The sequence below is a fragment of the Panulirus ornatus genome, chromosome 69, assembly GCF_036320965.1.
Source record: "Panulirus ornatus isolate Po-2019 chromosome 69, ASM3632096v1, whole genome shotgun sequence".
Lineage (NCBI taxonomy): Eukaryota > Metazoa > Arthropoda > Malacostraca > Decapoda > Palinuridae > Panulirus > Panulirus ornatus.
In genome coordinates, this window is record NC_092292.1 from 22,030,842 (window position 1) to 22,319,199 (window position 288,358).

The 288,358-nt window shown below is 41.8% G+C and overlaps 2 protein-coding genes across 4 annotated transcripts in view; one reads left to right on the plus strand and one right to left on the minus strand.

Moving 5' to 3' along the window:
• LOC139747662 (neuromedin-U receptor 2-like) overlaps nt 1–8,641 on the minus strand; it is a 41,772-nt gene extending 33,131 nt beyond the window's left edge. Inside the window, exons 1-2 of the mRNA XM_071660228.1 lie at nt 8,490–8,641; nt 1,010–1,179 (exon numbers count right to left, since the gene is read on the minus strand). Of these exons, the coding sequence (XP_071516329.1) occupies nt 1,010–1,179; nt 8,490–8,641 (322 nt within the window). The remainder of the gene's footprint in view (nt 1–1,009; nt 1,180–8,489) is intronic.
• Nucleotides 8,642–95,292: 86,651 nt separating this feature from the next.
• LOC139747670 (uncharacterized) lies at nt 95,293–242,605 on the plus strand. Of its 3 annotated transcripts, none has more exons than XM_071660243.1 (6): nt 95,293–95,919; nt 178,600–183,360; nt 212,284–212,590; nt 235,438–236,108; nt 236,486–239,604; nt 241,149–242,605. In XM_071660243.1, the coding sequence occupies exons 2-6, from the start codon at nt 178,758–178,760 to the stop codon at nt 241,188–241,190; spliced, it is 8,742 nt and encodes a 2,913-aa protein (XP_071516344.1). In that variant the 5' UTR covers nt 95,293–95,919; nt 178,600–178,757; the 3' UTR covers nt 241,191–242,605. The 3 variants fall into 3 exon arrangements, with proteins under 3 accessions (XP_071516344.1, XP_071516343.1, XP_071516345.1); XM_071660242.1 differs by lacking the exon at nt 95,293–95,919 and adding an exon at nt 127,272–127,408; XM_071660244.1 differs by lacking the exon at nt 95,293–95,919 and adding an exon at nt 127,272–127,408 and having other exon boundaries at nt 212,287–212,590.
• Nucleotides 242,606–288,358: the final 45,753 nt, after the last annotated feature.

The window sequence follows — 288,358 nt, forward strand, 5'->3', positions numbered from 1 at the left end:
CTTTTTGCATCTCTTTTTGATCCGTTTCTGATCCCATCATTTTCCTTAATCTGGTTTCCTCAGTAAAACATTTGACTCTGTCGATATTTGATATCATGGTCACAGAGTTAAGTTTTACACCGTTCCTTCTCGTACCCCTCTTACGTTATCTTCGTCTAACACGGGCCGTTTGCTGCTTTGATTTTTCTGTTCGATAAATTCTATTTGATGTATCTTTCTGTCTTACTCTCAGTACTTTGTTTTGCTACTCTTATAATCTTTTTGGTTTATTTTGTCAACTACCTCAGCAAAATCAGGAAAATATAATGTTCAGTCTCTTTCTTGGCATTAAAGTTTCATATGTTATTTAAGAATGCTAATAACCGAACTTGCGCACTATGTCCTGCTGCAAATCGCCGTTGTCCTTCATCTATGAAGTTATTCTTGTTCAGTTGTTATAGTATGCGTCCGTTTATCACTCTTTAAAAGACTTCAGTTACATGTGAAGTCAGGCTAACTGGCCAATACTGCTTGGGTATTAGCTGAGATTCTCATTTGTACAAATATATTGCCATTTTGTGGATATTTGCTACTTTGCTTTTGTGCAGACTTTGCCTCACCAATAGCATCACCGACAGTTGTTGAGGAAGACGGATGGAAATCCATCCAGTCCAAGTGGGTCATCACATATTCTCTCTTCTTAGCTGGGAAAATTTTACACATACGCTGTCCAGCTTTTAGATCAACGGACACTCCATTGACGATCTGATGCACGACGTCACATGAATTAACCGGCTAAATAAGTAAATGGTCTTGTCCGACTCCATCTGCTGTCAAGCGTGTACCAAAGGTCAGATGTTGGTCAGTCGCTTTCTCGTGGCTTAAGATTTAGTGCTAGAGCAAGACGCTGCCTTGGGCTGGTGTATCGCGGACGTTCTTCTCACAGATGCTTCAGGCAAGGGGACTGTGTATCATGGGCTGAGGAGAGAAGAGAAAGATAGAGAGAGCTCCTTTTTTGTCTGTTACTTACCGAGACAGAAAGTGAGGAGGTCTGCGACTGCAAGGTTGACGAGATAGTAATTAGTGGATGTCCTCATGGAGTGGTTTCTGGCCACCACCAAACATGTGAGGGCATTGCCCAGGACGCCGCCCACCGCGATCACGCTGTACACTACTGTTAGGGGCAGCAGCGCGTTATACCTGCCGGAGACACGTATACAGAATACCACAAGGACAGAGATAGGCTAGGTACATACCAGACTTACACCTTACATATACTTAAAGGCTACATATACAAGAAATATGCATGTTACCTAACTAACGGATGCAGGACTACTGCGTGATATATGAGTAGTTAAATGATACCAAAATTGTAGTCCACCAACAGAGCCATATACAACAACAAATCCAAAGTGCACCAACAAAACCACTGTGCATCAATAAAGTCTTAATAGACCAACAAAACCACATACATCAACAAAGCCATAATGTACCAACAAAGCCGTAGTGTACCAACAAAACCACAAAAATACATGTTATCAACAAGACCAAAATCATAGTCAAAATGAAAACAAAAATTGATACGAAACTCCATCATGCTATACAGCAGATTAATAACCTGAAAACATAAAGTTGTTTATTTATCATCAGCAGGATGTTATGAAGCGGTTATCATATTTATCATCAATAGGATGTTATGAAGCGGTGTTCATTAGTCGGTCTATACTAGTAAAAAGTTTCACGAGGTTGCCACTAATAATTAAGTCACTTTGGTGATGTGACAACGAACGAAGCCCCATGGTGTTGGTAAAGCTAAAGTTACCCATGATAATGGCACTGTAGAACCAACTTAACTTTTATTTCACATTGTGGGTATATTGTATAATTTGGTGCTTGAGATTTCGTAACCACGTACAGGCGGGCTCCGGTAATATCATATATATATATATGTATAAATATATATATATATATATATATATATATATATATATATATATATATATATATATATATATTATATTATTTTTTTTATTTTGCTTTGTCGCTGTCTCCCGCGTTTGCGAGGTAGCGCAAGGAAACAGACGAAAGAAATGGCCCAACCCACCCCCATACACAATGTATATACATACACGTCCACACACCCAAATATACATCTCAATGTACACACACATATATATATATATATATACACACAGACACATACATATATACCCATGCACACAATTCACACTGTCTGCCTTTATTCATTCCAATCGCCACCTCGCCACACATGGAATACCATCCCCCTCCCCCCTCATGTGTGCGAGGTAACACTAGGAAAAGACAACAAAGGCCCCATTCGTTCACACTCAGTCTCTAGCTGTCATGCAATAATGCCCGAAACCACAGCTCCCTTTCCACATCCAGGCCCCACACAACTGAGGGTGAAGGCATGTACAGAGCATCAGATTGGGGAAGAGCAGTGTGGTTTCAGAAGTGGTAGAGGATGTGTGGATCAGGTGTTTGCTTTGAAGAATGTATGTGAAAAATACTTAGAAAAGCAAATGGATTTGTATGTAGCATTTATGGATCTGGAGAAGGCATATGATAGAGTTGATAGAGATGCTCTGTGGAAGGTATTAAGAATATATGGTGTGGGAGGCAAGTTGTTAGAAGCAGTGAAAAGTTTTTATCGAGGGTGTAAGGCATGTGTACGTGTAGGAAGAGAGGAAAGTGATTGGTTCTCAGTGAAAGTAGGTTTGCGGCAGGGGTGTGTGATGTCTCCATGGTTGTTTAATTTGTTTATGGATGGGGTTGTTAGGGAGGTGAATGCAAGAGTTTTGGAAAGAGGGGCAAGTATGAAGTCTGTTGTGAATGAGAGAGCCTGGGAAGTGAGTCAGTTGTTGTTCGCTGATGATACAGCGCTGGTGGCTGATTCATGTGAGAAACTGCACAAGCTGGTGACTGAGTTTGGTAAAGTGTGTGAAAGAAGAAAGTTAAGAGTAAGTGTGAATAAGAGCAAGGTTATTAGGTACAGTAGGGTTGAGGGTCAAGTCAATTGGGAGGTAAGTTTGAATGGAGAAAAACTGGAGGAAGTAAAGTGTTTTAGATATCTGGGAGTGGATCTGGCAGCGGATGGAACCATGGAAGCGGAAGTGAATCATAGGGTGGGGGAGGGGGCGAAAATCCAGGGAGCCTTGAAGAATGTGTGGAAGTCGAGAACATTATCTCGGAAAGCAAAAATGGGTATGTTTGAAGGAATAGTGGTTCCAACAATATTGTATGGTTGCGAGGCGTGGGCTATGGATAGAGTTGTGCGCAGGAGGATGGATGTGCTGGAAATGAGATGTTTGAGGACAATGTGTGGTGTGAGATGGTTTGATCGTGTAAGTAACGTAAGGGTAAGAGAGACATATGTATATACATGTGTATGGGGGTGGGTTGGGCCATTTCTTTCGTCTGTTTCCTTGCGCTACCTCGCAAACGCGGGAGACAGCGACAAAGCAAAAAAAAAAGAAAAAAAAAAAAAAAAATATATATATATATATATATATATATATATATATATATATATATATATGTATATATATATATATATGTATATATATATATATATGTATATATATATGTATATATATATATATATATATATATATATATATATATATATATATATATATATATATATATATATATATATATATATATATATATATATATATATATATATTTTTTTTTTTTTTTTTTTTTTTTTTTCTTGCTTTGTCGCTGTCTACCGCGTTTGCGAGGTAGCGCAAGGAAACAGACGAAAGAAATGGCCCAACCCACCCAGATACACATGTATATACATACGTCCACACACGCAAATATACATACCTACACAGCTTTCCATGGTTTACCCCAGACGCTTCACATGCCCTGATTCAATCCACTGACAGCACGTCAACCCCGGTATACCACATCGATCCAATTCACTCTATTCCTTGCCCTCCTTTCACCCCCCTGCATGTTCAGGCCCCGATCACACAAAATCTTTTTCACTCCATCTTTCCACCTCCAATTTGGTCTCCCACTTTTCCTCGTTCCCTCCACCTCCGACACATATATCCTCTTGGTCAATCTTTCCTCACTCATTCTCTCCATGTGCCCAAACCATTTCAAAACACCCTCTTCTGCTCTCTCAACCACGCTCTTTTTATTCCCACACATCTCTCTTACCCTTACGTTACTTACTCGATCAAACCACCTCACACCACACATTGTCCTCAAACATCTCATTTCCAGCACATCCATCCTCCTGCGCACAACTCTATCCATAGCCCACGCCTCGCAACCATACAACATTGTTGGAACCACTATTCCTTCAAACATACCCATTTTTGCTTTCCGAGATAATGTTCTCGACTTCCACACATTCTTCAAGGCTCCCTGGATTTTCGCCCCCTCCCCCACCCTATGATCCACTTCCGCTTCCATGGTTCCATCTGCTGCCAGATCCACTCCCAGATATCTAAAACACTTTACTTCCTCCAGTTTTTCTCCATTCAAACTTACCTCCCAATTGACTTGACCCTCAACCCTACTGTACCTAATAACCTTGCTCTTATTCACATTTACTCTTAACTTTCTTCTTTCACACACTTTACCAAACTCAGTCACCAGCTTCTGCAGTTTCTCACATGAATCAGCCACCAGCGCTGTATCATCAGCGAACAACAACTGACTCACTTCCCAAGCTCTCTCATCCCCAACAGACTTCATACTTGCCCCTCTTTCCAAAACTCTTGCATTTACCTCCCTAACAACCCCATCCATAAACAAATTAAACAACCATGGAGACATCACACACCCCTGCCGCAAACCTACATTCACTGAGAACCAATCACTTTCCTCTCTTCCTACACGAACACATGCCTTACATCCTCGGTAAAAACTTTTCACTGCTTCTAACAACTTGCCTCCCACACCATATATTCTTAATACCTTCCACAGAGCATCTCTATCAATTCTATCATAAGCCTTCTCCAGATCCATAAATGCTACATACAAATCCATTTGCTTTTCTAAGTATTTCTCACATACATTCTTCAAAGCAAACACCTGATCCACACATCCTCTACCACTTCTGAAACCACACTGCTCTTCCCCAATCTGATGCTCTGTACATGCCTTCACCCTCTCAATCAATACCCTCCCATATAATTTACCAGGAATACTCGACAAACTTATACCTCTGTAATTTGAGCACTCACTCTTATCCCCTTTGCCTTTGTACAATGGCACTATGCACGCACTCCGCCAATCCTCAGGCACCTCACCATGAGTCATACATACATTAAATAACCTTACCAACCAGTCAACAATACAGTCACCCCCTTTTTTAATATATATATATATATATATATATATATATATATATATATATATATATATATATATATATATATATATATATTTCTTCTTTCTTTCATACTATTCGCCATTTATTTTGCTTTGTCGCTGTCTCCCGCGTTAGCGAGGTAGCGCAAGGAAATAGACACGAGGATGGCCCACCCCACCCACATACACATGTATATACAAACACGTCCACACACGCAAATATACATACCTATACATCTCAATGTATACATATATATACACACACAGACATATTCATATATACACACGTACATAATTCATACTGTCTGCCTTTATTTATTCCCATCGCCACCCCGCCACACATGGAATAACAACCCTCTTCCCCCTCATTTGTGAGAGGTAGCGCTAGGAAAAGACAACAAAGGCCCCATTCGTTCACACTCAGTCTCTAGCTGTCATGTAATAATGCACCGAAACCACAGCTCCCTTTCCACATCCAAGCCCCATAGAACTTTCCACGGTTTACCCCAGACGCTTCACATGCCCTGGTTCAATCCATTGACAGCACATCGACCCCGGTATACCACATCGTTCCAATTCACTCTATTCCTTGCACACCTTTTATCCTCCTATATGTTCAGGCCCCGATCACTCAAAATCTTTTTCACTCCATCTTTCCACCTCCAGTTTGGTCTCCCACCTCTCCTCGTTCCCTCCACCCCTCACACGTATATCCTCTTGGTCAATCTTTCCTCACTCATTCTCTCCATGTGACCAAACCATTTCAAAACACCCTCTTCTGCTCTCTCAACCACACTTTTTTTTTATTTCCACACATCTCTCTTACCCTTACATTACTTGTTCGATCAAACCACCTTACACCACATATTGTCATCAAATATCTCTTTTCCAGCACATCCACCCTCCTGCGCACAACTCTATCCATAGTCCACGCCTCGCAACCATACAACATTATTAGAACCACTATTCCTTCAAACATACCCATTTTTGCTTTCCGAGATAGTGTTTCCGACTTCCAAACATTCTTCAAGGCTCCCAGAACCTTCGCCCCCCTCCCCCACCCTATGATTCACTTCCGCTTCCATGGTTCCATCCGCTGCCAGATCCATTCCCAGATATCTAAAACACTTTACTTCCTCCAGTTTTTCTCCATTCAAACTTACCTCCCAATTGACGTGGCCCTCAACCCTACTGTACCTAATAACCTTGCTCTTATTCACATTTACTCTTTGCTTTCTTCTTTCACACACTTTACCAAACTCAGTCACCAGCTTCTGCAGTTTCTCACATGAATCAGCCACCAGTGCTGTATCATCAGCGAACAACAACTGACTCACTTCCCAAGCTCTCTCATCCACAACAGACTGCATACTTGCCCATCTTTCCAAAACTCTTGCATTCATCTCGCTAACAACCCCATCCATTAAGAAATTAAACAACCATGGAGACATTACACCCCATGCCGCAAACCTACTTTCACTGAGAACCAATCACTTTGCTCTCTTCCTACACGTACACATGCCTTACATCCTCGATAAAAACTTTTCACTGCTTCTAACAACTTGCCTCCCACACCATATATTCTTAATACCTTCCACAGAGCATCTCTATCAACTCTGTCATATCCCTTCTCCAGATCCATAAATGCTACATACAATTCCATTTGCTTTTCTAAGTATTTCTCACACATTCTTTAAAGCAAACACCTGATCCACACATCCTCTACCACTTCTGAAACCACACTGCTCTTCCCCAATCTGATGCTCTGTACATGCCTTCACCCTCTCAATCAATACCCTCCCGTATAATTTACCAGGAATACTCAACAAACTTATACCTCTGTAATTTGAGCACTCACTCTTATCTCCTTTGCCTTTGAACAATGGCACTATGCAAGCATTCCGCCAATCCTCAGGCACCTCACCTTGCTTGTGGCATGAGAATCGTGGGAGGTGGGCTGATTAGAAAGGGTAGTGAGTGGTGGGATGCAGCAGTAAGATTATTAGTGAAAGAGAAGAGAGAGGCATTTGGACGATTTTTGCAGGGAAAAAATGCAAATGAGTGGGAGATGTATAAAAGAAAGAGACAGGAGGTCAAGAGAAAGGTGCAAGAGGTGAAAAAGAGGGCAAATGAGAGTTGGGGTGAGAGAGTATCATTAAATTTTAGGGAGAATAAAAAGATGTTCTGGAAGGAGGTAAATAAAGTGTTTAAGACAAGGGATCAAATTTGAACTTCAGTGAAGGGGGCTAATGGGGAGGTGATAACAAATAGTGGTGATGTGAGAAGGAGATGGAGTGAATATTTTTTGAAGGTTTGTTGAATGTGTTTGATGATAGAGTGGCAGATATAGGGTGTTTTGGTCAAGGTGGTGTGCAAAGTGAGAGGGTTAGGGAAAATGATTTGGTAAACAGAGAAGAGGTAGTAAAAGCTTTGCGGAAGATGAAAGCCGGTAAGGCAGCAGGTTTGGATGGTATTGCAGTGGAATTTATTAAAAAAGGGTGTGACTGTATTGTTGACTGGTTGGTAAGGTTATTTGATGTATGTATGATATATATATATATATATATATATATATATATATATATATATATATATATATATATATATATATATATATATATATATATGGTGAAAACCACGAGGAAAATTGAACACGATAAGTTCCCAAGTGCACTTTCGCGCAATTATTCATATCGTCAAGGGAGATACAATAATTAAATAGAATATATATAAGTCAGTCAGTTGATATACAAGGAAGAGACGTAGCTAAGACGCCATTGGTAAACAAGCGTTACTGGATGGTGGTGTTCGGGTCTGGCATCATGCTTGTCATGGATATTTATTATTACATGGACAGGAAAGTGAACGACAAAGCTATCCAGTTTGTATAGACCGTCACCAATATTGATGTTACAATTTTTTGTGTATTTGATGATAGAAGATTCAGTGATATTTCATGTAGTAAAGGAGTTACAGTTGATAACCGACCTAGCTTTACTCCAGTCAATACAGTGGTCCTGATTTTTAACATGAATAACAAAGCGTTTGATTCTTGTCCTGTTCTTATACTATATTTATGTTAAACTTAAGCAACAACAACTGTAGACTATGTTATCTGCATCATTTATGACATGTACCATGATAAGACTAACCTCACCCTCTGTGGACCCAGTTCGCTGTTGATGTATTCGTGTACGTTGAAGTTGCTGGCTTTGGTGTCATTCGCGGAGTAGCTCAAAGCCACGACCTCCGGGACGTCCTCCGGTTGGTTCATGATTCCCTCTGGTAGAGCAGATGAGTTCATATTCGTGCTGTTGAGTTTAAGTACTGGTGCTGGCGAGTGATGATGATGGTGAATGCAGTTGCTTGTACCTGCTGGTGATCGTGCTGAACCGTTTTGGAGTTTGTTCTTCCAGCACACTAGCCGTTGAGATAAAAACTGTAAACAGCACCTTTCCTATTAGACCTTAGGTATCAAGACCCGCGGGCTTTTAGAGGGGCTGCGGTACTCATTGATTAGAGGAGTTGCCAAGACAACAGCTGGTTGAGGATTTTAGAGCTGTTGACTAAATCCTGAGAGGCAGGAACAGAGCTGAGCTCGGAAGTGGGCCACCTAGAATTGTTTAGAAGAGAGCATGAAAATGGCGTAGGCCATGTTCCTCTGATCCTCGGTCGGTTGGGGTAACTCCACGAAAGTTAACAACACTTCACTTCAGATGTTTCATTTTATCTAACTGTTCCCTTATGCATCTTATGTAAAACATGCATGTTTCCGCTCAAAACATCCCAGTTACTGACACTGTCTATAAAGCACACGTTTCATTTCCATTTTGATCATTTTAGTCGAACATTTTATTGTATTCAATTTATCTTTGGCTTCTGTCTTGATCACAGATTATGATAAAATCTTTCAAACTAATTCAACAAATGCATAGTTATTCATGGCACTATTTAGCAACACTATAAACGTAGTCTTTCTGAAAACAGATTTCTATACCTGTAATGTTTCAGTACAGACCACAACGTATCGCATCTAGTCTCCGCTGGCGCACCAACTACCTGGAACATAGGGGGTACAATGTATTACCTTGAGTATTCCACCACCTTCAAGTATAACCCAGCCTCAGGAGGTCTGAGTTTTGTCAACAATGAAGCTACAGGAAACAAAAAAATTTTGTTACAGTGTTGTTGTCATTGTAGTGGGTGGTTAGCCTGACGCCAGCATTACTTTCCTATGCTGCCGCTAGTATTTGCACTGTGGAAAAAATGCCAAAGCTAGCCGCACCCACGACTGTCGAGGTGAAAGGATCTTCACCACTACCATTGTTTAGCTTTCTGGCCACCATTGTTCAAATGGCTGGCTATCGCAAACACTAATGTTGATTTACTTATTCAGAACCACTTTTAATGGTCGACTGACTGGCCACCATTATCACCATTGTAATAGACTGACTCTTCCAATGACTGCCCTCCATCATGAAAATTCAAATGACCAGTCACCACCACCATCACTTACTGGCCACCGACAAAACCATCACCACTGTTCAAATGACTGGCCTCCATCACCCACGCAATGTCGCACCCGAAGCACCTTCCCGGCATCGCAGTCCCCATGGTGTGGCCCTTCCCTCGTCTGCCTTGGTATAAGAATCGTCTCTCTCTTTCCACCTATGCAGCACCCTAGACTTTGTCTCTTCTGCCACCTGTGCAGCACCCTAGGCGTAGTCTTCCTCCTCCCCATAAGCCTCCATTTTTGCCGGGGCAAACGTACCACCTAACACCAACCATCACCTTCCATGAATGCCGAGACAAGAGCACCACCCACGCCAACCATGAGCTTCAGACTCCACGGTTGACGGGGCAGGAGTAACGCCCATTCCAGCCATCAGCACCCATACGTATAAGTGTAGTGTAACGCTACCAATGAGTTCACGCACGGGCTTGCTTGAGTTCGAGTCATGGCGTGGCATCTCAGGAAAAAATACAAAAAAAGAGAGGAAAAAAGTCCATCGTCTCATGTGGGCGAGAACTCTACCCGAGAACGCACGCTGCAAAAACATTTCCTAACATTTTCTTCAATCTACAAGTGTTTGATAAGAATTGAAGCAGAAAATATATTTGCCTTTTGTTTGACAAAATATAAGCAATGTTTCACAGGATCACTTGGCTTCTTTCAGTATATGAGCTAGCTGGTAACCATTGCTGTCATCTTCCTTAGAAAATATCTCGGTTGTTCTTATGATTCACTTTTATTTGAAGAAAATTTAAGAACATTAAACATAATGTGAAAGACTCATAGCTGTTCCTTGGTGAGGTACAGGTTAAACCCAGGAAATCGTCTTGGCTGGTCCCCAATGAGTTAACTGTTAAACCCACATCCTGTCGTGGCTTTTCCCTCGTGAACTGCGGTTAAACCCAGGAACTCGTCTTAGCTGGACGCTGGTGAGGTCAGATTAAACCCAGGAACCCGCCTTGGCTGGATCCTGGTGAGGTACAGGCTAAACCCAGGAACTCGTCTTGGCTGGACCCTGGTGAGGTACAGGTTAAACCCAGGAACCTGTCTTGGCTGGTCCCTTGTGAAATACAGGTTAAACCCAGATTGAGATGGTAGGTATATTAGCCGGTGGAGATGGTGGATTTGTCAGCTGGTGGAGTTCGTAGATGTGTCGATTTGTAGAGATGGTGGGTGTGTCAACTGGTGATGATGGGTCTGTCAGCTGGTGGAGGTTGTAGGTGTGTCAAATGATGGAGCTCATGGGTATGTCAGCTGCTGGAGGTGGTAGTGTGTCAAGTGATGGAGATCATGGGTTTGTCAGCTGTTGGAAGTAATAGGTCTGTCAGCTACTGGAGGTAGGAGTGTAAGAGCCAGAGAAGGTGATGGGTGTCTCACGTTTTATAAAGTTACTACGTCCTATGAAATTGTTGCGTCTTCTGAAGTTCCTACATCTTATGAAGTTGTTAAATCTTATGAAGTTCTTACATTTTATGAAGTTGTTGCGTCTTATGAAGTTCATAATCTTATGAGGTTACATCTTATGAAATTCGTACTTCTTCTGAAGTTATTACGTCTTATAAAGTTCCTGCGTCTTATAAAGTTGTTACATCTTATGAAGTTCCTATGTTACGTCTCATGAAGTTCCTGCGTCTTATAAAGTTGTTACATCTTATGAAGTTCCTATGTTACGTCTTATGAAGTTCCTGCGTCTTATAAAGTTGTTACATCTTATGAAGTCCTACGTCTTATGAAGTTGTTTACGTCTTGTGAAGTTCATACATCTTATGAGGTTACGTCTTATGAAGTTCGAACTTCTTATGAAGCTGTTACGTCTTATGAAGTTCCTACGTCTTATGAAGTTGTTACGTCTTATGAAGTTCTTGCGTCTTATAAAGTAACATCTTATGAAGTTCCAACGTCTTATGAAGTTTACGTCTTATGAAGTTCCTTCGTCTTATGAATTGGTTACATCTTATGAAGTTCTTACGTATTGTAAAGTTCCAATGTCAAATGAATTTCATGCGTCTTATGAAGTTCTCACTTCTTATCTAGAAAAGATAAGGAAAATATACTTTTTCGGCTTCCTTTGTGATACTTTTCTTCGTCTCTTATACAGTTCCCCGCAAGGGTAACACAAGCCATTGACTCGTTATGGCTTGCTGAGAAATTATATAACCTCCTCGGTGATATTAATCCTTTGTCCGTTTTGCTCATACTAGTAATTACTTTCCTCTTTTTACTGCACTGAGACCATCTGAAAATGCGTTCTCTCGCCGCAGTCTGCTGCGCTACATGCTTCGGAATTTGTACATTAAGATAAAAGTTTTTCCAAAGTTCTCATACCCCTAACGCCGGAGGTGTCCGTTCAAGGCGCTGCCTTTAATGTGTCTGTCCGTCCGTTGCTATGTCAACACCATTAAGCAAGGCAACAGGATTCTTGCGCACTACGGTACGACCCTTGGGTATGATAGCATGGACTTTGACTTAACATGGTGCTCTAACAACTAAGGGTTGCGCTGTCATACTCAAGGATCGTGTCGCTGTACTATAGTAAAGTATGATGAAACATGGCCACAAGGACCACAACTCATAAGATCAGCTGATATAGATGGATGGTCATAGTCACAGTACCTGGATACTGACAGTCTGGAGGAGACAGAACCTAGACAGTGGCGGCGTAATGCCGTTGGGTACGGTCAATACCTAGACCATGGGAATGGGGGACAACGCATTGATAGCACCAGCAGAGTATAAGGGTCCAGACGCCACCCCTGGCCTGGATGAGGGGAATAAGGCAATATTTATGTCTCTGTCTATACAGGTCACCAATAGATTCAGGAAATCATTTGTACCGAAAAGCATTCTTTTGTTCAACCATCTAAATACCCTGTAACTCCCTTGTGTTAAAACTTTTGAGCGCAATAGATGGCTCTTTATGTGATATTTTATGTGGTACCTTTATGCGATATTTTATGTGGTACTTTTATGTGACATTTTATCATTTTTATTACATCATTCTTATACTTTTTAACTTTGAATTGAGCTCCTAGTCATAAAGAATTTCATTTTGTATCATGTATGCAATTTGACAATAAAGACATTTTGTCTTATCATCGTATCGTATTGTGGGTACTCAAGTATGGTCAGTAAAAAGTATTTGAGCGGACGTATTAGTATGGGGGTTATGTCCCACTGGCTAGCCCCGGCTTCTTATAACCTTGTCCAGGATGAGATCAAAGGACAACTTCCAGTGTCCGTCCTGAAAGCGTAAAACTTTGCTGAATGTTCTCCCGGCTAAAAGAAATCAAAGTATCCTGTCGGCCTACTTGAGGTTCACAAGACTTATCATATAATGGACTGCCGAAGATGGATCTGGACAACACAAGAACTACAACATCCAAAGAAGTTTAGCTTTTGGTGATGTTTATTGTTGCTGTCAGCGATTTAGGTTGTCCATGTAATTCAATAGTGGTCCAGACTCTAGGTTTCTGTTCAAGTAAATTTATGCCAAGATATATCATGTCCTGTTGTGTCCTGGTTAAGAAATTCATAGATGGAGAGCCAGGGTGCGAATTGGACGCCAAGATCTGAACTCAGGTCATTTGAGGTCCGTGAGATATCTTTTCCCTCTCTTGAAAATGATTGTTAATGAGGACCAAATGTGTCACGCACTTTCCATGAGCTCTTTCATCTCAGTCTGACACACTTTCCTCTTCCCAATACCGTCTCACTGACACCCTCACACTTCCTCGGTTTTCATCCCAAACAGGTTACGTTTTTTCGCTTCTCACACCCCATTTTGTCGCTGGACTCCACTTATTTGTGATTAAGCAGCTAGTGAAAAGTCACTTTATATTGACGAAGGGGAGTACTGTCTTATCGAGGAACCTTTCGCTGCAAAGGGGTCCATCCTTTCCCTGCTGCTAAAAACCGCATAGCCTTCAGGCTGCAGGAGCCCATTCACAGTTCGAGGGTACTATGTCCGCCTACCGTGCTCGGTGGACTGGGTCCGATTCTTGGGCGCACGTTAATGAAATTGTAGACTGATTTACAAGTGGACATTACATGTTGTGATTATATATATATATATATATATATATATATATATATATATATATATATATATATATATATATATATATATATATATATATATATATATATATATATTGTTTATATATTATTTATTTTGCTTTGTCGCTGTCTCCCGCGTTAGCGAGGTAGCGCAGGGAAACAGACGAAAGAATGGCCCAACCCACCCACATACGCATGTATATACATACACGTCCACACACGCAAATAAGCATACCTATACATCTCAATGTACACATATATATACACACACAGACATATACATATATGCACATGTACATAATTCATACTGTCTGCCTTTATTTATTCCCATCGCCACCTCGCCACACATGGAATAACAACCTCCTCCCTCCTCATGTGTGCGAGGTAGCGTTAGGAAAAGACAACAAAGGCCCCATTCGTTAACACTCAGCCTCTAGCTGTCATGTAATAATGCACCGAAACCAAAGCTCCCTTTCCACATCCAGGCGCCACAGAATTTTCCATGGTTTACACCAGACGCTTCACATGCCCTGGTTCAATCCATTAACAGCACGTCGACCCCGGTATACCACATCGTTCCAGTTCACTCTACTCCTTGCACGCCTTTCACCCTCCTGCATATATATATATATATATATATATATATATATATATATATATATATATATATATATATATATATATATATATATATATTCTTTTTCTTTCTTTCAAACTATTCGCCATTTCCCGCATTAGCGAGGTAGCGTTAAGAACAGAGGACTGGGCCTTTGAGGGAATACCCTTACCTGGCCCAATTCTCTGTTCCTTCTTTTGGAAAATTAAAAAAAAACCGAGAGGGGAGGATTTCCAGCCCCCCGCTCCCTCCCCTTTTAGTCGCCTTCTACGACACGCAGGGAATACGTGGGAAGTACTCTTAATCCCCTATCCCCAGGGATAATATATATATATATATATATATATATATATATATATATATATATATATATATATATATATATATATATATATATATATATATATATATACATATATATATATACATATATATATATTTTTTTTTTCTTTTTGCTTTGTCGCTGTCTCCCGCGTTTGCGAGGTAGCGCAAGGAAACAGACGAAAGAAATGGCCCAACCCACCCCCATACACATGTATATACATACGTCCACACACGCAAATATACATACCTACACAGCTTTCCATGGTTTACCCCACACGCTTCACATGCCTTGATTCAATCCACTGACAGCACGTCAACCCCGGTATACCACATCGCTCCAATTCACTCTATTCCTTGCCCTCCTTTCACCCTCCTGCATGTTCAGGCCCCGATCACACAAAATATTTTTCACTCCATCTTTCCACCTCCAATTTGGTCTCCCTCTTCTCCTCGTTCCCTCCACCTCCGACACATATATCCTCTTGGTCAATCTTTTCTCACTCATTCTCTCCATGTGCCCAAACCATTTCAAAACACCCTCTTCTGCTCTCTCAACCACGCTCTTTTTATTTCCACACATCTCTCTTACCCTTACGTTACTTACTCGATCAAATCACCTCACACCACACATTGTCCTCAAACATCTCATTTCCAGCACATCCATCCTCCTGCGCACAACTCTATCCATAGCCCACGCCTCGCAACCATACAACATTGTTGGAACCACTATTCCTTCAAACATACCCATTTTTGCTTTCCGAGATAATGTTCTCGACTTCCACACATTCTTCAAGGCTCCCAGAATTTTCGCCCCCTCCCCCACCCTATGATCCACTTCCGCTTCCATGGTTCCATCCGCTGCCAGATCCACTCCCAGATATCTAAAACACTTCACTTCCTCCAGTTTTTCTCCATTCAAACTTACCTCCCAATTGACTTGACCCTCAACCCAACTGTACCTAATAACCTTGCTCTTATTCACATTTACTCTTAACTTTCTTCTTTCACACACTTTACCAAACTCAGTCACCAGCTTCTGCAGTTTCTCACATGAAACAGCCACCAGCGCTGTATCATCAGCGAACAACAACTGACTCACTTCCCAAGCTCTCTCATCCCCAACAGACTTCATACTTGCCCCTCTTTCCAAAACTCTTGCATTCACCTCCCTAACAACCCCATCCATAAACAAATTAAACAACCATGGAGACATCACACACCCCTGCCGCAAACCTACATTCACTGAGAACCAATCACTTTCCTCTCTTCCTACGCGTACACATGCCTTACATCCTCGATAAAAACTTTTCACTGCTTCTAACAACTTGCCTCCCACACCATATATTCTTAATACCTTCCACAGAGCATCTCTATCAACTCTATCATATGCCTTCTTCAGATCCATAAATGCTACATACAAATCCATTTGCTTTTCTAAGTATTTCTCACATACATTCTTCAAAGCAAACACCTGATCCACACATCCTCTACCACTTCTGAAACCACACTGCTCTTCCCCAATCTGATGCTCTGTACATGCCTTCACCCTCTCAATCAATATCCTCCCATATAATTTACCAGGAATACTCAACAAACTTATACCTCTGTAATTTGAGCACTCACTCTTATCCCCTTTGTTTTTGTACAATGGCACTATGCACGCATTCGGCCAATCCTCAGGCACCTCACCATGAGTCATACATACATTAAATAACCTTACCAACCAGTCAACAATACAGTCACCCCCTTTTTTAATAAATTCCACTGCAATACCATCCAAACCTGCTGCCTTGCCGGCTTTCATCTTCCGCAAAGCTTTTACTACCTCTTCTCTGTTTACCAAATCATTTTCCCTAACCCTCTCACTTTGCACACCACCTCGACCAAAACACCCTATATCTGCCACTCTGTCATCAAACACATTCAATAAACCTTCAAAATACTCACTTCATCTCCTTCTCACATCACCACTACTTGTTATCACCTCCCCATTTGCGCCCTTCACTGAAGTTCCCATTTGCTCCCTTGTCTTACGCACTTTATTTACCTCCTTCCAGAACATATTTTTATTCTCCCTAAAATTTAATGATACTCTCTCACCCCAGCTCTCATTTGCCCTTTTTTTCACCTCTTGCACCTTTCTCTTGACCTCCTGTCTCTTTCTTTTATACATCTCCCACTCAATTGCATTTTTTCCCTGCAAAAATCGTCCAAATGCCTCTCTCTTCTCTTTCACTAATACTCTTACTTCTTCATCCCACCACTCACTACCCTTTCTAATCAACCCACCTCCCACTCTTCTCATGCCACAAGCATCTTTTGCGCAATCCATCACTGATTCCCTAAATACATCCCATTCCTCCCCCACTCCCCTTACTTCCATTGTTCTCACCTTTTTCCATTCTGTACTCAGTCTCTCCTGGTACTTCCTCACACAAGTCTCCTTCCCAAGCTCACTTACTCTCACCACCCTCTTCACCCCAACATTCACTCTTCTTTTCTGAAAACCCATACAAATCTTCACCTTAGCCTCCACAAGATGATGATCAGACATCCCTCCAGTTGCACCTCTCAGCACATTAAAATCCAAAAGTCTCTCTTTCGCGCGCCTGTCAATTAACACGTAATCCAATAACGCTCTCTGGCCATCTCTCCTACTTACATAAGTATACTTATGTATATCTCGCTTTTTAAACCAGGTATTCCCAATCATCAGTCCTTTTTCAGCACATAAATCTACAAGCTCTTCACCATTTCCATTTACAACACTGAACACCCCATGTATACCAATTATTCCCTCAACTGCCACATTACTTACCTTTGCATTCAAATCACCCATCACTATAACCCGGTCTCGTGCATCAAAACCACTAACACACTCATTCAGCTGCTCCCAAAACACTTGCCTCTCATGATCTTTCTTCTCATGCCCAGGTGCATATGCACCAATAATCACCCATCTCTCTCCATCAACTTGGTGTGGGAGGAAAGTTGTTAGAAGCAGTGAAAAGTTTTTATCGAGGATGTAAGGCATGTGTACGTGTAGGAAGAGAGGAAAGTGATTGGTTCTCAGTGAATGTAGCTTTGCGGCAGGGGTGTGTGATGTCTCCATGGTTGTTTAATTTGTTTATGGATGGGGTTGTTAGGGAGGTGAATGCAAGAGTTTTGGAAAGAGGGGCAAGTATGAAGTCTGTTGGGGATGAGAGAGCTTGGGAAGTGAGTCAGTTGTTGTTCGCTGATGATACAGCGCTGGTGGCTGATTCATGTGAGAAACTGCTGAAGCTGGTGACTGAGTTTAGTAAAGTGTGTTAAAGAAGAAAGTTAAGAGTAAATGTGAATAAGAGCAAGGTTATTAGGTACAGTAGGGTTGAGGGTCAAGTCAATTGGGAGGTGAGTTTGAATGGAGAAAAACTGGAGGAAGTGAAGTGTTTTAGATATCTGGGAGTGGATCTGGCAGCGGATGGAACCATGGAAGCGGAAGTGGATCATCGGGTGGGGGAGGGGGCGAAAATCCTGGGAGCCTTGAAGAATGTGTGGAAGTCGAGAACATTATCTCGGAAAGCAAAAATGGGTATGTTTGAAGGAATAGTGGTTCCAACAATGTTGTACGGTTGCGATGCGTGGGCTATGGATAGAGTTGTGCGCAGGAGGATGGATGTGCTGGAAATGAGATGTTTGAGGACAATGTGTGGTGTGAGGTGGTTTGATCGAGTAAGTAACGTAAGGGTAAGAGAGATGTGTGGAAATAAAAAGAGCGTGGTTGAGAGAGCAGAAGAGGGTGTTTTGAAATGGTTCGGACACATGGAGAGAATGAGTGAGGAAAGATTGACCAAGAGAATATATGTGTCGGAGGTGAAGGGAACGAGGAGAAGAGGGAGACCAAATTGGAGGTGGAAAGATGGAGTGAAAAAGATTTTGTGTGATCGGGGCCTGAACATGCAGGAGGGTGAAAGGAGGGCAAGGAATAGAGTGAATTGGAGCGATGTGGTATACCGGGGTTGACGTGCTGTCAGTGGATTGAATCAAGGCATGTGAAGCGTGTGGGGTAAACCATGGAAAGCTGAGTAGGTATGTATATTTGCGTGTGTGGACGTATGTATATACATGTGTATGGGGGTAGGTTGGGCCATTTCTTTCGTCTGTTTCCTTGCGCTACCTCGCAAACGCGGGAGACAGCGACAAAGCAAAAAAAAAAAAAAAAAAAAAAATATATATATATATATATATATATATATATATATATATATATATATATATTTGATAGAGATGCTCTGTGGAAGGTACTAAGAGTATATGGTGTGGGAGGCAAGTTGTTAGAAGCAGTGAAAAGTTTTTATCGAGGATTTAATGCATGTGTACGTGTAGGAAGAGAGGAAAGTGATTGGTTCTCAGTGAATATAGGTTTGCGGCAGGGGTGTGTGATGTCTCCATGGTTGTTTAATTTGTTTATGGATGGGGTTGTTGGGGAGGTGAATGCAAGAGTTTTGGAAAGAGGGGCAAGTATGCAATCTGTTGGGGATGAGAGAGCTTGGGAAGTGAGTCAGTTGTTGTTCGCTGATGATACAGCGCTGGTGGCTGATTCATGTGAGAAACTGCAGGAGCTGGTGACTGAGTTTGGTAAAGTGTGTGAAAGAAGAAAGTTAAGTGTAAATGTGAATAAGAGCAAGGTTATTAGGTACAGTAGGGTTGAGGGTCAAGTCAATTGGGAGGTAAGTTTGAATAGAGAAAAACTGGAGGAAGTAAAGTGTTTTAGATATCTGGGAGTGGATGTGGCAGCGGATAGAACCATGGAAGCGGAAGTGAATCATAGGGTGGGGGAGGGGGCGAAAGTCCTGAGAGCCTTGAAGAATGTGTGGAAGTCGAGAACATTATCTCGGAAAGCAGAAATGGGTATGTTTGAAGGAATAGTGGTTCCAACAATGTTGTATGGTTGCTAGGCGTGGGTTATGGATAGAGTTGTGCGCAGGAGGGTGGATGTGCTGGAAATGAGATGTTTGAGGACAATATGTGGTGTAAGGTGAGTTGATCGAGTAAGTAATAATAGGGTAAGAGAGATGTGTGGAAATAAAAAGAGCGTGGTTGAGAGAGCAGAAGAGGGTGTTTTGAAATGGTTTGGTCACATGGAGAGAATGAGTGAGGAAAGATTGACCAAGAGGATATATGTGTCGGAGGTGGAGGGAACGAGGAGAAGTGGGAGACCAAATTGGAGGTGGAAAGATGGAGTGAAAAAGATTTTGTGTGATCGGGGCCTGAACATGCAGGAGGGTTAAAGGAGGGCAAGGAATAGAGTGAATTGGATCGATGTGGTATACCGGGGTTGACGTGCTGTCAGTGGATTGAATCAGGGCATGTGAAGCGTCTGGGGTAAACCATGGAAAGCTCTGTAGGTATGTATATTTGCGTGTGTGGACGTATGTATATACATGTGTATGGGGGTGGGTTGGGCCATTTCTTTCGTCTGTTTTCTTGCGCTACCTTGCAAACGCGGGAGACAGCGACAAAGCAAAAAAAAAAAAGAAAATATATATATATATATATATATATATATATATATATATATATATATATATATATATATATATATATATATATATAGTGATCGGGGCCTGAACATGCAGGAGGGTGAAAGGCGGGCAAGGAATAGAGTGAATTGGATCGATGTGGTATACCGGGGTCGACGTGCTGTCGATGGATTGAATCAGGGCATGTGAAGCGTCTGGGGTAAACCATGGAAAGTTCTGTAGGGCCTGGATGTGGAAAGGGAGCTGTGGTTTCGGGCATTATTGCATGACAGCTAGAGACTGAGTGTGAACGAATGGGGCCTTTGTTGTCTTTTCCTAGCGCTACCTCGAACACATGAGGGGGGAGGGGGATGTTATTTCATGTGTGGCGAGGTGGCGATGGGAATGAATAAAGGCAGACAGTGGGAATTGTGTGAATGTGTATATATGTATATGTCTGTGTGTGTATATATATTTGTACATTGAGATGTATGGGTATGTATATTTGCGTGTGGGGACATGTATGTATATACATGTGTCTGGGGGTGGGTTGGGCCATTTCTTTCATCTGTTTCCTTGCGCTACCTCGCAAACGCGGGAGACAGCGACAAAGCAAAATAAATACATACATATATATATATATATATATATATATATATATATATATATATATATATATATATATATATATATATATATATATAATATTGCAAGAGGTCACAGTGGTGCACATGAGATACAAGAATGAGATAGAAGGCGTAGCTAAGATGCATTGGTAAACAAACGTTCGGGTCCGGCATTATGCCTGTCATAAAATTTAGATATGTAGACAAGAAAGGGAACTGTTTAGAATTTCGTCTACAATAAAGTTATCCAATTTGTATAGACTTTCGCTAACATTAATGCTACAAATCATTGTGTATTTGATAATTTGATAAAAGATTCAGTAATATTTCTCGTGGTAAAGGAGGTACAATTGATAACTGAATTTGCATTACTCCAGTCAATACAGTGGTCATAATTCTTAGGATGATCAAACAATGTATTTGATTCTTGTCTTGTTCTTATACTATATCTATGTTGCTTAAGTTTAAATCAAGATTGGCATTACTCCAGTCAATACAGTGGTCATAATTCTTAGCATTATCAAACAATGTATTTGATTCTTGTCCTGTTCTTATAATATATTCATGTTGCTTAAGTTTGAATCAAAATCCTTACTCGTCTGCCCAGCATAAAACTTATGATTTTTATGAGGTTTTCTATAAACAAATATCTTCCTTTACTTACAAACTTAGTGCATTCTATCAGCTTTAATGTAGAAGTGTGATACAATTGTATTACCATTTTTAGATTGTATGGTCCATGGGGTTAGAAACATGTTTAGCATACACAGGAAACCAACCAATGTTTGTTCTCATATATTCAGTATTACTCAGTTCAACATGACAATTAGATTATCATCATTCCAGTCGATCTCCCTTAAAGCATTACTTATGTGTAGTCCAGAATCTATTGATGATGAGTTTGAGAAGATATATTCCATTGGATCCAAGTTAAAGTACCGTAGATCTTTCATTGATAAATCCCTCATGTTCTCTCTCCTTTGGATAATGGTGCGACGCTACGTTCCAAATATCAGGGAGTCTACCTATCGTCCGGGACTGTTGAAATATTCCAAGCTGTGGAAACACTGTCTCTTGATTTACCTCTTACAATCCATAGGTTTATGGGTCGTCTAGGATGGTTGATCTGGTAGAGAATAATTCTTGTATATATTCTAGAACATGGTTCCTTCTGTCTTCTTTAGTTTTATTGGAGTCATTCCTTTTTTCATAAAAGATTTTAGAAGGAGTTTGATGGATTTGTGACATCCTTTAAGATGATGAGGGATGTTTTTAAACGTGTTATAAGATTTGGTAATGTGGCTGTCTTTCATCAGTTGAAAGAACATACATCATAGATTTTTTATTTTGTGTGTTTATGAAATAGTTAGGGTTGCCTTTTGCAAGGTGTATCTATTTATATTTCATTTTGATCTTGCTATTACGGTGTCTCTTTTATTTTCTTCAGCATTCGTACAGCCTCCTAGTCTCCTGACTGTTTCCAGGCTATGGATATCCATTTCCTCCTCTCGTTCATTAAGGTAATATTATCAAGAGAAATATGGTAGCAGCATCGTTAATGTAGCAACAGGAAAGAGAATCTCATTTTGCATTCAGTATTGGCATTGTATTACAACGTTAAATATATATAACTTGGCAGGATGTAAGTTGCGGCAACAACTGAGTGCAAAATTAATGTTAATTGGGAGCGCTAGGAGAGTCGCTGGGATATACATAGTGCTCAAAGGATATCCAACGGTGCGGTGCCTTGGCTGCTCGGATGTGGAGGTGTGGTGTATATACCCACTTACGACACCCCTGCATACTCTAATAGGACCTTAATCCATGTAAACAAACGAACTCTGACCTTCACATTCAGGGAGATGGTGTTCCCTGCTTCAGAGACCAAGTAGAATATTGCTCGTGTGCTAGGGTCGGTTGGTTCATTCTGGCACACCTCACATCCGATCATAATGGTTCCTCACCCATGGCTTAAGTCTCTCACATTATTTTTCCGCTTTACTTTCAATCCATCTCCAACCTTGCTCCGTCATCATAACAGTGGTTATGTTCGTACTTGATATGTGACGTTGCCAACATGTCATTCATAACAATGATAACATTACCTCTCGCTTGTTCTTGTTGTGTCTTCTAAGAACGTGTCTTCTAAGTATCCTTAGCGTGCCTTAAAGCCGTGAACCCACCAGCTCTGAAATAACTCGAGGCCATATTAGGTCGTTTAAAGCGTTTCCCCAGGGAGGGCGGCGGAATGTTCTCCGTGACCAACGGTTCCCTCATGAGCGACCAATCTCCCAGGAGAGTGTCTGTGTGAGGGAAGATGGTTGAAGAGTACTACGAGCTACAGTAAGAATGCCATCGCTTGTGTGCCTTGGACTTGAAAGGTACCTGACTTCTCTGTATGACTGGTTACTGCCTCACTTGTCAATATGACTGGTTACTGCCTCTTTTGTCATTATGACTGGTTACTGCCTCGCTTGTCTATATGACTGGTTACTGCCTCACTTGTCAATATGACTGGTTACTGCCTCACTTGTCAATATGACTGGTTACTGCCTCACTTGTCAATATGACTGATTACTGCCTCACTTGGCTATATGACTGGTTACTGCCTCACATGTCAATGTGACTGGTTACTGCCTCACTTGTCTATATGACTGGTTACTGCCTCACTTGTCTTTATGACTGGTTACTGCCTCACTTGTCCATATGAGTTGTTACTGCATCACTTGTCTTTATGAGTGATTACTGCCTCACTTGTCTTTATGAGTGGTTACTGCCTCACTTGTCTATATGACTGGTTACTGTCTCACTTTTCTTTATGAGTGGTTACTGCCTCACTTGTCTATATGAGTGGTTACTGCCTCACTTGTCTATATGAGTGGTTACTGCCTCACTTGTCTTTTTGAGTGGTTACTGCCTTACTTGTCTGTATGAGTAGTTACTGCCTCACTTGTCTTTATGAGTGGTTACTGCCTCATTTGTCTATATGAGCGGTTACTGCCTCACTTGTCTATATGACTGGTTACTGCCTCATTTGTCTTTATGACTGGTTACTGCCTCATTTGTCTATATGAGCGGTTACTGCCTCACTTGTCTATATGACTGGTTACTGCCTCACTTGTCAATATGACTGGTTACTGCCTCACTTGTCCACATGATTGGTTACTGCCTCACTTGTCAATATGACTGGTTACTGCCTCACTTGTCAATATGACTGGTTACTGCCTCACATGTCAAAATGAGCGGTTACTGCCTCACTTGTCTATATGAATGGTTACTGCCTCTTTTGTCATTATGACTGGTTACTGCCTCGCTTGTTTATATGACTGGTTACTGCCTCACTTGTCAATGTGACTGGTTACTGCCTCACTTGTCCATATGAGTGGTTACTGCCTCACTTGTCTATATGACTGGTTACTGCCTCACTTGTCTTTATGACTGGTTACTGCCTCACTTTTCTATATGACTGGTTATTCTTACTACCAGGTGCATAAGACTAACATAAGACTAACAATCACCCACCTCTCGTAATCACTTTTATTTTCACCCTCATCAATCAGAGCCTCGCTTCCTTACACTCTTTCACACATTTCCACATCATGATTTCGTCATATCGACATGAAAGGAAGTATATTTGAAAAACATGAATGACCTGTAGAAAAGTGTTTTAAGAAATATGCTATGAATGTGCTTCTTTAGAAAACAGGTGGCGGTAATACGCAATTTTTTGCAGGGCTGAAAACGTATGAAATAGAACCAAAGTTTATCAGAATTCTTTCAAATGTCAGATATTTGAACGGAATGTAACACTAATGATACAGAAAATTCTCTTGAAAAAAAATTAGGCGAAAAAGCTAAATTTTGCTTTGATATTGAGGAAAATACTAACTTGGAACCTGTGCAAACTAGACTGTTCGCAGTTGTTAACCTAGATCAATAATATTTTCTCTGTTTGACATTTAGCAAAATTAACCAACCTTTGCTATGATTCATTTTTTAGTGGACCTTCTTCAGGCTGGTGTTATAAGCGGAGCGTAACATGAAAACCATACTTTGAAGTGACCTGCACAGGTGTGGTAGCCTTGCTGACCGATCCGATGACATAATGAATGATCTATAACAGAGGGGAAATCATACTTCACTGAACTATTGAGGGACAACGAGCATATATTCTGACAGAATGATGAGATATACAACTGCTGCTCTGAGTTACAAAGTAATATTGTAATAGACAACTGTTAGAGATACTGGGTCAGTCGAGGGAGAATATTGTCTCAGAGTTCTATGTTAGAGTAAGTGTAACTGTACTTCGCTGCTAAAGTTATGAAAGAAAATGTAATCCAGAGAGAGAGAGAGAGAGAGAGAGAGAGAGAGAGAGAGAGAGAGAGAGAGAGAGAGAGAGAATTGTTAGAGGTATCCCTTATTCACTTTGTTCCTCAGTCATTAGCATCAAATGGTGAGGAAACAACTCTGATGACCTCGGTAGTGCAAGTATTTACGTCATTAACCTATTTTATAACACCTGCGTCGCGACCGTGGAACGTAATCCTTCCCTAAATGAGGTATTCAGAACTTTGTGAAGGTGCGTGAGTGGGAGTGGTATACTAAGTTGAGCAGCCGACATCCTTGGGACAGCTATTGACGTTAACGCTTCAGAAACACTGATATGAAACTGGAAAAACTGAAATGTTCTTTGACGATTTTCTTTAAAATCTGCTGATTACCAGAACACTCATATATACACCCATGCATGTACATACACCTACATAAACATATATGAATATGTACATATCCATACTTACTCTCCTTCATCTATTCTCGGCGCCATCCCCGCCCCACAGGAAATAGCACCGCCACCCCCTGCGTTAGAGAAGTAGTGCCAGGAAACCGCAGCTCCCTATACACATCTAGGCTCCACAGACCTTTCCATGGTTTACCCTGTACGTTTTACATTCCCTGGTTCAATCCATTGACGGCATGTAGCCCCCAGTATAGCACATCGTTCCACTGTATTCCTTGCACGCCTTTCACCCTCCTGCATGTTCAGGCCCCGATTGCTCAAACATTTTTTCACTCCATCCTTCCACCTCCAGTTTGGTCCCCCACTTCTTGTTCCCTCCACCTTTAACACATATATCCTCTTTGTCGACCGTTCCTCTGGGACTGACGTGCTGATTAAGCTGACATTTGTCTGCGGTTGACGTACTAGTGAGGCTGATGGCAAGGGTGATGCTACCCGCACAGTGACGGGTGCAAGGATGAGGCTACCCGCACATTGACGGGTGCAAGGGTGAGGCTACCCGCACATTGACGGGTGCAAGGATGAGGCTACCCGCACATTGACGGGTGCAAGGGTGAGGCTACCCGCACATTGACGGGTGCTAGGGTGAGGCTACCTGCACACTGACGGGTGCAAGGATGAGGCTACCCGCACATTGACGGGTGCTAGGGTGAGGCTACCCGCACACTGACGGGTGCAAGGATGAGGCTACCCGCACACTGACGGGTGCAAGGGTGAGGTTACCCGCACATTGACGGGTGCTAGGGTGAGGTTACCCGCACATTGACGGGTGCTAGGGTGAGGCTACCCGCACACTGACGGGTGCTAGGGTGAGGCTACCCGCACATTGACGGGTGCAAGGGTTAGGCTACCCGCACAGTGACGGGTGCAAGGATGAGGCTACCCGCACATTGACGGGTGCTAGGGTGAGGCTACCCGCACATTGACGGGTGCTAGGGTGAGGTTACCCGCACATTGACGGGTGCTAGGGTGAGGCTACCCGCACACTGACGGGTGCTAGGGTGAGGCTACCCGCACATTGACGGGTGCAAGGGTTAGGCTACCCGCACATTGACGGGTGCAAGGATGAGGCTACCCGCACACTGACGGGTGCTAGGGTGAGGCTACGCGCACATTGATGGATACCAGAGTGAGGCATCCTCACACAATAGGAGTAAGGGTCACATGCAGCGGCCTCCTGGTATGTTGGTCGTCCCTGGTAAATTTACAGCTTCCATCCAGAAAGGAAGTAACGGAGGGGAAGTATGCACCCACTGGCTATAACTAATGTCTGAGCTGGGACCAGCATCACTTGTAGTCTGAGCTGGGAATAGCGTCACCAGACGTTTGAGCTGGGACCAGCACCGACAGTGATCTCAGCTGGGACTAACATCACCAGTGGTTTGAGGTGGGACCAGCATTGCCAGTGGTCTGAGGTGAGACTAACACCTTTGGCATCTCTCATCTAGCTAGCCTGTCAACCGTTGTTACTATCCTCCACAGCTTCACATTTACGATGAACACTATTGCGATAATCACCCATTCAGATGAATCTAACCCTTGATATTCATGTATGTCCAATTTTAGTGGTTAAGAAAGACTTTTCCTAACTTAAGCATGAAAAACTGTTTTTATAATGGGATCATCGTAGACGTCATGTATCATAAAGCGTTATTTGCAGGGTGAAACGCACGCGGAACGCAACCTTCGTAAAGCAAGGCGCTGTGAAACTTTTCCTCAGTGTTAAACGAGGGAAGAAATGGTTAATGTTGCTATATACGAATTTTTTTTTAGATCCTCTTGAAAGTTAAGCATAATAAGACTGAGTGTCTTTCTAAGAATTATGTATATAATGAGGATAGATACTTCCTACCACAAGTGTCCCTTTTATCTCCTAGGGGTCTCCCGCAGAGCTCAGGAATCCAACCATCATGAAATGCAGTGTTGTTGTGAGTGAGTGGGTGATGTGCAGGGCATTTGACCAGAAATTGTTCAGTGTTTTAATTGCGGTATTTGTGTCATGGATATGAAATGTCTTGACATATGTGGAATCGGTGTTTGTTGTGTTGTAGGGATGGGTGATGCCAAAAGTTGACAGGAGAATATGTGACTTGTGTGTCTGGGAAATGTGGTTAAAACTGAGTGTATGTCTGGTGGGATGGCATTTAAGGCTGAACTGGAGGGGTGATTGTTTATTTAATGTCTGGTCATTTTGGTGTGTATACGTTTTGTCAGTGTTATGTTTGTTAGAGGTTGGTGGATCTGTGAGTATAGGTTGCTGAAGTGTAAAACAGATACAAACACACATGAGGTGTTCCCGGATTTAGCCTGCTTGTGGTTACGCCGCGAATGAAAATACATCTTCCGGGGGTTCTTTCATCGGAGTATAATCTCGTCGAGGAGCTTCCCATTCCAAAGGCGTCCATCCTCTCCCTACTACTAATTGTAGCGCATCTTTAAAGTTCCAGAACCCTGGGAGAACGAATCCTTGAGTTACGTAATAATGATTAATGATGATATTGATAAAAATGATAATGATGGTAATGATAATAGAGATAATAATAATGATAATGATAATAATAATGATAATAATAATAATAATAGGGGATAGGGGAGAAAGAATACTTCCCACGTATTCCCTGCGTGTCGTAGAAGGCGACTAAAAGGGAAGGGAGCGGGGGGCTGGAAATCTTCCCCTCTCATTTTTTTTTTAGTTTTCCAAAGGAAGAAACAGAGAAAGGGGCCGGGTGAGGATGTTTCCTCAGAGGCCCAGTCCTCTGTTCTTAACGCTACCTCGCTGAGGCGGGAAATGGCGAATAGTATGAAAGAAAAGAAAGAATAATAATAATAATAGTAATGATAATGATAATGATAATAATGATAATGATAATAAAATAATAATAATAGTAATACTAGTGATAATAATAATGATAGTGACATAGTAAAAGGTAGTTCATATGGCGTAGGGGAGAGCCCTAACTCAGGCCGGGCCTCTACTGCTGCTATATGAATATATCCCTCGTAGGGATATCTGGGAACGCCTTTAGCACTCATGATTCATGGACCCAGATATTAATGTTCACTTAACATGGGGGACAGTAATACTCCTGTAAGGAGTTTGTGTGTGTGTGTGTGTGTGTGTGTGTGTGTGTGTGTGTGTGTGTGTGTGTGTGTTTATGTGTGTGTGTGTGTGTGTGTGTGTGTGTGTGTGTGTGTAATCACCTATCTGTACTGTACAGGGATGAAGTCTTAAACTGGATGGGCCCCATATCTTGAACTATGAGTTATCTATACTATTACACGATTTTTCAAACTTCAGTATAGTGTCTGCGTTACTACATCATGCGGTGTATTCCAGTCATCCACCGTGTACACTTCTACTGTACAAGTAGATTTTTACATTTTTTTAACTAGATTTTTACTTAACATCATATTATGTTTTGTGGTTGTTCTATCCCTAAATCTTTCGAAGAACTGTTTACTGTCTACTGGATCAATTTGGTATAAAAATTAAAGGTTTGAGCACGCCACCTCTCACTCTTCTCTCTCCTTTGGGGGGAAAGTTTAAGGCCTTTAGCCCTTCCCTGTATCTCAGTTCTTTGTTTTCCGGAACCATCTTTATTGTTCACCTCTGGACCGTCTCTGTTAGCTGTATGTGCGTCTTCAGGTAGGGTGACTAAACTTTTGAAGCATATTGTAATGTTGGCCATAGAGTGTAAATAGCTTGTTTTTTCTTTTAACGTTGGATGCTCCAGTCACAGAAAAAAAAGTCCTCAACAAGGCCGGGCCTTTATGGATATATATAAAGTGGTTAATGAGAGGGAAAAAGAAGACACATGGAAAAGTATTTGCGAAATTTTGGGATATGAAAAACCTGTTTTTTGACAAATGCCATGTTATAGTTATTGGGAAAGACCTGAAACGGTATAAAGTTCCAGAGCTTCGAGGGGTAGGGGAAGAAGTAGTTATCAAAACGGCCTACACTTGAGTTGCCAACGGCCTCACAATAGTTATGTAACTAAGCAGCTTGCCAAGTTTTGCGTAGCCTAGAAAATGGTGGGGGGACACAAGCAGCCAGCTTTCTGGAGCAGAAACTAAAGTAATACCTATAGAGCTCTGACGGAAAGTGAACCGGCATTGTGGCGTAGGGCAAGTGAGTCGAGTTTTGAAGTTAGCTTGGGAGGGTTGATAAGTGGGACCGCTTTAAACTCAACTGTCAAATAACGATGCAGAAGAACCACCCCAGATGTGAGAGCAGCACTCCATATAAGGACGGATCAATCCTTTGTATAAACGGACCAACCGTTTGGAAGAATAGAAATTTCGACATGTAAACAGAACTCCCAGTTTCTTAGAGACAGACTTAGCTATTTCCGTAATGTGGGGCCTCCAGGATGGTGTTGATGTTATGGTAATACCAAGTATGTTCATAGATTCAAGAGCTGCAGTTACAGAATGGTCGAACTAGAGTTGAAAGTTGCAAGACATTTTTAATTGAGAGAGGGGCAGAATCTGGGTCTTTTAGGTATCAAACTTAACTAGATTTCGTCTGCCCCACTGAGATATCCTGTCCATGTCTGAGTTTAATGAGGAAGTTGTGTCGAGACGAGATGCAGATCGAGTGAGAGAAGAACAATCAGATATGAGTGATTTTGAGGAATGCAGTGTTGAGTCGTCAGCGTATGAGTGCAACTGGATATTTGTAAAATAAAGGAAAGTGTAGGAGACAGGGCAGAACCTTAGGGAATACTACCGTTGATGGAGACTAGGGGATAAGCTGATCTATTAACGACCACGGATATGGATCGACCAGAGAGGAAGTTAGATATGAGGGAACAAAATGAGGGAGGGGAGCCAAAAAAGGGGAGCTTAGAGATGAGACCCTGATATCACACCCTGTTAATAGCTATGGATATATCAGGGGCAACTACACAGGATTCCCCAAAATCTTTGTTGGATGATGACCAGACATTAGTGAAGTAGAAAAGAATATCATTAATGAATCTAGCCTTACAGAAGCCAATCTGGTGATCAGAGAGAAAGCTATGAGATTCAAGATGTCTGAGGTTATAAGAGTTGAGAAGGGATTCAAATAATTCAAATACTTCGAAAATAGTATATGTCAAACCAACAGGACGATAGTTGGAGGGGTGAGAAAAGTTACCCTTCACTGGGATGGAATGTACCAACGCAAGCTTCCAAGAAGGAAAGGTTATGGTTTTGAACAGAAACGGAACAGATGAGCAAGCACAGACACAAGTTCGGAAACACACTGTTTCAGTACACGGCAAGGCAATCTTATAACTGCCAGGACACAATGCAATATCTGCATGAGAGTGGATCCTTAAAGCGCTTATACCTTCCTTTCTTCGACTTCAGAAGAAAAAACTTCCTCCATGATAACGCTAAGGAAAGTTCAAGTTCAGCACCTCTGGATTACTTGCATCCTCTTCCAAAGATGTAAGGACTACATCTGCCTCTTGTAGCTAGCGACCACATTAACCTTACGTGATGAGAAAACTTCAGCCATTACCTCCTGAATAGACATTCACTTTGACTCAATAATACAGCTAGCTCAGCCGTCCCCTGCACGTACCTGACCTTGGACAGTTCCACGGAAGCCTATTTACCTCAGACTGAGGTAATAAACACCTTTGATACACCTTGCTTTGACCGCCACAAGGCCAGCAGTTAGCGGAATCAAGGTGTCCCGATGTACGTCCTCCCACAGACAGACACGCGAGTATCGAGCCTCCATACGAATGTCGAGCCCCCACACGAATGTCGAGCCCCCACACGAATGTCGAGCCCCCACACGAATGTCGAGTCTCCACACAAGTGTCGAGCCCCAACGAGTGTCGAGCTCTTTGGTGAGTGTAGTGTAGCCAGGGGTAAATGTGTGATGCTGATGATGCTAATGGTGATTATGCTAATGGTTATGACTTGGATGATTTTAGTAATGATTATATGTTAATGCTTATGTGATGATGATGGGGATCATAATGATAATTCTAATGGTATGATTGATAGAAATGACGTTAGTTATAGATATACCAGCGATGATAGTAATCATAATGACAGTGAAAATGGCTGAGTTGAGAATTACGGTCATGATACTGCTGGTGATATCGATATACTGGGTCCGAGCACGTTTTCAGCAGATACCTCACTATACATAACATATATACCATACTTCATATAGCATATAACATATATACCTTACAACACATAGCATATATCATATATACCATACATGAAGTATATAACATATATACCATACAACACAAATCATATATCATATATACTATATAAGACATAGAATATAACATATATGCCATATAACGCATATCATATAACATACAGACCATACATCACGTTGCATATACCATATATATGCAAATATATATATGTTTATGTTGGTAGCAGATCTATTGCAATAGGTCACACTGATGCGCGTGATTTAGCATTTTTGATAACCACGAGGAAATGAAAGACGATGAGACGGAATGTACTTTATTGTATAATGACGTTGTTCAGGCTGATGCAAGGTACACACGAATTATTGTATCTCCCCTGACGATGCCATTATGCACGAAAGTACACTCGCATTTATCGTGTTACATTTTTCCTCGTGGTTATCATATATATATATATATATATATATATATATATATATATATATATATATATATATATATATATATATGATTTATTATTTTGCTTTGTGGCTGTCTCCCGCGTTTGCGAGGTAGCGCAAGGAAACAGACGAAAGAAATGGCCCAACCCACCCCCATACACATGTATATACATACACGTCCACACACGCTAATATACATACCCATACATCTCAATGTACACATATATATACACACACAGACACATACATATATACACATGCACACAATTCGCACTGTCTGCCTTATTCATTTCCATCGCCACCTCGCCACACATGGAATAGCATCCCCCTCCCCCCTTATGTGCGCGAGGTAGCGCTAGGAAGACAACAAAGGCCCCATTCGTTCACACTCAGTCTCTAGCTGTCATGTAATAATGCACCGAAACTACAGCTCCCTTTCCACATCCAGGCCCCACAGAACTTTCCATGGTTTACCCCAGACGCTTCACATGCCCTGGTTCAATCCATTGACAGCACGCCGACCCCGGTATACCACATCGTTGCAATTCACTCTATTCCTTGCATGCCTTTCACCCTCCTGCATGTTCAGGCCCCGATCACTCAAAATCTTTTTCACTCCATCTTTCCACCTCCAATTTGGTCTCCCACTTCTCGTTCCCTCCACCTCTGACACATATATCCTTTTTGTCAATCTTTCCTCACTCATTCTCTCCATATGACCAAACCATTTCAAAACACCTTCTTCTGCTCTTTCAACCACACTCTTTTTACCACCACACATCTCTCTTACCCTTTCATTACTTACTCGATCAAACCACCTCACACCATATATTGTCCTCAAACATCTCATTTCCAGCACATCCACACTCCTCCGCACAACTCTAAAGCCCACGCCTCATAACCATATAACATTGTTGGAGCCACTATTCCTTCCAACATACCCATTTTTGCTTTCCAAGGTAACGTCCTCGACTTACACATATTTTTCAACACTCCCAGAACTTTTGCCCCCCTCCCTCACCCTATGATTCACTTCCGCTTCCATGGTTCCATCCGCTGCCAAATCCACACCCAGATATCCAAAACACTTCACTTCCTCCAGTTTTTCTCCATTCAAACACCTCCCAGTTGACTTGTCCCTCAACCCTTCTGTACCTAATAACCTTGCTCTTATTCACATCCACTCTCAGCTTTCTTGTTTCACACACTTTACCAATCTCATTCACCAGCTTCTGCAGTTTCTCACCCGAATCAGCCACCAGCGCCGTATCATCAGCGAACAACAACTGACTCACTTCCCAAGCTCTCTCATCCACAACACAGGAAGCTGTGGTTTCGGTGCATCATACATGAACATATATATATGTATACGTTTAGAGGTTTAGGTATGTATATGTGCGTGTGTGGACGTGTATGTTTATACATGTGTATGTGGGTGGGCTGGGCCATTCTTTCGTCTGTTTCCTTGCGCTACCTCGCAAACTCGGGAGACAGCGACAAAGTATAATAGATATATATATAACTATGTAGCAGATATTAGTTGCACTCTGTGAAATGTAGAAGAGCGATAATTTTTATAACAATGATGCTGTGAGAAGTTATTCAAGAGATGACCTCTAACGGCATAATGTTCAGTGTGTCATGATAAAATCCACAGTCGTCAAACACTGAGACATAAGTTGTTTCACTTGTACTTATCTGTCATCAAGCTGCAAGTCGATGGGAATCTTTCAAGTTAAAACCAGTTACGTTTTATAACTCGCTCGACAAGTTCCTTCGGCTACCTTTGCCGACCGAAATGTTATCGGTGATCTGTATTAGGTAAAGTTCTGTCGAGTACAATTGTTATCACAGGAGGCAGCCTAGGGTGGGCAGAACACTCAGTGTGCCAGAAGCTCATACCACCCGGGAGGAATGAGGACCTGGCCAGCGGCGGGGCTCGACAGAGACTGACTCTCACCTACCAACACTGCCGCTGACGACGTGTGGGTGGTCCGCATCCTTCACGCATGCGCACCCCCCCCTCTCTCTCTCTCTCTCTCTCTCTCTCTCTCTCTCTCTCTCTCTCTCTCTCTCTTGTCAGTGTTGCTGCTGGTCTTCCCCAGCCTATTGAATAAAGTAACCGAACGCATCCACTTATATAAGTGACCTATTATCCTTATCTTACTTACGTAAGCCATTTGTCTCCTCTCTCCTCTAATTTCCCCATTACCAACTTTATCATAACCTCCGCCATTAACTCCTCCCCAGCAGGGTATCTTTACCATCATTCCTTCTGAAATTGGCCTCCACCTATTACATTCTCCGTATCATTGCCCTTTTCCGTCATTGGCTCCCTTATCGCCATTACCTCCCCCTTATTTTGAACCTCTCACGCCGTCCTCTTAACGTCCACTATCTGCTCAAGATTTTGAAACCCAGAACTGACAGGTTGTGTTTATTCTGTATTTCACAGCACTGACTTGTGGGTGTTCTATAGTTGTAAACAATGACTGGCTGTGGCTGTTCTGTGGTTGTAAACAATGACTGGCTGTAGATGCTCTATGGTTCTAATTAATGACTGTCTATGGCTGTTCTATGGTTCTAAACGATGACTGGTTGTGGCTGTTCTATAGTTCTAATCAATGATTGGCTATGGCTCCTCTATGGTTCTCAACGATGACTGGTTGTGGCTGTTCTATGGTTCCAAATGGTCACTGGTTGTGGCTGATGTAAGGTTTCAAATGGCTGGTTCTGGCTGTTCTATGGTTCCACATGACTGGTTGTGGCTATTCTATGGTTCTAAACAATCACTGTTTGTGGCTTAGTTTTCAAATGACTGTTTGTGACTATTATAAGGTTTCAAATGACTGGTTGTGGCTGTTCTGTGGTTCTAAACAAATTTATGCTGATAAGAATTCATTTCAGGCAATTCAGTAAAACAGATAAAAAGGAGTAACGGTCCTAGAGAAGAACCCTGCGACGCTAGAGAAGAACCCTGCGACACTCCGAACGTGACTACCACCCATTTCGAGAAGGATCTTTTGTCTTACGTCCTTTGTTTCCATCCACAAAGATCATCAGTCTATTGAAGTTGTTTCCCTCATATTTTTCCTTGGTGATCTAGCTTCTCAATCAGCCTCCCATGCGGTATAGTGTCAAGTCCTTTCGAGCAATTAGGATGAAAACAGTGCACCCAGTCTTTTCTTTTGCCTGAAACAAAGCCACTCTCATGGAAGTCTAAGAGTCTTTCTACCAAGGTAGTCCTTTCCCTGAAACCGTATTGGCTCTCACTTAGATAATTTTTTCTATGCAATAATTCATCCCTATGCTCTCTGAATATTTTTTCCCCATACCTTACCGACTACACTCATCTCCCGGTCTTCTCTCTGATAGATATGTCTAAAGTTTGCTCTTTTTCACTCCACTGGAACTTTGCCTCTTTCTAGTGATATCTTCATCATTATTTCTATTGGTTAATCAAGTGTTTCTGCACATACCTTCAGAGCATATGGTGAAACTTCATGATCCCATTTGTTTTCTTGTCTTACGCACTTTATTTACCTCCCTCCAAAACATCTTTTTATTCTCCCTAAAATTTAATGATACTGTCTCACCCCAACTCTTATTTGCCCTCTTTTTCACCCCTTGGACCTTTCTCTTGACCTCTTGCCTCTTTCTTTTATACATCTCCCAGTCATTTGCACTATTTCCCTGTAATACTCGTCCAAATGCCTCTCTCTTCTCTTTCACTAATAATCTTACTTCATCCCACCACTCACTACCATTTCTAATATGCCCACCTCCCACGCTTCTCATGCCACAAGCATCTTTTGCGCAAGCCATCACTGCTCCCCTAAATGCATCACATTCTTCCCTCATCTCCCTTACGTCCTTTGCTCTCACCTTATATATATATATATATCCCTGGGGATGGGGGATGGGGGATGGGGGAGAAAGAATACTTCCCACGTATTCCCTGCGTGTCGTAGAAGTCGACTAAAAGGGGAGGGAGCGGGGGGCTGGAAATCCTCCCCTCTCGTTTTTTTCAATTTTCCAAAAGAAGGAACAGAGAAAGGGGCCAGGTGAGGATATTCCCTCAAAGGCCCAGTCCTCTGTTCTTAACGCTACCTCGCTAACGCGGGAAATGGCGAATAGTACAAAAGAAAAGAATATATATATATATATATATATATATATATATATATATATATATATATATATATATATATATATATATATATATATATATATGATAGAGTTGATAGAGATGCTCTGTGGAAGGTATTAAGAATATATGGTGTGGGAGGCAAGTTGTTAGAAGCAGTGAAAAGTTTTTATCGAGGATGTAAGGCATGTGTACGCGTAGGAAGAGAGGAAAGTGATTGGTTCTCAGTGAATGTAGGTTTGCGGCAGGGGTGTGTGATGTCTCCATGGTTGTTTAATTTGTTTATGGATGGGGTTGTTAGGGAGGTGAATGCAAGAGTTTTGGAAAGAGGGGCAAGTATGAAGTCTGTTGGGAATGAGAGAGCTTGGGAAGTGAGTCAGTTGTTGTTCGCTGATGATACAGCGCTGGTGGCTGATTCATGTGAGAAACTGCAGAAGCTGGTGACTGAGTTTGGTAAAGTGTGTGAAAGAAGAAAGTTAAGAGTAAATGTGAATAAGAGCAAGGCTATTAGGTACAGTAGGGTTGAGGGTCAAGTCAATTGGGAGGTGAGTTTGAATGGAGAAAAACTGGAGGAAGTGAAGTGTTTTAGATATCTGGGAGTGAATCTCGCAGCGGATGGAACCATGGAAGCGGAAGTGGATCATAGGGTGGGGGAGGGGGCGAAAATTCTGGGAGCCTTGAAGAATGTGTGGAAGTCGTGAACATTATCTCGGAAAGCAAAAATGGGTATGTTTGAAGGAATAGTGGTTCCAACAATGTTGTATGGCTGCGAGGCGTGGGCTATGGATAGAGTTGTGCGCAGGAGGATGGATGTGCTGGAAATGAGATGTTTGAGGACAATGTGTGGTGTGAGGTGGTTTGATCGAGTAAGTAACGTAAGGGTAAGAGAGATGTGTGGAAATAAAAAGAGCGTGGTTGAGAGAGCAGAAGAGGGTGTTTTGAAATGGTTCGGGCACATGGAGAGAATGAGTGAGGAAAGATTGACCAAGAGAATATATGTGTCGGAGGTGGAGGGAACGAGGAGAAGAGGGAGACCAAATTGGAGGTGGAAAGATGGAGTGAAAAAGATTTTGTGTGATCGGGGCCTGAACATGCAGGAGGGTGAAAGGAGGGCAAGGAATAGAGTGAATTGGAGCGATGTGGTATAACGGGGTTGACGTGCTGTCAGTGGATTGAATCAAGGCATGTGAAGCGTCTGGGGTAAACCATGGAAAGCTGTGTAGGTATGTATATTTGCGTGTGTGGACGTATGTCTATACATGTGTGTGGGGGTGGGTTGGGCCATTTCTTTCGTCTGTTTCCTTGTGCTACCTCGCAAACGCGGGAGACAGCGACAAAGCAAAAAAGAAGAAAAAAAAAAAAAAAAAATATATATATATATATATATATATATATATATATATATATATATATATATATATATATATATATCAAATTGGGGAAGAGCAGTTTGGATTCAGAGGTGCTAGAAGATGTGTGGATCAGGTGTTTGCTTTGAAGAATGTATGTAAGAAATACTTAGAAAAGCAAATGGATTTGTATGTAGCATTTATGGATCTAGAGAAGGCATATGATAGAGTTGATAGAGATGCTCTGTGGAAGGTATTAAGAATATATGGTGTGGGAGGCAAGTTGTTAGAAGCAGTGAAAAGTTTTTATCGAGGATGTAAGGCATGTGTGCGAGTGGGAAGAGAGGAAAGGGATTCGTTCTCAGTGATGTCAGTTTGCGGCAGGGGTGTGTGGTGTCTCCATGGTTGTTTGAGTTGTTTATGGATGGGGTTGTTAGAGAGGTGAATACAAGAGTTTTGGAGAGAGGGGCAAGTATGCAGTCTGTTGTGAATGAGAGAGCTTGGGAAGTGAGTCAGTTGTTGTTCGCTAACGATAGAGCGCTGGTGGCTGATTCGGGTGAGAAACTGCAGAAGCTGGTGACTGAGTTAGGTAAAGTGTGTGAAAGAAGAAAGCTGAGAGTAAATGTGAATAAGAGCAAGGTTATTTGGTACAGTAGGGTTGAGGGATAAGTGAACTGGGAGGTTACTAAGTTTGAATGGAGAAACACTGGAGGAAGTGAAGTGTTTTAGGTATCTGGGAGTGGATTTGGCAGCGGATGGAACCATGGAAGCGGAAGTGAGTCACAGTGTGAAAGAAGAAAGTTATGAGTACATGTGAATAAGAGCAAGGTTATTAGGTACAGTAGGGTTGAGGGTCAAGTCCATTGGGTAAGTTTGAATGGAGAAAAACTGGAGGAAGTAAAGTGTTTTAGATATCTGGGAGTGGATCTGGCAGCGGATGGAACCATGGAAGTAAAAGTGCATCATAGGGTGGGGGAGGGGACAAAAATTCTGGGAGCCTTGAAGAATGTGTGGAAGTCGAGAACATTATCTCGGAAAGCAAAAATGGGTATGTTTGAAGGAATAGTGGTTCCAACAATGTTATATGGTTGCGAGGCGTGGGATATAAATAGAGTTGTGCGGAGGAGGGTGGATGTGTTGGAAATGAGATGTTTGTGGACAATATGTGGTGTGAGGTGGTTTGATCGAGTAAGTAATGAAAGGGTAAGAGAGATGTGTGGTATTAAAAAGAATGTGGTTGAGAGAGCAGAAGAGGGTGTTTTGAAATGGTTGTAGGTATGTATAATTTGCGTGTGTGGACGTATGTCTATACATGTGTGTGGGGGTGGGTTGGGCCATTTCTTTCGTCTGTTTCCTTGTGCTACCTCGCAAACGCGGGAGACAGCGACAAAGCAAAAAAGAAGAAAAAAAAAAAAAAAAATATATATATATATATATATATATATATATATATATATATATATATATATATATATATATATATATATCAAATTGGGGGAAGAGCAGTTTGGATTCAGAGGTGCTAGAAGATGTGTGGATCAGGTGTTTGCTTTGAAGAATGTATGTAAGAAATACTTAGAAAAGCAAATGGATTTGTATGTAGCATTTATGGATCTAGAGAAGGCATATGATAGAGTTGATAGAGATGCTCTGTGGAAGGTATTAAGAATATATGGTGTGGGAGGCAAGTTGTTAGAAGCAGTGAAAAGTTTTTATCGAGGATGTAAGGCATGTGTGCGAGTGGGAAGAGAGGAAAGGGATTCGTTCTCAGTGATGTCAGTTTGCGGCAGGGGTGTGTGGTGTCTCCATGGTTGTTTGAGTTGTTTATGGATGGGGTTGTTAGAGAGGTGAATACAAGAGTTTTGGAGAGAGGGGCAAGTATGCAGTCTGTTGTGAATGAGAGAGCTTGGGAAGTGAGTCAGTTGTTGTTCGCTAACGATAGAGCGCTGGTGGCTGATTCGGGTGAGAAACTGCAGAAGCTGGTGACTGAGTTAGGTAAAGTGTGTGAAAGAAGAAAGCTGAGAGTAAATGTGAATAAGAGCAAGGTTATTTGGTACAGTAGGGTTGAGGGATAAGTGAACTGGGAGGTTACTAAGTTTGAATGGAGAAACACTGGAGGAAGTGAAGTGTTTTAGGTATCTGGGAGTGGATTTGGCAGCGGATGGAACCATGGAAGCGGAAGTGAGTCACAGTGTGAAAGAAGAAAGTTATGAGTACATGTGAATAAGAGCAAGGTTATTAGGTACAGTAGGGTTGAGGGTCAAGTCCATTGGGTAAGTTTGAATGGAGAAAAACTGGAGGAAGTAAAGTGTTTTAGATATCTGGGAGTGGATCTGGCAGCGGATGGAACCATGGAAGTAAAAGTGCATCATAGGGTGGGGGAGGGGACAAAAATTCTGGGAGCCTTGAAGAATGTGTGGAAGTCGAGAACATTATCTCGGAAAGCAAAAATGGGTATGTTTGAAGGAATAGTGGTTCCAACAATGTTATATGGTTGAGAGGCGTGGGATATAAATAGAGTTGTGCGGAGGAGGGTGGATGTGTTGGAAATGAGATGTTTGTGGACAATATGTGGTGTGAGGTGGTTTGATCGAGTAAGTAATGAAAGGGTAAGAGAGATGTGTGGTATTAAAAAGAATGTGGTTGAGAGAGCAGAAGAGGGTGTTTTGAAATGGTTTGGTCACATGGAGAGAATGAGTGAGGAAAGATTGACAAAGAGGATATATGTGTCAGAGGTGGAGGGAACGAGGAGAAGTGGGAGACCAAATTGGAGATGGAAAGATGGAGTGAAAAAGATTTTGAGCGATCGGGGCCTGAACATGCAGGAGGTTGAAAGGCGTGCAAAGAATAGAGTGAATTGGATCGATGTGGTATACCGGGGTCGACGTGCTGTCAATGGATTGGATCAGAGCATGTGAAGCGTCTGGGGTGAGCCATGGAAAGTTCTGTAGGGCCTGGATGTGGAAAGGGAGCTGTGGTTTCGGGCATTATTACATGACAGCTAGAGACTGAGTGTGAACGAATGAGGCCTTTGTTGTCTTTTCCTAGCGCTACCTCGCACACATGAGGGGGGAGGGGGATGTTATTCCATGTGTGGCGAGGTGGCGATGGGAATGAGTAAAGGCAGACAGTGGGAATTGTGTGCATGTGTATATATGTATATGTCTGTGTGTGTGTATATATATATATGTACATTGAGATGTATGGGTATGTATATTTGCGTGTCGGGACGTGTATGTATATACATGTGTATGGGGGTGGTTTGGGCCATTTCTTTCGTCTGTTTCCTTGCGCTACCTCGCAAACGCGGGAGACAGCGACAAAGGAGAATAAATATAAAATAAATATATATATATTTCTTTCATACTATTCGCCATCTCCCGCATTAGCGAGGTTGCGTTAAGAAAAAAGGACCGGACCTTTTAAGGAATATCCTCACCTCATATATATATATATATATATATATATATATATATATATATATATATATATATATATATATATATATATATATATATATATATATGTATATTTATCCCCGGTATACCACATCTTTCCAATTCACTCTATTCCTTGCACGCCTTTCACCCTCCTGTATGTTCAGGCCCCGATCACTCAAAATCTTTTTCACTCCATCTTTCCACCTCCAATTTGGTCTCCCACTTCTCCTCGTTCTCTCCACCTCTGACACATATATCCTCTTGGTCAATCTTTCCTCACTCCTTCTCTCCATGTGACCAAACCATTTCAAAACACCCTCTTTTGCTCTCTCAACCACACTCTTTTTATTTCCACACATCTCTCTTACCTTACATTACTTACTCGATCAAACCACCTCACACCACATATTGTCCTCAAACATCTCATTTCCAGCACATCCACCTTCCTACGCACAACTCTATCCATAGCCCACGCCTCGCAGCCATACAACATTGTTGGAACCACTATTCCTTCAAACATACCCATTTTTGCTTTCCGAGATAATGTTCTCGACTTCCACACATTCTTCAAGGCTCCCAGAATTTTCGTCCCCTCACCCACCCTATGATTCACTTCCGCTTCCGTTGTTCCATCCGCTGCCAGATCCACTCCCAGATATCTAAAACACTTTACTTCCTCCAGTTTTTCTCCATTCAAACTTACCTCCCAATTGACTTGACCCTCAACCCTACTGTACCTAATAACCTTGCTCTTATTCACATTTACTCTTAACTTTCTTCTTTCACACACTTTACTAAACTCAGTCTCTAGCTTCTGCAGTTTCTCACATGAATCAGCCACCAGCTCTGTATCATCAGCGAACAACAACTGACTCACTTCCCAAGCTCTCTCATCCACAACAGACTGCATACTTGCCCCTCTTTCCAAAACTCTTGCATTCACCTCCCTAACAACCTCATCCATAAACAAATTAAACAACCATGGAGACATCACACACCCCTGCCACAAACCTATATTCACTGAGAACCAATCACTTTCCTCTCTTCCTACACGTACACATGCCTTACATCCTCGATAAAAACTATTCACTGCTTCTAACAACTTGCCTCCCACACCATATATTCTGAATACCTTTCACAGAACATCTCTATCAACTCTATCATATGCCTTCTCCAGATCCATAAATGCTACATACAAATCCATTTGCTTTTCTAAGTATTTCTCATATAGATTCTTCAAAGCAAACTCCTGATCCACATATCCTCTACCACTTCTGAAACCACACTGCTCTTCCCCAATCTGATGCTCTGTACATGCCTTCACCCTCTCAATCAATACCCTCCCATATAATTTACCAGGAATACTCATCAAACTTATACCTCTGTAATTTGAGCATTCACTCTTATCCCCTTTGCCTTTGTACAATGGTACTATGCAAACATTCCGCCAATCCTCAGGCACCTCACCATGAATCATACATACATTAAATAACCTTACCAACCAGTCAACAATACAGTTGCCCCATTTTTTTGATAAATTCCACTGCAATATCATCCAAACCTGCTGCCTTGCCGGCTTTCATCTTCCGCAAAGCTTTTACTACCTCTTCTCTGTTTACCAAATCATTTCCCCTAATCCTCTGATTTTGCACACCACCTCGACCAAAACACCCTATATCTGCCACTCTATCATCAAACACATTCAACAAACCTTCAAAATACTCACTCCATCTCCTTCTCACATTACCACTACTTGTTATCACCTCCCCATTAGCCCCCTTCACTGAAGTTCCCATTTGCTCCCTTGTCTTACGCTCTTTATTTACCTCCTTCCAAAACGTCTTTTTATAATCCCTAAAATTTAATGATACTCTTTCACCCCAACTCTCAGTTGCCCTCTTTTTCACCTCTTGCACCTTTCTCTTGACCTCCTGCCTCTTTCTTTTATACATCTCCCAGTCATTTGCATTTTTTTCCCTGCAAAAATCGTCCAAATGCCTCTCTCTTCTCTTTCACTAATACTCTTACTTCTTCATCCCACCACTCACTACCCTTTCTAATCAACCCACCTCCCACGCTTCTCATGCCACAAGCATGTTTGCCATTCCTGCTTCTATGGGTCAATACTCTTTAGTATTCTGTTATGTCTTCCCTCGACGTGACATTGCTAAGACCTCCTCTCCATTCCATCTCAGTGGTTTCTTGGCTATAGTGTCTTCCACTGTACAGACATTTTTTAAATTGATTTCTTCACTTATTCTTACATCATTCTCTACAGCTCTTTCCTCCGAATCCCCCTGCCTGATCACCTGCTCTTTATTTGAAAACTGACTCCTGCAGATTTAATAGAAGAGTTTTGGATTTTTTCCTGCCTTGTCGACGATATTCTTTTCAAAGTTTCTTTGTTCCTTCTTTCTTATCCTTCTGTACTCATTCCTTTGCTCCGTTATACCTTATTAATGATGCATATGTGTGTTTCTGTGTTTGATTACTATTTATGTGCACGGTTAGGTTTACATTCATTTGTCCCCATCTCTTAACCCTGTATATGTACCATTTCTTTACTTTATGTGTCACACACACACACACACACACACACACACACACACACACACACACACACACACACACACACTCTTACACACACAGACACACAGACACACAGACACACAGACACACACACACACACACTAACACACACATTCACACACACACATTGGATCAAGTTAGGTATCTATTTATCTACTATGTGGAGGATGAACATTTAAGTTGGCTGCTGGTCGACTACCGGTCTCAGGATTTGACCCAGGCGGTCTCTTACGCGAATCATGGTTAACAGCTCTAACCACTACATCACGGAATCCCGTAATGTAGTGAAGGTTCAGATTTGTGATGCTGTAGCGGGGTGTGACATGGATGAGGAAAGATAGAATATTTATGACACTGGATTTAACTTATGAAGCAGTTCTGGACTGGTAAATGTGTTGGACAAGACCAAAAAAGTGGACTTGGCTAGCGGACTAGAGCTGACAGGATAATTTGAAATGTACAAATATTGATAGTTTCAAGAAATTTCAGCGAGCCGCCAAAGTTTAGATCACAAGTATGGAGATTGTCTGACCGCGGAAACTCGGGAGAAGATCAACGAGCATGTGGCAGAAAATGCTCAGCTCAGTGAAATTTGTTGAACAAGGTTTCCTGAGGTCGGCTTGTTGAGGGAAGAAAGACAGTAGAGGAGTCATGAGCAGTGAACTTTGAAAGGAAAGTAACTTGGAATGTAAATGATGGCGATGTTGGGATGACTCCTGGATATCAGTTGACGATACAGAAGAGCAATAAACTTCCCGAAATGTGGAGGGCTTCGGTTCAACAAAGTATGAGGATGTTACCCACAGCTGAAGCAGCAGGGCCTTTCTTGTCTGCCCACAGCTAGTCCTGAAGGTCTCCCCTATGTTGGCCACAACTGGTGCTGCAGGTCCTCCCTGTGCTTCCAGCATTCGGTTGTGTTGGTATTCTAATCTTCAGAATCTGTAGAATGTTACAGACTATAAGACTAATTTATGAACTCCATAGGAAAGAAATGATTCTATCGTCAGAAAAGCCACTGTTGTCCATTGCGATTGTCAAAATTTACATATAAAACCTTCGGTTGCGGTTTTTTCAGATTGACTTTCAAACAAGTGATGTTTGTTTCCATATGTGTGTGTGTGTGTGTGTGTGTGTGTGTGTGTGTGTGTGTGTGTGTGTGTGTGTGAGTGTGTGTGTGTGTGTGTGTGTGTCTGACCCCATCCCTCAACTACCTACCCTGCCCTGTCCCATCCTTCATCCACTTTACCTGCCTTGACCCGTCCTTCATCCACCCAACTTGCCCCAAACCATCCCTCATCCACCTAGCCTGACCTGATCCATCCCTCATCCACCTAGCCTGCCTGACCCATCCCTCATCCATATACCCCTGTTCTAAACCATCCCTCAACCACCTAGCTTACCCTGAACCATCCATCCTCAACCTAGCCTGCCTGACCCATCCCTCATCCACCTAGACTACCCTTAACCATCCCTCATCCACCTAGCCTGCCCTGACCTATCCCTCATCCACTTATCCTGCGTTGAACCATCCTCATCCACCTAGCCTGCCCTGACCCATCCCTCATCCACCTAGCCTGCTCTGAACCATTCCTCATCCACCTAGCCTGCCCTGAACCATCCCTCATCCACCTAGCTTGGCTTGGACCACCCCTCATCCACCTAGCCTGCCCTGACCTATCCCTTATCCACCTAGCCTGCCCTAAACCATCCCTCATCCACCTAGCCAGCTCTGAACCATTCCTCATCCACCTAGCCTGCCCTGTACCATCCCTCATCCGCCTACCCTGCCCTGACCCATCCCTCATCCACCTAGCCTGCCCTGAACTATCCCTCATCCACCTACCCTGCCCTGACCTATCCCTCATCCACCTACCCTGCCCTGAACCATCCCTCATCCGCCTACCCTGCCCTGACCCATCCTTCATCCACCTACCCTGCCTTGAACCATCTCTCATCCACCTACCCTGCCCTGAACCATCCCTCATCCACCTACCCTGCCCTGAACCATCCCTCATCCACCTACCCTGCCCTGAACCATCCCTCATCCACCTGCCCTGCCCTGAACCATCCCTCATCCACCTACCCTGCCCTGAATCATCCGTCAATCACAGTGTCGATCACGGTGGGTGTGGTCTGTGGACACGGTTGACGGTTGCCAGCCATTATTTAACGCAGTGGACGTTGATTGTGTACAGTTGTCATCAAATTATTGCAGACTTCTCTGCAGGGAAAATGAAAAGCTGTAGGTTGTATATCATCTTGTGACATCGGCCGCTAAAATTTGAAAATAAAGATTTAGTTAACATTAAGCATGTCATTGTTTCGAGTTCTAAAACTTTGAATATCTTTATTGATTCCTGTCTAAAGTAATAGATTTCATGAGTTTTAGAATTAAGAAGGGATTTTGTTGGAAGATTTTTCGGGATGTGGTGATCAAAAGAAGGTTGAAAAAAATACAAACAGGAACGTTGTAAAACCTCAGATTTTAGCGCGGTGTTCGTTTCGTGCATTCTTTACTTTCCTGATGGGATATATTTGATAAGAAATCATTATTTAACTAATTGTCGTCTTTGATGTTAATACTATAATAAATAGATAAAACTATCTGTAAGAAGCACGTTTTGATGTCAATATCTGTTTCTTAAAATTCAGTTTTTACTATCTGTAGTTTACCATCGACACCATTTTCTGTCGATAAATATCTTAGAAAACGACAATTTAAATGTTAACAGAGATTTTGTGGAGTTATTACTCGATTTGAAATATTGAATTCGTCCTCCGAGTCCCTATACAGTCAGATAAACCTGAAGTTCTAGGCTGTAAACAATGTATGGTGAAGTTTGCAGACGATATGATGATGTGGATAGAGAAACAGCGACAATCAGTTGAAGGTACTTTTAGGGTTCTCTTTTTTTTTTTCAAGATGTCTGTACACTGCCAGAGAAAAATGGAGAAATCATTTAATATCGTTAACCTAACGATGGCTGGATTAAGTGTTTAGGGAGCCCATGTCAAATATTTTCTGAGAGGCCCTTTTCTCAAGCTTAAAGCCGGAATAAAATGTCTCGCATAGATTACGCTGATTAGCTACATTTTCCTATACCATGATTCCCTTACTTAGGTTACACATGTATCACCTGCTGTGTGTTCCATAGGGCAAAGGCCCAGTGATTATGGTTTAAACATCACAAGGTAGATTGCTCTAAAGAAATGTATAGGTGGAATTCCAGCAAAGAAAGAGGGAAGAATACAAGATGTGAGCGCGAAATGATAAGCAAACATAGAAAAGCAAAGAAAGAGTAGGTATTGATTTTGGAAAAAAGAAAAGTGAAAAGTATAAGGAAAATAAAATTTGTTTACTGAAAGGTGAAAAAGAAATGAGCTGGATGTAAAAGTGGAAATGTAAAGTCCGAAAGGGGATTTGCTATGAAAAGGAGGAAGTAGAAGGAAGATGGGAAGAGGAATTTGAAGAATTGATTAATGTGGAAGATGATGCAGCAGTTGTTACATACATGGGTATGGAGGATGAAATGAACAGGATACAGTTACAGGGGTCTATTGAAAAAGGAGGTAAACATGCGCTAATCAGGTTGAAGGTAGGACAGGCACCTGAGTGGATGAGATTATGGCTGCAGTGTTGAAGTCTTGGGAAGGAAGTGTGATAGAATGGATGCGTTTGATATTGATTTAGCTTGGAAGCATAAGGTTGTGCCTGAGGACTGGATGATACCTATTACACTGTGTAACAATTTTTTTCTGGATAGTATGTATCATTTGCCAATTGCTTATGGGTAAAAGTTACCTATTTCAAATTGGACAACAGGAGAAACTGCACATTTTAATTCACATAAAGTCAGAAAAACACCATGTGAATGAAAATTAGCATGTATCTACATTAATGTTAAACAAAAGTGATCACAAATGATTTAGAAGGGTGTACTTTTCGAGATTTACGATTGTACTGTAAATCACTTTCACGAATCAGACCCCAAATATAATTAACCATCATATTCTCGTTATATTTTCCTTGGTAGCAGCGTTCAAAGTCCAGTATATCCTGGTGGAAACACTTGCCTTGCTCCTCCAAATACGCTCCCAAGTTCTTGAATTTATCAAGATAAACGTCAAAGATATGGACTTTGAAGAACATCGAGCAGCCCATTTTGCCGTAGTTCATCACCATAGTCTCCACCAGCTCCACATAGTTATCTGCCTTGTGACAGCCCAGGAAGCGCTGAACCACTGTGACAAAGCTGTACAAAGCTTATTTTTCCCCTCCAGGATCTTCTTTATACAACGAAGACACCGGCTTTGACCTTTGCCTCAGACAGCTTAGGGAAGAGGTCTAGAAGGTACTTGAAGGCTGCAGACTCCTTATCTAGAGCTGAGACAAATTGTTTCATTAGGCCTAATTTTATGTGCAGTGGTGGCGTCAACACCTTCCGGTGTTCCACCAGTGGCTCCCACTTGACGTTCTCCATCCCCACAGAGAATTCAATCTGCTTTGGCCAATCCCGCTTGTGGTAGTGTGCTGCAGTGTCCCTGCTTGTCCCGAAAGCAAAGATAGGAGGGGAACTTGGTAAAACAGCCTCGGAGACCCATCAGGAATGCCACCATTTCGATGTCTTCGATGACCTCCCAGCTGCTCTCATCATACTTTAAGGTGTCTAGCAAGGTTTTGACACTGTTGTATTCTCCTTTGAGGTGCAGCGAATAAGCCAGGGGAAGAGACGGGTACTTGCTACCATTATGGAGCAGTACGGCTTTGAGGCTCTGGATGAGCTGTCAATAAAGGGGCACCACTTGTTCGGGTTACAGGCAATGCTAATTGCCTCGAACAAACTGGTTACAACGTGGCAGAAGCAGAGTCCAACTTGACGAGTGAAGATGCTGGAAAAACCTATGCAACGCTTCCTCCGATCTGCGATTTGCACACTCATCCAACACGTTCCAATGCTTGAGCCTAGACGTCAAAAGCTTGGCATTGTACTTTGTGAGGTCAAAATCTCTGATCCAGTTGTTGAGGTCTTTTTGATTGAGGTATCATGGGTTTCTCTCCTCAGCTGGAACTCTGAAATTGTAATCTGTACCAACAATGTCTCTCCCTTTGACTTGCTGGTTTGTTCTGACGACGGCTGCTCCTTCTCCAGAGGAGTGATTATGGGGAACTCAGGGCCGTGTGGCACCGGGGTAATGGATGTGGAAGGTCCAGATTCATGATAGCAGGTGCAGTCTAGTCAGTCCGACGTTTGGAAGGTTCCACCATGCAGAAGTAGCAGCTGCTTGAGTGTTCAGTGGGTTCCCGCCAAATTCTTGGGATAGAGAACTTCATGGCTCTCTTTTCCCCCGTATACCATCATGCAAAAGAACAATGTAAAATGAGATTATGAAACAAATCATGTTTCTTTATAGATTTATTTCACCCATGACTAATATGTAAGAGATTCAACATGCTTCATGATTTTTTTCAATAACCGAAAATTTAAGAAATCAAAACAAATATTGATTTTTAAAAATTTAGAAAAATATAGAATTCCGCCATCCAAACAAGCAACAATTGTCTATCTTACCTTTCATTTTTTTTTTTTTTTTTTTTTTTGCAGTAATCGCAGGTCAAATGAGGTACCCAGAATTTTCTTGATCCCCTGCAAGCATGCCGAAATATGCCTTGTATGCCTTGCATATCTTAGCTGATGCTGCCACGTAGTACTTCTTCGCTCTTGTTTAAATTGGCCGCACACATAGCAAAATGCGTCTGCCGGATGCTTGCAGCCTGTAGATGCCATTTCAGAAAAATGTATGAATATTTATGCACTTAGGCAGCTAGCTCTAAACTGAACTGGTTGGCTCAAGGCCCACACATATATTTTACTATTTATATTACTGGTAAGTTTCTAGCTACTCAGCACTGAATCTGTCTTATTACCCAAGAAAAAAGGTAAAAACGTTTTACAGTGTTATTGCTCCTTTATTCATAGAAAAAGGTGCTTAGTATGTATGTAGCATTTATAAGGGAATAAGGTCCATTAGTAAACCAGGAAAAATGTATCAAAAGATCGCGTTGGTTGATAAAGTGATGGAAGTGACTGAATGAAGAATAAGTGAAGAGCTAAGGGGTTTTAGGAAAGGTAGGGGATGTGTGGATCAAGTTTTTCTGGTGAAAATGACTGGAAATTATCTAGTGAAAGGTAAGAAGCTGTATGCAACTTTCGTGGATTTGGAAAAAGCATATGACTGGGGTTGAGGGACAATTGTTTGATGTTATGAAAGTCTTCTGTGGAGGAACAAATGCATGTGTTAAAGTGGATGGAAAATTGAGCGAAAGTTTTGGTAGACATGTGGGTGTGAGACAGACTGTGTTATATCACCATGGCTTTTTAACATACATATGGATGGAGCGATAAGAGATATGAAAGCAAAACTAAGGAAGGGGTATGCAGAGATGGTATGGTGGTGAGGTATGGTGGGTAGTGACAAGCTTGCTTGCGGATGACACTGTGTTGTTTGCTGAGAGTGAAGAGTTGCAGAAGGTTGTAAGTGTGTAAGTGTATGCAATTGAAGGTAAATGTGAGCAAAAATAAAGTAATGGTGTTTAAAAGGAAACAGAGTGAAAGTATAGAATCTGCAAAGACCTTTAGTTTGAGAGAAGAAAGTGTACTAAACTGTCTTATAGATACGGGGGTAGAAAGACTGGAAGAGTTGACAGAATTCAAGTATTTGGGAGCTGTTTTGAGTAAGGTTAGTCATAGGGAAGGAAACATAATGGAGAGAGAAGTACAGGATAGAAGAGTCATTGCGTTCCTTAGCGGAATAATGGAGGGTAGATGTATAAGTATGGAGGTGAAGAAAGGATTAAGGGACAGCATAGTTCTTCCAACCCTGACCTTGGCAGTCAAAACATGGACGTACAGAGTCACAGAGGTCAAATCCAGGCCGAGGAATGTGTTATTTGAGAGGAGCATGTTGCATGACTAGATGTAATGAAGAAAAAAGTAAAGAAGCGTATGAGAGATTTGGTATAATCAATTTTTTCTATTAATATGCTTGATCGCTGTTTCCCGCGTCAGCGAGTTAGCACCAGGAAACAGGCGAAGAAAGACCCATCCACTCATACACACACATAAACCCACACATACACATACATATACGTACATGTACACAGACATATACATATAAGTACATGTACATATTCGTACTTGCTTGCCTTCATCCATTCTAGGCACTATCCCGACCCACAGGAAACAGCATCGCCTCCCCCTGCGTCAGTGAAGTAGCGCCTGAAAAACAGACAAAATAGTCCACATTCACTCACACTCAGTCTCTAGCTATCATGTGTAATGTACCGAAACCACAGCTCCCTATCCATATCCAGTTCCCACAGACCTTTCCATGGTTTACCCAGTACGTTTCACATGCCCTAGTTCAGTCCATTGACAGCTCATCGACCCCGGTATACCGCATCGTTCCAGTTCCCTCTGTTCCTTGCACGCCTCTAACCCTCCTGCATGTTCAGGCCGCAATCGCTCAAAATCTTTTCCAAGCCATCCAAATCCACTCCCAGATATCTAAAACACTTTCCTTCCTCCAGTTTTTCTCAATTTAAACTTACCTCCCAATTGACTTGTCCCTCAACCTTAATCAACTCTATCATATGCCTTCTCCAGATCCATAAATGCTACATACAAATCCATTTGCTTTTCTAAGTATTTCTCACATACATTCTTCAAAGCAAACACCTGATCCACACATCCTCTACCACTTCTGAAACCACACTGCTCTTCCCCAATCTGATGCTCTGTACATGCCTTCACCCTCTCAATCAATACCCTCCCATATAATTTACCAGGAATACTCAACAAACTTATACCTCTGTAATTTGAGCACTCACTTTTATCCCCTTTGCCTTTGTGCAATGGCACTATGTAAGCATTCCACCAATCCTCAGGCACCTCACCATGAGTGATACATACATTGAATAACCTTACCAACCAGTCAACAATACAGTCACCCCCTTTTTAAATAAATTCCACTGCAATACCATCCAAACCCGCCGCCTTGCCGGCTTTCATCTTCCGCAAAGCTTTTACTACCTCCTCTCTGTTTACCAAATCATTCTCCCTAACCCTCTCACTTTGCACACCACCTCGACCAAAACACCCTATATCTGCCACTCTATCATCAAACACATTCAACAAACCTTCAGAATATTATCTCCATCTTCTCACATCACCACTACTTGTTATCACCTCCCCATTAGCCCCCTTCACTGAAGTTCCCATTTGTTCCCTTGTCTTACGTACTTTATTTACCTCCTTCCAAAACATCTTTTTATTCTCCCTAAAATTCAATTATACTCTGTCACCCCAACTCTCACCTGCCCTCTTTTTCACCTCTTGCACCTTTCTCTTGACCTCCTGCCTCTTTCTTTTATACATCTCCCACTCATTTGCATTATTTCCCTGCAAAAATCGTCCAAATGCCTCTCTCTTCTCTTTCACCAATAATCTTACTTCTTCATCCCACCACTCACTACCCTTTCTAATCTGTCCACCTCCCACTCTTCTCATGCCACAAGCATCTTTTGCGCAAGCCATCACTGCTTCCCTAAACCCATCCCATATATATATATATATATATATATATATATATATATATATATATATATATATATATATATATATATATATATATATATATATATATATTGGAAAGGAACACAATTTTGCGCGTGATCAAGATATTCCTATGAGTCCACGGGGAAAATGAAACACGAAAAGTTCCCAAGTGCACTTTCGTGTAATAATCACATCATCAGGGGAGACACAAGAGAGAAATATAACAGTCAGTTGATGTACATCGAAGAGACGAAGCTAGGACGCCATTTGGTAAACATGTGATTGTCCAAAACATACAACGAGCGTTCATAAACTTATCATTTTACAAATCTTATCAACAATAAAGTTATCTAATTTGTACAGACCATCACTAATATCAAGATTATAATTCTTTGTGCATTTAATAATTGAAGGTTCAATGATATTTTGTGTCTCCCCTGATGATGTGATTATTACACGAAAGTGCACTTGGGAACTTTTCGTGTTTCATTTTCCCCGTGGACTCATAGGTTGAGGGTCAAGTCAATTGGGAAGTAAGTTTGAATGGAGGAAAACTGGAGGAAGTAAAGTGTTTTAGATATCTGGGAGTGGATCTGGCAGCGGATGGAACCATGGAAGCGGAAGTGGATCATAGGGTGGGGGAGGGGGCGAAAATCCTGGGAGCCTTGAAGAATGTGTGGAAGTCGAGAGCATTATCTCGGAAAGCAAAAATGGGTATGTTTGAAGGAATAGTGGTTCCAGCAATGTTGTATGGTTGCGAGGCGTGGGCTATGGATAGAGTTGTGCGCAGGAGGATGGATGTGCTGGAAATGAGATGTTTGAGGACAATGTGTGGTGTGAGGTGGTTTGATCGAGTAAGTAACGTAAGGGTAAGAGAGATGTGTGGAAATAAAAAGAGCGTGGTTGAGAGAGCAGAAGAGGGTGTTTTGAAATGGTTTGGGCACATGGAGAGAATGAGTGAGGAAAGATTGACCGAGAGGATATATGTGTCGGAGGTAGAGGGAACGAGGAGAAGTGGGAGACCAAATTGGAGGTGGAAAGATGGAGTGAAAAATATTTTGTGTGATCGGGGCCTGAACATGCAGGAGGGTGAAAGGAGGGCAAGGAATAGAGTGAATTGGATCGATGTGGTATACCGGGGTTGACGTGCTGTCAGTGGATGAATCAGGGCATGTGAAGCGTCTGGGGTAAACCATGGAAAGCTGTGTAGGTATGTATATTTGCGTGTGTGGACGTATGTATATACATGTGTATGGGGGTGGGTTGGGCCATTTCTTTCGTCTGTTTCCTTGCGCTACCTCGCAAACGCGGGAGACAGTGACAAAGCAAAAAATATATATATATATATATATATATATATATATATATATATATATATATATATATATATATATATATATATATATATATATATTATCCCTGGGGAAAGGGGAGAAAGAATACTTCCCAGGTATTCCCTGCGTTTCTTAGAAGGCGACTAAAAGGGGAGGGAGCGGGGGGCTGGAAATCCTCCCCTCTCGTTTCTTTTTTTTTTTTTCTTAATTTTCCAAATGAAGGAACAGAGAAAGGGGCCAGGTGAGGATATTCCCTCAAATGTCCTGTCCTCTGTTCTTAACGTTGCCTCGCTAACGCGATAAATGGCGAATAGTTTGAAAGAAAAGAAAGATATATATATATATATATATGCAGTCTGTTGTGGATGAGGGAGCTTGGGATGTGTCAGTTGTTGTTCGCTTATGATACAACGCTGGTGACTGATTCGGGTGAGAAACTGCAGAAGTTTGTGACTGAGTTTGGTAAAGTGTGTGAAAGAAGAAAGCTTAGAGTTAATGTGGATAAGAGCAAGGTTATTAGGTTCAGTAGGGCTGAGGGACAAGTTAATTTGGAGGTAAGTTTGAATGGAGAAAAACTGGAGGAAGTGAATTGTTTTAGGTACCTGGGAGTGGATTTAGCAGCGGATGGAACCATGGTAGCGGAAGTGAATCACACGGTGGGGGAGGGGGCGAAAGTTTTGGGAGCTTTGAAGAATGTGTGGAAGGCGAGAAAGTTATCTCGGAAAGCAAAAATGGGTATGTTTGAAGGGATAGTGGTTCCAACAATATTATGTGGTTGCGAGGCGGGGGCTATATATAGGATTGTGCGGATGAGGGTGTATGTGTTGGAAGTCAAATGTTTAAGGACAATATGTGGTGTGAAGTGGTTTGATCGAGTAAGTAATGAAAGGGTGAGAGAGATGTGTGGTAATAAAAAGAGTGTGGTTGAGAGAGTAGAAGAGGGTGTATTGAAATGGTTTGGTCACATGGAGAGAATGAGTGGAGAAAGATTGGCAAAGAGGATGTATGTGTCAGAGGTGGGGGGAACGAGAAGTGGGAGACCAAATTGGAGATGGAAAGATGGCGTGAAAAAGATTTTGAGTGATCGGGGTCTGAACAAGCAGGAGGGTGAAAGGCGTGCAAGAAATAGAGTGAATTGGAACGAAGTGGTATACTGGGGTCGTCGTGGTGTCTGGTGGAGTGAACCAGGGCATGTGAATTTGTCTGGGGTAGACCATGGAAAATTTAATGGGGCTGGATGTGGAAAGAGATCTGTGGTTTCGGTGCATTATGGATGACAGCTAGAGACTGAGTATGAACGAATGTGGACTTTGTTGTCTTTTCCTAGCGCTACCTCGCGCGCATGCGGGGGGGGGGAGGGGAGGGGGTTGTCATTTCATGTGTGGCGGGGTGGCGACGGAATGAATAAAGGCAGCAAGTATGAATTATGTGCATGTATATATAAGTATATGTCTGTGTATGTATATGTATGTATACGTTGAAATGTACAGGTTTGTATATGTGCGTGTGTGGACGTGTTTGTATATACATGTGTATGTGGGTGGGTTGGACCATTCTTTAGTCTGTTTCCTTGCGCTACCTCGCTAACGCGGGAGACAGCGACAAAGTATAATAATAAAAAAAAGAAAAAAAAGAAATATATATATATATATGTATATATATATATATATATATATATATATATATATATATATATATATATATATATATATATATATATATATATATATATATATATATATATATATATATATATATATATATGTATTCTTTTTTTTTTTATTATACTTTGTCGCTGTCTCCCGCGTTTGCGAGGTAGCGCAAGGAAACAGACGAAAGAAATGGCCCAACCCCCCCCCATACACATGTATATACATACGTCCACACACGCAAATATACATACCTACACAGCCTTCCATGGTTTACCCCAGACGCTTCACATGCCTTGATTCAATCCACTGACAACACGTCAACCTCGGTATACCACATCGCTCCAATTCACTCTATTCCTTGCCCTCCTTTCACCCTCCTGCATGTTCAGGCCCCGATCACACAAAATCTTTTTCACTCCATCTTTCCACCTCCAATTTGGTCTCCCTCTTCTCCTCGTTCCCTCCACCTCCGACACATATATCCTCTTGGTCAATCTTTCCTCACTCATTCTCTCCATGTGCCCAAACCACTTCAAAACACCCTCTTCTGCTCTCTCAACCAAGCTCTTTTTATTTCCACACATCTCTCTTACCCTTACGTTACTCACTCGATCAAACCACCTCACACCACACATTGTCCTCAAACATCTCATTTCCAGCACATCCATCCTCCTGCGCACAACTCTATCCATAGCCCACGCCTCGCAACCATACAACATTGTTGGAACCACTATTCCTTCAAACATACCCATTTTTGCTTTCCGAGATAATGTTCTCGACTTCCACACATTCTTCAAGGCCCCCAGAATTTTCGCCCCCTCCCCCACCCTATGATCCACTTCCGCTTCCATGGTTCCATCCGCTGCCAGATCCACTCCCAGATATCTAAAACACTTCACTTCCTCCAGTTTTTCTCCATTCAAACTCACCTCTCAACTGACTTGACCCTCAACCCTACTGTACCTAATAACCTTGCTCTTATTCACATTTACTCTTAACTTTCTTCTTCCACACACTTTACCAAACTCAGTCACCAGCTTCTGCAGTTTCTCACATGAATCAGCCACCAGCGCTGTATCGTCAGCGAACAACAACTGACTCACTTCCCAAGCTCTCTCATCCCCAACAGACTTCATACTTGCCCCTCTTTCCAAAACTCTTGCATTTACCTATATATATATATATATATATATATATATATATATATATATATATATATATATATATATATGTATATATATATATATATATATATATATATATATATATATATATATATATATATATATATATATATATATATATATATATATATATTGGAAAGGATCACAATTTTGCGCGTGATCAAGATATCCCTATGAGTCCACGGGGAAAATGAAACACGAAAAGTTCCCAAGTGCACTTTCGTGTAATAATCACATCATCAGGGGAGACGCAAGAGAGAAATATAACAGTCACATGATATACATCGAAGAGACGAAGCTAGGACGCCATTTGGTAAACACGTGATTGTCCAAAACATACAACGAGCGTTCATAAACTTATCATTTTACAAATCTTATCCATTTTACAAATCTTATCAACAATAAAGTTATCTAATTTGTTCAGACCATCACTGATATTAAGATTATAATTCTTTGTGTACTCAATAATACAAGATTCAATGATATTTCTCTTGGTAATGATATTTCTCTTGGAGAGAATGAGTGAGGAAAGATTGACCAAGAGGATATATGTGTCGGAGGTGAAGGGAACGAGAAGTGGGAGACCAAATTGGAAGTGGAAAGATGGAGTGAAAAAGATTTTGTGTGATCGGGGCCTGAACATGCAGGAGGGTGAAAGGAGGGCAAGGAATAGAGTGAATTGGATCGATGTGGTATACCGGGGTTGACGTGCTGTCAGTGGATTGAATCAGGGCATGTGAAGCGTCTGGGGTAAACCATGGAAAGCTGTGTAGGTATGTATATTTGCGTGTGTGGGCGTATGTATATACATGTGTATGGGGGGGGGTTGGGCCATTTCTTTCGTCTGTTTCCTTTGCGCTACCTCGCAAACGCGGGAGACAGCGACAAAGCAAAAAAAAAAAAAAAAAAAAAATATATATATATATATATATATATATATATATATATATATATATATATATATATATATATATATATATATATATATATGAACTAGTTTCATAGGATATGCATCATGCTCTTGAGATGTTTAAGGCAGACTTCTAAATGATGAATGCTTGCATATTCCCTGCGACTCGTGTGTGTGTGTTTGTGTGATGTTTCTTAGCACTGAATTAATTAGAAAGTATAGACTTTCAGGATTTTTGTATGTGATTTTCCTGAATTTTTGATGGTTGATATTTGGCTGATGGAAGCTGGAGTAAAAATACAGTAAAAACAATGTGAAAGTTTGGACACGTGATGGACGCAACCTTTGGTTCGTAATGACATCCTCTTAAGTTTTCATCATGTAAATTGCTGACTGGCCGCTGTTGAAGGATGCCGTCGTGTGGTGGTGGTGGTGATGATGATGATGATGATGATGGCGGGTTTGGTGGCATTAATGATGACAGCGATGTTGATGATAATGTTGATAATGATGATGCCTTACCCGAAGTTTATGCTACCCTGACAGAGTATGCTGTAGTAGTAGTGGTAGTAGTAGTAGTAGTAGTAGTAGTAGTAGTAGTAGTATTAGTGGTAGTAGTAGTAGCGTATGATGCCCTGACAGCGTATATGGTAGAAGTAGTGTACTTTAACCTGACGGAGTATGCTGTAATAATGGTGTATGCTAACCTGACAGAGTATTCTGTAGTAGTAGGCGATGCTGTCCTGACGGAGTATGCTGTTGTAGTGGGGTATGCTATCCTGACGGAGTATGCTATAGTAATAGTGTATACTACCCTGACGGAGTTTACGATGATAGTGGTGCATGCTACCATAAGAGTATTCTGTTGTAGTGGTGAATGCTTCCCTGGCGGAGTATGCTATAGTAGTTTTCCATGCTGCTGTGACGGAGTATTCGGTAGAAGTAGTTTATGCTGCCGTGACGGAGTATGGTGTAGTAGTGAATGCTACCATGAGGGAGTATGCTGTAGTAGAGATGCATGCTACACTGACTTGATATACATTGTTTGATTCTCTGTTGGGGTACTTTTTTAGTGTTGCATAATTCTTTAAGTATAATATTGTAGCGGTGAACGGTATTCAGTTGGACTATTCTGCCATAATCTGGCCAGTACAGCGTCCTCCGCTATCTTATCATCTGACCCCCATCATTCTGGAGCCTCACAATATCCCTCTTGTCGACCCTTATCTCCAAGCCCCAATTTGTTACCGTAAACAATATCTGCATCTTATCAGTTGATAGGAAGCCCTTGTCTGATAACCAATCGCTATTACAACTTGATAAGAAACGTTAGTGGACACTGATAACGAGACACAGGGAGACAATAATGGCAATGGGGCAAATATACTGTCATTCTCTGTTTAACATTTGTCGTCTGTTAGATGGTTGGTGTAGGTCGTTCTATGTACCCTACCCTATATATATTCATATATTATACTTTGTCGCTGTCTCCCGCGTTAGCGAGTTAGCGCAAGGAAACAGACGAAAGAATGGCACAACCCACCCCCATACACATGTATATACATACACGTCCACACACGCACATATACATATCTATACATCTCAGCGTATACATGTATATACACACACAAACATATACATATATACACATGTACATAATTCATACTGTCTGCCTTTATCCATTCCCGTCGCCACCCCGCCACACATGAAATGACAACCCCCCTCCCCCCGCATGTGCGCGAGGTAGCGCTAGGAAAAGACAACGAAGGCCACATTTGTTCACACTCAGTCTCTAGCTGTCATGTAGTAACGCACCGAAACCACAGCTCCCTTTCCACATCCAGGCCCCACAAAACTTTCCATGGTTTACCCCAGACGCTTCACATGCCCTGGTTCAATCCATTGACAGCACGTCGACCCCGGTATACCACATCGTTCCAATTCACTCTATTCCTTGCACGCCTTTCACCCTCCTGTATGTTCAGGCCCCGATCACTCAAAATCTTTTTCACTCCATCTTTCCACCTCCAATTTGGTCTCCCACTTCTCGTTCCCTCCAACTCTGACACATATATCCTCTTTGTCAAACTTTCCTCACTCATTCTCTCCATGTGACCAAACCATTTCAATACACCCTCTTCTGCTCTCTCAACCACACTCTTTTTATTACCACACATCTCTTTCACCCTTTCATTACTTACTCGATCAAACCACCTCACACCACATATTGTCCTCGCAACCATTTAACATTGTTGGAACCACTATTACTTCAAACATACCCATTTTTGCTCTCCGAGATAACATTCTCACCTTCCACACTAACTGCTTCTAAGGGATTTTTACTGAGTTTAGAATATGTGTCATGACGACACAACGTATTCTAAACTCAGTAAAAATATATTCTAAACTCAGTAAAAACATATTCTAAACTCAGTAATAATCCCTTAGAAGCAGTTAATTCCCATTTCAATAAAGATATGAAGTTGTTGTTGAAAGGTAATGGTTCTCTTATCAAAAGTTTGTCATCTTTGTCCCCTTCATTGCCATATATGTATGGACTTATCAAAACACATAAACAGAATTTTCCACCAAGACCTATAGTGAGTTCAGTAGGCTCCATCACATAGAAATTGTCAAAATGGTTAGTTTCTTTATTAAACCCTTTACTGGGTAAGGTAGCTAAACAATATCAATGTTATTTTTGATTTCAAACTAGTTAGCTTTGATGTTTCCTCACTTTTCACTAAAGTTCCAGTTGATGACCTTTTAGAGTATTTATTTGATGTCTTGGATGATATTCATTTACCTGTTTCAAAGTCTGCTTTCACTGAACTGATAAAATTGTATATAAAAGACTGTGTATTTCGATTCATTGGAGATTATTATGCTCAAAAATTTAGTATGGCAATGGGTAACCCTCTTTCACCTGTACTAAGTAATCTTTGTATGGAATTTTTTGAAACAAAATTACTAAAGGACATCTTACCTTCTAATGCAATTTGGTTTAGGTATGTAGATGATGTTCTTTGTGTTTGGCCAACAAATGAAAATTTACAAATATTTCTCCCTTTACTTAACAATTTAGTACCTTCCATCAAATTTACTGTAGAAAATGAAAATAATGGTATGTTATCATTTTTAGATTGCATGATCCATAGGCAAGGAAACAAGTTTAAGTTTAGCATATACAGAAAACCTACCAATGTATGCTCATATATCCATTATTACTCATCTCAACATGACAGAGTTAAATTATCATCATTTCAATCTATGTTCCTGAAGGCATTACGTATTTGCAATCCAGAGTTTATTGATGATGAGTTGGAGAAGATATATTCTATTGGATCTAAGTTAAAATACCCTAGATCTTTCATTGATAATCCCTTAAGTTAGCAAAGAAATCATTTTATAGAGTTGAGCCCAAACCTCCCACTGACACCAAGAATCTTTTAGTTCTCCCTTTTAATAATAATTTCACTTTATTTCCCATGTTGCTTAAATCCTTTACTGTAAATGCTGCCTTCAGCAACAATAATACTATAAAGAATATCTTAATCAGGAATTCACGAGAAAATTCTCTTGAATGCATCTATAAAGTGCCATGTGGAAATTGTAATAAATATCATGTTGGGCAGACTGGTAAGGATCTTTCTGTTAGACTTAAGCAACATAAATATAGTATAAGAACGGGACAAGAATCAAATGCCTTATTTAATCGCGTTAATCTCCGTTATTAACTCTAACTCTATTACCACGAGAAACATCATTGAATCTTCTATCATTAAATACACAAAGAATTATAATCTTAATATTAGTGATGGTCTATACAAATCAGATAACTTTATTGTTGATAAAATTTGTAAAATGATAAGTTTATGAACGCTCGTTGTATGTCTAGGACAATCGCATGTTTACCAGATGGCGTCCTAGCTTCGTCTCTTCGATGTATATCAACTGACTAATATTTATCTCTTGTGTCTCCCCTGATGATGTGATTATTACACGAAAGTGCACTTGGGAACTTATCGTGTTCCATTTTCCCTTGTGTGAGGAAGTACCAGGAGAGACTGAGTAGAGAATGGAAAAAGGTGAGAACAAAGGACGTAAAGGGGGTGGGGAGGAATGGGATGTATTTAGGGAAGCAGTGATGGCTTGTGCAAAAGATGCTTGTGGCATGAGAAGCGTGGGAGGTAAGCAGATTAGAAAGGGTAGTGAGTGGTGGGATGAAGAAGTAAGATTATTAGTGAAAGAGAAGAGAGAGGCATTTGGACGATTTTTGCAGGGAAATAATGCAAATGAGTGGGAGATGTATAAAAGAAAGAGGCAGGAGGTCAAGAGAAAGGTGCAAGAGGTGAAAAAGAGGGGCAAATGAGAGTTGGGGTGAGAGAGTATCATTGAATTTAAGGGAGAACAAAAGGATGTTTTGGAAGGAGGTAAATAAAGTGCGTAAGACAAGGGAACAAATGGGAACTTCAATGAAGGGGGATAATGGGGAGGTGATAACAAGTAGTGGTGATGTGAGAAGGAAATGGAGTGAGTATTTTGAAGGTTTCCTGAATGTGTTTGATGATAGAGTGGCAGATATAGGATGTTTTGGTCGAGTGGTGTTCAAAGTGAGAGGGTTAGGGAGAATGATTTGGTAAACAGCGAAGAGGTAGTAAAAGCTTTGCGGAAGGTTAAAGCCGGCAAGGCAGCGGGTTTGGATGGTATTGCAGTGGAATTTATAAAAAGAAGGGGGTGACTGTATTGTTGACTGGTTAATAAGATTATTTAATGTATGTATGACTCATGGTGAGGTGCCTGAGGATTGGCGGAATGCTTGCATAGTGCCACTGTACAAAGGCAAAGGGGATAAAAGTGAGTGCTGAAATTACAGAGGTATAAGTTTGTTGAGTATTCTTGGGAAATTATATGAGAGGGTATTGATTGAGAGGGTGAAGGCATGTACAGAGCATCAGATTGGGGAGGAGCAGCGTGGTTTCAGTAGTGGTAGAGGATTTGTGGATCAGGTGTTTGCTTTGAAGAATGTATGTGAGAAATACTTAGAAAAGCAAATGGATTTGTATGTAGCATTTATGGATCTGGAGAAGGCATATGATAGAGTTGATAGAGATGCTCTGTGGAAGGTTTTAAGAATATATGGTGTGGGAGGCAAGTTGTTAGAATCAGTGTAAAGTTTTTATCGAGGATGTAAGGCATGTGTACATGTAGGAAGAGAGGAAAGTGACTGGTCCTCAGTGAATGTTGGTTTGCGGCAGAGGTGCGTGATGTCTCCATGGTTGTTTAATTTGTTTAAGGATGGGGTTGTTAAGGAGGTGAATGCAAGAGTTTTAGAAAGAGGGACAAGTATGCAGTCTGTTGTGGATGATAGACCTTTTAAGTGAGTCAGTTGTTGTTCGCTGATGATACAGCAAGCTGGTGACTGAGTTTGGTAAGATGTGTGAAAGAAGAAAGCTGAGAGTAAATGTGAATAAGAGCAAGGTTATTAGGTACAGTGGGGTTGAGGGACAAGTGAAGTGGGAGGTAAGTTTAAATGGAAAAAACTGGAGGAAGTGAAGTGTTTTAGATATCTGAGAGTGGATTTGGCAGCGGATGGAACCATGGAAGCGGAAGTGAATCATAGGGAGGGGAAGGGGGCGAAAGTCCTGGGAGCATTAAAAAATGTGTGGAAGTCAAGAACGTTATCTTGGAAAGCAAAAATAGGTATGTTTGAAGGAATAGTGGTTCCAACAATGATATATGGTTGCGAGGCGTGGGCTATAGATAGTGTTGTGCGGAGAAGGGTGGATGTGCTGGAAATGAGATGTTTGAGGACACTATATGGTGTGAGGTGGTTTGATCGAGTAAGTAATGAAAGGGTAAGAGAGATGTGTGGTAATAAAAACAGTGTGGTTGAGAGAGCAGAAGAGGGTGTTTTGAAATGGGTTGGTCACATGGAGAGAATGAGTGAGGAAAGATTGACAAAGAGGTAGTATGTGTCAGAGGTGGAGGGAACGAGAAGTGGGAGACCAAATTGGAGGTGGAAAGATGGAGTGAAAAAGATTGTGAGTGATCGGGGCGTGAACATGCAGGAGGGCGAAAGGCGTGCAAGGAATAGAGTGAATTGGAACGATGTTGTATACCGGGGTCGACGTGCTGTCAATGGATTGAACCAGGGCATGTGAAGCGTCTGGGGTAAACCATGGAAAGTTTTGAGGGGTCTGGATGTGGAAAGGGAGCTGTGGTTTCGGTGCATTATTACATTACAGCTAGAGACTGAGTGTGAACGAATGTGGCCTTTGTTGTCTTTTCTTAGCGCTACCCCACGCACATGCGGGGGAAGGGGGTTGTTATTTCATGTGTGGCGGGGTGGCGACGGGAATGAATAAGGGCAGACAGAATGAAATATGTGCATGTGTATATATGTATATGTTTGTGTGTGTATATTCATATATACGTTGAGATGTTTAGGTATGTATATGTGCGTGTGTGGACATGTATGTATATACATGTGCATGTGGGTGGTTGGGCCATTTTTTCGTCTGTTTCCTTGCGCTACCTCGCTAACGCGGGAGACAGCGACAAAGTATAATATATATATATATATATATATATATATATATATATATATATATATTTTTTTTTTTTTTTTTTTTATTATACTTCGTCGCTGTCTCCCGCGTTTGCGAGGTAGCGCAAGGAAACAGACGAAAGAAATGGCCCAACCCCCCCCCATACACATGTATATACATACGTCCACACACGCAAATATACATGCCTACACAGCTTTCCATGGTTTGCCCCAGACGCTTCACATGCCTTGATTCAATCCACTGACAGCACGTCAACCCCGGTATACCACATCGTTCCAATTCACTCTATTCCTTGCCCTCCTTTCACCCTCCTGCATGTTCAGGCCCCGATCACACAAAATCTTTTTCACTCCATCTTTCCACCTCCAATTTGGTCTCCCTCTTCTCCTCGTTCCCTCCACCTCCGACACATATATCCTCTTGGTCAATCTTTCCTCACTCATTCTCTCCATGTGCCCAAACCACTTCAAAACAACCTCTTCTGCTCTCTCAACCACGCTCTTTTTATTTCCACACATCTCTCTTACCCTTACGTTACTCACTCGATCAAACCACCTCACACCACACATTGTCCTCAAACATCTCATTTCCAGCACATCCATCCTCCTGCGCACAACTCTATCCATAGCCCACGCCTCGCAACCATACAACATTGTTGGAACCACTATTCCTTCAAACATACCCATTTTTGCTTTCCGAGATAATGTTCTCGACTTCCACACATTCTTCAAGGCCCCCAGAATTTTCGCCCCCTCCCCCACCGTATGATCCACTTCCGCTTCCATGGTTCCATCCGCTGCCAGATCCACTCCCAGATATCTAAAACACTTCACTTCCTCCAGTTTTTCTCCATTCAAACTCACCTCCCAATTGACTTGACCCTCAACCCTACTGTACCTAATAACCTTGCTCTTATTCACATTTACTCTTAACTTTCTTCTTCCACACACTTTACCAAACTCAGTCACCAGCTTCTGCAGTTTCTCACATGAATTAGCCACCAGCGCTGTATCATCAGCGAACAACTGACTCACTTCCCAAGCTCTCTCATCCCCAACAGACTTCATACTTGCCCCTCTTTCCAAAACTCTTGCATTTACCTCCCTAACAACCCCATCCATAAACAAATTAAACAACCATGGAGACATCACACACCCCTGCCGCAAACCTACATTCACCGAGAACCAATCACTCTCCTCTCTTCCTACACGTACACATGCCTTACATCCTCGATAAAAACTTTTCACTGATTCTAACAACTTTCCTCCCACACCATATATTCTTAATACCTTCCACAGAGCATCTCTATCAACTCTATCATATGCCTTCTCCAGATCCATAAATGCTACATACAAATCCATTTGCTTTTCTAAGTATTTCTCACATACATTCTTCAAAGCAAACACCTGATCCACACATCCTCTACCACTTCTGAAACCACACTGCTCTTCCCCAATCTGATGCTCTGTACATGCCTTCACCCTCTCAATCAATACCCTCCCATATAATTTACCAGGAATACTCAACAAACTTATACCTCTGTAATTTGAGCACTCACTCTTATCCCCTTTGCCTTTGTACAATGGCACTATGCACGCATTCCGCCAATCCTCAGGCACCTCACCATGAGTCATACATACATTAAATAACCTTACCAACCAGTCAACAATACAGTCACCCCCTTTTTTAATAAATTCCACTGCAATACCATCCAATACCATATATATATATATATATATATATATATATATATATATATATATATATATATATATATATATATATATATATATACATATATATATATATATATATATATATATATATATATATATATATATATATATATATATATATATATATATATATATGTATGTGTGTGTGTATGTGTGTGTGTGTGTGTGTGTTTAAAATCACATGTTTGTACTCTACGGAAATGAAAATTCAATGTCGTTTACGCTTATATTTTGAACACTCTATACAGCCATACAACCTTTTAAATATATTCTCCCCTTTACAAGAAAAGAAAAAAATCTCATTCTGAGTTTCATCCTACCCCCATCTCCCACTAGTTCTCTTGTTCAGCTCTCGTACCACTTTCTTGACCTGCCATTTTCTGTTGTAGGCCTTCCATTCATAGTCACACATTCCCTGCAGATATCATCCATACACCTCCCTCTTCTTTTTTATTAGCGAATTAGCTTTCTTACCTCCCACTACCTTTTCTCATAAGTTAAAATCCCACCTTTCACATGACACTCTTGTAAGGGATATTTCCGCAGATACCTTCCAACCTTTTTCATCTCACATTGTTTTATTTTATGTGACCCATTGTTAATCTTCATTCAGTCTCTTTTGATATCTTTGCAAACATGCTGCTTTTCCAAGCTCACTCACTTTCACCATTTCTATCGCACGTATGTCATTTCCCTTTCTCTAAGCCCACCACAAACGTTTACCATCTCCTTTAACGAGAAATGATCAGACATTTCTCCCGCCCCAACTTTCAGTACTTTCACATCCAGATTCCTATTCTCTGTACGCATGGTAATCATCACAAATTCTAATAATGCCTGTTGACCGTCATACCAAACTCATAATTGTGTACTTTAACATTCGGGTGCACTCCCCCAATTTGCGTGTACTCACTAAAGCTTTAGGTAAATTGTTATTCTAACTTGTTAAGTAAATAATTGTCATCATGAACAAAATATGACATTTTTCTTGATTCGTAATATACAAAACATTTATAAGAGTACATTTTAATAGCACGTTTTTTTTCCAACACGCATGATTCCTATCCTTACTTGACCATCCAAATAAGACTTTGAATGATGTATATTTTCTTTGAACTATTACAAATTATGACTAGTGTGGTGTTCAGAGGGAAGATAGGTTGATAATGATCAGGTTTAAACTTTAGAAGGTGAATGTAAAATGAGATGCATAATGCATGTGGTGTGTGAAGATCTGTTGGTAGAGCTGGCCTCCCTACCTCTGAACCACCATTAATGATGGATGTGTAGACTTATGATTTGAAGTAATGGACGATCTGCTGGTGAAATTATAGGAATTACCGTTAGTAAATACTGAAGATAAGACTTATGCTGTTCCTGAACTCGAAACTTCTTATCTATCCCACGTCTTATACTCAATTGTGCTTTTAAAAATCATGAGGGATAAAGTATATTATCAAAGATGGCCATTCAAACACAAACAGCAGAAAATTTTGAATGCATCAAATATATATTATCTTGCTAATGTACCACATATACTAATTACTACACCAGACGGTGAAGTACTCCCATTCCAGGAAGGCGATGTCTTGAGGGAGCTGAGCTTGCGTGGACAGTTGTCAACACCATTATCGCTAATCTTATCGTTCTTATCGGTCACAGTAAAGATACCCGTAGGTCTCGCTCACAGTGAGATAGAAAAGTTGAGTCCTAGCTTACATGTGGCACTGCGGGAGTTTCCAGTTGTCTTGGTTGTCATAACAGCTCACGTTATCAGGCTTTCTGTTAGAAATAGACCCTTAATCCATGTGGATACAAAGCTAGAGCTTTGTGAATTGGTTGCTGTAGAAAATAGATTTGTAGTGTACGTAGTTGTGTTAAACCAATGAGTTTTGTGGTCAGTATGAGCCGTCCATATGAGTCTGTGTGGTCCGGGTGGATTGTGAGCACTGGTAGCACAGCTGCAGTTTAAAGAACTTTTTGATTCATTTGATAGTGAACATAGAACTGATCAAGCAAGTGTTGACAGATATTTTGAAGCAAGTTGTGATTATACAACTTCGTAAACTACCTGATTGTAAACATAGAGATCTGTGAGCCAGTGGCTGTAAACTTGGACGTAAATAGAAAACGCTATAGCAGAAGTACATCTCGTGTGTGTTGTATGTTCTTTTTGGCTATAAGTTATGCAATCCAGTGAGGTAAGACGCTTTTATTTTATTTTATTCTTTTATCTTTTTTTTTTTTACACTTCAAGGGAAGATGGGCATGGGATACTGTGTTACAACTTCAGTACATGATGATAAAGATAGCGGCAATAGCATTGCTCCAAGATCACAGTGGATTCGTATTACCTTGCTTGTGCAGTTCTGAGGTAGACTGTTAATGTTATGCAGCAAGGAACCGGGGCGAGAGTACAACCAGAGGAATTATGAAGGATACGTGTCAGTAGAGAGGAAGCTAAAGTCTGTGCACGATCACAGCTGTTACTATCATAAAACAAACAAAGAAGGAAAAGGATTATTAAAAGGAGAAAAGAATGTCGTACAGAAATACAAAAGTAGTATTGTTAACGTAAGGAGAGGTGCAAGGCTAGGAATTTGGAAGGCGCTTGTGACTTGCTTGTTATAAGAACATCAAGGACGGACCAAGTTCAGTTAGGGATTAGTGGAAGAATGTTCTGGTGCGGAACATAATTTTTACCTATATCTCTTTATAAAATTCTGCATTGTACAAATACTCAGTTTTAACACGCTACAATAAGTTCTCCAGTAACAAGAATAGGCTGGGTTCACAGCAGTATCAAGAGGGAGGGACAAGTGTGGGGGGATCACAGCAGTATCAAGAGGGGCGGGACCGTAAAAAAAAAATTATGTCAAGAAGTACGTTTATAGCACAAGAGCGATGGATGAATGAAACAGAGTGACTGAGGATATGGTTAAAGTAGACAGCATACATGAATTCAAGTTGACGTTAGCAGAGAATGTTCAAGATCTGATTGATTTGTGCCGGTAACACCGACATATTTATTGTGCAACCCATGCTCATCCTGTGAGCGGTACCGCAAAAGGGATACATAGGTCACAAAGAGTCTTAGCCAAACCCCAGGGGGTTGATATATACACAAATAGGAGTAAAGACATGGCACATATTCATATCGTTAAGAGACGGAGGAACACACTTGTAAAACCCCGTAACACGTGTATAGCAATCAAATAGTAATTGCACACACACACAAACATACGAGTTTCCGCATGTAATACTTGTAACCGTAGTGGTAAGATATAACGAAAATTCTGCCTTTGTAAAAATGAAACTCTGTATGAGTCGTTGCTGGAGTACACTCGTACGCACAGACTGAGCTTGGGGGCGGAATGTCAGCCCCAGGTGTAGACCTCGGGGATCGCTGAGGAACTGACCCCCTGACAGTGGGGTTTTTTAAAAGGTCGTTGATTCCTCTCAGCGAACTTGATAGTGAACGATCTTGGAAAAACGAACTCATCTTGTACGTCAAGATGTCATATGGTGGCAGGAGTTCTCAACACCCGTTCTGCTTTTAACATCAAGTTTAGTGATAAGTTAGCGTGGGAGCTCTGAGCTCATTGTCTGTGTAATAGATAGTGTATATCTTTCTTGGTGTTTGATACTCAGGGTATTCTCCACTGTTAGGCTTCGTCCTTCCTTGAGCGTAACACAAGTTAAAACTGCTGACTCTCGCAGTTTCCTTATCTGTCGCTAACATATTAGCCTAGAATGAACATTACACGTAGTTCAGCAGTTAGGGTTACTAACCATGAGTCAACATGGGCCAGCCCGGAGTCGGATCCGTATGGGTTTTAGTCCAGGGTTTGGCAGTGGGCCCACACCCAACCCAGGTGATCATCCTCACCTCGGGGCTGGTCGATAAATGGGTGTTAAGAGATTGCACATACAATTTAGCCATTATCCTTTGTTCTCACCCCTCAGGTTTGTGCGTAAATCACTGATAACTTATTAAGTTATACTATACTCTCTTTAATGGATGACTTGATTATAGATATTGTGTTTATGCCCCGTAAATGTGTGGAGAACGGTCTACAGACCAAGCGAGCGACCTACAGAGGTTCACTATCAAGAAAAAGTTAACCTGTTTTCTATATAGTAGTGATAGTCCGTAGCGTTCGGTGATGGACGATCTATAGCCATTAAAGAGAATGTTTGCTCTAGCGCCCAGTGATGGGTGTGCAGTCGTTGAAAGTATCAAAAGATTACCGTTAATGTTGTATGGCGGGCCAACGGTTCTTAGGACTTGCTGTGTCTTCCTTAGCCCAGAGGTTAGTGCATGTTATGTGAGATTTAGTTTAAATACTTTGCTAAATAAGACATTCCCTCACTGGTAGCAGTGGAAAAATAAAAGTTTGCTGGGAGGACCTACGACACATTTGTTAGCTGCGCTGCCTGCTTCCCAGGCGCCACAAATCACAGTAGCAACATGAAAATTGCAGGTTACGCCCGCATTCCTCTTCCTCTTGAACTCTGTAAAATATCAATGTAATGGAGGAAGCTTTTTCTTTAAGGAATAGTTTTAGTCTAATTCAGTAGTTGAAGGCTGTCCAGGATTATACGCTGGCCTATCATTTGGCATCCTTAGTCCGTCCCCTATCCCAACCCGTCTATCGTCCGTCTTTTCCCCCGCTTCGTCTGTCGTCCATCCTCCATCCCACTTCGTCTATCGTCCGTCCTCCACTCCATTTCGTCCGTCGTCCATCTTCCATCCCACTTCTTCTATTGTCCGTCCTCCGCCCCACTTCGTCTATCGTCCGTCTTTCGTCCCATTTCGTGAATCGTCCGTCTTCCATCCCACTTCGTCTATCGTCGTTCCTCCATCAACTTAGATATTCGTCCTTCCCTCGGGGCCGGTCGATATATGAGTATCAAGTTTAGGCTAGGATGTTTGTGTTTGTGTGTTTACACACAGAGTAAAGACTTGGGACATATATGGAGGGCTGAGAAGGAGCAACGCGGCTGTAAAACGCTTCTCCGTTAACACACAAATGTTTGAGTCCAAGAATAAAACTAGTGCCACAAGGTACACACCGGGCGGAAACGTAGCTTTGAGGCGGGAAGGCAGGTGATAACAACCTCCCGTCGACTAGTGCGCAACCTGCATCATTATATGTAATTTATTAGTAGTAAGGATTTTTTATTTCTTTTTGCTGTTGAAAAGTTGAAGGAAATTGAGTTTTGGTGTGTTTGTCCGGTGTGTGTATTTGATTGGGATTACGAGTTTTAAGAGAGAGAGAGAGAGAGAGAGAGAGAGAGAGAGAGAGAGAGAGAGAGAGAGAGAGAGAGAGAGAGAGAGAGAGAGAGATTCGTATTTATGAGTGATTTCGAGGTTTTGCCATTCGGCAGGGCGAACGCCATGGGCGTCTTTAAGATTTTTTACCGGGATAGGTTGGAGGGAGTTCCCCCAGATAGACGCTCATTGATAGGTGGCAACGCTCACCGCAGGGAAATACAGAGCTAAGAAGAACGAGTCGTGTGTTACTTGTTATCAAGTGTTGTCTGTATGTTTGTGGAATGAATGCCAGCAATCCACGTGTGGGTGAAGTACAATGAAATGACTAATCTGGGCTAGGGATTATAACTTGACAACCACTGCAGTGCTAGTTTACTGTGCTTCCGTCTTTAACTCTCCCGATGACCAGGTGATAGTGTTATCTCCATGGTTGTTGGCTACCTACTACCGAATATTACCACCTGCTAGAGGGGGAGGGTGAAATGTTATTGACAAGATGATGAATAATTAGTGATTAGTTATGGAGTGACGGGTGCCTGCATAGCAATTTGCGTAATAACTCTACGAACTTTTGTGGAGATAGAGTATTTGGAAGTGCAGGTTGACAGTGGCGACCAACTTTTATCCCTTGAATGTTTGATTCATCCTTAACTGTCACAGTCTTCGGGGGAATATCACCATCCTGGAATGTTTGAAAGGAAAGATCACTGCATGATTTACTGAAGCATGCTGTGATAGGCGTGCGCCTGTTGCAGGGGTCTCGGGGTAAGACATGCATGCACGTGTTGAGGTGCGGGGTAAGACAGGCATGCACGTGTTGTGGAAGTGCGGGATAAGGCAGGTGTGCACGTGTTGTGGAGGTGCGGGGTAAGACAGATGTGTACGTGTTTTGCGGGGTAAGACAGGCGTGCACGTGTTGTGGAGGTGCGGAGTATGACAGGTGTGCGCGTGTTGCAGTGGAGCCAGGATGTGGCAGGCATTATTAAGTTCGTGGTAGAATGTGAAAGACTGCATAACTTTATGCCGCAAACTTAATGGAACTTGCTTTGTAGACTTACTATTGAACTAAACACATAAATCGCAGGTGTAGAGATGAGCTTCTAAGGGCTATTTCGGGAAAGATTAAGGTATAACTTTACCCTTAAAGTTAGTAAGATCAGGATATAACTATTTCTATAGTTAATAAGAGCAGGGCATAACTTTATTCCTACAATTAACATATCAGGGCATAACTTTATTCGTACAATTCATGAGATCAGGGTATATCTTTTTCGTTACAATTAATAAGATCAGGGTATAACTTTATTCTTATTTCTATCAAACTTAGGGTATAACTTTATTCTTACAATTGATAAGAGCAGGGTATAACTTTATTCTTTTTGTTATTAAACTTAGGGTATAACTTTATTCTTACAAATAATAAGTTCAGGGTATAACTTTATTCTTATTGTTATTAAACTTAGGGTATAACTTTATTCTTACAATTAATGATACGAAAGAGTAACTTTATTCTTACGGTGAATAAGGTCAGGGTATGATCTGGTTCTTACAGTTGATAAGAACAGAGTAGAATATTAGGCTTTACAAGAAGTAAATTCACAATTTATGTGTCAGTACTGAGTAGAAGGTGCTGTCTTCCTTATATTCCCTCAAGAACTTTTAGGCATTAGAAGAAATATATTCATGTTAGGACAAATGAACGTTAAGACTCGTAAATTCAGGCCACAATTTTCATTGAGTTGATATGTGTAAGCATAAACAAGTTTAGGTTTGGGCCTGAACATTATACCATTGATCAGATCAGTATAGAATATAAAGAAAATTGAGTTGTAAAGTTAATGCAGCAGCCTTTAGACCATCATTATCATGAAGTTCAAACTAAAACCGTCAGTAGTTTATTCAAGATGCAGAGAGTGGAATGAAGAGGGACTTTAAGACGTTTATCATATTGACTTGTTAGATGGTGACGTATCAACTGTAGTTGGTATCAATCTAATGCAGGAAGTTACAAGCTCAGTTCATTACGTATTGAATGTGAGTAGCTCATGGCATGCTCGTCTTCATTATAAACTTTTCCACTCATGTCCATTCATGAATATAGTGAATAATGCGAAAAGGCTACCTGTTTTCTGTTTAGCGATGAGAAAGGACCATGGCTTGAAGTGTGTGTGTGTGTGTGTGTGTGTGTGTGTGTGTGTTATCACCTGAATGAAATTACCACTTTGTACTGACGGGTAGAGAGTTTTACTCTCTTAAGGTCATATCTTTTCAACATTTTCCACAATTGCTATTTCCTATTCTAATTTGTTCCATTCATCTACTCCTTTATATTATAAACGTACCTGTTTACTTTTTCTTAATTTCATGTTATGTCCTCTGGTTGTTCTATCCCCACATCTTTTGCAGAATTGTTCTCCATCTACTTCACTAACCTGGTTTAAATACTGTACTTAAGGTTGAAATTTCACCCTTCACTCTCTTCTCTTCCATGGTAGGCAAATCTAAAACTTTTTGCTTTTCCCTGTAGCACAACTTCCTTGATTCCATTACCATCTTCGTTGCCTTTCTATAGGCCATCTCTATTAGATTTTTGTACTTATAGTCTAGGTGCCATGACCAAGAAGCAAATTCTAGTTTTAGCTTTTTATAGGATGTAAACAGTTTATGAAATATATCTTATTCAATTAATTGAATGCATTTCTAATATATGCCAGCAGACAATTGGTCTCTTTTAACTGTTTTTCTAAAGTGGGACTCTGGCGACAGAATAGGGACGATGTCGATCCCCAAACCTCTCGTATACAGATTCGTGCACTTTATTTCCTGCTTGATGGCTTCTGTATCAAAGCCGTGTTTCGCTATGATCCATTCCCATTCTTTTATATTTACTTGGGTTGGATTTCATCGACTATCTTGGGAACTCTTTCCACTTCTTTAGTACTTTTCTCAGGTAATCTGACGTTGTCTAAATTTTCTTCCATTTCTTCAATTACCTCTACCATTTCACTATTATTTTCGTTTCCTTTCACATTTAACAGATTTTCACAGCAATATTCTTTCCACTGAGAGGATACTTTAGTTCTGCTGAAGATATTTTCTAGACTTTAATCCCTCATTGCATACACTGTCTCCAATGTATCTGTTTTTTTTATTTCCGTAATATTTGCTGTACTGTAAAACGATTTCTTAGTTCTAGTCAAATTATTCTGAAGATATTTATTCTTATCATCCCAGACTTCTTTAGCATTTTTTCTTCATCATTTCAAGTTGTGTTCGAGCTTCTGCATAGCTGACTTATCATATATTTCTCTAGTCTTCATCCGTTTTATGAATGTCTACATTTTCACTTTTACTGCTTTTACGCCTTCATTCCACCATACTGTAGTTTTATTTTTATTTCACATTTTTGCTTTAACGCTGATTTTTTCCTGAACTGTGTATTATAGATATTCTTTGAAATAGCTCCATTTATCCTATCATACCTTTCTCTTCGGTGTCTGTTGCTTAATGTATTAAAACTTATTTGGTTTAAAGTCTCTGTGTACATTCTTCATTTTTCAAAATATCCAGTGTCAATCTTCTTTGTTTCCGTTTTACTTTTATTCTTTGTTTATCTGACATTAGGAAAGCTAGCATATTCTGTGATCTAAACCACATGACTCTGATGGAAGAGGTTTCATATCTTTTGATTAATTTTTCTTTTTCTTTACAAATAAATCTGTCACTGATTTGTTAGTATATTGTTGTCTTCCATGGTTCCACCTACACCAAGACCACTTATGATTATGTATAGAAAGTATTCATTATTGACAGGGAATTAAAAACGAAAATTAGATGATTCTGTTACACACCGCCTTTTCTCTCCTGTCTTGCATGACCATTGTAATCTCCTAGTGTAACTATATCTTTTTTTATGTTTTATACTTTAACAAATTGCGAATTCCTAAGCCGACAATCTAGTCGGATTAAGCTGCTTTACCTCTTCAAGGTTACAGTGTCTCTTGTCTTGTTAGGTTAAATTTGCAGGACTGTGTCATCTGGTTAATCATCCTGCTCCAAGGCTCCGCTCTTCACTAACAATATAATTTTCTCAAAATGATTGTGATATGTTTGTGTCAGAAAACACGGCACAGATTTAGCAGGATTCACAGTGCATGTGCCACGATGAGAGTCAGTAGTGATTTGGCTCGACTTATTGGGAGCCATAAATATCCTTGGCAATTTCTTCCATTCTTCACGTTGAAAAAACAGACTTTATTACTAGCAGAATCACTCACCTTTTAAGCAATATGTATATACTCCTTCACAATCTCTGAATTTAGAGACAACTGCCTTACATTAGGTGTAAGTAGGACTTCCATTATGATTTTTTGCCCTAGATATTCATTCAAAATATAGATTGTTTTGTAATTGATTTACTGTGTGGTTCTTTTGGACATTTTGTCCCAGAATCCTCTTTTGCATCGTCGCTCGCTTGATGGATAGAACACATTAAAGTTGCCACTTCCTGCGATAGAAATAAGATATGATGGTGTGTAAGGTGGCCATGTCACTGGTGACGGTAAGGATGATGACGTATTGAGGGAGGTGTTGATGTTGAGAAAGGAAGGGTAGTCTTGATGGTGGTAAGAATGATAACGCCGGTGATGGTGTTGAGACAGGGTATGGTGTTGATGATGGTGTGAAGGGGGGTTTGGTGTTGGTGATGGTGTGAAGAATGGGTTTGGTGTTGGTGATGGTGAGGATGATAATTGCTGGTGATGGTTGTGGTTGTTACCATCATGTTTGTCCACGCTTGTGGCTGCTGTAGTTGGCACTTCACATTACATTATTTTCACCACTTGTTCAGATTACAGTAAAAACAAATGTTATTTTATCTCGTGTAGAGGAGGTGACAATATGCTCTGCGGCTCGCTACCTTATGAGCAGCCCACGGAGTGGCACTCCGTATGCCAGGACAGGGACAGCGTCACATTGGAGCCATGTGAGGCAACCGGGAACCACACATCCTTGGCTCGAATGGGTGATGATACGGATAGCCTAAGAGTGTCCGGGATGGGAACAGAGGTCCAGCTTTGTGTCACCATCCGCCGGAGAACTCACACGGGTCCACATGCTGGGAAGAGCTGACAACACTGACGCAGATGGCTGCCACTTTTTTTCTCTTTACGGTAGCCGACACAACACAGACAAAGAGCAGACAAAGACATACCCCAGTCTTAGCTATAACGAGTGAAAGGAAAATAGAGTATAAGAAATAGAAAAAAAGAAGGAAGAAAGTATGAATTCCAGCTCCTAATTTGACACTCATCATTTATTTGTAATTACGATTCTTAAAGGCAGAAGGTTATAGAAAGAGAGGAAGACTGGATGTAGAAGAGAATTCAACAGCTTCGCTGTTCTAGGAAACGGTCAGCCCTGGTTGGTTGATCTTCTCATAAAAATTATGGGCAGAAGCAACCAATCACATGCCGCGGGTCTAGTCCTTAGTGGCTGGAGCACACTAAAGCAGTAAGCGGAATGATACTGGTAGAACACGAGAGGTAAGCAACATCACGGCTGATGGATGGGAAGGGATGGTTGAAGAGGGGTAATAGTAGGAGAGGTCATAAGGCGGAAAGCTTTTCATTCACTCTGATAAAGAGGTGAAAGAAGAGCTGTCCTAGATATGTGAACAGTAATTCGTACTATTGGCGAATGAGATCCCTATAGACATGGAATATTTGTTGACAAGAAAATTTCAGTACTTATACAATACCCTCAGCGTTTTGGGAGCAGAGTCCATGATGTTCATCATATAAAGTTTCCAGGAGAGAGAGAGAAAGATATGGTCATGCCCGGTATATTTATATTGTTGCAATGTTTCGTACAGAAAGCAAATGCTACGTAACGGTAGTCAGTAGACGTCTGACTGTAAATGAGAGAAAGTAAACAGCTGACTACCTCTACACAGAATAAAACGATGAACTGAATGACGGATTTGCTAGCCTACTGGGCTGATTAGGGATACAAGTAACTAAGCGATTTTCTCTACAAGGAAAGTACCACTAATGTGGTGCTATGACATAAGAAAAAGCTTTGGTTTAACACTAAAGAGAAACAGCTAAATCAACACAATTAGGAGCAGACTGATTAATGGGACTAGGTTCTTATTCAGCATTCGGGAAAAGCACATGCTTAAATGTAAAGAACAGAATTGATGCAGCAGAAGGAGGACGAGAGAGCGCACATGAAACAAAAGTTCACGTAACCTGAAGGGAAAGAGGTATCGTCCCTGAGTGAAGCCAAACCTTTTAACATGAGTAGAAAGCGAATGACTCAGCATGAGGGAGAAGAATAACATATTTTAACATATGAAAGCTTTTGTTTACATGAAAAATCAGCCAATAGAATGCAATGAGGTAGCTTCTGGAATATGAGGGAAAACACCTGTTGAAAATGAGAAGAAAACAGCTGACTGAACTTGACGATAAAGAACTGGTTTAATCAGAAAGGGAGCAGCAGCTTTAAGACGTTATTCAAAAGTTAAAGGGATATTGTTGATTTAACACAAATAGAAATTCTGTTTTAATATGAGAAAAAATTTTCATTCAATAAGGGGGGGGTGGAGATTATAATATATCAAGGTACATTTGATACGATATTAAGGAAAAATTGATTAACCATGAGGGGAAGATTTGATTCAGCATGAGGGGAAGGTTTGATTCAGCATAAGGGGAAAAGATAACACAAGATAAAAGGATTTAACTCCAAAAGGAGACATAAAGTAGCCTCAACATGGAAGGAAGCAAACACCAGGTGAACACATCAACCCGCCTTCACTCACATGAGACCAAAACACACCTGACTCTACATAACTCAGACATGAGCTGTTAAGACCTGATTAACCCTCCTGGTGTTTTTATTATCTTTAATGGAGTCAGTTGTAGTCGGTTCATGAACTGGCCTTGTACATGTTCCATATATTTTCATACTCATGTATTTATTCAAGTACATCTGAGAAAGCATGTATATTTCTGTGTGTGTGTGTGTGTGTGTGTGTGTGTGTGTGTGTGTGTGTGTGTGTGTGTGTGTGTGTGTGTGTGTGTGTGTGTGTGTGTGTGTGTGTGTGTGTGTGTGTGTGTTTAAAAAGTTGTATGATATTAGAGGAAGTTCATGACATGAGGCCCCATGTGTATAAAACTCCCTTTCCCCACTGTACAAATATTTGATTATAACATATAGATGATTAATGATTTGTATGTATCTTTAGGTTACTTAGTGTGGTGGATCGAAAAGAGGTTTCTTCACGACATATATAGAATCTTGACTCTTCAGTCTGCTTACTAAGGTGAGACGGTAGTTAAGATATATCCTAATCATTCAAAATACCTCTTGTATATTCCCTGGCTATTCCTTGCCATCATCATCTAATGTAACCCCCAGCCACACGGTAGCCCACCCATGCACCTCTTCCACGGTCGTTTCTATGGATTTGTATGTAGCATTTATGTATGTAGCATTTATGGATCTGGAGAAGGCATATGATAGAGTTAATAGAGATGCTCTGTGGAGGGTATTAAGAATATATGGTGTGGGAAGTAAGTTGTTGGAAGCAATGAAAAGTTTTTATCGAGGATGTAAGGCATGTGTACGTGTAGAAAGAGAGGAAACTGATTGGTTCTCAGTGAATGTTGGTTTGCGGCAGGGGTGGGTTATGTCTCCATGGTTGTTTAATTTGTTTATGGATGAGGTTGTTAGGAAGTGAATGCAAGAGTTTTGGAAAGAGGGGCAAGTATGCAATCTGTTGTGGACGAGAGAGCTTGGGAAGTGAGTCAGCTCTTGTTCCCTGATGATACATCGCTGATGGCTGATTCGGGTGTGAAACTGCAGAAGATGGTGACTGAGTTTGGTACAGTGTGTGAAAGAAGAAAGCTGAGAGTAAATGTGAATAAGAGCAAGGTTATTAGGTACAGTAGGGGTGAGGGACAAGTCAACTGGGAGGTAAGTTTGAATGGAGAAAAACTGGAGGAAGTGAAGTGTTTTAGATATCTGGCAGTGGATCTGGCAGCGGATGGAACCATGGAAACGGAAGTGAATCATAGGGTGGGGAGGAGGCAAAAGTTCTGGAAGCGTTGAAAAATGTGTGGAAGTCAAAAACGTTATCTTGGAAAGCAAAAATGGGTATGTTTGAAGGAATAGTGGTTCCAACAATGTTATATGGTTGCGAGGGTGGGCTGTAGACAGAGTTGTGCGGAAGATGGTGGATGTGCTGGAGATGAGATGTGTGAGGACAATATGTGGTGTGAGGTGGTTTGATCGAGTAAGTAATGAAAGGGTAAGAGAGATGTGTGGTAGTAAAAAGAGTGTGGTTCAAAGAGCAGAAGAGGGTGCTTTGAAATGGTTTGGTCACATGAAGAGAATGAGCGAGGAAAGATTGACAAAGAGGATATATGTGTCAGAAGTGGAGGAAACGAGGAGAAGTGGGAGACCAAATTGGAGGTGGAAAGATGGAGTGAAGAAGATTTTGAGTGATCGGGGCCTGAGCATGCAGGAGGGTGAAAGGCGTGCAAGGAATAGAGTGAATTGGAACGATGTGGTATACCGGGGTCGACGTGCTGTTAATGGATTGAACCAGGGCATGTGAAGCGTCTGTGGTAAACCATGGAAAGTTTTGTGGGGTCTGGATGTGGAAAGGGAGCTGTGGTTTCGGTGCATTATAGATGACAGCTAGAGACTGAGTGTGAACGAATGGGGCCTTTGTTGTCTCTTCCTAGCGCTACCTCGCGCACATGCGAGGGGAGGGGGTTTCATTTCATGTGTGGCGGGGTGGCGACAGGAATGAATAAGGGCAGACAGTGTGAATCGTGTGCATGGGTATATATGTATGTGTCTGTGTGTATATATATATGTGCACATACCTATACATCTCAATGTGCACATATATATACACACACAGACACATACATATATACCCATGCACACGATTCACACTGTCTGCCTTTATTCATTTCCATCGCCAGCGCGCCACACATGGAATACCATCACCCTCCCCCCTCATGTGTGCGAGGTAGCACTAGGAAAAGACAACAAAGGCCACATTCGTTCTCACTCAGTCTCTAGCCGTCATGCAATAATGCCCGAAACCACAGCTCCCTTTCCACATCCAGGCCCCACACTAGTTTCCATGGTTTATCCCAGACGCTTCACATGCCCTGATTCAATCCACTGACAGCACGTCGACCCCGGTATACCACATCGATCCAATTCACTCTATTCCTTGCCCGCCTTTCACCCTCCTGCATGTTCAGGCCCCGATCACTCAAAATCTTTTTCACTCCATCTTTCCACCTCCAATTTGGTCTCTCACTTCTCGTTCCCTCCACCTCCGACACATATATCCTCTTGGTCAATCTTTCCTCACTCATTCTCTCCATGTGCCCAAACCATTTCAAAACACCCTCTTCTGCTCTCTCAACCACGCTCTTTTTATTTCCACACATCTCTCTTACCCTTACATTACTTACTCGATAGAGTTGTACGCAGGAGGGTGGATGAGCTGGAAATGAGATGTTTGAGGACAATGTGTGGTGTGAGGTGGTTTGATCGATTATATATATATATATATATATATATATATATATATATATATATATATATATATATATATATATATATATATATATATATATATATATATATATCACACACCCCTGCCGCAAACCTACATTCACTGAGAACCAATCACTTTCCTCTCTTCCTACACGTACACATGCCTTACATCCTCGATAAAAACTTTTCTCTGCTTCTAACAACTTGCCTCCCACACCATATATTCTTAATACCTTCCACAGAGCATCTCTATCAACTCTATCATATGCCTTCTCCAGATCCATAAATGCTACATACAAATCCATTTGCTTTTCTAAGTATTTCTCACATACATTCTTCAAAGCAAACTCCTGATCCACACATCCTCTACCACTTCTGAAACCACACTGCTCTTCCCCAATCTGATGCTCTGTACATGCCTTCACCCTCTCAATCAATACCCTCCCATATAATTTACCAGGAATACTCAACAAACTTATACCTCTGTAATTTGAGCACTCACTCTTATCCCCTTTGCCTTTGTACAATGGCACTATGCACGCATTCCGCCAATCCTCAGGCACCTCACCATGAGTCATACATACATTAAATAACCTTACCAACCAGTCAATAATACAGTCACCCCCTTTTTAATAAATTCCACTTCAATACCATCCAAACCTGCTGCCTTGCCGGCTTTCATCTTCCGCAAAGCTTTCACTACCTCTTCTCTGTTTACCAAATCATTTTCCCTAACTCTCTCACTTTGCACACCACCTCGACCAAAACACCCTATATCTGCCGGTCTATCATCAAACACATTCAACAAACCTTCAAAATACTCACTCCATCTCCTTCTCACATCACCACTACTTGTTATCACCTCCCCATTTTCGCCCTTCACTGAAGTTCCCATTTGCTCCCTTGTCTTACGCACTTTATTTACCTCCTTCCAGAACATCTTTTTATTCTCCCTAAAATTTAATGATACTCTCTCACCCCAACTCTCATGTGTGATGTCTCCATGGTTGTTTAATTTGTTTATGGATGGGGTTGTTAGGGAGGTGAATGCAAGAGTTTTGGAAAGAGGAGCAAGTATGAAGTCTGTTGGGGATGAGAGAGCTTGGGAAGTGAGTCAGTTGTTGTTCGCTGATGATACAGCGCTGGTGGCTGATTCATGTGAGAAACTGCAGAAGCTGGTGACTGAGTTTGGTAAAGTGTGTGAAAGAAGAAAGTTAAGAGTAAATGTGAATAAGAGCAAGGTAATTAGGTACAGTAGGGTTGAGGGTCAAGTCAATTGGGAGGTAAGTTTGAATGGAGAAAAACTGGAGGAAGTAAAGTGTTTTAGATATCTGGGAGTGGATCTGGCAGCGGATGGAACCATGGAAGCGGAAGTGGATCATACGGTGGGGGAGGGGGCGAAAATTCTGGGAGCCTTGAAGAATGTGTGGAAGTCGAGAACATTATCTCGGAAGGCAAAAATGGGTATGTTTGAAGGAATAGTGGTTCCAACAATGTTGTATGGTTGCGAGGCGTGGGCTATGGATAGAGTTGTGCGCAGGAGGATGGATGTGCTGGAAATGAGATGTCTGAGGACAATGTGTGGTGTGAGGTGGTTTGATCGAGTAAGTAACGTAAGGGTAAGAGAGATGTGTGGAAATAAAAAGAGCGTGGTTGAGAGAGCAGAAGAGGGTGTTTTGAAATGGTTTGGGCACATGGAGAGAATGAGTGAGGAAAGATTGACCAAGAGGATATGTGTCGGAGTTGGAGGGAACGAGGAGAAGTGAGAGACCAAATTGGAGGTGGAAAGATGGAGTGAAAAAGATTTTGTGTGATCGGGACCTGAACATGCAGGAGGGTGAAAGGAGGGCAAGGAATAGAGTGAATTGAAACGATGTGGTATACCGGGATGACGTGCTGTCAGTGGATTGAATCAGGGCATATGAAGCGTCTGGGGTAAACCATGGAAAGCTGTGTAGGTATGTATATTTGCGTGTGTGGACGTATGTATATACATGTGTATGGGGGTGGGTTGGGCCATTTCTTTCGTCTGTTTCCTTGCGCTACCTCGCAAACGCGGGAGACAGCGACAAATATATATGTATATATATATATATATATATATATATATATATATATATATATATATATATATATATATACATAGCAGAGGAGCTTTGTTGTTTGCCTGAAGGAGAAGCTCAATAAATTATCTATCAGGACGTTGAACAGCGTCAGACCGAGGATGCCTCCTTGTATGGTACCGTTCTCAAGGGGCTTATAGGTCGATGTACTCTTGCCTCTCTGTGTGTGTGAGGTAGTCCTGGATTCAATCGACCAGTCTTTTGGGCGCCTTTCCCAAGCAAGGTCGTTTAACAGTATGACGAGCGGAGTGGCCATCTTGAAGGCCTTATATAGGTTCAGGTTGACCACTTTTGCATGCTTATTGTCGCCTCATCCCTGACACACACACACACACACACCACACACACACACACACACACACACACACACACACACACACTAGATGAAGTGGTTTAAGTTGCTTCCACGATGTGACACCGTATATGAGGTTTGAGATATCTGAATGGCTTTAGATATGAGGCCACATACCTGAGACGGAAGAAGGCATTATAATGTGGGGAACACATGTGGTGTGGTATTGGCGCCCATCTATACCCGTGTACGAGTGAATTACAGTAAATTTGATAACGAAGATAAGTAAGCTTTAATCAAACGCAGTCTATCTGTTGAACATTTATTTTTTATCTTATAAACAATTTCAAAATGTTAGGTTGTTTGATAAACTGATAAGTTAATTTTTCAAATGTTTTCAAAGTTGAATGATACATCATATATTCCTATGGAATATTTAGCATTCAAGAAAACGTGACTAGTACGTGCCAAACTGACTACTTCAGCATGATGACAACATGTAACTAATGTTTTTGCCTTTCACTCTTATATTGAATATGCAAATTGTGGTATTTGATGTTATGCACTATACGACTAAAGACAAAGTTCCAACTGAGGTAAGATGGATGATGCTCGGAGTGTTCAATCAGGGCTAAAGGTTCAGCTGTGCTACGCGTAAGAAGTTTAGTATCCGGACATGGTATGTGACAGGTATACTCTACAGAGATTTATCAGAATCACCGAGTTTACCATTGAAACATGTAACATAATCAAACATGATATATTACACATGAATTGATAATTCATTGTATGTGTGAAATCGTGTACTTTGACATGCCCAGCTGGAAGGCATGGTCCGGTTTTTAAAGTGCGGGGTCACGATCTCCCTTTCATTCCGTTCCGCTGTCCTGCCAAGCAGAGCGATCCGTGTAAACACGAACGAAAACCGGCCACAGTTAAGATGTGAACGAAAGGATATCGAGCTTTGCTGAGTGTATGTGGCGTAAGCATATCCCTTGCATTATAAATCGCCCTGTTTAAACAAATTAAACAACCATATATATATATATATATATATATATATATATATATATATATATATATATATATATATATATATATATATATATATATATATATATATATATATATGGTTGTTTAATTTGTTTATGGATGGGGTTGTTAGGGAGGTAAATGCAAGAGTTTTGGAAAGAGGGGCAAGTATGAAGTCTGTTGGGGATGAGAGAGCTTGGGAAGTGAGTCAGTTGTTGTTCGCTGATGATACGGCGCTGGTGGCTGATTCATGTGAGAAACTGCAGAAGCTGGTGACTGAGTTTGGTAAAGTGTGTGGAAGAAGAAAGTTAAGAGTAAATGTGAATAAGAGCAAGGTTATTAGGTACAGTAGGGTTGAGGGTCAAGTCAATTGGGAGGTGAGTTTGAATGGAGAAAAACTGGAGGAAGTGAAGTGTTTTAGATATCTGGGAGTGGATCTGGCAGCGGATGGAACCATGGAAGCGGAAGTGGATAATAGGGTGGGGGAGGGGGCGAAAATTCTGGGGGCCTTGAAGAATGTGTGGAAGTCGAGAACATTATCTCGAAAAGCAAAAATGGGTATGTTTGAAGGAATAGTGGTTCCAACAATGTTGTATGGTTGCGAGGCGTGGGCTATGGATAGAGTTGTGCGCAGGAGGATGGATGTGCTGGAAATGAGATGTTTGAGGACAATGTGTGGTGTGAGGTGGTTTGATCGAGTGAGTAACGTAAGGGTAAGAGAGATGTGTGGAAATAAAAAGAGCGTGGTTGAGAGAGCAGAAGAGGGTGTTTTGAAGTGGTTTGGGCACATGGAGAGGATGAGTGAGGAAAGATTGACCAAGAGGATATATGTGTCGGAGGTGGAGGGAGCAAGGAGAAGAGGGAGACCAAATTGGAGGTGGAAAGATGGAGTGAAAAAGATTTTGTGTGATCGGGGCCTGAACATGCAGGAGGGTGAAAGGAGGGCAAGGAATAGAGTGAATTGGAGCGATGTGGTATACCGGGGTTGACGTGCTGTCAGTGGATTGAATCAAGGCATGTGAAGCGTCTGGGGTAAACCATGGAAAGCTGTGTAGGTATGTATATTTGCGTGTGTGGACGTATGTATATACATGTGTATGGGGGGGGTTGGGCCATTTCTTTCGTCTGTTTCCTTGCGCTACCTCGCAAACGCGGGAGACAGCGACAAAGTATAAAAAAAAATATATATATATATATATATATATATATATATATATATATATATATATATATATATATATATATATATATATATATATGTAAGGCATGTGTACGTGTAGGAAGAGAGGAAAGTGATTGGTTCTCAGTGAATGTAGGTTTGCGGCAGGGGTGTGTGATGTCTCCATGGTTGTTTAATTTGTTTATGGATGGGGTTGTAAAGGAGGTTGTAAAGCTGGTGACTGAGTTTGGTAAAGTGTGTGGAAGAAGAAAGTTGAGAGTAAATGTGAATAAGAGCAAGGTTATTAGGTACAGTAGGGGTGAGGGTCAAGTCAATTGGGAGGTGAGTTTGAATGGAGAAAAACTGGAGGAAGTGAAGTGTTTTAGATATCTGGGAGTGGATCTGTCAGCGGATGGAACCATGGAAGCGGAAGTGGATCATAGGGTGGGGGAGGGGGCGAAAATTTTGGGAGCCTTGAAAAATGTGTGGAAGTCGAGAACATTATCTCGGAAAGCAAAAATGGGTATGTTTGAGGGAATAGTGGTACCAACAATGCTGTATGGTTGCGAGGCGTGGGCTATGGATAGAGATGTGCGCAGGAGGATGGATGTGCTGGAAATGAGATGTTTGAGGACAATGTGTGGTGTGAGGTGGTTTGAGCGAGTAAGTAACGTAAGGGTAAGAGAGATGTGTGGAAATAAAAAGAGCGTGGTTGAGAGAGCAGAAGAGGGTGTTTTGAAATGGTTTGGGCACATGGAGAGAATGAGTGAGGAGAGATTGACCAAGAGGATATATGTGTCGGAGGTGGAGGGAACGAGGAGAAGAGGGAGACCAAATTGGAGGTGGAAAGATGGAGTGAAAAAGATTTTGTGTGATCGGGGCCTGAACATGCAGGAGGGTGAAAGGAGGGCAAGAAATAGAGTGAATTGGAGTCATGTGGTATACAGGGGTTGACGTGCTGTCAGTGGATTGAAGCAAGGCATGTGAAGCGTCTGGGGTAAACCATGGAAAGCTGTGTAGGTATGTATATTTGCGTGTGTGGACGTGTGTATGTACATGTGTATGGGGGGGGGGGGGGCCATTTCTTTCGTCTGTTTCCTTGCGCTACCTCGCAAACGCGGGAGACAGCGACAAAGTATAAAAAAAAAAAAAAAAAAAAAAAAAATATATATATATATATATATATATATATATATATATATATATATATATATATATATATATATATATATATATATATATATATATATATTATCCCTGGGGATAGGGGATTAAGAATACTTCCCACGTATTCCCTGCGTGTCGTAGAAGGCAACTGAAAGGGGAGGGAGCGGGGGGCTGGAAATCCTCCCCTCTCTTTTTTCTTAAATTTTCCAAAAGAAGGAACAGAGGGGGCCAGGTGAGGATATTCCAAAAAAGGCCCAGTCCTCTGTTCTTAACGCTACCTCGCTAACGCGGGAAATGGCGAATAGTTAAAAAAAAAGAAAAAATATATATATATATATATAAATATATATATATATATATATATATATATATATATATATATATATATATATATATATATATATATATATATATATATATATATATTTTTTTTTTTTTATTTTGCTTTGTCGCTGTCTCCTGCGTTAGCGAGGTAGCGCAAGGAAACAGACGAAAGAATGGCCCAACCCGCCCACATACACATGTTTATACATACACGTCCACACACGCAAATATACATACCTATACATCTCAATGTACACATATATATACACACACAGACATATACATATATACACATGTACATAATTCATACTGTCTGCCTTTATTTGTTCCCATCGCTACCTCGCCACACATGGAATAACAACCCCCTCCCCCCTCATGTGTGCGAGGTAGCGCTAGGAAAGACACCAAATGGCCCCATTCGTTCACACTCAGCCTCTAGCTGCCATGTAATAATGCACCGAAACCACAGCTCCCTTTTCACATCCAGGCCCCACACACTTTCCATGGTTTACCCCAGACGCTTCACATGCCCTGGTTCAATCCATTGACAGCACGTCGACCCCGGTATACCACATCGTTCCAATTCACTCCTTGCACGCTTTTCACCCTCCTGCATGTTCAGGCCCCGATCACACAAAATCTTTTTCACTCCATCTTTCCACCTCCAATTTGGTCTCCCACTTCTCCTCGTTCCCTCCACCTCTGACACATATATCCTCTTGGTCAATCTTTCCCCACTCATTCTCTCCATGTGACCAAACCATTTCAAAACACCCTCTTCTGCTCTCTCAACCACACTTTTTATTTCCACACATCTCTCTCACCCTTACATTACTTACTCGATCAAACCACCTCACACCACATATTGTCCTCAAACATCTCATTTCCAGCACATCCACCCTCCTGCGCACAACTCTATCCATAGCCCACGCTTCGCAACCATACAACATTGTTGGAACCACTATTCCTTCAAACATACCCATTTTTGCTTTCCGAGATAATGGGTAAAACTGAAAGTTGATGGAGAGAGATGGGTGATTATTGGTGCATATGCACCTGGGCATGAGAAGAAAGATCATGAGAGGCAAGTGTTTTGGGAGCAGCTGAATGAGTGTGTTAGTGGTTTTGATGCACAAGACCGGGTTATAGTGATGGGTGATTTGAATGCAAAGGTTAGTAATGTGGCAGTTGAGGGAATAATTGGTATACATGGAGTGTTTAGTGTTGTAAATGGAAATGGTGAAGAGCTTGTAGATTTATGTGCTGAAAAAGGACTGGTGATTGGGAATACCTGGTTTAAAAAGCGAGATGTACATAAGTATACGCATATAAGTAGGAGAGATGGCCAGAGAGCGTTATTGGATTACGTGTTAATTGATAGACGCACGAAAGAGAGACTTTTGGATGTTAATGTGCTGAGAGGTGCAACTGGTGGAATGTCTGATCATTATCTTGTGGAGGCGAAGGTGAAGATTTGTGGGGGTTTTCAGAAAAAAAGAGAGAATGTTGGGGTGAAGATAGTGGTGAGAGTAAGTGAGCTTGGGAAGGAGACTTGTGTGAGGAAGTACCAGGAGAGACTGAGTACAGAATGGAAAAAGGTGAGAACAAAGGAGGTAAGGGGAGTGGGGGAGGAATGGGATGTATTTAGGGAAGCAGTGATGGCTTACGCAAAAGTTGCTAGTGGCATGAGAAGCGTGGGAGGTGGGTTGATTAGAAAAGGTAGTGAGTGGTGGGATGAAGAAGTAAGATTATTAGTAAAAGAGAAGAGAGAGGCATTTGAACGATTTTTGCAGGGAAAAAATGCAAATGAGTGGGAGAGGTATAAAAGAAAGAGGCTGGAGGTCAAGAGAAAGGTGCAAGAGGTGAAAAAAAGGGCAAATGAGAGTTGGGGTGAGAGAGTATCATTAAATTTTAGGGAGAATAAAAAAATGTTCTGGAAGGAGGTAAATAAAGTGCGTAAGACAAGGGAGCAAATGGGAATTTCAGCGAAGGGGGCTAATATGGAGGTGATAACAAGTAGTGGTGATGTGAGAAGGAGATGGAGTGAGTATTTTGAAGGTTTGTTGAATGTGTTTGATGATAGAGTGGCAGATGTGGGGTGTTTTGATCGAGGTGGTGTGCAAAGTGAGAGGGTTAGGGAAAATGATTTGGTAAATAGAGAAGAGGTAGTAAAAGCTTTGCGGAAGATGAAAGCCGGCAAAGCAGCAGGTTTGGATGATTTTGCAGTGGGAAATTTATCAAAAAATGGGGGGAGGTATTGTTGACTGGTTGGTAAGTTATTTTAAAGATGTATATTCATGGGGGGTGCTAGGGGTTGGCGGAATCTTGCATATGCCATTGCACAAAGGCAAAGGGGGGTAAAGAGAGTCCAAAAAAACAAGGTTTAAGTTTGTTGATATTCCTGGAAATTATGTGGGAGGGTATTGATTTAGAGGGTGAAGGCTGTACAGAACCAATTGGGGAAGAGCATGTGGTTTCAGAATGGTAGAGGGGGTGGATCAGTGTTTGCTTTGAGAATGAAGGAGAAATACTTAAAAACAAATGATTTTTATGTAGCTTTTTGGGTCTGGAGAAGGCATATGATAGAGTTGATAGAGATCTCTGGAAGGTTTTAAAATAAGGGGTGGGAGGCAAGGTTAGAATCAGTGAAAAGTTTTTTATCGAGGATGTAAGCATGTGTACGTGTAGGAAGAGAGAAAAGTGATTGGTTCTCGGGGGGAATGTAAAGGTTTGCGGCAGGTGTGTATGTCTCCAAGGTTTTTATTTGTTTATGGTTGGGATTGTAGGGAGGTGAATGCAAGAGTTTTTTGGAAAAAGGGGCAAAATGCAGTCTGTTGTGGATAGAGAGCTTGGGGAAATGGGGGTCAGTTTTTGCCCGCTGTGATACATCGCTGGTGGCTGATTTATGTAAAAACTGCGAAGCTGGCGACAGTTTGGTAAAGTGGGGTTTAATAGAAAGTTAAAAGTAAAGGAAAAGAGCAAGGTTATTAGGTACAGTAGGATTGAGGGTCAAGTCAATTGGGAGGTAAGTTTGAAAGGAAAAAACTGGGGGAAGTAAAGTGTTTTAGATATCTGGGCGATGGATCTGGCAGCGGATGAACCATGAAGCGGAAGTGGTGATCATACGGTGGGGGAGGGGGCGAAATCTGGAGCCTTGAAGAATGTGTGTAATGTCGAAGAACATTATCTCGGAAGCAAAATGGGTATGTTTGAAGGAATAGTGGTTCCAACAATGTTGTATGGTTGCGAGGGCGTGGCTATGATAGAGTTTGGTGCGCAGAGAGGATGGATGTGCTGGAATGCGATGTCTGAGGACATGTGTGTGTGAGGTGTTTGATCGAGTAATTGTAACGTAAGGGTAAGAGAGATGTGTGGAAATAAAAAGAGCGTGGTTGAGAGAGCAGAAGAGGGTGTTTTGAAATGGCTGGGCACATGGAGAGAATGAGTGAGGAAAGATTGACCAAGAGATATTTGTCGGAGTGGAGGGAACTAGGAGAAGTGGGAGAAACCATAATGGAGGTGGAAAGATGGAGTGAAAAAGATTTTGTGTGATCGGGACCTGAACATGCAAGGAGGGTGAAAGGAGGGCAAGGAATAGAGTGGAAAAAAAAAAAAAAAAATTGAACGAAGTGTATCCGGGGATGACGTGCTGTCAGTGGGATGAATCAGGGCATAAATGAAGCGTCTGGGGTAAACCATGGAAAGCTGTGTAGGTATGTATATTTTTGCGTGTTTGGACGTATGTAAATACATGTGTATTGGGGGGGGTTGGGCATTTCTTTCGTCTGTTTTCCTTGCGCAACCTCGCAAACGCGGGATACAGCGACAAATATATATGTATATATAATAAATATAATATATATATATAAATATATATATATATATATATATATAAAATATACATAGCAAGGACTTTGTTGTTTGCCTGAAGGAGAAGCTCAATAAAATATCTATCAGGACGTTGAACGCGTCAGACCGAGGAAGCCACCTTGTATGGTACCGTTCATCAAGGGCTTATAGATTCGGATGTACTCTTGCCCTCTGTGTGTGTGGAGGTAGTCCCCTAGGATTCAATCGACCATCTTTGGCGCAGTCCCCTTTCCCAAGCAAGGTCTGTTTAACAGTAATGACGAGCGAGTGGCCATCTTGAAGCCTTATATAGGTTTCAGGTTACCTATTTTGCATGCATATTGTCGCCTCATCCCTGACACACACACACACACACACACACACACACACACCCCACAAAAAACACACACTAGATGAAGTGGTTAAGTGCTTCCACGATGTGACACCGGATAGAGGTTTTGAGATATCTGAATGGTCTTTAGATATGAGGTCCAACATACCTGAACGTGAAGAAGGCATTATAATGTGGGGAACACATGTGGTGTGGTATTGGCGCCTATCTATACCCGTGTACGAGTGATTACATAAATTGATAACGAAGATAAGTAAGCTTTAATCAAACGCAGTCTATCTGTTGAACATTAATTTTTTAATCTTATAACAATTTCAAAATTTAGTGTTTGATAAACTGATAAGATTAATTTTTTTCAAATGTTTTCCAAAGTTTAATGATACATCATATATTCCTATGGAATATTTAGCATTCAAGAAATCGTGGACTAGTACGTGCCAAACTGACTACTTCAGCATGATGACAACAAGGACTAAATGTTTTGGCTTTCACTCTTATATTGAATTATGCCAAATGTGGTATTTGATGTTATGCACTATACGACTAAAGGACTAAGTTCCAACTGAGGTAAGATTAGATAGCTCGGAGTGTTCAATCAGGGCTAAGAGGTTCAGCTGTGCTACGCGTAAAGAAGTTTTAGTATCCGGACATGGTATGTGACAGGGTATACTCTAACGAGATTATCAGAATCACCGAGTTTTACCATTGAAACATGTAACATAATCAAACCAAATATTACACAAGAATCGTAATTCCATTGTATGTGTGAAATCGTGTACTTTGACATGCCCACTGGAAGGCATGTCAGGTTTTTAAAGTGCGGGGTCACGATCTCCCCTTTCATTCCGTTCCGACTGTCACTGCCAAGCAATAGCCGATCCGGGTAAACAACAACGAAAACCGGCCACAGTTAAGAATGGAACGAACGGAATATCGAGCTTGCTGATGTATGGGCGTAAAGATATCCCTTGCAATATAAAATTTCGCCCTGTTTAAACAAATAAAACAAACCATATATATATATATATATTATATATAAATATATATATTATATATAATATATATATATATATATAAATATAAAATATAATATATAATATATAATATAGTAGTGGTTGTTTAATTGTTATGGTGGGGTTGTTAGGGAGGTAAATGCAAGAGTTTTGGAAAGAGGGGCAAGTATGAAGTCAGTTGGGATGAGAGAGCTTGGAAGTGAGTCAGAGTGTTGTTCGCTGAGATACGGCGCTGTGGCTGATATCATGTGAGAAACTGCAGAAGCTGGTGACAGAGTTTGGAAAAGTGTGGTGGAAGAAAAAGTTTAGAGTAAAATGTGAAAATAGCAGGTTAAATAGGTACAGTAGGGTTGAGGGTCAAGTTCCCATTGGAGGTGAGTTTGATGAGAAAAACAGGAGGAAGTGAAGTGATTATAGATAACTGGGAGTGGATCAGGCAGCGGATGAACCATGGAAGTCGGAAAGTGGTATATTAGGGTGGGGGAGGGGGCGAAATTCTGGGGCCTTGAAGAATGTGTGGAAGTCGAGAACATTTATCACGAAAAGCAAAATGGTTATGGTTTTGAAGGATAGTGGATCCACAACAATGTTGTATGGTGCGAGCGTGGCTATGGATAGAGTTATGTGCGCAGAGGACAGGATTGGCAGGAAATAGAAGATGTTTGAGGACAATGTGTGGTGTGAGGTGGTTTAGATCGAGTGAGTAAACGTAAGGGTAAGAGAGATGTGTGGAAATAAAAAGACGTGGTTTGAGAGAGCAAAGAGGGTTATGAAGTGGTTTGGGCACATGGAGAGGATGAGTGAGGAAAGATGACCAAGAAGATATATGTGTCGGAGGTGGAGGGAGCAAGGAGAAGAGGAGACCAAATTGGAGGTGGAAAGATGGAGTGAAAAAGATTTTGGTGTGATCGGGGCTGAACATGTCAGGAGGTGAAAGGAGGGCAAGAATAGAGTGAATTGGGCGATTTGGTATACCGGGTGACGTGCCTGTCAGTGGATTGAAATCAAGGCATGTGAAGCGTCTGGGGTAAACCATGGAAAGCTTGCGTAGGTAAGTAATAATTTGCGTGTGTGGACCGTATGTATATACATGTGTATGGGGGGAGGTGGCCATTCTTTCGGTCTGTTTTTCCTTGCGCTACCCGCGCAAACGCGGAGAACAGCGATAAAAAAAAAAGTAAAAAAAACTAAAGTATAATAAAAAATATATATATTATATATATATATATACATATATATATATATATATATATATAATATATATATTATATATAATATATAATGTAAGGCCATGTTACGTGTAGGAAGAGAGGAAAGTGATTGGTTCTCAGTGAATGTAGTTTGCGACAGGGGTGTGTGGATGTCTCCTCCATGGTTGTTTTAATTGTTTATGTATGGGGTTGTAAAGGAGGTTGTAAAGCTGTGACTGAGTTAGGTAAAAGTGTGTGAAGAAGAAAGTTTGAGAGTAAATGTGAATAAGAGCAAAACGGTATTAAAGGTACAGTAGGGGTGAGGTCAAGTCAATTGGGAGGTGAGTTTTGAAATGGAGAAAAACTGGAGGAAAATTTATTCAAAAATATATATAATATATAAAAATTTTATATATAATATATATATTATTATATTTATATATATATAATATTTTTTTTTTTTTCTTTGTCCTTCCCCCGCGTTGCGGGGTACGAAAGGGAAACAACGAAAAAAAACCCAAAAACCCCCCCCCATACACATGTAAATACAACGTCCCACACCAAATATACATACCTACACACTTCCAGGGTTTTACCCCAGACGCTTCAATGCCTTGATTCAATCCCTGACAGCACTCAACCCGGTATACCACATCGCCCAATTCACTCTATTCCTTGCCCCCTTTCCCCCTCCTGCATGTTCAGGCCCCGATCCCCCAAAAAATCTTTTTACTCCATTTTTTCACCTCCAATTTGGCTCCCTCTCTCCTTGCTCCCTCCACCTCCGACACATATATCCTCTTGGTCAATCTTTCCTCACTTATCCTCTCCATGTGCCCAAACCACTTCAAAACACCCTCTTCTGCTCTCTCAACCACGCTCTTTTTATTTCCACACATCTCTCTTACCCTTACGTTACTCACTCGATCAAACCACCTCACACCACACATTGTCCTCAAACATCTCATTTCCAGCACATCCATCCTCCTGCGCACAACTCTATCCATAGCCCACGCCTCGCAACCATACAACATTGTTGGAACCACTATTCCTTCAAACATACCCATTTTTGCTCTCCGAGATAATGTTCTCGACTTCCACACATTCTTCAAGGCCCCCAGAATTTTCGCCCCCTCCCCCACCCTATGATCCACTTCCGCTTCCATGGTTCCATCCGCTGCCAGATCCACTCCCAGATATCTAAAACACTTCACTTCCTCCAGTTTTTCTCCGTTCAAACTCACCTCCCAATTGACTTGACCCTCAACCCTACTGTACCTAATAACCTTGCTCTTATTCACATTTACTCTTAACTTTCTTCTTCCACACACTTTACCAAACTCAGTCACCAGCTTTTTTTTCTCTTTTTTTTTTCAAACTATTTTCCATTTCCCGCGTTAGCGAGGTAGCGTTAAGAACAGAGGACTGGGCCTTTGGGGGAATATCCTCACCTGGCCCCCTTCTCTGTTCCTTCTTTTGGAAAAAAAGAAAAGAAAAAAGAGAGGGGAGGATTTCCAGCCCCCCGCTCCCTCCCCCTTTTAGTCGCCTTCTACGACACGCAGGGAATACGTGGGAAGTATTCTTTTTCCCCTATCCCCAGGGATAATATATATATATATGTATATATATATATATATATATATATATATATATATATATATATATGTATGTATATATATATATATATATATATATATATATATATATATATATATATATATATATATATATATATATATATATATATATATATATATATACATATATATATATAATATATATATATATATATATATATATATATATATATATATATATATATATATATATATATATATATATATATATATATATATATATATGTATGTATGGTGTAAAGCAGAAGGATGCAGGTGGCAGGGGTGTGGAGCACGGTAGAATTAGGGTAGATGTAAGCTGGGATCATCTCATGTTTATATTATATCCCCGGCACTATTGCAACATTGGCTGCCTGGCCAAGCGGAAAGGTTCAGTAACGAGCGTGTATTGTCATTCATCTTCATCCCTGCCGGTATACTGTTTTACGTCATGTTCATTTCCTTCATGGTTTTAGTTAATGAACAGAGATGTAGAACTCTGCTATATCTGCTGTGGGGAACTTGTGTGTGTGTGTGTGTGTGTGTGTGTGTGTGTGTGTGTGTGTGTGTGTGTGTGTGTGTTGAAGTGGGTGGATCATAAGTAAAAGTTGATGTTATTGATGTCCTTGTTCATCCTGGCCGAAGCTTCCCACGACTCACGGTGACATCTCCATCTGCCTTAAACATTTTCCATATAATTACGTATTCTTTTGACCCCGGTAATTATTTGGTGTTTTGAGGTACACCCATTACTCTAAGGTCGCTTAGATAAGCAGCATTATGAACTTTCGTGAGTGCACCAAAAAACGGTTAGGGGACGTTGTCTAGTTGGCACCTGCGCTTGGGGGACAGCAAACAACAAGACCCACAGTCATCTCCACACGCCCGCGTAAAAAGGATATTTTTTGACATTTTGTGCTGGGATATTTGTTCTTGTTTACGGAGTGACTGAGTTGTATAGCCATGGGAGAAGCATTAGCAGGGAGGTTATACCCTCCCAGCTAGCGTGGGGCAGGTGAGTATTGTTGGCAACAGAACACCTGATCTAGTCAGGATCAACGCAGATTTGTCTAGTACCTTATGCTGCCGTCCAGGTATAGACTGTCCTCTGCTGTTCCAGGGCTCAGCTGAGTCCTTCACAACATTTTATTTGTCACGTGTTTCTTCAATTTGCCTGAGATGTACACAGCTTTACCTAATGTAAATAAAACGGTTACCTTAACGTGTGCCTTTTTACCATTGAATTTTATGATTTTAGCACCATGATGATATCCTTGAGTTGTACTTCTATATCAGTGTGAACGGTTTTTTTTTTTTTTATCTATGGGGTAATGATATGAAATATGCTTTACTGTACTATAAGATATAAATTAAAGGGTCAGTAGAATGAAGACTGAATATGGTGTGTAGTGGTAATTCAGATAGGAACATTGTTGTACTTACAACTGTCATGATATTATCTTGTGTAGGGTTAGGAGAAAACAAACTGTGCCGTAGAAAGACTAGTGCAGCTGCAGGTTACAGTACAGGGTGTACAGTGCAAGTGTACTCGGAAAATCTTGCCTGGTAGCTGCTGTTCCTTGAGTTGCCAACGCGGTGACTTGTTCCTCACCAATCTCTCTCTCTCTCTCTCTCTCTCTCTCTCTCTCTCTCTCTCTCTCTCTCTCTCTCTCTCTCTCTCTCTCTCTCTCTCTCTCTCTCAACACACACACACCCACCCACACACACACACACACACACACACGCACACACACACACGCACATACTGTACGTAGTCTGTCGCTGAAGCATCACCTTAGAGGATTCGGAAAGGAGACAAACTGTCATCTCGCAAATATTAGAATCGCAGTCAAATACATGGTTAAGGAAATATTCACGAAGCTGTTCTTCACATCCTATATTTAGCCAGCTCTAGAATAGGCCACTCCAATTTAGGTCTTTCTTTAAAAAAAAAGAAAAAAGTACAAAGAAGTAATAACAGGTCCCGCTGAGGGCACCAAAGATGGTACCAGAATTAGAGAGCTCATGACTTGCAGTAAAGGGTTAGATGACATAAATTGGTTCACCATGGATGAAAAAAAGAGAAATAGGTGACTTAATCATAACCTATAAGTTTAGTGTCTATAACCTGTCTCATGTTCTGTTGCACGTAACCTGTCTCATGTTCTGTTGCACGTAACCTGCCTCATGTTCTGTTGCACGTAACCTGCCTCATGTTCTGTTGCACGTAACCTGTCTCATGTTCTGTTGCACGTAGCCTGTCTCATGTTCTGTTGCACGTAACCTGTCTCATGTTCTGTTGCACGTAACCTGCCTCATGTTCTGTTGCACGTAACCTGCCTCGTGTTCTGTTGCACGTAACCTGTCTCATGTTCTGTTGCACGTAGCCTGTCTCATGTTCTGTTGCACGTAACCTGTCTCATGTTCTGTTGCACGTAACCTGTCTCATGTTCTGTTGCACGTAACCTGTCTCATGTTCTGTTGCACGTAACCTGTCTCATGTTCTGTTACACGTAACCTGTATCATGTTCCGTTGCACGTAACCTGTCTCATGTTCTGTTGCACGTAACTTGCCTCATGTTCTGTTGCACGTAACCTGCCTCATGTTCTGTTGCACGTAACCTGCCTCATGTTCTTTTACACGTAACCTGCTTCATGTTCTGTTGCACGTAACCTGCTTCATGTTCTTTTGCACGTAACCTGTCTCATGTTCTGTTGCACGTAGTCTGTCTCATGTTCTGTTGCACGTAACCTGCTTCATGTTCTGTTGCACGTACCCTGTCTCATGTTCTTTTGCACGTAACCTGCCTCATGTTCTTTTGCACGTAACCTGCCTCATGTTCTTTTGCACGTAGTCTGTCTCATGTTCTGTTGCACGTAGTCTGTCTCATGTTCTGTTACATTTAACCTGCCTCATGTTCTGTTGCACGTAACCTGGCTCATGTTCTGTTGCACGTAACCTGCCTCATGTTCTATTGCACGTAACCTGTCTCATGTTTTGTTGCACGTAACCTGCCTCATGTTCTGTTGCATGTAGCCTGCCTCATATTCTTTTGCACGTAACCTGTCTCATGTTCTGTTGCATGTAGTCTGTCTCATGTTCTGTTACATGTAACCTGCCTCGTGTTCTTTTGCACGTAACCTGCCTCATGTTCTGTTGCACGTAAACTGTCTCATGTTCTGTTGCACGTAACCTGCCTCATGTTCTGTTGCATGTAGCCTGCCTCATGTTCTTTTGCACGTAACCTGGCTCGTGTTCTTTTGCACGTAACCTGCCTCATGTTCTTTTGCACGCAATCTGTCTCATGTTCTGTTGCATGTAATCTGTCTCATGCTCTGTTACATGTAACCTGCCTCATGTTCTGTTGCACGTAACCTGTCTCATGTTCTTTTGCACGTGACCTGTCTCATATTATGTTGCACGTAACCTGCCTCATGTTCTGTTGCACGTAACCTGTCTCCTATTCTGTTGCACGTAACTTATCTCATGTTCTTTTGCACGTAACCTGTCTAGTGTTCTGTTGCACGTAATCTGTCTCATGTTCTGTTGCACGTAACCTGTCTCATGTTTTGTTCCACGCAATCTGTCTCATGTTCTTTTGCACCGTAACCTGCATCATGTTCTTTTGCACGTAACCTGTCTCATGTTCTGTTGCACGTAATCTGCCTCATGTTCTGTTGCACGTAACCTGCCTCATGTTCTTTGCACGTAACCTGCCTCATGTTCTGTTGCACGTAACCTGCCTCATGTTCTTTTGCAAGTAACCTGTCTCATGTTCTGTTGCACGTAATCTGTCTCATGTTCTGTTACATGTAACCTGTATCATGTTCCGTTGCACGTAACCTGTCTCATGTTCTGTTTCACGTAACCTGTCTCATGTTATTTTGCACGGAACCTGCCTCATGTTCTGTTGCACGTAACCTGTCTCATGTTCTTTTCCACGCAACTTGCCTCATGTTCTGTTGCACGTAACCTGTCTCATGTTCTGTTGCACGTAACCTGCCTCATGTTCTGTTGCACGTAACCTGTCTCATGTTCTGTTGCACGTAACCTGTCTCATGTTCTCTTGCACGTAACCTGCCACATGTTCTATTGCACGTAACCTGCCTCATGTTCTGTTGCACGTAACCTGCCTCATGTTCTGTTACATGTAACCTGCCTCATGTTCTGTTGCCCGTAACCTGCCTCATGTTCTGTTGCACGTAGCCTGCCTCATGTTCTGTTGCACGTAACCTGCCTCATGTTCTGTTACTTGTAACCTGCCTCATGTTCTGTTGTACGTAACCTGTCTCATGTTCTGTTGCACGTAACCTGCCTCATGTTCTGTTGCACGTAACCTGCCTCATGTTCTGTTGTACGTAACCTGTCTCATGTTCTGTTGCACGTAACCTGTCTCATGTTCGTTTGCACCTAACCTGCCTCATGTTCTGTTGCACGTAACCTGCCTCATGTTCTGTTGCACGTAACCTGCCTCATGTTCTTTTGCACGTAACCTGTGTCATGTTCTGTTGCACGTAATGTCTCATGTTCTGTTGAGCGTAACCTTTCTCATGTTTTGTTGCACGTAATCTGTCTCATGTTCTGTTGCACGTAACGTGTCTCATGTTCTTTTGCACGTAACCTGTCTCATGTTCTTCTGCACGTAACCTGCATCATGTTCTTTTGCACGTAACCTGTCTCTTGTTCTGTTGCACGTAATGTGTCTCATGTTCTGTTACATGTAACCTGCCTCATGTTTTGTTGTACGTAACCTGTCTCATGTTCTGTTACACGTAACCTGCCTCATGTTCTGTTGCACGTAATCTGTCTCATGTTCTGTTACATGTAACCTGTCTCATGTTCTGTTGCACGTAACCTGCCTCATGTTCTGTTGCACGTAATCTGTCTCATGTTCTGTTACATGTAACCTGTCTCATGTTCTGTTACACGTAACCTGCCTCATGTTCTGTTGCACGTAATCTGTCTCATGTTCTGTTACATGTAACCTGTCTCATGTTCTGTTGCACGTAGCCTGTCTTATGCTTTGTTGCATGAAACCTGCCTCATGTTCTGTTGCACGTAGCACACCTCATGTTTCTTTAGGTCTAGAGATTCTTACCGTGCCAGTGACCGTTGAATAATTCACATATCAGAGACAAGTAATAAGCTTCTGTTGGAGCAGCTGTTTATTGATTCTCTATAGATAATGGTGAGGGAATGGCGAACAAAGAGAGGCCGGCGGGGTAATGGATTGTACATAATGAATTTGTTTACCCTTTAAAGGTTTTCTTCACTCGTAACACTTGGCGGATCTTCCTCTTCCCCTCCTCTCACCATCCTTATCCCACTAACCCCCCCCCCCCTTCCTCTCCATCCAATCGCTCCCTCTCCCTCCAACCCCAGCCCACCTCTCCTCTATTCAGCCCCACCCAACCTTCTCTTCCCAACATCATTATCCCTCCCTCTACTTCCGATTCACTCCACCCCTCTCTCTCCATCCGAACTCACTCAACCCTTCCTCTTCTTCTAACCTCACCCCACCCCTTCCTCTCCATCTAACCCCACCCCACTCCACTTTTCCCTCTCTTTCCAATCCTACATCACTACTCCATCTCCTTCTAACCTACCCTTCCTCTCCTGCTCCGTCTAACCCCATCCCACCTTTACCTCTCTTTACAACCTTACCCCTCCCTCTCTGTCCAACCCCACCCTCTCCTCCTTCTCTTTCAAACAACACCACCTCTCCCTTTCCTTCCAATCCCAACCAACCCTCCCTCTCCTTTTAACTTCACCCATCCCTCCCTCTCCATTTAACCCCACCCCACTTTTCCCACTCCTTTCAATCCTTCGCCACCCCTTCCTCTCCGCCCAACCCCACCTCATCCTTCCCTCTCCTTCTGAGCAGCCGCTCCTTCCTTTCTTTCTAACCCTGTCCTACCTTTCCCTCTCCAAACCCATCTACCCCTCCCTCTCTATCCAACCCCCACCCTATCCTCCCTTTTCAACCCCACCCCATCCTCCCCATCCAACCCCTCTCTCTCCTTTCAACCCTATCCATCCTTCCCTCTCCTTCCAAAGTCATCTTACCCTTCCCCCTCCATTCACCCCCCCCCCCCCATGGTACCTTGAAAAGCATCATTGCAAGATTTACTCCTCTTTGTCTTGAAGGTTTGCAGAACTCGAGCTACCTTTTCTTTTTTTTTTTTTTTTTTTGAAAAGGTAACATCTGTTGCTATCTTGTGCAGACCTAAGGTGCTGTTATTAGGCATAATATTATTCTCAGGTCATAGTAAGCTTCATATCGTAGGTCAACTTCGCCCTAGGTAAATTTCATCTCCCAGCTACACTTTATGTGCAAATAGAATGATGAGCGGAGTTGACCATACGAAAGTCTGATGAGATTTAAATATATAATCCATTCTTGATTAATTGGTCTTAATTGACCTTTACGATGGAAAGGTCAACAGGTGAGCCCGACACTCTCCGGATAGTGCAGTTACTGCTATTCCTCTCACTCGGTACTCTCATTGAGGAACACTCAACAGTACTCTCACTGAGGAATACTCAGCAGTACTCTCACTGAGGAACACTCACCAGTGCTCTCACTGAGGAACACTAACCAGTACTTTCACTGAGGAATACTCAGCAGTACTCTCACTGAGGAACACTAACCAGTACTTTCACTGAGGAATACTCAGCAGTACTCTCACTGAGGAACAATCTCCAGCACCCTGACTGTGGAACTCTCACCAGTAAGCTCACTCGGTACGTTCACTGAGGAACACTTACTAGCACTCTCACTGAGTAACATTCACCAGTATTCCTCCCTGAGGAATACTCACCAGGACTCTCGCTGGAAAAACACTCATTATTACTTGCACTGAGGAATCCTTACCAGTACTCTCACTGGGGAACAACACTGCTGCTCCAGTGAGGGTGAGGGCAACACCTCGGGTCAGGGTGAGGGCATTACCTCGGGTCAGGTTGAAGGCAACACCTTGGGTCAGGGTCAGGGCAATACCTTGGGTCAGGGTGAAGGCCGCTGCTCGGGTCAGGGTGAGGGAATTGCATAATGATGGTATTGGTAGAGGAAGAAGGGCACATCTCTGGCGCGCTTCCTACACTTGTCATGATGGATGATGGATAAAGCGTTGTGTTGTGAAATAATAACCTGGCCGGCAAGGAATGTCAGAACATTGTATTTGCTCAAAGTTTTTATGGTGAGTTGCTGAATATTAGAGCCGGTTATGGTATCAAATGTGGCTGGGTCATGCACAGGATGTGGTGTTGCAGCATCAGCGGTCGGTTATCATGAGATTATGTTGCACTGTCATGATCTGTTATGATGTGTCTCAAAAAATCATGGTCGATCATGGATTCTCTAAGAATGTTGTGTATAGTTATAGGTTAACTCCTGTAAAGTATCCGAACACTGGGTTCCTTTGCAGTGTCATGGTACCTCATGCTGATTCGTCGTAATGCTTTGTTGCCATGTCATGGTCGGTTGTGGAGTTATGTTGTATCATAATCGTTCATGGGGTTTTATTATAGTAGTTTGCATATTCATTGAATTTACTTGCAACACCTCAGGTATTCATGGGAATCTGCTGCCGAGTCTGATCAATTCTTGAGGTGTTGTTTCAGTTTCATAGGTTGTCATGGTGTTCTTTTGCAGCCTTACGGTTTTCCATGAGATGCTTTTGTGATTTCATGGTCAATCATAACATTCTGTTGCAAGGATAATACTCAGGTATTGTCAATCATGGGAGGTCTGTAGGTTGTGAATCTCTGAGGTCATGAGGTTCTCGTACTTTATCTTGGATGGAAGATCATGAGGTTCTCTTACTTTATCACGAGTAATCTATGATAACTAACCTTACAAATCACCTATGATAACCATCCCCACAGAAGACAGCATCGCTACCCCCTGCTTCAGCGAGGTAGCCCCATAAAAACAAACAGAAAAGACCACATTCGTTCACACTCACTCTCTAACTGTCATGTGTAATGCACCGAAAACACAGCTCCCTATCCACATCCAGGCCCCACAGACCTTTGCATGGTTTACCCTAGATGTTTCACATTCCCTGGTTCAGTACATTGACAGCACGTCGACCCCGATATACCACATCGTTCCAATTCACTATTCCTTGCAGGCCTCTCACCCTCCTGTATGTTTAAGCCCCGATCACTCAAAATCTTTTTCACTCTATCCTTCCACCTCTAATTTGGTTTCCCGCCTCTCCTTATTGTCTCCACCTCTGACACATATATCCTCTTTGCCAATCTTTCCTCACTCATTCTCTCCATATGTTCAAACCATTTCAACTCACCCTCTTCTGCTCTTTCTACCACACTCTTTTTATTTCCACGCATCTCTCTTGCCCTTTCATTATTTGCTCGATCAAACCACCTCACACCACATATTGTCCTCAAACATTTAATTTCCAACACATCCACCCTCCTCCATACAGTCCTATCTTTAGTCCATGCCTCACAACCATATAACGTTGTTGGAACTAATATTCCTTCAAACATTCCCTCCTTCCACACATTCTTCATCGCTCCAGGACCTTCGCCCCCTCCCCCACCCTGTGGCTCACTTCCGCTTCCATGGTTCCATTCGCTGCTACGTCCACTCCCAGATATCTGGAACACTTCATTTCCTCCAATTTTTCTTCATTCAAACTTACATCTCAATCAGTTTGTCCCTCAACCCTACTGAACCTAATATCCTTGTTCATACTGACATTTTCTTTCAACTTCCTCCTTTCTCTCAGTTTTCCAAACTCAGCCACCAACTTCTGCTGTTTCTCACTCGAATCAGCCACCATAGCTGTATCATCAACGAATAACAACTGACTCACTTACCAGGCCCTCTTATCTAACAGACTGCATACTCGTCCCTCTCTCCAAATTCTTGCATTTACCTCCCCAGCCACCCGATCCATAAACAGCTAAACAACCATGGGGACATCACATACCCTTACAGCAGACCGACCTTTGCTGGGAACCAATCACTTTCCTCACTTCCTATTAGTACTCATGTTTTACATCCTTGGTAAAAAGTTTTCAGAACTTCTAGCAGCTTACCTCCCACACCATACACTCTTAAGACCTTCCACAAAGCATTCTATCGACCCTATCATACTTCTTCTCCAGATCCATGAATACTGTATGCAACTCCATTTGGTTTTTCTAAAGATCTCTCTCTCTCTCTCTCTCTCTCTCTCTCTCTCTCTCTCTCTCTCTCTCTCTCTCTCTCTCTCTCTCTCTCTCTCTCTCTCTCTCTCTCTCTCTCTCTCTCTCTCTCTCTCTTACGCATATTTATATATTGTATTTCAATTTCTGAAAGGGGAAACAGAGGGAGTCAAGCGGGGAGCGCTCATCCTCCTCGAAGGCTCAGACGGGGGTGTCTGAATGTGTGGGAATGTAACCAATATGAGAAGAAAGGAGAGATAGGTAGTATGTTTGAGGAAAGAAACCTGGATGTTCTGGCTCTGAGTGATACGAAGCTCAAGGGTAAAGGAGAAGAATGGTTTGGAAAGTCTTAGGAGTAAAGTCAGGGGTTGGGGATATTCAATGTATGTATGGATCATGGTGGAGTGCCTGAGGATTGGCGGAATGCATGCATAATGCCAATGTACAAAGGGATAAAGGCGAGTGTTCAAACTACAGAGGCATAAGTTTGTTGAGTATTCCTGGGAAATTATATGGGAGGGTACTGATTGACAGGGTGAAGGCATGTACAGAGCATGAACTTGGGGAAGAGCAGTGTGGTTTCGGAAGTAGTACGGGATGTGTGGATCAGGTGTTTGCTTTGAAGAATATGTGCGAGAAATACTTAGAAAAACAGATGGATATGTATGTAGCGTTTATGGATCTGGAGAAGGCATACGATAGGGTTGATAGATATGCTTCGTGGAAGTCTTAAGAGTGTATGGTGTCGGAGGTAAGCTGCTAGAAGTAGTGAGACCAAATTTGAGTATGAAGGATGGAGTGAAAAAGATTTTGAGCGATCGGGGCTTGAACTTACAGGAAGGTGAGAGGCATGCAAGGAATAGAGTGAATTGGAACGATGTGGTATACTGGGGTCGACGGACTGTCAATGGACTGAATTAGGGCATGTGAAACGTCTGGGGTAAGTCATGGAAACGTCTGTGAGATCTGGATGTGAATAGGGAGTTGTGTTTTCGGTGCATTACACATGACAGCTAGAGACTGAATGTGAACGAATGTGCCCTTTTTTGTCTGTTAGGCAAGCAAGTATGAATATGTACATGTGTATATATGCATATGTCTGTGTCTGTGTATGTATATGTATGTATATGTGCATGTGTGAGAAGATAAAAGCCGGAAAGGCGGCGGGTTTCGATAGTATTGCAGTGGAATTCATTAAAAAAGGGAGTGACTGTGTTGTTGACTGGTTGGTGAGGATATTCAATGTAAGTATGGCTCATGGTGAAGTGCCTGAGGATTGGCAGAATGCATGCATAGTGCCATTGTACAAAGCCAAAAAGGGATAAAGGTGAGTGTTTAAATTACAGAGGTATACGTATGTTGAGTATTCCTGGGAAATTATATGGGAGGGTATTGATTGAGAGGGTGAAGGCATGTACAGAGCATCAGATTGGGGAAGAGCAGTGTGGTTTCAGAAGTGGTAGAGGATATGTGGATCAGGTGTTTGCTTTGAAGAATGTATGTGAGAAATACTTGGAAAAACAAATGGATTTGTATGTAGCTTTTATGGATCTGGAGAAGGCACATGATAGAGTTGATAGAGATGCTCTGTGGAAGGTATTAAGAGTATATGGTGTGTGAGGCAAGTTGCTAGAAGCATGGAAAAGTTTTATTTTTATCGAGGATGTAAGGCATGTGTACGAGTAGGAAGAGAGGAAAGTCATTGATTTCCAGTGAATGTCAGTTTACGGCAGGGGTGCGTGATATCTCCATGGTTGTTTAATTTCTTTATGGATGGGGTTGTTAGGGAGGTGAATGCAAGAGTTTTGGAGAGAGGGGCAAGTATGCAGTTTGTTCTGGATGAGAGGGCTTGGGAAGTGAGTCAGTTGTTGTTCGCTGATGATACAGCACTGGTGGCTGATTCGGGTGAGAAACTGCAGAAGCTGGTGACTGGGTTTGGTAAAGTACGTGAAAGAAGAAAGCTGAGAGTAAATGTGAATAAGAGCAAGGTTATTAGGTACAGTAGGGTTGAGGGACAAGTCAATTAGGAGGTAAGTTTGAATGGAGAAAAACTGGAAAAGTGAAGTGTTTTAGATATCTGGGAGTGGATTTGGCAGCGGATGGAACCATGGAAGCGGAAGTGAATCATAGGGTGGGGGAGGGGGCGAAAGTTCTGGGAGCGTTGAAAAATGTGTGGAAGTTGAGAACGTTATCTTGGAAAGCAAACATGGGTATGTTTGAAGGAATAGTGGCTCCAACAATGTTATATGGTTGCGAGGCGTGGGCTATAGATAGTTGTGCGGTGGAGGGTGAATGTGCTGGAAATGAGATGTTTGAGGACAATATGTGGTGTGAGGTGGTTTGATCGAGTAAGTAATGAAAGGGTAAGAGAGATGTGTGGAATAAAAGAGTGTGGTTGAGAGAGCAGAAGAGGGTGTTTTGAAATGGTTTGGTCACATGGAGAGAATGAGTGAGGAAAGAATGACAAAGAGAATATATGTGGCAGAGGTGGAGGGAACGAGGAGAATTGGGAGACCAAATTGGAGGTGGAAAGATGGAGTGAAGAAGATTTTGAGTGATCGGGGCCTGAATATGCATGAGGGTGAAAGGCGTGCAAAGAATGGAATGAATTGGAACGATTTGGTATGCCGGGGTCGACGTGCTGTCAATGAATTGAACCAGGGCATGTGAAGCGTCTGGGGTAAACCATGGAAAGTTTTGTGGGACCTGGATGTGGAAAGGGAGCTGTGGTTTCGGTGCATTATACATGACAGCTAGAGACTGAGTGTGAATGAATGTGGCCTTTGTTGTCTTTTCCAAGGGCTACCTCGGGCACATGCGGGGGGTGGGGGCTGTCATTTCATGTGTGGCGGGGTGGGGACGGAAATGGATAAGGGCAAACAGTATGAATTATGTACATGTGTATATATGTATATGTCTTTGTTGTATATATATGTGTACGCTGAGATGTATAGGTATGTATATGTACGTGTGTGGACGTGTTTGTATATACATGTGTATGTGGGTGGGTTTGTCCATTCTTTCGTCTGTTTCCTTGCGCTACCTCGCTAATGCGGGAGGCAGCGACAAAGTATAATAATAAAAAAAAAGTATATATATATATATATATATATATATATATATATATATATATATATATATACATATATATATATATATATATATATATATATATATATATATATATATATATATATATATATATATATATATATATATATATATATATATATTTTTTTTTTTTTTTTTTTTTCTTTCTTTTTTTGCTTTGTCGCTGTCTCCCACATTTGCGAGGTAGCGCAAGGAAACAGACGAAAGAAATGGCCCAACCCACCCCCATACACATGTATATACATACGTCCACACACGCAAATATACATACCTACACAGCTTTCCATGGTGTACCCCAGACGCTTCACATGCCTTGATTCAATCCACTGACAGCACGTCAACCCCGGTATACCTCATCGCTCCAATTCACTCTATTCCTTGCCCTCCTTTCACCCTCCTGCATGTTCAGGCCCCGATCACACAAAATCTTTTTCACTCCATCTTTCCACCTCCAATTTGGTCTCCCTCTTCTCCTCGTTCCCTCCACCTCCGACACGTATATCCTCTTGGTCAATCTTTCCTCACTCATTCTCTCCATATATATATATATATATATATATATATATATATATATATATATATATATATATATATATATATATATATATATATATATATATACATATATATATTTCTATGAGTCTACGGGGAAAATGAAACACGATAAGTTCCCAAGTGCACTTTCGTGTAATAATCACATCATCAGGGGAGACACGAGAGAAACATAAGTCAGTTGATATATATCGAAGAGACGAAGCTAGGACGCCATTTGGTAATCATGCGATTGTCTAAGACATACAACTAGCGTTCATAAACTTATCATTTTACAAATTTTATCAACAATAAAGTTATCTAATTTGTATAGACCATAACTAATATTAAGGTTATAATTCTTTGTGTATTTAATGATAGAAGATTCAGTTATATTTCTCGTGTTAATAGAATTAGTTAATAACTGAGATGGCATTACTTCAGTCAGTTTTTAACGTGATTAAACAAGGCATTTGATTGTTGTCCCGTTCTTATACTATATTTATGTTGCTTACGTCTAACAATAAGATCCTTACCTGTCTGGCCAACATAGAATTTGTCACAATTTCCACATGACACTTTATAGATGCATCCGAGAGAATTTTCTCGTGAATTTCTGTTTAAGATGTTCTTTATAGTATTATTGTTGCTGAAGGCAACATTTACACTAAAGGATTTAAGCAACATGGGAAGTAAAGTGAAATCATTATTAAAAGGGAGAACTAAAAGATTCTTGGAGTCGATGGGAGATTTGGGCTCAACTCTATAAATGATTTCTTTGCTAACTTAAGGGATGTATCAATGAAAGATCTAGGGTACTTTAACTTAGATCCAATATAATATATTTTCTCAAACTCATCATCAATAAACTCTGGACTGCAAATACGTAATGCCCTAAGGAACATAGATTGAAATGATAATAATTTAACTCTGTCATGTTGAGATGAGTAATAATGGATATATGAGCATACATTGGTAGGTTTTCTGTATATGCTAAACTCAAACTTGTTTCCTTGCCTATGGATCATGCAATCTAAAAATGATAACATACCATTATTTTCATTTTCTACAGTAAATTTAATGGAAGGTACTAAATTGCTAAGTAAGGGTAGAAATATATGTAAATTTTCATTCACTGTATATATATATATATATATATATATATATTATTTTTTCTTTTTTTTTTTTTTTGCTTTGTCGCTGTCTCCCGCGTTTGCGAGGTAGCGCAAGGAAAAAGACGAAAGAAATGGCCCAACCCACTCCCATACACATGTATATACATACGTCCACACACGCAAATATACATACATACACAGCTTTCCATGGTTTACCCCAGACGCTTCACATGCCCTGATTCAATCCACTGACAGCACGTCAACCCCGGTATACCACATCGATCCAATTCACTCTATTCCTTGCCCTCTTTTCACCCTCCTGCATGTTCAGGCCCCGATCACTCAAAATCTTTTTCACTCCATCTTTCCACCTCCAATTTGGTCTCCCACTTCTCCTCGTTCCCTCCACCTCCGACACATATATCCTCTTGGTCAATCTTTCCTCACTCATTCTCTCCATGTGCCCAAACCATTTCAAAACACCCTCTTCTGCTCTCTCAACCACGCTCTTTTTATTTCCACACATCTCTCTTACCCTTACGTTACTTACTCGATCAAACCACCTCACACCACATATTGTCCTCAAATATCTCATTTCCAGCACATCCATCCTCCTGCGCACAACTCTATCCATAGCCCACGCCTCGCAACCATACAACATTGTTGGAACCACTATTCCTTCAAACATACCCATTTTTGTTTTCCGAGATAATGTTCTCGACTTCCACACATTCTTCAAGGCTCCCAGGATTTTCGCCCCCTCCCCCACCCTATGATCCACTTCCGCTTCCATGGTTCCATCCGCTGCCAGATCCACTCCCAGATATCTAAAACACTTTACTTCCTCCAGTTTTTCTTCATTCAAACTTACCTCCCAATTGACTTGACCCTCAACCCTACTGTACCTAATTACCTTGCTCTTATTCACATTTACTCTTAACTTTCTTCTTTCACACACTTTACCAAACTTAGTCACCAGCTTCTGCAGTTTCTCACATGAATCAGCCACCAGCGCTGTATCATCAGCGAACAACAACTGACTCACTTCCCAAGCTCTCTCATCCCCAACAGACTTCATACTTGCCCCTCTTTCCAAAACTCTTGCATTTACCTCCCTAACAACCTCATCCATAAACAAATTAAACAACCATGGAGACATCACACACCCCTGCCGCAAACCTACATTCACTGAGAACCAATCACTTTCCTCTCTTCCTACACGTACACATGCCTTACATCCTCGATAAAAACTTTTCACTGCTTCTAACAAAAGATGCTTGTGGCATGAGAAGAGTGGGAGGTGGGTTGATTAGAAAGGGTAGTGAGTGGTGGGATGAAGAAGTAAGAGTATTAGTGAAAGAGAAGAGAGAGGCATTTGGACGATTTTTGCAGGGAAAAAATGCAATTGAGTGGGAGATGTATAAAAGAAAGAGACAGGAGGTCAAGAGAAAGGTGCAAGAGGTGAAAAAAAGGGCAAATGAGAGTTGGGGTGAGAGAGTATCATTAAATTTTAGGGAGAATAAAAAGATGTTCTGGAAGGAGGTAAATAAAGTGCGTAAGACAAGGGAGCAAATGGGAACTTCAGTGAAGGGCGCAAATGGGGAGGTGATAACAAGTAGTGGTGATGTGAGAAGGAGATGGAGTGAGTATTTTGAAGGTTTGTTGAACGTGTTTGATGATAGAGTGGCAGATATAGGGTGTTTTGGTCGAGGTGGTGTGCAAAGTGAGAGGGTTAGGGAAAATGATTTGGTAAACAGAGAAGAGGTAGTGAAAGCTTTGCGGAAGATGAAAGCCGGCAAGGCAGCAGGTTTGGATGGTATTGCAGTGGAATTTATTAAAAAAGGGGGTGACTGTATTGTTGACTGGTTGGTAAGGTTATTTAATGTATGTATGACTCATGGTGAGGTGCCTGAGGATTGGCGGAATGCGTGCATATTGCCATTGTACAAAGGCAAAGGGGATAAGAGTGAGTGCTCAAATTACAGAGGTATAAGTTTGTTGAGTATTCCTGGTAAATTATATGGGAGGGTATTGATTGAGAGGGTGAAGGCATGTACAGAGCATCAGATTGGGGAAGAGCAGTGTGGTTTCAGAAGTGCTAGAGGATGTGTGGATCAGGTGTTTGCTTTGAAGAATGTATGTGAGAAATACTTAGAAAAGCAAATGGATTTGTATGTAGCATTTATGGATCTGGAGAAGGCATATGATAGAGTTGATAGAGATGCTCTGTGGAAGGTATTAAGAATATATGGTGTGGGAGGAAAGTTGTTAGATATATATATATATATATATATATATATATATATATATATATATATATATATATATATATATATATATATATATATATATATATATATATATTATTTATATATATATATTATTTATATATATATATATATATATATATATATATATATATATATATATATATATATATATATATATATATATATATCCTTGGGGATAGGGGAGAAAGAATACTTCCCACGTATTCCCTGCGCGTCGTAGAAGGCGGTAAAAAGGGGAGGGAGCGGGGGGGCTGCAAATCCTTCCCTCTCGTTTTTTTTTTTTTTTCAAAAGAAGGAACAGAGAAGAGGGCCAGGTGAGGATATTCTCTGAGAGACCCAGTCCTCTGTTCTTAACGCTACCTTGCTAACGCGGGAAATGGCGAATAGTTTAAGAAAAAAAAAAAAAAAAATATATATATATATATATATATATATATATATATATATATATATATATATATATATATATATATATATATATATATATATATATATACATATATATATGTACATATATTTTTTTATTTATTTATTTATTTTGCTTTGTCGTTGTCTCCCGCGTTAGCGAGGTAGCGCAAGGAAACAGACGAAAGAATGGCCCAACCCACCCACATACACATGTATATACATACACGTCCACACACGCAAATATACATACCTATACATCTCAATGTACACATATATATACACACACAGACATATACATATATACACATGTACATAATTCATACTGTCTGCCTTTATTCATTCCCATCGCCACCCCGCCACACATGGAATAACAACCCCCTGCCCCCTCATGTGTGCAAGGTAGCGCTAGGAAAAGACAACAAAGGCCCCATTCGTTCACACTCAGTCTCTAGCTGTCATGTAATAATGCACCACCAAAACCACAGCTCCCTTTCCACATCCAGGCCCCACAGAACTTTCCATGGTTTACCCCAGACGCTTCACATGCCCTGGTTCAATCCACTGACAGCACGTCGACCCCGGTATACCACTTTGACCCAATTCACTCTATTCCTTGCACGCCTCTCACCCTCCTGCATGTTCAGGCCCCGATCACTCAAAATCTTTTTCACTCCATCTTTCCACCTCCAATTTGGTCTCCCACTTCTCGTTCCCTCCACCTCAGACACATATATCCTCTTGGTCAATCTTTCCTCACTCATTCTCTCCATGTGACCAAACCACTTCAAAACACCCTCTTCTGCTCTCTCAACCACACTCTTTTTATTTCCACATATCTCTCTTACCCTTACATTACTTACTCGATCAAACCACCTCACACCACATATTGTCCTCAGACATCTCATTTCCAGCACATCCACCCTCCTGCGCACAACTCTATCCATAGCCCACGCCTCGCAACCATACAACATTGTTGGAACCACTATTCCTTCAAACATACCCATTTTTGCTTTCCAAGATAATGTTCTCGATTTCCAAACATTCTTCAAGGCTCCCAGGATTTTCGCCCCCTCCCCCAGCCTATGATTCACTTCCGCTTCCATGGTTCCATCCACTGCCAGATCCACTCCCAGATATCTAAAACACTTTACTTCCTCCAGTTTTTCTCCATTCAAACTTACCTCCCAATTGACTTGACCCTCAACCCTACTGTACCTAATAACCTTACTCTTATTCACATTTACTCTTAACTTTCTTCTCTCACACACTTTATATATATATATATATATATATATATATATATATATATATATATATATATATATATATATATATATATATATATATATATATATATATAATCATATTGACAACTATTGATAATTATTGGGTTAGGTTGGGACGCATTTAATCAATCTTTGTTTTTCAGATTCATTGTTTATCTTGGGAACAGAAAAATTTGTTTTTAAATAAGGCAAATCTGCTGTGACCTGGATTTGCTTTATGTTGCGTGTGGATGTGTGTTTTGGTGAGCAGCTGGTACTGTTACCATTGCATCTGTCGTCTGAGACGGAAGCTATTAATATAGTTCTCTTGTATACACAGAACATTTTCTCTCATGCATAAAGGGTTTTTTGATTTGAATACCCTTATGATTTAGTGACATATCAAAGAATGTAGGGGGAAGGAAGTCATTTATGACTTCACAGATATCAAAACTTGTATCGAATGTTTTTCATTTTAATAGACAACAGCTGACTAGTGGCGACTGAGTGACGTCACTGTGTGTATACTGAGGTGGGGTTCACTGATTGGTCGAGGCGAGTAAGAAATGTCACGAGGGGCGCAGCTCCAGAGGTAAATTGCGCGGGTTATTCTGTTCGACTTTTTTTCAGTGTACATCCGTTTGCCTTCAGAAGAGTGTTCTAATCAAAAATAAGTGTTTGAAATTGCAGTTTATTTTGATATAATGTGTGCATGAAAATGATATTTATGGGAAGATAAGGGAGAAAGTGTATACAAGAAAAATCCCCTCGTTTTGTTTGCATCTTGGGGAATTACATCCTTGCCGATCAACGGACTCTTCATTGATAAACGAAAAGAATGTGTTCTGAGATGCAGTGCAAGTTACAGTGAAGTTGATGCATTTTGATGACAAAGAGATATTTCGTAATGGGGAGTGAGCAGACGCAGCACCACAGCGGAAATCCTGGCGGGTGAGGGAGGCGAGGAGCGGTAGCGGCGACTCGGGCAAGTAGTATTGTTAGGTAGGCGACCGGCCGCCCGCCACACGTCTTGCAGTCATTATACATCACAGAATGACAGAAACATGTATATGAGAAGGGTGAAATATGTCGTAATTTATAATTTGATTAAGTGTAATGACTGACCAAATGAAAATGAGTGATCGAATACAAGCGAATATTAATAATCTACGTTTACAGTAAATAAGATATTGGTTATATACGAGCTGACTCAAGAGGGAAGTCACCTCATGCATAATTATGTATTTACGGTTTTGATAACTAGTGACTCCACAAAAATGTTGTCATCTATGCACATATCCAATATATTTATGTTCTATTTAAGTCACTGATAGTGGTAGACTTACATGTAAACTGCATGAATTTACCTCGAGTAGGTGTGTGGCCTTACTGCTGCTCTGATATTTTACCAAGCAGTTATCTGCCACGTACACCAGATGCATCCTGCCTCAACACGGGGTGTACTGCACGCCTGCACCTGGCTAACTTTACCTCCTCAACTGATCCATTATACCTACACACCTGGTCCATAGTATGCTCACAGCTGGTCCTTTGTATGCTCACATCTGGTCCGTTAAATCTCAGCGCCTGACCCATTGTACATGCGCACGTGATCCATTGTACCCCAACCTGGTCCACTGTACCCTCCACATCTGGTACATTTTATTCTCAAACCTGGTTTATTGTACCTCCACACCTGGTCCACTGTTCCTCCACACCTGGCCCGTTGTATGCCAAACTAGTCCAATGTATTCCCACACCTTGTCCATTTTACGTCCACACCTAATCCATTGTATGCTCACACCCAGTTCCTTGTACCTCCACACCTAGTCCATTGTACATCTACACCTGATCCATGTATCTACACAATTGGTCCATTGTGCGCCCAATTTGGTTTGATGTACCCTCACATCTGGTCGGTTGTATTGCTACACTTGGTTCATTGTATCCCCACACATGATCCATTATACACCCATATTTGGTACATTGTACCCCCAAACTGGTATGTTATATCCCCACACTTGGTCCATTGTATGTCGACACCTGTTTCATTGTATGCCTACACTTGATCCATTGTACTTCACCACTTAGTCCAGTGAATGCCACACCTCGTACATTGTACCTCCACACCGGGATCAGTATATGACCACACTTAGTCCACTGTACTTCCACACTTGGTCCATTGTATCCTCACTCTGCTCCACTATACCCCTACACCTAGTCTATTATATGGCAACGCTTGGTCCACTGTGCTCCCACATCTGGATCATTGTACCTTGTTAATGTTACTGAAGGTAGAGAAAAGTCATACAAATGATCACTAGCAAATTACTTTTGAGGTAACTTTCAGCGTATGTAGTGCTAATCAGCGTGGAAGTCACGAAGAAATACCAGATTTTAGACTTGCAAATTATATTGATCTTCGCAATGTTCTTGACAAGCAAATCTGAGATGATATCAATGATTACAATATAGACGAAGGGTGTTACTGGGCTTCGCCTGTAAGAGTTTTTCTAGCCTTGGTCATGTTATGATAATGTAACACATGAAAGAAGGTCTTCCAGTAATATTCTGTTCACCCTATCATAAACCTTCTGAATCTATCATTCCACTGCTTAGGCTTTTTTATGTAAAATTAGTTTTCTCTTATAAGAGCACTGTAAGGAAAATGTTGATTAAGAACAGCCCAAGCAATAATAGTACAGATTACAGAATTCCTTGCTAAGCATGTAGTTCGCTTTTCTTGGGACAGACAGGTATAGATTTAACGTCTTGTGTACATCAACATAAATACTCTGTTCGCATTCGTCAACATCGCCACCTCCTGCGTCAGCGAGGTAGCGCCCGGAAAGAGACGAAAAAAAATGGCTACATCCGCTGACACTCAGGCCCGCATTCGAGAACCATACGACGGGCGGTCGACTTTGCAAAGGCTAAGAAGCTTCGTATCGTTGTATTCAAGAGCGTGGTAATGCGACGCATGTCGACGCTGATTGGCTGGCTGGTATGACTATGCAATGAATAATTGGAACGTTGCAAAGGTGGCTTTCGCAAGGGGACCTTCTCGCGATGAGACTTTACGACGGAGAATAATCGCTAATAATTACATTTTTTGTCTCTTAAATGATTATTTTTGCTTTAAAAACGTTCAAAAGTATTATCATCTTATGCTAAAGAGATGGGAATTCGAATAAAAGTTACAGGAAAATATTTTTCGTGGCTGGTGCGAGTCTTACCGCTACTTGAGAATGTTTTTGGCAAAACATCAAAGACTATATAATAATTTCTAGAAATCAGTTCTTGTAATGTTCCTTTCCAGCACAATAAGACCATCATCAAGACCTTGATAAATAATAGGCCAAATCATGCAACAGTTAGGAGTGTTTACGCCGTCAAATGCAAGGCATGTAGATATATTTATGTAGGCCAGACTGGTAACACTGTAACAGAGACGTGTTATTGGCATCGACATTCAGTACGTAGGGATGACCACAAAAATGCGACCGCTTAACATTGTCATGAAAATGATCATCCCATACATCTTGAAAATCCCATTATTTTATAACTCTGTTGATTATGCAACACGCTACGTCATTGAATGTCTTAATTGCAAATACTAAGAGCTTTAATTTGTCCCCAGGCAATTTTAGAGCTCATCCTAGCGTTAACCAAATCATTATGAGAGAGTTGGCAAAACAGAAACATGAAAAAAGTCGTTCATAACACATCCAGCTACCCAGGTCGACCCCCGCCACTCTTTCTTTCAAGGGTTGCGACCAGACATAGCAGGCAGTGCTTGGCCAAGCGAGACTGGTGTTGGACGGCGGGAACCAAATGTAATGTTGGAATTTAGATAACTTTGTTGAGTACTGGAACCTGATGGGATGGATTGTCTCCACGAAACATGTCTTGCCACATGTATAGAAAAATTATATGAACTACTGAAGTGCCATTTCACCTTTATATATATATATATATATATATATATATATATATATATATATATATATATATATATATATATATATATATATATATATATATATATATATATATATATATGTATATATATATATATATATATATATATATATATATATATATATATATATATATATATATATATATATATATATATATATATATATATATATACATATATATATATATATATATATATATATATATATATATATATATATATATATATATATATATATATATATATATATATATATATAGAGGGTTAGGGAAAATGATTTGGTAAACAGAGAAGAGGTAGTAAAAGCTTTGCGGAAGATGAAAGCCGGCAAGGCAGCAGGTTTGGATGGTATTGCAGCGGAATTTATTAAAAAAGGGGGTGACTGTATTATTGACTGGTTGGTAAGGTTATTTAATGTATGTATGACTCATGATGAGGTGCCTGAGGATTGGCGGAATGCGTGCATAGTGCCATTGTACAAAGGCAAAGGGGATAAGAGTGAGTGCTCAAATTACAGAGGTATAAGTTTGTTGAGTATTCCTGGTAAATTATATGGGAGGGTATTGATTGAGAGGGTGAAGGCATGTACAGAACATCAGATTGGGGAAGTGCAGTGTGGTTTCAGAAGTGGTAGAGGATGTGTGGATCAGGTGTTTGCTTTGAAGAATGTATGTGAGAAATACTTAGAAAAGCAAATGGATTTGTATGTAGCATTTATGGATCTGGAGAAGGCATATGATAGAGTTGATAGAGATGCTCTGTGGAAGGTATTAAGAATATATGGTGTGGGAGAAAAGTTGTTAGAATCAGTGAAAAGTTTTTATCGAGGATGTAAGGCATGTGTACATGTAGGAAGAGAGGAAAGTGATTGGTTCTCAGTGAACGTAGGTTTGCGGCAGGGGTGTGTGGTGTCTCCATGGTTGTTTGATTTGTTTATGGATGGGGTTGTTAGGGAGGTGAATGCAAGAGTTTTGGAAAGAGAGGCAAGTATGAAGTCTGTTGTGGATGAGAGAGCTTGGGAAGTGAGTCAGTTGTTGTTCGCTGATGATACAGCTCTGGTGGCTGATTCATGTGAGAAACTGCAGAAGCTGGTGACTGAGTTTGGTAAAGTGTGTGAAAGAAGAAAGTTAAGAGTAAATGTGAATAAGAGCAAGGTTATTAGGTACAGTAGGGTTGAGGGTCAAGTCAATTGGGAGGTAAGTTTGAATGGAGAAAAACTGGAGGAAGTAAAGTGTTTTAGATAACTGGGAGTGGATCTGGCAGTGGATGGAACCATGGAAGCGGAAGTGGATCATAGGGTGGGGGAGGGGGCGAAAATCCTGGGAGCCTTAAAGAATGTGTGGAAGTCGAGAACATTATCTCGGAAAGCAAAAATGGGTATGTTTGAAGGAATAGTGGTTCCAACAATGTTGTATGGTTGCGAGGCGTGGGCTATGGATAGAGTTGTGCGCAGGAGGATGGATGTGCTGGAAATGAGATGTTTGAGGACAATGTGTGGTGTGAGGTGGTTTGATCGAGTAAGTAACGTAAGGGTAAGAGAGATGTGTGGAAATAAAAAGAGCGTGGTTGAGAGAGCAGAAGAGGGTGTTTTGAAATGGTTTGGGCACATGGAGAGAATGAGTGAGGAAAGATTGACCAAGAGGATATATGTGTCGGAGTTGGAGGGAACGAGGAGAAGTGGGAGACCAAATTGGAGGTGGAAAGGTGGAGTGAAAAAGATTTTGTGTGATCGGGGCCTGAACATGCAGGAGGGTGAAAGGAGGGCAAGGAATAGAGTGAATTGGATCGATGTGGTATACCGGGGTTGACGTGCTGTCAGTGGATTGAATCAGGGCATGTGAAGCGTCTGGGGTAAACCATGGAAAGCTGTGTATGTATGTATATTTGCGTGAGTGGACGTATGTATATACATGTGTATGGGGGTGGGTTGGGCCATTTCTTTCGTCTGTTTCCTTGCGCTACCTCGCAAACGCGGGAGACAGCGGCAAAAAAAAAAAAAATTATATATATATATATATATATATATATATATATATATATATATATATATATATATATATATATATAAAGATGAAATCGCACTTCAGTATGTCGGCTTTAGTGCACAGCGACACCTTCACTGAAGTTGGACACAATGAAGTTTGCATATAATTCGGTACGTATTTTTGAGAAATATGTCCAAAAACAAATTCATGAGAACGCTAATGTAAAAGTTCCTCTAGAATTTTACAACGTTCACGGAATGGAAATCAAGTTGTATCAGATTAAAGTAATAAACATATTGTCCTGAGTAATATTACTGAAGTAGCACATATAAAGGCTGTAGTTATTGTAACTTGATAGCTTATGTTTTTTCCTACAAAAATCTGTTGTAGATAAAAAGTGTTTGGTGTGGGTTCTCTAGTTTGATGTAAGCCTCCGTCTCACACTTGTGTATGTATGTTGACCGGCTGTTGGTTGTACACGTGTGTTGGGTGCACAGGTGTGAAAGGAGAGCGAGGCCATCACTCATCCAGGACGCAGTTGTACCATTAAGAAGGGGACTGCACTGGTGTGTTCTTTTTCATTGGCGAGCGACGGCTTCGGCAGGATCGAGAGTAGAGTTACCATCAAATTCACATATTTTTCATGATTGCAGGCAAATAGGATTTTATAAGGCCAGTGAGATGTTATAAGGCTAATAGGATGTTAGGGTTCATTAATAGGACTGTCAGCAATAATACTCTTAGAGTACTATTACAGTTTTTTCTAGCGTTGGTGAGACCACATTTGGATTATGCAGTACAGCTTTGGGCTCCACGCTATGCAGTTGACATAGATTGTGTAGAGAGTACAAAGACGAACCACAAAAATGATCCCTGGAATTAGAAACCTCACTTATGAAGAAAGGGTAGAAAGACTGAATTTACGCTCACTTAAGACGAGGAGGGGTAGAGGGGATATGATTGAGATTTTTAGATGGGTGATTAATAAAGGTAACACGAATAAAGTTCTTAGAATGGCGCCACCAGATAGGGCAAGAAATAATGGATTTACATTTGAAAATAATAGATTCAGGTCGAATGCGGGTAAGTATTGGTTCGGGAATAGGATAGGAGTTTTATGGAACAAGCTGCCAAGCACAATAGTGGAAGCGTGTAGGATTGCATTACCTTATCTGATACATGGTAGATAAAGTTCAGTACGAGTAAATGTAAAGTAATGAGGACCTATTAGGGCACAGTGAAAGAAGTTTTCGATATGATTATCATCCAGTAGGAAACAAGCTGCAGGAGTGTTTAGGTAAGAAAGACTAAAAAGTCGACGTTGTCCCTAACCTGTCGCCAGTCCCACCGTAGGAGAATGAATAGGAAAAATCGTCTGGAAGCAAATATTAGAATTGCATTCAAGTTCATGGATAAGGAAAAAATGGCAAGCTGTTCATATCTTACATCGGGCCAAAACTAGAATATTCTTCTCAGGTTTGGCTACCGCATCTAAAAAAAAAAAAAAAACACAAGGAGTTAATAGAAAAGAGGGAGACCAACAAGGATGGTACAAAAATTAAGAGAATAGCACAGATAGGGAATTACAATTATATAAGACACAAACACACACACGCTTAGCTCGGGATGTGGTGTGTATGTGTGTTTGTTTACACAGAAAAGTAAAGACAACGCACATTTATACAAAATTAAGAGACGAGGCAACACGATTGTAAAACTCTCCCCGCAACATGCACACACGCTTACACTGGTACAGACAACACTGATGATGAGGGCAATAAGAATAAAGAGATAGACTGGGGGAATTTGGATCCACATGGAGCTCAAGTCTTCTGTTTTATACAGAATTTTTTAACCAATATACATGTCTGTGAAAAGTAGGATGAGAGGGACCGACACACCATCTCAGTACTGTGAGTATTGAGAATATTACTGCATATACGATACAACAGTTAGAAAATGTGAGTATGGCCAGTAAATGGGCGTGTTAAAAAAGCAGAGTTGAGGCAAGACCTAATGGGAAGATATAATCGTGGAAATTATACAAACCTCCAGAATTTTTTGTTGTATAATAGGTTAGGAAATGGAGTTAACAGACAGGGACTAGGGCATTGTGGTGAGAGGTTCTGTGAAATTTACAGGAATAGGAACAAAGGAATCTAACCTAGCCCCAAATATAGACGGAAGTTTAAGAAATTATGTAAATAGAAAATGTCGAAAAGCGAAGGAGCCATGTGTTGTGCTGTGGAACAAATAGGCGGTACTCCAGTCAACCAGCAATTTTAAGGTGTAAGAGAACAAGGAACGAGTATAAGCAGGTGAAGAAAGGAGAAAGCAAGAAATTGGGAAAAAAAGTATTGAGGACAGAGCTGGAGAAAGTAAAAAAAATTCCATAAATTCATCATGAATAAAGTGTCATGAAAGATCTGCTTCTCAGGCTAAGGGATTCAGGGGGAAGAATTATGGAGGATGATGCAAGGATATGCGAGGAAGTGATTAACAAATTCACAGTGGAAGTCATTGGAGCCCTTAAATCAGTGAGATGGAATGGGGCGGAAGTTATATAAATCATAAATATATCTAGAAAAGACATAAACGAAGCAGATTTATGACAAAGAGTGAACCATTCTCTGGGAGATGTAGAAATAGAGTAACCAGAGGACATGACTTGAGATGAAACACGAAACTTGTTAAGAAAGATAGTAAAAGAGTGGAGGATGAATGGCATAAAATGTCTGACGACGTTGTTAATGTAGACAGCATACGGAAATATGAATCTTTTGGATTTCTTTTAGAGAGTTTGCAAATTTTAAAGAATAGGGATGGATAAATGGACTTCTGGAAAGACTATGATAGAGTAACTCTTTCACCATCATAGGAGGGGCAGGTTGAAGGTGCGGTTAACCCCGGGGTCAAGTGCTGTTAACAAAGCTGACAGCCAGCGGATTTGATCCGCGCAACCCAGCCGACTGACGTCCTCTACACACGATAGAGCAGGGGAGCAATTTTTTTTTTTTTCGTCCACAGAGCTAAACAGAGCTATCCAAGAGAGCGCTGATAGCCGCATGGTACCAGTAGAACAGAGCAAGAGCTGGTATTGATGACCTGTCCCACAGGAAAGTCGACAGAAAAGCAGGGACGTCTGCCCTGTGATGGCTGAGGGAACACTTTGAATTTGAAAGTGATAACCCTGTCTTTTGAAATGTGCCAAATCATAGTTATTGGGAAAGAACATGAGAGGGTAAAAAGTTCCAAAGCTTCGAGATGTAGGGAAGAAATAATTGTCAAAATGGCCCACCTTTGAGTTGCCAACGGCTAAACTAATCATGTGATGCAGTAGCTTGTCGAGTATTGCGTGACCTAGCTAGAGGTAGGGGCACAAGCAGCCAGCTTTCGGGTGCAAAAACCAGAGCAATACCTACAGAAGAGGGAAAGTGAACGAACATTGCTGCATAGTGTAAATGGGTCAAGTTTTGAACTCAGCCTGGGATAGTTGATAAGTCGGACCGCTTTCGACTCAACTCCGTCAAGTAAGGATGCAAAGCTGGAGCCACCCCACATGTGATAGCAGTACTCCATACAAGGGCAATCAATCCTTTGTATAACTGGAGCAGCTGTTCGGAGGAAAGGAAATCTCGACATCTAAACAGGACTCCCAATTTCTTAGAGGGAGACGTACCTAACTGCGTAATGTGAGGTTTCCAAGAAAATCTGGCCATTGCGGTAATACAAAGTATCTTCATTGAGTTAAGAGGTAGAATTACGAAACCGTCGAAAGAGAGTGAAATGTTGTGAGGAATTTTCGATAGAGAGTTGGGCAGAAAATGTGTTTTAGGAGCATTAAACTTAAACAGATTTCGTCCACCCCACTGTTATATCTTGCCCAAGTCTGAGTATATAACCTGCTGTGGTGTTAAATGTTGCGGGTATACTCAACATAAAAGGTATGATAGGATTTGCTGGACATGCAGTATAACTTACAGTGACTTAGATTTTGTTGTTCATGTAGTGTGTGGCATAGCGTACACTTGACATGTATTATGTGGTCTGGAGGTAGGTTTAACGATGCTTGACGTGAGCGTGTTGTGTTATATGGGGTATGCTTGACTTGTGGTTATGAATGTGCTTGCCGTGTTTTATGTGTTGCGTAAGGTATTATTGACGTGGAGTATGTGTAGTATGAATTATGTTAGACTTGGAGTATGTGTCGTGTGGATTATATTTGACGTGGAGTATGTGTTGTGTGAGGTATGTTTGACCCGGAGTATGTGTTGTGTGAGATATGCTTGACCTGGAGTATGTGTCATGTGTGGTATGCTTGACCTGGAGTATGCATTGTGTGAGGTATGTTTGACCTGGTGAGTATGTGTTGTGTGAGGTATGCTTGACCTGGAGTATGTGTCGTGTGTGGTATGTTTGACCTTGAGTATGTGTTGTGTGAGGTATGCTTGACCTGGAGTATTTGTCAAGTGTGGTATGCTTGACCTGGGGTATGTGTTATGTGAGGTATGCTTGACCTGGAGTATGTGTTGTGTGTGGTATGCTTGACCTGGAGTATGTGTTGTGTGAGGTATGCTTGACCTGGAGTATGTGTTGTGTGAGGTATGTTTGACCTGGAGTATGTGTTGTGGGAGGTATGCTTGACCCAGAGTATGTGTTGTGTGAGGTATGCTTGACCTGGCGTATGTGTTGTGTGTGGTATGTTTGACCTGGAGTATGTGTTATGTGAGGTATGCTTGACCTGGAGTATGTGTTGTGTGTGGTATGCCTGACCTGGAGTATGTGTTGTATGAGGTATGTTTGACCTAGAGTGTGTGTTGTATGAGGTATGTTTGACCTGGTATGTGTTGTGTGAGGTATGCTTGACCTGGAGTATGTGTCGTGTGTGGTATGTTTGACCTGGCGTATGTGTTGTGTGTGATATGTTTGACCTAGAGTATGTGTTGTGTGTAGTATGTTTGACCTGGAGTATGTGTTGTGTGTGGTATGTTTGACCTGGAGTATGTGTGTGTGAGGTGTGCTTGGCCTGGAATATGTGTTGTGTGTGGTATGTTTGGCCTGGAGTATGCGTTGTATGTGGTATGTTTGACCTGGAGTATGTGTTGTGTGGGGTATGTTTGACCTGAAGTGTGTGTTGTGTGTGGTATGCTTGACCTGGAGTATGTGTTGTGTTGAGTATGTTTGACGTGGAGTGTATGTTGTGTGTGGTATGTTTGACCTGGAGTATGTGTTGTGTGTGGTATGTTTGACCTGGAGTATGTGTTGTGTGGGGTAAGTTTGACGTGGAGTGTATGTTGTGTGGGGTATGTTTGACCTGGAGTGTGTGTTGTGTGGGGTATGTTTGACATGGAGTATGTGTTGAGTGGGGTTTGTTTGACGTGGAGTGTGTGTTGTGTGGGGTATGTTTGACCCGGAGTGTGTGTTGTATGTGGCACGTTTGACCTGGAGTGTGAGTTGTGTGGGGTATGTTTGACATGGAGTGTGTATTGTGTGGGGTATGTTTGACGTGGAGTATATGTTGTATGTGGTATGTTTGACGTGGAGTATGTGTTGTGTGTGGTATGTTTGACATGGAGTGTGTATTGTGTGGGGTATTTTTGACATGGAGTGTGTATTGTGTGGGGTATGTTTGACGTGGAGTATGTGTTGTGTGGGGTATATTTGACATGTAGTGTGCGTTATGTGGGTATGTTTGACGTGAAGTATGTGTTTTGTGGGGATTTAGTTTGCGTGCTCATGTTGGAACTCCTTCAAGTTTCTCTCTAAGACCGGTTGTAACGTTATGTAGCTTCCAGTTGTCAGGTTCTATCATTCTTGCAGTATTAAATATATTGGTTAAATGAAAAACCATTTGCTTGCTAGCATGTTTCAGTAATCTTGGGGAGATATCATAACTAATAGCATTGCTCGGATTTAGTTTGTTTTGATATTGTAAGTATTTCGTGACATTCACCATTTTTAATGTCCAATTTCATTGTTTCCTATTCCCAGAAATACAGTTTGTGCTGTATTTGATGGTGAATACCGAATCAAAATACCTGTTAAGAAGGGCAGCCATTTTTTTTATTGTCACTTGTGAATATGTCATTGTCATATGATAATGAGCCAAAATTATCCAAGATTTTTTCTCATGTTCCTATCATATAAAGAATTTTTATGGGTTCTTTTTCACGATTTGTAGCGTGTGCTCTATGACGTGGGCTGCGTAGTGTGTAGCATGCGTTGTGGTGTGTGTTGTGAAGCATGGGCTGCGTAGTGTGTAGTATGGGCTGCCTAGTGTGTAGCATGAGTTGTGTGTTATGTGTAGCATGGTCTGTGGTGTGTGTAACATGAGTTATGGTGTGTGTTGTTTGAAGCATGAGTTGTGTTGTGTAGCATAGGTTTTGTGTTGTGTAGCATGGGCTATGTTGTCTAGCATAGGTTTTGTGTTGTGTTGTATGGGCTGAGCGGTTTATAGCATTAATTGTGGGGTGTATTGTGTATCTGTGTAGTATGTTATGTGGGCGGTATGTTTTGTAATATGGGTTGTGATTGTGTAGCATGAACTTTGTGTGTTGCGAGGGTTGGGGTGTGGAACATAGGTTGTTTGGAATGTGGCAGATGCTGTGTATATGTTATGTCGTATGTAGCATGGGCTCTGTATGTGTTATGTCGTATGTAGCATGGGCTGTTTGTGTGTGTGTGTGTGTGTGTGTGTGTGTGTGTGTGTGTGTGTGTGTAGCATGGGTTGTGTGGTGTTTAACATGGTCTTTGTTTGTGTTGCGTGAGCTGTGTGGTATGTAACATGGGTGCGTAGCTTGCAGCATGGGTTCTGTGTGTGTTGTGAAGGCTGTAAGGTGTAAAGAATTGGTTATGGAATGTATAGCACGGTTGTGTGTGTTTCGCTTGGACTGTTTGATGTATAGCGCGGGTTGCAAGATGTGGTTTGTGTGTGTCTGTGTGTATGAGGGCTTTAAGGTGTTTAGCATGGGTTGTGTGGTGTGTATCTTGGGCTGCTTTTTTTTTTTCTTAGGGTTTGGTGTGTAGCACTCGTTTTATTATTTGTAACCGGCTTTGTGAGTGCTGTGCGAACCGTGTGATGTGTAGCATGGGTTGTATATTTGATGTAAGAGCTGTGTGGTGTATAGCATGGGTTGTGTAGTGTGTAACATGGGCTGTGTGTGTGTTATGCGGGTTGTGTGGTGTGGTAAGTGGCGTGTTGTTTTTTGAGAGCTTTGGGTATTGCAGCGTGGGATGTGTGGTGTGTTTTGAGGGCTGTATGGCGTGCAGTGTGGGCTGTGTGGTGTGTAATGCAGAGCCTGGAAAGAAGGCTGTATGTTATGTGGCGTGGCATGCGCTTCGCTTGTGGTGTGTGTCGGTGGTGCTAGTGTGCGATAACAGGACGTCGCTCACCGAAACATAAGACTGGTCTGTGGCCAAGGAGGGGTGAGTGAGGTAGGGATTTTGGGATGTCCTTCTATCCTCCCCCATCCTTTTACTGGAAAGATCCACTTTTGTCATCATAGTTCTAATATGATGTAATACAAATTAACATTCCATAATGAAGCACTTGCTTCTTTGAAATCTCCAAATATAACCATCCGAAGTATGTCCAACACTCTACAGCCATGCAGACTGCCTCCACCATTCACCCCCCTCCGGAGCGACCAGGTCGTGGGACAAAAAAAAAAAAAAATCCTCTTTAACACGCCCCTTCCCCTCACCCCGGAAGCCTTGGCTACGGATCTCTAGGAATAAATGACATACCCTGTCTCACAAGCATCATAGAAAATATAAATTAAGTAAGAAACAACAGTTTTACATGAAAGTGCCTACCTTTACCGTCCACATATCGAGAGCCTCTTCACTAGTCGACCGGTGCTTCTTTCATAATATTGGTAGTTATCGGTAAACTAGATCGTCCAACATAATACCACGAAGCAAATAAAAGGAATATCCAGGCAAGGCTAGAGTTACACCGGATACAGTGTATGATAAGAGTGACATCATGGTTTAGTACTAGCCCTGGAAATAACATGCTGCCACTCCTGATTACACTCACACCCTAGAGGACTAAATACATCAATTCTTACGACAAAGAGCATGTCATGAACCTTAAGTCTGGTGAAGTATGAGTATGGTAGTACACGAGCAGGGATATCGTATTGCGAACGTTTACACTGACAAATTGTGGAACATGCTAACCGGTGTGTGTGGCACGTATCGGGGTGAGTCGGGCACGTATAAAGCCTGGTGGGATACGACACGTTGGCATTAGTTGACAAGGTTTGTTGGTGCGTGGAGGTTAGAGGTGGGCCGCGCGGTTCATTGAACTGCTTTTGCTTCGTCTTTCGTGTGACGCATTACAGAAGTTTTATATATGTGATATTCTAATGAGAAGTGATGCATATGATCTAAGTGTTTATTGATATCTCTAGTGGTAAGTGTCGAGACATCGGTACGTCGTGTATGTGGAGTATAACATGCATTCCAAGACTGGCGGACGTGGAGTAACGTGTCCTTATGGCCAGTGTGTGGGCAGGGAGGCTGCCTGTTACACCCTTAACTCTGGACACGTACAGGAGGAGGAGACCAGGGACTGGCTATGGTAGCAGGGGACCGACCCAGCCAGCAACAACAGGACTTCCCCGCCACGGTATGATAACTGCTGCCTGCTTTTATGACGTACTCTGTAGCCCACGCTTGTCCTTGTCATCCTTGCCTTACCATACTTATGAATATATATATATATATATATATATATATATATATATATATATATATATATATATATATATATATATACATATATATATATATAATTTTTTCAATATACCGTTTATACTTATTTCATGATATATTTTGTTATTTTGTTAGAGTATAATGACGCAGCATATTAAGATTAAGATAAAACCTACAGCTGAGGATACCAGAGTCGTTTATCTCTAGAAATATTATTGGAACCTTTTATCATCCACATGGTGTGCACATGCACTATTTATTGTATGCCTGAAATGTTTAGTCCATTGTTCCATTATTCATTGTGAGATTATTTTACGCTGTTGAAATATATTTAGCTTATGCTGTCTATTTATGATGGATTGAAATGTTAAAAAGAAAAATAACTGAAAGCATTTACATCAACGTTGCGAATGTTTGAACACTTTACGATACTTCCTTTAGTTTTGATAGATATGTGTGTGTTTGTGTGTGTGTGTGTGTGTCCGGTCTTTTCTTCAGTACTGGGAATACTACAGTTTCTGTGTGAGTGTGAATGATGTGTGCAAGTATGTGTGTGGTGTGCATATGCTTGTCTTTGTTGTATGTGTGAGTGCATGTATATAACCCCAGATGCGGTGTGCTTGCGAGTACGATTTGTGTATTACAGTAAGAGAGTGTGATATGATGTGTATACACACATATTCCAGCCTAAGCCAGTTATATGCCTGTATTGCGTGTGTGGTGTTGTATGTTTGAGTGCCGTGATAACAGTTGTTGCATGAGCGGATGGGTTGTTGAGTTTATGGTGTGGGCTTGGGTAAATTAGGAGTCTACATTAAACTCAAGCATAAGCTTCCGTCGATTGTAAGTGTCAAGTCTTTCTCATCTGAACACTTAGATTGCATTAGCATTGTTATGGTCAGGACTCTTGGCTGTTCTAGGAGGATGTGGCATATCGCTTATTGACGTCATGAGGCCGTCACGAAAGTTTACAATTTACCTTGCTTGCACTTCCTTACTTGTGAGCTAATCAATTTATGCTAAAAAAGAAAACTTTTTGAAGTCATTTTCGTAACATATTAGGTTCCAGTGTTAAAAAAGAAGATATTAATTCTAATGGGAAAATTTGATGAATTTCTACTTTAGTGTCGCTACTCCATTACTAATGGTCTAATAGAAATTTGATGGGAATGATAGGAGTTGTTGCGCAGAACAGATTATGAATAGGGAAGTGTGATTACGATTATTATTATATGGTCTGCTATAGAATATAAGTTTGTTGTAGTGGGGCCTCTACATAGGAAAATTGTGGTGTCAATTGCTGAAACTGAGAAGAATAATTCTAGAAATCAACGGAATCCATGACTACCTGACCGAACAACCTCTGACAATCGATATTTACTCTATATTTTATTTTTTTTTGTGAAAACAATAATTAATTCTAATGGTTTTCACAGTAAAAGCAGTTGTTACCCAATGTTTGTTGTAAAAATCCGTTATAAGTTTAAGAACGCACTGGCGACTAGTTAAATCAGGGAAACTTCGGGGTCATTTAACATTAGAAGAAGTGAACCTTCTGGCAGTCAATGAATTACATGATAACTTTGCTAAACTTTCGTTAGTGATCCACCTTTACCATGAGTTTCAATATGTTATTTGGTTTGCTGCGAGATGATACATTAGGGTTGCACAAAATTCTTACTTCTGTATCAATTCTTCATTTTGAATGCAAGAGTTGCTGTTCATTGATTGCAATATCCTTAAACTGCGATATTTATAGAATGGATTTTATTGTTCGTTAAACCTAAACTTATACTGTGAAAATGACATATGCTAATCACTCTTAGAATGACATATATAAAAAAAATCTTTATATTGCGAAAATAAAAGTGAGAAGAGGCCTGAAGTATGGGCAAATTGTATACCAGCCAAGCTTAACTTAAACCTCTCTCCCAGCTTCCCCAACCCCCCTCAAACACACACACACTCACACACACACACACACACACACACACACACACACACACACACACACACACACACACCCGAACCAGGCTAACACACTTAAGGATAATACCTGAGTATATCCAAGTGAACCTCAGCAGAAATATTCGTAATATATATATATATATATATATATATATATATATATATATATATATATATATATATATATATATATATATATATGTGTGTGTGGAAGGTATTAAGAATATATGGTGTGGGAGGCAAGTTGTTAGAAGCAGTGAAAAGTTTTTATCGAGGATGTAAGGCATGTGTACGTGTAGGAAGAGATGAAAGTGATTGGTTCTCAGTGAATGTAGGTTTGCGGCAGGGGTGTGTGATGTCTCCATGGTTGTTTAATTTGTTTATGGATGGGGTTGTTAGGGAGGTGAATGCAAGAGTTTTGGAAAGAGGGGCAAGGATGAAGTCTGTTGGGGATGAGAGAGCTTGGGAAGTGAGTCAGTTGTTGTTCGCTGATGATACAGCGCTGGTGGCTGATTCATGTGAGAAACTGCAGAAGCTGGTGACTGAGTTTGGTAAAGTGTGTGAAAGAAGAAAGTTAAGAGTAAATGTGAATAAGAGCAAGGTTATTAGGTACAGTAGGGTTGAGGGTCAAGTCAATTGGGAGGTGAGTTTGAATGGAGAAAAACTGGAGGAAGTGAAGTGTTTTAGATATCTGGGAGTGGATGTGGCAGCGGATGGAAACATGAAAGCGGAAGTGGATCATAGGGTGGGGGAGGGGGCGAAAATTCTGGGAGCCTTGAAGAATGTGTGGAAGTCGAGAACATTATCTCGGAAAGCAAAAATGGGTATGTTTGAAGGAATAGTGGTTCCAACAATGTTGTATGGTTTCAAGGCGTGGACTATGGATAGAGTTGTGCGCAGGAGGATGGATGTGCTGGAAATGAGATGTTTGAGGACAATGTGTGGTGTGAGGTGGTTTGATCGAGTAAGTAACGTAAGGGTAAGAGAGATGTGTGGAAATAAAAAGAGCGTGGTTGAGAGAGCAGAAGAGGGTGTTTTGAAATGGTTTGGTCACATGGAGAGAATGAGTGAGGAAAGATTGACCAAGAGGATATATGTGTCGGAGGTGGAGGGAACGAGGAGAAGAGGGAGACCAAAATGGAGGTGGAAAGATGGAGTGAAAAAGATTTTGTGTGATCGGGGCCTGAACATGCAGGAGGGTGAAAGGAGGGCAAGGAATAGAGTGAATTGGAGCGATGTGGTATACCGGGGTTGACGTGCTGTCAGTGGATTGAATCAAGGCATGTGAACCGTCTGGGGTAAACCATGGAAAGCTGTGTAGGTATGTATATTTGCGTGTGTGGATATATATATATATATATATATATATATATATATATATATATATATATATATATATGTATTTATTATTTTGCTTTGTCGCTGTCTCCCGCGTTTGCGAGGTAGCGCAAGGAAACAGACGAAAGAAATCGCCCAACCCACCCCCATACACATGTATATACATACACGTCCACACACGCAAATATACATACCTATACATCTCAATGTACACATATATATACACACACAGACACATACATATATACACATGTACATAATTCATACTGTCTGCCTTTATTCATTCCCATCGCCACCTCGCCACACATGAAATAACATCTCCCTATTCCCTCATGTGTGCGAGGTAGCGCTAGGAAAAGACAAAAAAAGGCCCCATTCGTTCACACTCAGTCTCTAGCTGTCATGTAATAATGCCCGAAACCACAGCTCCCTTTTCACATCCAGGCCCCACAGAACTTTCCATGGTTTACCCCAGACGCTTCACATGCCCTGATTCAATCCATTGACAGCACGTCGACCCCGGTATACCACATCGATCCAATTCACTCTATTCCTTGCCCGCCTTTCACCCTCCTGCATGTTCAGGCCCCGATCACTCAAAATCTTTTTCACTCCATCTTTCCACCTCCAATTTGGTCTCCCACTTCTCCTCGTTCCCTCCACCTCCGACACGTATATCCTCTTGGTCAATCTTTCCTCACTCATTCTCTCCATGTGCCCAAACCATTTCAAAACACCCTCTTCTGCTCTCTCAACCACGCTCTTTTTATTTCCACACATCTCTCTTACCCTTACATTACTTACTCGATCAAACCACCTCATACCACATATTGTGAAGAGGGTGGTGAGAGTAAGTGAGCTTGGGAAGGAGACTTGTGTGAGGAAGTACCAGGAGAGACTTAGTACAGAATGGAAAAAGGTGAGAACAAAGGAGGTAAGAGGAGTGGGGGAGGAATGGGATGTATTTAGGGAAGCAGTGATGGCTTGCTCAAAAGATGCTTGTGGCATGAGAAGCGTGGGAGGTGGGTTGATTAGAAAAGGTAGTGAGTGGTGGGATGAAGAAGTAAGAGTATTAGTGAAAGAGAAGAGAGAGGCATTTGGACGATTTTTGCAGGAAAAAAATGCAAATGAGTGGGAGATGTATAAAAGAATGAGGCAGGAGGTCAAGAGAAAGGTGCAAGAGGTGAAAAAGAGGGCAAATGAGAGTTGGGGTGAGAGAGTATCATTAAATTTTAGGGAGAATAAAAAGATGTTTTGGAAGGAGGTAAATAAAGTGCGTAAGACAAGGGAGCAAATTTGAACTTCAGTGAAGGGGGCTAATGGGGAGGTGATAATGAGTAGAAGGAGATGGAGTGAGTATTTTGAAGGTTTGTTGAATGTGTTTGATGATAGAGTGGCAGATATAGGGTGTTTTGGTCGAGGTGGTGTGCAAAGTGAGAGGGTTAGGGAAAATGATTTGGTAAACAGAGAAGAGGTAGTAAAAGCTTTGCGGAAGATGAAAGCCGGCAAGGCAGCAGGTTTGGATGGTATTGCAGTGGAATTTATTAAAAAAGGGGGTGACTGTATTGTTGACTGGTCGGTAAGGTTATATAATGTATATGTGATTCATGGTGAGGTGCCTGATGATTGGCGGAATGCTTGCATATTGCCATTGTACAAAGGCAAAGGGGATAAGAGTGAGTGCTGAAATTACAGAAGTATAAGTTTGTGGAGTATTCCTGGTAAATTATATGGGAGGGTATTGATTGAGAGGGTGAAGGCATGTACAGAGCATAAGATTGGGGATGAGCGGTGTGGTTTCAGAAGTCGTAGAAGATGTGTGGATCAGGTGTTTGCTTTGAAGAATGTATGTGAGAAATACTTAGAAAAGCAAATGGATTTGTATGTAGCATTTATGTATCTAGAGAAGGCATATGATAGAGTTGATAGAGATGCTCTGTGGAAGGTACTAAGAATATATGGTGTGTGAGGCAAGTTGTTAGAAGCAGTGAAAAGTTTTTATCGAGGATGTAAGGCATGTGTACGTGTAGGAAAAGAGGAAAGTGAGTGGTTCTCAGTGGATGTAGGTTTGCGGCAGGGGTGTGTGGTGTCTCCATGGTTGTTTAATTTGTTTATGGATGGGGTTGTTAGGGAGGTGAATGCAAGAGTTTTGGAAAGAGGGGCAAGTATGCAGTCTGTTGGGGATGAGAGAGCTTAGGAAGTGAGTCAGTTGTTGTTCGCTGATGATACAGCGCTGGTGACTGATTCATGTGAGTAACTGCAGAAGCTGATGACTGAGTTTGGTAAAGTGTGTGAAAGAAGAAAGGTAAGAGTAAATGTGAATAAGAGCAAGGTTATTAGGTACAGTAGGGTTGAGGGTCAAGTCAATTGGGAGGTAAGTTTGAATGGAGAAAAACTGGAGGAAGTAAAGTGTTTTAGATATCTGGGAGTGGATGTGGCAGCGGATGGAACCATGGAAGCGGAAGTGAATCATAGGGTGGGGGAGGGGGCGAAAATCCTGGGAGCCTTGAAGAATGTGTGGAAGTCGAGAACATTATCTCGGAAAGCAAAAAATGGGTATGTTTGAAGGAATAGTGGTTCCAACAATGTTGTATGGTTTCAGGCGTGGACTATGGATAGAGTTGTGCGCAGGAGGATGGATGTGCTGGAAATGAGATGTTGAGGACAATGTGTGGTGTGAGTGGTTTGATCGAGTAAGTAACGTAAGGGTAAGAGAGATGTGTGGAAATAAAAAGAGCGTGGTTGAGAGAGCAGAAGAGGGTGTTTTGAAATGGTTTGGTCACATGGAGAGAATGAGTGAGAAAGATTGACCAAGAGGATATATGTGTCGGAGTGGAGGGAACGAGAGATAGGGAGACCAAATTGGAGGTGGAAAGATGGAGTGAAAAAGATTTTGTGTGATCGGGGCCTGAACATGCAGGAGGGTGAAAGAGGCAGGATAGGGAATGGAGATGTGGTATACGGTTGACGTAGTCATGGATTGATCAAGATGTGAACCGTCTGTGGTATATATATATATATATATATATATATATATATTTTTTTTTTTTTTTTTTTATACTTTGTCGCTGTCTCCCGCGTTTGCGAGGTAGCGCAAGGAAACAGACGAAAGAAATGGCCCAACCCCCCCCCCCATACACATGTACATACACACGTCCACACACGCAAATATACATACCTACACAGCTTTCCATGGTTTACCCCAGACGCTTCACATGCCTTGATTCAATCCATTGACAGCACGTCGACCCCGTATACCACATCGATCCAATTCACTCTATTCCTTGCCCCCTTTCACCCTCCTGCATGTTCAGGCCCCGATCACTCAAAATCTTTTTCACTCCATCTTTCCACCTCCAATTTGGTCTCCCCTTCTCCTCGTTCCCTCCACCTCCGACACTATATCCTCTTGGTCAATCTTTCCTCACTCATTCTCTCCATGTGCCCAAACCATTTCAAAACACCCTCTTCTGCTCTCTCAACCACGCTCTTTTTATTTCCACACATCTCTCTTACCCTTACATTACTTACTCGATCAAACCACCTCATACCACATATTGTGAAGAGGGTGGTGAGAGTAAGTGAGCTTGGGAAGGACACTTGTGTGAGGAAGTACCAGGAGAGACTTAGTACAGAATGGAAAAAGGTGAGAACAAAGGAGGTAAGAGGAGTGGGGGAGGAATGGGATGTATTTAGGGAAGCAGTGATGGCTTGCTCAAAAGATGCTTGTGGCATGAGAAGCGTGGGAGGTGGGTTGATTAGAAAAGGTAGTGAGTGGTGGATGAAGAAGTAAGAGTATTAGTGAAAGAGAAGAGAGAGGCATTTGGACGATTTTTGCAGGAAAAAAATGCAAATGAGTGGGAGATGTATAAAAGAATGAGGCAGGAGGTCAAGAGAAAGGTGCAAGAGGTGAAAAAGAGGGCAAATGAGAGTTGGGGTGAGAGAGTATCATTAAATTTTAGGGAGAATAAAAAGATGTTTGGAAGGAGGTAAATAAAGTGCGTAAGACAAGGAGCAAATTTGAACTTCAGTGAAGGGGGCTAATGGGGAGGTGATAATGAGTAGAAGGAGATGGAGTGAGTATTTTGAAGGTTTGTTGAATGTGTTTGATGATAGAGTGGCAGATATAGGGTGTTTTGGTCGAGGTGGTGTGCAAAGTGAGAGGGTTAGGGAAAATGATTTGGTAAACAGAGAAGAGGTAGTAAAAGCTTTGCGGAAGATGAAAGCCGGCAAGGCAGCAGGTTTGGATGGTATTGCAGTGGAATTTATTAAAAAAGGGGGTGACTGTATTGTTGACTGGTCGGTAAGGTTATATAATGTATATGTGATTCATGGTGAGGTGCCTGATGATTGGCGGAATGCTTGCATATTGCCATTGTACAAAGGCAAAGGGGATAAGAGTGAGTGCTGAAATTACAGAAGTATAAGTTTGTGGAGTATTCCTGGTAAATTATATGGGAGGGTATTGATTGAGAGGGTGAAGGCATGTACAGAGCATAAGATTGGGGATGAGCGGTGTGGTTTCAGAAGTCGTAGAAGATGTGTGGATCAGGTGTTTGCTTTGAAGAATGTATGTGAGAAATACTTAGAAAAGCAAATGGATTTGTATGTAGCATTTATGTATCTAGAGAAGGCATATGATAGAGTTGATAGAGATGCTCTGTGGAAGGTACTAAGAATATATGGTGTGTGAGGCAAGTTGTTAGAAGCAGTGAAAAGTTTTTATCGAGGATGTAAGGCATGTGTACGTGTAGGAAAAGAGGAAAGTGAGTGGTTCTCAGTGATGTAGGTTTGCGGCAGGGGTGTGTGGTGTCTCCATGGTTGTTTAATTTGTTTATGGATGGGGTTGTTAGGGAGGTGAATGCAAGAGTTTTGGAAAGAGGGGCAAGTATGCAGTCTGTTGGGGATGAGAGAGCTTAGGAAGTGAGTCAGTTGTTGTTCGCTGATGATACAGCGCTGGTGACTGATTCATGTGAGTAACTGCAGAAGCTGATGACTGAGTTTGGTAAAGTGTGTGAAAGAAGAAAGGTAAGAGTAAATGTGAATAAGAGCAAGGTTATTAGGTACAGTAGGGTTGAGGGTCAAGTCAATTGGGAGGTAAGTTTGAATGGAGAAAAACTGGAGGAAGTAAAGTGTTTTAGATATCTGGGAGTGGATGTGGCAGCGGATGGAACCATGGAAGCGGAAGTGAATCATAGGGTGGGGGAGGGGGCGAAAATCCTGGGAACCTTGAAGAATGTGTGGAAGTCGAGAACATTATCTCGGAAAGCAAAAAATGGGTATGTTTGAAGGAATAGTGGTTCCACCAATGTTGTATGGTTGCGAGGCGTGGGCTATGGATAGAGTTGTGCGCAGGAGGATGGATGTGCTGGAAATGAGATGCTTGAGGACAATGTGTGGTGTGATGTGGTTTGATCGAGTAAGTAACGTAAGGGTAAGAGAGATGTGTGGAAATAAAAAGAGCGTGGTTGAGAGAGCAGAAGAGGGTGTTTTGAAATGGTTTGGGCACATGGAGAGAATGAGTGAGAAAAGATTGACCAAGAGGATATATGTGTCGGAGTTGGAGGGAACGAGAATTGGGAGACCAAATTGGAGGTGGAAAGATGGAGTGAAAAAGATTTTGTGTGATCGGGGCCTGAACATGCAGGAGGGTGAAAGGCGGGCAAGGAATAGAGTGAATTGGATCGATGTGGTATATATATATATATATATATATATATATATATATATTTTTTTTTTTTTTTTTTTATACTTTGTCGCTGTCTCCCGCGTTTGCGAGGTAGCGCAAGGAAACAGACGAAAGAAATGGCCCAACCCCCCCCCCCATACACATGTACATACACACGTCCACACACGCAAATATACATACCTACACAGCTTTCCATGGTTTACCCCAGACGCTTCACATGCCTTGATTCAATCCACTGACAGCACGTCAACCCCTGTATACCACATGGCTCCAATTCACTCTATTCCTTGCCCTCCTTTCACCCTCCTGCATGTTCAGGCCCCGATCACACAAAATCTTTTTCACTCCATCTTTCCACCTCCAATTTGGTCTCCCTCTTCTCCTCGTTCCCTCCACCTCCGACACATATATCCTCTTGGTCAATCTTTCCTCACTCATTCTCTCCATGTGCCCAAACCATTTCAAAACACCCTCTTCTGCTCTCTCAACCACGCTCTTTTTATTTCCACACATCTCTCTTACCCTTACGTTACTTACTCGATCAAACCACCTCACACCACACATTGTCCTCAAACATCTCATTTCCAGCACATCCATCCTCCTGCGCACATCTCTATCCATAGCCCACGCCTCGCAACCATACAACATTGTTGGAACCACTATTCCTTCAAACATACCCATTTTTGCTTTCCGAGATAATGTTCTCGACTTCCACACATTTTTCAAGGCTCCCAAAATTTTCGCCCCCTCCCCCACCCTATGATCCACTTCCGCTTCCATGGTTCCATCCGCTGACAGATCCACTCCCAGATATCTAAAACACTTCACTTCCTCCAGTTTTTCTCCATCCAAACTCACCTCCCAATTGACTTGACCCTCACCCCTACTGTACCTAATAACCTTGCTCTTATTCCCATTTACTCTTGACTTTCTTCTTCCACACACTTTACCAAACTCAGTCACCAGCTTCTGCAGTTTCTCACATGAATCAGCCACCAGTGCTGTATCATCAGCGAACAACAACTGACTCACTTCCCAAGCTCTCTCATCCCCAACAGACTTCATACTTGCCCCTCTTTCCAGGACTCTTGCATTTACCTCCCTAACAACCCCATCCATAAACAAATTAAACAACCATGGAGACATCACACACCCCTGCCGCAAACCTACATTCACTGAGAACCAATCACTTTCCTCTCTTCCTACACGTACACATGCCTTACATCCTCGATAAAAACTTTTCACTGCTTCTAACAACTTGCCTCCCACACCATATATTCTTAATACCTTCCACAGAGCATCTCTATCAACTCTATCATATGCCTTCTCCAGATCCATAAATGCTACATACAAATCCATTTGCTTTTCTAAGTATTTCTCACATACATTCTTCAAAGCAAACACCTGATCCACACATCCTCTACCACTTCTGAAACCGCACTGCTCTTCCCCAATCTGATGCTCTGTACATGCCTTCACCCTCTCAATCAATACCCTCCCATATAATTTATATATAATATATATATATATATATATATATATATATATTTATATAGCTGGACAACGGCGCTTCCGCCGGTTCTTAGGCTTCACAAACTTTTGTGATTCAAAATATCGCCGCTGATATTTGATGATAAGAGCAGGGTGGACAATTGGCAGCCAATTTTCCTGCGAGCAGTTAAGTATGAACTTTCCTATAGTGTTGTGTATGGCCGCACCTGAGTGTGCTTTAACCAAGGGCAATATACTTGGTGAGTGTGTAGTGGTCTTACAGTTTTCATTAACATATGATGGTGTAAAGATATTTCGGTAGGCGGACTCAACGTTGACGGCCTTGATGATCCTGACAGTTGGTAAGCCTAATACCTAAACAACCAACCACCCATATTTCAACATGTATGAATATCATTTATCATTGGGATTGATATTGTCAAAAAATATACAGTGATTTTATTATGAATACTTTTACTAGAAATTTAGGGGAAATTCACTCCCGTGGTCTAGTGGTTAACGTTCCTGACCGTGACGCATTCACGGGCCGCCCAGGGTCGAGTGCATAGGTTCGAATCCTAGGTAAAGCAGTCTGCCCACAGTCAACCCAGCTGTTCATCCATCCCTAGGGGAGCCGTCTCATCTAACAAGAAAAAAAATCCACTCTCATACTTTGGCCAAAAAGTAGAAATATCGTCCAGAAATGTTTCTGGAACAAACCGTAGTCATGAAAAGTTACTATCCCTTTGTCAACTGCTAAGCCATCATATTTTCCTTTTTTTCAGATTACAAATCTGTAGAATCAGATGATACACCTTGTTTTTCTATAGGATAAGTCTGTTAATCCAGAGATGAAGTAAACAATTGCCACGGAAAATATACTGCCCACCGTGATATGGCTAAAAGCTTGAACTCAGTTTCTAAAGAATACACCTCTCGGCTTTGCATTAATGCTGTGGCAGCTGATACGTATCACATGTAAGGAAAGTGTTATGCTCGGCATGGTCAGTAACAAAATACTGTAGTGTAGTAATGTGCTGGATAGACGTAAAGCAAGTATTTGGAGCTGTGATAATAGACCGTGTAAGCATAAGTAGAGGACTATCACGTTTGTTTACACAAAAGTTAAGCGAGGTTTAGCCTTAAATCACTACTACCAAAAGTAGATTTTACATGAACAAGATGTTCGAGCGGAAGAGCTAAGACAAATCGAGTTTCCCGAAAACTACGATTTTGTTTATATGCTTTGGGGTGCTGTTATACGAGATTAATGTTTAGTGCCAAATTTTTACCATCTTTCGACTACTTATATGAGTCTTACACTTCCTGTTAGTCATGATGAAGGGTGTTGGGTGTTAACAAGAATTAGTATTGTGCGTTGTATCCATCTAATGTTGACATAGACGAAGTTTGCCAAAGTCAACTTCCTTCTGCACAACGAAAATGGGTATATTATAGGGCACCAAAAAGACAGACGTTTATTTGATTATAACATAGGCTGTTTGCCTTAAAGGGTTAATGAGGTAGTATACAGAATACAAGACTATTATGATATGTCCTATAACGGTATGAGGCTTCTTAATGGGTGGGCTTCAGTTCCAGTTGAAAGGATAAGGAATGAAACTAACAATCAAAGTATGAATTGACTTAAGGGTTAAAAAGTGAGATTTGAAATTTTGGGAAATAAATGAAAGGAAGGATCATTATAGGGGCTACTAATTTGACAAGGACAGTAACTCCTTTTTGCTTGATTAGAATTGACCGTAGAATGGCGTAAGCAAATGAAGGGCATTGCTATGGATGAATATTACCTGGGGTTAGCTTAGAGCGAAGTTGTAATGATCTTAGATTAACTGGGTATTTAAAAAGCTTAGTAAAACAAGTGATGGATTATATTTTCATTTTTTTCTTTCTCTTCCGGGCCAAGGACAGTAGAAAAGACAAATGCAGTTCGCTTAGTGAATGCCCCACTACCCATTATGCTCTACTGCGGTTATGTTTACATTAGGCTAATAAGCAAATTGTCTGATAAAATTTATAAACCTCTTTTGCCAAACAATCACAAAGTTAAAGAGAATGCGGAAAATTGAAATAATAAGTTGAGAGATCATGAAAGCCAATCTTAACCATGTGATAGTGAACACACGATGCCAGACATACCTACCAATAACATTAACATACCTAAGGGGATATGATAAATATGATAAAGTTCTAGTGAGATGTCTGCTCATGCCTGCTTTTCGATAAGCCTACTACTTGGAAGGGTTGTAATGGAGAGTACACACTTCTTATTATCGTATTCAACTCACAAATCGTTCACTGCCTTTGTCTTGAAAGGTCAGAGAGCTTGCAAGATAAGTTATCCAACTGTAGGACATAAGCCGCTAACTTGAGCCCAATAATCTTCCACAGAACGAAACTTGAACAGTTCGTTTGCTCCTGAGTAGTCTTTAGCTCGAGACACTCGTCCTGATGTGGGTCTGGAACCTAATTAGGTCCAAGGTCACAGAAGTACTAAGTAAACCGATTGTCTAAAGTATGTAGATGGTTGATAACCTCTGCAGCTTCACAAACTGTCTCGAAGAATGCAAAGTTACCAGAATTGGCTTTCATCCTCCATTTTGGAGTCTTGGCCATGAAAGCGCCTTGTTAAAGATACGAACCACTGACATCCCCTTCCGTAGCAGTATTTGGTCAATTTATTTTTTCTGTAGAAAATATCAACCAGGTACACCAGCCGTGCTTCCGACGGTGGTCTGTTGAAACACATCCGATTTCCCTTATACTTCAAGAAAAAAAAAATCAGCTCTATAAGGAATTGAAAGACACGACTGATGAACTCGTTTTTCGATAGCCAACGAACTCTGGCGTAGAACACGAGAGCTTGATGTTCTGAACCCATGTCATTGCAGCACTCATTAAAAAGACATAAGTTGATTCTTACTTGTAATACTCCATTGAAGACCCTTTGCAGCAACGTGGTTTGTGTTATAGATGCCTGTGCTTACTGAAGAATTATGCAGTGCATCATTGTATCCCTTGGGGCCACCCATCACCTTGGTATGTAATCCAGATCACAGGCCCGGCTTCGCAGATGCACGTGCCGTCACTGCACACTCCAAACACATTTTCTCATAAACTTTTCTCACTCAAGTAATTACATACCATTCCCATCAAATCTAAAGCTTGCTTGTTTTATGGAGAGGGAGACGAAAAGAAAGAGGAAGTTCTTTGAAATTTCTTGCATGAATATATCAAACAAACGCGTGGATTCATCTAACCCAAGTGAGAACGGCAGGCAAGGACCAGCTTTAATCTCATTGCTCACTTGTTTCTTGATAGACATAGGCATTTCCAGAGTGCGACCAGGGAAGTATCTAGGGGAAATAGCGCCTATGGCAAGCACTGAAATTGCTCCCCTAGCTTGATTAAAAATGTACATACAGTAGATGTATATAAAGATATATACAATGTAATTATAAACTGTTGAAGAGTTAGACCAAATTTGAATTTATATAAACTCTTAAAAACTTAAAAGTTCAAGACTTATTTGATGAAAATTGTAACGTTGAAGCGGTAATGCAACTGATAGTAGCAAAATATTACTGTAGTTGAGAAGTAGGCGAGTTTGTTTTATCTCACAAAACCAAACTATTAAAGATGTCAGTCGGGTAGTATATGTCAAAAACTGTTGAGTGACGGCTCCCCCCCCCCCTTTCAAGGGGCCCCCAGGGCACCTGCCCTACCCTAGATACGCCACTGCAACTATTACCTTCAATTTTTGTTATTTTTCTCAGAAAATAAGATTTCCTTTAAAAACTCATTAGAAGTATTTTTCATGTTGAATACGAATCTAGTGTTAAAATAACGTTCAGTCCCCGTAATGACACCTAATTAAGTTGTTAAATGAAGTCAGTTTTAGAATATTTCTGTTCCTTTGCATCGTATTTACTGTATGTTTATGGGTAACTGAGAACATTATGACATATTTTTCATAATTATTTCAAGTATAGAAATGTTTGAATATTTTATCTTTCAATTTTGAAACAAAATGTTTTTTGAGATAAAATATACCCTGTATTTTTGGCATTTTTATCAGAAAAATAGATTTCCTCTAAAAAGTTATTATAAGAAGTATTTTTCATGCTGAATACAAATCTTGTTTTAAGATATCGTTTAGTCGTCTTTATGACATTCAGTTAAGCTGTTAAGTGAAGTCAATTATAAAATATTTTCTGTTCCTTTGCATCGTATTTACTGGGTATGCATCGGTAACTGAGAGCATGATGATATATATTTCATGATTATTTCAAGTATAGAAATGTTTGAATATCTAGTTTTTGAATTATGAAACAAGAAGATTTTTGAGCTAAGAAAATCTCCTGAACTATATTACCTTCAATTTTTGGTATTGTTCTCAGAAAAGTAGATTTCCTTTAAATACAATATTAGAAGTATTTTTCCTACTGAATACAAATCTGGTGTTAGAATAACGTTTAATCGTCTTTATGACATTCAGTTAAGCTGTTAAATGAAGTCAATTTTAGAATATTTTCTGTTCGTATCGTATTTATTGGGTATGTATCGGCTATCGAGAGCATTATGATATATTTTCCATGATTATTTCAAGTGTAGAAGTGCTTGAATATTTCATCTTTCAATTTTGAAACAAAACGTTGTTAGAGCTAAAAAATGCCCTTCAATTTTTGGTACTTTTCTTAGTAAATAGATTTTCTTTAAAAATTCATAAGAAGTATTTTTCATTCTGAATACAAATAATCTGGTGTTAAAAGAACATTTAAGTCTCTTGATGACTCTCAGTTAAGCTGTTAAATGAAGTCAATTTTGAAATATTTATGTTCCTTTGCATCGTATTTAATGTGTATGTATCAGTAACTGAGAACATGATGATATATTTTCCATGATTATTTCAAGTACAGAAGTATGTGAATATTTTACCTTTCAATTTTGCAAAAAAGAAAAAAATAAAAGATTTGAGCTAAAATATACCCTGACCTGTTTGTTACCTTCAGTTTTTGGCATTTTTGTCAGAAAAATAGATTTCCTTTAAAAAGTCATTATAAGAAGTATTTTTCATGCCTAATACAAATATGGTGTTAAAATAACGTTTAATAGTCTTTATGACATTCAAATTAAGCTGTTAAATGATGTAAATTTTAAAATATTTTCTGTTCCTTTGCATCGTATTTACTGGGTATGTATCGGTAACTGAGAGCATTACGATATATTTTCCATGATTTCAAGTATAGAGGTATTTGAATATCTTTAAGTTTTGAAACAAAAAGTATTTTGAGCTAAAAGAAATACCCCAAAATATGTGGGGGGGTATCTAGGGGAAATAGTTCCTATGTCAAGCACTGAAATTGCGCCCCTGGCTTGATTAGAAATGTACATACAGTGGATGTATATAGAAATATATACAGTGTAATTATAAACTGTTGAAGAGTTAGGCCAACCTTAAATTTATATAAACTCTTAAAGACTTAAAGTAAAAGACTTATTTGATCAAAATTGCAACGTAGAAGCGGTAATGCAACTGATAGTAGCAAAATATTACTGCAGTTGGAAAGTTGGCGAGTTTCTTTTTTATCTCACAAAACCAAAAAATTTAAAATGTCAGTCGGGTCGCATATGTCAAAAAACAAACCTGTTGAATGGCGGTCTGGGCACCTACCCTACCTGCCATACCCGAGGTACGCCACTGAGTGCGACACTGCACATTGCCTTTATAGATGGATTTTTCTCTTGCTGTTCACCACGCGAACGAAGTTAGCCGTCTCCAGAGCGCAAGGTTTTAGTGTTTCGGAAGGGGCATGTGGCTTCAGTTGCTGTTTCAAAGGGCATTGTGTCAGATGCTTCAAGTGCATTTTTATTTGATCGCCGTTTCCCGCGTCAGCGTGGTAGCGCCATGAAACAGACGAAGAACGGCCCATCCTGTCATACACACACCAACACACACACGTTTATACATTATATCTTATTTATATATTATACTTTGTCGCTGTCTCCCGCGTTAGCGAGGTAGCGCAAGGAAACAGACGAAAGAATGGCTCAACCCACCCACATACACATGTATATACATACACGTCCACACACGCACATATACATACCTATACATTTCAACGTATACATATGTATACACACACAGACATATACATATATACACATGCACATAATTCATACTGTCTGCCTTTATTCATTCCCATCGCCACACTTCCATACATGAAATAAAAACCCTCTCCCCCGCATGTGCGCGAGGTAGCGCTAGGAAAAGACAACAAAGGCCACATTTGTTCACACTCAGTCTCTAGCTGTCATGTATAATGCACCGAAACCACAGCTCCCTTTCCACACCCAGGCCCCACAGAACTTTCCATGGTTTACCCCAGACGCTTCACATGCCCTGGCTCACTCCATTAACAGCACGTCCATCCCGGTATACCACATCGTTCCAGTTCACTCTATTCCTTGCACGCCTTTCACCCTCCTGCATGTTTAGGCCCCGATCACTCAAAATCTTTTTCACTCCATCTTTCCACCTCCAATTTGGTCTCCCAATTCTCGTTTCCTCTACCTCTGACACATATATCCTCTTTGTCAATCTTTCCTCACTCATTTTCTCCATGTGACCAAACCACTTCAAAACACCCTCTTCTGCTCTCTCAACCACACCCCTTCTATTACCACACATCTCTCTTACCCTATTATTACTTACTCGATCAAACCACCTCACACCACATATTATCCTCAAACATCTCATTTCCAGCACATCCACCCTCCTCCGCACAACTCTATCTATAGTCCACGCCTCGCAACTATATAACATTGTTGTGACCACTATTCCTTCAAACATACCCATTTTTGCTTTTCGAGATAATGTTCTCGACTTCTACATATTCTTCAACGCTTCAAGAACTTTCGCCCCCTCTCCCACCCAATGATTCACTTCCGCTTCCATGGTTCCATCCGCTGCCAAATCCACTCCCAGATATCTAAAACAATTGACTTCCTCCAGTTTTTCTCCATTCAAACTTACCTCCCAATTGACTTGTCCCTCAACCCTACTGTACCTAACAACCTTGCTCTTATTCACATTTACTCTCAGCTTTCTTCTTTCTCACACTTTACCAAACTCAGTCACCAGCTTCTGCAGTTTCTCACACGAATCAGCCACCAGCGCTGTATCATCAGCAAACAACAACTGACCTACTTCCCAAGGTCTGTCATCCACAACAGACTGCATACTTGCCCCTCTTTCCAAAACTCTTGCATTCACCTCCCTAACAACCCCATCCATAAACAAATTAGACAAACATGGAGTTATCACACACCCCTGCCGCAGACCAACATTCACTGAGAACCAATCACTCTCCTCTCTTCCTACACGTACACATGCCTTACATCCTTGATAAAATCTTTTCACTGCTTCTAACAACTTGCCTTCCACACCATATATTCTTAATACCTTCCACAGAGCATCTCTATCAACTCTATCATATGCCTTCTCCAGATCCATAAATGCTACATACAAATCCATTTGCTTTTTTAAGTATTTCTCACATACATTCTTCAAAGCAAACACCTGATCCACACATCCTCTACCACTTCTGAAACCACAATGCTCTTCCCCAATCTGATGCTCTGTACATGCCTTCACCCTCTCAATCAATACCCTCCCATATAACTTTCCAGGAATACTCAACAAACTTATACCTCTGAAATTTGAGCACTCACTTTTATCCCCTTTGCCTTTGTACAATGGCACTATGTAAGCATTCCGCCAATCCTCAGGTACCTCACCATGAGTCATACATACATTGAATAACCTTACCAACCAGTCAACAATACAGTCACCCCTTTTTTAATAAATTCCACTGCAATACCATCCAAACCTGCTACCTTGCCGGCTTTCATCTTCCGCAAAGCTTTTACTACCTCTTCTCTGTTTACCAAATCATTTTCCCTAATCCTCTCACTTTGCACACCACCTCGACCAAAACACCCTATATCTGCCACTCTATCATCAAACACATTCAACAAACCTTCAAAATACTCACTCCATCTCCTTCTCACATCACCACTACTTATTATCACCTCCCCATTAGCCCCCTTCACTGAAGTTCTCATTGATTCCCTTGTCTTACGCACTTTATTTGCCTCCTTCCAAAGCATCTTTTTATTCTCTCTAAAATCTAATGATACTCCTCACTCAAACTCTCATTTGCCCTCTTTTTCACCTCTTGCACCTTTCTCTTGACTTCCTGCCTCCTGCATTTTTTCCCTGCAAAAATCGTCCAAATGCCTCTCTCTTCTCTTTCACTAACAATCTTACTTCTTCATCCCACCACTCACTACCCTTTCTAATCTGCCCACCTCCCACGTTTCTCATGCCACAAGCATCTTTTGCGCAAGCCATCACTGATTCCCTAAATACATCCCATTCCTCTCCCACTCCCCTTACCTCCTTTGTTCTCACCTTTTTCCAATCTGTGCTCAGTCTCTCCTGGTACTTCCTCACACAAGTCTCCTTCCCAAGCTCACTTAATCTCACCACTCTCTTCACCCCAACATTCTCTCTTCTTTTCTGAAAACCTCTACAAATCTTCACCTTCGCCTCCACAAGATAATGATCAGACATCCCTCAAGTTGCACCTCTCAGTACATTAACATCCAAAAGTCTCTCTTTCACGCGCCTATCAATTAACACGCAATCTCTGGCCATCTCTCCTACTTACATACGTATACTTATGTATATCTCTCTTTTTAAACCAGATATTCCCAATCACCAGCCCTTTTTCAGCACGCATATCCACAAGCTATTCACCATTTGCCTTCACAACACTGAATACCCTATGTACACCAATTATACCCTCAACTGTCACATTACTTATCTTTGCATGTTAATCACCCATCACTATAACCCGGTCTTGTGCATCAAAGCTGTTGACACTCATTCAGCTGCTTCCCAAACGCTTGCCTCTCCTGATTTTCTCATGACCAGGTGCATAACCACCAACAATCACCCATCTCTCTCCATCCACTTTCAGTTTTACCCACATCAATCTAGAGTTTACTTTTTTACACTGTCACACGCTCCCACATCTCCTGCTTCAAGAGTAGTGCTACTCCTTCCTTAGCTCTTGTCATTTCACCAATTCCTGACTTTACTCCCAAGACTTTTCCAAACCATTCTTCCCCTTTACCCCTGAGTTTTGTTTCACTCAGAGCCAGAACATCCAGGTTTCTTTCCTCAAGCATGCCACCTATCTCTCCTTTCTTGGTTACATCCACACATATTCAGATACCCCAATCTGAGCCTTGGAGGAGGATGACCACTCCCCGCTTTGATTACATATCAATTGATTGGCATGTAAAAGAGAGATTAAGTGTAGAATGGTAAAAGATGAGTGTAAATGAAACTTGGGGAGTGGGCGAGGAATGTGAGATATTTAGGGAAGCGGTGCTGGCATGTGTAAGAAATGCATGTAGCATGCGAGAAGTTGGAGGCAAGCAGATTAGAATGGTATTGAGTGGAGGGATGTACAATTAAAGTTGGAAGTGAAAGAAAAAAGAGAGGCATTTGAATGGTACTTACAGGGAAGGAGTGCAAATAAAAAGATTAGATGTATAAGACAAAGAGACAGGAGGTCAAAAGGAAGGTGCAGCCGTTGAAAAAGAGGGTAAATGAGATTTGGGGTGAGCGAGTATCATTAAACTTTAGGGAGGATGAGATGTTTTGGAAGAAGGTAAATAATGTGCAAAAGACAAGAGAACAATTGGGAACATTCATAGATGAATGGGGTAAGAGAGGAAGTGATAACTGGTAGTGATCAGGTGAGGAGGAGATGGAGTTAGTACTTTAAGACTATTGAGTGTGTTTTATGATAGAGTAGCAGATGTAGGGTGTTTGGGTCGGGATGGTATGCAAAGTGAGAGTCGTGGAGAGAGGTATGGTGAAGAAAGAAGAGATGGTGAAGGCCTTACCTACGATGAAATGTGGCAAGGCGGCTAGAGTGGATGGTTTTGCAGTTGAATTTATCAAGAAAAGGGGTGACTGTGCTGGTAAGGATTTTCAACGTATGTATGGATCATGGTGAGGTACCCGAGGGTTGGCGAAATTCATTCATAGTGCCTTTGTTTACAAGCAAAGGGGGATAAAGGTGAGTGTTCAGTCTACAGAGGTATAAGTTTGTTGATTATACTTGGTAAGTTATATGGGAGGGTATTGATTGAAAGGGTGAAGGCATGTAGAGAACATAAGCCTGCGGAGGAGCAGTTTGGTTTCAGAAGTGGAAAAGGATATGTGGATTAAGTGTTTGCTTTAAAGAATGTGTATGAGAAATATTTAGATGGATTTGGACGTGGAATTTATTGGTCAGGAGAACGCATACGACAAAGATGCTGTGGGGAAGGTCTTAAGAATATTCGGTGTGGTGAGAAAATTGCAAAAAGTAGTGAGAATTTTTTTCAGGGGTGTAAAGTTGTGTATGAGTAGGAAGAGAGGAGAGTGAATTGTTCCAAGTGAAGGCTGGTCTGCGTTAGGGGTGTGTGATGTTACCATGGTTCTTCAATTTGTTTATGGATGGGGTGGTAGGAGAGTTAAATGTGAAAGTCTTGCAGAGAGGAGCAATTATATAGTCTGTGGAGGATGAGAGGGCCTGAGAAGTGAGTTAGTTGTTTGTTGGTGGCTGATTTGAAAGAGAAACTGCAGAAGTCGGTGACTGAGGTTGAAGGAGTGTTTGAAGGAAGAAAGTTAAGAGTAAATATGAATAAAAGGTAGGTTATTAAGTTCAGCAGGGTTAAGGGACAGGTTAGTTCGAGTGTGAGTTTGAATGGAGAAAAATTAGAGGAAATGAAGTGTTCTAGATACCTGGGAGTGGAACTGACAGCGAATGGAGCCACGGAAGCGGAATTGTCATTGGGTGGGGAAGGGGCGAAGTTTCTGGGAGCGCTTTAAATTGTGTAGAAAGAGAGAACGTTGTTTTGGAGGGCAAAAATGGGCATGTTTGAAGGAATGATTTTATGGATGCGAGGTGCTGTACGGAGGAGTATGGATGTGTTGGAAATCAAATGTTGAGGACAATATGTGGTGTGAGATGGTTTGATCGAGTAAGTTAAGAACATGCAGGAGGGTGAAAGGCATTCACAGAATAGAGTAAATTGGAAAGATGTGATATACTGGGTCGATGTGCTGTCAGTGGACTGAACCGGGCATGTGAAGCGTCCGGCGTTAACCATAGAAAGGTCTGTGTGTCTGTTCGTGGACAAGGGGATGTGGTTTCGGTTCATTACACGTGACAGCTAAAGAACGGATTTGAGCGGATGTGGCCCCTCTTCGACTGTTCCTGGTGCTACCTCGCTAACGCAGGTGACGGCGATCAAGTATGAAAAATAAATGACGATAATAGTGATGATAGATAAGATTCAGTGGGATACTAAATTAAGTTAGGTCAAAAACTATAATTTTAGTTGAGAAATACGTCCAACAGTAACACGGGAAAGGGGGATATAAAGAGGAAGGGATTGTTAGCTAGACAGTCTACGCGAATTATTAAGGTGGATGTTGATATACGGTCTGCTTCTCATTAATCACGTTGATAGTGGTGGCGGGAGTGACAAACAAACTTCATCTTGAACTGTTGGGTGAGATTTTTGGTGTGGTTGGAGAGAATCGGTAGTCAATGTGTGGAGCACTACTCATTAGATTATGAAAGAGGTACCAAGTATTGTCTTTCATGTTCCCTTTCCTGCATTTTTCTAGTAGCTCCTGTTGTGTTGTGGACAAAGAAAATCTGACTGGGGAAGCTCAGCTAAATCAACTAAGAATGAAGAGATGATAGGTGGGAGATCTGATGATTGTACAGATGTCTTTCATTCAGCTTAGATTATCGTCCAAAGCGACGCATAGGAGCTTGATAGATTGAACATCCAGGAGAGGGTACATGAGTATGGGATGAAGTAAGGTGCTCCATTGACGTTCAACCTACACGCTCTGTAGCCCGTTTATGTACGGTGACGGGCTTGGTCGTCGTGAGTATTGACGCCCGAGCGGCCAACGCCAGCCAACCAACCACGCACCTGGAGTACGTTTCACGCTCCTCTCCTCGGGGACGCTAAGGTGCACATGTCGTCAGTGAAGGTTTCGGCGGGGGGCCGGTAGCCACGGCTCAAGGGGGTGTGGGTGGTCCATGGCGACAGGAAGTGTACTATGAGCACGTCGTTAAAGAAAGTTGTCTGCCATACTCATACGTACGTACTTTCTAAGCTGTTATTTGTACAGGTGAGTGGCCGTGCATGCTGTTTTTACGAATCAGCCAAAACACCCATATGACCCAGTGAAAGTCGTGAGGGGTCTACTTTCAGATGGGCAGGTTGTCAAACGTATTCCAATGATGAGTGGGAGTCACTGAGTTAGATGGGGAGATGAACTGGAATGTGAGGGGGAGGGGCTGGAGTTGAAGTGAGGGAAGAGAGGCTAAGATTGGGGTTACACTTAAATGAGAGGGGATATGGTTGCAGGTATGGGAGAGGTTGGGTTGCAGGTAGAGGAGACAGGCTAGAGATGAAGGTATTGGAAGGTGCTGGAGTTTTACGTAAGAGAGACAGACTGGGGTTGCAGGTGGGAGTAAGGGGCTGGGGTTGCGGGTAGAATGGAGGGGATGGGGGTTTTCTCACACGCAATACTAGCTCCCGCCTGGCTCAGTGTTGTTCCTGGCACTCCCTTGCCACACTTACCTTAATTACTAATCGATGTTAAAAATGGAGTTGTGTTGTGGGTACTACACTAGTGCACGGAGAGGCATGTCCATTCCCTGTCTGCCTTGCATACATGTTAGTTCTTCTGTTGTCTTGCTGCCACTTTGGCGATGTAAGGTTGAATAGAGAAAAGCTGGAGGAAGTGAAGTGTTCTAGATATCTGGGAGTGGACTTAGCAGGGGATGGAGCCTTGGAAGTGGAAGTGAGTCACAGGATGGGGGAGGGGGCGAAGGTTTTGGGAGCTATGAAGAATGTGTGGAAGGAGAGGACGTTAACTCGGAGAGCAAAAATGAGTATGTTTCAAGAAAAAGTAATTCCAACAATATTATATGGTTGCAAGGCATAGACTATAGATAGGGTTGTACGGAGGAGGGTGGATGTGTTGGAAATGAAAATTTTGAGGATAATATGTGGTGTGAGGTGGTTTGATCGAATAAGTAATGAAAGGGTAAGAGAGATGTGTGGAAATAAAAATAGTGTGGTTGAGGGAGCAGAGGAGGCTGTGTTGAAATGGTTTGGACGTATGGAGAGAATATGTGAGGAAAACATGACAAAGAAGATATGTGTCAGAGGTTGAGGGAACAAGGAGAAGCGGGAGACCAAATTAGAGGTGGAAGGATGGAGTGAAAAAGATTTTGAGCGATTGGGTTGAGAGGCATGCAAGGAATAGAGTGAATTGGAAAGATGAAGTATACCAGGGTTGACGTGCTGTCAATGGGTTGAAACAGGGCATGTGAAACGTCTGGGGTAAACCATGGAAAGGTCTGTGGGGCCTAGATGTGGAAAGGGAGCTGTGGTTTCGGTGCATTACACATGACAGCTAGAGACTGAGTGTGAACGAATGTGACCTTATTTTGTCTGTTTTCCTGGCCCTACCTTGATGAAGCACGGAGTAGCGATGCTGTTTCCTTTGGGGCAGGAATGGATGAAGCGCCAAGAATGGATGAAGGCAAGCAAGTATATACATGTGTATATATGTATATGTCTGCGTATGTATGTGTATATGTTTATATGTATATGGATGTGCGTGTATGGGCGTTTATGTATATATAAATATATGTGTATATGACTGGATGGACCATTCTTCGTTTGTTTCCTGGCGCTATCTCGCCAGTATATATATATATATATATATATATATATATATATATATATATATATATATATATACGAGATATACATAAGTATACTTATGTAAGTAGGAGAGATGGCCAGAGAGCGTTATTGGATTACGTGTTAATTGACAGGCGTGCGAAAGAGAGACTTTTGGATGTTAATGTGCTGAGAGGTGCAACTGGAGGGATGTCTGATCATTATCTTGTGGAGGCTAAGGTGAAGATTTGTATGGGTTTTCAGAAAAGAAGAGTGAATGTTGGGGTGAAGAGGGTGGTGAGAGTAAGTGAGCTTGAGAAGGAGACCTGTGTGAGGAGACCTGTGAGAGACTGAGTACAGAATGGAAAAAGGTGAGATGTTACAATGGAAGTAAAGGGAGTGGGGGAGGAATGGGATGTATTTAGGGAATCAGTGATGGATTGCGCAAAAGATGCTTGTGGCATGAGAAGAGTGGGAGGTGGGTTGATTAGAAAGGGTAGTGAGTGGTGGGATGAAGAAGTAAGAGTATCAGTGAAAGAGAAGAGAGAGGCATTTGGACGATTTTTGCAGGGAAAAAATGCAATTGAGTGGGAGATGTATAAAAGAAAGAGACAGGAGGTCAAGAGAAAGGTGCAAGAGGTGAAAAAAGAGGGCAAATGAGAGTTGGGGTGAGAGAGTATCATTAAATTTTAGGGAGAATAAAAAGATGTTCTGGAAGGAGGTAAATAAAGTGCGTAAGACAAGGGAGCAAATGGGAACTTCAGTGAAGGGCGCAAATGGGGAGGTGATAACAAGTAGTGGTGATGTGAGAAGGAGATGGAGTGAGTATTTTGAAGGTTTGTTGAATGTGTTTGATGATAGAGTAGCAGATATAGGGTGTTTTGGTCGAGGTGGTGTGCAAAGTGAGAGGGTTAGGGAAATGATTTGGTAACAGAGAAGAGGTAGTGAAAGCTTTGCGGAAGATGAAAGCCGGCAAGGCAGCAGGTTTGGATGGTATTGCAGTGGAATTTATTAAAAAAGGGGGTGACTGTATTGTTGACTGGTTGGTAAGGTTATTTAATGTATGTATGACTCATGGTGAGGTGCCTGAGGATTGGCGGAATGCGTGCATAGTGCCACTGTACAAAGGCAAAGGGGATAAGAGTGAGTGCTCAAATTACAGAGGTATAAGTTTGTTGAGTATTCCTGGTAAATTATATGGGAGGGTATTGATTGAGAGGGTGAAGGCATGTACAGAGCATGAGATTGGGGAAGAGCAGTGTGGTTTCAGAAGTGGTAGAGGATGTGTGGATCAGGTGTTTGCTTTGAAGAATGTATGTGAGAAATACTTAGAAAAGCAAATGGATTTGTATGTAGCATTTATGGATCTGGAGAAGGTATATGATAGAGTTGATAGAGATGCTCTGTGGAAGGTATTAAGAATATATGGTGTGGGAGGAAAGTTGTTAGAAGCAGTGAAAAGTTTTTATCGAGGATGTAAGGCATGTGTACGTGTAGGAAGAGAGGAAAGTGATTGGTTCTCAGTGAATGTAGGTTTGCGGCAGGGGTGTGTGATGTCTCCATGGCTGTTTAATTTGTTTATGGATGGGGTTGTTAGGGAGGTAAATGCAAGAGTTTTGGAAAGAGGGGCAAGTATGAAGTCTGTTGGGGATGAGAGAGCTTGGGAAGTGAGTCAGTTGTTGTTCGCTGATGATACAGCGCTGGTGGCTGATTCATGTGAGAAACTGCAGAAGCTGGTGACTGAGTTTGGTAAAGTGTGTGGAAGAAGAAAGTTAAGAGTAAATGTGAATAAGAGCAAGGTTATTAGGTACAGCAGGGTTGAGGGTCAAGTCAATTGGGAGGTGAGTTTGAATGGAGAAAAACTGGAGGAAGTGAAGTGTTTTAGATATCTGGGAGCGCTTTAAATTGTGTAGAAAGAGAGAACGTTGTTTTGGAGGGCAAAAATGGGCATGTTTGAAGGAATGATTGTCCCAACAATATTTTATGGATGCGAGGTGCTGTACGGAGGAGTATGGATGTGTTGGAAATCAAATGTTGAGGACAATATGTGGTGTGAGATGGTTTGATCGAGTAAGTTAAGAACATGCAGGAGGGTGAAAGGCATTCACAGAATAGAGTAAATTGGAAAGATGTGATATACTGGGTCGATGTGCTGTCAGTGGACTGAACCGGGCATGTGAAGCGTCCGGCGTTAACCATAGAAAGGTCTGTGTGTCTGTTCGTGGACAAGGGGATGTGGTTTCGGTTCATTACACGTGACAGCTAAAGAACGGATTTGAGCGGATGTGGCCCCTCTTCGACTGTTCCTGGTGCTACCTCGCTAACGCAGGTGACGGCGATCAAGTATGAAAAATAAATGACGATAATAGTGATGATAGATAAGATTCAGTGGGATACTAAATTAAGTTAGGTCAAAAACTATAATTTTAGTTGAGAAATACGTCCAACAGTAACACGGGAAAGGGGATATAAAGAGGAAGGGATTGTTAGCTAGACAGTCTACGCGAATTATTAAGGTGGATGTTGATATACGGTCTGCTTCTCATTAATCACGTTGATAGTGGTGGCGGGAGTGACAAACAAACTTCATCTTGAACTGTTGGGTGAGATTTTTTGGTGTGGTTGGAGAGAATCGGTAGTCAATGTGTGGAGCACTACTCATTAGATATGAAAGAGGTACCAAGTATTGTCTTTCATGTTCCCTTTCCTGCATTTTTCTAGTAGCTCCTGTTGTGTTGTGGACAAAGAAAATCTGACTGGGGAAGCTCAGCTAAATCAACTAAGAATGAAGAGATGATAGGTGGGAGATCTGATGATTGTACAGATGTCTTTCATTCAGCTTAGATTATCGTCCAAAGCGACGCATAGGAGCTTGATAGATTGAACATCCAGGAGAGGGTACATGAGTATGGGATGAAGTAAGGTGCTCCATTGACGTTCAACCTACACGCTCTGTAGCCCGTTTATGTACGGTGACGGGCTTGGTCGTCGTGAGTATTGACGCCCGAGCGGCCAACGCCAGCCAACCAACCACGCACCTGGAGTACGTTTCACGCTCCTCTCCTCGGGGACGCTAAGGTGCACATGTCGTCAGTGAAGGTTTCGGCGGGGGGCCGGTAGCCACGGCTCAAGGGGGTGTGGGTGGTCCATGGCGACAGGAAGTGTACTATGAGCACGTCGTTAAAGAAAGTTGTCTGCCATACTCATACGTACGTACTTTCTAAGCTGTTATTTGTACAGGTGAGTGGCCGTGCATGCTGTTTTTACGAATCAGCCAAAACACCCATATGACCCAGTGAAAGTCGTGAGGGGTCTACTTTCAGATGGGCAGGTTGTCAAACGTATTCCAATGATGAGTGGAGTCACTGAGTTAGATGGGGAGATGAACTGGAATGTGAGGGGGAGGGGCTGGAGTTGAAGTGAGGGAAGAGAGGCTAAGATTGGGGTTACACTTAAATGAGAGGGGATATGGTTGCAGGTATGGGAGAGGTTGGGTTGCAGGTAGAGGAGACAGGCTAGAGATGAAGGTATTGGAAGGTGCTGGAGTTTTACGTAAGAGAGACAGACTGGGGTTGCAGGTGGGAGTAAGGGGCTGGGGTTGCGGGTAGAATGGAGGGGATGGGGGTTTTCTCACACGCAATACTAGCTCCCGCCTGGCTCAGTGTTGTTCCTGGCACTCCCTTGCCACACTTACCTTAATTACTAATCGATGTTAAAAATGGAGTTGTGTTGTGGGTACTACACTAGTGCACGGAGAGGCATGTCCATTCCCTGTCTGCCTTGCATACATGTTAGTTCTTCTGTTGTCTTGCTGCCACTTTGGCGATGTAAGGTTGAATAGAGAAAAGCTGGAGGAAGTGAAGTGTTCTAGATATCTGGGAGTGGACTTAGCAGGGGATGGAGCCTTGGAAGTGGAAGTGAGTCACAGGATGGGGGAGGGGGCGAAGGTTTTGGGAGCTATGAAGAATGTGTGGAAGGAGAGGACGTTAACTCGGAGAGCAAAAATGAGTATGTTTCAAGAAAAGTAATTCCAACAATATTATATGGTTGCAAGGCATAGACTATAGATAGGGTTGTACGGAGGAGGGTGGATGTGTTGGAAATGAAAATTTTGAGGATAATATGTGGTGTGAGGTGGTTTGATCGAATAAGTAATGAAAGGGTAAGAGAGATGTGTGGAAATAAAAATAGTGTGGTTGAGGGAGCAGAGGAGGCTGTTGTTGAAAATGGTTTGGACGTATGGAGAGAATATGTGAGGAAAACATGACAAAGAAGATATGTGTCAGAGGTTGAGGGAACAAGGAGAAGCGGGAGACCAAATTAGAGGTGGAAGGATGGAGTGAAAAAGATTTTGAGCGATTGGGTTGAGAGGCATGCAAGGAATAGAGTGAATTGGAAAGATGAAGTATACCAGGGTTGACGTGCTGTCAATGGGTTGAAACAGGGCATGTGAAACGTCTGGGGTAAACCATGGAAAGGTCTGTGGGGCCTAGATGTGGAAAGGGAGCTGTGGTTTCGGTGCATTACACATGACAGCTAGAGACTGAGTGTGAACGAATGTGACCTTATTTTGTCTGTTTTCCTGGCCCTACCTTGATGAAGCACGGAGTAGCGATGCTGTTTCCTTTGGGGCAGGAATGGATGAAGCGCCAAGAATGGATGAAGGCAAGCAAGTATATACATGTGTATATATGTATATGTCTGCGTATGTATGTGTATATGTTTATATGTATATGGATGTGCGTGTATGGGCGTTTATGTATATATAAATATATGTGTATATGACTGGATGGACCATTCTTCGTTTGTTTCCTGGCGCTATCTCGCCAGTATATATATATATATATATATATATATATATATATATATATATATATATACGAGATATACATAAGTATACTTATGTAAGTAGGAGAGATGGCCAGAGAGCGTTATTGGATTACGTGTTAATTGACAGGCGTGCGAAAGAGAGACTTTTGGATGTTAATGTGCTGAGAGGTGCAACTGGAGGGATGTCTGATCATTATCTTGTGGAGGCTAAGGTGAAGATTTGTATGGGTTTTCAGAAAAGAAGAGTGAATGTTGGGGTGAAGAGGGTGGTGAGAGTAAGTGAGCTTGAGAAGGAGACCTGTGTGAGGAGACCTGTGAGAGACTGAGTACAGAATGGAAAAAGGTGAGATGTTACAATGGAAGTAAAGGGAGTGGGGGAGGAATGGGATGTATTTAGGGAATCAGTGATGGATTGCGCAAAAGATGCTTGTGGCATGAGAAGAGTGGGAGGTGGGTTGATTAGAAAGGGTAGTGAGTGGTGGGATGAAGAAGTAAGAGTATCAGTGAAAGAGAAGAAAGAGGCATTTGGACGATTTTTGCAGGGAAAAAATGCAATTGAGTGGGAGATGTATAAAAGAAAGAGACAGGAGGTCAAGAGAAAGGTGCAAGAGGTGAAAAAAAGGGCAAATGAGAGTTGGGGTGAGAGAGTATCATTAAATTTTAGGGAGAATAAAAAGATGTTCTGGAAGAAGGTAAATAAAGTGCGTAAGACAAGGGAGCAAATGGGAACTTCAGTGAAGGGCGCAAATGGGGAGGAGATAACAAGTAGTGGTGATGTGAGAAGGAGATGGAGTGAGTATTTTGAAGGTTTGTTGAATGTGTTTGATGATAGAGTGGCAGATATAGGGTGTTTTGGTCGAGGTGGTGTGCAAAGTGAGAGGGTTAGGTAGTGAAAGCTTTGCGGAAGATGAAAGCCGGCAAGGCAGCAGGTTTGGATGGTATTGCAGTGGAATTTATTAAAAAAGGGGGTGACTGTATTGTTGACTGGTTGGTAAGGTTATTTAATGTATGTATGACTCATGGTGAGGTGCCTGAGGATTGGCGGAATGCGTGCATAGTGCCACTGTACAAAGGCAAAGGGGATAAGAGTGAGTGCTCAAATTACAGAGGTATAAGTTTGTTGAGTATTCCTGGTAAATTATATGGGAGGGTATTGATTGAGAGGGTGAAGGCATGTACAGAGCATGAGATTGGGGAAGAGCAGTGTGGTTTCAGAAGTGGTAGAGGATGTGTGGATCAGGTGTTTGCTTTGAAGAATGTATGTGAGAAATACTTAGAAAAGCAAATGGATTTGTATGTAGCATTTATGGATCTGGAGAAGGTATATGATAGAGTTGATAGAGATGCTCTGTGGAAGGTATTAAGAATATATGGTGTGGGAGGAAAGTTGTTAGAAGCAGTGAAAAGTTTTTATCGAGGATGTAAGGCATGTGTACGTGTAGGAAGAGAGGAAAGTGATTGGTTCTCAGTGAATGTAGGTTTGCGGCAGGGGTGTGTGATGTCTCCATGGTTGTTTAATTTGTTTATGGATGGGGTTGTTAGGGAGGTAAATGCAAGAGTTTTGGAAAGAGGGGCAAGTATGAAGTCTGTTGGGGATGAGAGAGCTTGGGAAGTGAGTCAGTTGTTGTTCGCTGATGATACAGCGCTGGTGGCTGATTCATGTGAGAAACTGCAGAAGCTGGTGACTGAGTTTGGTAAAGTGTGTGGAAGAAGAAAGTTAAGAGTAAATGTGAATAAGAGCAAGGTTATTAGGTACAGCAGGGTTGAGGGTCAAGTCAATTGGGAGGTGAGTTTGAATGGAGAAAAACTGGAGGAAGTGAAGTGTTTTAGATATCTGGGAGTGGATCTGGCAGCGGATGGAACCATGGAAGCGGAAGTGGATCATAGGGTGGGGGAGGGGGCGAAAATTCTGGGGGCCTTGAAGAATGTGTGGAAGTCGAGAACATTATCTCGGAAAGCAAAAATGGGTATGTATGAAGGAATAGTGGTTCCAACAATGTTGTATGGTTGCGAGGCGTGGGCCATGGATAGAGTTGTGCGCAGGAGGATGGATGTGCTGGAAATGAGATGTTTGAGGACAATGTGTGGTGTGAGGTGGTTTGATCGAGTGAGTAACGTAAGGGTAAGAGAGATGTGTGGAAATAAAAAGAGCGTGGTTGAGAGAGCAGAAGAGGGTGTTTTGAAGTGGTTTGGGCACATGGAGAGGATGAGTGAGGAAAGATTGACCAAGAGGATATATGTGTCGGAGGTGGAGGGAACAAGGAGAGGAGGGAGACCAAATTGGAGGTGGAAAGATGGAGTGAAAAAGATTTTGTGTGATCGGGACCTGAACATGCAGGAGGGTGAAAGGAGGGCAAGGAATAGAGTGAATTGGAGCGATGTGGTATACCGGGGTTGACGTGCTGTCAGTGGATTGAATCAAGGCATGTGAAGCGTCTGGGGTAAACCATGGAAAGCTGTGTAGGTATGTATATTTGCGTGTGTGGACGTATGTATATACATGTGTATGGGGGGGGGTTGGGCCATTTCTTTCGTCTGTTTCCTTGCGCTACCTCGCAAACGCGGGAGACAGCGACAAAGTATAATAAAATAAAAATATAAATAATAAATAAAATATATATATATATATATATATATATATATATATATATATATATATATATATTTTTTTTTTTTTATACTTTGTCGCTGTCTCCCGCGTTTGCGAGGTAGCGCAAGGAAACAGACGAAAGAAATGGCCCAACCCCCCCCCCCCATACACATGTACATACACACGTCCACACACGCAAATATACATACCTACACAGCTTTCCATGGTTTACCCCAGACGCTTCACATGCCTTGATTCAATCCACTGACAGCACGTCAAACCCTGTATACCACATCGCTCCAATTCACTCTATTCCTTGCCCTCCTTTCACCCTCCTGCATGTTCAGGCCCCGATCACACAAAATCTTTTTCACTCCATCTTTCCACCTCCAATTTGGTCTCCCTCTTCTCCTCGTTTCCTCCACCTCCGACACATATATCCTCTTGGTCAATCTCTCCTCACTCATTCTCTCCATGTGCCCAAACCATTTCAAAACACCCTCTTCTGCTCTCTCAACCACGCTCTTTTTATTTCCACACATCTCTCTTACCCTTACGTTACTTACTCGATCAAACCACCTCACACCACACATTGTCCTCAAACATCTCATTTCCAGCACATCCATCCTCCTGCGCACATCTCTATCCATAGCCCACGCCTCGCAACCATACAACATTGTTGGAACCACTATTCCCTCAAACATACCCATTTTTGCTTTCCGAGATAATGTTCTCGACTTCCACACATTTTTCAAGGCTCCCAAAATTTTCGCCCCCTCCCCCACCCTATGATCCACTTCCGCTTCCATGGTTCCATCCGCTGACAGATCCACTCCCAGATATCTAAAACACTTCACTTCCTCCAGTTTTTCTCCATTCAAACTCACCTCCCAATATATATATATATATATTGGAAAGGATCACAATTTTGCGCGTGATCAAGGTATTCCTATGAGTCCACGGGGAAAATGAAACACGAAAAGTTCCCAAGTGCACTTTCATGTAATAATCACATCATCAGGGAGGGAGACACAAGAAAGAAATATAACAGTCAGTTGACATACATCGAAGAGACGAAGCTAGGACGCCATTTGGTAAACATGTGATTGTCCAAAACATCAAAAACAATTATTATTATTATCATCATTATTGTTATTATACTTTGTCGCTGTCTTCCGCATTAGCGAGGTAGCGCAAGGAAACAGACGAAAGAATGGCCCAGCTCACCCACATACACATGTATATACATACACGTCCGCACACGCACATATACATACCTATACATTTCAACGTATATATATATATATATATATATATATATATATATATATATATATATATATATATATATATATACACACATGTACGTAATTCATACTTGCTGCCTTTATTTATTCCCGTCGCCACACCGCCAAACAAGAAATGACACCCCACCCCCTCCCCAGCACACGCGCGAGGTAGTGCTAGGAAAAGACAACAAAGCCTACATTCTTTCACACTCAAGTCTCTAGCTGTCATGTATAATGCACTGAAACCACAGCTCCCTTTCCACATCCAGGCCCCACAAAACTTTCCATGGTTTACCCCAGACGCTTCTCATGCCCTGGTTCAATCCATTGACAGCACGTCGACCCCGGTAAACCACATCGTTCCAATTCACTGTGTTCCTTGCACACCTTTCACCCTCCAGCATGTTTAGGACCCGTTCGCTCAAAATCATTTTTCGCTCCATCCTTCCACCTCCAATTTGGTCTCCCACTTCTCGTTCCCTCCACCTCTGACACATGTATCCTCTTTGTCAGTCTTTCCTCACTCATTCTCTCCATGTGACCAAACCATTTCATAACACCCTCTTCTGCTCTCTCAACCACACTCTTTTTACCATCACACATCTCTCTTAGCCTTTCATTACTTACTCGATCAAACCACCTCACACCACATATTGTCCTCAAACATCTCATTTCCAACACATCCACTTTCCTCCGCACAACCCTATCTATAGCGTACGCCTCGCAACCATAAAACATTGTTGGAACCACTATTCCTTCAAACATGCCCATTTTTGCTTTTCGAGATAATGTTCTCGCTTTCCACACATTCTTCAACGCTTCTAGAACTTTCGCCCCCTCCCCCACCCTGCGATTCACTTCCACTTCCATGGTCCCATCCGCTGCCAAATCCACACCCAGATATCTAAAACACTTCACATCCTCCAGTTTTTCTCCATTCAAACATACCTCCCAATTGACTTGTCCCTCAACCCTACTGTACCTAAAAACTTTGCTCATATTCACATTTACTCTCAGCTTTTTTCTTTCACATACTTTACCGAACTCAGTCACTAACTTCTGCAGTTTCTCACCCGTATCAGCCACCAGCGCTGTATCATCAGCGAACAACAACTTACTCACTTCCCAGGCCCTCTCATCCAGAAGAGACTGCCTCCTTGCCCCTCTTTCTAAAACTCTTGCATTCACCTCCCTAACAACCCCATCCATAAAGTAATTAAACAACCATGGAGACATCACGCACCCCTGCCGCAAACCGACATTCACTGAGATCCAATCACTTTCCTCTCTTCCCTGCTTGTACATATTCCTTACATCCTCGATAAAAACTTTTCACTGCTTCTAGCAACTTGCCTCCCACACCATATACTCTAATACCTATATATATATATATATATATATATATATATATATATATATATATATATATATATATATATATATTTTTTTTTTTTTTTTTTTTGCCGCTGTCTCCCGCGTTTGCGAGGTAGCGCAAGGAAACAGACGAAAGAAATGGCCCAACCCACCTCATACACATGTATATACATACGTCCACACACACGCAAATATACATACCTACACAGCTTTCCATGGTTTACCCCAGACGCTTCACGTGCCTTGATTCAATCCACTGACAGCACGTCAACCCCGGTATACCACATCGCTCCAATTCACTCTATTCCTTGCCCTCCTTTCACCCTCCTGCACGTTCAGGCCCCGATCACACAAAATCTTTTTCACTCCATCTTTCCACCTCCAATTTGGTCTCCCTCTTCTCCTCGTTCCCTCCACCTCCGACACATATGTCCTCTTGGTTAATCTTTCCTCACTCATTCTCTCCATGTGACCAAACCATTTCAAAACACCCTCTTCTGCTCTCTCAACCACGCTCTTTTTATTTCCACACATCTCTCTTACCCTTACGTTACTTACTCGATCAAACCACCTCACACCACACATTGTCCTCAAACATCTCATTTCCAGCACATCCATCCTCCTGCGCACAACTCTATCCATAGTCCACGCCTCGCAACCATACAACATTGTTGGAACCACTATTCCTTCAAACATACCCATTTTTGCTTTCCGAGATAATGTTCTCGACTTCCACACATTCTTCAAGGCTCCCAGAATTTTCGCCCCCTCCCCCACCCTATGATCCACTTCCGCTTCCATGTTTCCATCCGCTGCCAGATCCACTCCCAGATATCTTTTTCTTTCTTCAAACTATTCGCCATTTCCCGCATTAGCGAGGTAACGTTAAGAACAGAGGACTAGGCAGAGGACTAGGCAGAGGACTAGGCCTTTGAGGGAATATTCTCACCTGGCCCCCTTCTCTGTCCCTTCTTTTGGAAAATCAAAAAAAAGAAAAAAAAAACCGGGAGGGGAGGATTTCCAGCCCCCCCCCCCGCTCCCTCCCCTTTTATTCGCGTTCTACGACACGCAGGGAATACGTGGGAAGTATTCTTTCTCCCCTATCCCCAGGGATAATATATATGTATATATATATATATATATATATATATATATATATATATATATATATATATATATATATATAGATAGATAGATAGATAGATAGATAGATACATACATAGATAGATAGATAGATATATAAATAGATAGATAGATAGATAGATAGATAATTGTCGTAATACCTCTTTCCACCAAGGATCCTGGTGTTTCCTAAGACTTCCAGAAGCTCCTGCTGTCCAAAGCTGCGCTACTTTCAGTAGTAAAGAAATGGACTCCTTTAGGGTGATAAGTTTTTTGACGAGACTATTTCAAATGACAGCCTCGACAGAGGTAACTACACCTGCCTTTGGATACACCATGAATAAAAAGGCACCTTTGGTGAGGCTGTATTATCATGTGTTGACGAAGTAAAGTTTAATTTCATCAAAGAAGAAGCTTCAGAGAAGCCATGCCTGACTCTGTTACGTAGTGTAGTGTAGTTTAAAGCTGCAGGAGTCCCTGGATAAGGGATCCTGGTGTTACAGCCGTAAGAGTTCGTGGAATGGTCCTAGGGTTGAATAATGATTATATATAGCAAGATAGCGCCATTAACAGACGAGGAAATGGCATAATTTGTTCATATCCACGCTGTTGCTGCCGTGTATAATGCAGTGAAACCAGAGCGCTGTATCCACTACCAAATCTCACCATGGTTTTCCTTGAACGCTTCGCATGCCCTGGTTCAACCTATTGACAACAGGAGGCTCCCTGTATATCACATCGCTCTAGTTCGCTCTATCTCTTGCACACCTCCTGCATGTCCAGGCCCTGAACACTCATTTTCACTCCTCCTCCTCCTCCTCCTCTTTGGTTTCCTTCTTTTCCTTGTTCCATCATGTTCAGCCAGGCATACCCACTTCATTTACTAGTGTAGTCTTTCCAGGCGTCCAAACCATTTCAGCTCACCTTCTTCAACTTTTTCGTGCATACACCTCTCACTACCAGACCTCGCTTTTACCCTTTCATTTCTTTTTCGACCAATCCTCCTTACACCACATATTGTCCTTAATATTCAATTCCCATCACATTTAATCTCTTCCGTATTTAGTCTTCTTAGGCCCACCATTGCTGTCTCAGACAGACTTCACTTTTCACATATTCTTCAATGCTACCAGGATCTTCGGCCCTCCCACCCTATGGTTCCTTTAGCTCCCATGGTTTCATTGTTGGCGTATCCACTCTCAGGCGTGTAAAACACTCCACTTCAAGTTCTCTTCAGTCATACTCACACTCCGTCTGTCGCTCTTCAATGCTAGACTTGATAACCTTGCCTTTGCTCACATATACTCTCAACTTTTTCCTTTCGTATACTCCCTCAGACTCAGAGACCATAATTTGTAGTTTCTTACTCGTATCTGCCACCAGCGGTATGTCATTAGAAAACTGTACTGACTCACCTCCCAATCCAACTCTCAACCCGACAACTGCAGACCTGCCCTTGTCTCCAAAATCCTTGCCTTTGCCTCTCCCACCACCCCATCAATAAACAGATCAAAAAGCCATGGAGGCATCACGAACCCCTGCTGCAGACCCGCCTTCACCTGTAACCGTGCACTCTCCTCTTCCTATTTACATACACGCCTTACTCTTTTGGTAAAAACTTCTCCCTGCTCCGAGTAGCTTTCCTCCCACTCTACATTTTCATAACATCTTCCACATAGCATCTCTATCAACCCATTATACGCTTTGTCCAGATCCATAAACGGTACATACATGTTATGGTTTTCTAAGTATTTTTTCATAAATTCTTCAAAGCAAACACGTGTTCCAAGCATTCTCGACGAAGCCAGATTTGATCCTCCCCATTCTAAATCGCTGTGCAAACTACCATCCTCTTAATCTCCATTCTCCCGTAAAACTTACCCAGAATAGTCAACAAACATTCCTATGTAATTTAAACATTTTTTTTTTTTGGTCCCTTTGCCTTTATATGGTAGTACCATACAGGCATTCTGCCAATCCTCAGGCATCTCACCATGACCTACACATGCGATGAAAAAACTAACATCAGCAACACGGTCACCTTTCTTCAGAAATTCAACTGCATTTCCATCCATCCCGACTGCTTTACCCGACTTCATCGTGTGCAAGGTTTTCACCACCTTTTCTCTTCTCTTCATTAAACCATTTTCCATGACTCTCACTTCGCATATCTCCCCGATCAAAATACCCTATATCTGCCACCCTGTCATCAGACGCATTCAACATCCCTTCAGAATACTCGCTCCATATTTTTTTTTTTCCACCTCCGCCTGTTGTCACTTCCCCATCTGTTCCCTTTACCGATGCTGCCATTTGTTCTTTTGTTTTTATCTTGCTATGAACATTCTTTCAAAACCTTTTTCTTTTTTCTCTCTAAATTTTGCTAGACTCTTTAACCCCAACTCTCATTTACCTTCTTTTACAGCCTCTGCACCTTCCTCTTGACCCTCCTACCGTTTTCTTTTGTACATCTATCAATTAGTCGCACTCCTTCCCTCCAGGTAACGCCCATACAGCTCCTTTTTTATTTCACTTGTAACTTAACTTTCTCATCCACCACTCACTACCCTTTCTTACCTGCCCACCTTCCACCTGACATACACTTCTCTCGCACATGTCAGCACTGCTTCGGAAAATACCTCTCACTTCCACCCACTCCATTAGCTTTATTTACTCCCACTTTTTGCCATTATACGCTCGCTCTTTTTTGTTATCTTTTCACACACGTCTCTTTTCCAAGCTCACTCACTTTCTGCATCCTCTTTCCGCCCACACTTTTCAATGTTTTCATAAAGTCTTTACAAACCTTCACCCTCGATTCCATTAAGTTATCTACCGTACTCACTCATGTATACTAATTCATGTCTCTTTTTCAACCAGGTTATTCCAATCATCAGGTCTTTTTCGGCACACAAATCATCAAGCTGTCCACAAATTTCATTTGCTTCACTTGGTAACCCCTGCTTCCCAATTATACCCTCATCTGCCACATTACCCGCACTCGCATTCAAATCACTCAACTTTAACACCCGATCCCTAGCATCGAAATTGCCGACACACAAACCCGTTTCTCCGAAAACACTTTCCTCTTTTTGCTAGTCCTCTCGTTTTCAGATGCTTAAGCGCAAATAATCACCCGCCTTTCTTACCCACTTTCATGTTTACCCAAATAAGTCTCGAGCTTATTTCCTTGCATGTTTTCTCAGCCAGGTAACCAATCATTGTCAAATGTTGTTTTGGACAATGACCCCCAGCTGGATGACCTGCCACTTTCATATATGTCGAATGATGATTCCCAGCCAGGAAACATATCACAAGTTATATGTTGGATGATGATTCCCATCCAGGTAACCTGTCAGTGCCATATGTTTTGCTGGATGATGATTCCCACCTTGGTAATTTGTCACTGGCATATGTTCTGTTGGATGATTATTCCCAGCCAGGCAATCCATCATTGTCTTTATGTTGGATAAAGAATCCCAGCCAGACAATCTGTCACTATCATATGTTGTGTTGGATGATGATTCCCAGCTAAGTAACCTGTCATTGTTATGTTTGTGATGATGATTCCCACCCAGGCTAACCTGTTAGTGTTATATCAGTCATTGCTAATAAACAGTTTTGGTATCAGCTGTACATATGTACAATCTCTCTTTACATGTACCTCCCTCAAGCTCTCTATGATTCTGCATTGACTTTGAGTTAACAAGTTTTGTACAGTATTCCCTAGCATTTTACAGAGCATATTAGGTCTTCTGTGTTATAACCATGATGTTTTCTGTGATGACCAAAATATTTTCTATGATAACCATAATGTTATATGGCCAATTTGTTTTCATATGATTTAAGAAACGTGATAATGCTGTGTCGATGCTTTTGAGTATCAGAATGTTCGACCAGATTTAGTGGTACATTTTGCCATTGGTGATACTATGAGTAGAGGTAAATGGTACATGTTGCCACTGGATTTAGAGCAGAGGTAGTAGTGCATGTTTCCAATGAGATTAGAGAAGAATTAGTGGTACAAGTTGCCACTGGAGTTAGAATAAAAGTAGTGGTACATGTTGCCACTGGATTTAGAGCAGAGGTAGTAATGCATGTTTCCAATGAGATTAGAGAAGGGTTAGTGGTACAAGTTGCCACGGGTTAGAGCAGAGGTAGTGGTACATGTTGCCACTGCTTGGATTAGAGCAGAGATAGTGGTACATGTTATCAATGGGGTTAGAACAGAGATAGAGATACATTACTTCTTTATATCCTTTGTAACAAGCTTTATACCCAGTTACTAGAGTTGCCAACTCAAAATTTCAGATGGCGCCAGATCAGTCCCGAAAAGCGCTTAAAAAGAAAAAGCGCTAAACTTACTAAAATGATGGCGAAAAAAATGCTTTTCGAGTTATTTCTGTTCTTTGACGTGCCAGATTATTGATAATAGGTGCAACTGACTGGTTTAACACCAAAACACTCACCATTATTTCAGATCTGCTAAATCCCAATCCGCAATTTCTTCGTCCTTGGTGTCATGGGGTTGTGGTGGTCTATGTGAGGGTCCTGGTTGCGGTTGCGAAGACTCGTATGTTTTCAGTGATCCAGTGTTTTTCATTGCTTCCTTAGGCAATTTATAATAATGATAGTAGTTTCCATTTCTTCATAGTCCATACTTGATGATTAACATTGCATTCAAGCTTTTGATAGTCTGTTTCGAAGCTTTGACTTCACGGTGTTTATATGACTGAAAATACGCTCTGCATCAGTGTTGGAGCGAGGCAATGTCAGCACTGTAAAATCCAACTCGGTGAGATCACTGAAGGTATTTTTTGTTGCATCCCTGTACGAGGCTATTTCAGCTAGAGTGCTAGGGCGCCAGTGTTCTGTTTCCACAATACATGATGAAGCTTCCTCCACCTGGAACTCGATGTGCGTGAGAATTTCTTCGTTATTAGTAAACATCTTTGCTAATTCCAGTATTCCAGGCTTTATGGGTTGCAGGCATTCACTTGCACTCAGTGATGACATTGACCTAACAATTGGGCATTGGAAAACGTTGACCGTTTCACCAACTCCACTACAAACTGTATGCATCTACCTCAAATATCCTTTTCATCAGGAAACTTACGTTGTGCCATCTCCTTTTCAAACTCTTACCCCAAGTACGGATGTGGGTCTATGTAGTTCTGTACTGAATCTCCTTCCTTTAATTTTTTGCATGGGATGAGGCCCTTAGAACTCATGGAATCAGTAAGTTGAATAAGGTCACATAGCAGTTCGGTTGGATCCGGCACCTCCGCTTCAATTTTCTCATTTACACGCTGAACCTCTCTAAGAATATGCTTCAGGAATATCAGGAAGGCATAGATATTCTTGTCACAAAACATGTCATAGAGGAAGCTGAGCTGTGTAACGCTTTTAACCATTTCTTGCCATTTCGAAGTGAGTCTTAAGTTCAAGTCACTGCTGCAGTATTCTGAAAATTGTTGTTTCATTTGACAGCCGTCGAGTCTGGCTTTGCTGTGTTAATTTCAATGGAGCTTGATCATCATTGATAAAAAAAAATTCTTGTACCTTGCTTGGCGAATGGTAGAGTGGGAGAACCAATGATAGATCTCTGATTATAAAATTCAAGTTCCTAGGGAGACACTCTGCTGCAGCATGAGTTACAGCTAGCTGTAGAGAATGACGCTCACTCTTGATCAGGATCAAATGAGGAACTTTTAACTTGAGTTTAGCATGCACTCCACTGTTAACACCTATCATCACAGAAGCATTATCGGTGCCAATTGCAGGATGTTTTGTAACTCCAACCCATTAACTTTCAAGGACTTCTTGCTGGCATCACATATCGCGTTAGCATTACAGTCAGTAAACTCAATAAGGTCCAAGAAAGTCACCCGTAATGTCATTACTCTCATCTGATTGTCTATATCTTTTTTCAAGTCCGTTAAAATGCGGGGCAATCACATTGCTCAAAACTGCACTACACTTCGACCTTTTTACTGTATGCAAATCGTGCTTTGCACAGCTCAACGAGATGATGAACAACACGTAATGAACAGTGTTCTGCAGTGGATGGTGATAAATTTCGTGTCCCGTGTGTTGTCTTTCACTTTTTCAAATAGATTTCTTGTGTTTAGCTGTTTTGCTGTGTCTTTCAGTATCACTAAGTTTGGCAGACACTGGACAATGGCAGTACTTTTAAAGACATTTTGTGTCATCCTCCTCTACTTTTCTTAACCACTTTTCATATTTGTGGTCTTTTAACCACTCTGCTCTAAAATGTTTGGTATAAATGTGATGGCCTGTACACACACAACCAGTAATGTTACTGTCCCTCATGGCCCACAGCTAGCACTGTCACCACCGACAGTCTGACTGAACCTGAACTGAACGGGGGAATTGAGGAGGGGGAGCCTGCGGAATACACCCGAGCCGACCCTGTTCGGTGAAAATGAATTACGTACAATATTTGTATTGTTTTCCTTGTTATTGATAGGTTTCGATTAAACTTCCTAAATCACTTTAACGTATGATAATTAATATTTGAATTTCTTCATATATTGAAGTACCACTAAGTTTGATGCTAAGTGAAAGAAAAAAAAGCGCTGAAAAATATACTAAGGCGCTAAATACGAAATTTAGTTGCTAGATCTTTATAAAAAGCGCAAGATCTAACGCCAAAAGTGCTAAGTTGACAACTTTGTGTTACATTTTGTGACCCCTGGTGACTATGGTACTGCATATTTTGAAGAAGTGTTACATATCAGTGTTGTTCAGCTGATTCGGAAACTGGAAGGTTATAATCACGCCACCCTTCTCTCTCCTTTACTCTATGGTGAACACATTTGTTGCTTGCATCCAGTCAACTCTTTGAAGTTATGTACCATCTTAGTTGGTGATCTCTGAATCTCTCAATCAGAGGTTTGCGCTTTAGGGACAATGATATATATTATGAATATCTTACCAAACATTTCCTTATCCATATGCTTAAGTGTGATAATAATATTTGCCAGGAGACGGTTTACATCTTTCACTGTTCACTAAACGTGCAGCTCTGGCCATGTGGTAAACACAGTGTCTTCTTATACACACATTCCTATCGCATATTTTCCTTTAGCTAATGATCACAAAGAGGCTTCTTTCATTGTGTCTCATCCTCATTACCTTGCACTTTCTAGGATGCAATAACCGTTTATCAGTACAGTTTTGCAGTTTGTCCAAGTTCCTCCATAAGCCGATGCAGTCATCGTCTTTAGTTCTCATATGACCTTGACAACTCCCGCAAACCCGTTTATGTACGAGTACGTCCCATCAGGCTAGACATCAAGAATAGCAGTGGGACTAAGGGCAAGCCCTTCGGCAAATCACTGGTGACGTTAGGCCATTTGGATAATGTTCCTCTTACTCTTACTCTTTTGCTCCCTTCTAGTAGGGTAATCTGTTGTCCGCTGTTTTAGTACTCCTTATTTATTCCCGTAGCTTTAGCTTTTCATTCTCCCTTCGTTGGTTTATTGTCTCAAAAACTTGCTGGCAGGCACATATGGGGAGACATCAAGTCCATGAGACATCAAGTCCATGTGGTTCAGATTGTTTTGACAGACTGATTATGTAATTTCTATTAAATCATGTACCTTCCAGACTCCTTTCCCCTCCCACCCTGTTAATGTTGAAGCAGTATTGTCCTCCACCATGAAAAGACTTGACTTTGTTATTCAGTTACTCACATATTTCTTCATTATCCTAAGTTTGTGTGTGTATGCATGATTACTATTTATGTGTTACGGGAAGAAATCTTTACATTCGTGTTTTCCCGTCTCTTAATATTATATATATGTATCATGCCCTTACTACTATGCATATATGCCCACACACACACCCCAGCCTGTGTGTGTGTTGCAACAATATGTTATGGTATTCTGTGAAACAATGCAGTGTGCAGGGAAGTGGAGTAGTATGTATGTTGTGGAACAGTGTGATGTGTTGTATTGTGAAGCAGTGTGGTTTAGCGGGCAGTGAAACAATGTGGTGTGGTGTCCTGGGGAGCAGTGTGTTATAGTGTTGTGGAACAGTGGTGTACTGCGCTGAAGAGGAAAGTGGTGTTTTGTGCTGTAGAACTGTGCGATGTGATGTATTGTGGAGCGGTAGTGTGATGTAATGTTTTGTAAAACAGTGTAACAGTCTGGGCTGTGTCATGTTTTGGTGATGAGAAGTGTGGCGGAACATTATATGCAACAGTGTGGCTGGGTTTAGTGTGGAGCGAAGTATTACGTTGGGATATGGTGCAAATTATGATGTGGAATAGTTTGGCCGGGTGTGGTGTGGAACAGTTTGGTTTGGTATGGTGTAAAAGAGTGAGTAGAGGTATGGTGTTTGGAGCAATGTTGCGGTGCTTGGTGTGGAGCAGTGTTGCGGTGCTTGGTGTGGAGTAGTGTTGCAGTGCTTGGTGTGGAGCAATATTGCGGTGCTTGGTGTGGAGCAGTGTTGCAATGCTTGGTGTGGAGCGGTGTTACGGTGCTTAGTGTGGAGCAGTGTTGCGGTGCTTGCTGTTGAGCAATGTTACTGTGCTTGGTGTGGAGTAGTGTTGCGGTGCTTGGTGTGGAGCAATGTTTCGGTGCATGGTGTGGAGTAATGTTGCGGTGCTTGGAGTGGAGCAATGTTGAGGTGCTTGGGGTGGAGCAATATTGCAGTGCTTGGTGTGGAGCAATGTTGCAGTGCTTGGTGTAGAGCAATGTTGCGGTGCTTGAAGTGGAGCAGTTTTGCGGTGCTTGGTTTGGAGTAATGTTGCGGTGTTTGGTGTGGAGCAATGTTGCGGTGCTTAGAGTGGAGAAGTGTAGCAGTGCTTGGTGTGGAGTAATGTTGCGGTGCTTGAAGTGGAACAGTGTTGCGGTGCTTGGTTTGGAGTAATGTTGCGGTGTTTAGTGAGAAGCAATGTTGTAGTGCTTGGTGTGGAGCAATGTTGCGGTGCTTAGAGCCGAGCAATATTGCGTTGTTTGGTGTGGAGTAGTGTTGCAGTGCTTGGTGTGGAGCAATGTTGCGGTGCTTGGAGTGGAGCAATATTGCGGTGCTTGGTGTGGCGCAGTTTTGCGGTGCTTGGTGTGGAGCAATGTTGCGGTGCTTGGTGTGGGGCAGTGTTGTGGTGCTTGATATGGAGCAGTGTTGTGGTGCTTGGTGTGGAGGTATGGTGTAGTGCTTGGTGTGGAGCAATGTTGCGGGGCAAGATGTGGAGCAGTGTTGCGGTGCTTGGTGTGGAGCAGTGTTGCGGTGCTTGGTGTGGAGCAATGTTGCAGTTCTTGGTGTGGAGCAATGCCGCGGTGCTTGAAGTGGAGCAGTGTTGCGGTGCTTGGTGTGGAGCAATGTTGCAGTTCTTGGTGTGGAGCAATGCCGCGGTGCTTGAAGTGGAGCAGTGTTGCGGTGCTTAGAGTGGAACAGTGTTGCAGTGCTTGGTGTGGAGTTATAGTGCAGTGCTTGGTGTGGAGCATTGTTGCGGTGCTTGGTGTGAAGCAATGTTGCGGTGCTTGGTGTGGAGCAGCGTTGCGGTGCTTGGTGTGAAGCAATGTTGCGGTGCTTGGTGTGGAGCAGCATTGCGGTGCTTGGTGTGGAGCAATGTTGCAGTGCTTGGTGTGGAGCGATGCCGCGATGCTTGAAGTGAAGCAGTGTTGCGGTGCTTAAAGAGGAGCAGTGTTGCAGTGCTTGGTGTGGATTAATGTTGCGGTGCTTGGTGTAAAGCAATGTTGCGGTGCTTGATGCAGAGCAATGTTGCGGTTCTTGGTCTTGAGCAATATTGCGGTGCTTGGAGTGGAGCAGTGTTGCAGTGCTTGGGGTGGAGCATTGTTTCTGTACTTAGAGTGGAGCACTGTTGCAGTGCTTGATGTGGAGAGGAGTAATGTTGCGGTGCCTGGTGTGAAGCAGTGTTGCGGTGCTTGGTGTGAAGCAATGTTGCGGGGTAAGATGTGGAGCAATGTTGCGGTGCTTGGTGTGGAGCAGTGTTGCGGTGCTTGGTGTGAAGCAATTTTGCAGTGCTTGGTGTGAAGCAATTTTGCAGTGCTTGGTGTGAAGCAATGTTACGGTGCTTGATGTGGAGCAATGTGCGGTCCTTGGTGTGGAGCAGTGTTGCGGTCCTTGGTTTGGAGCAATGTTGCGGTGCCTGATGTGGAATAATGTTACGGTGCTTGGTGTGGAGCAGTGTTGCGGTGCTTGGTGTGGAGCAGTGTTGCGGTGCTTAGTGTGGAGCAATGTTGCGGTGCTTGGTATGCAGCAGTGTTGCGGTGTTTAGTGTGGAACAGTGTTGCGGTGCTTGGTATGCAGCAGTGTTGCGGTGTTTGGTGTGGAGCAGTGTTGCGGTGCTTGGTGTGGAGCAGTGTTGCGGTGCCTGATGTGAAGCAAAGTTGCGGTGCTTGGCGTGGAGCAGTGTTGTGGTATTTGGTGTGCAGGAGTGTTGCGGTGCTTGGTGTGGAGCAGTGTTGCAGTGTTTGGTGTGGAGCATTGTTTCGGTGTTTGATGTGGAGCAGTGTTGCGGTGCCTGATGTGGAGCAATGTTACGGTGCTTGGTTTGGAGTAGTGTTGCGGTGCTTGGTGTAGAGCAGTGTTGCGGTGCTTGGTGTACAGCAGTGTTGCGGTGCTTGGTATGGAGCAATGTTGCGGTGCTTGGTGTAGAGCAATGTTACGGTGCTTGGTTTGGAGTAGTGTTGCGGTGCTTGGTGTGGAGCAGTGTTGTGGTGCTTGGTGTGGAGCAGTGTTACAGTTCTTGGTGTGGAGTAATGTTGCAATGCTAGGTGTGGAGCAGTGTTGCGGTGCCTGATGTGGAGTAATGTTTCGGTGCTTGGTGTGGAGCAGTGTTGCGGTGCTTGGTATGGAGCAGTGTTGTGGTGCTTGGTGTAGAGCAATGTTGCGGTGCTTGGTGTGGAGCAAAGTTGCGGTGCTTGGTGTGGAGCAATGTTGTGATGCTTGGTGTGGAGCAGTGTTGCGGTGCTTGGTGTGGAGCATTGTTGCGGTGCTTGGTGTGGAGCAATGTTGCAGTGCTTTGTGTGGAGCAGTGTTGCGGTGCTTGATATGGAGGAATGTTGCGGTGCTCTGTGTGGCGCAGTGTTGCGGTGCTTGGTATGCAGCAGTGTTGCGGTGTTTGGTGTAGAGCAGTGTTGCGGTGCTTGGTGTGCAGCAGTGTTGCGGTGTTTGGTGTAGAGCAGTGTTGCGGTGCTTGGTGTGGAGCAATGTTGCAGTGCCTGATGTGTAGCAAAGTTGCGGTGCTTGTTGTGGAGCAGTGTTGCGGTGCTTGGTATGGAGCAGTGTTGCTGTGTTTGGTGTGGAGAAGTGTTGCGGTGTTTGGTGTGGAGTAGGTTTGCGGTGCTTGGTGTGGAGCAATGTTGCGGTGCCTGATGTGAAGCAAAGTTGCGGTGCTTGGTGTGGAGCAGTGTTGCGATGCTTGGTGTGCAGCAGTGTTGCAGTGCTTGGTGTGGAACAGTGTTGCGGTGCTTGGTGTGGAGCAGGTTTGCGGTGCTTTGTTTGGAGCAATGTTGCGGTGCTTGGTGTGCAGCAGTGTTGCGGTGTTTGGTGTGGAGCAGTGTTGCAATGTTTGATGTGGAGCAGTGTTGCGGTGCCTGATGTGGAACAATGTTACGATTCTTAGTTTGGAGTAGTGTTGCGGTGCTTGGTGTGCAGCAGTGTTGCGGTGCTTGGTGTGGAGCAGTGTTGCGGTGCTTGGTGTGGAGCAGTGTTGTGGTGCTTTGTGTGGAGCAATGTTACAGTGCTTGGTGTGCAGCAGTGTTGCGGTGCTTGGTGTGGAGCAATGTTGCGGGGCTTGGTGTGGAGCAGTGTTGCGGTGCTTGGTATGGAGCAGGGTTGCGGTGCTTGGTGTAGAGCAATGTTGCGGTGCTTGGTGTGGAGCAAAGTTGCGGTGCTTGGTGTGGAGCAATGTTGCAATGCTTGGTGTGGAGCAGTATTTTGGTGCTTGGTGTGGAGCATTGTTGCGGTGCTTGGTGTGGAGCAATGTTGCGGTGCTTGATGTGGAGCAATGTTGCGGTGCTTGGTGTAGAGCAGTGTTGCGGTGCTTGGTGTGGAGCAGTGTTGCAGTGCTTGGTGTAGAGCAATGTTGCGGTGCTTGAAGTTGAGCAATGTTACAGTGCTTGGTGTGCAGCAGTGTTGCGGTGCTTGGTGTGGAGCAATGTTGCGGTGCTTGGTGTGGAGCAGTGTTGCGGTGCTTGGTATGGAGCAGGGTTGCGGTGCTTGGTGTAGAGCAATGTTGCGGTGCTTGGTGTGGGGCAAAGTTGCGGTGCTTGGTGTGGAGCAATGTTGCAATGCTTGGTGTGGAGCAATGTTGTAGGGCTAGATGTGGAGCAATGCCGCGGTGCTTGGTGTGGAGCATTGTTGCAGTGCTTGGTGTGGAGTAATGTTGCGATGCTTGGTGTGGAACAATTTTACAGGGCGTGATGAGAGCAGCGTGGGTGGTGTAGAGTAGCTTGCTGCCTGGTAAGGAACATTGTTGCGGGGCTTGGTGCGATGCAGTTTTGCTGGACGTGGTAGGGAGCAGTGTAGCAGAGCATGTTGTGGAGCAGTGTTGCTGGGCGTGGTAGGGAGCAGTGTAGCAGAGCATGTTGTGGGCTAGCAGTGTTGCTGGGCGTGGTAGAGAGCATTGTAGGGGAGGGAGCATGATGTGAAGCAGTGTTGCTGGGCGTGGTAGGGAGCAATGTAGCGGAGCATGTTGTGAAGCAGCGTTGCTGGGTGTGGTAGGGAGCAGTGTTGCTGGGCTTGGTAGGGAACACTGTTGCGGGGCTTCATGTGAAGCAGCGTTGCTGAGCGTGGTAGGGAGCAGTGTAGCGTAACATGTTTAGTGTTGTTAGACGTTGTAGGGAGCAGTGTAGCGGGGGATGTTGTAAAACAGTGTTGCTGGGCGTGGTAGGGAGCAGTGTAGCGGAGTATTTTGTGAAGCAGGTTAGTGGGTATTGATGTGGAGCTTTTTGAGTGGTTTAGCGGAGCATGATGGAGCATGGTTTGGTGCAGTGTTGTGTTGTGTGTGGGATGTGGTGTAGAGCAATTTTCCAGAGATGGTGTGGTGCAGCATGGTGAGGCTTGATATGGAACACCGTGGTGGGGCAAAGTGTGGCCAATGTGATGGGGAGTGGTGTTGAGCAGTGTGGGTGGTGTGGAACATTGTTGTGGTGTGTGGTGTGGATCAGTGTTGCTAGGCGTGGTTCAGCAGTGCGGATGGTGTGGAGCATTATTGTACGGTGTGATGTGGAGTAGTATTCCGGGACGTGGTGCTTAACAGTGTTGCGGGACGTGATGTGAAGCACCGTCGTGGACATGGTGTGGAGCAGTATTGTAGGAATTGGTGCGGAAGATGTAAAGTGTACTGTTGAGGGGAGTTGTCGGGTTGATATAGATAGAGCAGCTTTGCGTGGCGTTGTGCTGGGCAACGTTCAGGGCGAGGTTTGGAGCATTGTGGTGGGGCGTGGTGTGGAGAATTGTGGTGTTGCTTGGTGTGTAGTATTGTGGTGGGTGTGGTGTGGAGCATTGTGGTGGGTCGTGGTGTGGAGCATCGTGGTGGACCTTGGCGTAGAGCAGTGTAGATGGTGTTGAGCAGTGTGAGTGGGAGTGATTTGGAGCAATTTGGCGGGGCCTGATATGGAATAGTGCGGTGAGGCTTGATGTGGAACTGTGTTGCAGGGAGTGCTGTGGAACAGCATTGTAGGGCATGTGATGGAACAGTATGGTCAGCCGTGTTTTGAAACTGTTGCGGGGCGTGGTGTGGATAACTAGTGATGTAGAGCAGTGTGTATGAAATGGAGCATTTGCTTGGGGCTTGGTATGTAGTTTGAGAGGGGAGCAATATTTTGAGGCCGGGTGGAATAGTGGGGATGGTGTGGAGCAACGTTGCGGGGTTTAGATTTGGAGCAGTCTGGTTGGATTTGGGTGTGTAGGGCAGTATAGTTGGATGTGTTGTGGAGCAGTATAGTAAGTAGGTCGTGGTATAGAGTAGTGTTGCAGGGAGTGCTGTGAAACAGTGTGTTGAGGCGTGGTGTGAAGCAGTGTTGCGGGGCGTAGTGTGGATGATTACTGAGTTGTGGAGCAGTGTGTATGAAGAGGAGTAGTTACAAGGGGCTTGATATGGAAGAGTGTGGGTGGTTTGGAACATTGTGGAGGGGCCTGGTGTGGTATAGTGCGGATGGTGTTTAACAATGTTGAGGGATGTGGCTTTGGAGTAGTGTGGGAGGCTTGGAGATGTGTAGGGCGGTGTAGTGTGGTGTGGTGTGAAGTAATGTAGTGGGTCGTGGTACGAAGCAGTGTACTAGGGCGTGGTGTGGAGCGGTGTTTCGAGGCGTGGTGTGGAGCACTGTAATGGAGTAGTGTACTGGGGCGTGGTGTGGAGTAATGTGGTGGGGCATGGTGTGGAACAGTGGATGGAGATGAGTACTACTATAGGGTGAGTTGTGAACCAGTGCTACAGGGCGTGTTATGGGGCAGTGTAGGTGATGTGGAGCAATGTGGAACTGTGTAATAGGTTGTGGTGTAGAGCAATATGGAGCAGTGTGTTGTGGCGTGATGTAGAGCAGTGTGTTGTGGCGTGATGTGGAGCAGTATGTGTGTGTGTGTGTGTGTGTGTGTGTGTGGTGTGGAGAACTATTGAGAGGAGTGATGTAAAACAGTGTGGTATGGAGTGATATAGGGCAGTGTGGTGGAAAGTGATTTGAATTGATGTTGTGGGAAGTGATGTGGAACAATGTGGTAGAGCGTAGTTTGCAGCAGTGTTGTGGGACGTGTTGTGGAGCCGTGTGGGTGGTGTAATGTTTCGAGGTGTGGTGTGAAAAAGTGTAGTGGGTCGTGGTGTTGTGGAGTGCTGTGTGGAAGAGTGTGGTAGGACGTGATGTGGAGCAGTGTGGAGGGCGTGGTGTGGAGTAGTGTTGCGGGGTGTGGTGTGGAGCAGTGGTGGGACGTTGTGTGGAGGTGTGATGCGGGACTTTGTTTGAAGTAGTATGGTGGGGTGTGGTGTGGAGCTGTGTTACAGGGCATGATGTGGAGCAGTTCGTTAGACTGGTGTGCAACAGTGTGGCGGGGCCTGATAGGGAACATTGTTGCTATATACTGTATAGTGTTGCGGGGATGGAGAAGGCAGTGTTGCGCGACGTAGTGTGGAATAGTGTTGCGGAAAATGTGAAGCAATGTTGTGGGGGAAGGGCAATGCGGTGGAGTATTGTATGGGCATGTACTTTTTAATGTGATGTGGAACATTCTGTCTGGGTGAAGTTTGGGGTGTGTTTCGTGGTGTGATGTGGATTAGTTTGGGTAGTGTGAAGTGATGTGAGTGGTGTGGATTAGTTTGGGTAGTGTACAGCAGTTTTGCTGAGTGCCCTTTTGGGCATTGTGATAAGGTATGGTGTGTAGCAATGTTGCTAGGTTTGGTATGGAGCTACATGTCGTCGTGATGTGGAACAGCCCTGTAAAGTTTATTGTTATGTTGTAAAATTGTATGATGTGATGTGAAACAATTACAGTAGTGTTGTGTGGTGTAGTGTAGAGCAGCGTGGAGATGAGCATGTAACGCCCCGATTCTGTTTCAGGAGTGAGGACTCCCTCGCCGCGAACTGCTCCTTATATTGGTGTTGGCCACGTTGGAAGGTGTGGTGAGCTGGGCACCGCAGCTGCCACAGGTGTGTCCCAGGTGTAGAAGGCAGCACAGGTGTGGAGGCTGGCGTCATGACTAGCCTGGCGCTCCGCGATGGCAGCACCACAACAAGACACTCTCACTAACGTCCCCTGCACGCCCGTTACTACACCCACCGTCCTTGCCACCACCTACAGGAGTGCAGCAGCCTCAGCTGACAACTATGGCAGTGGTCAATCTGCAAACTGTAGCGACGTGTATGGTCGACTTAGTTGTGTGAGTGTGCGTAGTGTTGGTACCCCGGGCGTCCCGTGTGGTACCATTGCCACTCATTATCCCTCGCCCCGTCCTGCCTCCCGCCGTGTGCGTCCCTGCACCCTCTGTGGCACCACCGCCCTGCGGCCCTGCACTGCTGTCGTTTCTCCAGGCCCTTTAGAACAGCCGGTAGTTCTCCTACATCGTCTTGAAGATGGACTACCTCAAGGGGATGTGAACAGTCTCCGAGCGTACGGCACAATCCGTCTTTTGCCTGTCCACAGCCCTTCTCAAAACGACAGTAACGTACTTGAAGATTACAACAGTGATCGTGATAGAGATACTGATGAAGGGGAGGTGAACCATGCTATGGCGCAGTCAGTAAAAGTTGGTGAAGAAGATAAAGACAAAGAAGAGAGCAGCAACACGCAGTATACTACCTGGGCCAACCGTGGTAGCGATGACAGCCATCTATCGAGTGAAGCGAGCGGTGATCATGTTGTGAGTGACAGGTCGGTAGGTGCAGAATTGAATAGCGAAGTGAAAAATAGTGTTAATGTGACAGAAAAAAAAGTTGAGGAAAGTGACAGCCATTTCTTAGGTATACGAATACATAGTGTTGTGTTGGGGGAAGACCAAGACACTGGATATCATCGTGAAGAAGGAAATGTCTGTGTTGGCGATCGCAGCCTTGCTAGCTGGGGAAGTGCAATTACCTCTCCCCCACAAAACACCCCAACAACTTCGGCTTCTATCGCATATTCCTCAAGTTTGCCATGCCAACCCTCTTGCTCCGCGTCGTGCCCATCACACCAGCCTCTCACAAGAGCATTGCCACCACCATTACTTGTGCCAGCAGCAGTTTCACGCCTTTCCTGCCACGACATTGATCCTGTACCATCAACCGCACAACTGGTCTCTTCACACTCGACCCTGTCAGCTTCACATACAAACCCGTCAGTCACATACACGATCCTGTCAACCAGACGACATTCTCCACTGGTCAAACATCCTTCTACAGCAAGTACGCAGCCTTTCCCATCGATCACAGACTCTTCCATTTTGGCCACAGCGTGCCAACAATCCTCTTTTCCTTCTCTTTACACCTCTGTGTCAAATGTGTTTTCATCAACCGTGCTTCCCTTATCTTCATCAATGCCCGACGGCTGCCTCGTTTCCTCTCTGCTTGGATCACAAACCCAGCATCCAAACTCCCCTCCCTCCCCACCTTCATCCCCGCTATCTTCTCTTTCTACCCTTCCTTTCGGCTCTGGACACGAACAATCACATCTTGCGTGCTCAGTAGACTCGCGAATCCTAGCCCCATCCTCTCCATATTCCCCAAGGACTCTGCCTTCTTCCCCAGCTTCTCCTGCTTCTCTGCCCTCTCGTGTGGAGTCTCCCCCATCTCCCACGCCCTCATGTGGGTCCCCACCTCCGTCGCCTGATTTCTTGGGTTTGCCCCATGCCGAGATTCGACAATTGTCCCCGCATTTGTTTAGTGAAATTCATGAAAAAGATACAGGTACTTCTGCTTTAACATCTCAAGTTGGGGTCTCACTGAACTCTCAGGACAAGCAGTCAGATCAACGACTGACAAAAGTCTGTCAAGATGACCTTTCATTAGAAAGTGAAGTAAAACGTACAAGAGAAAGTGAATCCGACCTTAAAAAATGCACGGTAGCAGTTGAGTACATCAAATCACAGATGGATGCTCAGGTAGAATTATCGGCACCTTTTCAAGTCAACCCATCAGAAGCCATTCAGGTTGAAAAACCGAAGGCGCCTCAAATGGAGACATTTCTCAATAAGGTAAAGACTCAGGTTGAATCATTTGAGGACACAAAGACTGTACCTTTCTTAGACTCTAAAGAAATTATGATTGACAATAAGGAACTTTCAGTGGAGTCAGCTGAAGGCTCAGCCGAGTATTGTGAGTGTGTTAGAAACCAGACTGATGCTGAGAAGAGACCAATGAGGATAAAGTTCAGGTTAAGACATAAACTGGACATACCACTGCCTCTTGGGACAGAGAAAAAAGAGGGTAATAAAGACAATGGTATTCCAAAGATTGTTTTAACTTTGAAGGGGAATGGACCCAATAAAGAGTATTGTTGCTCAAATAAGTTAAGTGAGGGCCAGAGTTCTAGTGTAGACGTTGATAAAAAACACAAATGGAAGAAAGATAAAAGGCAACGATTTAGGTGCAAGGGAAAGATTAAGAAGGGTCTTAAAGGAAATAAGCACAAAAGACATATGGAACTGTTTGGAGAATACAGCAATGATTCATGTGATATCGGTGAAAAGTGCAACGGCACTGCTGGGCGAAACGAACAACTTAATGAAACCGCAGTTAAAGGCCAAAAAGGTCTTCCTATTCCCGTGGCTTTTCCTACACTGGGTGAGTCCCCTGAGCATAATGATGATTTGTCTTCCACTCCAGTTGAAAAGGAGTCTTGTGCTTTCAGTGTTAAAGTCGAAAAAGTATGTGAAAAAATCAAATGTAGTCCTGGTAGTGATTCATTGGATGACTCTTTCTCAGATTCTTTGCCAGATACAGAACCAAATCAGGCATCTGAAGATGAAATTCTTAAGGATGAAAACATTAAATCCCCGGTGATGGAAGAGGAAGTTCAGAAGTGTAAAGATAAAGTAGAGTCTGCACTCGTTGAAGACAGACTGCAGAATGAGTCATCACAACCAATTTTGTCTGAGGAGTTCGCTGTTGCTAACTCAACTCAGTCCGAAAAGACCTTGCAAGAAAGTAGTGTCACAATATCTGCCACTAACACCACGATAAGTAGCTCTCCACTAACAATTCCAGAGAAGCTGACTAGCCAAAGGGAGCCTGAGCCCACTGAAAACACTCGAGGCTGTACCTTAAGGAGTCGACGAGACAGGCTTGTGAAGAACACTGAGTCAGATCGTGATTCAGATACATGTTTATGGGTTAGTTTTGGTGTTGATGGACCTGTGCCGCTTCCTGCCAGCGATGTGCCAAGCTTAGAACCAATTCTCAGTAGCAGTACAGATACCAGTAAAAGTGGTGACAGTGACCACGATACAGGTTCCTCACTATCAGCTGATGACTGTCAGGCAAGTGAAAAAAACAACCAAGTAACAACTGTCCGGCAACAAGGCGTAAGAGAGAAATTTTCTGAGGCTGTGTCTGAAATATACTCAGTTGATCGTCTTGTTGAGGAAAGGGCAGAACTCCTAGTGAAAGAATATAATGAAAGACAGAAGATATTATCGTCCGGTTATCCTAAGGTGCAGTCACTTGATAATGAGGTCAAGGACTGCACGTCTTTTAAGAAGGATGTAAAGGTCAAACGAGATCGAAGATCGTCATCATACAAGGCAAAGGAATCTAGTGATAAGGTCAGACTGTCATCCAAACTAACTTCTAAGTCATCATCCAGTGTGGAGGGAAGGAAACTGGAAAAGTTTAATGATGCTAGTTTAGTCAAAGTCATCCCCTCTGAAAAGATAATCAGATTAAGTAACACTTACCTAGAATCCAGTGCCAATAATTCACCTGATGGTGCCATTATTGATATAAATGATAGTTCATCATTAAATTGCTTAGACCTAAATGAAGTAGATAAACAGGAGGTTCAGAATAGTGAAAAGGTGTTCAAACCTCCAGCATCACAAACAACATCTATTATTGTCTCTGGGTCTGATAAGTATGGTTGGTTCCAGTTCCTTAATGCAGAAGAGGAAGTCAGTAATTCAGGTGATCCGATGGAAACCATAGAGCCAACAGATACTCATGGAAACTTGGATACCGAGAAAGATGAAAACCAGTATTACCGACCCAAGAAGCTACGAAGAATGAACGACCGAAGATTATCCATGGACCCTTCAAATGAGACAGATCCTTCAGTTGATATTCAGGACTGTAAGAAATCTTGGTCTGTCATGTCAGAGACAGAAAAGGATGAGTTACATGAGAAGAATCTCAGCATAGATGAGAACCAGTTATGTACCAAGACTGTCTTGACCCCTGAAGCAATCACTCCTGTCCCCTCAGAGGAACTTGCATCAGAGCATTCTGGGGGAAGGTCCTGTTATTCCAAAGTCGCGTATGAGACTTGTGAAGTAAGGATGGCCTCGTGTGAGAAAATGTCTGAAGATCCCTCTCAGAAAGACAACCAGTTAGAATCTTGTGCATCCTCCTCAGAAGATTCAGAAAGTGAAGAGCAGAAAATACGAAAGTCACGCCCACGAGCATTGTGCAGAAAGGATTCAAAAGTATGGTCACAGGACGACCTTACTGACGGGTCTTCTATCCTGACGGCTAATGGGTGGAAGGTAAAATCTCTAGATAAACAAGACAGCATACTAATAAAAGATGACATTTTGTCTGCCAAGGAGGATCCTCAACAAGACGCACCAAACAAAGACGAAAAGGAAAAGAAGAAACGATTTAGGAAGAATAGGAAGAAAGATGGGCTAGGTAAGTCATCCTCCCTTTACCTTCACCTTATACTGGCACAGTCTTTGAAATTATGTGAAATGCTAAGTATTAATGATAACGGTAAATATTAGTCATGTATGCCACCATGCTTGTGTACTGTCTGTTATCCTGAGAACTTCCTGACAATCTCTTTGACCATCCTGTCGTCCTTTGCCGTAATGCGTTAATTTTGCAGTGGAACATTAACATGATTCATTGACTGGTAGAATTGCGTTGTTAAATTGCAGTTTGGTTCCTTTAGAAAATTTCCCCCTTTTTTTTCATCTCGAGTGGCTGTTCACAGCCAGCCGACTAGTGGTGCTTTTGCCCTGACTAGTCAGCTGAAAATTTCTATTGAAGATTTTAAGTACCTAAGTGACTTGGTGGAACACTATCTTCCATTGTTAAGTTTCAAGTGATTTAGTTTTTCCTTCATTTGTGAAATCACATTATTTCAGATTTGGACAGCAATTTACATAAAGTATACATATAAATAGCTTTTTATAATTCTTTTTCCTTTGTTTATTTGCCTTAGAATATTGTAGAAACAGAAAATATAGTTTTGTGAGGCAGTTAGTTTTTCCAGAAGCAACTTGCTTTGCTATACTTATCCTTTTACCAAAGTTTTTCACATAAGTAGATAAATTCATCTGTAGATAGGCCAAGATAAAGTGATACCATCTTTTCTCACAACACCGTCTCCACGAAGTGAACCAGGTGCTTCAGATTGTTTCATACTTATCCTGTTAAATACAGATTCATTGAAGTTATGTATTACAAAATATTACACTTGTTTGCTGATGGATAATTGAATTGCTAGTACCAATTTTCTTGTTTGTATTCGTAGTACTGAATTTCCCACGACCAGTTTTCCCGATAGCACTAAATTCGTTCCTGCCCAAGTGACACCTATCTTACCCCCCAGGAGGTGAGGTCGCAGTACTTGAACAGTATTCATTAACCTTTGGTCAGTGATCTATGTTCCAACAGGGTAGATGGGGGTTCATACCGAATCATCCTTACATTTCCCTTTACCTCTGTAATGGGACATGATTTTCTTTTTTTTTTTTTTTAAATAGCGTTCATCCACCTCACCATCAGGAAAGAAATTGATAATCTAATCCTTACGACAGGAAGGGAATGGTTGATGTGTTCCCATCATCAGAAAGGGAATGGTTGATGTGTTCCCATTGTCAGGAAGGGAATGGTTGATGTATTCCCACTGTCAGGAAGTAAATGGTTGACATGCTCCCACATTTATGAGGGGAATAGTTGAAGTGTTCTCACCGTCAGGAAGAAAATGTTCATCGTGCTCCCGCCGTCAGGAAGGGAATGGCTGTATTCCCACCGTCTACGAAGCAAATTTTTTATTTGGCCCCACCGTTTGGAAGGAAATGGTTGACGCGTTCGCTCCGTGCAGGAAGGGAATGGTTGATATGTTCCCACTGTCAGGATGGGAATAGTTGATGTGTTCCCTTTATATATATATATATATATATATATATATATATATATATATATATATATATATATATATATATATATATATATATATATATATATATATCCCTGGGGATAGGGGAGAAAGAATACTTCCCACATATTCCCTGCGTGTCGTAGAAGGCGACTAAAAGGGGAGGGAGTGTGGGGCTGGAAATCCTCCCCTCTCGGTTTTTTTTTTTAATTTTCCAAAAGAAGGAACAGAGAAGGGGGCCAGGTGAAAATATTCCCTCAAAGGCCCAATCCTCTGTTCTTAAAGCTACCTCGCTAATGCGGGAAATGGCGAATACTTTGAAAGATATATATATATATATATATCCCTGGGGATAGGGGTTTAAGAATACTTCCCACGTATTCCCTGCGTGTCGTAGAAGGCGACTAAAAGGGGAGGGAGCGGGGGGCTGGAATTCCTCCCCTCTCGTTTTTTTTTTTAAATTTTCCAAAAGAAGGAACAGAGGGGGGCCAGGTGAGGATATTCCAAAAAAGGCCCAGTCCTCTGTTCTTAGCGCTACCTCGCTAATGCGGGAAATGGCGAATAGTTTAAAAAAAAAAAAAAAAAAAAAAAAATATATATATATATATATATATATATATATATATATATATATATATATATATATATATATATTTCCCATTTTAGAAAGTTAAAAAAACACAAGGAGGGGAGGATTTCTGGCCCCCGCTCCCGTCCCCTCTAGTCGCTTTCTACGACACGCGAGGAATGCGTGGGAAGTATTCTTTCACCCCTATCCCCAGGGATAATATACATATATATGCATATATATATATATATATATATATATATATATATATATATATATATATATATATATATATATATATATATACATACATACGCACACATACACACATACACACATATACATATATATACATATGAAAAATGTAAGAAATAATTTAGAAAACTGAAACTTCTAGCTTGAAAAGAAATGAAAAAAAAAATGAATGGATTTGTATGTAGCATTTATGGATCTGGAGAAGGCATATGATAGAGTTGATAGAGATGCTCTGTGGAAGGTATTAAGAATATATGGTGTGGGAGGCAAGTTGTTAGAAGCAGTGAAAAGTTTTTATCGAGGATGCAAGGCATGTGTACGTGTAGGAAGAGAGGAAAGTGATTGGTTCTCAGTGAATGTAGGTTTGCAGCAAATGTGTGTGATGTCTCCATGGTTGTTTGATTTGTTTATGGATAAGGTTGTTAGGGAGGTGAATGCAAGAGGTTTGGAAAGAGGGGCAAGTGTGAAGTCTGTTGTGGATGAGAGAGCTTGGAAAGTGAGTCAGTTGTTGTTCGCTGATGATACAGCGCTGGTGGCTGATTCATGTGAGAAACTGCAGAAGCTGGTGACTGAGTTTGGTAAAGTGTGTGAAAGAAGAAAGTTAAGAGTAAATGTGAATAAGAGCAAGGTTATTAGGTACAGTAGGGTTGAGGGTCAAGTCAATTGGGAGGTAAGTTTGAATGGAGAAAAACTGGAGGAAGTAAAGTGTTTTAGATATCTGGGAGTGGATCTGGCAGCGGATGGAACCATGGAAGCGGAAGTGGATCATAGGGTGGGGGAGGGGGCGAAAATCCTGGGAGCCTTGAAGAATGTGTGGAAGTCGAGAACATTATCTCGGAAAGCAAAAATGGGTATGTTTGAAGGAATAGTGGTTCCAACAATGTTGGATGGTTGCGAGGCGTGGGCTATGGATAGAGTTGTGCGCAGGAGGGTGGATGTGCTGGAAATGAGATGTTTGAGGACAATGTGTGGTGTGAGGTGGTTTGATCGAGTAAGTAACGTAAGGGTAAGAGAGGTGTGTGGAAATAAAAAGAGCATGGTTGAGAGAGCAGAAGAGGGTGTTTTGAAATGGTTTGGGCACATGGCGAGAATGAGTGAGGAAAGATTGACCAAGAGGATATATGTGTCGGAGGTGGAGGGAACGAGGAGAAGTGGGAGACCAAATTGGAGGTGGAAAGATGGAGTGAAAAAGATTTTGTGTGATCGGGGCCTGAACATGCAGGAGGGTGAAAGGAGGGCAAGGAATAGAGTGAATTGGATCGATGTGGTATACCGGGGTTGACGTGCTGTCAGTGGATTGAATCAGGGCATGTGAAGCGTCTGGGGTAAACCATGGAAAGTTGTGTAGGTATGTATATTTGCGTGTGTGGATACTGAAACACGAAACACTGTTTACAACAACATAGTGTTCTACAGAGCAGGTAACAGAGATGATGTAACCAGGGCAAGGAGAAATTTAAGGTGTAAGATTATGGTTAGAAGGGGAATTAGGTTGAGTGAGGTAAGGAATAGCTCCTAGGCGTCCCGCGTAGGTGCAGAAGTTGAAGCTGTGGGTCCATTGGAGAGAACGTGTCAGCCAAACCTTCGTGGAGCTTCCGTAAAATGGAGAGGCACCATGTGACGTGGTCCTGAGTAAGTGGCGGCTACCGTTTGTGTTTGGGCTGCAAGGTCGCCGCGGTCGTGGTCGCTGGTTCTATATCTTTGGCTACTCGAAATGGACGCTAGTAATATTCCGCGTGAGTCCTGTCAAAGGTGAACGTCGGAGATGAAGTCATAGCTACTGAACTTGGGAAACGCCTAAAGGGTTCATTGAGTCTGGATCCAAACGGGCAAGACTTCAGGCATCAGGGTGGTACACTTTCCTTCTGAGGCAGGTCGACTGCTTGATGGGGGAACAAAATGCGGTCTTATAGTTGAGGATAGACCCAGAGAAGGCGGATACCCAAAGAGGCGAAGCTTGTTATTGAGTTTCGTATGCTAATGGACTGTGTGACCCTGGCGTGGGCAGCCAAGCCAGGAGGTGTAGGTTGCCAAGGTCTTTACCACTCTCTGATATGGGTCGAGAGGGCAGGTGTCGTCACAAGTCGTAACTCGTCAGGCTCGGCTTTGTCATTTAGGCAGTTAGCAATATATATCATCCTCATTGCTGCCACAGTATATACTTATTAGAAGACCACCACGGAGAACGTTGTACCACAGGAGATTCGGGGACTGATTACGATTTCTGTACAAAAATTAGTCTTCATTTACGATGATTAGGTAACTATGGAGAGTAGACTGTACCAACTATCTTTGGAAGCTCGTCAGAAAGTGGGCGGCTCAGTCAAACCTGCCTTACAGAAAGTGTAGAATGAAACAGGGAGCGTAGATGGGTGTGTTGTAGAGGGTAGGTGGATGAAGCTGTTCGCCCTTACTTGGCAACGTGTATAACCTCACTTATAGCGCTTCTTGTCTGGCTGTGACCTCACAGTGAAAGATCATTGTTTTCTTAGCCGGGTTAAATTTTACGTGGGCCACACAGGGCAACTTTTTTTGTATACCAGTGACAGAAGTCTTACATCATACTTACCCTACGAATTCCACAGGTGACTCTACAAGTGAGATAGGTTATTTAGGGACATAACCAAGAGAGGTTGTACAAGGGTACAGCCAACATACATGAGTTTGACATGATAGAACCCGCATTCAGAAAATTTATGGATTTCATAGCATGTATAGGATCGGTGAAATAGAACAGACTTGCAAAAACTGAAAGATTACATCACATTGATAAGATAGAGCCGACATACATAAAATGTCAGGTCCAGCACATATTTGATCCAGCCTTTGCCAGGCCCAACCATGTCTGATCCAGCCTTTGTCTGACCCAACCATGTCTGAACTAGCCTTTGTCTGACCCAACTATGTCTGATCCAGCCTCTGTTTGACCCATGTCTGATCCAGCCTTTGTCTGACCCAACTATGTCTGATCCAGCCTCTGTTTAACCCAACTATGTCTGATCCAGCCTTTGTCTGACACAACCATGTCTGATCCAACCTGTCTTTGACCCAACCATGTCTGATATAGCCTTTGTTTGACCCAACTATGTCTGATCCAGCCTTTGTTTGACCCAACTATGTCTGATCCAGCCTTTGTCTGACCCAACCATGTCTGATCCAGCCTTTGTTTGACCCAACTATGTCTGATATAGCCTTTGTTTGACCCAACTATGTCTGATCCAGCCTTTGTTTGACCCAACTATGTCTGATCCAGCCTTTGTCTGACCCAACCATGTCTGATCCAGCCTTTGTCTGACCCAACTATGTCTGATCCAGCATCTGTTTAACCCAACTATGTCTGATCCAGCCTTTGTCTGACACAACCTTGTCTGATCCAGCCTGTCTTTGACCCAACCATGCCTGATATAGCCTTTGTTTGACCCAACTATGTCTGATCCAGCCTTTGTTTGACCCAACTATGTCTGATCCAGCCTTTGTTTGACCCAACTGTATCTGATTCAGCCTTTGTTTGACCCAACTATGTCTGATCCAGCCTTTGTTTAACCCAACTATGTCTGATCCAGCCTTTGTTTGACCCATGTCTGATCCAACCTTTGTTTGACCCATGTCTGATCCAGCCTTTGATCCAACCATGTCTGATCCAGCCTTTGATCCAACCATGTCTGATCCAGCTTTCCTCTGATCCAGCCTTTGTCAGACCCAACCATGTCTGATCTAACCTTCGTTTGACCCAACTATGTCTGATCCAGCTCTTGTTTGACCCAACCATATATCTGATCTAGCCTTTGTTTGACCCAACCGTGTCTGATCCAGCCTTTGTCTGACCCAACCATGTCTGATCCAGCCTTTCTTTGACCCATGTCTGATCCAGCCTTTGTTTGACCCAACTATGTCTCATCCAGCCTTTTTTTGAAACAATCATATGTCTGATCCAGCCTTTGTTTAACCCATCCATGTCTGATCCAGCCTTTGTTTGACCCAACTATGTCTGATCCAGCATTTGTTTGACCCAACTATGTCTGATCCAGCATTTGTTTGACGCAGTCATGCTTGATCCAGCCTTTGTCTGACCCAGCCATAATAGATACAAGCCTTTGTCTGACCCGACTATGATTGATCCAGCCTTTGTATGACCCAACCATGTCTGATCCAGCCTTTGTATGACCCGACCATGTCTGAAATAGCCCTTGTCTAAACCAACTATGTCTGATCCAACATTTGTCTTAACCAAGTAAGTCTGAACCACCACTTGGTTGGGTCATACAGCATTTCTTTTACCCAACCATGTCTTCACCAACCATATTTGATCCAGCCTTTTTCTGATTTAGCCATGTTTGATACGTGCCTTTGTCTGACCCAAAAGTATAAGAAGAAAAACACCCTGTAGTATTTATCAGTAGAGACCACAAGTACGAAAACATTGGTTAGCTGCATATAATTAAGCTAACTGAATCCTAGATTTCATGGCAAGAAATATCAACTAGTTAGACAAAGAACACAACACCCTCATTATGACACTGTGGTCAGGCTTCATTTAGAGTTCGCCTTTCAGTTCTGGTCACCAAACTTGAACAAGGACAAAGAAAACCTTGAAAGAACTCGGAGAATATTAACAAAACAAATTCCGTTGCTCAGAAATAAGCCTTTTGAAGAAAGATTGGGGATTTTACGTTGTATTATCTAACGAAGCAGACTCCAGGAGATCTATCAGAATTTTAATGAATACTAAACAATTACGACACGAAAATTACGTTAGATAGAGAATTCACTGTATGAAGTGAAAAGGAGGTTTATTAGTAACATGTGCTAAGGGGGTTCTCAGCTGTAGAGTTGTAGAACACTGGAATAAGTTACTACCAGATGTTTTCGGTGATAAGTCTATTAATACCTTCTTAAGGCTAGACAAATGCTTCAGTGTTACATATTACCTGCAGATTGTTCATCAAACGAGAATCCATACCAAGCACTTCCAGTTTAGAAAGCCACAGCATAGACTCTTTATCTGTACACCCGAGTTAACCCATGTCGTTAACATTGCCATCAGCCTGGATATCACTGTACACGGCCGGGGAATTCTCACGTAACTTCTGGATCCATCCATCTTGTTATCACTCAGAGCACTGTACCCACGAGGGCCCCTCGTAGAGCACTATCTTCACACCATGTGGGCTACTCGTAGAGCATTGTTATCACCCCTCGTGAGTCACTTGTAGATCGCTATCTGTACACCACGTGAGTCACTTGTAGAGCACTAATTACACCACGTGAGTCACTTGTAGAGCACTATTACCACACCATGTGGGCCACTCGTAGAGCATTGTTATCATCCCTCGTGAGTCACTTGTAGATCGCTATCTGTACACCACGTGAGTCACTTGTAGAGCACTAATTACACCACGTGAGTCACTTGTAGAGCGCTATTGCCACACCATGTGGGCCAGTCGTAGAGCATTGTTATCACCCCTCGTGAGTCACTTGTAGATCGCTATCTGTACACCACGTGAGTCACTTGTAGAGCACTAATTACACCACGTGAGTCACTTGTAGAGCACTATTACCACACCATGTGGGCCACTCGTAGAGCACTATTACCGCACCACGTGGATCACTCGTAGACCACTATCTCTACACCACGTGGGCCACTCGTAGAGCTCTATCTCCACCACACGAGGGCCACTTGTAGAACACTATCTCCACATCACATGGGCCACTTGTAGAGCACTTGCGACGGGAGCCACTCCTAGAGCAATATTGCGACAAGGACCACTTGCAGAGCAACATAACGACGGGGACCACTTGTAGAACAATATTACGACGGGGGTCTTTCATAGAGCAATATTACAACGGAAGCTACTCTTCAACTCGTAGATCGCTGTTGTCACCTGATCAGGTTGGCCACTCGCAGAACACTTACCACCTTAGCACGTAGGCTACTCTTAGAACACTATTACCACATGGGCCACTCGTACATTGCTGTTACCACGTGGGCCACTCGTAGATTGTTACCTCATTGGCCACTCGTACGTCCTTATTGCCACTCGTATAGCACTATTACCACGTGGGCCATTCGTTGAGCATTATTGCCTCATGGATCACTCGTAGAACACTTACCACGTATTACCACGTGTTTACACGTAGAGCATTATTATCATGTGGACCGCACGTCAAGCGCTGTTACAACGTGGGTCACATAAAGTTATTACCATGTAAGCCACACTATAAGCACTTTTACCACGTAGGCCAAACTTAGAGTACTGTTACCACATATGCCAAACGTAGAGCACCGTTACCACATGCGCCACTCGTAGTGCAGTATTACACGTAAATCACTCTTTACCACGTGAGCCTCTCGTAAAACATTATTGCCATATGGGGCACTCGCAGAGCACTTTTACCACCTTCGGCCACTCGCATGGACCGCTCCTACAGAACTATACCAATTAGGCCACTAATACCATGTGGACCACCCACAGAACTCATTACCATGTGGGCCACTCGTAGAACATTATTGCCTTCTTACCACTTGGGCCACTCTGAAACCATTATCATTGGCCGCTCAGAGTTCTCCCACGTCATTCGCCTGGGCCACAATGTCTGTCAGGTACATACATGGGCATCTTACATTGCGTGTATGCACTCCTCCGCCCACGTGGGTTGATCACCAACCAGGCATGACATCCACCTGACTGGCTGTTAACCATTACCTACGATGATAGCTTAGAAAACTTTAGGGTTCGAATCCTTGTAACCCACTCAGAAGTCACTTATTTTTGACCGAGACTGTATTATTTTACGAATCAACTTCTCATGAATCACTGGGAGAGTTTGTGACTCATATGAGCCAGTCAGAAAGCATGTGACCCACAAGAGCATGAACACCCTTGAACACTAACCCATGAAGTGGCGGGGCTAGGTGTTGGTTGCCCGTCACCAGTAACTTTGTGTGGCCCACCGAGTAGCACCTGTCTACAGCGGCCGCTCATCCGGCACTGTATCCTGTGATGTGTGTCACCGGATACTTGGACACGACGGGCATCCCACCTGCCTTCACTGGTGTCACTCCAAATCTTATGACAGGCACTACTGACCCTAGTGCTGGCATAATGACCCTAGGACTGGCACTCTTGGGCATAGGACTAGTACTCCTTGTCCTATGATTGCCACTCTTTAGCCTAGGTTTGGCACCCCTGGGCCTAAAGCTGGCACTTCTGTGCCTAGGAGTGGCTTTCCTGGGCCGAGGAGTGGTCCTCCTGGGCCTAGAGCTTCCCCCCCCCCGAGCCTAGGATTGGAACCCTTGAGCTAGTACTGGCATTCCCAGGGCTAGGACTGGCACTCTTGGGCTAAGGACTGGCTCTCCTGGGCTAAGGACTGGCACTCTTGGGCTAAGGGCTGGCACTCTTACGCTAAGGACTGGCACTTGTGCTAAGGACTGGCACTCCTGGGCTAAGGACTGGCACCCATAGGGTAAGGACTGGCACTCGGGCTAAGTACTGGCATTCCTGGGCTAAGCACTGGCACTCTTGGGCTAAGGCTTGGCACTCTTGAGTCTGGAACTGGCCCTCCTGGGCTGAAGACTGACGTTCCTGGCCAAGGACTGGCATTCTTGGGTCTGGACTGGCAGTCTTGGGACGAGGACTAGCACCCTTGGGCCTATGACTGTCACTAATGGGCCTAAGTGGCACTTCTGGACCTATAATTGGCACTGCTGGACCAAGGATTGACACTTTGGGGCACACGACTAACACTCTTGGGCCTAGGACTGTCAGTCTTGGACCGAAGACTGGCACTGATTGGCCTAAGACTAGCACTCCTGGTCCTAGAAGTAGCACTGTTGGGCTAAGAATTGACACTTTTGGGCATAGGACTGGCACTTTATGCCCTAAGACTGGCAGGTCTGGGTCTAATGCGCACCTCTGAGTTATGGAATGACAATCATGGGCCTATAACTAACACTCTTGGCCCTAGGACTGGCACTCCTTGGCCTATGTCTGGCACTCCTGATTGTAGAACTGACACTCCTCGGCTTGTAACTGGCACTCCTGGGCCAAGGAATGGCGCTCTTGGGCCCATGACTGGCGCCTTGGACTTAGGACTGCCACTCTTGGGCCTGAAAATGGTACTCCTTAGACTAGGATTGGCACTTCTGGCCTTAGGACTGGCTCTCTGACCCTAGAACTGGCACTTCTGAGCCTCGGACTGGTACTCCTGGGTCTGTTACTGGCACTTATGTTAGTTACATTCTTGAGCCTGGCATTCCGGAACCAGGCATACATGGCACTCAATCTAGCCGTAGAATTAGTCAAAAGCAGACGTTTGTTCCATAGTACTTTACCAACTTTGGCTGGGTAGACGAAGATATACTCTGTACTTCACCTAATACTTCACCTTTACTGGACCTTTGTCTGTACTGTACTTCACCTTACGAGCCCTAAGTTGTCCTGTACTTTACCTTACTGGCCCTGGGTTGTCCTGTACTTCACCTTAGGAGCGATGATCCTCGGAGAGCAAGATGACACCAGATGAGGATAGTGGAAGCAAGGATCTCGCTAGATCACACTGTGAGTGCTTGACACCAACCAGTGAGAGGATTTTATTTTTTCTTTTATTATTTTACTACCTTCTTGTACTGTTTTTCTTCCAGAAATACAAAGTGGAGTTTTGAAATCATTTTCATGATCCGTTACCACACAGTTGTTATAATCCTGATTATAGTACAATATGGTTCCATTTCTTGAACCATATACGCCCCCGCCTGGAAGTAACAAACTAATTACGTAGATTTAATGGCACGTATTTGCTTAAATGTGCATATCAGGCAGAAAAGACAGTTTTTGTGGCCAGTGCTGAAATTCAAGGGTGCTGAATGAGAAGCTTAGATTAAAACGTGTGTTAGACTAAGGCCAATGTTATGGCTTTCAATTTTTGCTTTTTTTTCATCAAGAAGAGGCAACACATAATGCAATATGAATGTCTCGTTCCATATCATGTTGTTTGTTGGGTTTTACGGTCAGCGACTTAAGAGGAAGGTCATTTTTTTTTTTTTTCCCAAAAGAAGGAACAGAGAAGAGGGCCAGGTGAGGATATTCCCTCAAAGACCCAGTCCTCTGTTCTTAACGCTACCTCGCTATCGCGGGAAATGGGAAATAGTATGAAAGAAAAAAAAAAATATATATATATATATATATATATATATATATATATATATATATATATATATATCAACTGACTGTTATATTTCTCTCTTGTGTCTCCCCTGATGATATGATTATTACACGAAAGTGTACTTGGGAACTTTTCGTGTTTCATTTTCCCCGTGGACTCATAGGAATATCTACATCACGCGCAAAATTGTGATCCTTTCCAATATATATATATATATATATATATATATATATATATATATATATATATATATATATATATATATATTCATTTTGCTTTGTCGCTGTCTCCCGCGTTTGCGAGGTAGCGCAAGGAAACAGACGAAAGAAATGGCCCAACCCACCCCCATACACATGTATATATATACACTTCCACACACACAAATATACATACCTATACATCTCAATGTACACATATATATACACACAGATATATATATATATATATATATATATATATATATATATATATATATATATATATATACACATGTACATAATTCATACTGTCTGCCTTTATTTATATATATATATATATATATATATATATATATATATATATATATATATATATATATATATATATATATATATATATAAAAAGAGCGTGGTTGAGAGAGCAGAAGAGGGTGTTTTGAAATGGTTTGGGCACATGGAGAGAATGAGTGAGGAGAGATTGACCAAGAGGATATATGTGTCGGAGGTGGAGGGAACGAGGAGAAGAGGGAGACCAAATTGGAGGTGGAAAGATGGAGTGAAAAAGATTTTGTGTGATCGGGGCCTGAACATGCGGGAGGGTGAAAGGAGGGCAAGAAATAGAGTGAATTGGAGTCATGTGGTATACCAGGGTTGACGTGCTGTCAGTGGATTGAAGCAAGGCATGTGAAGCGTCTGGGGTAAACCATGGAAAGCTGTGTAGGTATGTATATTTGCGTGTGTGGACGTGTGTATGTACATGTGTATGGGGGGGGGTTGGGCCATTTCTTTCGTCTGTTTCCTTGCGCTACCTCGCAAATGCGGGAGACAGCGACAAAGTATAAAAAAAAAAAAAAAAAAAAAAAAAAAAATATATATATATATATATATATATGTACAAAAACGAGAGGGGAGGATTTCCAGCCCCCCGCTCCCTTCCCTTTGAGTCGCCTTCTACGACACGCAGGGAATTCGTGGGAAGTATTCTTCCTCCCCTATCCCTATCCCCTATTTTTTTTTTTCCAAAAGAAGGAACAGAAAAGGGGGTCAAGTGAGGATATTCCCTCAAAGGTCCAGTCCTCTGTTCTTAACGCTACCTAGCTAACGCGGAAGATGGCGAATAGTAGAAAAGAAATACATATATATATATATATATATATATATATATATATATATATATATATATATATATATATATATATATATAGAAAAATTATAATTTTGATATGATAAAGATAAAGATGATTGAAGAAAATAATGGGAAGATTTTGTGGGTATTGAGCCAAGGTGACGGCAAACACCGCGACACAGTTGACGTTGACGCAAGAGTGCAAAGAGATAGACTATAGAGATAGGACAGACTATAGAGATAATCCTCCACCACATCATGCACATAGACTTGTGCGAAACCTAGGATGGAATTGTATTGTTGTGTTGTGATTAGGCTTGGCCAGGAGTTGGTGGTGGGGGAAGCTTTGTCCTTCACTCTTATTACGCTTGGCCTGAGGAAGTGGATTGGTCCTCAGCTGTGATCATGCTTGGCCTGGAGGAAGGGGACTGTCCTTAGCTGTGATCATGCTTGGCCTAGAGGAAGGGGACTGGTCCTCAGCTGTGATCATGCTTGGCCTGGAGGAAGGGGACTGGTCCTCAGCTGTGATCATGCTTGGCCTGGAGGAAGGGGACTGGTCCTCAGCTGTGATCATGCTCGGCCTGGAGGAAGGGGACTGGTTCTCAGCTGTGATCATGCTCAGCCTGGAGGAAGGAGATTGGTCCTCAGCTATGATCATGCTCGGCCTGGAGCCTTCCAAACTATTCAGATTGTAAAGAAATAAATTTTCATCTTTATCAATAGGCCACAAATATACCTGTCATTTTATATTAGAAGGTAAGATGTTACAATGTATCTTGTTTAAAAAAAAAAAAAATCTTTACATAAATTAAACGGCTGAGAGAGGGTTTCCCATACTCCTACCAAACTGCTATGTGAAGAAACTATCACTGAACTGAAGCTTACAATATTTAACAGTCTAATTAACCCTAAAATTGTACTTGTAGGCAATGGTAAAGTATGTCTGTCAAGCTCTTTGATGAATAATGACAAATCAAAAGTTTTGATACTGTGTCATTATTCATCACAGTCCCTTTTAATGATATATTTGAGTTCTTGGCATTAGAGCTTGACAAATATATCTTACCATTGACTACAAGTACCATTCAATTAAAGAGTTGATTAAGCTATGTGTTATATCATGATATTGTAAACCAACAAACGTTTGTTCATATATTTACTACTACTCATCCTATTAGAATTCTGTTTTCATCAATGTTTCTCAGAGCATTTTGCATATGTATTCCAGAATTCACTTCCCATAATTACCCCAACTGTATAAAACTTCGACTTTTAACTACTTGCTACGAAGCAGTATTCCATATCAATGCCCCAAAATCCTCTATGCAGGGGATTTCAGTGCCCACTACAAGGAATAGTTAAGCTTTAATAAACCTGATGGAGCTGGGGTCTTTCCTTTTTCCTACTTGACGTTCTGAAATAGATTATTCAACACTACCTCTTTTTTTTTTGCCTCTGAACCTTCTCTCTATCAATGTCGCATATCTGCCCCACGAAGTCTTTCGACTACACTCTTATTTCTTTTACTCTAATTGTGTACTCTCACCATCTCTTCCTCCCTCAAAATACCATCTTTAGCACTTTGGAAGAGTTCAGCAGTCATCCCATATGTGGCTTCTTTACTGACTTTTCTTGGGATGGGTATTGCTTCTCTCCGGGATTCCGTGTGTTGTGCTAAACGCATGGTGGTTGTCTTGGCTGGGATGGGATCCTAGATCCTATCTTCAACTGAATCTTTCTCCACAATCATGATTTGATCGCTCCTGCTCTGATGCCTTTCCCATGTGGAAAAGAGCATAACGGACCTTGAAAATCTTGCCTTCTCTGCTTTAATTTTTTCCCAGAATCACTGCAAAGCTGTTCTTTGGTAAAGTCAAGCACAGCTTCATGAAAGGTGTCCTGACTTGGCTATTGTCTCCTAACAAATATTTTTGGTCCTTAACCAAAAGTATTCCTAACAACCTCTGTGATTCAACCTTTCCTCCACTCTTCCAACCTGAGCAATCTATCATTCGCTCTCCAGTTGATAACGACATTCTTTTTGGTAGTTCATTTTTCCTTTAACTCACTCCTTGAGTCCCAAAGGAGTGTGCCTTTGAGATAGCTCTGATCTTTGCTTGCCTTCTTCATTTCAGTATAAAATCCAGATTTTTCTGTGTCATGAAAGCATGCCTTAATACAGCCCGTTTTAAGAATGGACACCACTCATATCCCTCCAACTTCCACCCAGTTGTTCTCACTTGTTTTTGAAACTCTCCAAATTCTCTCCAACATTTAGAATCATATTTTCTTGTTTTTGATCACCAGTACTGACTTCCCAGATCTATGTCCATTTGTGAGCTTTCCTGTGTGACTACCCTCAGATCCCCTCTTTCAGGGATTTTAGTGGAACTTTTGTCATATACCTTGATATCTCTAGCATTTGAGTGGATGTTGTATAAGTCTGATCTCTAAACTCCCCTCCTTTGATTTCACTAGTTCTGTTTGTCCCCTGATGTATAGTTTCCTCTCGGGTCATTCCATTGCAACAGTCATTGATGGTGCGACTTCCCTTTTCTATCCTTTCAACAATGGGGTTCCTCAGGCATATGTCCTACTAGATACCTACTCTTTCCTCTCAATATATGATCATCCCTAAACTCTATTCACTCTTATGCTTATAATTTCCTTATACACTCTTAACTAACTTTTCTTCTCTTCCTAATTCTCATTCTCCTTCTCGTACAGAATACACCTCTATCATTTCAGACCTATGTGGCATCTCGGGTTGAGGAAAGAGTTACCTTGTTAGATTTAATTGCTGAAACCCAATATATATCTATATATCTGTCTTGGAATCATTTGATTCCCTTTATTTAGTTTTAATAATGCTTCTAAATTAGAGCCCCTTTGTCTACTGTACCTCCTATCTACAAACCTTTCTATGGCTATCACTGACCTCTTCATATTACCTGGATCAACACGCTGATAGTGCGTTGCCTCTTTGTACCAGATCATCCCACTTCTCTCTATCCCTTGCAAACCTCACACCTGCATGTTCATATCTAAGTAACTCAAAGCATCTTTCACTCCAGCCTTCCATCTAGCCTGTGGTCTTTCCCTCCTTGTTCGCTCCACTTCTGACATGTATACCTTCTTAGTCAATCTCATGTCATTCATCCCCTCCATATGTCTGAACCATTTGAGCACATCCTGCTCAGCTGTCTTAAACCTGACATATTTTGCTTATCACCACACTTATCTCAGTGTCATTCCTCACGTAATGAATCCTTTTTACACCACATATTGTCCTCAGATATTTTATTTCCAACGCATCTACCTTCTTTGATTGTAACATTTAAGGCTCTCGACTTGCATCCATACAGCATCATCGGAACTACTGTACTGTTTAACATACCAACCTCAACCCTCACAGAAAGTGATTTCTCTTTCCATACACTCCTTATTGCCCCCTTATGCATTGTATGATTCCCTTCAACTCCCATAGTTTCACTCGCTGCCATGTCCACTCCTAGGCTTATAAAACACCCCACTTCCTATAGGTTCGTTCACTCCATTCAAACTCACTCTCAAACCGACCTCTCTCTGTTCCCTTGCTGAAGCTTATTCCCTTACTTTTAACATTAACTCTCAGCTGGTTCCTTTCACACATTCCCCAAAACTTTGACACCAGCTTATGCAGTTTCCCACTTGAGTCTGCCATCAGAGCTGTGTCATCAACAAACAGGTGATTGTAGAGCCGCTTCTCTCTCTGGAGCTCTCACATTTACCTTCTTTGCCAATTAATAGAGAGATTTAACAGCAATGGTGACATCACACACCCTTGACTTAGACCCACCTTCACCTCTTTTTTTATTTGCACACACACCATACTCTCTTGATAAAAACTCTTCACTCCTATTAATTTTCCTTTCTTACTATATATTTGTAGCTCCTACTACAAAGCATCCCTGTGAACCGTATCATACACTTTCTCCAGATTCATAAATGCTACTCATAAATCTTCATCTTTCTCTGAGTATTTCTTGCTGATTCTTGTAAGTAATGAGTTATAGAATTGCTTGAAGCAGGGTTATTTACTGATGGCTTACATAACTCTCTTGTTTTGGATTGAAAATATTGATAGTCTTTATATTTACTACATTGGCTGATAGTTAATTACACAGCTAACCATTCTACAAATGAAATTTTTTTTACCCACATCTTCCTTTTTACACTGTTATTTCTAGTCATTAGATCTCTATCTAACATGTAAAAATTTTCTTATGTTTTTTTTAAAGTCTTTAGTATTTTAAACCTTCTGTTACATCTTGGAGTCTGCAAATTGTAGAGAAAATGATTTAGGTCTCTGACTCTTTTCTTCTTGAGACTTGCTTCTGGGAGATATTAGTTGTGTTGCTCTGCTTCAATTTGTTCTAGTTTTTCTTCATCTTTGGTTGAGTTTGAAGACTGGGTATGGACAATGTATTCCAAAGAGATCTGACCAAAGGTTATAAGGATTGAGTATTTTATTCATCATTTTAAAGTTTACATTTCAAGCTATGAAACATAGCATTGATGAGGGGGGGAGCTGAAGGGTTGAAACACCCCAGCATTATAGAGGGTGGCCCAGGATAGGAAGCTGCATGTGTACACAACACACCTGTGGCTGCCTGCAGCTGCCACTTCTGTGGCTTATCTGTCTTTCTTCCCACACTTCAACTATGAGAGAGAGAGAGAGAAGGTTAAGAACCATTCGAGGTAACGCGAAATAAACAATACTCTTAATAACCATGTACACATGTGTGCACGTGTGTGTGGCTGGTTGGGTGGGAGGATGCAAGTGTGCGCTATAGAGAGAGTTTTAACTTCTTTTAATCTTATACCTTGGACCTTGCCACCTCAGGACCCGTATTATAGGGCTCTGCAGTGTTCTGGAAATCAACCACGTCCACTAACCAGGACCACTGCTCATGAGGTGGGGGTTATCTTGCCGTACATATTTTTTCCCTCCGGAAAGAGAGGGAAGAAGATATGTTTGTCTGCGTAGGTTAAGGACAGGGCAATTAGGGAGCAGATGTGTATCTGGTGAATGGAGTTCTAGATTGGGTTAGGGCTGGTTGCTTAATGTTTGTTGGCCCCAATATTAGCTGAATTCCATTCATATATTTAGCAGGGGGCTAGAAACCCTCCCCTCCTTATATTTTAACTGTCTAAACGGGGAAACAGAAGGAGTCACGCGGGGAGTGCTCATCCTCCTCGAAGGCTCAGATTGGGGTGTCTAAATGTGTGTGGATGTAACCAAGATGAGAAAAAAGGAGAGATAGGTAGTATGTTTGAGGAAAGGAACCTGGATGTTTTGGCTCTGAGTGAAACGAAGCTCAAGGGTAAAGGGGAAGAGTGGTTTGGGAATGTTTTGGGAGTAAAGTCAGAGGTTGGTGAGAGGACAAGAGCAAGGGAAGCAGTAGCACTACTCCTGAAACAGGAGTGGTGGGAGTATGTGATAGAGTGTAAGAAAGTAAACTCTAGATTGATATGGGTAAAACTGAAAGTGGATGGAGAGAGAGGGGTGATTATTAGTGCATCTGCACCTGGGCATGAGAAGAAAGATCATGAAAGGCAAGTGTTTTGGGGCAGCTGAGTGAGTGTGTTAGTAGTTTTGATGCACGAGACCGGGTTATAGTGATGGGTGATTTGAATGCAAAGGCGAGTAATGTGGCAGTTGAGGGAATAACTGGTATACATGGGGTGTTCAGTGGGAGTGTTGTAAATGGAAATGGTGAAGAGCTTGTAGATTTATATGCTGAAAAAGGACTAGTGATTGGGAATACCTGGTTTAAAAAGAGAGATATACATAAGTATATGTATGTAAGTAGGAGAGATTGATAGGCGCGCGAAAGAGAGACTTTTGGATGTTAATGTGCTGAGAGGTGCAACTGGAGGGATGTCTGATGATTATCTTGTGGAGGCGAAGGTGAAGATTTGTAGAGGTTTTCAGAAAAGAAGAGAGAACGTTGGGGTGAAGAGAGTGGTGAGAGTAAATGAGCTTTGGAAGGAGACTTGTTTGACGAAGTACCAGGGGAGACTGAGTACAGAATGGAAAAAGGTGAGAACAAAGGACGTAAGGGGAGTGGGGGAGGAATGGGATGTATTTAGGGAAGCAGTAATGGCTTGTGCAAAAGATGCTTGTGGCATGAGAAGCGAGGGAGGTGGGCAGATTAGAAAGGGTAGTGAGTGGTGGGATGAAGAAGTAAGATTATTAGTGAAAGAGAAGAGAGAGGCATTTGGACGATTTTTGCGGGGAAATAATGTAAATGAGTGGGAGATGTATAAAAGAAAGAGGCAGGAGGTCAAGAGAAAGGTGCAAGAGGCAAAAAAGAGGGCAAATGAGAGTTGGGGTGAGAGAGTATCATTAAATTTTAGGGAGAATAAAAAGATGTTTTGGTTGGAGGTAAATAAAGTGCGTAAGACACGGGAACAAATGGGAACATCAGTGAAGGGGGCTAACGGGGAGGTGATAACAAATAGTGGTGATGTGAGAAGGTGATGGAGTGGGTATTTTGAAGGTTTGTTGAATGTGTTTGATGATAGAGTGGCAGATATAGTGTGTTTTGGTCGAGGTGGAGTGCAAATTGAGAGGGTTAGGGAGAATGATTTGGTAAACAGAGAAGAGCTAGTAAAAGCTCTGCAGAAGATGAAAGCCGGCAAGGCAGTGGGTTTGGATGGTATTGCAGTGGAATTTATTAAAAAAGGGGGTGACTGTATTGTTGACTGGTTGGTAAGGTTATTTAATGTATGTATGACTCATGGTGAGGTGCCTGAGGACTGGCGGAATGCTTGCATAGTGCCATTGTATAAAGACAAAGGGGATAAGAGTGAGTGCTCAAATTACAGAGGTATAAGTTTGTTGAGTATTCCTGGGAAATTATATGGGAGGGTATTGATTGAGAGGGTGAAGGCATGACCAGAGCATCAGATTGGGGAAGAGCATTGTGGTTTCAGAAGTGGTAGAGGATGTGTGGATCAGGTGTTTGCTTTGAAAGATGTATGTGAGAAATACTTAGAAAAGCAAATGGATTTGTATGTAGCATTTCTGGATCTGGAGAAGGCATATGATAGTGTTGATAGAGATTCTCTGTGGAAGGTATTAAGATTATATGGTGTTGGAGGTAAGTTGTTAGAACCAGTGAAAAGTTTTTATCGAGGATGTAATGCATGTGTATGTGTAGGAAGAGAGGAAAGTGATTGGTTCTTAGTGAATGTAGGTTTGCGGCAGGGGTGAGTGATGTCTCCATGGTTGTTTAATTTGTTTATGGATGGGGTTGTTAGGGAGGTGAATGCAAGAGTTTTGGAAAGAGGGGCAAGTATGCAGTCTCTTGTGGATGAGAGAGCTTGGGAAGTGAGTCAGTTGTTGTACGCTGATGATACAGCGCTGGTGGCTGATTCATGTGAGAAACTGCAGAAGCTGGTGACTGAGTTTGGTAAAGTGTGTGAAAGAAGAAAGCTGAGAGTAAATGTGAATAAGAGCAAGGTTATTAGGTACAGTAGGGTTGAGGGACAAGTCAATTGGGGGGTAAGTTTGAGTGAAGAAAAACTGGAGGAAGTGAAGTGTTTTAGATATCTGGGAGTGGATCTGGCAGCAGATAGAACTATGGTAGCGGAAGTGAATCATAGGGTGGGGGAGGGGGCAAAAGTTCTGGGAGCATTGAAAAGTGTGTGGAAGTCGAGAACGTTATCTTGGGAAGTAAAAATGGGTATGTTTGAAGGAATAGTGGTTCCAACAATGTTATATGGTTGCAAGGTGTGGGCTATAGATAGAGTTGTGTGGAGGAGGGTGGATGTGCTGGAAATGAGATGTTTGAGGACAGTATGTGGTGTGAGGTGGTTGAACGAGTAAGTAATGAAAGGGTAAGAGAGATGTGTGGTAATGAAAAGAGTGTGGCTGAGAGAGCAGAAGAGGGTGTTTTGAAATGGTTTGGTCACATGGAGAGAATGAGTGAGGAAAGATTGACAAAGAGGATATTTGTGTCAGAGGTTGAGGGAACGAGAAGTGGGAGACCAAATTGGAGGTGGAAAGATGGAGTGAAAAAGATTTTGAGTGATCGGGGCCTGAACATGCAGGAGGGTGAAAGGCGTGCAAGGAATAGAGTGAATTGGAACGATGTGGTATATCGGGGTCGATGTGCTGTCAGTGGATTGAACCAAGGCATGTGAAGCGTCAAGGTAAACTATGGAGAGTTTTGTGAGGCCTGGATATGGAAAGGGAGCTGTGGCTTCAGTGCATTATATATGACAGCTAGAGACTGAGTGTGACCAATGTGGCCTTTGTTGTCTTTTCCTAGCGCTACCTCGCGCACACGCGGGGGGAGGGGGTTTTCATTTCATGTGTGGCAGGGTGGGGACGGGAATGAATAAGGGCAGACAGTATGAATTATGTACATGTGTATATATGTATATGTCTGTGTGTATATATATGTATACGATGTGATTATAGGTATGTATATGTGCTGTGTGTGGACGTGTATGTGTATACATGTGTGTGTAGGTTAGTTGGGCCATTCTTTCGTCTGTTTCCTTGCACTACCTCACTAACGCGGGAGACAGCGACAAAGTATAATGAAATAATAAGAAATAAATTATTATACTTTGACGTTGTCTCCCGTGTTAGCGAGGTAGCGCAAGCAAACAAATGAATGAATGGCCCAACCCACCCACATTCACATGTATATACATACACGTCCACACACGCACATATACATACCTATACATTACACCATATACATACATAGACATATACATATATACACATGTACAGATTCATACTTCCTGCCTTCATCCATTCCCGTTGCCCCCCTGCCACACATAAAATGCCCCCCCCCCATATATATATATATATATATATATATATATATATATATATATATATATATATATATTGACAGGCGCGCGAAAGAGAGACTTTTGGATGTTAATGTGCTGAGAGGTGCAACTGGAGGGATGTCTGATCATTATCTTGTGGAGGCTAAGGTGAAGATTTGTATGGGTTTTCAGAAAAGAAGAGTGAATGTTGGGGTGAAGAGGGTGGTGAGAGTAAGTGAGCTTGGGAAGGAGACTTGTGTGAGGAAGTACCAGGAGAGACTGAGTACAGAATGGAAAAAGGTGAGAACAATGGAAGTAAGGGGAGTGGGGGAGGAATGGGAATCAGTGATGGATTGCGCAAAAGATGCTTGTGGCATGAGAAGAGTGGGAGATGGGTTGATTAGAAAGGGTAGTGAGTGGTGGGATGAAGAAGTAAGAGTATTAGTGAAAGAGAAGAGAGAGGCATTTGGACGATTTTTGCAGGGAAAAAATGCAATTGAGTGGGAGATGTATAAAAGAAAGAGACAGGAGGTCAAGAGAAAGGTGCAAGAGGTGAAAAAAAGGGCAAATGAGTGTTGGGGTGAGAGAGTATCATTAAATTTTAGGGAGAATAAAAAGATGTTCTGGAAGGAGGTAAATAAAGTGCGTAAGACAAGGGAGCAAATGGGAACTTCAGTGAAGGGCGCAAATGGGGAGGTGATAACAAGTAGTGGTGATGTGAGAAGGAGATGGAGTGAGTATTTTGAAGGTTTGTTGAATGTGTTTGATGATAGAGTGGCAGATATAGGGTGTTTTGGTCGAGGTGGTGTGCAAAGTGAGAGGGTTAGGGAAAATGATTTGGTAAACAGAGAAGAGGTAGTAAAAGCTTTGCGGAAGATGAAAGCCGGCAAGGCAGCAGGTTTGGATGGTATTGCAGTGGAATTTATTAAAAAAGGGGGTGACTGTATTGTTGACTGGTTGGTAAGGTTATTTAATGTATGTATGACTCATGGTGAGGTGCCTGAGGATTGGCGGAATGCGTGCATTGTGCCATTGTACAAAGGCAAAGGGGATAAGAGTGAGTGCTCAAATTACAGAGGTATAAGTTTGTTGAGTATTCCTGGTAAATTATATGGGAGGGTATAAATTGAGAGGGTGAAGGCATATACAGAGCATCAGATTGGGGAAGAGCAGTGTGGTTTCAGAAGTGGTAGAGGATGTGTGGATCAGGTGTTTGCTTTGAAGAATGTATGTGAGAAATACTTAGAAAAGCAAATGGATTTGTATGTAGCATTTATGGATCTGGAGAAGGCATATGATAGAGTTGATAGAGATGCTCTGTGGAAGGTATTAAGAATATATGGTGTGGCAGGCAAGTTGTTAGAAGCAGTGAAAAGTTTTTATCGAGGATGTAAGGCATGTGTACGTGTAGGAAGAGAGGAAAGTGATTGGTTCTCAGTGAATGTAGGTTTGCGGCAGGGGTGTGTGATGTCTCCATGGTTGTTTAATTTGTTTATGGATGGGGTTGTTAGGGAGGTGAATGCAAGAGTTTTAGAAAGAGGGGCAAGTATGAAGTCTGTTGGGGATGAGAGAGCTTGGGAAGTGAGTCAGTTGTTGTTCGCTGATGATACAGCGCTGGTGGCTGATTCATGTGAGAAACTGCAAAAGCTGGTGACTCAGTTTGGTAAAGTGTGAAAGAAGAAAGTTAAGAGTAAATGTGAATAAGAGCAAGGTTATAAGGTACAGTAGGGTTGAGGGTCAAGTCAATTGGGAGGTGAGTTTGAATGGAGAAAAACTGGAGGAAGTGAAGTGTTTTAGATATCTGGGAGTGGATCTGGCAGCGGATGGAACCATGGAAGCGGAAGTGGATCATAGGGTGGGGGAGGGGGCGAAAATTCTGGGAGCCTTGAAGAATGTGTGGAAGTCGAGAACATTATCTCGGAAAGCAAAAATGGGTATGTTTGAAGGAATAGTGGTTCCAACAATGTTGTATGGTTGCGAGGCGTGGGCTATGGATAGAGTGGTGCGCAGGAGGATGGATGTGCTGGAAATGAGATGTTTGAGGACAATGTGTGGTGTGAGGTGGTTTGATTGAGTAAGTAACGTAAGGGTAAGAGAGATGTGTGGAAATAAAAAGAGCGTGGTTGAGAGAGCAGAAGAGGGTGTTTTGAGGTGGTTTGGGCACATGGAGAGAATGAGTGAGGAAAGATTGACCAAGAGGATATATGTGTCGGAGGTGGAGGGAACGAGGAGAAGAGGGAGACCAAATTGGAGGTGGAAAGATGGAGTGAAGAAGATTTTGTGTGATCGAGGCCTGAACATGCAGGAGGGTGAAAGGAGGGCAAGGAATAGAGTGAATTGGAGCGATGTGGTATACCGGGGTTGACGTGCTGTCAGTGGATTGAATCAGGGCATGTGAAGCGTCTGGGGTAAACCATGGAAAGCTGTGTAGGTATGTATGTTTGCGTGTGTGGATGTATGTATATACATGTGTATGGGGGTGGGTTGGGCCATTTCTTTCGTCTGTTTCCTTGCGCTACCTCGCAAACGCGGGAGACAGCGACAAAGCAAAAAAAAAAAAAAAAAAAAAAATATGTATATATATATATATATATATATATATATATATATATATATATATATATATGGGAGCGGGGGGGCTGGAAATCCTCCCCTCTCGTTTTTTTTTAATTTTCCAAAAGAAGGAACAGAGAATTGGGCCAGGTGAGGGCATTCCCTCAAAGGCCCAGTCCTCTGTTCTTAATGCTACCTCGCTAACGCGGGAAATGGCGAATAGTTTAAAAGAAAGAAAGAAAATATATATATATATATATATACATATATATATATTTATTTTATTTATTATACTTTGTCGCTGTCTCCCGCGTTTGCGAGGTAGCGCAAGGAAACAGACGAAAGAAAAGGCCCAACCCCCCCCATACACATGTATATACATACGCCCACACACGCAAATATACATACCTACACAGCTTTCCATGGTTTACCCCAGACGCTTCACATGCCTTGATTCAATCCACTGACAGCACGTCAACCCCGGTATACCACATCGCTCCAATTCACTCTATTCCTTGCCCTCCTTTCACCCTCCTGCATGTTCAGGCCCCGATCACACAAAATCTTTTTCACTCCATCTTTCCACCTCCAATTTGGTCTCCCTCTTCTCCTTGTTCCCTCCACCTCCGACACATATATCCTCTTGGTCAATCTTTCCTCACTCATCCTCTCCATATGCCCAAACCACTTCAAAACACCCTCTTCTGCTCTCTCAACCACGCTCTTTTTATTTCCACACATCTCTCTTACCCTTACGTTGCTCACTCGATCAAACCACCTCACACCACACATTGTCCTCAAACATCTCATTTCCAGCACATCCATCCTCCTGCGCACAACTCTATCCATAGCCCACGCCTTGCAACCATACAACATTGTTGGAACCACTATTCCTTCAAACATACCCATTTTTGCTTTCCGAGATAATGTTCTCGACTTCCACACATTCTTCAAGGCCCCCAGGATTTTCGCCCCCTCCCCCACCCTATGATCCACCTCCGCTTCCATGGTTCCATCCGCTGCCAGATCCACTCCCAGATATCTAAAACACTTCACTTCCTCCAGTTTTTCTCCATTCAAACTCACCTCCCAATTGACTTGACCCTCAACCCTACTGTACCTAATAACCTTGCTCTTATTCACATTTACTCTTAACTTTCTTCTTCCACACACTTTACCAAACTCAGTCACCAGCTTCTGCAGTTTCTCACATGAATCAGCCACCAGCGCTGTATCATCAGCGAACAACAACTGACTCACTTCCCAAGCTCTCTCATCCCCAACAGACTTCATACTTGCCCCTCTTTCCAAAACTCTTGCATTTACCTCCCTAACAACCCCATCCATAAACAAATTAAACAACCATGGAGACATCACACACCCATGCCGCAAACCTACATTCACTGAGAACCAATCACTTTCCTCTCTTCCTACACGTACACATGCCTTACATCCTCGATAAAAACTTTTCACTGCTTCTAACAACTTTCCTCCCACACCATATATTCTTAATACCTTCCACAGAGCATCTCTATCAACTCTATCATATGCCTTCTCCAGATCCATAAATGCTACATACAAATCCATATATATATATATATATATATATATATATATATATATATATATATATATATATATATATATATATATATATATATATATTATCCCTGGGGATAGGGGATTAAGAATACTTCCCACGTATTCCCTGCGTGTCGTAGAAGGCGACTAAAAGGGGAGGGAGCGGGGGGCTGGAAATCCTCCCCTCTCGTTTTTTTTTTTTTAATTTTCCAAAAGAAGGAACAGAGGGGGCCAGGTGAGGATATTCCAAAAAAGGCCCAGCCCTCTGTTCTTAACGCTACCTCGCTAATGCGGGAAATGGCGAATAGTTTAAAAGAAAAAAAATATATATATATATATATATATTTTATTCATTTGTTATACTTTGTCGCTGTCTCTTGCGTTAGCGAGGTAGCATAAGGAAACAGATGAAAAAATGGCCCAACCCCCCCACATACACATGTATATACATACACGTCCACACACGCACATATACATACCTATACATCACAACATATACATATATATACATACACAGACATGTACATATATAGGCATGTATATACCATTTCTGTTTACAACACTGAACACCCCATGTACACCAATTATTCCCTCAACTGCCACATTACTCACCTTTACATTCAAATAATCCATCACTATAACCGGGTCTCATGCATCAAAACTGCTAACACACTCACTCAGCTGCTCCTAAAACACTTGCCTCTCATGATCTTTCTTCTCATGCCCAGGTGTATAGGCACCAATAATGACCCATCTCTTTCCATCCACTTTCAGTTTTACCCATATCAATCTAGAGTTTACTTTCTTACACTCTATGACTTACACAATACTCCCACAACTCCTGTTTCAGGAGTAGTGCTACTTCTTCCCTTGCTCTTGTCCTCTCACCAACCCCTGACTTTACTCCCAAAACATTCCCAAACCACTCTTCCCCTTTACCCTTGAGCTTCGCTTCATTCAAAGCCAAAACATCCAGGTTCCTTTCCTCAAACATACTACCTATCTCTCCTTTTTTCTCATCTTGGTTACATCCACACTCATTAATACACCCCAATCTGAGCCATCTAGGAGGATGAGCACTCCCCACGTGACTCCTTCTTCTGTTTCCCCTTTTAGAAATTAGAAAGTTAAAATACAAAGAGGGGAGGGTTCCTAGCCCCCTACCCCCATCCCCTTTAGTCGTCTTCCACGACACGTGGGAAATGCGTGGAAAGTATTCTTTCTTCCCTATCTCCAGGGATATATATATATATATATATATATATATATATATATATATTTTTTTTTTGCTTTGTCGCTGTCTCCCGCGTTTGCGAGGTAGCGCAAGGAAACAGACGAAAGAAATGGCCCAACCCACCCCACACACATGTATATACATACACGTCCACACATGCAAATATACATACCTATACATCTCAATGTTTTTTTTTTTTTTTTTTTTGCTTTGTCGCTGTCTCCCGCGTTTGCGAGGTAGCGCAAGGAAACAGACGAAAGAAATGGCCCAATCCACCCCCATACACATGTATATACATACGTCCACACACGCAAATATACATACCTACACAGCTTTCCATGGTTTACCCCAGACGCTTCACATGCCTTGATTCAATCCACTGACAGCACGTCAACCCCGGTATACCACATCGATCCAATTCACTCTATTCCTTGCCCTCCTTTCACCCTCCTGCATGTTCAGGCCCCGATCACACAAAATCTTTTTCACTCCATCTTTCCACCTCCAATTTGGTCTCCCTCTTCTCCTCGTTCCCTCCACCTCTGACACATATATCGTCTTGGTCAATCTTTCCTCACTCATTCTCTCCATGTGCCCAAACCATTTCAAAACACCCTCTTCTGCTCTCTCAACCACGCTCTTTTTATTTCCACACATCTCTCTTACCCTTACGTTACTTACTCGATCAAACCACCTCACATCACACATTGTCCTCAAACATCTCATTTCCAGCACATCCATCCTCCTGCGCACAACTCTATCCATAGCCCACGCCTCGCAACCATACAACATTGTTGGAACCACTATTCCTTCAAACATACCCATTTTTGCTTTCCGAGATAATGTTCTCGACTTCCACACATTCTTCAAGGCTCCCAGAATTTTCGCCCCCTCCCCCACCCTATGGTTCACTTCAGCCTCCATGGTTCCATCTGTTGCCAGATCCACTCCCAGATATCTAAAACACTTTAATTCCTCCAGTTTTTCTCCATTCAAACTTACCTCCCAATTGACTTGACCCTCAACCCTACTGTACCTAATAACCTTGCCCTTATTCACATTTACTCTTAACTTTCTTCTTTCACACACTTTACCAAACTCAGTCACCAGCTTCTGCAGTTTCTCACATGAATCAGCCACCAGCGCTGTATCATCAGCGAACAACAACTGACTCACTTCCCAAGCTCTCTCATCCCCAACAGACTGCATACTTGCCCCTCTTTCCAAAACTCTTGCATTCACCTCCCTAACAACCCCATCCATAAACAAATTAAACAACCATGGAGACATCACACACCCCTGCCGCAAACCTACATTCACTGAGAACCAATCACTTTCCTCTCTTCCTACATGTACACATGCCTTACATCCTCAGTAAAAACTTTTCACTGCTTCTAACAACTTGCCTCCCACACCATATATTCTTAGTATCTTCCACAGAGCATCTCTATCAACTCTATCATATGCCTTCTCCAAATCCATAAATGCTACATACAAATCTATTTTTTTTTCTAAGTATTTCTCACATACATTCTTCAAAGCAAACACCTGATTCACACAACCTCTACCACTTCTGATATATATATATATATATATATATATATATATATATATATATATATATATATATGTGTGTGTGTGTGTGTGTGTGTGTGTGTGTGTGTGTGTGTGTGTGTGTGTGTGTGTATATATTGGGTACTGTAGCCCAAGCCAGGTACTCAGTTTATCGACTAGCCCCAAGGGGAAGATGAACATGTGGGTAGACTGTGGACCATCTACCTTCCCCCATTCTGTCTGTCTGTCTGTCTGTCTGTCTCTCTCTCTCTCTCTCTCTCTCTCTCTCTCTCTCTCTCTCTCTCTCTCTCTCTCTCTCTCTCTCTTGACTTAATTCCTGTAATGCCTTTCATGACATGACTCTGATTGTGACCACTCCAGCAGGTAGTGTGACCAAGACCTCGGCATTGCAAGAGGCCCAGCTGAGACGTGAAGTGCTGCACGAGGAAGAGAGGGGCCGTCGTCTGGCCCAAGAGATCAAGGGCTTCAACTGGCTTGAGCAGAAGATCAAGAACGGCTCGCTGCTGTTGTCAGGCTCCTCGGCTACAACATCCACGTCCAAGGACCCCTGTCTTGCCTCTAAGTCCTCACCCATTTCTTTAGTGTTGTCGAACCCAAAAACGCCTTCGTCCACTACCTCATTTTCTTTTACAGCCAAAAAGGAGGAAGGGGAGTGCAAGATAAGTTCGTGAGTATCATGCGATTATTATGCATGTGTCATGGGGAGAGATTTTCAATCATGTTGTCCTGTCTCTTAACCTTGAGTGTATAAGTACGTGTATGGTTTTTTTTATTTATTTATTCATTATTTTACCTTGTTGCTGTCTCCCACGTTGGCGAGGTAGCTCAAAGAAACAGACAAAAGAATGGTCCAACCCACCCACATACACATGTATATACATACACGTCCACACACGCAAATATACATACCTATATATCTCAACATATATATACACACACAGACATATACATATATACATATGTACAAAATTCATACTGTCTGCCTTAATTCATTCCCATCGCCACCCTGTCACACATGAAATAACAACCCCCTCCCACTGCATGTGCACAAGGTAGCTCTAGGAAAAGACAACAAAGGCCACATTCGTTCACACTCAATCTCTAGCTGTCATGTATAATGCAACGAAACCACAGCTCCTTTTCCACATCCAAGCCCCACAGAACTTTACATGGTCATAACTTTTAATATGATTAAACAGGACATTTGATTCTTGTCCTGTTCCTTACCAGTCTGCTCAACATAAAACTTATAATTTCTACATAGTACTCTATAGATGCATCCTGAGAACTTTCTGGTGAGTTCCTCCTAATTAAGATATTCCCTATAGTATTGTTGTTGCTAAAGGCAACATTTCCATTAAAGGATTTAAGCAACATGGGAAGTAAAATTATTATTAACAGAGAGAACTAAAAGGTTCTTGGTGTCAGGGGGAGGTTTGGGTTCAGCTCTAAAATTATTTCTTTGCCAACTTAAGAGATTTATCAATGAAAGATCTAGGGTACTTTAACTTAGATCTAATAGAATATATCTTCTCAAACTCATCATCAATAAACTCTGGACTGCAAATACATAATGCCTAAAGGAACATTGACTGGAATGATGATAATGTAACTCTGTTGAGCTGAGTCATAATGGATACAATGGTAGGTTTTCTGTTTATGCTAAAAATGTTTCCATCCCTATGGATCATGCAATCTAAAAATGGTAACGTACCATTATTTTCAATTTCTACAATAAAGCTGATGGATGGTACTAAATTGTTAAGTAAAGGGAAAAATGTTTGTAAATTTTCATTTGTTGGCCAAGACACGAAGAACATCATCTACATACCTAAACCAAATTTGCAGTAGAAGGTAAGATATCCTTTAGTAACTTTGTTTCAAAGGATTCCATATAAAGATTACTAATTACATGTGAAAGAGGGTTACCCATTGCCATACCAAATTTCTGAACATAACATTCTCCATTTAATTGAAATACACAGTCTTTTGTACACAATTTTATTAGTTCAATAAATACAGACTTAGAAACAGGTGAATGGAACTCAAGTGGAACTTTTGTGAACAGAGATGAAACATCAAACCAGTTTGAAATCAAAATTAGCTTTGATATCATTAAGCTTGTTAACTAAACGACATTGTTCATGATATCAGAATTTGATATCTTACCCATAAATGGTCTTGATAAAGAAACTAACCTTTTTGACAGTTTATATGTGATGGATCCCACTGAACTCAATATAGATCTTGCAGGAAAATTTTATATGCATTTTGGTAAGTCCATACATATATGGCAAAGACAATTTATATGTGATGGAACCCACAGAACTCACTGTAGGTCTTGCTGGAAAATTTGGTTTGTGTTTTGATAAGTCCATACATATATGGCAATGAAGGGGACAAAGATGACAAACTTTTGATTAGAGAATCATTACCTTTCAACTACAACAACATTTTTTTTTATTGAATTGAGAATTAATTGCTTCTAGGGTATCCTTACTGTGTTTAAAGTATGTTGTTTCATCACTTAAAAGATAATTCATTTTAGATAAATAATTACTTTTGTCCATAATCACAACTGTGTTAGCCTTATCTGCTTTAGTAATATGTATATCAGTTTTTTTATGTGTTAATAGCTCTGATAAACGTTTTAGGGCAATTAGGATCCAAACTGGGATACACTAAACTCTTACAGATGTTACTTTCATTATTAGATAAGTTACTGTATTTCTCTAAATTACAGATTGATTTTGTGATATCATCAGAGTTAGCTTCCCTTTTAGAGCACACAAAACTTAATCCATAGCCTAGGTACACAAACAAAGAATCCTTGTCTAGGTGTTTACTGGACACGTTTATCACAAAGGAGGGGTATGTTTGACTACTGCTATAATCGATTAAGAAGTGAACGGAATAGGCTTCAAAGGGAACTGAACTGTAAGTTAGAACTTCTTATTGAAAACAATGATTGGACTAAGAAATCAAACCCTTCCTTTGTGATAAACCTGTCTAATGAACAACTAGACAAGGATTCTTTGTGTAGATGTGCTACAGATTAAGTTTTTTGTGCTCTAACAGGGAATCCAACTGTGTTGATACAACAAAATCTTTCAGTAATTTAGAAAAATACAGTAAATCATCTAATGATGAAATTAACATCTGTAAAGGTTTTTAAGTGATGAAACGACATACTTTAAACACAGTAAGGATACCCTAGAAGCAATTACTTCTCATTTCAATGAAGAATTGAAGTTGTTGAACGGTAATTGTTCTCTCATCAAAAGTTTGTCATCTTTGTCCCCTTTATTGCCATATATGTATGGACTTATCAAAACACATAAATCAAATTTTCCTGCAAGACCTACAGTGAGTTCAGTGGGCTCCATCACACATAAATTGTCAAGGTAGTTAGTTTCTATATCAATCCCATTCGTGGGTAAGATATCATATTCTAATATCATAAACAATGTAGATTTAGTTAACAAGCTTAATGATATCCAAGTTAATCTTAATTTCAAACTGGGTAGTTTTGATGCTTCATCTCTGTTCACCAAAGTTCCAGATGATGACCTTAGAATATTTATTTGATGTACTGGATGATATTCATTTACTTGTTTCAAAGTCTTTTTATTGAATTGATAAAATTGCAAATAAAAGACTGTATTTCAATTTGTATTTCAATTTAGTGGAGAATCTTATACTCAAAAATTTGGTATGGCAATGGGTAACCCTCTTTCACATGTATTAAGAAATCTATACATGGAATTCTTTAAAACAAAGTTACTAAAGGATATCTTACCTTCTACTGCAATTTGGTTTAGGTATGTAAATGATGTTCTTCGTTCTTGGCCAACAAATGAAAATTTACAAACATTTTTCCCTTTACTTAACAATTTAGTACTGTCCATCAGCTTTATTGTAGAAATTGAAAATAATGGTACGTTACCATTTTTAGATTGCATGATCCATAGGGATGGAAATATTTTTAGCATATACAGAAAACCTACCATTATGACTCAGCTCAACAGAGTTACATTATCATCATTCCAGTCAATGTTCCTTTAGGCATTACATATTTGCAGTCCAGAGTTTATTGATGATGAGTTTGAGAAGATATATTCTATTGGATCTAAGTAAGTACCCTAGATCTTTTACTGATAAATCCCTTCAGTTGGCAAAGAAATAATTTTAGAGCTGAACCCAAACCTCCCCCTGACACCAAGAACCTTTTAGTTCTCTCTGTTAATAATAATTTTACTTCCCATGTTGCTTAAATCCTTTAATGGAAATGTTGCCTTTAGCAACAACAATACTATAGGGAATATCTTAATTAGGAGGAACTCACCAGAAAGTTCTCAGGATGCAGCTATAGAGTACCATGTAGAAATTATAAGTTTTATGTTGAGCAGACTGGTAAGGAACAGGACAAGAATCAAATGTCTTGTTTAATCATATTAGAAATTATGACCACTGTATTGACTGGAGTATTGCCATCTCAGTAATTAACTCTAACTCCGTTACCACGAGAAATATCATTGAATCTTCTATTATTAGATACTCAAAGAATTATGATTTTAATAATAGTCATAGTCTTTACAAATTGGATAAATTTATTGTTGATAAAATCTGTAAACAATTCACCTTGTCCACATGATAAGATTATGATACGCTCATAGTCTGACTTGGACAATCGCATGTTTACCAAATGGCGTCCTAGCTACGTCTCTTTGCTGTATATCAACTGACTGTTATATTTCCTTCTTGTACCTCCCCTGATGTGATTATTACACGAAAGTGCACTTGGGAACTTACTGTGTTTCATTTTCCCCGTGGACTCATAGGAATATATTATTTATATATTATACTTTGTCGCTGTCTCCCGCGTTAGTGAGGTAGCGCACGGAAACAGACGAAAGAATGGCCCAACCCACCCACATACACATGTATATACATACACGTCCACACACGCAAATATACATACCTATACATCTCAACGTATGCATGTATATATATATATATATATATATATATATATATATATATATATATATATATATATATATATATATATATATATATTATCCCTGGGGATAGGGGAGAAAGAATACTTCCCACGTATTCCCTGCATGTCGTAGAAGGCGACTAAAAGGGAAGGGAGCGGGGGGCTGGAAATCCTCCCCTCTCTCTTTTTTTTTCTTTTTATCCAAAGGAAGGAACAGAGAAGGGGGCTGGATGAGGATGTTTCCTCAGAGGCCCAGTCCTCTGTTCTTAACGCTACCTCGCTGACGCGGGAAATGGCGAAATAGTATGAATATATATATATATATATATATATATATATATATATATATATATATATATATATATATTTCACATGCCCTGGTTCAATCCATTGACAGCATGTCGACCCAGGTATACCACATCGATCCAATTCACTCTATTCCTTGCACGCCTTTCACCCTGCTGCATGTTCAGGCCCCGATCACTCAAAATCTTTTTCACTCCATCTTTCCACCTCCAATTTGGTCTCCCACTTCTCCTCGTTCCCTCCACCTCTGACACATATATCCTCTTTGTCAATCTTTCCTCACTCATTCTCTCCATGTGACCATACCACTACAAAACACCCTCTTCTGCTCTCTCAACCACACTCTTTTTATTACCACACATCTCTCTTACCCTTTCATTACTTACTCGATCAAACCACTGCACACCACATACTGTCCTCAAACATCTCATTTCCAGCACATCCACCCTCCTCCGCACAACTCTATCTATAGCCCATGCCTCGCAACCATATAACATTGTTGGAATCACTATTCCTTCAAATATACCCATTTTTGCTTTCCAAGATAATGTTCTCGACTTCCACACATTTTTCAACACTCCCAGAACTTTTGCTCCTTCCCCCTCCCTGTGACTCACTTCTGCTTCCATGGGTCCATCCGCTAACAAATCCACTCCCAGATATCTAAAACACTTCACTTCCTCCAGTTTTTCTCCATTCAAACATACCTCCCAATTGACTTGTCCCTCAACTCTACTGTACCTAATAACCTTGCTCTTATTCACATTTACTCTCAGCTTTCTTCTTTCACACATGTTACCAAACTCAGTCACCAGCTTCTGTAGTTTCTCACCTGAATCAGCCACCAGCGCTGTATCATCAGCGAACAACTGACTCACTTCCCAAGCTCTCTCATCCACAACAGACTGCTTACTTGCCCCTCTTTCCAAAACTCTTGCATTCACCTCACTAACAATCCCATCCATAAACAAATTAAACAACCATGGAGACATCATGCACCCCTGCCCCAAACCAACATTCACTGAGAACCAATCACTTTTCTCTCTTCCTACACACACACATGCCTTACATCCTCGATAAAAACTTTTCAGTGCTTCTAACAACTTACCTCCCACACCATATATTCTTAATACCTTCCACAGAGCATCTCTATCAACTCTATCATATGCCTTCTCCAGATCCCTAAATGCTACATACAAATCCATTTTTTTTTTCTAAGTATTTCTCACATACATTCTTCAAAGCAAACACCTGATCCACACATCATCTACTACTCCTGAAACCACACTGCTCTTCCCCAATCTGATGCTCTGTACATGCCTTCACCCTCTCAATCAATACCCTCCCATATAATTTACCAGGAATACTCAACAAACTTATACCCCTGTAATTTGAGCACTCACTCTTATCCCCTTTGCCTTTGTACAATATCACTATGCAAGCATTCCGCCAATCCTCAGGCACCTCACCATGAGTCATACATACATTAAATAACCTTACCAACCAGTCAACAATGCAGTCACCCCCCTTTTTAAATAAATTCCACTGCCATACCATCCAATCCCGCTGCCTTGCAGGCTTTCATCTTCCGCAAAGCTTTTACTACCTCTTCTCTGTTTACCAAATCATTCTCCCTAACTCTCTCACTTTGCACACCACCTCGAACAAAACACCCTATATCTGCCACTCTGTCATCAAACATATTCAACAAACCTTCAAAATACTCACTCCATCTCCTTCTCACATCACCACTACTTGTTATCACCTCCCCATTAGCCCCCTTCACTGATGTTCCCATTTGCTCCCTTGTCTTACGCACTTTATTTACCGCCTTCCAAAACGTCTTTTTATTTTTTATTTTATTTTGCTTTATTGCTGTCTCCCGCGTTAGCGAGGTAGCGCAAGGAAACAGACGAAAGAATGGCCCAACCCACCCACATACGCATGTATATGCATACACGTCCACACACGCAAATATACATACCTATACATCTCAACGTATACACATATATACACACTCAGACATATACATATATACACATGTACATAATTCATACTGTCTGCCTTTATTCATTCCCATCGCCACCCTGCCACACATGAAATAACAACCCTCTCCCCCCTCCTGTGAACGAGGTAGCACTAGGAAGACAACAAATACCCCATTCGTTCACACTCAGTCTCTAGCTGTCATGTAATAATGCACCGAAACCATAGCTCCCTTTCCACATCCAGGCCCCACACTTCACATGCCCTGGTTCAATCCATTGACAGCACGTCAAACCCGATATACCACATCGTTCCAATTCACTCTATTCCTTGCACGCCTTTCACCCTCCTGCATGTTCAGGCCCCGATCACTCAAAATCTTTTTCACTCCATCTTTCCACCTCCAATTAGGTCTCCCACTTCTCGTTCCCTCCACCTCAGACACATATATCCTCTTTGTCAATCGTTCCTCACTCATTCTCTCCATGTGACCAAACCATTTCAAAACGCCCACTTCTGTTCTCTCAACCACACTCTTTTTATTACCACACATCACTCTTACCCTGTTATTACTCGATCAAACCACCTCACACCACATATTGTCCTCAAACATCTCATTTCCAGCATATCCACCCTCCTCTGCACAACTCTATCCATAGCCCACACCTCGCAACCATACAACATTGTTGGAAGCACTATTCCTTCAAACATACCCATTTTTACTTTCCGAGATTATATTATCGACTTCCACACATTCTTCAATGCTCCCAGAATTTTCGCCCCCTCCCCCACCGTATTATTCACTTCCGCTTCCATGGTTCCATCTGCTGCCAAATCCACTCCCAGATATTAAAACACTTCACTTCCTCTCCATTCAAACTTACCTCCCAATTGACTTGACCCTCAACCCTACTGTACCTAATAACCTTGCTCTTATTCACATTTACTTTCAACTTTCTTCTTTCGCACACTTTCTCTTTATTCTCCCTAAAATTTAAAGATACTCTCTCACCTCAACTCTCATTTGCCCTCTTTTTCGCCTCTTGCGCCTTGCTCTTGACCTTCTGCCTCTTTCTTTTTTACATCTCCCAGTCATTACCATTATTTCCCTGCAAAAATCGTCCAAATGCCTCTCTCTTCTCTTTCACTAATAATCTTACTTCATCACACCGCTCACTACCCTTTCTAATCTGCCCACCCCCCACGTTTCTCATGCCACAAGCATCTTTTGCGCAAGCCATCACCGCTTCCCTAAATACATCCCATTCCTCCCCCACTCCCCTTACGTCCTTTGTTCTCACATTTTTCCATTCTGTACTCAGTCTCTCCTGGTACCTCGTCACACAAGTCTCCTTCCCATGCTCACTTACTCTCACCACTCTCTTTACCCCAACATTCTCTCTTCTTTTCTGAAAACCTCTACAAATCTTCACCTTCGCCTCCACGAGATAATGATCAGACATCCCTCCAGTTGCACCTCTCAGCACATTAACATCCAAAAGTCTCTCTTTCGCGCGCCTATCAATTAACACGTAATTCAATAACGCTCTCTGGCCATCTCTCCTACTTAGATACGTATGCATGTGTATATCTCTCTTTTTAAACCAGGTATTCCCAATCACTAGTCCTTTTTCAGCATATAAATCTGCAAGCTCTTCACAATTTCCATTTACAACACTGAACACCCCATGTCCACCAATTGTCCCCTCAACTGCCACATTACTCACCTTTGCATTCAAATCACCCATCACTATAACCCAGTCACGTGCATCAAAACTACTAACACACTCACTCAGCTGCTCCCAAAACACTTGCCTCTCATGATCTTTCTTCTCATACCCAGGTGCATATGCACCAATAACCACCCCTCTCTCTCCATCCACTTTCAGTTTTACCCATATCAATCTAGAGTTTACTTTCTTACACTCTATCACATACTCCCACCACTCCTGTTTCAGGAGTAGTGCTACTCCTTCCCTTGCTCTTGTCCTCTCACTAACCCCTGACTTTACTCCCAAGACATTCCCAAACCACTCTTCCCCTTTACCCTTGAGCTTCGTTTCACCCAGAGCCAAAAGATCCAGGTTCCTTTCCTCAAACATACTACCTATCTCTCCTTTTTTCTCATCTTGGTTACATCCACACACATCCAATCTGAGCCTTCGAGGAGGATGAGCACTCCCCGCGTGACTCCTTCTGTTTCCCCTTTTAGAAAGTTAAAATACAAGGAGGGGAGGGTTTCTAGCCCCATGCTCCCGTCTCCTTTAGTCGCCTTCTACGACACGTGAGGAATGCATGGGAAGTATTCTTTCTCCCCTATCCCCAGGGATATATATTTATTATTATTATTATTATTATTATTATTATTATTATTATTATTATTATTATTATTATTATTTTCCATTGTCGCTGTCTAACGAGGTAGCGCAAGGAAACAGACGAAAGAATGGCCCAACCCACCCACATACACATGTATATACATACACATCCACACACGCAAATATACATACCTATACATCTCAATGTATACATATATATATACACACACACAGACATATACATATACACACATGTACATAATTCATACTGTCTGCCCTTATTTTATTCCCTTCGCCACCCCGCCACACATAAAATGACAACCCCTTCCCCCCGCATGTGCGCGAGATAGTGCTAGGAAAGACAACAAAGGCCACATTCGCTCACACTCAGTCTCTAGCTGTCATGTATAATGCACCAAAACCACAGCTCCCTTTCCAAATCCAGGCCCCACAAAACGTTCCATGGTTTATCCCAGACGCTTCACATGCCCTGGTTCAATCCATTGCCAGCACGTCGACCCCGGTATAGAACATCGTTCCAGTTCACTCTATTCCTTGCACGCGTTTCACCCTCCTTCATGTTCAGGCCCCGATCACTCAGAATTTTTTTCATTCCATCTTTCCACCACCAATTTGGTCTCCCACTTCTCCTCGTTCCCTCCACCTCTGCCACATATATCCTCTTTGTCAATCTTTCCTCACTCATTCTCTCCATGTGACCAAACCATTTCAAAACACCCTTCTCTGCTGTCTCAACCACACTCTTTTTAGTACCACACATCTCCCTTACCCTTTCATTACTTACTCGATCAAACCACCTCACACCACACATTGTCGTCAGACGTCTAATTTCCAGCACATCCACCCTCCTCCGCACAACTCTATCTACAGCCCACGCCTTGCAACCATATATCATTGTTGGAACCACTATTCCTTCAAATATTCCCATTTTTGCTTTCCAAGCTAACGTTCTCGACTTCCACACATTTTTCAACACTCCCAGAACTTTCGCCCTTTCCCCCACCCTATGATTCACTTCTGCTTTCATGTTTCCATCCGCTGCCAAATCCACTCCCAGATATCTAAAACACTTCACTTCCTCCAGTTTTTCTCCATCCAGACTTACCTCCCAATTGACTTGTCCCTCAACCCAACTGTACCTAATAACCTTGCTCTTATCCCCTCCTTGTATTTTAACTTTCTAAAAGGAGTCATGCGGGGAGTGCTCATCCTCCTCAAAGGCTCAGATTGGGGTGTCTAAATGTGTGTGGATGTAACCAAGATGAGAACAAAGGAGAGATAGGTAGTATGTTTGAGGAAAGGAACCTGGATGTTTTGGCTCTGAGTGAAACGAAGCTCAAGGGTAAAGGGGAAGAGTGGTTTGGGAATGTTTTGGGAGTAAAGTCAGGGGTTAGTGAGAGGACAAGAGCAAGGGAAGCAGTAGCACTACTCCTGAAACAGGAGTGGTGGGAGTATGTGATAGAGTGTAAGAAAGTAAACTCTAGATTGATATGGGTGAAACTGAAAGTTGATGGAGAACGATTGGTGATTATTGGTGCATATGCACCTGGGTATGAGAAGAAAAATCATGAGAGGCAAGTGTTTCAGGAGCAGCTGAGTGTGTGTGTAAGTAGTTTTGATGCACGAGACCGGGTTATAGTGATGGGTGATATGAATGCAAAGGTGAGTAATGTGGCAGTTGAAGGAATAATTGCTGTACATGGGGTGTTCTGTGTTTTAAATGGAAATTGTGAATAGCTTGTAGATTTATGCACTTATAAAGGACTGGTGATTGGGAATACCTGGTTTAAAAAGAGAGATATACATAAGTGTATGTATGTAAGTAGGAGAGATGGCCAGAGAGCGTTATTGGATTACATGTTAATTGATAGGCGCGCGAAAGAGAGACTTTTGGATGTTAATGTGCTGAGAGGTGCAACTGGAGGGATGTCTGATCATTATCTTGTGGGGGCAAAGGTGAAGACTTGGAGAGGTTTTCAGAAAAGAAGAGAGAATGTTGGGGTGAAGAGAGTGGTGAGAGTAAGTGAGCTTGGGAAGGAGACTTGTGTGACGAAGAACCAGGAGAGACTGAGTACAGAATGGAAAGAGGTGAGAACAAAGGATGTTAGGGGAGTGGGGGAGGAATGGGATGTATTTAGGGAAGCAGTGATGGCTTGCGCAAAAGATGCTTGTGGCATGAGAAGCGTGGGAGGTGGGCAGATTTGAAAGGGTAATGAGTGGTGGGATGAAGAAGTAAGGTTATTAGCGAATGAGAAGAGAGAGGCATTTGGACGATTTTTGCAGGGAACTAATGCAAATGAGTGGGAGATATATAAAAGAAAGAGGCAGGAGGTCAAGAGAAAGGTGCAAGAGGTGAAAAAGAAGGGAAATGAGAGTTGGGGTGAGAGAGTGTCATTAGATTTCAGGGAGAATAAAAAGATGTTTTGGAAGGAGGTAAATAAAGTGCGTAAGACAAGGGAACAGATGGGAACATCAGTGAAGGGGGCTATTGGGGAGGTGGTAACAAGTAGTGGTGATGTGAGAAGGCGATGGAGTGAGTATTTTGAAGGTTTATTGAATGTGTTTGATGATAGAGTGACAGATATAGGGTGTTTTGGTCGAGGTGGTGTGCAAAGTGAGAGGGTTAGGGAGAATGATTTGGTAAACAGAGAAGAGGTAGTAAAAGCTCTGCGGAAGATGAAAGCCGGCAAGGCAGCGGGTTTGGATGGTATTGCAGTGGAATTTATTAAAAAAGGGGGTGACTGTATTGTTGACTGGTTGGTAAGGTTATTTAATGTATGTATGACTCATGGTGAGGTGCCTGAGGATTAGCGGAATGCTTGCATAGTGCCATTGTTCAAAGGCAAACGGGATAAAAGTGAGTGCTCAAATTACAGAGGTATAAGTTTGTTGAGTATTCCTGGTAAATTATATGTGAGGGTATTGATTGAGAGGGTGAAGGCATGTCCAGAGCATCAGATAGGGGAAGAGCAGTGTGGTTTCAGGAGTGGTAGAGGATGTGTGGATCAGGTGTTTGCTTTGAAGAATATATGTGAGAAATACTTAGAAAAGCAAATGGATTTGTATGTAGCATTTATGGATCTGGAGAAGGCATATGATAGAGTTGATAGAGATGCTCTGTGGAAGCTATCAAAAATATATGGTGTAGGAGGCAAGTTGTTAGAAGCAGTGAAATTTTTTTTTTTTATCGAGGATGTAAGGCATGTGTACGACTAGGAAGAGAGGAAAGTCATTGGTTCTCAGTGAATGTTGGTTTGCGGCAGGGGTGCGTGATGTCTCCATGGTTGTTTAATTTGTTTATGGATGGGGTTGTTAGGGAGGTGAATGCAAGAGTTTTGGAAAGAGGGGCAAGTATGCAGTCCGTTGTAGACGAGAGAGCCTGGGAAGTGAGTCAGTTGTTCGCTGATGATACAGCGCTGGTCGCTGATTTGGGTGAGTTTGGTAAAGTGTGTGGAAGAAGAGAGCTGAGAGTATATCTATCTATCTGTCTCTCTATCTATATGTCTATCTGTCTCTCTCTCTCTCTCTCTCTCTCTCTCTCTATATATATATATATATATATATATATATATATATATTTATTTATTATACTTTGTCGCCGTCTCCCGTGTTAGCGAGATAGCGCAGAGAAGCGGACGCAAGAATGGCCCAACCCACCCACATACACACGTATACACATACACTTCCACACACGCACATATACATACCTATACATTTCAACGTATATATATATATATATATATATATATATATATATATATATATATATATATATATATATATATATATATATATATTTTTTTTTTTTTTTTTGCTTTGTCGCTGTCTCCCGCGTTTGCGAGGTAGCGCAAGGAAACAGACGAAAGAAATGGCCCAACCCACCCCCATACACATGTATATACATACGTCCACACACGCAAATATACATACCTACACAGCTTTGCATGGTTTACCCCAGACGCTTCACATGCCCTGATTCAATCCACTGACAGCACGTCAACCCCGGTATACCACATCGCTCCAATCACTCTATTCCTTGCCCTCCTTTCACCCTCCTGCATGTTCAGGCCCCGATCACACAAAATCTTTTTCACTCCATCTTTCCACCTCCAATTTGGTCTCCCACTTCTCCTCGTTCCCTCCACCTCCGACACATATATCCTCTTGGTCAATCTTTCCTCACTCATTCTCTCCATGTGCCCAAACCACTTCAAAACACCCTCTTCTGCTCTCTCAACCACGCTCTTTTTATTTCCACACATCTCTCTTACCCTTACGTTACTTACTCGATCAAACCACCTCACACCACACGTTGTCCTCAAACATCTCATTTCCAGCACATCCATCCTCCTGCGCACAACTCTATCCATAGCCCACGCCTCGCAACCATACAACATTGTTGGAACCACTATTCCTTCAAACATACCCATTTTTGCTTTCCGAGATAATGTTCTCGACTTCCACACATTCTTCAAGGCTCCCAGGATTTTCGCCCCCTCCCCCACCCTATGATCCACTTCCGTTTCCATGGTTCCATCCGCTGCCAGATCCACTCCCAGATATCTAAAACACTTTACTTCCTCCAGTCTTTCTCCATTCAAACTTACCTCCCAATTGACTTGACCCTCAACCCTACTGCACCTAATTACCTTGCTCTTATTCACATTTACTCTGAACTTTCTTCTTTCACACACTTTACCAAACTCAGTCACCAGCTTCTGCAGTTTCTCACATGAATCAGCCACCAGCGCTGTATCATCAGCGAACAACAACTGACTCACTTCCCAAGCTCTCTCATCCCCAACAGACTTCATACTTGCCCCTCTTTCCAAAACTCTTGCATTCACTTCCCTAACAACCCCATCCATAAACAAATTAAACTACCATGGAGACATCACACACCCCTGCCGCAAACCTACATTCACTGAGAACCAATCGCTTTCCTCTCTTCCTACACGTACACATGCCTTACATCCTCGATAAAAACTTTTCACTGCTTCTAACAACTTGCCTCCCACACCATATATTCTTAATACCTTCCACAGAGCATCTCTATCAACTCTATCATTTGCCCTCTCCAGATCCATAAATGCTACATACAAATCCATTTGCTTTTCTAAGTATTTCTCACATACATTCTTCAAAGCAAACACCTGATCCGCACATCCTCTACCACTTCTGAAACCACACTGCTCTTCCCCAATCTGATGCTCTGTACATGCCTTCACCCTCTCAATCAATACCCTCCCATATAATTTACCAGGAATACTCAACAAACTTATACCTCTGTAATTTGAGCACTCACTCTTATCTCCTTTGCCTTTGTACAATGGCACTATGCACGCATTCCGCCAATCCTCAGGCACCTCACCATGAGTCATACATACATTAAATAACCTTACCAACCAGTCAATAATACAGTCACCCCCTTTTTTAATAAATTCCACTGCAATACCATCCAAACCTTCTGCCTTGCCGGCTTTCATCTTCCGCAAAGCTTTTACTACCTCTTCTCTGTTTACCAAATCATTTTCCCTAACCCTCTCACTTTGCACACCACCTCGACCAAAGCACCCTATATCTGCCACTCTATCATCAAACATATTCAACAAACCTTCAAAATACTCACTCCATCTCCTTCTCACCTCACCACTACTTGTTATCACCTCCCCATTTGCGCCCTTCACTGAAGTTCCCATTTGCTCCCTTGTCTTACGCACTTTATTTACCTCCTTCCAGAACATCTTTTTATTCTCCCTTAAATTTAATGATACTCTCTCACCCCAACTCTCATTTGCCCTCTTTTTCACCTCTTGCACCTTTCTCTTGACCTCCTGTCTTTTTCTTTTATACATCTCCCACTCATTTGCATTTTTTCCCTGCAAAAATCGTCCAAATGTCTCTTTCTTCTCTTTCACTAATAATCTTACTTCTTCATCCCACCACTCACTACCCTTTCTAATCAACCCACCTCCCACTCTTCTTATGCCTCAAGCATCTTTTGCGCAATCCATCACTGATTCTCTAAATACATCCCATTCCTCCCCCACTCCCCTTACTTCCATTGTTCTCACCTTTTTCCATTCTGTACTCAGTCTCTCCTGGTACTTCCTCACACAAGTCTCCTTCCCAAGCTCACTTACTCTCACCACCCTCTTCACCCCAACATTCACTCTTCTTTTCTGAAACCCATACAAATCTTTACCATAGCCTCTACAAGATAATGATCAGACATCCCTCCAGTTGCACCTCTCAGCACATTAACATCCAAAAGTCTCTCTTTCGCGCTCCTGTCAATTAACACGTAATCCAATAACGCTCTCTGGCCATCTCTCCTACTTACATACGTATACTTATGTATATCTCGCTTTTTAAACCAGGTATTCCCAATCACTAGTCCTTTTTCAGCACATAAATCTACAAGCTCTTCACCATTTCCATTTACAACACTGAACACCCCATGTATACCAATTATTCCCTCAACTGCCACATTACTCACCTTTGCATTCAAATCACCCATCACTGTAACCCGGTCTCGTGCATCAAAACCACTAACACACTCATTCAGCTGCTCCCAAAACACTTGCCTCTCATGATCTTTCTTCTCATGCCCAGGTGCATATGCACCAATAATCACCCATCTCTCTCCATCAACTTTCAGTTTTACCCATATTAATCGAGAATTTACTTTCTTACATTCTATCACATACTCCCACAACTCGTGTTTCAGGAGTACTGCTACTCCTTCCCTTGCTCTTGTCCTCTCACTAACCCCTGACTTTACTCCCAAGACATTCCTAAACCACTCTTCCCCTTTACCCTTGAGCTTCGTTTCAGAGTCAAAACATCCAGGTTCCTTTCCTCAAACATACTACCTATCTCTCCTTTTTTCACCTCTTGGTTACATCCACACACATTTAGACACCCCAGTCTGAGCCTTCGAGGAGGATGAGCACTCCCCGCGTGACTCCTTCTTCTGTTTCCCATTTTAGAAAGTTAAGAAATACAAGGAGGGGAGGATTTCTGGCCCCCCGCTCCCGTCCCCTCTAGTCGCCTTCTACGACAGGCGAGGAATGCGTATATATATATATATATATTTTTCTTTTCTTTCTTTTAAACTATTCGCCATTTCCCGCATTAGCGAGGTAGCGCTAAGAACAGAGGACTGGGCCTTTTTTGGAATATCCTCAACTGGCCCCCTCTGTTCCTTCTTTTGGAAAATTTAAAAAAAAAAACGAGAGGGGAGGATTTCCAGCCCCCCGCTCCCTCCCCTTTTAGTCGCCTTCTACGACACGCAGGGAATACGTGGGAAGTATTCTTAATCCCCTATCCTCAGGGATAATATATATATATAAATATATATATATATATATATATATATATATATATATATATATATATATATATATATATATATACTAAAGCTTGCGCCAGGTGCACATTCGTCCTTAGGGGAATGTAAATAGCCAGTTAAATGCGGACCAATTGACTCGATCAGGATTCAAACGTGTGTATTGAACATTGGGCTGCCTGTGATTGGCTCACGTTAACTCTAACCGTAACACCACGAAGATGAAAATGATGGGTCCGTTTGTGTTTCCAGTCTTCTATATTACTCCAGGTTTATCTATATCGTGTTCTCATTACTTGTACATGAGTATTTTTTTTTTTTGTGGTCGTATGTAATGACCAACGAATGGATGGCGTCTATTATTATATAAGTCCATCAGCCGGGTTTCGACTGAAAGGCTAGCAAAGCTGTAAGTTTTCCAAAGACAGTATAAACAGGCATTTCGCAAATTGTTTAGTGCTGATTACTAAATCAACAACCCTCCTCATTTCCTGTGCCTGCTCAAAATGCCGGAGGGAGTAGGGGGATGTATTTAAGGGCCAAACAACGATGGCGGCTGATTTAGCTGTGATATGATGTCAATTTATGATAAATCTTCGGATTTTAAGGTGCAGAAACAATAGAAATACTGATTTTAAAGTGAACAAGAAACCTGCCTGATTCTTATTTTTTCACGGATATTTGGTCTAATATCTCTAGGACATGGGCTGATGTTTCCATTGGGAGGCATTTATGATTGATAGATTCAGACACAGGAGTTTCACCTGAAAAGATATAAAAACATACAAGTCCCGTAAATTATACAAATGAGTTTTAGGGTTTTGAATAATGTTGTATTGGTAAACGATTTCTATATACGTTGCTCTGTTCTTTTAAGTATCCCCATTTGACCCAGTGGATGACGGTGGAGCTTGCATCCCACCAATACTTAGCTTCAGTAGGGCCATCTCTAAACTGCGTTGCAAACGCCAAACTTGAATATGGTAAGGGAAGTATACTGTTGTGTACATTTGCATTTGGGCGTAAGCATACACCTGACAAATAGCTTGAATCAGATCCGAAAATACTTACCAAAGTAACTACTTACTAATGATGAGATGAAATCCTTACACTCTCACGTCATTGTCTGGACCGTTTGATTTTTTTTATTGGTTTCCGTCAAGTCTCTTTTAATTGGGGTCTCTTTCCAATTTGAACCCGCAGTTTGCCTTGGCAAATTCGATGTCGATACAGTTGTTTATCATGTCGAAAAGCTTAAGTAGAAAGAGATTTTTACAAGAAAAGAGCGCTAAACGCCATGCAGAGAACACAAAAGTAATGAAAAGCCAGAAGCACTCTGAACACTTTTTTTTTGCCCACCAGCCACCTGCTGGAAGATTAACGCGACAACCTCGTTGACGTCACCTTGTCCCTATTGAAATGGATGGATTCGAGCCTTTTTAAGATTTAGTCAAACTGGATGTGTTCTGATTAGTTTGGTAATGTCCAGCATAGTTATATTAACTATGCTAAGAGGATATGTTCTGATCCGTTTGGTTACGATCCTCTAAAGTTATACTCTACAAGCAAGATATTCTGAATCGTTTGATCACGTCCTGCACAGTTTTAATGAAGTAGGAAGAGTTCGGCAGTACTCACAGTCATCTCCTTATATTTATTTACCTCTGCTTAATGCTGGGTGACTATGACAGCCCTAGGAAGGGGAAATGAATGCAATTTCATTCTAATCTGGCACATTAAGTTAATGGTAAGTGCGCCTCAGCAATAGTAAATCCTGTCTTAGGTGTAGTTAAAAGCATAACAGTTAAATACACGCGACAGATATAGAACTGTTTTGGAGAATTACTCTTTTGTATGGTGACTTGTATCATGACAGATATTGGGCAGTCAAGAGAGTATTTAGCAACTAGATCAGAGTAATCATTAATGGATTTATATTACTCTGCATGGCTAACATGCATCCATAATAGGTGTCACCACGATATTTAGTAAAAGAAAATCTCCAAAGTTTTGGGAAATCCAGGTTTATTTACGGCCGAGAGGCTGATAGTGCTGGCAGGTGGAGTGACAGTGAGTCAAGAGTGACTCTAGAAGGCGTGATGAGAAGTACGTGACTGTGGCCTGTAGCCGTCACCATGGAGTGTGGCCTGAAATTGTGACTGAGGTGTGGCCTGCAGCTATGCTTGGGAAGTGTAGCCTGCACTTGTGGATGTGATGTGGCCATTCTTCATGACTACGAAGTGTGGTGTACGTCTGTGAGGTGCTGGCTTTGGTAGAGTATGTTGTGAGATGCAGCCAGAGTGTTGTGCCTGCGAATATATCCTATGGGCTTTGAGTGTGAGATTGTGGGATGTGACCCTTTGTCACAGCCACATTCTGCTTCTATTCTCCAGTGTTCTACAGAGGTGTGCTATTATTTGTTTCCCTTTCATGAAGTCCACCACTGGCTTATGAATTGATTCTTGTGGTCAAATTATCCTTGTTATTAACCCTTTCCTCTGGTAAAATTATTATTTGCCTCCAGGTTAGGGGAGAAAATACCGACTTTCTTCTAAAAGGCGACGAAGGACGGAAGAGGGCTTAAGATCCTCCCTTCTGTATAATTAATTTCCAAAAGTAGGAACACAGGAAGGAGTTAGACGATCCCCCCCCCCCCCCCCCCGCCAGACTTAGTTATCTGTATGTGGTGCTACCCACTTAAGTCAAGAGACGTCAGATAGGTATAGAAAAATATCATTGTTATTAATATCTAAATATTATTTAAGTACCTACAAGTGAACACGATGGTATATTGAACTGTGAGACTGAAGTTAGTCATTAGGTGAGAAGGGAGATAATGTCCTGAATGTAATTTAGTGTATGGAAGAAGTAATAGAAAAAGGAGTAGGTCTCCCTACATAGAGAAAGAGATAATAACCTTGACATTGTTTCTTCCTCTAATGATCACAACAGCATTATTCCTTCAATTTTGGCCTGATTAACTTGAAACATGGTAGTTATGTGTACATATACCTTGGTGCAGTAGGTGGTCTTTTTTTCTCAAGAATTGTGAATTCAAACAACCTTAATCTATCACAGGACTTGTCTTTCTCCTTTATAGGAACTAGAATTAATGTTACATTCATCTGTATGCTACTAGAAGACATTGTTTTATTGGACTTCTTCCCTCTTCTTGCTGCACTAAGGAACTCTTCTCATCCTTGGTCTTGATTCACCCACATACTATATCCTGAAACACATATATTTGCCATCACAGACAGAGAACTCTCTTTCTGCACACTTTCAATACACCCAGAACTTTCACCCCTTTATCCATCCTGTGGTTCGCTTCAGCTCGCATAATTCTGTCTTCTGCCATGTCCACTCCCTGGTATCTATAACACTTCTTCAAAGTTTGCCCCTTTCGTGCTCACTCTGGAACCCCCCTGTGATGCCACTCTGCTAAATTTCTTAAGCTTTCTCATGTTCACCTTCATTTTTACCTTCTTTCACAGTCTACCAAACTCAGACACCAGCTTCTGAAGTTTCTCACTGGAATCTGCCACTGGTCATGTTATCTGCAAACAGCAATTGACATCATTCAGGTACCCCCCTAGCATACTTTAGACCCACCCATCCCTCCAGAACCCTCATCATTCCACCTATAAACATTAAATAGTCATTGTGACATGGAGCACCATTGATGTAGACACACTTTGATTTGGAATCACCCACCTTTCTTACATCTTACACACAGGCCTTTCTCCTGATAGAAACAACTCACTGTGTCTTGTCTTTCCTCTCACACTCAGTATTCACAGCACTTTTCACAAGGCATTTTGTCAGCACTATTGTATGCTTTCTCTTGATCCATAAATACCACAGACAAATCCTTCTCTTCTTCCACATTTTTCTCAGACAAATCTACAAAGCAAATACCAGATCCTCACATCCTTTGCCACACCTTAAGTCACATTACTCATAGTCTAATACCGTGTGAGACTCGACCAACATACCCATACAACACGGCAGGTATACTCAGTAAACTTGCACCTCTGTAATTCAAGCATCTATTTTTCTATCACATGCTTTTATATAGTGGCACTATACAGGCATTCCACTAGTCTTTTGGTCATACTAGACCTTTGGTCATACACATTAAAAATCCTGGACAATAAACAACAGTTACCCTCCTTTCTTTAGGGATTCAGCCATATTCCCTATTCCCTCCAGCTGCTTTGCTTCACTTCATCTTGTTCAAGGCTTTCATTAACTCATCCCTTTACATCAAACCATTTATCCCTTTACATCAAACCATTTACTATGACCCTTACTCTGCATACCTCTTCATTCCAAACACTACATATGCCATCATATCAGCAAACACATTCAAAAGTGTTATTCACTGCAACCAATGATTTAAAGATAACAAAAATGTTATTCATTTCAACTTGTTTCAAGAAAATCTTCATCAGAAGAATAGCGATTCACCATGACAGGTATACAAGCTTATATGCAAAACCATTGGATCAAGCAACTGGATGCTGAGTATCATTGATTCCTGATTGGTTTATTGCTGTCACTTACCTACCATAAACTGGCCTTTCACAGAGCACCATTTATCCTGCTACTTTGGCCCGAGTGAAGCTACCTGCTTTGGTGATGCTGTTGTTAAAGGCAGTATGGGCTGCTTCCTGTGTTTTCCCCTTATCTAATCCCTGGTGTAGAATCTTTGTATCCCTCCATCGTAGTAAGTGTCTCTTCTCTGCACCACCAAAACATCGGTGGTGCAGTGGTGTCTGTCATCAGCTATATTCCCGTAGCCTCACTCATAGGTCCCACCCAGCCTCACTGTGGCATTTCCTCTTACACCCACTGCAAGGGATGTCATTCCTTGATCCATAGATTTTGTGCATGTCTCTATACTTGTCATGGTGTATCAATGGCCTCCTCAAGAAGACCTTGTTGAAACTGTTTGAGAAGAACAAATTCCTAGCTTTTGCTTTATATTTATGCTCCTTTTGACACATTCAAGAATCCTTCAATATACTCATTTTATCTCTTTCACCCTCCTTGCCTTTTACCAGTTCCTCATTAGCTCCCCTCGTTGAAGCTTCTGTTTCTTCTCTTACGCTATTCACCTCCTTTTAAACATTTTCGTACTTTCTTTTTGAAACTTGTTAATACTTGCCACCCCATAATCCATTTTCCCCCTTCTTTTTGAAACTTGTTAATACTTGCCACCCCATAATCCATTTTCCCCCTTCTTCAGCCCCTACACCTAGAATTCCTACCACTTTCTACAGTATATCTTGCAGTCACTTATCCTCCTTCTATGCAAGTATCACTCATTCTTCTCTTTTCTTTTTCACTAGCAAGTCAACTTCATACCTCCACTCAATACTCTTCTAAAATGCCAGCATCCCAATATCCACACACTTCACATGCACATGTAAACAATGCTCCCCAAGATACCTACCCTCCCCCTTTGTTTCAACTACTCTTACCTTCTGACTTATGCCATCCTTCATCCAGTCTCTCTTGATATCTCCACACATTACCCTAGCAACCTCTTCTCACCCATGTTGTTTCCCATTCTCTTAAAGCCATTCATCTTCACCAAGAAATGATCAGATACTCCACCAGCTGCTCCTCTCAGCACATTCATATCCAACAGTCTCTCCTTTGCATGCCAATCAGTTTGCACTATTTAATCTAGTAATGCCACTCACACATGTATACTTATGTGTACACCTATTTTCAAATCAGGTATGCCCAGTCAGTCACCAGTCCTTTTATAGCACCCAGCTCAAGAAGTTCTTCACCATTTTCATTTACACCAAATATCCCATGCTTTCCAGCTATACCCATGCTTGTTTTCACATCCCTAACCACTGATGAGACTTGGTCCCTTGCATTAAAATTGCTGATGTACTCACTCAATTCCACCCAAAACACTTTCCTCTTTTCCCCATTCCTCCTGTTCCCAGGTGCACAGGCATGGACAATCACCCATCTCATAATACTTTCATTCTCACCCCCCTGATTCTGGAATTCATTTTCTGAGACACTAACACGGTCCTGCAGTTCTTCTTTCATTGGGAATACCAACATCCTCGTTTGCTCTCACACTAATCCCAGACTTTACCCTTTTGATATTCCCAAACCATCCCCCCCCCTCTTCTTTTTTTCAATCAGATCTGGAAAACCCAGGTCCTTCCTCCTAAACATGCTTCCTCCATGCACATTTAGGTATAAAGAAACTTCTTTATTTCACACTTACTCAAAGCAATCTACCAATCTGTTCAGTTCCTGCAAATCAGCTGGTTGAATGTCATCATCATCATGTGTGTGTGTGGCTGCTTTCATTTTTTCCCAAATATTTTCCCAGAAAAAGAAATACCTCTACTTCTTTTCCTTATCATTTTCCTCTTAAAGAAGCTCATTCAGGGAATACAGCTTGACTAGTTGCAGACTTCTGATTGGACAGACAGTTCAGGTGTATGTCATTAGTTCATTTATAGATTTCTTATATCAGTATTGTTATTTAGGCTGAGTGGAAGCAGTGGGAGCTCTGGTTTGAGAGGACATTTACAGACAGCCGTACCACCTCTTGTCCCATCTTCAAGAGTCACAGCTCTGCCAAAACGTCGCCTTTCACCAACACAGCTGCCTGCCATAACACATTCCACCTCTGCAGTTCTACATAGCTCTACTAATGTTAGCAGCATGACTGTGCAAGGTACTATAAGCTCCACAGTGCCAACTTTGCATGGAACTTCACATGGCAAAACTGGAACAAATTGTGGTAAACCTTGTGTTGCTGCTGCATGTGACACCACAGATTCTAATAGAGCAACTCTTTACAGTAGCACAACTTGCAACAAGGCAACAGTGTATGGTGTTAACAGTGACAGTTTAGAAGTATTGTATGACAGTGTTACTACCTCTTCTGCAAACTATTATGTGAGACCAGACAATAATAATGCCAGTTCTTATGATGCCAACACCCCAGTTCCATTCAGTTTCTGTGGTTCTGCCAAACCCTTGGCATCCATTCAAAATACAGTTGTGCAATCATCAGCAGGTGTGGCTTCTTATCCATCCATCACAACAACAGCACTTGCACCCACAGTACCTAGAGATTGGCCACAAAAGGTGAAGAAACGAGACAGGCCACCTGAATATAGCCAATCTGACTCCAGTCTACTTGTATCTTCAGGTTAGTCATACACATATACTGTAGTCATTACTTTATCATACTGTTTGAATAACTTTTAGATATTAATTTAATGATACACTTTGCTTTAAATATGAAAAACAGCAAATCTGGATTTCATTCTACTGATTCATGTACCATTACCTTTTTTTATCCATCACTGTTTTCATCGCATTATAGTGATTCTGAGTTGTAATAAGCTTTCTTTAGATATTGTGCTTACTTTGCACCATCGCAAAACTAATAACTTTTATAGAAAAACATTTGGTACAGAATGACCCAGCCGTCATCACCATCATTCTTTCCATCATTTTCCCATTATACTTGAAAAGTTAGGTAGTTTCTAGAAGTGTATTAATGTGTAATAAACCTTTCATCAGATGTGGATGTTGTGCAACACTCATGCTCAGGCAGTGCTAGATCCCAATCAGCAGATACAGGTGTCCCTCTTACACCCCAGCGATTCTCACACAAACATACTCTCCTTAGACGTGCCTTCCGTGAGATGTTAAAAAGTGATTCCGAATCATCGCCAGAACCTGCACAAACGGGCAAGTCTCCGTTTAAGCATGGTGTATCGGAACTTGAAGAGCCATTAGCTGCTTTCACACCTTTGCTCACAACTTCGGTAAGATTATCCAGTTCTACAACAGAAGAAAGCCCAGAGGCATCATCAAAGGACTCCACAAAAGTTGTAATGTCTGATTGTGATACTTTTCAGTTGGATCACAAGAATTCATTGTCCAAGATAGAATTGGAAGAGCCACTAGATACTATAAAGCAGGAGGAAGTACTAGGAGCTGATAACAAGGACATGGTTCAAAATATCAAAACAGAAGCAATGCAGAAGATATCTGAAACCATACAAAGTAAAGTTTTGGAAACCATAACAGATGCTGGTGGTGAGATAGATATTGAGTCTTTCAGAAGTGAAACTAATTCTGATAAAGGAAAAGATGATGATAAAGAAATACAGTCATCCGTACTACTATCTGTTTTGTACAAGGAGCTAATGAGAACAAAACAAGAAGTTCAGAAACTCCGGAAAATACAGGAACTAATGCTTACAGAAAAGGGAGACAAGGAGGATGACACAGAAGAAAGCAAAAGGGGAGATGTCATTACATGTAGTGAAGAGAAGTGTGAGAAAAGAAAATGTGCAAAAGAATCCGATAGCAATGAGCCACCATTAGATTGCCAGGAATCATCTCATCCTGAAGCAAAAAAGTCAAAAATCAGCATTAGAAGTGATCTTCTACCAGCAGACACCAGTATTATGCTTGCAATACCACCATCTACATCAGATAATTCATGTGTGCCAAGAAACAGTTCTTCATGTGTGGGAACCAGCCCCTCGGTTTTGAAAAATCCTCAAATGTCACCTACAACTAAAGTGCCCCTGGTTAGTCCTGCATTATCTGAATCAAGTACTGAATTATCTGTAATTAGCTTGATAAGTTCTTCAGTGTCACAGACAGGTCATGCATCACCTAGAACAAGCCCTGGAATGTCAAGATCTAGCCCTGGCGTACCTGTGATGTCAAAAACTAGTCCTGGATTATCGAGGACAAGTCCTGGCCTACCAAGGACTAGCCCTGGACTACCAAGAACAAGTCCTGGCCTACCAAGAACTAGTCCTGGGTTACCAAGGACTAGTCCTGGACTGCCAAGGACCAGTCCTGGGTTACCAAGAATGAGCCCTGGGGCACCAAGGACAAGCTCTGCCACACCATATTCTAATGTTACAGAACCACACATTAGCACATCGTTACCACAAAATATGCAGACTTTGTCTCAGACTTGCCCTGTAGCACGGCCAATTCCAACTCCTTTATCATCTGCTAACACGCTAATGCCAAGGATGACCATTGCACAAACAGATTCTAGCCCTGGAGCAGTGAGGACTAGGCATGCAACATCATATGGAAGCACAGCAGTACCTCAGAGAAGTCCATCATCTAGGACATGTCCAGTGATACCAAAGACAAGCCCTGTGATACAAAGAGTAATCCATGCAGTGCCTAGAACAAGTCCAGCAATACCAAGAACAAACTCTATTTCAAGTGATATTCCATTAAGTAAACCAGATGCACAGTTAACAGGAATGAGTCCAAACAAATTACGTACAGCATTTGGGATTTCAAACTCTGAGGTAGAAGTGATGCCTGTGTCAGTAGGAGGAAAGTTTCCTCTTTCTGAACCTCAGCCACAAACATTCTTAAAATTGGTAGAGGACCACCACCAACAACACCATCAGCCAAAGGAGATGTCTGTTCTATTGGATGTTGGCAAGGGAGTACAACGAAATAACTCATCTAAAGATATTGAAATTTTATCTTCACATGGGCCATCTCACTTCCACTGTCCCCAAGCTTCTCACGAAGATATCAGGAGAACTCTTCGTTCTCATTTTTATGAAGGTGAAATTAAGGGCAATGCTTTCTCCACTTCTGACCTCCCAGACTTCCCATCACCTGTACGAAAGCAACCTCCACCACTAAAGCCAGCAGCCTCACTAGTGAGGAGACATTCCGACAGTCTTGATGTTAGACCAGTCGATCCATCACTGCATCGGCATGCATATTCCAGTACACACACAAATCCTGCTTTGTCCGTTCATTCTACAAACTCGTCATCCTTAGAACAACAAAACACATCATTGCATTCATTTAGTCAGCCTCAGTGCAATCCTTCACAGTACCCATCAAATACCCAAATTGTGCGAAGAAATAGTGAGAGCAGTTGCCCTGAAAGATCTCGGGAATACCAGCAAGCCGTCGCCATAAGTATGAAACATCCATATACACAGCATTTCAGTTCAGGTGCACCCATGATGAGAAGCCTTGGACCAGATAAAGCCACAATTTTTCCCATTCCTGCACCTGTGTCAACAGTCATCCGTCCCTTTAAGCCTCCTACACCTCCTGCATCTGCACGAACCATGCTTGAGCAATACCAGAATGAAAATTTCTACCAGTCAAACTTTTCGTTTTTTGAGAGATTAAGAGAAAACATTCAACAAGGATGTGAACCAGGAAGTGTTGCAGACAGAGGAGGACATGCAGCTCAGGAAAGGTTACAGCCTCCCACTGGAACTGTAGAGAAGCCAATTCAGCCACAAACCTGTGCTCCAAGGGTACTTGTCCGGGAGTCCATTCCAGAAACACCTCGTTTGCCTCCCCCAGCATTTTCTGCACCAAATTTTGCTACTGCTAACCAACATCTATCCACTGTTTTGCCTAGTCATAGTGGTGGTCATTTTCCAAATAACATGCATCCAAGTAACACAGTTCACCACATAGTATCAGCTGGACTACATCCTGGCAGCCATCAAGTTTCTTCATCTGTCATGTCCAACTCGAACATTGGTCAGCATAACAGCAGCAGTACCAGTGGAAGTGGTATTGGAGAGAAGAGGCAGTGTCTCAATTGCCCACAATCAGCACGATTTGTATGTTCCGGTTGCAAGAAAGCCTGGTACTGTTCAGAAAAATGCCAGGTAAGGGATACTTGAATTAGTGATATTACCTTTCCAGGAAAGTTCTTCCTTGAAATTTACATGTACAGAGTATCAGATTTTGGAGGAACAATGTGGTTTCAGGAGTAGTAGAGGATGTGTGGATTGGGTGTTTGATTTTAAGAATGTCTGTGAGAAATATTCAGAGAAACAGGACTTGTATGTGACATCTGGAGAACACATGATATGGTTAATAGATATGCTGTATGGAAGGTGTTATGAATATAAGATGGAGGAAACGTATTAAAGGCAGTGAGGAATTTTTATCAAGAGAGTGCAATGTATGTGTAAGGAGGTTGAGTGTTTCAAGTGGATGTTGGTGTGCGGCAGGGGCGTGCAATGTCATCATTGCTGTTTGATATGTTTATTTATGTGATGGTGAAGGTGGTAAATGCAAGGGCCTTGGAGAGAGAAGGGGAGGTGTGCAGGCTGTAGGGGGTGAGGGAAGCCTGAGAAGTGAGTTGTTTGTTGATGACACAGCACTGTGGCAGAGCTGAATGAGAAACTGCATAAGTTGGTGTCCGAGTTTAGGAGAATGTGTGAAGGGAGGACATTGAGTAAATATGAATGAAGACAAAGTTGTAAGTTTTAGTAGGGCCAAGGGACATGTTATTTTGGGATGAATTCTGAAAACTTGCAGGAATTAAAGTGTCTTAAGATACCTGGGAGTGGACATATGGTTGTTGGAGGGGATGAAGATTCTGAGAGCATTGAGAAATGTCTGGAAAGAGAGGCAAAAAATGTGTGTGGACATGAGGTGCAGCTAAAGAGGAGGATGGATGTGTTGGAAATGAAGTGTTTTAGTACAATATATGGTGTGCAGTGGTTTGGACAAGAGGGAGAATGAGTGAGGAAAGCTTGACAAATAGGATATATGCGTCAGAAGTGGAAGGGACATGGGGAATTGGAGACCAGTTTGGAGATGGAAGGATGGAGTGAATAATATTTTGATTGTTCAGGGTTTGAACATGCAGGAGGGTGAAAGGCATGTATGGGATAGAGTGCATCAGAGCAACACAGCATACACTGATTGACTTGCTGTCAGTGGACTGAACCAGGGCGTATGAAGCAGCTGTGGGTACACCACAGAAAGGTCCAAGGGTCCTGATTGTGGATAGGCATTATATTATATGTGAAGGCTTGGGAATGGATGTGAACGACTGAGGCCTTTCCTCATCTATTCCTGGCACTACCTCACTGACAGGAGAAATGAAAAACAAGTATGAAAGGAAGAAACTTGCCAACTTTCCAGCATTTTCCACTGGTGATGATGAACATCACTTACATTATCCTTGCTAACCCCAGGTCACCATTATATCTGTATGCATTCCACAGTGATTAACCAATGTTACAATTTTCCTAAAATCAAAACAGGGTTTAATCTGTCCTCAAGCTAATGAGATTTTAAATAGTTCACAATTTAGTTACTTTCAGCTGAAGTTATTGAAAATACAGAATGCTTGTGTTAATCTTTTAATTATTTGCTCATACAGAGGTCTATCTGTGTAACTGTGTTTATTTTTCAGCGTGATCACTGGACAGTCCATAACTCAGCTTGTGTTCCTTGAGTCTGTGTTGCCTGTCTTGAATGAAGACTCTGGAAGGGCATATGTAAGATATTACCCTAAACTTCACGAGTGTGTGCAGCCAATCCTCTCCTGTTATGTGACTTGATCATTGGTTACATGGAAACTCTATAAACTGAGACAGTTTATGAACATGGTTTTGAAATAACCACATCTTTCCCTGTATTACATTGCCAGTTGAGCTGTTGTATGTGTAAAGGAAACTTGCTAATGCATGTTCATAAATGAGCTACCATTAAAGTTCATTTACATTTATTAAACTGAAAGAATAACCCACCCCTCCATTATAAGAAAAACTATGAAGTTCTTGAAACACATGCACTCATAAATCTGTGAAACTATAGATATCACATAAGAACCTAATTGTAAACAAAAGTGAATAGTTACTGCAATATTAGAAAGAAGTTCTTTTGAAATTGTGTTTATGATCTTTATATATATATATATTATTATTTTTCATTTTTTATTATACTTTGTCGCTGTCTCCCGCGTTTGCGAGGTAGCGCAAGGAAACAGACGAAAGAAATGGCCCAACCCACCCCCATACACATGTATATACATACGTCCACACACGCAAATATACATACCTACACAGCTTTCCATGGTTTACCCCAGACGCTTCACATGCCCCGATTCAATCCACTGACAGCACGTCAACCCTGGTATACCACATCGATCCAATTCACTCTATTCCTTGCCCTCCTTTCACCCTCCTGCATGTTCAGGCCCCGATCACACAAAATCTTTTTCACTCCATCTTTCCACCTCCAATTTGGTCTCCCACTTCTCGTTCCCTCCACCTCCGACACATATATCCTCTTGGTCAATCTTTCCTCACTCATTCTCTCCATGTGCCCAAACCATTTCAAAACACCCTCTTCTGCTCTCTCAACCACGCTCTTTTTATTTCCACACATCTCTCTTACCCTTACGTTACTTACTCGATCAAACCACCTCACACCACACATTGTCCTCAAACATCTCATTTCCAGCACATCCATCCTCCTGCGCACAACTCTATCCATAGCCCATGCCTCGCAACCATACAACATTGTTGGAACCACTATTCCTTCAAACATACCCATTTTTGCTTTCCGAGATAATGTTCTCGACTTCCACACATTCTTCAAGGCTCCCAGGATTTTCGCCCCCTCCCTCACCCTATGATCCTCTTCCGCTTCCATGGTTCCATCCGCTGCCAGATCCACTCCCAGATGTCTAAAACACTTTACTTCCTCCAGTTTTGCTCCATTCAAACTTACCTCCCAATTGACTTGACCCTCAACCCTACTGTACCTAATAACCTTGCTCTTATTCACATTTACTCTTAACTTTCTTCTTTCACACACTTTACCAAACTCAGTCACCAGCTTCTGCAGTTTCTCACATGAATCAGCCACCAGCGCTGTATCATCAGCGAACAACAACTGACTCACTTCCCAAGCTCTCTCATCCCCAACAGACTTCATACTTGCCCCTCTTTCCAAAACTCTTGCATTCACCTCCCTAACAACCCCATCCATAAACAAATTAAACAACCATGGAGACATCACACACCCCTGCCGCAAACCTACATTCACTGAGAACCAATCACTTTCCTCTCTTCCTACACGTACACATGCCTTACATCCTCGATAAAAACTTTTCACTGCTTCTAACAACTTGCCTCCCACACCATATATTCTTAATACCTTCCACAGAGCATCTCTATCAACTCTATCATATGCCTTCTCCAGATCCATAAATGCTACATACAAATCCATTTGCTTTTCTAAGTATTTCTCACATACATTCTTCAAAGCAAACACCTGATCCACACATCCTCTACCACTTCTGAAACCACACTGCTCTTCCCCAATCTGATGCTCTGTACATGCCTTCACCCTCTCAATCAATACCCTCCCATATAATTTACCAGGAATACTCAACAAACTTATACCTCTGTAATTTGAGCACTCACTCTTATCCCCTTTGCCTTTGTACAATGGCACTATGCACGCATTCCGCCAATCCTCAGGCACCTCACCATGAGTCATACATACATTAAATAACCTTACCAACCAGTCAACAATACAGTCACCCCCTTTTTTAATAAATTCCACTGCAATACCTTCCAAACCTGCTGCCTTGCCGGCTTTCATCTTCCGCAAAGCTTTTACTACCTCTTCTCTGTTTACCAAATCATTTTCCCTAACCCTCGCACTTTGCACACCACCTCGACCAAAACACCCTGTATCTGCCACTCTATCATCAAACACATTCAACAAACCTTCAAAATACTCACTCCATCTCCTTCTCACATCACCACTACTTGTTATCACCTCCCCATTTGCGCCCTTCACTGAAGTTCCCATTTGCTCCCTTGTCTTATGCACTTTATTTACCTCCTTCCAGAACATCTTTTTATTCTCCCTAAAATTTAATGATACTCTCTCACCCCAACTCTCATTTGCCCTTTTTTTCACCTCTTGCACCTTTCTCTTGACATCCTGTCTCTTTCTTTTATACGTCTCCCACTCAATTGCATTTTTTCCCTGCAAAAATCGTCCAAGTGCCTCTCTCTTCTCTTTCACTAATACTCTTACTTCTTCATCCCACCACTCACTACCCTTTCTAATCAACCCACCTCCCACTCTTCTCATACCACAAGCATCTTTTGCGCAATCCATCACTGATTCCCTAAATATATCCCATTCCTCCCCCACTCCCCTTACTTCCATTGTTCTCACCTTTTTCCATTCTGTACTCAGTCTCTCCTGGTACTTCCTCACACAAGTCTCCTTCCCAAGCTCACTTACTCTCACCACCCGCTTCACCCCAACATTCATATACATATACATATACATATATTTTTATGTATGATACTTTTTCGCTGTCTCCCACATTAGCGAGGTAGTGCAAGGAAACAGACGAAGGAATGGCCCAACCCACCCACATACACATGTATGTACATATGCATCCACACACGCACATATACATACCTATACATTTTAACGTATACATACATATATACATACACAGACATATACATATATATACACATGTACATAATTCATACTTAATGCCTTTATTCATTCCCGTCATCACCCCGCCACATGAAATGGCATCCCCCTTCCTCTGCGCGGTAGCAGTAGGAAAGGACAAAAGGCCACATTCGTTCACACATAGTCTCTAGCTGTCATGTGTAATGCACCGAAACCACATCCACATCCAGGCCCCACAGAACTTTCCATGGTTTACTCCAGACGCTTCACATGCCCTGGTTCAATCCACTGACAGCACGTCGACCCCGGTATACCAGTATACCATAAGTTCCAATTCACTCTATTCCTTGTGCGCCTTTCACCCTCCAGTATGTTCAGGCCCCAATCGCTCCAGTATGTTCAGGCCCCAATTGCTCAAAATCTTTTTCACTCCATCCTTGATATCCCATAAAGTATTCCACTCAATTCTGTAAGCTTTCTCCAGATCCATAAAATCTGCATACAGCTTGATACCTTTCATTAATTATTTTCCATAGTCATTCTCACTGTAAAAATCTGGTCCACACATCCCCTACCTTTCCTAAAACCTTCTTGCTCTTCTCTTATTCTGCTCTGCATTCATTCACTTTCACAATCAATTAATACTAGCATACACTTTTCCTGGAATACTATAACTGCTACAGACATCCTTTGCATCTTTTCCTTTGAATAAAGGAACGATAGTAGCTTTTACTCAGTCCTCAAGCTCAAACTTTTGCTTCCATGCTAAATTGAACATCAAATGCATCCACTCTGTCACACTTTCTTCTTTATACTTCAACATTTCAGCCATAGTCCCACCCACTCTAGATGCCCTTTCTACCTCCCTCCTTGTTATAGGCCCCTGCACTTGTATCCTTTTCCTTCCATCTGCCATTCCCATGCATGTAACTATTGTCTCACCTCTTCCGATGCTCATTAGTTTTTCTAAACACTCTTTCCATTTTCCTTTAACTTTTGCATTTCCCCTTCCTTCTTACATTTCTACTCTTACATCACCTCTTTCCATTTCCTCCTTCTGGTACAATCTCTTATTTTCCCTTAACTTTCACTCAACTTCCTTCCAAAATCTTTACCTACTCTTTCTTTGCTTTCCTTTACTAACTTTTTAACATTCCACTGACACATCTATATTCTTCCCTCCTCCTCACTGAACTTTCACTGCTACATTTCATTCAAGCACTCTACCATATGCCATTTTCTTCTCTTCTACAGCATTGCTAATCTCATCCATGCACTTCCACTTTTATTCTTATATCTAACAATTTTGTATCCACTACTAATTCTACAAAGCTTAACAGCTCTTTCTCTAAACATTTTAAGCATAGTCACACATGAAAGCATCCCAACATCTATGGCACTTTCATATAAACTTTTTGTCACCTTTCTTTCTCTCCTGTATGAATACTCAAATGCTGTGCTAAAGAACTCCTCCAGGAGGTCTTTTGGCAGTGTAAACATTCATAAGGCTTTTCTCCAGTATGAACTCTCATGTGCTGTACTAAAGTACTTCTCCTGGCAAAGGCCTTTTGGCAACATGTACATTCATACTTCTCAATTTTTTTTTTTTTCTTATTCATCTCTCTTATCAACACTTTCAACTTTGCATTCCTCCTTATGCCAAATCTCCACAATTCCCCGATTCTCATCCCCATAACAACAGCAAAATAATCAGAATCTCCAAAGATTTCTTTCACAACTCTGGCATCTATCATCACCTTTCTCAGCTTTTCATCCACTTCTGCACATTAAATGAACTGGACTATGCTTTCCCTTCCAGGTCATTTTTCTCCAACAAATTTCTTAAATCTTCTTTCCACCACAACCTGTTGCACACATATAATTCATTCTTAAACTGCCTGCACCTCCAACTCACCTTGTATCAATGCACATAATTTTTCTTGAAAGTATTTATTTATTCATTTATTATAATTTGTCGATGTCTTCCGCGTTAGTGAGGCAGGGCAAGGAAATGGACAAAAGAATGGCCCAACACACCCACATACACATGCATATACATACACGTGCACACACACACACACATATACATACCAATACATTTCAACAAGCATATATATACATACACGGACATATATATATATATATATATATATACACACATGTACATAATATATTTTTATTTCTTTATTTACTTATGGCGATGGGAATGAATAAAGGCAGACAGTGTGAATTGTGTGCATGTGTATATATGTAGGTGTCTGTGCGTGTATATATATGTGTACATTGAGATGTGTGGGTATGTATATTTGCGTGTGTGGACATGTATGTATATACATGTGTATGGGGGTGGGTTGGGCCATTTCTTTCGTCTGTTTCCTTGCGCTACCTCGCAAACGCGGGAGACAGCGACAAAGCAATATATTATTTATTTTGCTTTGTCACTGTCTCCCCGCGTTTGCGAGGTAGCGCAAGGAGACAGAGGAAAAAACGGCCCAACCCACCCACATACACATGTATATACATACACGTCCACACAAGCAAATATACATACCTATACATCTCAATGTATACATATATATACACACACAGACATATACATATATACACATGTACATAATTCATACTGTCTGCCTTTATTCATTCCCATCGCCACCTCGCCACACATGGAATAACAACCCCCTCCCCCCTCATGTGTGCGAGGTAGCGCTAGGAAAAGACAACAAAAGCCCCATTCGTTCACACTCAGTCTCTAGCTGTCATGTAATAATGCACCGAAACCACAGCTCCCTTTCCACATCCAGGCCCCACAGAACTTTCCATGGTTTACCCCAGATGCTTCACATGCCCTGGTTCAATCCATTGACAGCATGTCGACCCCGGTATACCACATCATTCCAATTCACTCTATTCCTTGCACTCCTTTCACCCTCCTGCATGTTCAGGCCCCGATCACTCAAAATCTTTTTCACTCCATCTTTCCACTTCCAATTTGGTCTCCCACTTCTCCTCGTTCCCTTCACCTCTGACACATATATCCTCTTGGTCAATCTTTCCTCACTCATTCTCTCCATGTGACCAAACCATTTCAAAACACAATCTTCTGCTCTCTCAATCACACTCTTTTTATTACCACATATCTCTCTTACCCTTACATTTCTTACTCGATCAAACCACCTCACACAATATTTGTCCTCAAACATCTCATTTCCAACACATCCACCCTCCTCCGCACAGCTCTATCCATAGCCCACGCCTCGTGACCATACAACATTATTGGAACCGCTATTCCTTCAAACATACCCATTTTTGCTTTCCGAGATAATGTTCTCGATTTCCACACATTCTTCAACGCTCCCAGAATTTTTGCCCCCTCCCCTACCCTATGATTCACTTCCGCTTCCATGGTTCCATCCGCCGCCATATCCACTCCCAGATATCTAAAACACTTCACTTCCTCCAGTTTTTCTCCATTCAAACTTACCTGCCAATTGACTTGACCCTCACCGCTACTGTACCTAATAACCTTGCTCTTATTCACAGTTACTCTCAACTTTCTTCTTTCACACACTTTACCAAACTCAGTCACCAGCTTCTGCAGTTTCTCACATGAATCAGCCACCAGCACTGTATCATCAGCGAACAACAACTGACTCACTTCCCAGACTCTCTCATCCACAACAGACTGCATACTTGCCCCTCTTTCCAAAACTCTTGCATTCACCTCCCTAACAACCCCATCCGTAAACAAACAACCATAGAGACATCACACACCCCTGTTGCAAACCTACATTCACTCAGAACCAATCCCTTTCCTCTCTTCCTACACGTACACATGCCTTACATCCTCGATAAAAACTTTTCACTGCTTCTAACAACTTGCTTCCCACACCATATATTCTTAATACCTTCCCAAGGCAGCGGGTTTGGATGGTATTGCAGTGGAATTTATTCAAAAAGGGGTGACTGTATTGTTGACTGGTTGGTAAGGTTATTTAATGTATGTATGATTCATGGTGAGGTGCCTGAGGACTGGCAGAATGCTTGCATAGTGCCATTGTACGAAGGCAAAGGGGATAAGAGTGAGTGCTCAACTTACAGAGGTATAAGTTTGTTGAGTATTCCTGGGAAATTGAATGGGAGGGTATTGATTGAGAGGGTTGAAGGCATGTACAGAGCATCAGATTGGGGAAGAGCAGTGTGGTTTCAGAAGTGGTAAAAGATGTGTGGATCAGGTGTTTGCTTTGAAAAATGTATGTAAGAAATACTTAGAAAAGGAAATGGATTTGTATGTAGCATTTATGGGTCTGGAGAAGGCATATGATAGAGTTGATAGAGATGCTCTGTGGAAGGTATTAAGAATATATGGTGTGGGAGGAAAGTTGTTAAAAGCAGTGAAAAGTTTTTATCAAGGATGTAAGGCATGTGTACGTGTAGGAAGAGAGGAAAGTGATTGGTTGGTTCTCAGTGAATGTTGGTTTGCGGCAGGGGTGCGTGATGTCTCCATGGTTGTTTAATTTGTTTATGGATGGGGGCGTTAGGGAGGTGAATGCAAGAGTTTTGGAAAAAGGGGCAAATATGCAGTCTGTTGGGGATGAGAGAGCTTGGGAAGTCAGTTGTTGTTCGCTGATGATACAGTGCTGGTGACTGATTCGGGTGAGAAACTGCAGAAGCTGGTGATTGAGTTTGGTGAAGTGTGTGAAAGAAGAAAGCTGAGAGTAAATGTGAATAAGAGCAATGTTATTAGGTACAGAAGGGTTGAGGGACAAGTCAATTGGGAGGTAAGTTTGAATGGAGAAAAACTGGAGGAAGTGAAGTGTTTTAGATATCTGGGAGTGGATTTTGGCAGCCGATGGAACCATGGAAGCGGAAGTGAATCATAGGGTAGGGGAGGGGGCGAAAGTTCTGGGAGCGTTGAAAAATGTGTGGAAGTCGAGAATGTTATCTTGGAAAGCAAAAATGGGTATGTTTGAAGGAATAGTGGTTCCCACAATGTTATATGGCTGCAAAGCATGGGCTATAGATAGAGTTGTGCAGAGGAGGGTGGATGTGCTGGAAATGAGATGTTTGAGGACAATATATTGTGTGAGGTGGTTTGATTGAGTAGGTAATGAAAAGGTAAGAGAGGTGAGGTAATAAAAAGAGTGTGGTTAAGAGAGCAGAAGAGGGTGTTTGAAATGGTTTGCTCACATGGAAAGAATGAGTGAGGAAAGATTGACAAAGAGGATGCATGTGTCAGAGGTGGAGGGACCAAGGAGAAGTGGGAGACCAAATTGTAGATGGAAAGATGTAGTGAAAAAGATTTTGAGTGATCGGGGCCTGAACATGCAGGAGGGTGAAAGGCATGCAAGGAATGGAGTGAATTGGAACGATGAGGTATACCGGGGTCGATGTGCTGTCAATTTATTGAATCAGGTCATCTGAAGCATCTGGGGTAAACCATGGAAAGTTCTGTGGGGCCTGGATGTGGAAAGGGAGCTGTGGTTTCAGTGCATTATACATGACAGCTAGAGACTGAGTGTGAACGAATGTGGCCTTTGTTGTCTTTTCCTAGCACTACCTCGCAAACATGCAGGAGGAGGGGGGTGTCATTTCATGTGTGGCGGGGTGGCGACGGGAATGAATAAGGGCAGACAGTATGAATTATGTACATGTGTATATATGTATATGTCTGTGTTTGTATATATATGTATACGTTGAGATGTATAGGTATGTATATGTGCATGTGTGGACATCTATGTATATACATGTGTATGCAGGTGGGTTGGGCCATTCTTTCATCTGTTTCCTTGCACTACCTCGCTAATGCAGGAGACCGACAAAGTATAATAAATAAATAAATAAATATATGTATAATATGAAAAAATCATGTGACAGGCGATGAACCTTGCTCACATATTTCATAGTGAATTCTTTTCATATTGTTCATAATGAGCACTGTATTTATCATTACATAAATGAGAAAGTTTGTTGGACTCTTGTCTGCTCAAGGTTATGCTGTCAGTGAAAAGTCACACCTTTATCAAGGTTTATCATTGTCATTGGATGAAAAGGAGTACATCTTGTTGAGAAACTTTTCATTCCAGTGGAGTTTACTTATCTGCTCCTGCATATACTGCAGTCTTGAAGTTGCAGGAACCCTAGACAGAAGAGAACCCAGGGTTATATAGTTTATCAAATCAAACTGAACAGACAAAGTGTGCACATGCTGAACAGGTCCATGTGAAAGTATTGTGACAAGTGCAAAAGTTTATGATAAAAGCATTTACGGCACCTTAGTCAACTGATGAAAGTTGGATGCTTTCTTGTGAATGGTGTTACTGGCATTATTTAGAATAATGTCTTGCATATTTCTGGTTTCTTGCCATTATTTCCCCACCATTTACTTTGAGCAGGTGTGCCATATTTCAAGATTTTTTTTTGTGTTAGTAATCATACTATTCATTTTTATTTCTTTATCAAAAATTGCAGGTCTACAAGACGTGAGAAGTGCTTGATAACATAACTACAGTACACATATCATAGTGTTTAATGAACTAATATTTTTTTATAAATTTGGTACTTTTTCATGTGAATGTGTCTGATTGTAGTACAACAATTTAGCTTTTTATTGTATAGAGAAGAATCATGTGGTCCTGTATATAGAGTAATCCTAAATTAAATAGAATGTGTAATTATTGTTTTCTGTTACTAAGAATTTAAAGAAACAAGAATTTTTTTTTGATGATTTACCTTATTCATTCAATATGATGTGGCCTATTGTTAATCTGGCATGTCTAATTTTGAAGAAAGCTTAATATTTACTTCATCAGCTGTAATCACAAATTTGTATATTATTATCATGTCTCCTTTCTTCCTTCCTTCTTCAAACATAGGTAATTGTTGACTAGACTCTCCTTGTAGCTTGGTTCCCTTCATTTTTTTTGTAGTCTTGATGCCTACTCCTTAACCTTCTCAAGCATCTCATATCATGTAGGGTAATCAAACTGATGATGCATGCTCCAGTTGATGTTTAATGTAAATACTCTCCTGGGCATGCTCATATCCATGTATTCAAAGGCAGTGATAACAATACTGAGGATATATTATATTTATTTACTATAACTGATTGCCATTTCTCGTATTAGTGAGGTAGCACTGGGAAACAGACAAAGAAAGACCCATCCATCAGTGTCATGTGGTTGTGAGACATGGGCTATAGATAGGGTTATACAGAGGAGGGTGGATGTGTTGGAAATGAAATGTTTGGGGACAATATGTGATGTGAGGTAATTTGATCAAGTAAGTAATGAAAGGGTAAGAGAGATGTGTGGTAATAAAAAAGTGTGGTTGAGAGAGCAGAAGAGGGTGTGTTGAAATGGTTGGAACCACTATTCCTTCAGACATACCCATTTTTGCTTTCTGAGATAATGTTCTCGACTTCCACACATTCTTCAACGCTCCCAGAACTTTCGCCCCCTCCCCCACCCTATGATTCACTTCCGCTTCCATGGTTCCATCCGCTGCCAAATCCACTCCCAGATATCTAAAACACTTCATTTCCTCCAGTTTTTCTCCATTCAAACTTACCTCCCAATTAACTTGTCCCTCAACCCTACTGTACCTAATAACCTTGCTCTTATTCACATTTACTCTTAACTTTCTTCTTTCACACACTTTACCAAACTCAGTCACCTGCCTCTGCAGTTTCTCACATGAATCAGCAACCAGCGCTGTATCATCAGCGAACAACAACTGACTCACTTCCCAAGCTCTCTCATCCACAACAGACTGCATACTTGCCCCTCTTTCCAAAACTCTTGCATTCACCTCCCTAACAACCCCATCTATAAACAAATTAAACAACCTGGAGACATCACACACCCCTGCTGCAAACCTACATTCACTGAGAACCAATCACTTTCCTCTCTTCCTACACGTACACGTGCCTTACATCCTCAATAAAAACTTTTCACTGCTTCTAACAACTTGCCTCCTACACCATATATTCTTAATACCTTCCACAGAGCATCTCTATCAACTCTATCATATGCCTTCTCCAGATCCATAAATGCTACATACAAATCCATTTGCTTTTCTAAGTATTTCTCACATACATTCTTCAAAGCAAACTCCTGATCCACACATCCTCTACCACTTCTGAAACCATGCTTCTCTTCCCCAATCCGATGCTCTGGACATGCCTTCACCCTCTCAATCAATACCCTCCCATATAATTTACCAGGAATACTCAACAAACGTATACCTCTGTAATTTGAGCACTCACTTTTATCCCCTTTGCCTTTGTACAATGGCGCTATGGAAGCATTCCGCCAATCCTCAGGCACCTCACCATGAGCCATACATACATTAAATAACCTTACCAACCAGTCAGCAATACAATCACCCCCTTTTTTAACAAATTCCACTGCAATGCCATCCAAACCCGCTGCCTTGCCGGCTTTCATCTTCCGCAAAGCTTTTACTACCTCTTCTCTGTTTACTAAATCATTTTCCCTAACCCTCTCACTTTACACACCACCTCGATCAAAACACCCTATATCTGCCACTCTATCATCGAACACATTCAACAAACCTTCAAAATATTCACTCCATCTCCTTCTCACATCACCACTACTTGTTATCACCACCTCACTTGCCCCCTTCACTGAAGTTCCCATCTGTTCCCTTGTCTTACGCACTTTATTCACCTCCTTCCTAAACATCTTTTTATTCCCCCTAAAATTTGATGATACTCTCTCACCCCAACTCTCATTTGCCCTCTTTTTCACCTCTTGCACCTTTCTCTTGACCTCCTGCCTCTTTCTTTTATACATCCACTCATTTGCATTATTTCCCTGCAAAAATCATCCAAATGCCTCTCTCTTCTCTTTCACTAATAATCTTACTTCTTCCCACCACTCACTACCCTGTCTAATCTGCCCACCTCCCATGCTCCTCATGCCACAAGCATCTTTTGCGCAAGCCATCACTGCTTCCCTAAATACATCCCACTCCTCCCCCACTCCCCTTACGTCCTTTGTTCTCACCTTTTTCCATTCTGTACTAACTCTCTCCTGGTACTTCCTCACACAAGTCTCCTTCCCAAGGTCACTTACTCTCACCACTCTTTTCACCCCAACATTCTCTCTTCTTTTCTGAAAACCTCTACAAATCTTCACCTTCGCCTCCACAAGATAATGATCAGCCAAAGTCTCTCGCGCGCCTATCAATTAACACGTAATCCAACAACGCTCTATGGCCATCTCTCCTATTTACATATGTATACTCATGTATACCTCTCTCTTTAAATCAGATATTCCCAATCACCAGTCCTTTTTCAGCACATAAATCTACAAGCTCTTCACCATTTCCATTTACAACACTGAACACCAATTATTCCCTCAACTGCCACATTACTCACCTTTACATTCAAATCACCCATCACTATAACCCGGTCTCGTGCATCAAAACTACTAACACACTCACTCAGCTGCTCCCAAAACACTTGCCTCTCATGATCTTTCTTCTCATGCCCAGGTGCATATGCACCAATTATCACCCATCTCTCTTCATTCACTTTCAGTTTTACCCATATCAATCTAGAGTTTACGTTCTTACACTATATCACATACTCCCACCACTCCTGTTTCAGGAGTAGCGCTACTCCTTCCCTTGCTCTTGTCCTCTCACTAACCCCCTGACTTTACTCCCAAGACATTCCTAAACCACTCTTCCCCTTTACCCTTGAGCTTTGTTTCACTCAGAGCCAAAACATCCAGGTTCCTTTCCTCAAACATACTACCTGTCTCTCCTTTTTTCTCATCTTGGTTACATCCACACACATTTAGACACCCCAATCTGAGCCTTCGAGGAGGATGAGCACTCCCCGCGTGACTCCTTCTTCTGTTTCCCCTTTTAGAAAGTTAAAATACATCTATTTTAAATACATATATTTTATAGATATTTATATATTCATTTTGCTTTGTTGCTGTCTCCCGCGTTAGCGAGGTAGCGCAAGGAAACAGACGAAAGAATGGCCCAACCCACCCACATACACATGTATATACATACACGTCCACACATGCAAATATACATACCTATACATCTCAACGTATACATATATATATATACACACACAGACATATACATATACACACATGTACATAATTCATACTGTCTGCCTTTATTTGTTCCCATCGCCACTCTGTACTACAAGAAATGACAACCCCCTCCCCCTTCATGTGCGTGAGGTAGCGCTAGGAAAAGACAAAGGCCACATTCGTTCACACTCAGTCTCTAGCTGTCATGTATAATGCTCTGAAACCACAGCTCCCTTTCCACATCCAGGCCCCACAGAACTTTCCATGGTTTACCCCAGACGCTTCACATGCCCTGGTTCAATCCATTGACAGCACGTCGACCCTGGTATACCACATCATTCCAATTCACTCTATTCCTTGCACACCTTTCACCCTCATGCATGTTCAGGCTCTGATCACTCAAAATCTTTTTCACTCCATCTTTCCACCTATATATTTATTTACTTATTCATTTTGCTTTGTCGCTGTCTCCAGTGTTAGCGAGGTAGCGCAAGGATGGAACCATGGAAGTGAAAGTGAATCATAGGGTGGGGGAGGGGGCAAAAGTTCTGGGAGCGTTGAAGAATGTGTGGAAATCGAGAATGTTATCTTGGAAAGCAAAAATGGGTATGTTTGAAGGAATAGTGGTACCAACAATGTTATATGGTTGCAAGGCGTTGGCTATAGATAGAGTTGTGCAGAGGAGGGTGGATGTACTAGAAATTAGATGTTTGAGGACAATATGTGGTGTGAGGTGGTTTGATCGAGTAAGTAATGAAAGGGTAAGAGAGATGTGCTGTAATAAAAAGAGTGTGGTTGAGAGAGCAGAAGAGGGTGTTTTGAAATGGTTTGGTCACATGGACAGAATGAGTGAGAAAAGATTGATAAAGAGGACATATGTGTCAGAGATGGAGGGAATGAGGAGAAGTGTGAGACCAAATTGGAGGTGAAAAGATGGAGTGAAAAAGATTTTGAGTGATCAAGATATTCCTACAAGTCCATGGGGAAAATGAAACACGATAAGTTCCCAAGTGCACTTTCATGTAATAATCACATCATCATGGGAGACACAAGAGAGAAATATAAGTCAGTTGATATACATTGAAGAGACGAAGCTAGGACACCATTTAGTAAACATGTGATTGTCCAAAACATACAACGAGTGTTCATAAACTTATCATTTTACAAATTTTATCAACAATAAAGTTATCTAATTTGTATAGACCATCACTAATACTAAGATTATAATTCTTTGTGTATTTAATAATAGAAGATTCAATGATATTTCTCTTGGTAATAGAGTTAATAACTGAGACGGCATTACTCCAGCCAATACAATGATCATAGTTTTCAACGTGATTAAACAAGGCATTTGATTCTTGTCCCGTTCTTATACTATATTTATGTTGCTTAAGTCTTAACAGAAAGATCCTTACCAGTCTGACCAACGTAAAATTTATCACAATTTCCAAAAGGCACTTCATAGATGCATCCAAGAGAATTTTCTGGTGAATTCCTGATAAAGATATTCTTTATAGTATTATTGTTGCTAAAGGCAACATTTACATTAAAGGATTTAAGGAACATGGGAAGGAAAGTGAAATTATTATTAAAAGGGAGAACTAAAAGATTCTAGGTGTCAATGGGAGGTTTGGGCTTAACTCTGTAATATAATTTCTTTGCTAACTTAAGGGATTTATCAATGAAAGATCTAGGGTACTGTAACTTAGATCCGATAGAATATATCTTCTCAAACTCATCATCAATAAACTCTGGACTGCAAATACGTAATGCCCTAAGGAATCTTGATTGAAAGGATGATAATTTAACTCTGTCATGTTGAGATGAGTAATAATGGGTATATGGGCATACATTGGTGGGTTTTCTGTATATGCTAAACTTAAACTTGTTTCCTTGCCTATGAATCAATGCGGGAAATGGCGAATAGTATGAAAGATATATATTTTTTTTTTTTGCTTTGTCGCTGTCTCCCGCGTTTGCGAGGTAGCGCAAGGAAACAGATGAAAGAAATGGCCCAACCCACCCCCATACACATGTATATACATACGTCCACACACGCAAATATACATACCTACACAGCTTTCCATGGTTTACCCCAGACGCTTCACATGCCCTGATTCAATCCACTGACAGCTTGTCAACCCCGGTATACCACATCGATCCAATTCACTCTATTCCTTGCCCTCCTTTCACCCTCCTGCATGTTCAGGCCCCGATCTCACAAAATCTTTTTCACTCCATCTTTCCACCTCCAATTTGGTCTCCTACTTCTCCTCGTTCCCTCCACTTCCGACACATATATCCTCTTGGTCAATCTTTCCTCACTCATTCTCTCCATGTGCCCAAACCATTTCAAAACACCCTCTTCTGCTCTCTCAACCACGCTCTTTTTATTTCCACACATCTCTCTTACCCTTACGTTACTTACTCGATCAAACCACCTCACACCACACATTGTCCTCAAACATCTCATTTCCAGCACATTCATCCTCCTGCGCACAACTCTATCCATAGCCCACGCCTCGCAACCATACAACATTGTTGGAACCACTATTCCTTCAAACATACCCATTTTTGCTTTCTGAGATAGTGTTCTCAACTTCCACACATTCTTCAAGGCTCCCAGAATTTTGGCCCCCCCCCCCACCCTATGATCCACTTCCGCTTCCATGGTTCCATCCGCTGCCAGATCCACTCCCAGATATCTAAAACACTTTACTTCCTCCAGTTTTTCTTCATTCAAACTTACCTCCCAATTGTCTCGACCCTCAACCCTACTGTACCTAATAACTTTGCTCTTATTCACATTTACTCTTAACTTTCTTCTTTCACACACTTTACCAAACTCAGTCACCAGCTTCTGCAGTTTCTCACATGAATCAGCCACCAGCGCTGTATCATCAGCGAACAACAACTGACTCACTTCCCAAGCTCTCTCATCCCCAACAGACTTCATACTTGCCCCTCTTTCCATATATATATATATATATATATATATATATATATATCACATACTCCCACAACTCCTGTTTCAGAAGTACTGCTACTCCTTCCCTTGCTCTTTTCCTCTCACTAACCCCTGACTTTACTCCCAAGACATTCCCAAACCACTCTTCCCCTTTACCCTTGAGCTTCGTTTCACTCAGAGCCAAAACCTCCAGGTTCCTTTCCTCAAACATACTACCTATCTCTCCTTTTTTCACATCTTGGTTACATCCACACACATTTAGACACCCCAGTCTGAGCCTTCGAGGAGGATGAGCACTCCCCGCGTGACTCCTTCTTCTGTTTCCCATTTTAGAAAGTTAAAAAAATACAAGGAGGGGAGGATTTCTGGCCCCCCACTCCCGTCCCCTCTAGTCCCCTTCTACGACACGCGAGGAATGGAGTATGTGATAGAATGTAAGAAAGTAAATTCTCGATTAATATGGGTAAAACTAAAAGTTGATGGAGAGAGATGGGTGATTATTGGTGCATATGCACCTGGGCATGAGAAGAAAGATCATGAGAGGCAAGTGTTTTGGGAGCAGCTGAATGAGTGTGTTAGTGGTTTTGATGCTCGAGACTGGGTTATAGTGATGGGTGATTTGAATGCAAAGGTGAGTAATGTGGCAGTTGAGGGAATAATTGGTATACATGGGGTGTTCAGTGTTGTAAATGGAAATGGTGAAGAGCTTGTAGATTTATGTGCTGAAAAAGGACTGGTGATTGGGAATACCTGGTTTAAAAAGCGAGATATACATAAAGTATACGTATGTAAGTAGGAGAGATGGCCAGAGAGCGTTATTGGATTATGTGCTAATTGACAGGTGCGCGAAAGAGAGACTTTTGGATGTTAATGTGCTGAGAGGTGCAACTGGAGGGATGTCTGATCATTATCTTGTGGAGGCTAAGGTGAAGATTTGTATGGGTTTTCAGAAAAGAAGAGTGAATGTTGGGGTGAAGAGGGTGGTGAGAGTGAGCGAGCTTGGGAAGGAGACTTGTGTGAGGAAGTACCAGGAGAGACTGAGTACAGAATGGAAAAAGGTGAGAACAATGGAAGTAAGGGGAGTGGGGGAGGAATGGGAGGTATTTAGGGAATCAGTGATGGATTGCGCAAAAGATGCTTGTGGCATGAGAAGAGTGGGAGGTGGGCTGATTAGAAAGGGCAGTGAGTGGTGGGATGAAGAAGTAAGATTATTAGTGAAAGAGAAGAGAGAGGCATTTGGACAATTTTTGCAGGGAACTAATGCAATTGAGTGGGAGATGTATAAAAGAAAGAGACAGGAGGTCAAGAGAAAGGTGCAAGAGGTGAAAAAGAGGGCAAATGAGAGTTGGGGTGAGAGAGTATCATTAAATTTTAGGGAGAATAAAAAGATGTTCTGGAAGGAGGTAAATAAAGTGCGTAAGACAAGGGAGCAAATGGGAACTTCAGTGAAGGGCACAAATGGGGAGGTGATAACAAGTAGTGGTGATGTGAGAAGGAGATGGAGTGAGTATTTTGAAGGTTTGTTGAATGTGTGTGATGATAGAGTGGCAGATATAGGGTGTTTTGGTCGAGGTGGTGTGCAAAGTGAGAGGGTTAGGGAAAATGATTTGGTAAACAGAGAAGAGGTAGTAAAAGCTTTGCGGAAGATGAAAGCCAGCAAGGCAGCAGGTTTGGATGGTATTGCAGTGGAATTTATTAAAAAAGGGGGTGACTGTATTATTGACTGGTTGGTAAGGTTATTTAATGTATGTATGACTCATGGTGAGGTGCCTGAGGATTGGCGGAATGCGTGCATAGTGCCACTGTACAAAGGCAAAGGGGATAAGAGTGAGTGCTCAAATTACAGAGGTATAAGTTTGTTGAGTATTCCTGGTAAATTATATGGGAGGGTATTGATTGAGAGGGTGAAGGCATGTACAGAGCATCAGATTGGGGAAGAGCAGTGTGGTTTCAGAAGTGGTAGAGGATGTGTGGATCAGGTGTTTGCTTTGAAGAATGTATGTGAGAAATACTTAGAAAAGCAAGTGGATTTGTATGTAACATTTATGGATCTGGAGAAGGCATATGATAGAGTTGATAGAGATGCTTTGTGGAAGGTATTAAGAATATATGGTGTGGGAGGCAAGTTGTTAGAAGCAGTGAAAAGTTTTTATCGAGGATGTAAGGCATGTGCACATGTAGGAAGAGAGGAAAGTGATTGGTTCTCAGTGAATGTAGGTTTGCAGCAGGGTGTGTGATGTCTCCATGGTTGTTTAATTTGTTTATGGATGGGGTTGTTAGGGAGGTAAATGCAAGAGTTTTGGAAAGAGGGGCAAGTATGAAGTCTGTTGGGGATGAGAGAGCTTGGGAAGTGAGTCAGTTGTTGTTCGCTGATGATACAGCGCTGGTGGCTGATTCATGTGAGAAACTGCAGAAGCTGGTGACTGAGTTTGGTAAAGTGTGTGAAAAAAGAAAGTTAAGAGTAAATGTGAATAAGAGCAAGGTAATTAGGTACAGTAGGGTTGAGGGTCAAGTCAATTGGGAGGTAAGTTTGAATGGAGAAAAACTGGAGGAAGTAAAGTGTTTTAGATATCTGGGAGTGGATCTGGCAGCGGATGGAACCATGGAAGCGGAAGTAGATCATAGGGTTGGGGAGGGGGCAAAAATCCTGGGAGCCTTGAAGAATGTGTGGAAGTCGAGAACATTATCTCGGAAAGCAAAAATGGATATGTTTGAAGGAATAGTGGTTCCAACAATGTTGTATGGTTGCGAGGCGTGGGCTATGGATAGAGTTGTGCGCAGGAGGATGGATGTGCTGGAAATGAGATGTTTGAGGACAATGTGTGGTGTGAGGTGGTTTGATCGAGTAAGCAACGTAAGGGTAAGAGAGATGTGTGGAAATAAAAAAAAGAGCGTGGTTGAGAGAGCAGAAGAGGGTGTTTTGAAATGGTTTGGGCACATGGTGAGAATGAGTGAGGAAAGATTGACCTAGAGGATATATGTGTCGGAGGTGGAGGGAACGAGGAGAAGTGGGAGACCAAATTGGAGGTGGAAAGATGGAGTGAAAAAGATTTTGTGTGATCGGGGCCTGAACATGCAGGAGGGTGAAAGGAGGGCAAGGAATAGAGTGAATTGGATCGATGTGGTATACCGGGGTTGACGTGCTGTCAGTGGATTGAATCGGCATGTGAAGCGTCTGGGGTGAACCATGGAAAGCTGTGTAGGTATGTATATTTGCGTGTGTGGACGTGTGTATATACATGTGTATGGGGGGGGGGGTTGGGCCATTTCTTTCGTCTGTTTCCTTGCGCTACCTCGCAAACGCGGGAGACAGCGACAAAGTATAAAAAAAAAAAAAAAAAATATATATATATATATATATATATATATATATATATATATATATATATATATATATATATATATTATATATATATATATAAGAAAGTTAAGAGTAAATGTGAATAAGAGCAAGGTTATTAGGTACAGTAGGGTTGAGGGTCAAGTCAATTGGGAGGTAAGTTTGAATGGAGAAAAACTGGAGGAAGTAAAGTGTTTTAGATATCTGGGAGTGGATCTGGCAGCAGATGGAACCATGGAAGCGGAAGTGAATCATAGGGTGGGGGAGGGGGCGAAAATCCTGGGAGCCTTGAAGAATGTGTGGAAGTCGAGAACATTATCTCGGAAAGCAAAAATGGGTATGTTTGAAGGAATAGTGGTTCCAACAATGTTGTATGGTTGCGAGGCGTGGGCTATGGATAGAGTTGTGCGCAGGAGGGTGGATGTGCTGCAAATGAGATGTTTGAGGACAATGTGTGGTGTGAGGTGGTTTGATCGAGTAAGTAATGTAAGGGTAAGAGAGATGTGTGGAAATAAAAAGAGCATGGTTGAGAGAGCAGAAGAGGGTGTTTTGAAATGGTTTGGGCACATGGAGAGAATGAGTGAGGAAAGATTGTCCAAGAGGACATATGTGTCGGATGTGGAGGGAACGAGGAGAAGTGGGAGACCAAATTGGAGGTGGAAGGATGGAGTGAAAAAGATTTTGAGTGATCGGGGCCTGAACATGCAGGAGGGTGAAAGGTGGGCAAGGAATAGAGTGAATTGGATCGATGTGGTATACCGGGGTTGACGTGCTGTCAGTGGATTGAATCAGGGCATGTGAAGCATCTGGGGTAAACCATGGAAAGCCGTGTGGGGCCTGGATGTGGAAAGGGAGCTGTGGTTTGGAGCATTATTGCATGACAGCTAGAGACTGAGTGTGAACGAATGAGGCCTTTGTTGTCTTTTCCTAGCGCTACCCCTGCACACATGGGGGGGAGGGGGATGGTATTCCATGTGTGGCGAGGTGGCGATGGGAATGAATAAGGGCAGACAGTGTGAATTGTGTGCATGTGTATATATGTATGTGTCTGTGTGTGTATATATATGTGTACATTGAGATTATAGGTATGTATATTTGCGTGTGTGGACGTGTGTGTATATACATGTGTATGGGGGTGGGTTGGGCCATTTATTTCGTCTGTCTCCTTGCACTACCTCGCAAACGCGGGAGACAGCGACAAAGTGAAATAATTAATAATTTATACTGCAAATCCACCCCCAGATATCTAAAACACATCACTTCCTCCAGTTTTTCTCCTTTCAAACTTACCTCCCAATTGCCTTGTCCCTCAACCCTACTGTATGTAATATCCTTGCTCTTATTCACATTTACTCTCAATGAATACCCTCCCATATAATTTCTGAAAAATACTCAACAAAGTTATGCCTCTGTAATTTGAACACTCACCTTTATCCCCTTTGCCTTTGTACAGTGACACTATGCATATATTCCGCCAATCCTCAGGCACTTCACCATGATCCATACATACAGTGAATATCCATACCAACCAGTCAACAAAACAGTCACTCCCTTTTTCTATAGATTCTACTTCAGTGCCATCCAAACCCACCGCCTTGCTGGCTTTCATCTTCCGCAAAGCTTTCATTACCTCTTCTCTGTTCACCACACCATTCTCTGTGACCCTCTCACTTTGTACACCACCCTGACCAAGACACCCTATATCTGCCACTCTATCATCAAACACATTCAATGAACCTTCAAAATATTCACTCCATCCCCTTCTTGCTTCATCACTACTTGTTATTACCTCCCCGTGCACCCCTTCACCGATGTTCCCATTTGTTCTCATGTATTCTGCACTTTATTTACCTCCTTCAAAAATGTCTTTTTATTCCCCCTAGATTTTAATGATACTCTCTCACACCTCTTGCACCTTTCTCTTGACCTCCTGCCACTTTCTTATATACATCTCCCAGTCATTTGCACTACTTCCCTACAGAAATTGTCTGAATGCCTCTTTCTTCTCTTTCACTGACAATCTTATTTCATCCCACCATTCACTACCATTTCTAATATGCCCACCTCCCACCTTTCTCTTGCCACATGCATCTTTTTCACAAGCCATCACTGCTTCCCTAAATACATCCCACTCTCCCCCCCCCCCTCCCCTTATGTCATTGGCTCTCACCTTTTTCCATTTTGCACTCAATCTCTCCTGGTACTTCTTCACACATCTCTCCTTTCCAAGCTCACTTACTCTCACCACTCTCTTCTCCCCAATATTGTCTCTTCCTTTCTGAAAATCTCTACAAATCTTCGCCTTCACAAGATAATGATGAGACATCCTTCCATATTCCCCCTCAGCATATTAACATCCATTAGTTTCTCTTTTACATGCCTTTCAATTAACACGTAATGCAATAACATCCTCTGGCCATCTCTCCTACTCAAATACGTATACTTATGTATATCTCTTTTTAAACCAGGTATTCTCAGTCTTCAGTTCTTTTTCAACACACAAATCCACAAGCTCTTCATCATTTCCATTTACATCACTGAAGACCCCATGTACACCAGTTATACCCTCAGCTGCCACATTACTCATCTTTGCATTCAAATCACCCATCACTATCACCCAGTCTCATACATCAAAACTGCTAACACACTCACCAAGCTGCTCCCAAAACACTTACCTCTTATGATCTTTCTTCTCATGACCAGGAGCATAGGCACCAATAATCACCCACTTCTCTCCTTCCACTTTCAGTTTTACCCATATCAATCTAGAGTTTACTCTCTTACAGTCTATCACTTATTCCCACAACACTTGCTTCAAGAGGAGTGCTACTCCTTCCTTTGCTCTTTTCTTCTCACTAACCCCTGACTTTACTCCCAAGACGTTCCCAAACCACTCTTCCCCTTTACCCTTGAGCTTCATTTCACTCAGAGCCTAAACATCCAGGTTATTTTCCTCAAACACACTACCTATCTCCTTTTTCTCATCTTGGTTACATCGCCACACCTTTAGACACCCCAATCTGAGCCTTCGAGGAGGATGAGCACTACCCGCATGACTCCTTTTGTTTCCCTTTTTAGAAATTGAAATACAAGGAGGGGGGTTTCCAGCCCCACGCTCCTGCTCCTTTTAGTTGCCTTCTACGACATGAGGGGAATATGTGGGAAGTATTCTTTCTCCTGTATCCCTAGGGATGTACCATAAAAGTATTTCTTTACATCCTTGATTTCATGCTATGTCCTGTGGTTGCTCTATCCCTGCTTCTCTAAAAGAAATGTTCTTTGTCTACATCGTTGATCTCTTGAAAAAATGCTGTAAGTTGTGATCAATTCACATCTCTCTCTTCTCTTCCAAGTTTGGTAAATTTAAAGCCTCCTGCCTTTCCTTGCCACTTAGCTCTTTTAATTCTGGTACCATCTTTGGTGCCCTCCTCTGGAACTTCTCTGTGAGCTCTTTATACTTCTTTCAGTGCAAAGACCAGAGTTGAGAAGCATATTCTAGATTTGTCCCTTTGTATGACATGAATGGGATGCTAGATATTTTCTGATGCTTATACTTTAAAGCTGTGCTGATATTTGTCAACAAGCAGTTTGTCTCATTAACTATTTTCATGATATAGGACTTTGATGACAGGTTAGGAAGGATATTATTTCCCAAGTCCTTCACTCACACACAGTCCTGAAGCATATTTCCTGTTAGGTAATAATCATATGTATGCTAACTTTTACTTAGTTCACTTCTCCTTACTTTCCATTTATTCAGGTTGAATTCATCACGTTTCAGACCGTTGCTGGAGTGTTTAGGTCCCTGTCTAAGCAGATACAATCCTGCTTGCTTTTCACTTCCCTCGTGACCTTCATATCTTCAGACATATTCATGTAAGGTTCTGCACATTAGAAATGAAGTGTTCAAGGACAATATGTGATGTGAGGAGGCTTGATCAAGAAAATCATGATAGTGTGGTACTAAGATGAGTATAGATGAGAGAACTAAAGGTGTGCTAGAATGGTTGTTACTTGTGGAGAAAGTGAGTGAAGAGAGGATGACACTGAAAATATGTGTCAGAAGTTCTGGAAAAAAGGAGGGTAGACAGATTTTTTAGAAAGAAAGATGGGAGTGAATTTGGTTTGAGTGCTAAGGACCTGAATGTGAAGGAGGGTGAAAGGCATGCATGGCATTTCCTCGTGTATTTTATAGTTTGGGGACTAAAACTGGACTGCATATTGAAGGTGGGGTCTTACTAGAGAATAATGAAATGTGAGAATTGTTTCTGGTGTCTTGTAATCTATATTCCTGGCTGTGAAACCTAACAATTGTTTGCGATGCAAGTTTAGGAAAAAATTGAAGGAAGCAAAGTGTTCTAGATACAGTGGTGTAGACATAGCAGCAAATATAAATACAATCATAAGCAAGTCTTAGGGTGGGTGAGAGTTGTGGGAGCACTTTAAGATATGCAGAATGTTGTCCAGGAGGGCAAAAATGGGTATGTTTGAAGGAAGTCCTAACAGCATGAAGATATAGAAGTCCTAACAATTTCATCAGTATTGGTAATCTATAATGAACTCAGCATCTGCTGTTAAATCTAAGTATTGGCCAACTTTATGATACTATAACCCATAAAGACAGCCTTAACATGAAGTTTCTCAAACGTACCTTTCATTAGAATAAAGTCTTCAGAGTAGTGTTCGCTTCTGCTCCAGGATGTTTCAAGTTCAAATAGTGCCCGCAGAAGTCACTGCTATTAGTTGTGTTGATGGGATGAGGTTGCTAGTTACGAGACTTTTTAACTCAGGAGTGTCACTACTACTGCTTCTGTGTGTGGATGGAGTGTTGTAAGGTAGAAAATCTCTCAACCCCCTTCCTTCCAGAGTAATTGCAAAATATCACCAGTTTTTATAATGACTGAACCGATAACTTATAAGTGATATCTTTAATAATGATGGTGATGTTAGGAGATGGAGTGAGTATTTTGAAGATTTGTTGAATGTGTTTGATGACAGAGTGGCAGATATAGGGTGTTTTGGTCGAGGTGGTGTGCAAAGTGAGAGGGTTAGGGAGAACAATTTGGTAAATAGAGAAGAGGTAGTAAAAGCTCTGCAGAAGATGAAAGCCGGCAAGGCAGCGGGTTTGGATGGTATTGCAGTGGAATTTATTAAAAAAGGGGGTGACTGTATTGTTGACTTGTTGGTAAGGTTATTTATGTATGTATGACTCATGGTAAGGTGCCTGAGGATTGGCGGAATGCTTGCATAGTGCCATTGTACAGAGGCAAAGGGGATAAAAGTGAGTGCTCAAATTAGAGGTATAAGTTTGTTTGAGTATTCTTGGGAAATTATATGGGAGGGTATTGACTGAGAAGGTGAAGGCATGTACAGAGCATCAGATTGGGGAAGAGCAGTGTGGTTTCAGAAGTGGTAGATGATGTGTGGATCAGGTGTTTGCTTTGAAGAATGTATATGATAGAGTTGATAGAGATACTTTGTGGTAGGTATTAATATATGGTGTGGGAGGCAAGTAGAAGAAGTGAAAAGTTTTTATCAAGGATGTAAGGCATGTGTATGTGTAGGAAGAGAGGAAAGTGATTGGTTCTCAGTGAATGTTGGTTTGTGGCAGGGGTGCATGATGTCTCCATGGTTGTTGATTTGTTTATGGATGGGGTTGTTAGGGAGGTAAATGCAAGAGTTTTGGAAAGAGGGGCAAGTATGCAGTCTGTTGTGGATGAGAGAGCTTAGGAAGTTCGTCAGTTGTTAGTTGATGATACAGTGCTGGTGGCTGATTCGGTTGAGAAACAGCAGAAGCTGGTTACTGAGTTTGGTAAAGTGTGTGAAAGAGGAAAGCTGAGAGTAAATGTGAATAAGAGCAAGGTTATTAGGTACAGTAGGGTTGAGGGACAAGTCAATTGAGAGGTAAGTTTGAATGGAGAAAAAAGTGGAGGAAGTGAAGTGTTTTAGATATCTGGGAGTGGATTTGGAACCATGGAAGCAGAAGTGAATCATATTGTGGGATAGCGAGCGATAGTTCTGGGAGCATTGAAGAATGTGTGGAAGTCGAGAACGTTATCTTGGAAAGCATTATTGCGAAAAATGCCCGCCTAGCCCGCCCAGCCAAAGTTGCTACCCACGGCCCGCGTAACATTGGAAGGCCAACTCAGAAACCCTCTCTTATGAGGGTTCGGTTAGGTTATGTTAGTTTTTTTTTAGGTTTGGTTATGTTGTTAGGTTAGGTAAGATTAGTTTGGTTAGGTTGGGTTGAGAACCATTTTTGGTATGTGATACTGGCCTGAACTAGTCCATTCCAGAATCTTATCTGTCAAGTGGACCACGGAATGGAACGCTACAATTCACCTGTGTCGATAATTGAGGTTAACAGTTCAATACAGGTCATATAGATTAAACTATAGGTTTAATTAACCATTTCAAATTACCCTCCTACCAAACACCATGACGACAATGCTGAAAAGGACCCAAACAACAGGCAACCGGTCGTAACGACTGTTAACGATCAGCCTCTTCGTGTAGATGGCCGACGACGTAATTGACAAACTAATTAAGCTAGAAATAATCATAGACAAGAAAAGGACGAACCCCCCACCCCCCGCTCTCGCGAGACCAAATAGTTAAATTCCCAGCACGAAAGATGTTCAGTGGTACTTACCTTATCCTTAAATCCTTATACACAAGTAGGTAAGCCTCTCAGACTTCCGATAGGCCTGAAAACAGAATTTGGAAGCTGACACATGAGTGTTTATCAAGCCACTCGGTCCATCACACTACTGTTAATAAATGAGATTAAGGCTGAGAAAGGAGCGTAACTCATCTAACTCTTCGCGTGACGACAATGGCGACATATAGCAGCAATAGGCAAATAGTCATTGGAATCACTTTAGTTAAGTAGTATATTCATAGATGGCAGGACTAGCAAAGGTATTGCTTTAGGCGTCGTCTACACCTTTTAACAAAACGAGCGACGTTCAAATCATGGCTCATTGCGGAACTCAGGTTTGACTCATCTTTTTCTATAGACAAGAGAGATCGCTTAAATGCTCGCTTATAATTTGCAAAATTCCATAGATGAGTAGGCTATAAGAGAATTCATTTGATTTCCAGCGCAAGTATCATATGGTGCATTGTATCATCTCGTGTGCATGTGTCCTTCATTTGGCAGTAGGAAAATATCATTTTTAGATTTGCAGTCATATATCTGGGTTAATCATTATACATGATAAAAGTGAATGCAAATATCAAAGGCATTACTGCTGTTAGGATTTCTTTTGTTTAGCTATACAATTACAAAGCTAATCTTTAGACATACACACGGCTAAATATTTATGTCCTATTTTCAGTAAAATATATGTAAATCTACAGTGTACATGGATCTTGCCAAGATAAGCTTAAACTCACGTATATAGAAAATACAACAAAGATCCACTATGGACGTTTGGCTTGAAATGATAATAATAGAAAATGGTAAAGATTAGTCATTGTAGAAAATGGTAAAGTTTTTTAGGGATACCAAACACGTTATGTATTTTTAAGAGTTTAAGAAGTTGGGATACGTTATTCTATATATATCGACTTGTACATTTACTTACGTTTTATTTACATGCCATTGACATGCTTATAGTTAATTACTATGATTAAAAAGGGTTAGGTTAAGTATGGTGCATTGTATCATCTCGTGTGCATGTGTCCTTCATTTGGTAGTGGGAAAATATAATTTTCAGATTTGCAGTCATATATCTGGGCTAATCATTATACTCAATAACAGTGAATGCAAATATCAAAGGCATTACTGGTGTTAGAATTTCTTTTGTGTAGCTCTACAATTACAAAGCTAATCTTTAGACTTACACACGGCTATATATTTATGTCCTATTTTCAGTAAAATATATGTAAATAAATCTACAGTGTACATGGATCTTGCCAAGATAAGCTTAAACTCACGTATGTAGAAAATACAACAAAGATCCACTATGGACGTTTGGCTTGAAATGATAATCATAGAAAATGGTAAAGATTAGTCATTGTAGAAAATGGTAAACTTTTTTAGGGATAACAAACACATGTTATATATTTTCATGGGTTTAAGAAGTTGGGATACGTTATTTTATATATATCCACTTGTACATTTACTTACGTTTTATATACATGCCATCGACATGCTTATAATTAATCACTATGATTAAAAAGGGTTAGGTTAAGTTAGGTATGATGCATTGTATCATCTAATGTGCATGTGTCCTTCATTTGGCAGTGGAAAAATATCATTTTCAGATATTTGCAGTGAATGCAAATATCAAAGGCATTACTGGTGTTAGAATTTCTTTTGTTTAGCTCTACAATTACAAAGCTAATCTTTAGACATACACACGGCTATATATTTATGTCCTATTTCCAGTAAAATATATGTAAATAAGTCTACAGTGTACATGGATCTTGTCAAAATATGCTTAAACTCACGTATATACAAAATACAACAAAGATCGATTGCCTTGAAATGATTAACATAGAAAATGGTAGAAATTAGTCATTGTAGAAAATGGTAAAATTTTTAGGGGTAACAAACATGTATTTCATAGGGTTTAAGAAGTTGGGATACGTTACTCTATATATTTATCGACTTGTATATTTACTTACGTTTTATTTATATGCCATCGACATATACATTAGGTTAGGTTAGGTTAGGCATGAAAACTATAAGAGTCTTGTCATACTTGTACGAATGCCTGTGGATTTCCCTTGTTCTTTTTGTTGTTGGTTTGTTAGACGAAGGTACGGGGAGACCTAAGTTTCTACCTCGGTGCCTCGGCAAGTACATGCATCATGTCGCGTGGCCGTGCGCGTGCGAATCGTAGTATTAGTGTTCGACCCTAATGCCGCCGCCGCAGCAACAACACCAGCAGCTGCAGCATCAGTAGTATCCTTCTTCAATGCCATTAGACCCAGTCTAATGATATCCTTGGTCTGTCTTTTCGAAGACATTCTTCTCCATATGGAACCGTCATGGCACCCGCTGCGGCACGGGGGAGACGACGCCTCGCCGTTTATGGCTTTTTCCTATTGTGAGTGCTGCCTGCCTTCCCCCGACGCTTCAATGCAGCACATTTCCTGAGAATTCCACAAGATGGGATTTTCTCCTTGTTTTAAAAAAGGGGCGGGATGTTGTGGTGGCACCCGCCCCAGCCAATTGTTATGATGATGATGATGATGATGAGACGGTAAGGGGGGACCTAAGCTTCTGCCTCGGTGCCTCGGCAAGTACCTGCATCATGTCGCTTGACCGTGCGTGTGCGAATCGTAGGTCTTAGTGTTCTACACCAAAGCCGCAGCAGCAGCAAAGGGGGGAAATTGGGTAGAGTTGAGAGCTACAGTTGCTGTCCTGTCCCATCCCAAATACGGATCAACCAAACCCTGATGTGCTGTATCGAACCGTTTGCATACAACTTACGTACCAGCCTGGGTGCCGTGAGTGGCAGAGCAGATTCCTCACTGCGCCGGCATCGAAAGTGAGAGTGAGGAGGAGGAGGAGGAGGAGGCTGGCTGGGTGCGTGTATTTGTGTGTGGTATGGAATGCGAGAGCTCGCGGGAGGTATGGGAGTCGGTCTGCTTCCTCCTCCTCCGCCGCCACCCGCCCGCTTCTTCGCTCGCGTACTACGTTACTAAACACAACCGCTAATCTAGTTAGTGATGTCAAACTCCGTGGACGCAATGTGGGTCGATGGATAATGGTCCACTAATGTTCACCACCACCATCGTGTGTGAGGAAGGGAGGGAGGTGGGTCGGCCGCGCGTCATGGAAAGCGAGAGTGAGGAGGAGGTGGCTGGCTGGCTCGGTGTGTGTGTGTGTGTGGTATGCGCGCGGGAAGGGAGGGTGTTTGGCCGCCGCCGCCGCTCTCTCGCTCAGGTTAGGTTTAACCCGGAAAAAGGTTAGGGAATTTGTCACGCCAATCGATGGCAAAAGCCCCTACATGATAGACATATAGATTAAGAGGAGTTGTGTATTTCGCCACCGTAACTGGACCTCCTACGCCGGCATCGAAAGTGAGAGTGAGGAGGAGGAGGCTGGCTGGGTGTGTGTGTTTGTGTGTGGTATGGAATGCGAGAGCTCGCGGGAGGTATGGGAGTCGGCCTGCTTCCTCCTCCTCCGCCGTCACCCTCCCGCTCCCTCGCTCGCGTACGACGTTACTAAAACAACCGGCAATCTAGTGAGTGATGTCAAACTCCGCGAACGCAATGTGGGTCGATCGATAATGGTCCACTGATGTTCACCACCACCACCGTGAGTGAGGAAGGGAGGGAGGTGGGTCGGCCGCGCGTCATGGAAAGCGAGAGTGAGGAGGAGGTGGCTGGCTGGCTGGCTCGGTGTGTGTGGTATGCGCGCGAGGAGGGAGGAGGGTCGGCCGCCGCTCTCTCGCTTAGGTTAGGTTTAACTTGGAGAAAGGGGATTTGTCACGCCTATTGATGACGAAAAGCCCCAACATAGTCGACATATAGATTAAGAGTTGTGTATTTCGCCACTGTAACTGGACCTCCTACGCCGGCATCGAAAGTGAGAGTGAGGAGGAGGAGGAGGAGGAGGCTGGCTGGGTGTGTTTGTGTGTAGCATGGAATGCGAGAGCGCGCGGGAGGGGGGGGGGGGGGGGGGCGTCCGGCCTTTTCCTCCTCCGCCGCCACCCGCCCGTTCCCTCGCTCGCGCACTACTTACTAAAACAACAACCGGCAATCTAGTGAGTGATGTCAAACTCTGCGGACGCAATGTGAGTCGATCGATAATAGGCCACTGATGTTCACCACCACTACCGTGTGTGAGGTTAGGTTAGGTTAGGTCGAGCTGGTGTGCCAAGTGAGAGGGTTAGGGGGAATGATTTGGTAAACATAGAAGAGGTAGTCAAAGCTTTGCGGAAGATGAAAGCCGTCAAGGCGGCGGATTTTGGATGGTATTGCAGTGGAATTCATTAAAAAAGGGGGTGACTGTATTGTTGACTGGTTGGTAAGGTATTTAATGTATGTATGATTCATAATGTATGTACCTGAGGATTGGCGGAATGCTTGCATAGTGCCATTGTACAAAGGCAAAGGGGATAAAAGTTAGTGCTCAAATTACAGAGGTATAAGTTTGCTGAATATTCCTGGGAAATTATATGGGAGGGTATTAATTGAGAGGGCGAAGGCATGTACAGAGCATCAGATTGGGGAAGAGCAGTTTGGTTTCAGAAGTGGTAGAGGATGTGTGGATCAGGTGTTTGCTTTGAAGAATGTATGTGAGAAATAATTGGAAAACCAAATGGATTTTTATGTAGCATTTATGGATCTGGAGAAGGTATATGGCAGAGTTGATAGAGATGCTCTGTGGAAGGTATTAAGAATATATGGTGTGGGAGGCAAGTTGTTAGAAGCAGTGAAAAGTTTTTATCGAGGATGTAAGGCATGTGTACGTGTAGGAAGAGAGGAAAGTGATTGGTTCTCAGTGAATGTAGGTTTGCGGCAGGGATGTGTGATGTCTCCATGGTTGTTTGATTTGTTTATGGATGGGGTTGTTAGGGAGGTGAATGCAAGAGTTTTGGAAAGAGGGGCAAGTATGCAGTCTGTTGTGGATGAGAGAGCTTGGGAAGTGAGTCAATTGTTGTTCGCTGATGATACATCGCTGGTGGCTGATTCATGTGAGAAACTGCAGAAGCTGGTGACTGAGTTTGGTAAAGTGTGTGAAAGAAGAAAGCTGAGAGTAAATGTGAATAAGAGCAAGGTTATTAGGTACAGTAGAGTTGAGGGACTAGTCAACTGGGAGGTAAGTTTGAATGGAGAAAAAGTGGAGGAAGTGAAGTGTTTTAGATATCTGGGAGTGGATTTGGCAGAGGATGGAACCATAAAAGCGGACGTGAATCATAGGGCGGGAGGGGGCGAAAGTTCTGGGAACGTTGAAGAATGTGTGGAAGGCAAGAACATTATCTTGGAAATCAAAAATGGGTATGTTTGAAGGAATAGTGGCTCCAACAATGTTATATGGTTGTGAGGCGTGGGCTATGGATACAGTTGTGCGGAGGAGGTTGGATGTGCTAGAAATGAGTTGTTTGAGGACAATATGTGGTGTTAGGTGGTTTAATCGAGTAAGTAATAATAGGGCAAGAGAGATGTATGGTAATAAAAAGAGCGTGGTTGAGAGAGCAGGAGAGTGTGTTTTGAAATGGTTTGGTCACATGGAGAGAATGAGTAAGGAAAGATTGACAAAGAGGATATATGTGTCAGAGGTGGAGGGAATGAGGAGAAGTGGGAGATCAAATTGGAGGTGGAAAGATGGAGTGAAAATGATTTTGAGCGATCGGGGCCTGAACATGCAGGAGGGTGAAAGGCGTGCAAGGAATAGAGTGAATTGGAACGATGTGGTATACCGGGGTCGACGTGCTGTCAATGGATTGAACCAGGGCATGTGAAGCGTCTCGGTAAACCATGGAAAGTTCTGTGGAGCCTGGATGTGGAAAGGGAGCTGTTGTTTCGGTGCATTATTACATGACAGCTAGAGACTGAGTGTGAACGAATGTGGCCTTTGTTGTCTTTTCCTTGCGCTACCTCGCGCATATAAGGGGGTTGTTATTTCATGTGTGGCGGGGTGGGGATGGGAATGAATAAAGGCAGACATTATGAATTATGTACATGTGTATATATGTATATGTCTGTGTGTGTATATATATATGTATACGTTGAGATGCATAGGTATGTATATTTGCTTGTGTGGACGTGTATGTGGGTGGGTTGGGCCATTTTTTCTTCTGTTTCCTTGCGCTACCTCGCTAACGCGGGAGACAGCGACAAAGCAAAATAAATAAATAAATGAAAATAGATAGTATTGTAGCTTATGTATCGTTCAGCATGCTCGCTGGTTATGAGTCAACCTGAAAGATGACATGGTTTTTTGAGGTGGCAGATGTTATGTATTTAATTTTTTGTACCTTGAAAAAGAATGTTTTTGTTTTGTATAATGTCTCATAATATACCGTTAACTTTTCTCTTACAGACTTAAAGAATGTTATAAATTTTCAATTCTTTTATTATGTCACTGACTTTATTTAATTATATAAATTACTATTAAAGTTTTGCTTAAATTATAATTGTTACTTTTCTGTACAAAAAAGTGCTTGTTTTGCTAAAACAGTAATTTTAGGGAGCTGGAGCTATGGTGTTCAAACGCACATTCGCTCTCTCTGCTCGTTGCTTGTTAGTTGGGTAAACGTTCGCGCTGGCTTCTCTGCTGAATCAGGTTGTATTTGCCCTTCTTCTTGTCATCAGCCCTTGATTAATTGTCATATTCAAAGATAAGGATATAGGCTTTATTTAGAGAAGGAAAGAACAATATTTGTGGACAGATGTAAATATTTAATTAGGATAAATGTTTCCGTTGCTAGTCCACCTCGACGTCGGTCATGTGTTCAGATCATAACTTGTTTTTTGTTTCTTTCAAGATGTTTTTGCTGATTGTTTATCTACCGAAACAGTTATATCAGGGCATAATCCTGGGCTAATGTGTGTTAAGGGGTCGAAACCTACCGTATTCGAAGGCGATTGGTAACGTGACACTGAGGATGGAGATGTGGTGTGCGAAACCATTAAGTGCGTCGTAAACAGGATCCTCCTGAATCTTGTGTCGCGACTTTTACCACAGTTTCGGTAGAGAGATGACACGCAATAGTACAATATCATCGGTGGTTTTCAGTGTCAGCGTTTTTTATGTTTCTCGTATGTAATTTGGAATATCTTATTTCCCTTTCTGATAGGAGAGCCTGTAGTACATGAAACGTAACCCTAAATTAGTTCCTAGATAAGCTCTTCCTATCATTGGAACACCTTATACTAGTCTCTACGTTTCTAGATAGCACGCGCGACACACAGCAATACGGAAAGATTATGTATATCTGTGTTTGAGTCTCTTATAGATTAAGAGAAAACTATACGTCTGCCTCTAAATCATATCTTACCGCTTGGCAAGCATAAGTTGAACCGAGCTTAAGGGTCAACCACTTGCCTTCAAGAACTTCCCTCACTTTAAGAAAATGTGGCAACCGTCGCCAGGGAAATGAAATCATAAACAAGCATGCTGGCCATAGGGGGATTTGAGCCTGTAGTTCAGGTGGTGTCACCACTCTGTCTATACAGAGCCACCTTATTATCGTGATAAGTATTTCGACGACGCAGGTAGCTATAATAACTAGACCTCCGACCCTTGCAGAGCTAGACTACGCAATTGTCCAAGACAATATGTTTACCAAATGGCGTCCTAGCTACGTCTCTTCGTTGTATATCAACTGACTGTTATATTTCTCTTGTATTTTCCCTGATGATGTGACTATTACACGAAAGTGCACTTGGGAACTTACCGTGTTTCATTTTCCCCGTGGACTCGTAGGAGTATATATATGTATATATATATATATATATATATATATATATATATATATATATATATATATATATATATATATATATTTATTATAAGAGTTTTGGAAAGAGGGGCAAGTATGAAGTCTGTTGGGGATGAGAGAGCTTGGGAAGTGAGTCAGTTGTTGTTCGCTGATGATACAGCGCTGGTGGCTGATTCATGTGAGAAACTGCAGAAGCTGGTGACTGAGTTTGGTAAAGTGTGTGAAAGAAGAAAGTTAAGAGTAAATGTGAAGAAGAGCAAGGTTATTTGGTACAGTAGGGTTGAGGGTCAAGTCAATTGGGAGGTAAGTTTGAATGGAGAAAAAGTGGAGGAAGTAAAGTGTTTTAGATATCGGAGTGGATCTGGCAGCGGATGGAACCATGGAAGCGGAAGTGAATCATAGGGTGGGGGAGGGGTCGAAAATCCTGGGAGCCTTAAAGAATGTGTGGAAGTCGAGAACATTATCTCGGAAAGCAAAAATGGGTATGTTTGAAAGAATAGTGATACCAACAATGTTGTATGGTTGCGAGGCGTGGGCTATGGATAGAGTTGTGCGCAGGAGGGTAGATGTGTTGGAAATGATATGTTTGAGGACAATATGTGGTGTGAGGTGGTTTGATCGAGTAAGTAATGTAAGGGTAAGAGAGATGTGTGGAAATAAAAAGAGCGTGGTTGAGAGAGCGGAAGAGGGTGTTTTGAAATGGTTTGGGTACATGGAGAGAATGAGTGAGGAAAGATTGACCAAGAGGATATATGTGTCGGAGGTGGAGGGAACGAGAAGTGGGAGATCAAATTGGAGGTGGAAAGATGGAGTGAAAAAGATTTTGAGTGATCGGGGCCTGAACATGCAGGAGGGTGAAAGGAGGGCAAGGAATAGAGTGAATTGGATCGATGTGGTATACCGTGGTCGACGTGCTGTCAATGGATTGAATCAAGGCATGTGAAGCGTCTGGGATAAACCATGGAAAGTTCTGTGGGGCCTGGATGTGGAAAGGGAGCTGTGGTTTCGGGCATTATTGCATGACAGCTAGAGACTGAGTGTGAACGAATGGGGCCTTTGTTGTCTTTTCCTAGCGCTACCTCGCACACATGAGGGAGGAGGGGGATGTTATTCCATGTGTGGCGAGGTGGCGATGGGAATGAATAAAGGCAGACTGTGAATTGTGTGCATGTGTATATATGTATGTGTCTGTGTGTGTATATGTATGTGTACATTGAGATGTATGGGTATGTATATTTGCGTGTGTGGACGTGTATGTATATACATGTGTATGGGGGTGGGTTGGGCCATTTCTTTCGTCTGTTTCCTTGCGCTACCTCGCAAACGCGGGAGACAGCGACAAAGCAAAATAATAACATATGTATGTGTGTGTGTGTGTGTGTGTGTGTGTGTGTACATGAGTTATATCAAGTGTTAGAGAGTATAAGTGACTTAGTTTTGTGGTAAATACACGAAATTATGTCGAGACCAGGTGACCTATAAATTGCAGGCCAGGGTGGCAATGCCGAGGTATTGGCTGGTCTTGCTGAAGGCTTGTGAAGACGACCATGTCCAGGGTAAGGAGCCAGTGTAATCATCCTCTTATTAAGCTACTAATTCTTCAGATATCTTGGACGTATTTTTGGGTTTGTGATCTTAAATATAATGTCATGTGTATGTGAGTTTTTAGGTAGTATGTTCATCACATTGCGTTGATATTTGTGTGCCTGTATTTGTGTTCTTGTTTATCATTGTTTTTTTTTTTTTACTGTGAATGATATTTGTGTTTGTTTACCTGTCAATATGCATGCATGTATTAATGTATACAGATGTGTTTGCGAGCGTCTGAAAATCCGTGTGGCACCAGAAACACGTATTAATGGTATATTAGGCGTAATTCGAAGCATACTCGCATCATTTTATGATATGTTTTGAAGCACTTTACAAAAGTACAATAATTTTCATGTCTTGCATCAAAACATTACTGAAGGATGCAAAATTGTGGGAGCGATTACGTCTCCATTCCCCTAGGGTGATGCATCTCACTGGCATGAATAACGCCGGTCCTACTGAGATTGAGATGAGGTCCTTTGTTATTTTCCTTTGGTAATTATATACCCGCCTCATATTTTATTCCCAAGACCGTCATGCCGACGCGCAAGGCTGTGGTGTAATTTGTAATAGTCACCTCGCTGGTCTACTTAATTCGACATAGACACATTAACAAATTGGGAGAGATGTGCTTAATTCAGGACTTTATTATTGTCCTGGCATTTATTCTGCATGCTTCCGTTTACTAGCTTTATATTTTTCAGTCAATAGTTTTTCTCCAATATTGTTTGTGGGTTTATGCAGGCTTGTCTCCTTTCAAATCATAACGTGCTGAAAAGATATTCTGATGTATTTTTTTTTTTTTCTGGTATGAAACTCGGGAAAGATCCTAGCTTTCCAGGAGATATTCTTATTCACTTTGGCGATAATTTTCTCTCAGACACTATCGTTAATCAAGGGGACGCCATCATTCTTGTATTAAATAACACACAAACTCTTGTATCTGAGAACATGATTAATCTCTTACGTCTCCCAGAGATACTGAACTCCTGGTTGGTGTGTTGGTCGCGCCCCGGGCCACTGTGACGTTGTGGTAAGCACGTCAAGCTCATCTGACTGGCTTATTATTCAGTACTGGTGGATGATTGTTTTCTCATGGCCCGTGTTATCATGCGCCCGCTACGAAGTAATTAGAGGGTATATTGCTTTATTACACCTGTCTGTCTGTGTTCCTCCCGAGTGAGGGTGTTATGATTTGTATAATCAACGCTCTCGCTTACGATTACGATTTTCAGTTGAATAAAATGGAACTATACTGATTTGTGACATGGAAATCATAAACGGAGGTATATAATGATTTTGTTTACGCGTTTACCCCTGTTAGTAAGTACGGTACCTGTTATGTGTACCCGCCTTCCCACACAGGTATTCTTACTAGGATTCAGCTGAAATTTTGTTAAGTGCATTATATGTATATTAAACATGCATGTGAAGTTATAGTGGCATTAGAAAGGACTTGCAGAAACTTCCATGATACTTTTTCCAGCTATATTACGTTGCGCAGTATCTGTCTGTTTGGTGTAGTCAGCTCCTCTTACAGTTATTTATAGATTAGAATGAAACTTTTTATATATAATTCTGATGGCCATTGGTGAACTTGTCCAAAAATTGTCATGAGCTGCACATAAACACTTCCCACTCCTTTGTGTTAAATTAGAAATAAGATATTAGTGTTCTTTAAATAGACAGACTTGTAACTTCACTTGAATAACCGTACTCACTCACTACAATAAGTGTAGCCTATGACACGCTGGAGGTACTCGTGTAGTTACGACATGCTCGTCTCCGTTTTAAACCTGATATCAGGAAAGTTTTGAGAGACTGGTGCCTTTTCTGTGTCTGTTATATTTCTCTCTCTTGCTTATCTTTCAGACTTGTTTACTGGTGCCCCGCGATAGGGATATTGTGCCAGGAATGATGAAGAAAAGACCTCATTCCCTCACATACATCCTTAAACTTTCGTGCGTAATGCACCGGAACCATGGCCCCATGTCCAGAGCCAGGCTCCACAGACCTTTACGCGGTTTCTCCTCCTGCTTCATATGCCTTAGTTCAGTCCATGGACACCACGTCGTCACCTGTATACCACATATTTCCCATGCACTGTATCCTGTGCACGCCTTTTCACCATCCTCCATATTCTGGCTCCGCTCACTTAAAATCTTTTTCGCTCCAACCTTACATCTTCACTTTGATCTCCCTTCTCTTGTCCTCTCCACTTTTGCCACATATATCCTGTATGTCAACCTTTCCTCGCTTATTCTCTCTACATACCCAAAGTCTTTCAGCACACCCTCTTCAGCACTCTCAACCACACTCCTCTAGTACCACACCTCTTTCTTACCGTATCAACGCTTCTCACACCACAAGTTGTCCTGAAACATTTCATTTCCAAACATCCACCCTCTTTCGTGTGTTTTCATACAGCATCGTTGGCGCTACCAATGACTATACAAACGATGATAGGAAAGTGACTGCTGCAACCAATAGAAAAATGGATAACCAAAGTACGTATTGGCAACTGTGGCCACCTCTCCTGCCCACTATGGTCGTTACGCATATTCTTATTCTTCTTGGGCAACAAGTATTAATCATTAATACACATTAACGGCAGTATATTGTTTCACTCATCCTGGTGTTAGGTAGGTGCGAAGTTTCTCCTTGATATCTTCTCCCAGTACATATATGGTCAATGACAGGAGTACAGGCTTTTATAGTTCCCATCATTCAGTTGACGTATTGGAAATCTAACTTATTTGCTTTTCTTCCAGTCTGCTTTATCATTTATCTGTTAGCAGTATATGCATTTTTTTAACCTTGTTATGTAACATATTTTGATCACTACTGTCTTTTCTGCGTGTATTATCCTGTATGTTGTTGATCAGTCATATGATTATGATTATTTATCCCTCATCCGCAATCTCTGTATTGGATATTTTTCTCTGTCTTCTCCTAATTTCATTTCTCTCCAAATTTTTCCCAATTATTTGATATATCATGAATAATGAAATCAACAAGTCACACATTGTACTGCAATTAACAGCATGTTAAGCACACAGACCTTACCAATCACCACTACATAAATAGGATTTCAATAACCACCTGCATACCACATGAATTATGGATAACAAAGATTGGCTTTGATGTTTGATATAGCATTACAGTAAGCACTGCAGGCATAGACCTACACTGTAAAATTCAAAAGCATGCACTTACTGAACGCCCAACAAACCAGGAAGCGTCGTGTTTCAGTTTGGAGGATGTCTGTCCAGTCACGTAATTTCTTTGATAAAAAATGATGACTGCAGACCCTGTAGCTTCTGTGCAACTTTTCTGCTCTCGCATTCATAATATAAGGCACACAGACAGCATACTGCCACACGAATCACCTGCAGAAACAGTTACCGCAATCGGGAATTCTTCCCAATTAAGAGGTTAACAAATATGAATAAACGAAAATTCCCATGGTATCACATATTCACAGCTACCGGTTAGGCCTATTCTAGATTGTTACTCCTGGGTTATTGGTCAATAAGCGTACGTTAAGAGCAAACAATAGCACTTACCGATCGTTTTCTTTCATATATTGAGTGTGTGTGTGTGTGTGTGTGTGTGTATTCTGCTCACAACACAGCAGTGAGAACGTCCGACCATGTTTTCTTGCTTTCAGATTGTGTACATGAGAAAAAGCCATTTCGTCTCGCATTATTTTTGAAAAATATACAACTGTAGTCCCTTTTTGCAGATCAGTTCATTGGTATATATCCTGAATGAAATGTATATATGCATGTACATGATGGTATTTCACAAGTTATAAAGTTATTTTTTTGGGTTACAGAGTAAAATTATGAAAGACGAGTTATGGTCATGGCAAAACTGTATTTCTGAAGCGTGTACTTTGTATACGTGCAGACGAAAACTTAGGCGCCAGCCATCGCCACTTACATTCATTACGCAGCAATATCGTACTCTGAGGTTCCAGTTAGCATTAAAGGTCCTTTATAGCTTTCCTATCATCTGTTTTTAGGCATTGGGAGCTACTATACCTTCAAGAATACCCATTTTCACCTTCCCAAAGGTCGCTTCGCTTTCCACACTTTGCTCGGTGTTCCCAGAACATTCACCCACTCACCCACCTTGTGACTCATCTCCACTTCCAAGGTTCCATTCGCTGTCCCAGGTATCTAAAACACCCCACTTTCTCCTTTTTTTCCAATTGAAACTCGCACTTCAGGTAACCTGTCTCTTTGTACTGCTAAACCTGAATAACCATGCTTTTATCCACATTTACTCTCACGTTTCTCCTTTCATACACTCTCCCAAACTCTGACACCAACTTCTGCAGTTTCCCATGCGAATGTGTCTCGCTCTCTTATCTTTTTCGGTTACTTCTGATAGATATTCCCCTGGACACTCTCCATGTCAGTGCTGAGTGTGGTAGTAGAGTGCGGTATGTCTGTTCATAGTGCCCACACCACACCAGCTTTATCACTTTCCATTCCTCCCAGTAACCTTGGTAACGTGATTACTTGTGTCATTACTGTGTTCGTAGTTATGTCGCTCCTTGTTGTCTGAGCATCACCTTGAGGGGTATCGTCTCTGCTGCTTGTGATCTGTCATGGTCCAGGTGTCTGGTCCTTTCTTAAGGACAGGGACGGTGTAACCTGATATATGGTTATCTTTGCATCGAGAGGAATATGAGGAACTATGAGGATCAGATACAGGGCTCATGAGTCTTGACTTTACTTAGAAATTCTTTGTTATTATTCAGTGCATCTGAAACGAGGTTCATGGCACGATCTAGGGTGAACCTAAAACAAAGTTCGGAGCAAGGTTCTTTAGTGAATCTGAAGGTTCATGGTGGGATCTTGGGTGAACCTGAAGTAAAGTTCGCAGCAAGGTTCATTAGTGAACCTGAAGTAAGGTTCATAATGGGATCTTGGATAAACCTTAAGCAAAATTACTAGCTAGGTCCAGCAGTGAACCCGAAGCACGGATTGCACCTGGGTTAATGACTCGTCGTTGTTGGAATGTTGACGGTGCGAACCCGACACTGTCAGGCCGGGTTTCACAGCTGGACATTGGGGAAAAAAAAAAAAATGGCTAACGTCAGAATTTACTACTACAAGGAATATATAACCTCGTAAAAACAACAAAGTTCAGTTTCTCTTAATTTCACAACTGCATGTGATGCTGTAATCATACATATGGATACGCCAATAATGAACTGTACAAATAAGAGATACGTTATTGTAAGGTCTTGCTATTGGTTCATCCTCCGTATCGAAGCACCAGTCAACACGCGGTGGGCGGGCTAGTTCAGGCGTCATCAATATTGTACTGATGGAAGATTGTCTTATTTACCTGAGTCCTGGAGAACTCGTTTGTTAATTGTGCTCTTTAGTTTATCTCATTTATGAATAAAAAGTTTTACCTACTACCGTGTAATTGTACCTTGACGATAAGAGGTAGTTAGAGCAGTCGTTGTCGCCCAGCAAATGTAAACAAAGCATTGTGGCCGATGATTGGTGCAGCTGAAGTCTCTCCCATAATGCCACCACCGCTGCCGGTACTCCAGATAGAAGTTTGTGGAACCTCTTAACGTCAGCTGGACGAGCGGGTCGCGGTGTGTGTTGATCTCTGTGTTTGTCGAGAAGTATATTCAAACTGGGATGCTGTGGGAAACACCTGATCGTGTGGAAGTGTGCAGAGAATATGTACTGACAACAGCCTAAGTGAGAGTAATGTTTGTGCTGGTATTACATCTGCCAGTACCAGGACTCGTGTTCGTCGCCGGATGTAGCAGGTCAGTGATGTGTGGACACGTTGGGCTCGAACTATCTACGTAAATTTGATGTACACTGTGGTAAATATTTAGATCTGAGTTTATATGGTGTGAGGAATATTACTATAATTATCGTTCATACGTGCCACACGGAGTTTGACGAATGTTACGATTTCTAAGTAAGAATTGTTTACGTTCGGTCGTATAATGGAATGTTACCCGTGTCTTTGCCTTGTACCACCACATCCAAAAGGTATTAAGGGTTATATGTGTATGGGATTTTCTAGTTTCATAATTTTGAAGATGCCTATTTCAGCAAGTAGGTTAACATTAACGCCATTATTATAACTTAGTTTCCTTATAAAGTTTGACAGGTTTTTCTTGAACCTTTACAATACAAATATCCAAGAAGTTGTATATTTTTCTTGATTCTGATATATTTTTCTCTCATTTTTCAGGTATGTTTTGTGTACAATATTTTCGTGTGAGGGTCGTCCGTAATACTCGAACATTTCTGTTGATTCATCGTGCTAGAATTTCGCCCACGTCCAGGTGAGATCCTTGATGTATTCTGGGAAACGTTTATTTTTTTCCGCTTATCCATGGAGTTTTTATTTGATTATATTTTTACTTGATTTTAGTCTTTCGGTGTTGATTTCCTCCACTAGTCTTTCTGTAGCTGGTTGTTTGGTCATTTGGGTATTTACGCTAATTTTTTTCTAAAAAATTTCTGATCGATCCAGACTTGCTGCATTCAGATCTGGCTTTCAAAGTCATGTAGGACGTCATTATTTTACGCAGTGCATAAGTTGACTGGAAACGTTACCATTTTCTAATATGTAGATTTATGTAACGACCAAAGAAAAATAATGCAGTTATCCATGAACGCATTATTCATGGTTATTCACAGATAATGTAACCTAACAACGTGCGGTGCCCATCTTGGTCTCCCATCTTCACACCAAAATACAATTAGTAGAAGATTTTCACTAGGTGTGATATTTGTCTTGTTTGTGATTTAGGCGTAAAAACTCCATTTACACAGCAGAAATTGTCCTGTCCATTGATGTAAGATCTTGCTTGGAAGCCTTTTTCGTTCTGAAAGTGAAAGTAACAGTAAGCGCAATAAGATATAGCAAACCATTGAACACAACACATCGGTTTTCATGTACAGTAACAAAATCCTGCTTTGCTGTTCCATTACCTCCTCGCTGCCACAACACACTGCATGAGGGAAGCGCTACAGGGCTGCTTCAGTTGTCATAAAGCGCAGGACGTATTAAGTATTTGAGTCGCGTTGTTGCTTTATTTTTCATTTTTGATGTCTGTTAAAATTGTATGTAGGAACTTCGTTTATGCCATTTTTTAACTATTATTGTCATCGTTATTTCTGGGAGAAACAACGCAGTATTATAATCCGGAGCAGTTCGTCTTGTTTAAATACGGAAATGACGTAAAAAAAATGTACAAGACTTTTGAGTTCCACACAGTGGGTGGGGTGGTTGGGCTTTAGAGAGAGGGAAATACTGGATTACAAATATATAAACTGACACACCACCGTCCTACCTTAACCTAACGTAACTCGAAACGTAATCAATCCCAGCCTAACTTAACCGTAACATTACGAAGTCTAACGACCCATAACAAGACCAAACACAATTTAGTCTTAACGTTACGAAGACTAACGTTCTTCAACTTAGCAAAGCGTTACCTAAAGATTACCGCTAGTAAGAAATTTAACGATTATCAAACCTAACCAAACCTATTGTAACAATTTCCTACCCATAACGAAGGAACCACTGAGAAACTTACCTTATTGTGAATGATGCAACATGGAGGAGGAATTGATTGATTCTGTAACTCGTCCTGAAAATGATGATACAAAGACTGCCAGATATCCAACTGCGGGTTTTCCATTGACAGGACATCCACCCGATGGTTTACATTATAGTAGTTATTTTCCTTTCTGCCATATTTTTTTCTTATAACTGACCTCGGAAAATTCCTTGTGATGGTATATTGTTTATATAGCCGCCATGATATCCAGCTAGATGTAACAGCTTTTACTATTATCTAGTGTTTACATTAATTTTTGTGGTGTCTTGGATGGAGTTAAAGGTTCATTGTTGTGTAGAATGGAAAGTTGAGGATCTCTCGTTCTCTAAATGACGACAGAGACCATACTCTCAAAAGGTTTAGCATAACATCTCGTAAAGATGTAGATATGAAGGGTAGTTGGTTGTTTGGGTATTAGGATACTACTAGTCGTCCTAGAGGTAATCTGTCACTTGACTCTTATATAGTGCAAGACGAGGATTGCGTAGGTGTCGTGTAATGTAGCAGGTGGTACCATCTTACCGTGGTCAGGGCTACGGCAAGTTCACGTTCTGAATTGGGTAACTCGGATCATAATGTTCCTTGTTCATCGTAAATTGAATAAGTGTATTATCTCTGCTCATCCTTAACATATCTGCATTTCAGAAGTTAGATTTACAAAGCAGGACGTAATAGGCATAAGTGTTAGTAAGTTCTGTATTGTTGGTTTGCATGACAGACGACTGACTCTCATGAATATTATTTTCTCCTAATGCTCTACCGATAGGCGTTTATGTATTCGGTCCATTAACAAATAGTGAAGATTTTCAGAGTTCGGTCATCGCTGCCGGGCAGTTGTTACAGTAAATGAACGAAATTTTCGTTGCAGGTTTCCTTGGCGATTTTTTTTTTCTTGGATAAGTTTAGTTTTATCGTCTGATACACTTGGATCAGTGTTTCTCAAGCTTTCATGACTCTCGCCTGTTGGCTTTCACGAAATACTCGCTCAAACCCCCCCCCCCCCCATTTCTTTTGAAGAATTTGACATTTTGTGTTGTGTTTTAGTATTGAGGATCAGCTAGTTCGTCATTTATGTAGCCTTGTATCTCGTGAGCACGGATGAAGACAAATTAGATAGATAATGTCAAAACATAACATGTATCAAGTGTATAAGTATTTTATTTTGGCCAACACTTAGGTGAGCCAAAGCCAAATTACACCCAATATCATAGAAACCAAAAACACGTTAAATCTCGTAAACCCATTAGAACAAAAAAATCATATGCAAACAATGAATTAAAACTGTCGAATCTGCTAATATTTAACTATTACCATACTGGAATTAAAGGATGATTTGAATCTTGTGCATTCAGCGAGGTGGATGCTGCTGCCATTCTTTCAAAAATTATAGGTTTCGGGATAAGAGCACTACGCAAGTAGTTTTCTAGGATTCGTTAGATTACGCTGTTTTGTGTCCAGTACAATGAGAGTTGAAAAGCCAACTTGGCAGAGATAAATAGAAGAGAAAATCCTGAAACGAAGTGCTCCCTCGCCAAGTTTTGGGTAGACTGGGAGTTATTTGACCCAGAGCTCTTCCATACTCATGGTTTCAAACTTATCCTTTGCACTCGCGTCGCATAAATTCGATAGCTGCTTCTTGCACAGGATTCGTTAACTACCCCACATCAATGTTAAATGGATACCACGCCAATTTCCAACACAAAGATATGGAAAATGGCGCGTAAATTGCTGAGCAACGGAATCCAGATGGATAGATTTTTTCTTTGTGTCCAGACCATACTGATCATGATCTTTCCTGTCAGTATGGAGTTCCTTGAGATGAGACTATGAAAATGTTCTGCCGTTTCCAAAACCGAGTTTTCTCCTCCTTGAGACCTCTGATTACATCATAATGCACAATGATTGCCTTTCTTGTAATTGTAAATCGAGTTTGTTGATGGTCTCGGAAATATGTACAAGGTACGCTAGTGAAAACTAAATCTTTTCGCTTGTAAATGCGTCATACAGATCTTGTTTCTGGCTTTATTGGGAAGAGTTGCTCTTCATATTTGCCACGTTCATAGAGCCGACTCGACACGATTCCTTTTCAAGGCCAGCGGGCTTCCATGTGGAAGCAGGAGAATTTTATGATCAGCAACTAAATCTGTGCAGAGAGCTGCAAAGAGGCCAGAATATAAAGATCTTCACAAAATAATCAACTTCTATTAACCAATTCAATGAATTGCGTAGGTCATCTTGAAAGATGAATTACATGTTTTCTTAAAGGGTTTTACCAGCAAGTGCTCATCTGTGGATGAGGCAAGAGTCCCAGTTATGGCTCCATTCTTTTCTTTGACCAATTCTATGAATCCCCAACGAGAGACAAGCATTGTTAGGGCACAGTCATTGGACACTCCGACATACGTTTCCCATGGAAGATAATTTTCTTGGGGAACTTTCAAAGATACTAGAAGCTTTTCACGTGGTCTCCAGTGCTTTCCAGAGAAAGATTCTTTCACAACTCCTTCATCCTCTAATGTAGGATAAACAAGCAGTTGAAAGCTTTGGTCAGCATCAGTGGTTTTGTTGTACTGTTCCAAAGCGCTGGGATTCTCATTTGTATAATTTGTACTTTGTCATCTAGAAGTTCATCAACGCGACGCTTCAGTGTTACCAGAAAGTGACATCTTGGATAACTTTTTGTGGATCTGCGCCAAGCACAATATTTGTAGGTCTCGAGCATGATTTCATTAATCTCTTCAATAGTGAGCCGCCTTTGCTTTGGCAATAAGCAGTGACAACTCGTAAGATGCTTCCACCACTTTGAACGATTCCTGGTGAAAAGCTCCCGTGGTGTCCACAGTCATGTTTCAATTCTGTCTGGCTCCAAAGAACTTCTTTAGCTGGCCTTTGGTTGCTTTGTGGTTTGAATTTCGCGGTAATGACTTTAATATTGTTGTCAGGAATATGTGTGAGGAATTGATAACCAATGCTCGAGACAACCTGGGCTAGTTAAAGGGATTTTTAAGTAGGAGAAATTTGACATCGTTAAACGTAATAGTTGGGAATAAGTGGTCTTCTGTGAGGAAGGATAAGTGTATGACTTGACTGGGTCAAAGTGGCTGGGTCTACTTTGTATGTGCTGTGCAACTATCTGAGTGTTGGGGATGTGGTTGATAAATACCCTTCCAATGTTTCTAAAAGATGTTGAGTGTCTTGAAGGTTTTGATGTTAAGTGCTATTTTTTAGCCTGTTGACGTCTGTTTTGGGTGTACTTTTGAATTAATGGATTTGCTTCTACAAGTCTTGAGATTGTGTTTTTTTCTCTGCTGTGGTGATTACTGAATTCTTAGGCTCTGTCTAAGGCTGTTCATTATGTGGTTGCTCTGAGGTTGTTCATTATGTGGCTGCTTAGGGTAGTGAGATCCCAGTGTGTTAGGCCTAATCGGTGTCAGTTTTGGTCAAATCATCGACGGTAGCACCAGAGAAGACTTGGTTTTGGTAGCAGGGAAGGAGTAGTATCTTGGGGAGAGTGTGATTTGGAGACTGTTGACAGCTGCATATGATTTGCTGATGTATGTGCCCTATCTCTGTGTCTGTGAATGTGACGGATTGATAATGGCAATTTTTCGCGTATGTGTGATTAGTGAGTTTCTGAAAGTGTCCCAATGGGACTTCTTGTAATGATAATGAGGTTATTAGATGAGAGTTGAAGGTAGAAGGGAATGTAATCGGAACCCCATAGAGACCTGGGAGATAGAAATTGAAGGTAATTGCTGCCCCACTGCTGAAGACAATGTCTGGTCTGCTTTTACGTGTTCAAGGAGAGTAGCGGTCAGGCGGTGGTTATTGTAGTAGCCGAACACGTTGGATTGCAATATTTTAGGTATTTTATTTTTGGAAAAAATCAAATGATTTAAGTTTGCCTAGATAACCCAATTTCATTCGATTGTGATTATTTTTGACGAGTTGTCTGGTCATGGGTCGAGGACGGTCTGGGGTTTGACGGGGAAGTGTCTTCGTCGAGGTATTGAATTTCAATGTTGGAAAGTGTATTGATGGAGAAGTTATCGTATGAGTTAACGGTCTGATTCTGGAGGTCCTCCAGGAAGACCAGGTTCAGTGTGGGGGAGGAAGGAGGAGAGGAATTGATAAGTGGGGACCTGGAGTAAGTGATGGTC

What these genes read in the sequence shown, in the direction of transcription:
- LOC139747670 (XM_071660243.1), top strand. Translation starts at nt 178,758, where the DNA reads ATGGCAGCACCACAACAAGACACTCTCACTAACGTCCCCTGCACGCCC. An exon ending in CAGTCTACTTGTATCTTCAG is followed by an intron (nt 236,109 to 236,485) that starts GTTAGTCATACA and finishes ACCTTTCATCAG; the next exon opens with ATGTGGATGTTGTGCAACAC. An exon ending in ACTGTTCAGAAAAATGCCAG is followed by an intron (nt 239,605 to 241,148) that starts GTAAGGGATACT and finishes TTTATTTTTCAG; the next exon opens with CGTGATCACTGGACAGTCCA.